The sequence below is a fragment of the Falco peregrinus genome, chromosome 5 (assembly GCF_023634155.1).
Source record: "Falco peregrinus isolate bFalPer1 chromosome 5, bFalPer1.pri, whole genome shotgun sequence".
NCBI classification, from domain to species: Eukaryota; Metazoa; Chordata; class Aves; order Falconiformes; family Falconidae; genus Falco; species Falco peregrinus.
In genome coordinates this window covers 79677988-79927012 of record NC_073725.1, presented here as the reverse complement: position 1 = coordinate 79927012, position 249025 = coordinate 79677988, and the positions used below count along the sequence as shown (strand labels likewise).

At 40.7% G+C, this 249025-nt stretch overlaps 6 protein-coding genes and 1 long non-coding RNA gene across 18 annotated transcripts; 3 read left to right on the top strand and 4 right to left on the bottom strand.

Annotated features, from left to right (window-relative positions):
- Positions 1 to 2689: 2689 nt before the first annotated feature.
- Positions 2690 to 60176, bottom strand: ABCC1 (ATP binding cassette subfamily C member 1). 3 transcript variants are annotated; one of them, XM_055804451.1, is made up of 31 exons: positions 59248 to 59405; positions 45793 to 45969; positions 44906 to 45028; positions 43381 to 43518; positions 42123 to 42248; positions 39095 to 39156; positions 38156 to 38287; positions 36895 to 37122; positions 36077 to 36254; positions 35189 to 35350; positions 34336 to 34428; positions 32741 to 32944; positions 30051 to 30197; positions 29591 to 29678; positions 28060 to 28129; positions 27066 to 27192; positions 25740 to 25916; positions 24502 to 24669; positions 23938 to 24115; positions 16640 to 16724; positions 15256 to 15394; positions 14126 to 14333; positions 12934 to 13244; positions 11902 to 12101; positions 11094 to 11220; positions 10609 to 10710; positions 9404 to 9550; positions 8015 to 8173; positions 6364 to 6530; positions 5517 to 5711; positions 2690 to 4233 (listed from the first exon to the last, which is right to left on the bottom strand). In XM_055804451.1, exons 1-31 carry the CDS (start codon positions 59293 to 59295, stop codon positions 4125 to 4127), a joined length of 4575 nt encoding a protein of 1524 aa, XP_055660426.1. In that variant the 5' UTR covers positions 59296 to 59405; the 3' UTR covers positions 2690 to 4124. The 3 variants fall into 3 exon arrangements, with proteins under 3 accessions (XP_055660426.1, XP_055660427.1, XP_055660425.1); XM_055804452.1 differs by lacking the exons at positions 2690 to 4233; positions 59248 to 59405 and adding exons at positions 4242 to 4891; positions 60160 to 60176; XM_055804450.1 differs by lacking the exon at positions 2690 to 4233 and adding an exon at positions 4242 to 4891.
- A 2434-nt stretch (positions 60177 to 62610) lies between these two features.
- Positions 62611 to 68373, top strand: CEP20 (centrosomal protein 20). Of its 5 annotated transcripts, none has more exons than XM_005241019.4 (5): positions 62611 to 62689; positions 63152 to 63349; positions 64445 to 64529; positions 65430 to 65569; positions 67816 to 68373. In XM_005241019.4, the coding sequence occupies exons 1-5, from the start codon at positions 62662 to 62664 to the stop codon at positions 67890 to 67892; spliced, it is 528 nt and encodes a 175-aa protein (XP_005241076.2). In that variant the 5' UTR covers positions 62611 to 62661; the 3' UTR covers positions 67893 to 68373. The 5 variants fall into 5 exon arrangements, with proteins under 5 accessions (XP_005241076.2, XP_055660432.1, XP_055660435.1 ...); XM_055804457.1 differs by having other exon boundaries at positions 65427 to 65569; XM_055804458.1 differs by lacking the exon at positions 63152 to 63349 and having other exon boundaries at positions 62631 to 62689; positions 65427 to 65569.
- A 5679-nt stretch (positions 68374 to 74052) lies between these two features.
- MYH11 (myosin heavy chain 11) lies at positions 74053 to 135785 on the top strand. Of its 4 annotated transcripts, XM_027791882.2 has the most exons (43): positions 74053 to 74151; positions 80538 to 80899; positions 85595 to 85751; positions 94070 to 94097; positions 101910 to 102012; positions 103749 to 103769; positions 106170 to 106262; positions 107190 to 107253; positions 109329 to 109427; positions 110451 to 110594; positions 113264 to 113359; positions 113744 to 113862; positions 114032 to 114184; positions 114624 to 114797; positions 114998 to 115171; positions 115650 to 115764; positions 116685 to 116878; positions 117048 to 117169; positions 117285 to 117354; positions 117499 to 117659; positions 118499 to 118607; positions 119543 to 119674; positions 119966 to 120172; positions 120552 to 120689; positions 121347 to 121470; positions 121899 to 122070; positions 122624 to 122836; positions 122981 to 123125; positions 123214 to 123420; positions 124301 to 124405; positions 124508 to 124660; positions 125093 to 125341; positions 125595 to 125807; positions 126510 to 126722; positions 127367 to 127528; positions 128254 to 128382; positions 128918 to 129006; positions 129244 to 129367; positions 129509 to 129717; positions 130271 to 130379; positions 130869 to 131041; positions 132150 to 132181; positions 135085 to 135222. In XM_027791882.2, the coding sequence occupies exons 2-42, from the start codon at positions 80558 to 80560 to the stop codon at positions 132175 to 132177; spliced, it is 5832 nt and encodes a 1943-aa protein (XP_027647683.1). In that variant the 5' UTR covers positions 74053 to 74151; positions 80538 to 80557; the 3' UTR covers positions 132178 to 132181; positions 135085 to 135222. The 4 variants fall into 4 exon arrangements, with proteins under 4 accessions (XP_027647683.1, XP_005241045.1, XP_027647681.1 ...); XM_005240988.4 differs by lacking the exon at positions 132150 to 132181 and having other exon boundaries at positions 80541 to 80899; positions 135085 to 135785; XM_027791880.2 differs by lacking the exon at positions 132150 to 132181 and having other exon boundaries at positions 135085 to 135785.
- Positions 89507 to 101925, bottom strand: LOC129784493 (uncharacterized). Its single transcript, XR_008747287.1, has 4 exons — positions 101880 to 101925; positions 97710 to 101063; positions 91090 to 93570; positions 89507 to 90067 (listed from the first exon to the last, which is right to left on the bottom strand). It is a non-coding gene; the product is annotated as an uncharacterized LOC129784493 (long non-coding RNA).
- Positions 135786 to 137795: 2010 nt separating the features above from the next.
- NDE1 (nudE neurodevelopment protein 1) lies at positions 137796 to 155115 on the bottom strand. Its single transcript, XM_055804146.1, has 9 exons — positions 154924 to 155115; positions 150012 to 150141; positions 148819 to 148972; positions 144371 to 144519; positions 143887 to 144023; positions 142655 to 142834; positions 141475 to 141566; positions 140307 to 140443; positions 137796 to 139223 (listed from the first exon to the last, which is right to left on the bottom strand). Exons 2-9 carry the CDS (start codon positions 150095 to 150097, stop codon positions 139130 to 139132), a joined length of 1029 nt encoding a protein of 342 aa, XP_055660121.1. The 5' UTR covers positions 150098 to 150141; positions 154924 to 155115; the 3' UTR covers positions 137796 to 139129.
- Positions 155116 to 159102: 3987 nt separating this feature from the next.
- Positions 159103 to 185411, top strand: MARF1 (meiosis regulator and mRNA stability factor 1). 3 transcript variants are annotated; one of them, XM_055804145.1, is made up of 27 exons: positions 159103 to 159233; positions 160558 to 160765; positions 162412 to 163077; positions 164098 to 164272; positions 165643 to 165869; positions 166738 to 166855; positions 167580 to 167752; positions 168519 to 168953; positions 169483 to 169652; positions 169751 to 169912; positions 170612 to 170801; positions 171519 to 171697; positions 172605 to 172685; positions 173029 to 173265; positions 174053 to 174172; positions 174531 to 174706; positions 174958 to 175178; positions 175892 to 176034; positions 177354 to 177487; positions 177929 to 178131; positions 178619 to 178846; positions 179622 to 179852; positions 179962 to 180174; positions 180924 to 180984; positions 181077 to 181217; positions 182260 to 182430; positions 182965 to 185411. In XM_055804145.1, exons 2-27 carry the CDS (start codon positions 160619 to 160621, stop codon positions 183195 to 183197), a joined length of 5235 nt encoding a protein of 1744 aa, XP_055660120.1. In that variant the 5' UTR covers positions 159103 to 159233; positions 160558 to 160618; the 3' UTR covers positions 183198 to 185411. The 3 variants fall into 3 exon arrangements, with proteins under 3 accessions (XP_055660120.1, XP_055660118.1, XP_055660119.1); XM_055804143.1 differs by having other exon boundaries at positions 162409 to 163077; XM_055804144.1 differs by having other exon boundaries at positions 159126 to 159233; positions 160561 to 160765; positions 162409 to 163077.
- An 8579-nt stretch (positions 185412 to 193990) lies between these two features.
- On the bottom strand, positions 193991 to 248530 carry BMERB1 (bMERB domain containing 1). The gene is made up of 6 exons (XM_055806197.1): positions 248065 to 248530; positions 219732 to 219855; positions 203655 to 203728; positions 200522 to 200636; positions 198852 to 198934; positions 193991 to 197567 (listed from the first exon to the last, which is right to left on the bottom strand). Exons 1-6 carry the CDS (start codon positions 248168 to 248170, stop codon positions 197455 to 197457), a joined length of 615 nt encoding a protein of 204 aa, XP_055662172.1. The 5' UTR covers positions 248171 to 248530; the 3' UTR covers positions 193991 to 197454.
- Positions 248531 to 249025: the final 495 nt, after the last annotated feature.

The window sequence follows — 249025 nt, the reverse complement described above, 5'->3', positions numbered from 1 at the left end:
GATGGCACCACTCCTGTACTGGAGCTCAGGGACAGTCAGGCCAGCTTTCACTTACCCAGAAGCAGTGAAAGTGCCCCAAGTACTACGGAAGCATTAGCCCCAAACAACACGCACAAAAATGAAAACAGATCAAATAAGGAAAATCTACTGGTTTTAATGCCAGATTCTAATACCTTACCTTGCAGCCAGCTCTATAATTTTCTGCAACTGGTCCCAGTAACACTGCATGCAGCCATCAGTATACAGTGCCCTCTTTCCTAGCCGAAACAGGAGTTCACAGCTATACTGCTCTTACCTCAAGGTACCCCAAAGCACATATATGACACTGCTCTTACACATCAGCTCTGTGGAAAGCAAGCCGCGTTTGTTCAGCCAGCTCTGTGTGCAGTAAAGATTAGTTCAGATTGATCCTCATCATGCATAATACAATTCTGTTCAAGTTACATCCAGACAAGATATTCATCATTTTTACGAGGACAGACATTTGGAATCAGGATCATGAATCAATGCAGCAACAACATAAAGCACTGACAGGTATTTAGGGCAAACAGAAAAGAGTATCTATTCCAGAGCCGGGGCAGAACAGTTTGTGCTAGCAAGTGTATAAATACATAAAACTGAGAGAACACAGTGATGCATATTAACAACCACACCCGTGAAAAAGAACAAGACTGAAGCACACACCAGGAGCAGTGCTCTGACCCCTGGCTGCACTATTTAGAAGGCTACCCTGCAAAGTACAGCATTTTGGACACACAGTTCCCCAGATGATCACAAACAGCTCATGAATAGGACAGAGAACATCTAGTGACACCGTCCAGTGTACCCAGTTAAGATCGCAAATGCAGTGTAAATCACAGGCTCACAGGTCTAAAGCAGGGTCGCCTGGGGCAGGTCACACAGAGCCACATCCAGGCGGGTTCTGAACGTCTCCAGAGGAGGAGACAGCGCAGCCTCTGCGGGCAGCCTGTGCCCGTGCTCCGGCACCCTCCAGGGAAAGGAGTTCTGCCTCGTGTTCAGGTGGAGCTTCCAGTGCCGCACCTTGTGCCCGTTGCCCCTTGTCCTGCCGCTGGGCACCACCGCAAAGAGCCCGGCCCCGTCCTCCCGGCACCTGCCCTTAAGGTGTTTGTAGACCTTGAGAAGCTCCCCTCAGCCTTCCCTGCTCCGGGCTGAACAGGCCCAGCTCTCTCAGCCTCCCCTCACAGGGGAGATGCTCCGGGCCCCCCATCACCTCCGCAGCCCCCGCTGGCCCCTCTCCAGCAGCTCCCTGTCTCTCCTGACCTGGGGAGCCCAGCACCGGACACCGCACTCCAGACGCGGCCTCACCAGGGCAGAGCAGAGGGGGGGGATCCCCTCCCCCGTCCTGCTGGCCACGCTCCTCCTCGTGCACCCCGGGACACCACTGGCCTTCTGGGCCACACGGGCACGCTGCTGGCCCATGGGCAACGTGCTGCCCACCAGCACTGCCAGGCCCTTCTCCGCAGAGCTGCCCCCCAGCAGCTCAGCCCCAGCCTGCACTGGGGCGTGGGGTTGTTCCTCCCCAGGTGCAGGACCCTATGCTTGCCTTTGCTGAACTTCACCAGGTCCCTCTCCACCCAGCTCTCCAGCCTGCCCGGCTCTCACCAAATGGCAGCGCAGCCTTTGGTGTATCAGCCACTCCTCCCGGTTAGGTGACATCAACAACTTGCTGAGGGTACGCTCAGTCCTTCATCCAGGCCACTGAGGAATAAGCTGAACAGGACAGGGCCCAGCACTGACCCCGGGGGAACTCCACGAGCTACAGGCCTCCAGCCAGACCCCGTGCCGCTGACCGCAGCCCCCTGAGCTCTGCCATTCAGCCAGTGCTCAGCCCACCTCACCATCCATCCACTCACCTAACCCAGGCCTCCTGAGCTGACCTGTGAGGGTGTTACGGGAGACAGCATTACGAGCCTTGCTGAGGTCAAGGGGGACAACACCCACCACACCACCACCCATCTAACCAGCCAGCTCTTCCTTCCCAGGGCTCTCCCAGGAGGGTGGAAGGGGAAGGATCACCAAGTGTTCCTGGAAGGTGACTGCCCCAAGCGGGACCAGTCTCACAGTGGTATTCACAGTTCCTCCTCTGGGTCTCCTCTGCAGTTAGATCTGCCTCCATTTTAATGCAGCTGAGTAAAACAATACCAGCCACACAGCCTACCTGGCAAGCTCATTTCTCTGCTCTATATTCTGTTACTTATTATTCACTCGTCTTTCCACCCTTCTGTCCATGCTGCATAAGCCTCAGGTGATTTGAAAAACCAAAACCCAGCACTTCTCCCCAAACTGCCAAATCACCCCTTCCTCATTCCCTTTCCACAGAGGCAGTTAACACCCAGCTGCCCGGGAAATGTGGCAGACACAGGCCATGGACACCATGGGTATGACAAAGGTCCACAGCACCGCTCAGTCCTCTACCGATCCGTTGTTGTTACCTGGTCTGCTCAGGGAACCGCAGCACTCAAATTACAAGCAAAACGATGAGAGGTGATCTAGACTTAACCACAGCACACTTATCTGCACCGAAGGTTTCTTACCCACCCCAGCACCCCCCAGACATCAGGCCTAGCAACCCTAGTCTAACATTTTTATTATATAATTTCTACTTTCAAGGCCTGAACTGACAAAGCAAACCTTTGTCAAATACAAAGCATGAAATGACACATCACAGTATGTTTCAAAGTTGTTTTTTTTTACTGCAAGTTCTTTGCAAATATTTTTATAGTCATTACAAAAAAATACCAAAGAAAATTTCAGTCTATCCCATTTCAGAGAGTCATAATTTACAAAAAAATAAATAGCTTTACTCTAAAGAAGACAACTGTCTAGTATTAAGGTCAGCAATATCATTCACAGAAGTCCACATTTTCAGAGCGCCGAGTATTTGGGTCCGTCTGACTTGGTTTGCCTTCTTCCAGCATTTTCCTTTAAAATAAGACTAATCAGGACATGAGAAAAGTAACTTTTTTCTTCCCACAGAAAACTGAACATTCAACACAGATTTTGAAACCAGACTCCATTCTAATTGAATTGTTAGACCCCTCTGACACACAACTTTAAAAACAGTAACACTTTTTTTTTTTTTTAACTACTGTAACAGAACAGTTTCCCCACGAAATTTGAGAGTCAACAGCAGCAGCATGAAGGGCATGTTTCTTCGGTATAAGGCTAATGGTCCTTGATGTGGCAGAGCTTCTATTAAAGCACAGAACTGCCAAAGCCAAGGGTATTACAATCAATGTCATACCAAGCCTGCAGCCTCCACTCAGGCAAATCCTCACTAACCTAGTCCCCACAGGCATAACCAGGATTCGCCACCCAAGTCTGAATTCCTGAGTGAACTGGGTGTAAGAACAGGTACTGCGCACTGCAACACACCAACTGCTGCACAAATTTGATTTTGAGGTGATTGTCACTCCAGACATGCTAAAATACTGCTTGGAAGTTGACTGTGCTTTTTCATTTTTCACATCAGCACTACTGACGCATTATAGTGAACTTGCTGCTATACACTGTAAACACATGAAACCTTTAGGACAATGCATAGAAGCATTAACCATGTACAGTAAATGCCATAATGAGAAAGTCTGGCACACGTTTCACAAGAAGAAAAATCTTTGGACTATAGTACTATATGCCACAAAATATTCCAAGTGCACCCCACAATAGATGGCTCATCAAATGAGGAATCAGCAAACAAGCAAATAACTAGCATTTGCAAAAATATTTCTTAAAAAAAAAAAGGGGGGGGGGGAAACTTCAGAACATAAGAGCAGATGAAAAGAAAAAGCTTTTCTGAACTTCTTCGATCAGTCACTCTGCCTTACATTTGAGCATGTAATGACAGATTTCAGGCAAAAATTAAAAGTCTCCAAAGTGTTTTGCACAGTGTATGTGCTTCTCCTAAAGCTGGCTAAAATCAATACTAAGGAGAGTTAAAAAAAAAAGAAAAAAATTGCATTTTTACGTTACTTCCATCACCGTGCTCTGGTTAACTTCACTAGGTCTGAAACTGAACTGTACGGTTCATACCGGCTCAGGGGAAGTTACAGTTCTCTGAACACATCACCTCCCTCTCCCCCACAGGAACTAATCAAGTTCAAATGCTACACCAAGCCTGAATCTTTGGCCATGCTATAGAAAATGCCTTTTTCCTGAAGTAGGTGGTCTGGACTACCACACTCCACCACTTCTCCTCTGTCCAGGACTAAAACTCTGTAAAACAGGGGAGAGAAAAAGAAACAAAAAGTCACAAGATAATGCAGAAAGCCAACGAACACAGATGTATACGTACAGGCACAAACCGACTGTAGCACGGCCGTTACATGCAAGCGAACACAGTCCAGATCGTATGAATGGACAGAGACTCTCAACTCTGTCCATCCTCACTGCAGAGACTCTGTCTGGTCTATTTTTTATGCAGCACATGTTTATCCAGTCATTTGCAGGCAACCATGAGACTTTGGATTGCGCTCTGAGCCACTCAGAAACTAGGTGACAGCACTTCTTGTCAAGGTGAGTCAGGGCCCCTAAGACCTTTCAGGTTCTAGGATAACCTTTCTATCTATAATACTGTACCACATCAACTTCTGCTGACAAAATAAAGCACAGGCAGTTTATCCAAAACAAACGTGAACTGGAATTAGGAATTTTACAAAGCAAGTTACCACAGTCACTAAAGTCCGCTCACAGTTAAAACACCGCCTTCAGCTACCTCCACTAACAGCAGGCATTGCGGAGGTGCTCACTAAGCCCTTCATGGGTGCTGCTGCATGGTGGTACCCGCTGCCTTGACTGCACTGGGCGCTCATCTGGTGACGGTACTGCTGGTGCTGGGCCTGGCACAGGCAATGCTCCTGTCTCTTGCCTTTTGCTATTGACAGCACAAAGAAAGGTCACAAAAGTACACCCCAAAAATTTTATCACTGCTCACTCTGCTCTCTGCCGTTCCGTGATAAAAAGGACAAGAGAGCTTAAAACTGAAATTATAAGACAACAACTCTGCCCTCAACCACACCTTAGCAAGGCAGCTGAGGATGAGGGAGGTTATATGAACTATAAGCAAAAGTGATGTAAAGAGAAATGTCAAACTTCAGGGAAGCGCAGGACCTGCCTTTTTGATTCCTTATGCTGTCTGTGCCTAGTTTAGAGTATGAGCTCCCTGAAGCTTTGACGTCTCTTCCAGCTCTGCCTAAACTAGGACAAGACCCAGGAACAGACTCCTGTCCTTGCCTCTCTCCCCTTCCAGGTTGGCCGGGGCAGAAACAGCACAACAGCAGTGCGACAGAGGGGTAGAGGAGCTCCCCAGGCCAAGCACGATCAGCGCAAGCCAGAACACACAACCTACACCCATAAAAACAGGAATTCCAGCAGCTCCACCACAGAGAGGTAGCTAAAATGCGCCAGTAAACAAATTTAACACAAAAATGCTTATTTTAGTAGAGCACAATGCTGGTCAAGCATGCCACGTTCTTCAAACAAAAGCAGTATTACTTTACCTTGTGTAGTCCATGATTGTGTTCAGACGATGTGCTATAGTTAATACAGTACATTCTTCAAATTGAGACTTTATTGTTGACTGTATAAGCTTATCGGTTTCAAGATCAACAGCAGCTGTGGCTTCATCTAGAACCAGGATTTTGGACTTCCTGAGCAGAGCTCGTGCCAGGCACACCAGCTGGCGCTGTCCCACACTACAGCGGGTGGGATGGGAGCGGGGGGGGGAAAAGTCAGAACAAGTTTGCAGTATTAATTTTGAAGCCTAGCAATTCCTTGCAAGAGAATACATTACAAATGGTTTCAGCATAACTGCATCAGGCTGATGCACCCAATCAGTGCAGTGTTGAGGACTGGATTTTAAATGGTTTCTGCAGACCAAACGTATCCCTGCTACAGCACAAAAAGCAAGCTAACAGCTTCCTTAGAAAAACTGCATCTGCTGGGCAAGAGCTATAGTAAGTTCAGAGCATCCACTACAAGTTGCAGGCTGCTTCTGCTGAAATCCTTTCCAAGACTAAGCTGTCAAACATCACAGCATTCTGAGTATTGCTTAAATTACTTCAAATTCCCTAACCTGAGAGTTTAAAACATGTTGAATAAAACCTAGTTGTTTGATTGCCTGGTGATGCATTAAGAATTCCCCAACTCCCTCTGCAAATTCTCACACCAGGCGGGGTCAGGGAGCATTGCTATTGCTAGGATCTAGCTACATACTGTCCCAAGTGAGCTTGGGAGTGAGGTTTCTGGGAACAGAAAGTCTAGTTGCAGATGGGAGGGTGCACACACCCCTCTCAGTTCTCATTTAGTTCTTAAGGCAATTTTCACAAACATGGTTCTTTGACGTACCTGAGGTTCTCGCCACCTTCAGCACACTCGTGATTAAGTTTATCAGGAAGGGATGATACAAAGGTTTTCAGGTGAGCCAATTCCAAAGACCTCCAAACATCTTCATCAGAGTGTTGATCAAAAGGATCAAGATTCATACGCAGAGAGCCAGAAAACAATATTGGATCCTAGTCACAGAAAGATGTAATTGACAATGTACACAGAACATGGCAAGTGCTCCAAAAATATTTCTTAGGTAGCAAAAGTAAAACAACACATCCAGATCCAACTGCAAGCAAGTTAATCTACCGAATTTGGGAGCGAGACCTCATTTTTTCCAGTAAGAGCAAGTTATTCTCCCTCACCCTTACTCCTTATGCCTCTCGGGGGTCTGACCTCTGCAGACTGGCACTCCAGACCTTTCCGTAAGTCAGTGACTCATGAATCCAGAAAAAAAACAACAAACCAAACAAACAAATAAAACCCAACCCCCAAAAAAACCTCATCAGCCAACTTTCTTTTTACTGGGCTACTAAGTTAAAGAACAGGCACTCCCTGCCCAAACTTCTGTCAGCAGGGACTATTAGGTCAACTCTCCACTTCCCAGAGAATTATACCATCTGTAAATATTTCAAAAGTCTTCAGCTGCTGTATTATTTGAATTAATTGATTTTTTTCTTGGACATGGAGAAACACTACTTTAGAAATACTTTCAACCTAGTAGTGTCAGACCAATGCAAAGTGATCAAATGGAGAAAACAAAGTCCCCCCAGGATTTCCAAAAGTGGTGCAGAAAACCTTTTACAGTGTGCTCACTTGTTTTTGCCAGCATGCTGCAACAGTGATTTATATAACTGCATTTTATGGTCTTACTTTGAATCAGAACGGGCAGGCAATAAAGGCTATGCAATGATAACAAGATGATTTGAGACTGTGCATCCAGTGCTTGTAAAGCCATATTTCCAACCCATTTGGACTATCAAACCCACAGTTGCTGGGGTCGACTGGGATGGTTATGTACAGGCTTCTGTGACTGAACAGTACCGCATCACGAGATCGTGCCGAAGCCAGACTGCTTTGTGCACAGGCCCAAAGAGTGCATACTGAGCCTGAAGGAGCAACGCAAAATCCCTGTCCCTCACAACTAGCTACACAGTACCTTTGTTGTGTTTCTAAAAAGAATGGAACTATCTAAAGTGAAAGTGGAAATTCATTTCTAGAGAAACTCCCCTGAGGGCTCTCCACCAATGGAAATACTCAGACTTCACTTCCCCTCTACTGGCCAAAAGAGCAATGGTCCCAGTTAATTAAGGGACCCTGGACCCCAATCAGGTGTTCAGCTGGGGTAAGACCTCCCCACTCAGCCTTAGCTGTCTATAAGCACTGAAGCGATCAGCGTGGGGTGCTGACAAAGCCCATGAGTCCAAAGGCCAAGGTTTTGCTTCCAAATCACAACTCGGCCATAGCCAAGCTCCTGCCTGTTACACAGCACAAGAAAATCAAAGCCAGTCTAGGAAAAAAGCTTGGTTTCAAGTCCATGAAAAACCATGCTAAAATGACTCAATTTCATAGCTATAGATCAGAAGAGGAATAAATACATTCCCCCCCAGCACATCACAGAAACAGCACTGTTACAAAACAACTTCCAGTAATGGCAGGATTTTGCATGTACCTGAGGGATGATGGTGATCTTGAACCGCAAGTCATGGAGCCCTATCTTTGCAATATTAATTCCATCAATAATAATTTCTCCTTCAGCTGCTTCATTAATCCGAAACAAACCTAAAGTTAGTGAGGATTTTCCAGCTCCCGTTCTTCCAACTATTCCAATCTGTTGGGAAGACATACAGGAACCACTTCAGTCCAGGGAAAAATTAAAACCTTTCCAAGTATCTACCTGAAACTGACACACTACCAGAAGGTTGTCATATTTGCTGGGCTATCAACACCCCAAAACAGCACAACAAACTGAGGCTAATCAAAGGGGAAGAAAAAAAATCACTGGATATGAAAAAAAAAAACAAAACAACCAAACCCCCCCCCCCCCCCACACACACACACACCACAAAAAGCAGTCTCAAAATCTGCAATCCAGCCATAGAAATTTTCAGTTTTTCTAGAAAGGCAGATGGAATTGGGTAGAGCAGACCAAGGTATCCCTAGTTCATGCTTCACAGTAACAATTGCTAACTTAACATTTATCTTGATAAGCACTGTTTCACACAAATGTTTGGCTTCCCAGTTAGACTGAGGTCTTCACCAATTCTTTGCCTTTTAAAAAATAAACATAAAAAATTGCCTCTGTGGTTTGTTGATATATCTCTTGCCACCTGCCCTTTCTAACCCCTCTTGAAGTAGTATTCTGCCCATATTTGTCAGTAGAATGCACACACTCAGGAAAAAAGCAAATGCCTAGTTGGATATCACAAATCAGGAAGCCAGTAGACCTGCCTTGCAGCTACCTTTTATGCCGCTGTGGAAGATCACACTATTACTGGACATCAGAGAATCCACATAGGACTGGGGCAGGATGCATGTGAGCTCACGTGCAAGGAAGCAGTAGGAGAAACACACACCTATCACTGTCAGTTTGGCCAGATCCAGAGAATCTACTCTGAAGTCCCGTTTTTTTCCTGCGGTCTCACCTTGCAACTTCTACCTCACTAGATCAGGACTTTGCCCCTCTACTTAATAGCTCATTTTCTTGAGACTGTGATTAACTTAATCTCTCTGCAACCTGTGCACCTCTTTGCTCACAGCAAATCAGCAAAATTTCCTGGGAAGGGGAGAAAAGACAAGATAAACCTCACTTCCTTATGAAATCAGACCAAAAGACACTTCACAAGCCCACATAACAGTGTATCTTTATCCCATGATGCAGCACACACCTTGAAAAGCCTAAGAGCCCACTACGCCTGCCAGTTACAGTAAGACTGATTCTACAGAAACTCTTTGAGTTCTTAAGGACCCCAGACACGTTACAGAACAGGGTTCAACCTCTCTGGCTTACACATGCAGTCTTATGAACTGTAACACCCTACTACAAATGTAGATTCATTACCTTCTCGCCCCCATTTATGGTAACGTTTATGTTTTTCAGAACCAAATCCAAGTCTTCCCGGTAACGTAAACCATAGCCTCGAAACTCAATCTTCCCTTCCTCGGGCCAGGTACTCGCTGGGGCAGTTTGTTCAATACTCCATTCAGCCTGAAAGAACCACACGGAACACATCTAATCAGTTGCTTCTTCAACCAGACATGGGCTCAGAGGCCTCACGGAAAGCAATTAAGAACAATCCTTGTTAGTGTGCAATTTGCAAAAGGAACTGTAACGATGATGGGCAAAGAGGGAAAGTGCCTACCCAAGGCAGATGAAGTGCTGAATGTAGCCAAGGGCTCTTCTATCACAAGTCCCACTTGCTGGATAAGCTTTCACCTTACAAATGGCAGAATCATACCGGCAGAACATGTTCAGATAACCTGCCTGTACACCCACACCACAGTAAAGAAGCCGCCGGGGAAGCCAGACATGCAACTAGAAGCAGTTTAACTGAGGCATAAGCACTAAAAGATTAACAAGCTGGTAAAGTAAACAGCTGCTGCCTCAGCCTCCCACAGAGGTGGAAGATAGAAGAACAAACCCCACTGCATGCACTGCCAGTGCCAAAAAAAAAAAAAAAAAAAAAGCTTTTATCTACATAAACACACACCAGTCTGCTACCAGAACCCGAGAAAAAAAAATTAGGAAAGGTTCTCATAATGTTTGGCTGCCAAAATAGTGATTCAGGTCAGGTTCAAGTGACAGGCATGGCAAAGAGAAGCCACAGAAAACTCCGTTCTGTAGCGAAAAGGGGCACAATGACAAATGAAATGAGTTGTTAGGCGATTTGAATCAAAACAAAAATGTAAAACCTCTTTATTTCCCACACTAAGAGTAAAAAGAGAAAGACAAGTAAAGTAAGAAAGAGAATGTTTAAGCATTTAGGAAACAAAAATACTTGTACAGCTCCACTGCTCAGCCAAGGGTGGAACAGCACACTCCCTCAGTAACACCATGTCGGTGGATGTCCCTCAAAAGCACCCAGAGGAACACACCAAGGTACAGCCTGTGCCTAGAGGGAGGGCACGGCCAGCACTCTGCTCCATCCCACCCTCAGCTCCTAGGACAGGCCCAGCGGCACTCTCCAACCCATTCAGCCAGGTAATGGGCAAGACCTCAGAACAGGGCACTGACTTCTACAGCTGTGGTAGACAACTCAAATGTACCTCCTTCTCCATTTCAGCATATTCTTTGACTCTTTCCACAGCAACAATGTTGGTTTCCAGCTCAGATGACATGCGAACTAGCCAGTTCAAGTACGCTGTGATCTGCAAGAAGAAAAGAAATCTAAAAGCAGTTTATACTAAATTTGTTACCTGCAATAAATAAAAAATACGAAACCACCAAACCACTTCAGGTTCATGGAATGCATAAACACAGACAAGATCTTGGCTAATCAGTGCTGGACTGGAGAAAAGTCCAGATGCCTTTTAATATGCAGGGGATGAGTCATCTTAGCCACATCCCCACACACAGGTGGGTCACAGGAAGAACTACCCCAGCATCTTTGCAAATGTTCCTTAGTCCTTCCTATGTTCCTTAGTTTTCCCTCCAAAGCCATAGCAAGGTTCTGACTTTCTGACGCAGTCTTACAAATCAGAAGGGTTTTGGGGTGTTGATGGGTTTTTTTAAGAGAAAAAGGTAAAATTACCTGCAGTGAATAGGACACCGAGAGGCCAACCAGCCCTGCACTGAGTTTGTTGCGTGCAATCACTGCGAACAATGCTGCAAAGAGGACAATACAGTTCCCCACGTACTCCAGACGGACAGCCAGCCACCTGCAAGACAGAAAAAAGTAATGCGCTGGAACAGGCTGCCCAGAGCAGCTGTGGGTGCCCCATCCCTGGCAGTGCCCAAGGCCAGGCTGGATGGGGCTGGGAGCAGCCTGGGCTGGGGGGAGGTGTCCCTGCCCGTGGCAGGGGATTTTAGAACTAGATGGGTCCCCTCCAACCCAAACTATTCTATGATCTTTCCAGTTATTCACCTATGGAGAATTAGGAATGTGGGCAACCAATGTTTGGTCACACATCTTGTTTTTTTAAAAGATTAGTAATATGGCATCTGCATACTGCCAGTGACACTGGAACTGCAAGATATTTGAGGTTCTGCTCCAGCAACATGCAAACCTAGCAGCATCCAAAATTAATAAACCTTTCAGGTACATAAATTCTGGTCTTAGTTCAGAAAGCAGTTGTGGTTAACATTGGAATAGATGAATCAAGACTTTTAAAAAACATACTGCCCAGAGGTAAGGCAGAAACTCTCAGAAGGAAAAGAAATTCAGAAGTAATCTTAATTCCATTACAGAAGTTTAAGCAAAACACCTGTGAAACAGACATATCCACACAGGCTTCCCTACCCTAGACAAGTATGCCAAGAGCTGCGACTGATAAGGATCACAGGCAGCAGAACCATGTCCTTCCTATAACTGCCTTTCAATAATTCAGCCCCACTGTTACCTGTTTGCAACAATGCTTGGATAATAAGCTTTCTGATTTTCATCCACTTTCATGTCGTTCTGCTTTATGAAACGTTTCTGCTCCTCAAAGGCTCGAATGACACTGACTCCCAGGAGGGTCTCATTGAAGTGAGAATATACAGGAGAACGACTGACAGACTCAAGGCGTTTGAGCTGGCGAGAAGTGGCCACGTAAAATCTCTGCAAATCAGAGTATGAGAATTATGGTTACATCCAGACTGCGTATGAAAAGACAAAGGGAATCATAAGACAGTTCCCTGCCATTTGAGATGTTCATTATAGGGATTCAACTTACATGCAGGAATACACACCTTCTACAACACCTAGAAAGACCATTACATACACTCTGCTGTCTTTAAATAGCTGCCACCACTCACTCTCATGTGACAGCCATTTTCTCTTTTCTCTTCTCTGCACGCTCAGTTCAACAGTATAAAACACACACATCACCACCTTTCAAGTTCACTAATTCAAGAGTCAAGGTCAAACCCCAGCTTCTTTTTGATCTGTACTGGCTGTACTAGATTTCTAAGAGTAAAGCAAGAGTGAGGCAAGCATACCCGGCCTACACAAGACAGGAGTACAAGGCTGCTATCATTTCTCTTGCTCTAGAAACAATATTCTGACAAAACAGGCACATGAGCAATGCACACGTAACCCTCTAAAGGCTACTCTTGTTTGGAAGGCAGTTTTAAAGAAAAGCCCATATGTTTTCCACATTTGGGCTCTGAGCAACAAGCTATACAAAATTCACCTCAAAATCTGACGGCGTTTTATAAAGTCTGCTTAGGTATTACAGGATTACCTTCTGCACAGAAGTCATTCTACACCTGACAACTGAAGGAAATGCTGTGCTAACATCAGCTACCCAATAAACCATGCAAAGCATAGTCAGTCAAGCATAAGTCGTGTCAAACACATAAAAATCCATCCTAGTGCAGAGTAAGAACTATGTTAAATAACAGAGGATGAGTGACTGCTGGTCCCAGTGCCCCCAGGTAACACCCCTTACCTGCACAAACAAGTAGACAAGTCCCAGAGGTGGAATAATGACAGCAGCTATAGGTGTGGCCAGCAGAATGATGATACAAGCCCCAATCACGTTAAATGTTGAGCCCATGAACATCTTGATGATTGGTGGAATGGTGGAGTCAATAGTATCTATCTCCTTAGAGAAACGATTCACCAGATTTCCACTGGGTGTACGTTCAAAGAAACTCATCGGAGACCTGAGGACACTGTGCAGCAGGTTAAGGTGCAGGTGTCGTGAGGCAAATATTCCCCCTATTGACACAACCATGGAGTAGCCAAACACAGCAATACCTAGAAAAGAAGACTTGTTTTTAACTGATTTCACTTCTCACATAGATTTTCTTCATTTTGTCCTCATGTAGCACTACCACATCTCTACTACAATAATTCTGAGAACTGGCGTTCGCTACAGATAGACTCAGCAAATACATCAAGTATTTAAAAAAATAAAATTTTAAAAAAGTAAAAAAAAAATGTTAGTGAAAACATCGTGTTTCTCTCATGGAATAAGTTGTTCCTCCATTACAGAATTTTGTGTAATATTTCAGCACTTCCACTGAGTAAAGACAATGGAATTTTAATGTGACATTTAGTGTTTATTACAGGATTTTAGGATTTTTCTGGCAATTCTGAAGTGAGGTACACAGGGTTTTAGGTTTCATGGCAAACAAACTTTGACCACAAAGAGGACACGTAACAAAAAGCCACTGAGCTGGCCTCCCTGCGGTGCCTTGGATGGTCCCTCAAGCAGTTGGAGGAAACGCCATCCCAAACAGCTCAGGCGGGTTGTGGCTGCAAGGGTGGCAGCAAAGCCACAGCCTCCTGTGACAAACCACCCCGCAGACCAGGCTAGCGCAGTCTGTTGGCAGGCCAAGGAGCAATTTCTTGGGTCAGACGTTTTGCCACCAACTGCTCGCTCATCAGCCCCCGCAGATAAAGTTTGTTCTCATTTTCGACACATGAAAGCAAACAATATTCATTAACTGAGTCATTTTATAGGCTGGTTTGCTCGCCTTTTTTTTTTTTTCTTTAATTCAAGTTTTAAGCTTTCTGTCAAAATCCACATTCAAATCTTTCACAAACTGCTGCTGCAGTTCTGGGGTTACAAGTCACCAAGAGCATTAGAAACATTCTGAACCAGCTAATCTTAAAATAGGTAAGACCAAGCAAACCTTGAGAAATTCCCAGTGCTCCGTACACTCCCAGTCTGACATTTGTGTATTGCTGTGTCCCATTGATAACAGGATCATCTGTCCATAAACTTAGCCAGTAGTTGGAAGCCAGGGAAGCTATATGATTACACATAAAGAGGAAAATGCTCAAGAAAGAGATAAAGAGTCCAATTGCTTTCATGTAGTCCCAGTACACTGTTGCCTTTACCTGAAGACAGAAAGGGGGGGGGAAAAAAAAGGAATATTCATTTTGCAGATCAAGTTTCAAAACCAGCCATTCCCCCTTCTCCAATGCCTATTTAAAGTCACTATCCTTGCATCAGGCCATAAAAAACCACAACAGCTGCACTCTAGAGAGCCACTGCTTGGGAACACAAGCTGCAAGTGTTCTATGGAGATGTGCCAAACCCAACATCCCTCCAGGGCAGGCACACATCATCTTTCTGTTGTCTTCCAAGGGAAGGGAACAGTAGGGAGCAAGCTGCCTAAAGTAACACAAAGCACCAGTGGCAAAGCCAAAAACTTCACCGAGGAGTTCCAGGTTTTGGCGTGCTCTTTTTACCACAAGATTAAACAGCCCTTAATTAAACCCGCATGGCTTGTATCCTATGATCTATCTTTAACCAGAGGATTCAAGCAACACTGCTAGGAGGTGTAACTGCCATTTTCCCAGGAACCTCACTCTCAGGTTTCTCAGAAAGCCCTGGGTATCCTGGGATTAGATACTTGTGTCTGCAGTGGAAACTTGGCTTAAATTCAGCTGAGTCAATTCCAGCTCTTTACACTGAAGGGCAGATTTCACTAGGTCACCTAATTTGTCATAATCTCCCTCCAAGAAAAAGCTGCAATGTTTTAGTTTCTTCTTTTATACTTTGATGTGGTCAGGCCCATCATCTTAAACAAAAGTTTTTATGTCAGCAGTCTTTCCGCAGGCAAACCTGGGGCTCAGCAGTGGGAGCAGAGGGCACAGCAACACTTCCATGAAACACTACACAACAAGCAGCAAGCCCAAGAATGCACTCAGCCCTTTCTCACGCCAGCTGCACAGCCTTCAAAAGCTATTTTCTTGGGAACACTGGATTTTTCTGAAACTGAAAGCGGGCACAGGAAGCAGGAACAGGAGACCTTACCCTTCCAGTCTTTGCTGTGTCGGCCTCTGTCAGTTTCCAGGAATTCTTTTCAGCAAGTGGCTTCTGCAGCTCTGCTGTGCTGCTCCGGTGCTGTGACTTCCCAGCATCTCTGCTGTATGTTGAAGAGTTACTGAGTTGCCTGTTTGAAGACATCTGTCTTTCAGTCTCAGCATGATACAGGCCAGGTGTTTACTTCAAAGACTTCAACAGCTCCCAGCTTCAAGTTAGTGACTTACATTACTATGGTGATAATCCATCTCCTAACCAGTCATCATCAGGCTTGTAACAGTAGTTACTAGTGTTTCCCTTCTCCCCTCACGGTGCACTCCTAATCCTCCCTGATGACTTTCAGTTCCCAAGTACCCATCAGATAAAAGTAACAGGCTAGCCCGCCAAAGAAGTCTTGGTTGGGCAATCAAACACCAAAAAGAAAAACATTTGGCCATCACCAACATCAGCCTTTACAAACTCTATCATCATATACACTGCAGCTACTGAAGTGCAAAAAAGGTACCTGCACTGGCATCAAAACGGGCAATTTTACTCTTAGGCACCCATTAGCTTCCAGAAGTACAGTATTTTCTAAAGCGCCATAAGAATAAGGCATAGATTATGAGATGATTTGGGGAAGGTATAATCAGCGATTGCCTTTGGCCTTTCTGAAGCACAACTGCAGCCGCATTAGGTCATAGTAAAGGTGCTCTTGGCACTTCATCCCATCCGACAGCAGACAGATGCAGAAGCTTTGGGAAAGCATATGAAAGCTGGACTAGCCAATACAATACTCTCCCTTTTATGCAAGACAAACTCACAGTATCTTGCTACAACACAGTAATTTCTTCACATGGAAAGAACAGCATGAGAGTTCTGTGTGAGCAGACACGAATGCGCCAACAGTCTGTACCAGTAGCCAGAGTGGAGCTGCAGCCTCAGAAGTTCATATGCCCAGGTGCTAGCAACTGGGAAGACTGGGATCCAGGGGCAGCTAATAGGCAGACCAAGTGTCCAAGCCCAGCTACTGGAGATGTCCACTTTGTACATACAAATATAATATATTCTCACTAGTGAACCTCCACCCTTTTCAGCCAGAGATAGGAACAGGACGAGGCCATTTGGTGCTGTGTTTGTGCGGGCGCTCTAAGTGCCTGTGATCTTTCTGACTGGCCACGTACATATGTGGTGTGTATTTACACTCCAGCACGTTTGCTGGGAGTACATCTTCAGCCTTCCTACTGTTGGAGCCGGAGCCATGGAGCAGCAGCAGCCTTGCCCCTCTCAGGCTGCTGAATCCAGCATGACACATTTTCCTCTAATACCATAAACACCAAATTATTATTTGTTCACAACCAAGTTACAGAGCCGGGGAGAAGAAGAGACCGCACACCTTTGCATCAGTTTTCCAGGGGCTTCATTCACAAGGACTCCATTTTCGGTAGGCTTCCCTTCCTTTCCAGATGGACTATTTGTGTCTGGGGGAGTGAAAAAGTAAACATGAAAATGGTAAGGCGAAGGCAGAGAAAGGTTTCATTTCAATCCTAAATGCCAGGGTGCAGTTCTATTGTGCAAACACAGCAGGGAACCCAAGTAAATATTTACAGGTACTAATAGATAATTGACAAGGTAAACAAATCAGTTTAGTTCCACCCCAACAGGATTAGTTGCAAAGACATGGAACACTTATTTTTCTAGTTTTCTACCAAAGGCAGGTCACTAATAATGATGCAATATAAGGCCATACTTTACGTTAAAAGCATGCAATACGAAGTCACACTATGACTTACTCTGTGGGGCAAAAAACCACTCCACCCACACCTTTCCAAACCACATCTTTTACACAGCTAACTATAAACAAATTATTTTAATTTTAGAACACAAGGAGAAGACATTCTAGTAGATGATGGAATGAAGCTGCTAAGAATGGCAGACGTGCTCTTAACTTTGAGTCTTCCTGCAAAATTAAGCAGGAAGCAACATGCAAAAGCCTGATGCTTTTAGGCAACCATAGGAATCAGATTGATTTAAGCAAGACATCTTTCTATGAATGTCACTTCTCATAGAAAAAAAACTCATTATCCCACACCATCCCATTTGTAACACGATGCAGCACACACAAGACAACTGTCTAAAACACTTCATAAAACCTGTCAGCTTGAAATATTAAGCTTTCTCTGAGCAACTTATTTCAGTATAATACAGTGCCATGAGTAAAACTTCCAGGTTCAAGTTATGACATAATTTTCCTAATGCAAACCAAATGACTGACTCCTAAGAAGTTAACTGTCAAGTAAACGGAACTCTGTTTTTATGCATTAAAGTTAATTCAGAACTTGTAACAAAAATAATTCTGCATTTTAAATCGATTATGCATAGTTTATGCAAACAAAAAAGTACACCTGCATCTATTCAAAAGATATGCAGGAAGATTTGTGTAGATCCAGAGTCTGATGTTTTAATGTTTTTATACTAAAGCAAAATATATGCATAAACCAGTTCATCAATACACTGTGGACTGCCTGAATATAAAAAACTGTTCTCCCCTGCGTCTGCAAACTAAACACTGGTTCATTACTCTAAAAACCCAAAGCTAAACTGTTCAGTGTGGTCTATAAGGAGAAAAAAGCAGAAAATATGAAACGTTAAAAGTTTCAAAGATTTGGTTCTTACTTTTATTGACATGAATGACAGCAAACCAATATGGGACTGCTGATTGTTCTAAGCACTTGACAGCATTTCTTTTGAAAGGCCCCCATATGAAAACCAGCAAGCATTCCAGCATCATATTGCTTTACAGCATCGCTGAAGTTCTAAACCCACATGAACAAAACAAAACTACAAATAAACCATCCTCCCCTAATAGCTCTTAAATTTGATTTCATGTTGTAAGCTACAAAGATTTCCTGATTATACTGCATTTACCTCTTGAGAACAAAAAATGCTCAAGACTGCCATAGTTACTCTGGCACGTGCACCTACGGTATAATGAGGGCTCTGTTGAAAAACGCATCCAAAAATCATAAAAGGGAACTGCTGCTGAATACAGAAGTACTGAATTACACGCATGAGGAAAAAAAAAATATTAAACCAACCAACCTTCAGGGGCTTAATCCTGAATGATGCCTCTCTGGGTACACCCCTAAGCCCAGGGTGCACTTTAGTTTATTTAAAGCTTCCTCATGGAACTGTTTGAGATAAAGAGTTGCTGATGACGAGTTACCTGTAAGCTGACCAACTGTTGTGGCAGTCGCAAGCAAGTACCATGCAAACCAAGCAGATACCTTCTACTGTGCAGCCAAAATTACTCTAATAACAACTCACTCCCTTGTAAGTGAACAGCAGCTATTTATATTACTCCAACATAAGCGCTAATATAAAGCCACATGGCAAAAAAGCAGTTACCTGTTTCCAGAGGTTGAATCGTTCCTTCTAATAAAGGATCTGAGTCTAAAAGTATATATAATTAACGTTTTCCAGAACACACTCCAACATTTTCAATCCTTACAAACACAAACTCATCCAACTAGCACAACTTAAACCACAAAACCATAAATGCCTGAGGCAGGATCAAATTTGCTGAAACGGACTTCTTTTTAATCCCAAGCCTCATACACAGTCAAAAAGAGACAACATTGAGGCAAAACAAAAAAAAAATCCAAATCAGATGGCTGTGAACAACCAAGAAACGTCCTTTCTTTCAAGATATGCACTAACGAAGAGAGAACCGAAAAAGCAGACTCTAAAGTGGCCTGGTATTGACAATAACAGAAAAACACTCACTATGTGCAGGGAACTCCATATGCATTTTCCCCAGTGGTGGGGAAGAGACTTCATTTAAGAATCTTAAGACAAACCCTGACCTTAACATCAAAGATGTAAAGCATAGTGTTTTCAGAGTGGCAACTTTTGTCCACAAGGCTAAGCGTCTCCTCCCACAGCTCTGCTATCCTGCCTTGCTTTAGTTGTGCAACCGCAATGAGAGAAGGAGAGCTGTGGTAGCACAGGTTTACTTAGTTCCATCTACTGTGTAGTCCCCAGTCATCATCCTGCATAGACAGATTAGTAAGAGTGAGATACTTCACCCTTGCAAGCATCTTGATACCCTAAGAGCGCTCATCTTGAATCGGTATTTGCTTCTGCTATTGGGGCAGAGGCTGCAAACAGCTCTTGCTTTAGGAGGGAGAAAGCAAAGGGTTGAATTTTGCTAAAAGTAAAATGAATTTAGGAGGAAGTCAGATTATTACCTGATGCAGACAGGTGTTTCCTGTATTACCACTCTAGTCCGGACTCCACAACATTTAGAAAAGAGCCAACGCATCTCAATATTTAACTCCTGTTCTTTCTGACTCCTTAGAAGGCAAACGCGCTCAACCATGGCTACAGGCATCACACAAGCTATCTTGACTATCCAACACTGCTACTAAGCTCAGTTCAGCTTCATGTCAGAAAGAAGCACAACCACAACATACAGGTGTGCTGGGCTTCACTGGGGGCAGTGTTGATTGTGGAAAGCACAATGCTCTTCCCTTGCAGGTATGAAAACCCAACCTATAATGCAGAATTAATTATGAAATTCACACTACTACCTAGTGTATAATACAAAGCTATTCAGCAAGAAAGCTTTCTTCCTTTCAAATTCAGCACTTTAAAAATAAATCCAGGGGTTTTTTTCTTGCTGCTACAATTGGGAAGCAATTTATACAGAGGCCAAGCAAGTAAGGCTCTCCAAATCTTACTCCTTTTCCAAAGAGCACATTTCTACTTTGTAGAGGACAGCAGCTGGAATGTGGGGAATTGAGTCTACAAAACTAAAAACATTCAAAGACATTCAAATCGAACAGCTACAAGTGACAGATCAAGGCACTTCCTTTCAAGATAAGCAGATTGTTGAACTAAACCCCACAGTCCAGACCCTTAGTTCTCAGAGTACTTTCACTCCTCTTTCCCTCCAGACTAAAACTGAGTAAGCCTGTTGTGCTGACAATTCTCATATAAAAAATTAACTGAGTAGCCATTGAAAGGTATTTCAACATTTTATCTGACTACAAAGTCAGACCAATGGGGAGACAGCCATCTGAAGCACAGCCCACACAATGTAGGCCAGATTTAGAATTACTAGTTGTACTGTACATCTGTATCTTTCAGGTACTGCAGTCAAGACTAAAGATGAACCAAACAGGTGAAAAATATTTCAACCTTATGGCGCAGCTGTACTTCTGTGGAGCCACTTTTACTCCCCACAAACACTAAAAATATCTCCAGGCTTTTCACAGACAATCGAAAGTTTATGCTGAAGCCATTTGGAAAAAACAACAAAAACTCAACCCTCACACACGTTAAAATAAAAATTAACATCTACTATATTAGTTTGTATGGGAGACAAAGGAAAACAGTCATAAAAAAGCTAATCTTAAGCTATTTACTATCTCTACAGCAAGAGGTATTGCAGCAACAGCTACAAGTCAGGGCAGGGGAGGAAGGCAACACTGAACACCAAAAAAGAAACACACTCCCAGGGGTCAAGGGCACATCTAATGACTCCAGACCAGTCTGCATAGGCAGAAGTAGTACTGGCATCAGCAAATCAGCCACACTAAACGCCAGAGAAAGAAACAACTTCTAAAAGCAAGAAGAATCTGGATGCTTTTTATACAGCCTGGTAGGTTATTTTGCATGTAGTTCCAAGTTACTTCAGAGAAGATTACCACCACAGCAACAGTAAGGCCTCCATTTCGTGTACCCACAGCTGAAAGCAGCAGCGCTGAATGGGCACTCTCTGTGGCTGAGCAGCTACTGTTGCCACCCTTGTAGCTGCCTTCTGCATGAAGTAGGACCGCTGGGGAAGGGGGAGCTCACACCTCCCCTCCGACTCACACAGGAGCAGCTTTCTGGAGTGGGGAATTTTCCCACTGTCCTGGTTTCGACTGGGATGGAGTTAACTTTCTACTTAGTAGCTAGTACAGTGCTGTACTGGCCCTTACGTGAGAACAATGTTGATAACGCACTGGTGTTTTCAGTTGTTGCTGGGTGATGTGTATACTAAGCCAAGGACTTTGGGGGTTTTTGGGCCTTGCCAGCCAGAGGGCTGGAGGGGCACAAGAAATTGGGAGGGGACACAGACAGGACAGGTGACCCAAACTAGCCAAAGAGGTATTCCATACCCTATGGAACGGGGGAAGGAGGAGGGGACATCCAGCATTGTGGCGCTTGTCTTCCCAAGTAACTGTTATGTGTGATGGATCCCTGCTTTCCTGGGGATGGCTGAACACCTGCCTGCCCATGGGAAGTGGTGAATAAATTCCTTGTTTTGCTTTGCTTGCATGTGCAGCTTTTGCTTTACCTATTAAATTGTTCTTATCTCACCCCTCGAGTTTTACATTCCTTTCCCCCATCCCTCTGGGCAAGGGGGGCATGAGCGAGCAGTAGTGTGGTGCTGGGTTGCTGGCTGGGGTTAAACCACAACACCCACACCCAGCAGAAACACTGTGAGGCTGTGGATGAGGAAGGTAGCAGTACAGCGAGCACACCGCAGGTAACCCTCAGGAATCACAACGGGAGAGAAGGGCTGGGAGGCAATGGGGAGCAGGCTTGCAGCCAAACCTCAGAGGCTGGGCAGGAAGAGAGGCCTTCTCATCCTTGCAGAAGCAGGATGTATTCCAGCCAGAAAGCACCAAACCACAGTTTTCTATTTTGCTCCACCTTAAGTGTTTTCAGGCTGCCAACATGTAGCTTCAGACATAAGAGCCTCCCTTTTAGTGTGTGTGCAGATGCTCTCCAGCTAGCCTAGACTGACTCCCATCACAGATTACTCTGTTTATCCAAGAACCTGTGAGTTTTAATTATATTTAGTGATCTTTTACATATCTGATAAATATTAATATCATCCCTGTGAATCAGACAAACAATGCCTCTATTTTTCGCTTTTTACTGTTGGCAGAAGATCACTTGACCAAAACCCAGGAACAGATCTGCTGCAAAAGAGGCCAACCCTGTGATACAGCAATCCTCTCTGAATCACCAGGGTCATACTGAAGTTAAAAGTGCCTTTTATTAGACAACTGCAGAGAAGCATAGCAAATTATAAAGTGCTGACTCACCTTCCAAAAGAAGATTCACTATTTGAACAGAAAAGTAAAGTAACTTAGTTTAATGTAAAGGACTTCAAAACCTACCATGTACTTGGAAAGGGGAGAAGAACATGGCTATTAAAGGAGGCAAATTTTGTACAAGTCAACTTATTAACTTCCTAGGGAAGTGCAGAGAATTTATTTGTCTCCAGAAATCTTGTACACTGAAGACTGCAACAAGTCTGACTGTGCCCAAAGAAGCTATAGGAGCACCTACAGAAAATACACAGAAGTTAGCCTGATTCTGCTTCCATAAAATCTCTTCCCACAGTGCTTTTCTCAGTGGGAGATCCCACCCATAAAGCACTCCCTGTTTACAGCCAGCATCCACCCGAACCAGCATCCCAGTCTGCAAAGTGACAACTGTGACATATCAAGCGACCTTTCCAAGGGGAGAGCTAGCCTACAGCAGGACATCCTGCCCTTGATCCTCAGCTCCGTATATCACACCCAAATCCAAGTCCCCATCAGGGATAGCTGGATGCATAAGATGGAGCCAGGAGAAGATGCCACCTTCCACATCCAGCAAACAAACTGCTTGTTCACAGCCTCCAAGGGCAGTCTGTGTTGCCAGCCTGGATACCAGAGAGCAGCTTCAGAGAATAAGGCAGACCGTCACAGCCCCTGGCAAAGAACTTCCAGGTGAAGATCAAGAGCAGCCCCCTGCCAAAGGCACCTCTCAACACCTCTTTAGGGCTTCACAGCTTCATCAGTGCAACCAGCTGTGGCACCGTTTCAGTTTTGCCTGTAACAGGCACGCGAGTAGAAGACTAAAAAATGTCTCTGCTTTCCCTCTAGGGAATGGGTGGGAACCAAGGGTTTTCCAAACGGAAGGCGAAGGGAGAAGCGGCCTCGATCCCTTCCTTGTTCTGGAGAGCCTGCTCTGCAGCACTCAGCAGCAGGCATCTGCTACCAAACAGGCCTCAAGTGCAAAGCCAACAACTTCACTGGTCAGGGCAGTGCAAGCACTCCTCATACTTTTAGTCATCAGCATATGGAGGAGTGTCAGGAAATCACCACAGGCAAGGCGCTGAAGAAAACAGGCTAGAGGCAAGAGGCTAAGTTCCCCTGTTAAAATCCAATACTGCAAGTGTCCACAGGTAAAAAAAAAAAAAATATTCTTAAGTATACTCCTATATCAGTGCAGCTCTACAGCTATTCTGTAAAGCAGAAGCAGATGTCAGGGACATCAGCTAGAGAAATGAGCTGTTGCTTCCTCCTCTTCATCTCCAGCAGAATTATCTGCTTAAAGATGCCACATCCTAATAAGCACAGGAAGTGTATTTAAACCCCAGCTGGCCTTTACTTGATCTCACAGCCACCTGATTTTTGCTTTAAGTGAGAAGAATTTTACTACAGATCTGCTCCGCATTTTCCTAAGTTATAAGAACGTATGTGTATTTAATCTCATAACCTTCAATACCCCCAAGAAATAAGTATCTCTAACTATAGGTTTATCACAAGAAACAGTAATTTCTTTGTACTTTCCTTCAACTACTAATATTTTTCCTTTAACAGGCACACATCAGCTTATTCCAAGAGAATTTATTTGTAAACTTACCACTGTTCTCCATGCTTTGTTCAGCATTAGCATATGTACGAAGAAACTCAGCAAAAGCCCCATCTTGCTTCAGCAGCTCCTGGTAGGAGCCCATTTCAGAGATTTCTCCATCAGACATCACCAGAATTGTATCCATTTGAGGCAGATAGTTGATAGCATGGGTTACCAAAACACGTGTCTGAAAAAAAAAAAAAAAAAAGAAGAAGAAATATTTTTCTAACATCTCAAAATAGTAAAGACAAAGGTTCAACTACTACTCCTGCTGCTTGACTTCTGTGTATAATACAGTAATAACTATGGACAGGCATGCAGCATTTTTAAGAAAAACTACTGTTCTTGTCTTGATTTTTCCATCAAAGAATTCTGAATTACAGACACCAGACCATATTTCATTATAAACACTCTGTTTTATAAAAATCCTCTAATAATCTCAGAAGGATCCTTTCATTTTTCAGATGTTTGAAACAAAAATCTGAATATGCAACTTGACAAACTCTGAATCATTTGAACTCAGCAAAGAAAAACAAACCATTCTCTAGAGACAAGTATCTCATTATGACATACTTTATTTTTCAGGATTCCTTTTGGTCCAATAACTTTTTCAAAAATATGTTTCCCAACATGAGCATCAACAGCTGATAAGGGATCGTCACATAAATAGACATCTGCATTACAGTAAACCGCCCGAGCAAGACTGACTCGCTGTTTCTGTCCTCCAGACAAATTCACACCCTGGGGAAACAAGAAAATATGATCCTTTATTTACAGCTGAAAAGAGATGTCTTACTCCAGTTTGTGAAAGACACAAGTCATACGTGGCTTATGCAAATCAGAGAAATTTCAGCATTGTATGAAATAGATCTCCATCACAAATAATTTCACTACCACAACAGCATATGCACAGTCAAAATCCCCCGGAAGGAAGTTTATCTATTAAGTTTTCTACTACCACTGAGAGCTAGTTAAAAACAACAACAACAAAAAACACAACAAAAAAACCCACCATTTACTAGTCTTGTAAAGCAATTCACCCAGACAGACCTACCTAGAGTGCACATTCAGGGGCTACTTCTCTTTTCAGCTGTATTTCTGCAGCGCTGCCTCTGACTTAATAAACAAACTCAGTTCACACTCCACAGTTTGGCTGGCCTGCTGATCAACAAGCAGGATAAAGCTGCACCCTTTACTGAATACAGGACTGTCAGCTGGCCACTGCACCGCACCTGTAAGTAGTCAGCTTGCAAAGCACCTGTCTGTTTTCTGACCAACATCAGCTTAGCAGAATGGTGAGCAGGTTACGTACACATACCCTGCTGGCCAGGTGGTCAGGGGACACTTGGTCCTACTCCCATAGCAGAGCACTACAACATCTATGCAAGCTTCTAAATCTCACACCACCCATATTTTTGCAGCCAAGGGCCAGTTTAGAGTGGTGGTTGGCTTTGTGGTTGGGTTTTTTTGGGGGGTGGGGTGTTGTTTGCTCATTTTAAAGGAAGCTAAGTGTTCAGAAGATTCTTCTCTTCCTGCTTCCATACATTTTTCTGCTCTATGACCATGGCAACTTAGAGACAATTAAAAACTGTCATTGCAAAATGCTTTTTCATTTGTAATTGAGGACAGGTTTCCTCCTCTTTGAGGCCTCAAGACAAGAAAAACATACTGTCCAGGTTTGCCTCATTGTAGAGGGTTGCTACTCTCAGTGTTTCAAATTCAATACAACATTAAGATAAAGTAGAATAAAAGTCATATGGCCTTAACTACAAGCAATAGCACTGTTACAGTAGAGTGGGCATTTAAAGTACCTTTTCTCCTATTTCTGTTTTGTCCCCTGTAGGAAGAATCTCTATATCAGGCAGCAGTGCACAAGCCTCAATCACACGCTTGTACCGGCTCTCATTCTTCTCCCTTCCAAAGAGAATGTTATCTTCCAGAGTTGCATTTTGGACCCAGGCTTGCTGAGGAACGTAGGCTACTGAGCCCTGCAAGAAAAATGAAGTTCCTTATTCAGTACTTAAAAGTCTCCACACAAAGTCAAAGCACAGCAGGGTTCTGTGAGGCCAGCAGTGCTAATCACCTCACGAGCTGCATATGGTCATTTCAAAACTGCACAAAGTAGTTCTTGGGCTACACCTGCCTCCAAAATGTTAATTTTTCTAATCCACCCTCCAAGTGAGGTAACAAAGGGTGTTGGTAGCATACAAAGGAATTCAAACAAAGTATCATTCTCTAACTTAAATTTGGAGGAAACATTTGTTTAGAGAATATGCACAATTACTGAATGTCAAAAGTCATTAGTTCCTTCATATAGTTATAAATTATGTTCTGCATAAAACGATTTAACTTGGAATGCAAGTGTTTATCAAATGCATCCCCGCCAAGAGATTTCTGCAGAAAGTAGGGGAAGTCATTTTCATATAAAAGTCAGTTCAAAGGAAGAGATTGAGCTACTGCAAAGTATTCTGCTTTGAAGATGAGTTCTGCCTTCTTTCTGCACAAATAATCATTGAATCATGAAATCGCCTACTTTATTTTTCCAGAACAATTTTGGAGATGATCAAATGTGCATTCTTTCAAATGCAACATATTTGTTTTACTCTTAAAATAATCCTCTTTCCATATATTACAACAGCAGCAAAATCCAAAACAAGGATTTTTTACTTATTTACTTTCAGTTCATTTGTCCTCTGTGAGCTCTGTGCAACTCTGATGTCTAAGAAAGTACAAACTACAGGAGCAGCTTTTCGCATGTTTAGGTATCTAGGTGTACCCTCTCCTTGTAATTCTCTGACATCTGAGAAGGTATGAATCAATACTGCTCTTCCCCAGGCTGGAGCATGTATAATAGGCTCCCCACCTCATACCCAGCTACTAACAAGACTCCCCAGAATACTTATCTTTGAGACCTCTATCGTTCTCTCTATTTGGCTAAATCTGAAACCAACAGATTGTTGTTGGGTTGAGGCTTAACAGGCAACTACACAGAGCGCAAGCTAAGGTGTTGCTAGGAAATAATGATAAAAAACACATTCCTTTGAAAAACTGTCTCTTCCCTTCTTCATGCCACTTGGAAGTCTAGAATCCCTCCGGCAATACCCACAAATTGCTGAACAATTCTTCAGACATCCCACCTTGACAACAACGTAGCCTTCCTTTTTTTCCATCTCCCCCAGTAACGCAGACAGCAATGAAGACTTTCCACAGCCAACTTGACCAACAACAGCTACCAAGGAGCCTTCAGGAACAGTGAAATTAATGCTGAAATAAAGTGCACATAATTCAACCTTGCTTGCTGGCACATCCCAGTAGTTAAACAGTCAACTGAGCAGCCCATATAAAGCCAGATGCAATGGGAACGCTCACTGCAGATGCTGACACAGCACAGAAACGCTTGAAAAAGCAAATCTCTCATTCAGAAAGCACCCAGCTCTCTTCATATGTAGGACATAGCATTGTAATATGTAATTAGTGAAAAGAGGAAGAAAGAAAAAACCCACTGTGACACAACCTGTCCAATATTTCCCTCAAACACTCTGTGAAGACAAATGTAAATACCAATGAATGCTTCCCAAACAGCACAAACGTCACAAAGACAATGCAATTTGAGGCCCAAGAAAGAACAGCCAAATTTAAGGGAAGGGACAGGGCACAGGGAAGACACGGCTCGTAGATGCATCACCCCGGTTACTTTGTTAGTCATACCATGTGCAAGGTTTTTCACTGGCTTTCCGCAGCACGGGAATCAATGATGGCAAGAGTTAGCGAGAAGACGATTTTAAAAGGAAGACTCTGAGGTCCTAGTGCAAACGTGAGGGGCTAATCCGGCTGCATCCTCTAGATGGCGCTATCCCACCTACAGCGCACAGCTAGACGGGATCTGAGCCTTCCTCTCCTCCCAGTACACCTCTCCCTACTCCTCTTTACGCATGCCATACATACTACATACTTTGTAAACCCCTCTAGCTCGTGAAGCCCCTGGTATAAAAACAAAGGCATAGAACAGATGTAACTTGTTCTGTTCCTTTAAAGCCACAAACTCTTCTGCATACAGATCTTATAATTCTAATACAGATCATTTATGATGCAGCAAGATTACGGAGCAGAACGAAGGGTATTAATTCTTACCTGTTCAGTGAAGGAGGATCATTTTTTGACCAGCTAAATGTTGCATTCTTTACAACAATGCATCCTTCAGCTGAAAAATAGAAAAAATCCTTTTTATAGAAGTGCCAGTGCAAACAGCTAAATTGTATGCTCTGGATTCATGCCACAGAATTCAATCTACGCACATCCATGCAAAGGTATAAAAGCTACTTTTCCAGCAGAACCACCATCCACTCCTCACCAAAAGCTCTTGTTCTGCTTTTACTGAATATATCACCAGCAGAGGTTCTGAGGTTCCACTTAGTAACCAGGAGGTACATGAATGTCAACCATACAAAGACCCTGACCTACTCAGCTGCATCCTCCTTTATCCAGCAGCTCTACTGCAGCACTGCAAACTCTGTTCAAGTAACTAGCAGCCTCAATCTGACTTGTTCTTCAATGAAAGCATCAGCTAAGCTGCCAATTCCATGTGTGAAGCCAAGTTACTACAATGATAGGGCAAAGTCAGTCAAACCACCAAATAAAATAACTTCAACCAAAAACACTGTTCAGTGAAACATTGTATGGTACTGGCACCTGTAGATTTTTACAGCAAACAGCTCAAAATATACCACTGCTAATTCAACCAAGTATGCAATAAATAATTAACCTAGGTATATATTTACATTAGTATGCAAGTAAAACACATTATGGACAAAAAAACCCCACCCAAACAAAAAAATTCCCAAAATAAAACCACACTAAAGACTTGTGAGCAATGTATTCATGGTTATCAGCTAAGAAAGGGAGGAGATATTCCCAAAAGGAAGATGAAGAGGAAAATAATCAGAAAATAAAAGAACTACAGCAGATGACTGCTCAGCCAAAAGCCAAGTGACTAAAATGATAGAGCTTAACTAACCACATGACAGGGAGTGATGGGGATTTCACTATCTTTGTAAAAAGGAAGAAAAAACATTTAGAAATGACTGACGTAGTTACAGTCAAGTTTTGTTTTGCATTAGTTTTTCAGTAAATCTGCCTTCACACTTATCTCCTAAACGGCTCTTTATACCCAAAGCAGCAACACTGGATACAGTGGGAGAAACACGGGGTGTAACACACTTTCCACAAAACAGAATGTAGAGGCATCTGCCTAAAATGGGACTTATCCTTTTTCTTCAAAGATACTGAAGTGTTACACGATTGTTTGTCTCAAAAATGCTGGCGTTTGGCACAGCATTAATTATCATTTTCTTAACTGCCTACAAATTTCAAATGGCTACATTTAAAACAGTGTAACAAGTAATTTTTGAAGTGACGATCTGTGTCTGGATGCAACCATTCTGTAGTTTGGACACAGGAGTCAGGGACAGGAAAAAAACTACCTGAGAAGGTGGCAACAACTTTATATAATTTCCATTTTACAAACTCACTTTTCTGCTTTCTGGCTAAATTTTATCAGTGAAATCCACCAAAAGGGAGTACTTTTGTCAAAGAAAGCAAAAGAAACACTGTGAAGACACCCAAAACCTGCACACACTGTTTTTCAATAGGAAAAGAAACTCACCCTCTGTGACGGGACCCCTGATTATGCTGTCTGGATCTAACTCTTCATGAGACAGGAACACCCTAAGGCGCTTCAAGGAGACACTGGCCTGCATGGGAAAGGGATGCAAAACTTTCTTACACTCTGCTCATTATACTCAAGAGGTTGTTGTTTTGCACCACATATACATTACTTCATTATTATGCACTCCTAATCCCTCCTTAAATCCACTGCATAGTTGCTTGGATAGTCAAACTCGCACTTCCCAAACCACAGGAAAGAGTTGATTTCAGGAATACCCATTCGCCATAACCAGGATTGACAATTTTGCTTGCACAGCACTTAACACACAGGAAATCCAAAGCTCCCCTTCTGAGGCAGCTGAATTTCACCAGCAGACATTCTCTAAGCACAGGAATGTAATCCTTCCACCCAGTGGCTACTTCTGTGCAGAAGCACCTGTTAATGATTGAAGACTTACTTCTACTATGCTGCTGATAACCACAGGAAGCATGTTCAATGGAAACCTGAGGATGTTGAATAACGCTAGGGAAACAAATGCCTTCTGAGCATCCAAGATGTTGTTCTTGTCTATCGTGACGTACACAGCAAACGTGGACAAGGCAACCTGAAACAAAGTGCAGTGGTTACAGTTAGGCAACGTTTTTTTAAAGTCACTAACTCAGGAGTCCCACAGTCTGACAGATGGAATCAGAGGTCTACAAATCAAAGACAGAGTAATGTTCAGGTAACTTCCTTGTTCCTGGTAACACTTTCTGCAAAACAAACATTTGATGTAAACCTATTGTTGTAAAAAGAAGTTGATGGCTCCTCTTGGAACAGTGTCTAGTGCTCACTTTCTTCATACAGTTAGGATAAAACCACAAATGTCCCAGACTATTTGTGGTCACATTGCAGGAAAAGGGAAGGAGAGAAACGATCACTTGTCTTTCTTGCTGCTCTCTTTCAGTTTTAAGGTATGCCCCGTGGTACTAGATACTGGATCAGTAACATACATAGAAACACCCCAATGCTAACCCATTTTACATTTTGTCAAGACTACCACAACCCTACATCTCCAAGTACAGCCCACTATCATGGACAGATTGTTTTCCAAGAAACTGGAAACGTTAGTGCATTACAAAGACAAAGCCTTATAGTACCTAAAGAGTTCATAAGCTTCAACTGTCAGAAAAACATAAGATCCATGCTGAACAAGAAAATGACGTTGAACCACTGTTATCATCAATCATAAGCTATAAAAATATTTCAAAAAATCCATACACCGATTTAAATTTTTCTAAAATGTGTTGATTAAATTGTAGTAAAATTAAACTAAACAAAATGTCACTTTGGGATATATTCCCTTCTTAATTTTTCTTCCATGGTAACACCACTAACACCTTGGTATTTCACAAGATCCAGCAACATTTTCCCACAGACTGCCACTTAAAACAAGAAATCAAGGTAGGCTGACCTTCAGCATTCCCTCTCCCACAAGACTTGAAACAATGTGCTCAAATGCCCAAGTAACAGTCTCATCTAAGCACAGCATCCATTGAAGACATTAGTATTTCTGTTAAAAATCTGACTGCTGTGGAGACATGTATTGTTCTTTGAACAGCAGCTGACTCAGCTGTGCCTGGTAGAGTAGCTTGTTTGTACAGTCCTTAGTTTGGACAACCCTATGCCAGGAAGAAAGCCCTCCCACAGAGACCAAAAACAAGGCCAGGTCCAAAGAATAACCTCACAAGCAGCATGTCTGCAATCTTGTGTTACCAGCAATTAGTCTGAAATACACCCTTATCAGCACACACAGCAGTAGGGGAGGTACCACAAATTGAATAGTCTCCTGACACCATTATTAAACAATGTTTTAAAGAGCCCTGGCCATGGAAACACGAGAAGGAGCAGAGGAAATAAGTTTTCCATGTCTGAAGTGCTTTCAGGTAGGCACTTGCAACAATTCTTTAATCAGATGTTCAGAAGAACATATATCCATAAAATGGGATGTTAAACAGCAGCCTTACACTTCAGGCTGTACTGTTTCTGCCCCAGAGGCATCACCTCCCCATCCCCTCCCACCCCCCCCACCCCGAGGCAAGGACCACTGCCAACACATTCACAATGTGTGCTGAAACAGAGCTACTGGCTAGGCAAATTGTCTTCTCAGACTCTACAGAACAGCATCAAGGAGTCCACCTGCAGATTTTTATTTAGAAACTTCATTTAATAATATATTTACATTAAAACTAGCTCAGACTTCTTTTAGAAAAGCATTTGCTTAAGAATGCAGCTGATATTTCCTACCCAGGGCACTGCTGCTTCTGCCTTTCATCATGCCCAAAACATAACATAAACACTAAAAATGTTTGCGGGAAAGGAATCTGAGACTGGAAAGTACACTTAAACACCTTCAACTGGAACAACACATATTTTATCCTAATGTAGTCAAGGCTTTTATTTGCTTCTGTACACAAAAGCAATGGCCCCTTGTTCTGATAGGATCTGAAGCAATTTTTATATGATCTCACCCTTCTCTCCCTTTTATTAGTTTAAATGTAAGCTAACCACAAACAGTGGGGATGTTTTCAAATATCAAGAATTATTTTTAAAAAAATATGATCTGAAGCAATCCCAGCGTATGCAATGGCTTTACCTCTCCACATGTTTCTTAAAACAGATGCTGAGAGAACCCAAGCCAGAGGTACACTTGGTGCACAATGTCCCACTCAAGGACTCTTATCTAAGGACCTGCTGCTATCAGAAAGATGCTGAAAAGGAAAGGAAGTTTTACTTGTCAGCCACAGCTACCACCTGGAGGGTACTGTGCTCATTAGTAGCCTCTTCTAAATCTGACAGTACATTGAAATCTTAGGTTCTTCAAGTACACTACCAAAAACAGAGAAGGATGCAGAGAAAGTTTTTATTCTTAAATACTTCAGCCAATACCTTCTAGAATACATCCAACTGGCTGTTACTAAGTTTCAAAGAACACAGTAGTGCCTCTTCATAGAGAAGCAGAAGACATGTGTTCAATTTCCCACCTCTGCAGAGGGCATTCTGACTCTTCCGCTCATTAAAAAACAAAACCAAAACAAGTTCCCATGCATTGGCTTGGAAATCATGGTCCCAGAAAGGAGAGCAGACTTTTACATTCGTTTCACTTACCAAAAAAGGAGCACAAACCCAAGTGAAGGTTGCCATTGCAGCAAGGTAAGCAGATTTTTTTAGGACTTTGAGTTCTTTTTGTCTGATCTCTAATACCTTCTCTCTGAAGGCTAATTCCCAAGCATAGAGTTTCAGAACTTTAATCCCATTGAGAATTTCATTCATCAGCTTAATTCTGTTGTCTTTGCTCTTCATTTGAGCCACCTAAAAACAACATTGCAAAAAATAATTAGCAGAGCACAATGCTTGGCAGAACCACAAAGTTCTAAGCTTTGTATTTTGCAATAGCAAAATTTACCTCATTATCATCAAAAGCTTACTAGCTTCCCAAGCAGGAAATCTGAGATGCTATCTGAACAAACAAATATGCAGAATTAATAAGATGTTTTAAACCAATTGAAAGAATGCTTCATGCAACTAAAAATCCAAACCATGATCAAAGCAATTGTGACACTGGTTTAAGTGGGATTAACCCTGCATCAGGGAGCCCTGGGACTCAGGTTCCTCTTAGGTACAATATGCAGATAAAAAAAACCCAGCCACTAGAATCAAGCTTCAGTGATGTGCAGTTTGCATCTAACCTTAGACCAAATGTGGTTTTTCATCATTTTCAGCACTAGAAAGCGTAAGTAGAAGCAAAAAGCTTTCTACTCAGCCATAAGAACGCTGGTTCTTCAAAAGTTTCCATCTTCATAAAGTATTTTAATGAGGGCAGTGCAAATTTGAAACAATGTTCTGACTCAGCACTAGGCAGTCAGTAGACTGCACCAGTACAGCTATCCCAGACAGCTGTTACCAACGGCAGTGTGGCTGTGACAGGCTAGAACACCCCTGCTTCTCCCATGGAGGAACCAAATACTGTGGTATATTTTGATGAACATCTAGAGCTAAAAATTTTCATTTACATAGATCAATCTTTTCTGACATTCAGTAAATTCAGTTCGTAGTGAAGTCTGTACCAGAAGGCACGTGGTGAGGCTGCTGGAAGTAGTTCTTGCAGTAAAAAACATGAGAGTTTGAGTCTACATTTACTTCTGGGCGCTCTCTGTAACAAACTGATCCCCTCTGAATAAAATCAAAATCCACTAGGGACCAAGAACAGGAAACAACTAAGAATTCTTCTTCCTCATCCCTTCAAGGGGAAAAAAAAAACCAAACCACACACCAAACCAAAAAAAACCCATAACAAACCAACAACACTGCAACCACCATCCTCGAAGTGTGATTATTTCGCTCATTACAGTTCACTAGGCAGACAGTAGTTTACATCTGCACTTCAGTTCTTAGGCAGTAAGTTAATAACAACTAATTCCAAACCGATCGCTGGGCATTTAATGAAGCTGGCTAAGCTGCTACCTTGGTCTTAACTACTGCAAAATTTTCAGACCATTATATACAGATAAGCTGAAAGGCCAAAATATACACGAGTTTGTTTAGTCCACATACACAAGAGCTGTGACCTTTCTTTCCCTCCCCTTTTTTTAAGGGATAAATAGAGGAAGGGAAAAAAATTTAAAAGGACAAACCTCAGGAACGAGTCAAAGAACAGAACATGATTCTTAAAAACACACTGCCGCATATATAAAGATTCTAACCTGATAGGTTTTTGTCTTCATTGCCATCACAGCATTTATCGGAACCAGAAGGATCATGACAGCCACACCTGCCAGGACTGAAGGACCTAAATTCTGAAAAGCACTTAGTTGTAAACATTTACTCAAACTCATTTTTTTAAAATCTTGGGTCAAACCACTGCATATGCTACAGAAAAGCATTCTGAAATAACTTTTCAACCTCTTCTTCCCTTTTCAAGAACAGCTTGGGGGAAGAGGAGGATCAAGCATGGGCTTGGTTTGACGTTTTTTTTTATTTTTGAAATAAACATACACATATAGCCCCCATATAGACAGATCAATAGCTACATATACTGCTCTGTTTATTTATACACACATACAGAGATCTTCTAATGTTTTCCAGTTTTTGCTGGTTTGTCTATTCTTCTGATCTAGAGACCCATGCAAGGGCGTGACCAACTTCTTGGGGAATTTCATCACCTTTCTGATGGACAGTGAGAACTGGGAAGAGTCAGTCTACTGACTGTCTGGATTATAAACAGCAAGCATCTCATATGGCGACTCTCAGAGTGCAGAACCAAGATCACTTTCATTTAAATCAAGTGACAAAGTGAGATACTCTAGGTGCTGCAGTCCCCCAAAAGATAGTAGCTCCCATCTGCATCCTCCCCACATCCACTCAGATACACAAACTAAGAACCTCCTGCCTTCCTTTTGACAGCAGCGACAAAAGCAGCTCTGAATGGCTTCTACACAAACAGCATTTTCTCCACACTGCTTAAACCCTCTAGTGGTCTAACAGCTGTCTGTACTTAGGACCATAGGAAGCGGCACAATGCCAAAGCCAAAACAGGGAACAAGACACAATACTCACCTGCCACAGTAAGTACAGTGCTAATATCACCTGGAGAGGTGCAGACCAAATCATGTTTATATAGGTAGCCAAGTCCATGAATCTCTGAGCGTCCACAGACATTAGATTCACTATCTCACCCACAGTAGAAGTCTTTCTAGCAGAATTTGTGATAACAAGTGCCTAAGTGCAGAATAAAAACAAAATTAAAAAAATGAAGGCAACATGAAGGAAGACCTACTCATTTGCATTTTCTCCACAGAATTCAAACGCTTTACAAAGCTTCATCTTTAAAATTACAAGCAACCCTTTTCCTACTTCATATTCTGTTTACTCTGCACAACTTACAAAATGCAAGTTGTATAGCTTGAAGCAAGCAGCTGGGTTTAAACTAAGAGTTAAAGACAACAAGCAGTCTTTAGGGTTAGGGTTGGTTGGTGGTTTTATTGCTTGGAGGCGTTTGCATGTTTTGTTTTTTAGTTTAAGAAGCACAATCTTCACTTTTCATCCCACATTTTTCTCACACAGAGCAATTAGTCCACAGCTTTCTAAAATGTTCCAGCTTATTCCAAGATGATGTGACACTGCTGCTAAATCCCAAAAGAAGCTGTAAATGTAGAGGCATCTTAATTTCTGCACAAACTGAAGCAGTTTCACACCTCCAGCCTAAATGAGACAAGGCTTCTCGTTTGGCAGCGGGGAAAAAGATGATGCCTGAACTTTAACTAGTAAATTAGAAAACTGCTCTGTCTTAAAGGCTTTAATTTATAAGTTAGATACACTCTTATTTCTATTAAGAGTTAGGAATCAGCCTACCAGAGTCTCCTAACTACTTTAATTATTCAGACTTAAGCAAAGCATTTGCAGAGTCACTGAGAGGTATTGTCATACATTTAAAGAAACACCTACCTTTCGATAAATTACACCAACAATAGCAGTTTTGAGCCTCATTCCAGTTACAAAGCAAATATGAAAATACTGGTGAAGAATCAGCGTCTGAAGACAGGCACAAAGAAACAGCAGCCCTGTATAGAAATAGCCTTGCCAGTTTGGAGCAGCTTTGTTATTTACAAAGTTGATGAGCAATCTGTGGAGAGAAGAATTAGCTCTCTTGGTAAACACAAATCAAAATGAAACATCAGGGTTACAATCTTAAGATTATTCTAAACATTAGATGGCTCATGCAAGAACCCAAAGTACCAAACTAGGATAAAACACTTAAGCAAACTTCCTAGACATTGGAGATCGTTTTATACTACCACACATCACCCTCTTCTCCTGTGTACTACTTTAAAACAAAAAGTATCATATACCTTACATGTACAGCATTCCCTTGGAGGTACACTAAAAAGTATCACACTCCTCCAGCTAAAATACAACTGCTTACAGTTGTTTTACTTCTTCTCACCTTCAAGCAATACAACTGCTCCTACCCTCTTAGCTCTCTCCTGCTTCACGTACAATCAATACAGCTTAGAATTAAATAAACTCTCCTGCTACTGTTGATTATATTCTTGCCTGGCGTTCCTAGTGTTGGAAAGGAACACACAAAGTCAAACATTTACCACCAATGAACCGAAATCATTGTGTGATTGGTCTCTAACTTGCATGACAGCTCTTCCCCATTGAGCCAGCCAAAGGCAAAACACCTTGGCAAGTGAAATACCAGTGCATTTTAAATTCTGCCTGCATACTTTTAAAACAATAACAAAGTATATAGGTCTTACTTCAGAATTTCTGGGCCTGCAAACATCAAGAGATCATGTGCAGCTTTAAACAGGAAGCTCATGAGAAAATACGGTCCAAAGGTTTTATATAACACCTTGAATAAAGATGCTTCAGAGCTCTTCTGAGATGGTTTTATAATCAAAGCTTCAGCCTCTTCTGTTACATCACCATTTGAGTCACTTGATTTTTGCTGCTTTTTGGGTGAGTATAACATATTTAATGGTTGCCTGAAATAAGAGTAAGTACATAATGTAGCCTTTATTCAAGCATAAAGCTAACTGGAAAAATGCACAGTATACAAATGAGATGCTTAGGAGCTGTTGCCCTTCTCAATAGTTCAACTGTGTTTTACTGTCAATCAAAGATCTTTTTAATCATACAACCATAGCTAAATGAACCAGCCATTCAGAAATGTTCTTCTTTGTAGGGAGAGTTAACATTCCTGTAATCTCTCCCATAGGTCTGCCCTGAGAATGAGGAACAGGGCCATAACCTGTGTCAAACTTAAAGAGCAAAGGACATCATTAATCTAGAACCCAGTGTGCTGAACTTTCGTCAAAATCAAGGCCTCACTGTACCACAGAATTAAAAGTTTGCAGTCAGATTTATGCCAAGTCATGGTCAATGGACTGAACACATTCATTTCATACATCTGGCTTATGCCAAACTACATATGGCTTGTCTGAGGACAAGCTGTATGTAAAAATACAGTATGTAAGCAAGCAAGCAATTTTCCTTCAATGAAAAGGTATTTCTATTTGCCGCAGTAAAGGATGATAAAAGTATGCTGGAAACTGCAGGCATGCAGTCTTTCTAATTTTAGTCATCTGGCTTAGATGCCCAGCCTCCCTATATAGTCAAAGGAAAGAAAGAAGCTTCTCACTTTTGCACCTTGAACTGCCCTCCTGAGGCTTCACCAACTATAGAGGGAGCCCAAGCTCCTCAATTGTGTGGCTGAAGTTTCACTGTGTGGGAACATAACCCCCCCCAAGAAAACACACACACATCGAAAGTAACAATAATCAGCTTCAGATCACGACAGACTAAGGGAAAACCTGATGCAGTTCTTCATAAAGACAACACGCAACACCCTACTTGGTTCCTGTTTCTGTACACACTGAAGGACAAATACAGAGCTGCCACTTGGGCCTTACAAAAGCAGGCTTTGATAATAGATGACAAACACCTCTAAGTAGAGGCTGAGTAACTTGAGCTTTTGAACCTCTTGGAAGAACAGCCAGCCAGGAAAACCGAACTCACCTCTTGGTCTTTGCCCACTCTTTCGCCCAGTTTCTAGCCAAACCTGGCACAATCTCCTCCGATTTGTCCTCTTTATTTAATGACCACAAATCCTTGGCTTCCAAAGGTCTCCGATAACCCTGAACCATCAACCTGCATCAGAAAGAATCAGCACTATATATTTAAGAACACTAAAGATGTGTGTGTATATATATGACATAAGACAGTGGTCCTTACATGCAGCCCCAAAACAGAGTCGGCTCTTCACAAAAACGCATGCAAGAACAAAAGCAGCAACACAGGTCCAGATGCTAAAAAACATATCCTCCTGTCTTAACTGTGAGAATTAGACACCAAAATATCTAAGGAACCAGGATATGCCACTGAATTCAACTTTCACGGAAAATAAAACTTGCCTACCAAGTTTCTAAATCATTATTAGCCTTTAATTTTACAATGCAATTCCTTTCATCTAGCTTTCTGTTGGAACTCCGGCCAAGTACCAACCACAACTACACACCAGTATTACTTCACATGGTTTTGTGTTTTAATTCACAAGAACATGTGTTATGATCAAATCATACAGCACAACTAAAGCAAAGTTAACGAGGAGAAAAAAAAAAACAACCTACTGGACAAAAAGAACTAACAGTTCTGAATGCCTACATTTCTAAATATAGCAGTTATTTTCTACCTTTTTACATTTCCCAAAGAAAACTTTATTATTGTATTCCTTCAGCAAACGTACTAAATATGTACCAGACCATTTAAAATTACAGAGACCCTACAAAGGAAGTAAAACAGATTAATCAAATTTGCGGAAAAAAATAATCAATTTAATCTATCTGCGAAACAACCAAAGTTATTATTGAATGAATAATTGCTAATTTAACTCTGAAAGCAGAATCCTAAAATGCCATCTAACTTTAACTAATGCTTTATGCATCATCTTGATCTTACCCAGTGATCCACCAGAATGTGATTCTGGAGAGAAAAGAAGCACTGGACTCTGGGCATGGATTCTGAAGGAGAGAAAAAGAAATCAATTCACACACAAAATGACTGGCACATGGCCAAAAGGAAAAAAAAACAAGCAGAAGAGGTATTTTTTTAAATGTCCTTTGTTCATATTATTTTTTTCACATTACTAAACTTGTCGTTTATATGTTGAGAGCTTGTTCAGAAAACACGAGCACAGCTTCAGGGCTGTTCAGCAGACTAGACCACTGGGACACAGGAACAGCAGTGCTCTGTAACAACAATGCAATTTATAGTTGAGAGTATTTTATAAGACAGTGCAGGCCAGACAATCTCTCAAGGCGTCATGATCAGTTACCACCTGTATCACTGCAAGGTATGCTATCATATATGAGTAAATCTGTTAATTAGGTAGAGTTAGTCATAAATGAAGAATTCAGTTCTACTGTTCTAGCAGTTAAGTACTGTGACTCCATCAAAACACATGCACAAATGAAAAAAAAAATTCATTTGTAAACTCCAGAGATGACTCCCAAAACATCCCTTAAAAACCCTTGATCTCATTGATCAATAAGCATGGGAACCTTAAGTATCCATAAAGGTACACAGCTAGCTCGTATTCTACACCCAGTGCAATGGCTGGCCATTTTAACTACTCTCTCCTAACCTGGTTGAATTAAAACAGGAGAAAGGGAAGGCTGGAAGAATTTCAAAGGCACAAAAGATTATTTACTTGCAGAATTCCACTGCAGATTTCTCTCTTCCTTCTTCCACTGTGTTGAACAGCATCTAGATAATGCTTGTAAACCAGCTACTCCTTTGCGCGCAAACCACTAGGTTATTACCATCAACTATAATTGGAGCAACTCAGTTATTTCAATCTACAGAAGTCACCAACCATCATTAGAGTACTGCAATTAAAATAACCAGAGCCAAGCATTTCCAAGAATTGCAGTTTTCAACTTCGCTAAGCTATACTGAGCTGTGTTGTAATCAAGCTACACGGAAGACTCCAGCATTTCCTCTTCGCACAATGTTTTTTGCAGTTTGGCAGGGTACAATAACAGCATGCAAACAAATGCTTTTTTTGACAGGGGATAAGAGGTCCACATTTCCAAAATATTTAAACACTTGCAAAAAAATGTTTGCAAGCAAATCCAACACCATTGCCTAATGAATAAATGAAAGTTTTTAAACTCGGGGAAGTTGAAAAAAAAGTGGGGTGGTGGGGGGGTGTATGCCAGCAGTACTTTCAGCCACCATTCCTGACAGACAGATTTGTATTTCAGCAAATACAGGGAATACTTTCAACCTCAACAAAACTCCAAAATTTTCTGAACTTTTACTGAAAGGCTGTATATTACTTTTTTCCTTTATACTTTTTTTAAATCTACTTGCAGGTGGAAAGTCTAAATTCAAGAGTCCGCTAGATCTTCTACTACCTAAAACTGGCCTTTATTTGCATAAAGCAAAGTTTAAAACATACTAGATTACTATTAAAATAATAATATTTTTTATAAACTTAAATGGTTATCACACAAAGAACTATTAATCCTACTGACATTCCTGCCAGATAGAATGAAAACAAGTTGTAACAAGTCTGGACTTATGTAAACAAAGCAAAAACAAAACACATTGTTTGACTTCTATATACATCAGCTTCTACATCTTAGAAAATTCACTGTAGTTTTTTTGGCATAAGTAAAAATATAATAAGATTTTAATCAAGACTTACAAACATTTCTGGTTTGGAAATACTCTGAAGAACAGAATAAAGCAGAATTTAAGACTGACTAACATGACTTGCTTTGTTCTTTTCCCCATTATAACATTCAACAAACACACCACTCGGGGAAAAAAGGGGTTAAAATTTGATGTCTGCTCTATTTCCTAGAGACACTCCTAGAAATACTCAGAACACACAAAACCAACCCCACTGTGACCTCATAGCACCTTGTAAGTATCGTAACCACGATCAAAGCAGAAAAGGAGGTTTCCATAAATCCACAGCATCCTGTCAGATACATTTCATCCCTGAATGAGATTAAAAGAACCCAGAGATGAAGAGGATCCAAAGACTCAGCAGTACACTCTCCCCTCCAGGCATACACGTGCAGACCGTCTGCCAGTGGCAACGCAGACCATCACCTGCACACTGGATAGGGACGGAGAAGGTTAACTGTGGAATTCCTTAAGTGAAACTGCTTATGGACCTTTTCCACAGCTACAGACAACTTATTTCTGCCCCTCACACATTTCACACCTCCCTTCATCAGTTAGTGCCACCTAACACCCATCAAACCAGAATTACACCATATAAATAAATACAGGACTGCGATTTCTAAACTTGGCACATCTGAACTCTAGGCAGTGACAGGTGTCACTCCACTGTGACTCAGGAGGTCTAACCCAGACTAAGTAAGCAGTGTAACGATCCAGCATCCCTCAGGTCACTTTAGAACCATGCCACACAGCTAGCACATATGATTAAGAATACATGCCAAAAAAATCATGTCTAGGTAAAATTAAATTTCAACATCCAGACCACCGTCTAACTGCTCTTGCAATTGGTCCAATACAGAAATCAAATGCATCTATCCATATTCACAAGTTTTCCAGGTATAGATTCTTCCCCACCTTCATGAAGAAGGGAATGCACATCCTTATGAGCTACTGCCTACTGAATGGTATCAGATGACTAGCACAACAACATTTCAAATCAGTATTCCCCACCAACTGCCAGAAACACTACTGAATGTAAATACATGTGACTTCACCTTCAGGAATGACTGAAACAGCACTTTTGCTCTCTTAAATACAGCCCACTCTGTTTTGCATATTATGGGCTTCATCTTCTGTGTCACCAACTAAAGGATAGAAAGAATACTCTATTGCGAACAAGTCAACATGATTTGAATTTTTTGGCATCTGGGAGACTATGGCACTGTAACTCATTGTACAGAATATCACACATATAATACTGAGCACTCAGTACAGACTGAACACTTACAGGATCATTTACTGTTTCAGAAAACAAAGGTGGTCGTTCTGGTAAACAACACAAGATGAGCTGTACAAGTAACAGGATGAAGTAAATGCAGAAGGTGACATAACGAAATGCATCCACTTCAGCACCCTACAAAAGAAGGTAATGTTCCAATTAGAAGACTTGAGGAATTTTTTTTTAAGACACGTTAATATTAAACATAAAACATCTCTTTACTGTAAATTCTGCAAACTACATAAATGTTGCACTACCCGCCCCATGCAAATAAAAGTCAATGTCTATTTTAGTAAAGGGAAGATAAAAAGACAGGGAAAGGAGATGAAAGATACCATTTCTTTTTAATTAGTCCTGCCATAAACACACAAGCATGGACTTCTGTGAAGAAGTTCTCTTTAAGACACTGTACCGACACAGCATGCCCCGAATTGAAGTCAAGGTATTCTTTACAGGAACAAAGCATTTATGCACTGGGTAGTAAAGAGTTTTCAAAGCAAATTCGTTGATTAGTAAGTACGCACACAGAAAAGAAGAATTAGAGGAGCAGAACTTAGGTTACATTTTGCTGCACCATGCTCAAATTCCAGAGGTTCTTCCATTTTTTAGACTGGGACTGATACATAAAGCGTAATCCACAGAAATCAACACATGGGGACAGATGGACAGGGACACACATCAACAGTAAAATCCCACTAACAACAGCTGAAGACAAAAATTGGCTAAAAGTTCTCAAAATTCACAATATGGCTTAAAGGTTTCAAGAAATAAAAGTGATTTGCCATTTTAAGGCACATTTAAGCTCCACAGTTTATCTGATATTTGAGTTGGCCTTACTATAAAGCAGACTGATGCAAAACGTTTCACTTGTGTGCTTTCGTTTTGTCTCAGCAGATGAGACCACATTACCATCAAACCAAGTGTTTCAGGAAATCCACTGTATAATCAACAGGAAGACGACAAACTCCCAGAACAGTTTCATATCAAAGACTATATGCTTGTATTGTACTCATGCAGACATCCCCTTTCTGGAACAGCTAGCAGAATTTTCTTGGCAACTGTTGCTACAGTTAAGATCACTATGAATTTCACTAGCATTTCAAAACAACAGCCATTAAGTCTTGCTTGTTTTGTTTTTATAACCTAAGGAATGAAGGTACACCGAATGGATCATTCACCGACTTGACTGGCATAATTAGCAAGCAAGTACTCTATTACTGCAGCATTTGGGATTATTTTCAATGAAATGAGGCTAGCAATCACTTACCGTATTTAAGGCATGTTTTATTTTGGATCTAAACACCACTGTGGCACATGACAATGAGATGAGCCAGAAAATAGTCATTACACCTGAAGACTGGACTCCTTTTATTCTTTCATATTGTATTAAAAATGTGGCAAGCAACTGTGGACAAATAAGATAAAAATATATTCACAAGCTTTAAGTTTTAAAATACGTTATACACATATAAAAAGCACTACATTAAAGAGTGCTTATTTAATATTTTAAATCCAGTACCTCCCAGACATTCTAACACCCAGAGATTTTAAGTGTAATTCAAAAATACGTTTAAATGGGAAATTCTCTGGAACAGTAAAGGTTAAGAAGTAGACAAAAAAAGGGAAAAGGAATATGTACTACATAGAAGTAAGCAACCACATACACAAAAGCACTGTCAAAAGCTGCCAATCTTTAACTCTTTACTTTTCTGGTTCTACATCACAAATCAACAAGCAATTATAGTGACACTGTATCATTTCAAGTATTTCCTGGCTAATTCTTTTTAAAATAAAAAGATTTATTTCCATATAAGCCACAACACCAAACAAACACTGACCAAATATTATTCTGTTCCTGTATTTTGTGTGCTTTCAGAGTCCTTTAGGAAGCTGGTACAATTTAGTAATCTCACTTGGCCACTGCAACATGCACTTTCAATCCGCCCGACAAAAGCTTGACAACTGCATTATTAAGAGACCACAAAATATTTAACAGCTTTTGCATCTGTCAGTATGTCGGGGCTTTTTCATTTGGTCAGTATGTTGTCAGGGCTCTTGGGGTTTTTTTTGTTTATTTTTCTTTTCTGTTGTTGTTGTTATTGCTGTTGGGGTGGTTGCGTCCTGTCCTGTCCACTCCTTGAGCATCATGCTTGATCACTATCATTCCAAGTCTGGCATAAATGTAAAGCAACCGACAATGAATGAATAGCAAGACATTTTCCTTGAAATGCAGGCTGCAGAGATACTGGTGTGAAAATAGACAATACTTGATCACCTAGGAAGAGTGTTAGCTGGGGACACTTACTTGCCTCCTGTGGCACTTAAGACTTTCCATCATGCCATCAAATAAAACAAAGAAAATGTGTACTAAAAAACGTTAGATGCAGGACAGTTTTTAATACAATACTTAACAATGCAATGCCTTTCACAGTCTTTTACCAAGTTCAATGTGATTTGTGTTATCTAGGTTTAACCAGTTCTCTCGACTCCTCCACCCCATGCTTGAGTGAAGCTATTAAATGAACAGTAGCTCAAGCCTACCAGAGTAAGGCAAGACAACTAGCACTGGCTTGTGTGCTGATATGCAACACACTGAGCACAACTGGGTGTGTTCCAATTTTTCTAAATAAAAACAAACAGACATTTCAGAGTCAATATTTCACAGTTCAACGGCAGATTAATTCTGTATGTAAAGACTGTAGCTTAAAGAATTACAACACTGTGAATAATACTAAGACACGGGTTATTGCTTAAGGCTTTGCATGAACACAGGCCATAACAGAAGAACTTACCATTGTTATACCCAACACTGTAGGCGTAACGAGAAAAAATGGAGGTCGAAAAATATATTTTCTTTCCCAGAAAGAGTAGAAAAGGTCTGCCCAGCAGACTATCCACAGTATTAAGCCCAAAGCCTGTAATACAAAAGTGTATTTCATCCATCAGCTCACACAGATTAGGCAGCATAATATATACATGAACACTAGATGTTATGTGTTAGTAGAAGAGGAGTCATAATCAGACCATCACTTTTGGGCAATTCTACAACATGCACAAAGGAGTAATTTGGCTTTACCTATTGGATTCACACTGGAAGAAAAAAGTTTATTAATTTTTAGTACCATATAATTCAGTTTATTATGAAGCAGAAAGTTGATGAGTCTCAACCCTGAATAACAGATTGCAGAGACAAAAACTCTGTAATACACCATACTATTACAGCCCTCCTTAAAATTTTTCATTTATTCCACAGGGGTGGGAAGTAGTAAAGAGATATTAAGTATCTATTTCACAACAGGAGTGGAATAGAACACCTGCAGCAGTTCTAGAAATCTATGCAATATACTTCAAGCAGCTGACAAGATAATAAATTCTTTTTATTACTGAGAAAAAGGCCTCGAGATTTCAGTTGACCTAAAACAGCCTTCTCCAACAGGTCTTACAAAAGATTTGCATACTTTTTTGCTATGTCAGAGTAAATTTCAGAAAGCCTACTAATAAAAGGGCAATGGAAACACATAAAATTTGGAAATCAAACACCAACAGAACAAGTTACAGCTGAAGTGTGCACACAGATCAAGATCAGTGCTCAATAAAAATAGTGTGCTAAAACATTGCTGAAATAGACTCAAGACTTCCAGATAAGCTTAATAAGTTCTGATTTTAAAGAGTCACGTACTGTTTTGGCTTTGTTGAGGTTTGACATTTGTATGTATCCTCTGTCATGACAACGAAGGTATAGGAAGTACACTGGGAAGCAGACCCACAGGTAGATGCAAGGAATACAGACCAGGACTGTGTTCTGAAAGCACTGGGTGAAGTCTGGATTTTCTGTGTGCCATGTCAGATTCCAGTCCTGGGGAGAGAAAACTGATCAAGTTACAGTAAAAGCAAATACAGATATTCAGTATTTAAAAAAATAAATAGCCCCCATCTGCCTTATTCTGTATTTCTTCTTGTGTATTTATTCCCACTCATATTAAACTAGCACCATTCTATGAGCTTGTCTCTGTATCTAATTTTATTGCATTTTTTGTGGTTTTAAACCTTCACAAGATGACATTAGTGTCACTTTTGTTGGTTATACACGGTTATCATAACACATAACTCACTTCAATGTAACACTGGGATCTTTAACAGTATTAATGAAGGATTTTTACATTATCATTGCAGAAAAATAACATGTCAATGCCAGCTACCTCCCTTTATAACCACTGTGCATGTATGTATAAACACTCAGATACACCACATGCCCAAATTTCAGTGTGGAAACATTATCTGGCACACAGTAGAAGTGAACAGCACAAGCCAACATCACTTCACTACTTGTAAAGTAGTCTCATAGCTCCCAAGCTGTATGCAGCAAAACCAGTTAAGACTTTCCAGAAATTCATAGTAACAGGGCATAGAACCAAGTAAAAGGCTCACCCATGCAGCTCATTTCCCACTCAATGATAGAATTCAATGTTTTCCTACTTCTCTCAAAACAATTCTCAAAAACAAGATAAACTGTCATAGAATCAAACCAAAACTGACACAGTAGTAAAAACGTGATCACCATTTCCATTATTGGTACACAACTATTTACAATGACAAGCTATTTAGTAAAATTAACTTCCATATCATATTTAAGACTGGCTTAAGTGAGGGAAATCTCTTGCAGGAAGTTTTAACTTAAAATTGCTGACTTTGCTGTAAAATTGTCACAAGGGACATTTCCTCCCCAAGTGCTGTAGATTTCTGACTCTCCAACAGATTGATGCAACACACAGATACCACTGCTGCATATGGACTGCAACATGCAACAGCTGAAGCACAGCTCACAGGTTTCTGTTTAAAAGCCACACAGCCAAGAGGAGCAGTCCCATGCCCAAAGGCTTCTTAACTGTATAATTTTCAGTTGCAAAGCATTTTTTCAGATGGTTTTACCGCTTACAACTGTACAGAATACCAGTACCACTACTGGGACATAATGACAGTCAGTAATCTTTCTCCACCATAAAAACCTAAGCTGGTCAGAGAAATAAAGTGCCATTATCCACAATTTATAGATGAGGAAACAGAACCAAAAAGAGCTGTAGTGCCTGCCCCCCCGATCCAACATCAGAGCTGGAAACAGATGCCACTGCTCAGAATTGCCACACTTCCATCTTTATTTGTCCCCATCTTCCACTGATCATAAACAGCTGCAAACACAATTACAAAGAAAGGAAAACAGATCTAAAAAGAGATGGAAGTTATACCTGGAAAAAATTTCAGCTTGAGGCTAACCAGACATTACTTTATCATAGCACAGGTTTCTCCTTAAATCTGCCCATTCCATATTAAGACGTTTTGTTGCTTTAAAAAAAAACCGAAACCACAAACCAAAAATAACCAACCTCCTTTTGAAAATGCATTAACAAAGATACTTTCTTTCCCCACTTCCCACAGTTAGATACAACAGACAGTATCCACAGGACACATTGCTGTTATTTTTCTCCTCTAATTCCAAAGCATTCTAAAAATTCTTCGCGTCATACAATTTTTATCTCAGTTTAAGAAAAAATAAATCTCCAAACTTAATACTGCCAATTCAAGGAAATTAATGCTGATAGAGCATAAAAATGCCTGGTTATGTTTTAGTGTATCTGCATAGGGGTCACGTAAGTTGTTCATGACAAGGCAGCAGCTGTGAGATGCTGTGGGCAACCCACATGCTTATTAAGTTCCCTGACTGCATAACATCATCAGAAATTTCAGCTGAGTCATCCTTACATTTAGCCACCACACAAACATTTTTGGCTTTGTAAGTCCCAGCTGCTTTGCCCCAGCACAACAGCCAAGAAAAAGTCTTATGACTGCAGAACAGTGTACAATTAATAAATTCAGATAATTAACTGACAGGATGTAATCAGCTTTACAACAAACAAGAGCACTGACATAATTTTATCGAGTAAATTTTTGGAGATCTACACACTGCTTCAGAAAGTTACTAAACCCCCTTTTCCAGTGTTTTTAAGTGCTTGCTGTAAAATCAATCAGGCAATTACCAGAAAGGACAGAGCAGGTAATACACACGTCACTGCCACACAGCTAAAAAAAGAAAAAAGTGCTGTATACATGAGTGATATGCATATTTTCTGGAAGATATCCTAAAAACACATGCAATCTTTCATTTGATTTTCATATTTGCAAGTTATCTGGAGGTGTTTCTGCATGAAAGGCAAGAGGGTACAACAAAAGGGTACTTTAGAGTTAAGAACAGAAAGTCAGGACAAATGGGCGGTTTGGGATAAGATTACTGCTAGAATTTAACAGCTACAGCAACATCAGTGTATCTTCTTTCACATTTTTCCAGGATTTGATCCAGAGGCTGTTGATAAAGAATATGTTTGCTTAGTTCAAATACACTATTCTTCTCTGAAGCCAGAGAAATGGCTACACACAGATGAGATGCAGAAACCCCTTCCATTTTCCATTCATTTCAGGTGACAAAAGGTGAGGAAAACATGCATGAAGAGACAGACATGGTGGTATTTTTTCCTGCCAATTCCCTAGGTGCAGTTCTCTCAGGCTGCACGTACACAAAGCAGCAGCGCAGACAGCAACAGAGTTGTAGACACCCAACACTCACTACTGAGCACCCAACGTCCTCACAGCCACTGGAGCATGTTTCCCAGTCAACGCCTCTCCAAAAGGTGCTCAGGCCACCCTTGACTGAGCCAACAGCAGGACAGGGAACTGTCAGGAGGTCACACCAGAAGCAGGCTCCCAGTCTGAACTGAGATGCTAATGACCTCAGTGGGCAAATTCAGGAGGAACTCAGTCTGTTACAAAAGGGAGGCAGACCCTAAGTTCTGCATGGAGGATACCACAGCTTCATGAGGTTCAGCTGTGGCTGGAAAACATCACTCTCATCATGAAACCAACACGTATACATATTCAAATGACAATGTTCAGTTACACAAGTCTAGACTAGCTCTGCCAGTTTAAAGTACATGCTTTTCCTTTGCTTTATATAAACCCAGTTTCAGATGTGGTTTTTTTTCCAGCACAAACCAAAATTCTTCACAAATCAATGCAAAAGCATTCACTGAAGCAGCCCTTTGTATTTAACAGACATTAATTGGCAAATTAATGACGATACCTGACTCAAGTTTTAAAAACGCTATTTTAGCAAGTTCTATTAAGACACTAAGTTGCCCCATTTTCACATCGCAAAGATTAATAACAATTTTCACTGACTGATAACTAACCCTTTTACTTTGCAAGAGCACATCAAATGGCAGAGATCCAAGTATCCATTCAAAAGCCTACACAAACCAGCAGCCTCCTGACATGAAGGAGGAGGAGGAAAAAAGGTGTTAGGTCTTAGCTATCAGACTACATAATCTGGAAGCCTTCAGTTTAAGCTATAGCTACAAGAACCCACAGGAGACAAATCAGTGTGATCCTTGTTCCTTTCTTGGCAGAGGTTGAGAGAGAAAGAGATGTGCTGTTGGCTTCAGTTTAGACTACTCCAGAAGAACCACACCTCAGATGGTTGGTGTTTTTTACCCTTTTAAAATCCCTGGATAATTGTCAAGTTTCCCAGATAGTAAACGGGTACTTTTAAATTTCATCTAACCTATTTCTCAGTTTCCATTTCCATCACCAGCACTGTGGCTGAAGAAAATACCAGTCCGCAGGTTTTATGCCTGATAGCATGTTTTCTCTTATGCCACAGAAAAGCTTCCTATCACATTTGAAGTGAAACCCTCTATCTACAAGAGGAGCACAAAAAATGTTTGGCATTCCCCAGAATCACGTGGACCTATTCACAGGTAAACCACTTACTTAACAGCGCATAAACTCTAGGAAAATAAAGAACTATATTAATTCCTGTCTAAAATTTCAGGAACAGGCAAGATAAAAACATTGGCAGTAGGACTGTAAGACGAAATTGCAACACAAAAGATCAGTTATTCTGGCTCTGCCGAGGGAAGGAAGCCTACAGGGAAGCTGTATGCCCTAAGTGTGCCTAACCTGAGGAGTAACAGTATTTGACACTGGATGGGACCTTGTGGCTGACTGCCTCTCTCCTGGCAGCCAGGAAAGGCTGATAATGTTAAGTAAGCAGCCAGTGGCCGCCTGTTCTCACATCAACAATCCTACTTGACCCACAACACATTTTAAAATTCTCACTAGCAGAAATTGAGACAAAAATCTCTGTTTCATACCTGCTGTGCACAAGTGTGCTAGAGATGGGGGCTGCCAACCGCACCGTTAAATCCACCTGCGTGAACCAGCTGTGACTGAAAAATGACTTAAACATTACCACACACCTATGTAGAAAATGAAATCACAAAACCACATCACAATCTTATTATCACAGTCAACACGCCTTCAAATGGAGTTTGACACTGGCATCAGTGTATACCCATAACTTTGATATCACCCACAGAAAAATCACCTCCTTTGTACTACCAAGATATGGTTTCTCTATCTTACTTTCCTAACAGTAAAAAACATTTTTCATTTAATGCAATGCTTACATTTAGTGGAATGCAAGTAATTAGGTCTCTGGGGCACAAACACTGTAATTGCACCTGACAACTTTCATTATAACATCATCACTTTCTCATTGAAATTAGAGGTGCCAGATGGTGCTACTTCCTGATATCATATTAAAAAGTTCCCCAGGCTAGCATCTATAAACCCACGAGCTGACTTAACCATTCTCCCTCAGATGCCACAAGGCCACTGGCCTATAGCCTATACTGTCTAGGACAGCAAGTTTCCTGCTTGCCTCATCTGGCTGAGCCTACAGCCTCAGAAGAGCTACTAGCATCAGTGGACAACGGGGGGTGGGGGTGCAGGAAAGGACCTCTCCCTTTAAGGCTGCTTTAGAAGAACTCTGGCTTTGCTTTAACAAATCCCTGATACCACCATTCTCCATCAAAACCAACAGTGAAAACAGTGGCACTGTTGACCACACTGAGAATTAAAGTAACCAATGACCTACAGAGTGATCCAAATTTTGTAATAGATTAGAAGGAGGTCTGTTTTCAAGTGATGAAATTAAAAGAGCTCTTCAAAGTTATGCAGTTTGCCAAGTAAGTTTTATTCAATTTATTTTTAGAGATTTTGAAAAAAAGACTGAATTTATGTTCTCGAAACACTAAATATAGCATCTTGATTCTGTTATTCACATTTTGGAAGCTGATCATGAAACACGTGCTGAAGCTCACCATTTCTCCAAGAACACATTTAGAATAGAGCCTACCAACAAGCACAATCATACAGAGTCTTCAGCAGCACATCTACCCTGTTGTGCTTTACTGTTCAGGCTAAATCACAAGAGGTGGCAGGTTGATAAAACCAGCAACAGATATTCATCCAAGAAAAATACTCCAGAACTCCCACAAAGAGCAGCAGAAACACCCACACCTGCACCTCTCCATTCTATCCCCCGATATTTACAGAAATAAGCAGCAGACAATAACAACATACCCCAACAGTGGCAAACAAGGCACTAAATGACACCACAAGCAACCATCACAAACTTCCTATTTGCATGTTTACAAGTCCTTTAAAAATACTATGCATATTAGATTAAAATTATTTTGGGAAGAGTACTACCTGCATTACAGGATCCAACGGCTCTAGAATCAATTCCAGATGAAGCAATATAATAAACAAGGACAAACATACCTTTCCACCTTCGTTGACATTTATTTACTCTAGCTTTTTTTTTTTCATAATAAACAAAAAGTTACCCAAAATGCACAGATCTCTCCTGTGACACAATGCAGTAGTTCTTGCAATTAAAGTTAGTGCAAAATGTACAAGGAAAATGGTACCTTTGTTGTTATGCACCCCAAATTAACTCATGCTGCATTTAAATAAATGCTTTCAATACACCGCCAATTCCTTTGAAGACCTCTACTAGCTACATGAAATCAATGGTTTACTGGTTTATTATACCATTTAAGGATATAGTCAGCAAACAAAAATTTAAAATACCCGTACAGATTTTGCAATAATATCTTTCCAACAGCGACTTCCTATGCTTAATGAAAGACAGCCAGGAGTGATTTTTTTATTTTTAGAACACAAACCCAGGATTCTACTAAAAAGCCACACAACCACACTTGATCTCATTCTTAGACCTCCACAGACTCTAAGCATTACTTCTGCAAGGAAAAATGATAGAATTATGCTCCTGCACAGCACTACACCACTTACCACAAGCAGTGCAACAAATGAACATAAAGTGTGCCAGACTACTGATCTGGGAAGTGACTTCAGGACTTCCTTTCATTGTCACATCTGAAGATAGATGCTTATAGCCCCACAAAGCTCTCAGGCATTTCTTCAGGCCAGTAACAGCCCAATTGGATCAATAAGTTTCTGCTTTTCTGTTCTTCTGCTGCCACAAAGGTGAAATAAGAAACATTAATGGTAATTACTGCATTGGGGTGTAAGAATTAGATTCAATCTCCAGCTCTCATGGAGATCAGATTCACCCACAGAAAAACCACAGTTTGAGGGGGATTTTTTTTTATTACTACAGAACTAAACCTACCATGGAACTGAGGATCTTCACCTCTTACTTGATTCTAGAGTCTTGGGCAGGGGGTGTTCAAAAAACAGTGAGAACACAAAACATTTATCCTCATAAAACCATGAATTTATCAATATTACTGCTAGTAAATCTTTAGTTCATTGGTTAAAACACTAGTAGTGATCAGAGAAACAAGGAGCAAATAATATTTTGGCAAAAGTTTGAAAAATACAGGTCTCCAATTAAGATTTTGACATTTAAGTCCTGTGTCTGAATAAAAAGCCTTAAATTATTCACAAGCAAGCCTTCTAGCGCAGCCTCCCAAAAACACCACTTTCAGATCGTGGTAATCAGATCTCAGATGCAGGAAGAGACTGTGCCCCTTCTTCCTTTGTTTCAAAGTAATTCTGAAATCTAAGCTTTATTCTTATAGTCTTTTAACATTGTCACCAGACAAGATTGTTAGAACAAGGCGAGGAACATTACAAAAATAATAAATAGGGGTCCTAAACATTTTTGAATCATTTATATAAAGATGGTTTAGGGGAAAAATATCAGTAAGTGTTTCTAGTGATGGGGAAATACCCTTGATTTCTCATAACGTTTTCGATTAGAAATGATTTTATCAAGGCTAAGTTCTCAACATTGATGACTTACATAATGCAGATTTGACTTGTTAACACAGCCAAGAAAAACCCTCTACCTTTCAGTACCTGGTCCCGAACTTCAATCAGTTGTCTGCACCTCCTTGTTCAAAAACCAAACATCAGTATTACCTCATGTTTAGAAATCCTTTGTTACAGGCAGCACTGCACCAGCTGAAAGTGTGTAAAATGACAAGAAAAAAGCATGCTTTGCCTTTGTTCCCCTTTAGCCTAAAACAAGAAGCTGGTGCTAAGGGGTTGCCAGAGAACAAAGCACCTGCAGCTGTGGAATTTACAAAAGCTGATCTTCGTAATCCAAGAAGCTAAAAGCCACTGAACTACGGCTATGTTTTTGTGTCAGGGAAACAATGACAGATTACATCGGCACCTACAAAATTAAAAAGTTTAGCCTCTTTCTACAGGCGTAGCATTGCTGTACCCTGCCATGCCTGCAAATACCATGAGACAACATCTGGCCACGTGACAACAAATACCATTCACAGTTTCAGAATCAAAAGGATGGGGTTTACCCTCCTGTAAAGTTTTTCACTGAAATCACTGTTACTTAAAAGGATACAGGAAAAAGATTCCCGCTCTCATATTCTTTCTGCACCAAAACCAAGACTTTTTCTTAATAATGCCACAGCCTGTAAAATAGAGTTCAAATCACTGAGAAGTTCGAACACACCTGGGAAATAATCTTACAGAAGGACTAAGATAACAGCTTAAGTTAGGATAAACTGTATCCAAAGCTACCACAGATGCAAACAGTGAGAAAACAGTAACGCATGGAATACTGACTCTATTAAAAGTAAGCAAAAGGTCAGTACCCGGCAGCAGGCTTTTTAGAGGTGTGACCCAGAATGACTTATGTGCAACCTGGGTTAACCTTCACTTAGTCCCAGTTTAGCACAGTGTTTCAATGTAAACTGCATTGTAATTTCATGAAACAGCATAAGTTACTCAGGCGTTTTTCTGGGGTTTTTTCCTCATTTAACTTTTCTGAGCAACCTTGAACTGACAGCTGCAGAATGACAGGTTATCTGCTAAGAAAAACCCCATCAGCAACAGAGTATCAGGCATCATTTTCCTGTACTTCCCTTAAACTGATCTATTCTGGATCAAGAGAGGAAAGTTGAACTTCTATGAAATTTAGACCCCTGTTTACAAGACCAACAAAAACATTTTACAGGTTTAAACAAGAAAAAGCTGACAAGTAAGTTTCTGGCTTTCATTGCCAAAAAACCCAATGACAACCAAGCCACAAGAATCAGTATATCAGCTGTTAATTATAATAAAGGCACCAACATGTGTAAAGTTTTTTTTGTTTAACACTGCTGCTGCTGCTCCTTCTCCTCTGTTCCAAATGCTGTCCACATATGACCTTTCTATGTCAGCAAATATAAGTGGTTTTCTGATCTGCATGCTCTTTAAAAAAACTCTGGTCACAAATGCATTCATAAATTGATACCTTTCCAACTAAAGGAAGAGTCTTAACTCTTAACTTTTATCAAGCTCACTCAGCGCCACTCTCACAGCACCTCAAACTCTCTCCTCCCTAGCTCTGCCACAAACACACTGAAAAAGCACTAAAGACATATCTTACAGTGCAAAAGGCTCCAGTTCCAAGACACGGGCTAATTTACTGCTTATCTAATGCATGAAAGCACAAGCCACAGAACTTCTGAACACGAAATTACTCCTTACATAAAAAGACCAGTTTTCCTTCAGAAGTCTATTTCAGGAAAACTATCAGTGTCCCAGTGTCCTCATAAACAATGTAAGCATAGCAGCTGTTTATGTCATACAGTATCACTTCACAATGTCAGCTAATCATCATAATGAATTAAAGAATAATAACTTTATTTTCTTAATAAAAATCCCATCAAGCCACATTATAGCCTTAGAAGATCCTAACATGTCTGTAAGCAGCTGAGGCTGGTGGATCTCACCTAGCTACAACAACGTTAACTCAAATACAAAACATAATGTCTTTCGACAAACACTGGAGAAAATACATTTATTAAGGCAGACAAAACATACCCAAAAGCCTCAGACAGAACTCTACACAACAACAAGGCAAGCAGACCCCAATCCCACCAAGCTGGTCCCTGGATTTTGTGTGCAAGGCTCTGCCTTGCCTTTTCTCATTCATTTTGTTTATCTCCTGCAGTTTGGTTCCATATGAAGAAGTGCTAAACCTAGAACATTGTGTGGATGTAATGTCTTTACTAACAGAGAAGAGGCTCCACAAAAGCTTTCTGCACCAACAGGAGCAAAACAGGCTCGGTTTTACACAAGTAGACATCGCTTGAATGATTACAGGACACTAGTTTTCAAAACAAAACAGGAGATGAAAACTTGCTTTTCTCCTAGAAGTGAATGGAATTACTTGCTTTCAACCCTTCCTCAACAACCAAAAACCCAACCAGAAAAACGTGGAAAAAAATTTCCACTAAGTTCCCACCGAGATGAACTAGGAGTTAATTTCTATCTAAATTAACTAAAAAAACCCATAATTTATTTTCCTGTAAAGGACATGATAGGAGCTTATATAAATGCAAGTAATTTATTTCACATTCCCTTAAGTATAAACAAGAACCTCAAAAGTTTCAGATTTTATTTGACTTACAAGCATCTTCTAATGAATTAATAACTGAGACTTCCTGTAAAACCTAGCAGAGCACTTTTGAGAGGGACTGTAAGGAACTGTTTAGTGTGAATTCACTTTTTATTTCACACCTGCTATTCCTTCTTCAGAAAAGCCCCACTGAGGATTAGCCTTGAAAACTCAAAAAATGTCACAAAAACTCAACCTCTTCTTCCTTTGGCAATTTCAAACATGAAAAGACTTCCCTAAATGTGATACTGCATAGTTTACAAGCTCTGAAAAACTGAAACTACTCCAAAATTTTATTCAAAAGAAGGGGAAAACAGCAGACTTTCAAAATGTAACTGCACTGAGACCACCATTGTGCGAGTGTGCATATACACAGATTGCTAGGCCAGCAAGACAAAGTGTACAGTAAATTCTACAGCTGCCTTGACACTTACCCTGTTTACCTAGAATGACAGATCCTCACCTCATTTTTTTTTTTGGCACACTGGTATTGAAGCAAGGTATACTGCACTCGTACACCAGACAAATGATACTCTAGACAAAGCTATCACAGCATGTCAGGTCACAAAAAAAGCTTCCCAGTTTAAACAGGCCCTTAAAGTCACTGAACTCAAATGCAAGCAGTGCAAAATGTTACTCCCAGCCCACTAAGTTTTTTTAAAGCTTTTGTTGTCATCAACAGCTATTAGTAAAATAGTAACTTTATCTTACACAGCTGTACCTTTCTTTATATGATGGATGGGATAGTCATTCTGAGATACTAAGTGATGCTAGAGAAAGCAAATATGAAACAGGACCCTTCCAAAAAGGGAGTCTGGTTCAAAGAAAGCAAGAAACAGCGAAGTTCTGTAAGCAAATCCGATTGCAGTGAAGTTAATATGGTGAGTGGGGGCACAGAGGTAGGTTAAACGGGGCCAGAGGGAAGAAGATGGCAAACTTGTTGGGCTGTTGACCTTTCACAGTAAGTATTAAATAAAACCAATCTGTTTAATTCTCAGACAAGAACTTTCAACAATAACATTCCTTGGGTGTGCAAACAAGAAAAATCCTGGCCAGCAAAGCTTAAGAAGATTAGCATACGGTCTTTAAGGGTCAATCAGGTCCTTTCAACCTGCAGTCTCCCCCACAATTTAAAACTGAGTTGCCCCAAACTGAGCACCACCCTCGCACAGAAAACACATCTCTTCCTTGAAGTAGAGTTTGCTGGTGCTAGGAAATCCCGCTGCTCCACTATCAGGGCCTCAGCACCAAGCAAAACAGCTGATGCCACCACATAGTTCACCACAAGAAAGCAGTAACACATGCTACCAGGTATCTACCCATCACCCAGCTCTGAAAAGCAGAAGAGTGCAGTCCACAAGACAGGAAGGACAGCAAACAGGCGATATCTAGAAGCCCAGTGAAACACTGCATATACGTAGGTATTTTCTGAAAATCCATTACAACCTCAGCTTCAGACAGTATCAGCAATGGAAATACCAGAAAACGAAGCAGCCAGAGTACCTATAAGCAGCACCACAACTAGCACTGCTACCCTCCCCGCTACTATGAACAACGCAACAACAAAGTGGATACTTGTTTACGAGGACAAGTTGAGCAAGGAGTATTTTTCCAGACACATCTTAGACCAACCGGAATGCACAATTGTTATTTTGCAGGATTAGAAGCCTCCAGAAATCAAACAACCACACCCACAGGATCTTTAGCTGGAAAAAATGAAAGGCAGACCACACGTGATTTAGAGAAGGATGACAAATCACAAAACCATCTATATTCTTATGAACCAATGCAACAAGTGAAAAAAAATGTATGAGTTAGTTATGACACACCACAAATATCAGAAATGGCTGTAGTATATAAAGGAATTGTAAGCAGGTTTATAATAAAAGAATCTGTCATCAGAAACCCTAAATAACTAGTAGTTTCCAACATCCTAAGTGTTGTTCTTGCTTCTATCTTATGTTTCGAGTCCACAGTTCAAAGAACTGGCAGCTCTTTTTCACAAAACTACTACTCTCTCAAGTCAGTTTTTCCACAAACTGAATTCTGAAGCATGTTTTCTCTGAAGCTCTTCAAATAAAATGTCTCATTCCAGGATAGGGAAAAAATAAGTTTGATAACAACTCATAATTGAGCCATTTCTAAGAAACCTGAGCTGAAGGAAGATAGGAACATAAGCAATACAAAAGTAGTTTAACAGAGTCACTTTTAATCAGTTGGAAAGCTAAATATCTTAAAGTTATAATGATTTTTAAAGTATCTTCTGAGTAAGATCTTAATGGTTCTTGAAACAAATACAATGCATTTGTTGAGACATTAATTTATTTTTTTTTTACTAGTAAGGCGGCTCATTAGCTCGATACTATTTGACTATCAGATGCACATGCCAGCGTTTCTTTGAACAGTCTCAGAAAATGCATGTTTTCCTCTTACCTCCTACAATGCCTTCAGTGGCTCTCACCCCTTTTTTTTCTTTTTGAACTCCCAGGTCTCTCTCCTCCCTCTCTCCACACAACCTCCTTCTCCATGCAACCTGTTTCCTCCTTGGAAGGATTTTCAATACCGTCCTGCCCTGGCAGGGCCCGGCTCTCGCTGCTGCCAGCAGCTGTGTGCTCTACAGAGGAACTCTGAGTCTCAGCTGAGCAAGACCCACGCTGCCCCGTTTCCACATTACTCACTTTTGCGTAACTGGTTTTGACTTCACCCAGAGTAGGCTGCGCTCACCGTTCTTTTATTAAAGAAAGGAGAAAATATTGCCATGCAAACGCGGGCCTGCACAGACCGTATCTTTCGCCTCCTTCACAGGACTGCACACCACCCTTCGGTGCGACGGCAGCAGCCGGTCACCGTTACTGTAATTACCCACACAGCCCCGAGGAACGCAGACAGCCGCCAAACGCGGTCGGCAGAGGCTGCTCCGGTCACCGCGGAGCTGGCTTCCAGCCCCCGGGCAAGCCCTCACCAGTCCGTCCCCTCTCCCCCAGCATTTCCCTGCCGGAAACCCCGCACACGAGGGGCGCCGGCTCCCGCTCCGCCACTCGCCCGCGGGGGCCACGGCGCCCAGCCGGAGACCAGCGAGCCCCGGCCCCCCACCCGGCCCGTGGCCGCTTCGCGCCGCCGCTCCCGCCCGCGGCCACCGGGGCTGCCGGCACGGCCGGGGCGCGCCGCTCCGCTCAAGGTGAGCGTCGGCACGGGTGGCTGCCGCTCCCCCGCCGCCTGGCACGGCCCCCTGCGGCTCCGCCTGGGCCGGCAGCCCGCCACCATCCGCGTCCCACCCGGCTGCCCGCCATCCCTCCGCGCCACCGCCGCGCCGGGCCCCCACCGCCCCATCCCGCCGCTCACCCAGAAGGGCTCGTAGGTGTCCGCGCTGCAGAAGCTCTCGATCCCCATGGGGCGCGGCGAGGCGGCCGCAGGCTCCGCGGCAGCGCTGCGCTTCCCCTCCGCACCTCTCCGTGCCCGGGCGGTGGCGGGCGGGGACGTGCCGGCAGCGCGAGCGCCGCGCCCTGATTGGCTCCGTGGTCACGGGGATGCCGAGCCCCGGCGGCGCCGCCGCCCGCGCTGCGCGGCCCCGCCTCGGGGGGGGGGGGGCAGGGAGGCGCTGCGTACCCCGCGCCGCCTCGCCGGCCGTGTGGCTGCCCGTCGCCCCCGCGCAGCCGCCGGGGGAGGGGCCCGGTAGGCTGCGATCCCGGCCGGAGCCCAGCGCGTCCCCGGTAGCGTGACCACGGCGGGAGCCTCGCCCGCCCAGCGCTCCGCCGCCTCGCCCCCCCGCCCATCAGCTGCCCCTCGCCGCCCGCCGGCTGCCGCTTCGCCGGCCGCGGACCGCACCTGCCCGGCAGGCGCCACGGCATCCCCCTCCCCGCGGCGCTGCTCTAGCCCCTGGGGACAGGTACCCCACGCATCCCCCGTGGAGAGGCACCGCGGTACCCTGCCGGCACCCGGGCCCCGCGGGACAGAGCCACGGCACCCTGCTCCGGGAAGGCCACAGGAAAAGCCTGGGCTCACGCTTGAACACTCGGCTTTGCAACGTGAACTGCCAGTTAAACTGGTTTCAAAGCCCTGAACTAGTTCAAGTTGGCTAGCATGAGCTGAGCCAAAACAGCTTCATCCGCAACCAAGTCCTCAGAAAAACAGGTACAAGTTGCAATAACTGCAGCCCCTGTGGTTGCACATGGTCGTGCCTTGCCACGCTCTTCACGTCCTATTTAAAATGCATTGGTTAAACCCAGGGACAGCATCGACGCGCAGCTGACTTACCTAACCTACTAGCACAGGCCAGCTGGAGGACAGATGGCGCCTATGTAGGAAGGGCATCATATGCTGCAGGAAAGAGCGGGGTGGTTACATACTACCCTACAGTAACATCTGAAAGCTTTAATCATACAAGTTAGGTAAAGAACCTCAATTAAAAAAACTTTTATTCATATTTCTGTCCTGTTTTGTGCACACTCTACATTTACCTTAAAATCATATTAAATACCTTAGTGGAATGTTTTTTTGATATCTCAGTGCTCACTATGTCTCCTGTTGAAAAAGTTACATCACAGTTTCCAGCATCTGTTATCCTACCACCCCTCAGCTGTAATGAATACACTACTTTGTGCAACATATAATATAAACTATCCCATAGTTAAGAACTTAGCTTTTTTAATAGCACTATTAATAAACTAGTAAACCAGAAAAAATAAAGCCTCTAAGAACTTATACCTTTACACCTACTCTGTGTCCAAAAACAGAATATAAAATTATAGTTGAAATGATACATCAGAAAATTGTTTAGGATATAGAGATCATATGCAGGGATTGTTCCAAACAAGATGGTAAATAAGCATGAAGGAAGGAGGGTCAAGAAAAATTTTTACCCACACATGTTTTTCTCCAGATACTATTGCATGCTAAAAGACTAACAAAACTTAAGTTACACTTTCAGGATTCAGACTTTCCAATTACGTCAGTGTAATAATATTTTTCAGCCTCAAACTGCCCCTATATCAATGGTCATGCACCATATTAATGATGTTTCTCATCAAGTAAAGATACTTGGATCTGCACCTCTAATTAGTACCGTTCCAATCAATTCCATCTCCTTCCCTTAGAAACTCTAAGCAACACCAACACCAACAAAGAAGTAAACCAAAGTGCAGTCAAAATACAGAGTAAATAATTAATATGAAGGGAAGCTGAGGAGTTCAGAAGCAAAATGCAACAGACTCAAATTATTTGTTGTGGAGGAAAAAAAATAGAACTGACATAAGCCCAAACCTCCAAAGAGATACAGAACCAAGATCTCAGAGTACCAGAAAGTCACTGAATCTAGATTTCACAAACCATTGTTATAACAGCATCTTTTAAAACACAGTTTAATACATACAATAAAACTGCAATCTTACTTAGAAAGGCATTTCCTTGCAATCAGGGGGAAAACCCAAAACCTTAAAATTCTATTTTGATCTCCAAACTTTGCTTTGTAGGATACAAATGAAAGCTGGATAGGAAACACAGGGGGGGAAATGGTAACAACTTATCAACTGGAAATGAGGCGTAATAGAACACTGACCCAGAACAGCATGGAGAAATTTGGAAGGATGCAGAGCAAAATGTTTTGACTGTGAAAACACCAAGCATGTTGAAGTTTGCTCATCACCAGAGTTGCACTGGAGATCCCAGCAGCAGACTTGGGACAGAATGAGGCACTTTCTGCTGCTGACTCATGGGAAGTTACTGCTATGTTAAAGGAATGGATTAACTTCACCATTACTTCTAAAGAACTGCTTTTCTCCTGCATATTATTTGCTGTCCCCTGACAGAGACTCTTTGGAAGCTCATAATATAAATATTTGCTTTGAGAGAAAATGTAAAAAAACCCAACCAAACAAAAAAAAAATCCAACAAAACCCCTCACACCACACTTCAAGGCCCTAAACAGTTTGCTAAGGACAACTCACATCTTCCTTCAAGCCCAAACAGGCTGCTCCATCTAAGCCATGACTAATGCAGTTTGTTCTTCCACACTGGGTGCATTTCCTTTGGAAAATACTCAATCCATCCACAAGTAAACACTGTTGACTCATCCCGGCCACACGAAGCACACACGCAGGCCTCCAGCCGCAGCGGGGCTCCTCAGGCTCCTAAACACCCACCATACAGTTACCTTTTGGCAAGGCCTTTTAATTAAAAGCTTATTTTTGGCGAGTCCTTTTAATTAGTTTGTCTTTCAGGGATTCAGTACAAAACTTTGCTACACATCAGGGAGCAACGGGCTTATTTTCCATGTTCCCCCCCCCCCCCCCCCCCCCAATAAATCACACTGACAAGCTTTGAAATTGGAGAGAAGACAGCACAGCAACCCTGACGGCAGCCCGGTGCCCCCGCCCCACCTGACAGGGCCGGCAGGGTGCCGAGCGGCACCTCCATGCACACCACCCAGGCAACGCTCGTTATTTTATCTTTTTTTTTTTATCATTATCATCCCCTGGCAGCACAGGGGATCCCCCCCAGGCCAGGGGGCGGCTCGCCGCGCAGAACAGGCCCGGTGCCCGCCCGCCGCCTCAGGCAGCCCGCCTCCGCCTCAGGCAGCCGCGGGCAGCGCGCCGTCCCCGCTCGAACCGCACGCCCCGCCCCGCCGGCGCTCTCCGATTGGCTGATGCGCGCCGCGAGGCGGGGCCGGCGGCCGCCCGCTCCCCCCACTCCTAGCGCGGCGCATGCGCAGTGCCCGCCGCCGGGCTGCCACATCCGGGTCCTCGGCGCGGCCGCGGGGCGATGGCGACGGTGGCGGAGCTGAAAGCAGGTTGTGAGGGCGGAGGGGTGGGGGGGGGCTCCGGGGGTAGCATTTCGTACCGCCGAGAGGGTGGGCAGCTGGCCTTTAGTTCAACACCCGGGCTCCGCTTAGGTACCCTAGGGCCCGGCGCTCCTGGCCCTCACACTGCCAAGCCCCCACACGAGCTCGCTGCCCTTGGCATTTATTTTGCTCTCGTTTTCACTCCTATAAAATATCTTGGTCCAGTAGCATCTTAACTCTGAAACTGCTAGAACGGGTGTTTACTACCAAAGAAATACTATTCTGATATCTTTGAAGGCTTAACTTTTATCCGTAATGTTCCTGCTGTTGTTACCCACTGGCACGCATGCAGGTGTGAATATCTTATCTTTATTTCCCTGTGAATATGCCGAAATTATGTTTATATTGTGGATGATAACTGCTGCTTGGAGGTGTTTGGCTTTATATTAACAGATCTTTTTATGGTAATAGTTTTAAAGGACACACTGGAAAAAAGAGGTGCTCTTGGACAAATAAAAGCAAGGATCAGAGCTGAAGTTTTTAATGCACTGGATGACCAAAGTGAACCACGGCCACCACTGTCCCGTGAAAATTTCTTAATCAATGAATTAATTCGTGAATACCTGGAATATAACAAGTACAAATATGCAGCATCTGTTTTAACTGCAGGTACTGGCGCTGAGTTTTTGTTGCCATCACTGTATTAATAGACAGTTACTGTTTGGTTGAGTAATTCCACTGATACTATGAAATTAATAAGCAGGACCAAGCTGCACAATCTTGTCTTCCCTTGGAAATAACATAAGAATGCTCTCTCCACAGCTTTACTTGCAGTATTAAGTCAAATCGTACCATTAGTTTTCAAGAAAACTTACTCTTTGTTCCTTATCCTTGAGTTGAATGCTTTGATAGAGTAGCTGATGAAAGAGCAAGAAAACTTCCTAGCAGCCTGCAAAGTCAAAATATCTATCTTGAAATGTCTGCTTTTGTTTGGAAAATTACTAACAATATTTGTAAAGCATATATTACATTTTTTATCTCATTGGCATTTGGGTAAAATAAAACAACCAGAAAGACTACAAAGGAACAAAATTTCTTTGAGGAATGAGTAATTTTAAAGTTATATGTACATAAAGTAGTTAATAGTCTGAATTCTAGCAGTTCTTGCAATTCATACATATATACTGTGTCAGAAACGAGGTTAGATCTCCTCAGCTTAAATAACAGAAAAAGGAATATGAATAAGATCCATATTTTTTAACAACTGCATTTAAGCATTACTGTTACTGGCTGTGCTAAAATACCAATATGTGAGAGAGTAGCTGTAATTTATATGTAATCTGCTGTTCTGTAGTTGTACTTAGATACAGTAATACATTTGCTATTTAATTTGAGTATTTTACTCCCCCTTGAGAAGAGGGAATGGAGACAGTGTATATAGTAGTTAATGTATGGAATCTGCTTGATAACAGTACTTCTTTAGAGAAAAAGAGTTGCCTGATTGGTGTATCTTTGTAATGCAAGACTTCTTTAATGTTTTTCTTAGATTCCTTTAAAGTGAAGATAAAAATTGTAATATGCTATTTTAAATTACATGAGTATGAAGCGCTAATGTTTTAAGTGAGTTCCCTGGAATTACAACATGCTGCTAGATATGAGTAGTCTACAAGGGAGGTGTGTACTCTCATGTCTTTTGAAGTCTGCTGTTAATTGGTGATGTTTTTCTTACCAGTGTTAAGAATTTTGGGAAAATCTTTTTTCCAGAATCCGGCCAGCCTGAAGTGCCCTTGGATAGACAGTTTCTTGCTAAAGAGCTGAATATAGTCGAAGACACAAATGCAAAATCAGTGTAAGGAGTGATTTTGGAATGCACAATATATTCTGTTCTGCATGTATTTTTCTCTTCAGTGTTATTATTAATCACGTAGAAATGTTCTCGTGAGTTGAAATGTGAATAGATCACGTGCCTGCTCTAACGTGCTGGATTCAGATTCACAATGTCAAACACGGGGCCATTTTCAAACGTACTCCAAACTAACATTTCATTCTGCCAACTCTGCAGCATTCTCCAGACAGCGTATTTGCACAGTGAAACACAAATTTCTTACCAGTACAGTCTTCCCTGCAGTCAGAAGTAGAAAACAGATACGCTGTTTGCCTATCAGTGAGTGGCTTTGTAGAGCAAGAGCGAGGTTATTGTACTCTGAGATTAGATAAAAGTTCACAGTACACTGTCACAACTGCATTAATGGGTTAGGGTACTGAAGCAGGTTTAAACATGTTTGGCATTCTTTGTAGCTTGTACTGTCAGAATCCATCAAGTGCTTAGGAAGAATCAAGTTTGGGATGTGCAGTGACGGACTGGGCTATAGCCTGCCAATGTCTGATCCTTTGTACTGTGTGAGTGGGAATGTGGATCTATGTTCATGTGCTAAGCATGTTCCAGTTCTTCACCTACAGGGGATCTGGAGCTTAGTTGAGTGTCTCCTAGTGCGAGCTTTTTAAGAGAGTATTGGTGTTCAGGGTGGGCTTAGGTCTGTGATTATTTATATAATGATATATATCATCAATGTATTTAATAACGAGATCTGTATTATGCCAAGAATCATAATATTTTAAATAATTAAAGACATCTGTACATACTCTAGAAGTAAACATTAAGATCTCAGAAGTTCTGAGGAAAGGGTGTTTTTCTAATGCTCAATATTTTATGGACTTAGGTTGTTCTTCTCATTTCTTTCTTAAGCAGACCTCTCTTGTATGGAATTCTCTCTCATTTCTTACATGGTGGTAAAGAAGAAAGTACCCAGAATACCCTTCCAAAAGTGTCTTTGCGGAATTATCCAAAGCAGAACCTTGGCAAACCACCTACGGAGAGAAATCAAAAAGGTGGGTGTGGTGTCATTTCATTAGTTTTATTTGTGACTAGATTTTCTATACGGTACATATGCCTACAACAGCATAAACATGCAGATGGACACAGTGTACCTCCTCTGTGCAAGGAATACTTTGAACTGACACCTTTGTAAGAAAAATTCTTCAGCGGAGCAGTGTGTATACCTCAAAAATCCCGTTAAGCTGTGTGACCTGACCGTACCTATTGCTCATGTGTTTGTTTAGGAAAGGTCCTGCTATACCCAACTCAAGAAAGACCCACCCATGATTTCTAACACTACCTGTGTATGTGCCTTTCGTTAAGTAAGTGACCAACTTACACCAACACTTAGGCCTGCTTCTCTCTGCCGGTATGCTGATGCGACAGCATATATGGCATACAAATCCAACTGCCCTCAGAAGTGCTTGACTGGTCTTGAAAGGTGTCAGCAGTAGAACCTTCTCTCTTATACAAGAATGTATTTTATTTATAAAGCAGACATTTTAAAATAATCCAGACAGCCAAATTTTTATAATTTTTCAACACTGCAAGGCACTGTGATGCTCCTGTTATCCTGTGGTAGCTGTAGCTACTTGTTAGTTACTAGGCACAAGGGGAAAAAACAAATTGCTTGGCTTTATTCTATTAAGACTTTTGGACTGTTACAACCAGAAAACTCATTTAAATTGGACAATTTTGCTATTCCAGTTTGCAGATTGTAGAGTATCTGTTATGCAATTTATAGTTTTAGAAACAGGCTTACTGCTCTCCAGTTGCTGGTAAAGAGCAGAAAATATTAATATCCCAACTCTCAGTATCAGAAAGTTCGTCCACCAAATTGCTTTACCAGTTCCCTAAAAGTTAAACTGGCCAAATTGTACTCCCTTAGGCCATTACAAATCTGGAATGGGTCAGCTAAAGACACTCTTATTACATTGGCAATTTAATACAAGAATTTAACCTGAATTCTCAGTGAAAAATAGTGGGCGTATCTCCCTGTTTCTCATCTGTTCTAATTTCCATAGAAAGTTCTTAACTCTTTAGCTGTCAGTTCTGTATATGGGCATAAATCTTTTCTGAGGGCATAATTCACATCCCATTGACTGCAGAAGCTTTAGCTCTGATTCATTGCTCTGTAGCAGAACACTGCTAAATCTTAATTTCCCTTTCTGGTCTGCTTTTTGATTTACAATTAATACGGCCTAAGCTACAGAATGAAAGCGTCCAGTTTTTTCCTTCAATGTGTCTACTTAGTGTATTATTTCACTTTCTACTGTGAGAATTTAGGACTATTGTGTTAGTACTCTCAACTATTTATTTTGTATCCAAAATTTGGAAAAATACGAGGCCTGAGATACTACTGACATCTAAAAAGTGCGAGAGAAGTACTAAACACCTTTTCTTAACAGCTAATTCATTGAGGCAATGTTGTTTCCCTTCTGCCAGAAGAGGGGGCTGAAGAAATAAATTTTCAATACCAAAACTGACAAATTATCTCTTTGTTAGAAAATAATTATTCCTATCAGAAATGTCTCAATTTTTAAAAACAAACTCAGTGTATGGAAGAATTGTTTTTAAAGTATAACTTTGTACGTCAGCTCTGAAATCGGTTCTGTGCAGGGTCACCTTGCCCTGTTGGCTCCAGTATAATTTCACATGGGATTTAATGGTTTAGAGTTCATTACAAAACTCAGGATTAATCATAAGACATGACAGCACATTGCTTTTTGACCTAAACAAAAACATAACAGCTTTAAGGCTTTTAACTTCTAAGTAACAGTAGCCTGGAATTACTGCCTGCATGTATATATGGAATATGTCAGTGGAGACCAAAAGGCAGTGGGTTTAAAATACTAATTCTCTAGCTGTTTTAATTAGGGTGCATATTCTGGTAATCAAGTCTGTCCATTAATTCAGCCCTCAAAGTCTCATGTTTAACATCTAACTTTTCATATTAGAAATTATCTTGCTTATTTAGTTGAATGAATATGCCAACAGACTGGGGATCCTGATAAGACACATGGAATCTGGTGTTTCTGTTAGTTCATTCACTATAGCCAAGGTGGAAGCTGTCTGAAATGCAGTCTTCAGTGATGTAAAGCTCTTGCCTCATACAGTTGCATGGAAAAATTTGTTCGTAAAATTGCCCAAGTTTCCTATGATGTTACTCTTTATCAAAGTTGATAATAGTAGAAAATAAGAGTTATAACTTTGCATCTCCGCATGCCTGAAAGTATTTATGTCTGTGTTTCATTTTCAGATAGAATTCCAGAACCTGGAAGGATGGCTGGCATTAGCATCGAAGAGCCCCTTGTTTTACAAAATACTAACAGATAATATCTTTTATATGTTAATTTCTCATGTGAAGTTCTGTAAGAGTTAATTTAAGAAATTCTTCTTTGCATAAACTTCCCTGATATGTCCAGTGGGACCATTTCAGCATGTTAGGTCTACCCATGAGACAGAGTGACAGGGTCATACTTACTGTCAATGAAAAAAAATGGTAGCAAAGGCTCTCTTCCTCCAGCGCTAATCAAAGGAAAACTGTATAGGCAGACAGATTGGTGAAGCCTGTGTCTAGAATGGGACCTAAAAATATTGGTTTTACTTTATAAAAATTAATAAGATAACGTAATTTCTGCACTTTCCTTATTATGTTAGTCTTTGTGTGTTGTCTGTTTCTGAATAAAACTTCCCAGTTTTGTTGTGTGTGGTATTTTGAAAGCATTAAAACTAAACATTTTAATCATTCTTTAAAAAGAAGAAGCTGCTACTTGCAGATAAGTATGGGAAAATAAAATCTGAATAGACAATTAAAGTGCTTTAGAGGAATAGTTGTTTTTAATTTTCCGGAAACAAGGACTATATTTATCTTCATGCCAGCAAACAAATGAGGGTAAGTCTTTTCCATCTGGAGTTGCTATAAATTGTACGGTGTAACACTGAGTATATGAGAGGGGGAGGAACTTCTTTTTTTTTTCCCAAATTACATGAAACTCAAAAGTCAGGCAAAGCTAAAAATAAAGTTGCTAATAGACTACTGATTCCCAGAACTGTTTTTAGCTGAGGTATTTACATGTTTTGAAATGGTATTTTATTTTAAAAGCCAAACTTACAGGGGTACATCAAAAATAACAGGTTAGCTATTTTTCTTTACTCATTTTAACAAAACATAAATGCAAACATTTCCAGTGGTACTCAAATCGTATAAATACATTTTTAGGGTTGTGTTCTTTAAAATCTTAATTGTTAGATAAGTGGTACAGTAAGTGGGGGGGAAAACAAAAGAAGAAGAGAACATGGAGCTTGTGAATATACATGAAAGGATCCCGAGCTGTACAGACTATGAAGTTTTGCCTTTATCTTGATTTGACCCAGTTAGCATTACAGGTATCTTTTTTTATTATTTTGATCAGCAGCCTAGCCTCTACTCTAATGCAAAATTGCAGAGGACAGTTACGGGTTGCAAGGAAAAGTTTCATTTTATCTGTTTGAAGCCCCAGCAGTGAGCTCATCCCCTTCGTGTGACTGGCAACGCTGCCAGCTCCCCATGTGCTGATTTCTTAAGTATCTCAGGACTGTTTCCAGGAGGGGAAGGTACATGTTTCCAAATACACCCCAGTCAAATCCTTTAAGTCTTCTGTAGCTTGGCATCAATTATAATTGACAACTGGGTCAAGCACATGAATTTATCTCTGCCCTCGGTGTTTGCTCAGTGCTAATGCCACCATCGGGCGCAACTACTTGGCTGAAGAGCCATACATGTAAAAACCACCGTGGGATTCTGCCTCGGTGCTAGGGTCTGTCCTGCCATATTAATGCACATATTCACAATCACTGATCTCTCACTTCATTTCTCTGCCTAAAACTGTAGTAGAAAAATGGTCTTCTAAGGTGTTACTTGCAAATTACCTTCATTTTGGACTGAGCTGAAAGTGCCTCTATGGAAAGTTGCAAAAATAAACTTCTGAACAATGCAGGTATGATTGCTCTGGCCACAGAAATCCCTGAATTTTTAACTTTGGTTTTCCAGAGGTTAAATGCTAGACTCCTGTTTCTCCATAAACCAGTGGCTCAAGTTGTTATGCATATTTGGAACCTGAATTTTCTTTTCAAGGGCAAGGGAAAAAGGCTCTGGGAAACACAGACGCTCTAACCTATGCTAACTGAATCTTTCAGCATAACCAAAGCCATCACATCTGCTTTCTGTCTTCCCACCTTAGATCACATAAAAGCTGCCCAGGTGCCATGGAGCTCCCCGGGAAATGGATTTTTAGTGGGAAAAATGAAATACTATTTTTGTTGTGGTTGAAGAAGGCAAAGGGATGTTTGGTACTTGCCCTTTCCCAAGCACGCAGCTCAGCAGGCTGTTGTATGGTCTCCGCAGCCATGAAAGCAGAGGCTGTTGCCAGGATGTCCTTCACCGGGCATGGAGGCAGAGGTGTGTATCTGAAATCGGAGAAGAAATTTGTTTAAGACAGAGGGAATCTCGTGACTCTTTTTTTTTTTTTTTTGGGGTGGTGGTGGTGGGTGGGGTGAGGAGGATTGCAGCTTCAGCCCATTGCCAGGTGGGTGGAAGCTGGTGTGTTTGCTCTCGGTGCAACATGCATTTTGCCCAATTCTCTGATACCCCCACAGTACAGATTTGGGGTTTTGGAACAATTTATTGTCTCAAAGTATAATCATTGCACAAGCAAAATCAAATTAAAGCGTATTTCCAGTGATACTTACTTGGACAACAAAGCTGTGAAATATATACTGGTCCCATCACATTATTAATGGTCTAGCATTTATTGACCGCACATGAAGTGAGAGTCCTTCAAGATGCAGACCTGTAGTGAGTCCTATGAACGTCAGACTGCCTTACTTGTTAATGGATGAAGAGGAATTGCACAATATGGCTGCATTTGCCAAAAAAAATCATTCCTTAAAAGTTTAAGCTAAGCCAGGTCAGTGTTTAGATGAAAATAATTCACAATCCTAGAGTCACAGGTCCAGGTTTTAGTTGAAATGGCTACCTAGGTATGCATGCACAAAAGGTTATTTCCTCAAATCATTTAAGAAGCTCTATCTAGCTTAATTACTGACTGTGATTCTTGCATTAACTGCCCTTATTGTTTCTACTGACATCAGAAAATTAAAAAAAAAAAAAAAAAGGTATAAGCATGTAGAAGTTTGGGAGCTTAAGCAAAATGCATTTCTGAATTTTATTGGAGATAGAACACTGTAACAGACTGTTAAGGAGGGAATTAGATTAAAAGAGGCTGTTCAGTGTCTAAGCATGATATCACAAGTGAAGGTGACAAGGAGCCTGTGAAGTTTGGTGTGGATATCAGATCTGGAAAGACTTTGGAATAACTTAACCCACAAGTTTTGGTTGGTTGGTTGGTGGTTTTTTTGTAAATAAAAAAAAAAATCTTTAAAACCAAATTTTTGTTCTTCCGTAGAATCAGAGGCTGCTACATTTATAGACTGCACAGCATCGCTGCTGTTTCAGAGGTATTAGTTTCTGTCATGCACAGGGGAAATTTTTTTCTAAGCTTTATCAACACGCCCCAAGGAGTCGGTTACGCTTTCCTTCCTGAGCGCCCTTTGTATCAAACCAAATCTTGGTGCCAGTTGATCAGTTTTCCGGAGGAGTGATTATTATTGTGTGATAACGTTTAGGAAAAGAAACCCCAAAATATTTGTTCACACTTGCAAAGACACCCTTTCAGTAGCAGCCGGTGTCTGATTCAGGACTGACCTGTGTGCTCCACATACTTCACGTGACATGTCGCCAGCATTAAGCACAAAGCATGTGCTTAACATTAAGCGCTTGGTGACTATTTTACCTCATCAGACTGCTCTCATGATTAATTGTTCTAGCTGGGGTGCAGACTGCCCCTCCTGTTGCAACAGCGTAGCTCAACACAGGTTAACCCACCTGTACGCTTCTTAGCTCCAAATACCTATGTCAGCTTAGATAAATGTGGCTTGTAAACTTACGTAAAAACATTTTTAAACAAAAAAAAAATTGCTAACCTGACACACGTTATTTAACAAACTAGCATCACCATCCATGTTCTTTTTCCCCCTCTGTCATATTCAGGTTACACTGTGGCAGCTGAAAGTCCCTTTCCTCCTCAAGGCCCCTTCTTTTTTCCAAGTACAATATTTACAGTGCAAATTCAGCAAGGAGATATTTAATGGTAGGCTGCATAATACTTTATTTTTTTTCTAGAAAAGTTATTAAAACAAATAAACAAATTAGGGGCTTTTAAATAAAGCTTATTTTGTTGTCACAAAGGCACTGTCCACTGGGAATCTACAGCTTTCATTTTGAGGCAACTTTTGGCTTAAAAAAATATCACAACATTTAGGAAACTCCAGCCAGGCTGTTATATCAGTATATTCTTCTGTTAATTTCTAAGTGAAGGTTGGAAGCCACGCTTACACTTACCAGTTCCTGTCCCACATAGCTTGAGAGTGCAACTGTTTCAGTCCCAGCGGGAATACTTTTTAGGCTTTCCAGCTCCATTTAATATCACATCATATATCACTCTCCACCACTGCCTCTGTTAAACATGCTCCTCAGGCAGCAAGCCTGCATGTGCACATGCAGCACTTTGCAGACCAGCCGGAATAATTTCCACTCCTTTTTAAGCTACTATTAAAGCGTATCTGGTTTTGTAAAACAGCTGCATGGGTTTGAAAGGAACTTCTTAGGGTAACTTTGATGACTGTTAAAACAATCCTGCTTTTCAGAGGATGTCCTTTGCACTTCATCATTTTATATTCATTATATTCCTATTTAGAAGCTAAGTTTGCAACTGAGAAAACACAACAAAAAAAAAAGTAGGGTGAACTACCATGTGAGCAACTTTCTGATAATAAGGGCAAGTTTCTTGGATTTACGTCCTCATGATCCTTTCCCCTGGCTCTGCTCCCACACAGTCACACGTGCACGACGCTGATATGACACCGCTGCTGCCTTGTGGGTCCTGTGAGAGCTCTGCGTGGCTGCGCAGCAGCCCTGCACCTCAGTGGACACCAACCCTCCGATGGAAGTGGCTGCAGCCACTGGGACCGTGTAACTCTGTGGGCAAATCTGGTCTCCTCCAGCTAAGGGCTGAACCTGAGTCTGTACCAGATATTTCTGAAATGTTGCAGGGAAGAAACCGCGATGCTCTCCCCCTCTCTCCTCTTTGCCAGCTGTTGCACCCGTGGTCAGAGCTGGCAGAAGGGGCTACAGCTCCATCCCACCTGCAAGTGCTGGTACTTCAACTAAGCGACAGCAGAGGTTTTCAGACCAGCCTCCCCCCATAGGTATCCTTTTGAGATGCCAAGACCAATGTAACCCTCATCCATTTTCCCCAGGAGGGTGTATTTTCCAGAGAAGATAGGGCTGCTGATGTCAAGAGAAATTATTTCACCCAGGACTATGCTCTGATCCTTTGGGTATACACCATATTTAGTCTGTTGCTGAGAGGGGGTTGTTTCGGTATTTTGTATTTGGCACGTTGATGGGAATTCCTCGAGGATCCTAGCTTTCCCTTTTTGGGATGTCTCCATCCACAGGTCCACTGCACAAGGCTGTTGGCTACTAGCAGGGCAATGAGGAGGGACAGCCGGGTACTGAAGGTTTGGGGGGGTGAGGAAGGGTTGACGAGGACCAGATCTCTCCCTAACCCCTGCAGAGCTGGCTTCCCATGCCCTGTCCTCCTCCCCCCCGCAGCACACGGTGCCTGGCCACTTGTTCTTTCCACCGCATCCTCAGGACCATTCCCCCTCAACTATTTATCACCTCTCTTCTTCCTTTTATGGACCGAGGGAGGTATTTCTTATATATGAAAAAGTATTTACAGTTCTTTCTCAGGAACTGCACACCTGATTGCAAAACAAACTTCGACAAATTCGCTGGGGAGGTGGGAAACAACCCTCTTGTCCCCAGGGGCCGAGGAGGCTTAAACCAGCCCCAGGCTCCAGATGTCACATAAACACACAGAATAACCTCCACCCACGCATCCCCACTGTGTTAGGAATAACCCTCCTCTCCCAAGCAACCCCTGAATTCAGGGACTTATCTTAGCTCTGAGACAACGTGCTGATGGTGGGTAGGAAGCTTTCCGTGCCACACAGGACCACAACCTAACCTTGGTCCTTCTAGGCAAGGGACCACAAGGAGCAAGGATGCTATCGAGGCAGGAAGGAGTTAAAGGTCCATTTGCTCAGCCAAACAGTTTCAGGCTAGTAAAAAGCTAAATCTCTGAAGTTGTGAGTTAGGGGCACCCGTTCTAGGTTAGGGACACCCCTTTCATGCTTCTCTGAAAGCCAGAGCCAGCCTGCTTCCCTAAAAAGCGGCTGGGGGCAGGGGCAGCAGCCCAGGGTTAGGCCCTGCCAGAATGAGGTCCTTGGTTCAGGCTGTCTTTTTTAACCCAGGTACCGAGAGGATTTTCCAGCAGGACGCAGTTTCCAGAGCCCCTCCCCATTGACAAGATTCTCCTCCTCTATATAGGGAGGCTGCAAAGGCGGAGAGGACTTGGACTGTCCCGGCTGGTGGCTGTACAGGTTCCCGACTCTCCAATTCACTCTCTGCTCCCCTAATCGGACGCTTGTAAGTACCGCAGGGGCCGGGGGTCCCTGCTGGGGCTGGGGCTGGGGGCTTGCCATGCTTTGGGATGGAGCAGTTTGGCAAGATATTATGCTACTTTGCAGACAAAGTCAGTGAATTAACCTGTATGAACTGGAAATGGGAACAGACCCGTTATCAGACATGCTCCGACGTTTATCCTGATGTATTACTGATTGCATTCTGCTTAAAATGCATTAGAAACCACACACGTTTGAAAGCATGCACAGATGTTCTAGCCTGTTACTTACTCACTTCTAACACTGCTGCTGCTGGATCGAGCCTTAAAGATGCTGGCTGCAGAGCACCGGTTGCGCTCCAAGCCAGCAGCAGCGAAGCCTGCAAGTGCTGGGATGGCAGCAGGTACCCACTGCAATTAACCGTCACATGAGCATTCAGTAATGAAAAAACCTGGTAGCCTTAGCTGCTGATCTGGAAGTATTTCTACTTTGTCAGTCCTATTAAAGGAACTTAGTGCACTTCCCATGTTGTTAAAAGAAAGTATAAACAAATAAAAGTAATTGGTTGGTTAGTCACTTGTTCTTTAAACAGGAAAAATGCTTAAAAGTTGGGAGAAGAAATGGGAACTTTTTTACAAAAATGCCTTAGCATTACATATGCATATTTTTCATATGCTGGGAATAAATTTTAAGCAAAACTAATCTGATAATTCACTGAGGTACACTAATTCGAGTAATTTCAAATGTGACGTGCCTTTTTTTTTTAAAGGGAAAATAAAGCAACAAACTTTTAACTTTAGCAAAATACCGTGAGTAAATTAAGAGGACAGTAGATGGCAGCATAGAAAGCAGCTTCAGTGTCATCCCAGAAATTCACTGGCTCCTGTCAGACATGCACACACATATATATCTCTGTGTGTGTACGTGTGCATGCACACCTATGTAAGTGTTGATATGTATGTGAGAGGCATATGTGTATGCATAATTAAGAAGTATAAGGGAATATATAATAGAATACAAGGGAAATCAGAAGGTTTGCCATTAGTATTAAATACATACGTCTCAGTAAAACCTTTTCTGGTTTAAAACCAAGCCCACCTTCCGTTTCCCTCAAAGCTTTGCCCCGGCAGGCAGCTGGTGATGTGACACAGGACAAGACCCGCTGCGCCCCAAGTCCCCAGCGCCCTGCATAAGGACTCCCTTCAGTTTAGGCTATAACGCTCCTCTGGCTGCCTTCGCTTAGATGTAAACACCGATTTTTATTATCTCATTTGCAATTGACACGCGAGTCCCTAAAAGGTATTTGTTTTGCATTTGTTATCATTACATTTTTGTGTAACAGCTGGGATTGAGGAGAACATGGCCATATATGGTAGCGTGCATGGATGTATGCGGAGGATCCTGGCTTTATAATTCACTGAGACTTATTAGTTGCAAATCTGTTGACTTTTAAGTATAACTTTGGAAGAAGCCAAGAGCCAGAGATAGCTTGCCAACTTGTGCAAAGTCCAGTTAAAGTATGGATTATTTATGAATTCTAATGAACATGCAGAGTCTGATTTACTTAATAGAATAACATTTGGGGGTATTTGAAATAGCTGTGTTTTCTAGATTAAGGGAATCTATCCCACATGATGCGATTCAAGTCTTTTCTTCCTTCTTTTGTAATTTTTGCAGTTTATAACACAGCTAATTAATACTCCAAAGAAATGGCCTAAGTAATTTAAAGATATTTCAAGTGTTTAATCAGAGTTATGTAGTAACTTGGATAAGCAGAGGTGAGAAGACCTGGTAGGAGACTAAAGCACTTGAAATTTGATTAGACTATATGGAGAATGCATTTTAAAAACAAAACACCCAACAACAACAAAAAAAAACCCACCACAAAACAACAAACCAGCCCTGTGAAATTCCTGCAAATATTCAACCATGGAAAAGGGAAAGTCTGTATTTTAAGACAGAACAACCAAAAACTAGTACTATGATACCTCAGTGTCCAGATGGAAATGTCCACGGTGAGAGCAATTGTTTGAGGGGTGGTCCCAGTGACTCGTGGGGAGAGGCAACAGGCCAGGAGAGGTCGGCAGCAGAGCTTGTGACAAAGCTAACTGTGCTGGGGAACCAGTTCCCAAATGAAGATCACAAGATTAGGATTCACCCCTAGATTTTCTTTTTTTTTTGAGCAATGCTCAGTTGAGTAATTAAGTGCTGGAAAAGTAAACAATAAGCAACCTGGAAAGAACAGAGTCAAGAACTACTGCAGCCCAAGAAACGCAGTTTGGGTCAGGCAGCAGGTTACTGCTACGCTCTTTCATCAGAAACCACTTATGAGAGCAGGACTTCATTTCCGAAAATAATTCACATACTTGGTTATATGTACCTCTGTTCCAGTAATTATTCCCTGTGTGGCTGTGATAACCTTTTATACTGACATGCACATCCTGCAGAGGAAAGGAGAAGTGTCCTTTATCTTCTCATTAGGAGAAAAGCTGTCCCTCTAAGCTCTGACCCAGGAGGCAATTCTGCTTGGCCAATAACCTTTTAATTAAAGTGCACTTCCTGGGGATATTTATACTTTGTCCTTGGAATAACACACTCTGGATGTACTGATTGCAAAGACAGCATTCAACTTCTGTCGCTGGCACGATAAGGGAAAAGACAGTGCAGATTAGCTGGATATGTCTGCAATGGGGCAGCAGGAGGAGGAACGGAAAGCAAGCTGTGGCAGTGTGCGTGCCCATGCGTATGTGCACTTGCAAGCTTTAGACAAGGATAACAGAGGGATCCAGTTCAGGGTAATCTGGCACATTTCTAAGGCAAGAAACTGTATATCAGTAGTATTTTTGTCATTGCTTTTCTCCCTCCCTTCCCAGGCTAGCTCACCTCCAAGTATACAAGTATTCACTCTTGTAGGTACGTGATTTGGGTTATCGGCCACCTAAAAGAGTGGATAAGAACCTCTCACTACCTCTTGTGTACGCAGGCTACCGGTCTCCGTTTCTCTCAGCCAGACCTACAGATGAAACCCAGGAAGTGGCTACAGGGTAAATTTTGCCTTCTCAAGGAATGTTCTCAACAGGCTGTAATGAATCTTTTCCCCTTGGCCCCATTTCCCCAGTATCAATTGTATGCTGGACCAGTGCAGTTCAGCCTCAGAGATGGACCAGAAGGTTCACTGCCCATTACTAATCAGAAAGCTTCAGCAGCTCATTAGTTCAGTGCACAGCACCTCACCACGACAAATCTAGTCCAGTTTGTGGAGCTCGTCTTCCACCTCTTCTATTCAGAAACCTGACTTTATTATTATTCTGCATTAATTAATATTCATTAATCGATCAGACTATTAATATTTATTAATCCACACTTCATAACTGCATTTCCTTTTTTACTACAGTGGTACTCAGCTGCCACACAAACTTAATCCTCAGCTTCCAGAGGATCAGTAATGAAAAGTTCTTTTTACACAAATCCACGGTTTCTCCTCCCTGTGTTTCAGAGGAGTTATGAGATCCAGCTCAGGCTGTCTATTCCCTGCTTCTTGTAGGGGGCCATGTTGAAACTAGTCAAGTGTAGTGCTTAGATCTAGGGGGTAAAAACCTGCATGGCCAAGCTCTGAAGTTCATGCCATCTCTCATACCTTCCAACCTCATCCTGCTTTCAAAAAACCTGTGTTTAAATAACAAGGTGCAGAAAGTTTTACGTGCAGGAAGTAGGAGAATATAGAGCACAGACAGAGCAGCTCTCCGTTTCACGCTGTGATCTGTGGAGGATGTTTTTGACTTAGGATGTAACAGGGAAAGGAATTTTCCCTTGGTCATTGGGCGACACAACAGCAAAGAACGTCTGGGTCGCCCGCTGCTGACATGCTTTGTAGCAGGCCAAGAGTTTTGTCTGTGGTTGGGTTTTTGAGGTAGATGGTCAGGACAATTCTGCAGTTTGATTTTCTCAGTCATTGTTCACGGACGGCATCAATGCAGCAGGAGCTGACCCTGTGAAACTCAGCTCTGCAGTTTGGTCTAATTTTTGGTGTTTCTGACAGCAATATGAAACTCCTATGGATGTGAATGTTCTGCCACTTGGCACTCAGCCACGGGCAGCATGATCCAACCTTTCTGAAGTTTCAAGATGACCATATAGCTCTCTCTTCTGGGCCTCGGGTGGACTGAAATCCTCCTCCTCCATTGCCGCAGCAGTTCCTCCCACGCTGCTGAGGCGGTGGGGCAGAGCCTGCCTTGTCTGGTGCTACTGCAGCTGGGGGAGCGATGCCATAGCAGGCTCCTGCTGCCCCCCGAGCTGCAGCCCCAGCAGCGGGGCAGTGCTCCCTTTGCTCCCCCGGCCCCCAGGCCCTGGCCCTGATGATGGGGCAGTGCTCCCTTCGCTCCCCCGGCCGGCCACCTTCACCCTGCGGCCGCCAGCTGGAAAGCTCAGCTGGAAAGAATACCATCTCCATTATTGGAACTGCGAGGCTCTACCAGCCCTCTTGGCAACGAGGGAACATTTTCTGCCTTAATCCACACAGAGGTCAAATAGTTTCCTCTTGCAGCTCTCTTCCGAGAATCCCCCGGGAGTGAGCGAAGGGCCACATCCTACCCCGCTCGCCAGCGGAGCCCCAGTGGAGGGGCACAGCACAGGCCGGCGGCGATGCCTGGGACCAGGCTGTCGGAGTCTCCCATCCACCTGCACCACCATGCGCATCGTGTATGCATGGATGATCTGGGTGAACGTGCCTGTTGGGTATTCCCAGGCAAGGCTGGTGGCTCTAGAACAAGCACATTTAGAGGAAAGCTATTTTTTTTAATATTTTTTTTTTTTTTTTAGACAAGAGAACTGTTATTTAAGACTGGAGTTTAAGGACCTGGGGCATCTAATTTCCACTGAAAGTGGGATATCATCTAACGCTCTTAGGCACCTCTCAAATCCCAGTTTTGTTTTTAAGCTTTATGTCACCTTCTGTATGATCCATGCTTCTCTCTCAGACCCCTCACACAGTTTGGCCTCGCAAAAACCCATTAATCTGTGGGAAGGCTTCAGGGACAAATATTTGGAAACCAATCTCTGATACTCCCAGAGCACAGGGCGTCCGTTTGGCTACATACCACCGAGCTTGGTCTTTACAAATATCATTGTGCTTACGGGTTGATTGCTGACATCTTTAACAGTCCCTCAAGATTCATGTTTGTTTGAATGCTTTAAATATTAAATTCATTCTCAATAAGGAAATGAAACAGCCTCTGTCTCCTAGAGATGTTTTTCTTGGGCACACGCTCTTCCCCGTGGCTCCTCCCCAGTTCCCCGCCTGCTCCACTGCATGGCAGGTTTCCCCGATCGCCCACCACTCTTCTCCTGCCCTACAGCAAACCACAAGCAGTCCCCTGCTTACTCCTTCCCCCACTTAAAGCTCTGTCCCCCACAGGACAGATCAGAACACTTAGGGAAGCACCAGCATTATCAGCATCGGTCTTGCATCTAAATCCGAGCTTCCAATGGCCAGAGCAGGGAAGAAGCAGCCAAACCCCTCCCCTGCTCTCACCTATGGAACACATACATATCCAAGTGTGATGCACAATGCTGTTTTATCTGTGTGCAATTGCATGACAAAGATGCATCGTCCTTCCAATTCGAGCATTATGGTTCAGAGTATCTAACAGCTGATGCCATTTCCAGGCTTGTTTTACTGCTTCTCTCTCTCTCTCATGTGGTTTACCCTTCATAAATGATCAGCTCCCTCTGTCTGAACGGTGGAAAGGGGATAACTAAATTACTTCTCCTTCACCAGCAGTACTGATAATTTTTTTCCATTTTTTCTTTTGACCCTTTCTTAATCTTATTCTGCTCCAAATGAAATGGTATTAGAGTGACTGGAAATAGTCCTTTGCAAGAAAGAAAAGTTCATTTCTGTCCTTTCTGGAACACAGCCTGGGAACTGTTCTTCTCCTAATTATTGCATTATTGCACTGGTATTTCAGTATGCGCCCAACAGTCTTTGGGTGATGAGACATTTTCTATGTATCTGAATTGAGTTAACTTTGTGACGGGCAAGAGATGAGGCTGCAGGAGGGCGTTCAGCTGGTAGCCTTGGTGCAGCCCTCACTGCACAGGCATCAGTCCTGCCTTACTCGTCTACCTGATCTTCGGTACAACATAAACAAAATAAAGTGATAAGCCCAGGTGTCCTCATTTGGTTTAGTGCCACGAAGCTTTTGATTTAGGTGATCTCAGACACAGTAACAAAGGAATGGGAATGCAAACACTGATGCTCTAAGGTATCTGAGCTGGCACCCAAAAGTATCCGCATGTGACACAGGACCTATAGTGCTTTGGATCTACCGCGTGGCAGATTTGACAAATGTCTTTTGCCTGGAACATCTCCACATTTGCCTCCCTTTAAAACAGAATATTTTGCTTCTTCAGCAGGTGTCTACTGAGTCAAAATGTCTCAAAAAGCTCTCAGCGATGATGAGAAATTCCTCTTTGTGGACAAAAACTTCATTAACAACCCACTTGCCCAAGCTGACTGGTCAGCGAAGAGACTGGTTTGGATTCCATCAGAGAAACATGGATTTGAAGCAGCAAGTATCAAGGAAGAGAAAGGGGATGAGGTGACAGTTGAACTGGCAGAAAATGGAAAGAAAGTGACACTGAGCAAGGATGACATCCAGAAGATGAACCCTCCAAAGTTCTCCAAAGTGGAGGACATGGCAGAGCTGACTTGCCTCAATGAAGCTTCAGTGCTGCACAACCTAAGGGAGAGATACTTCTCAGGTTTAATTTATGTAAGTAGAATCAAAACATATTTCCTACTGCATGCTGCCATGGTCCATCACAAACAAGGTGGATCCCACCCACTGTCAGGGATACAGTGTGTAACACTGCCATGCAGGTACTAACCCCTATGGCAACCTAAACCAAAAATGTATTTAGGTCACTTTATTCCTCACGACTCTCCTGCTTCTTTAAAAACACATGAAGGTTTCTTCCCCAGAACTTACTCATTCTGAAAGGATATTGTTGGCCTGGAAAGTACTCCCTGATGGCTGAACAACACCTCAGTGCTGCTGTTTGTGGGAAGGGAGGGGAAAAAAAATCCAATAAAAACCCCCAAACCCCCAAAACAATCAATAGGGGCTTTTGAATGACTTCAATGTAAACCTGAACAAGCTTCCAGTAACCTGCAAAAAGAACATATGGAAAAGCCAAACCATGCAGTCTTTTCTGTTCAAAACTCCCACTGAAGGCAGCTGACAAGTTCTGGTTTGGTGGGTGCTTTTGAGTAAAACCTTATGTTTGAATAAATGAATAAATGCACTGGAATTCAAGTGAAAGTACTCATATGCACCAGTGGGTTACTGAATTGAAGTCATGCATCCACTAAAGCCCCCCCCACACCCCCGGCCCCGGCCCTCCCCTTGTCGGTCAATTTACAGATCAGACAAGCCTGGAAAAATGACAATCTTCTCTATGTTCATACAAATTAGGGCCAAGATTATTCTGCCTTCCTGTCCACACAAGTACATTAACACAAGTGTATTTTGAGGTTAATAACCCTGTAATCTATCTGCATCAATGGATTAGCAAACAGCACAGCAAGCAAGCCCAGAAAGTTTCCATGGAACTCAATTGTTCTCTTGGATTTCACACAGAGGATCCCTATGCTGTGCTGTGGAAAAGCAACATACAGTTTCAATCTATGACAATTTTACTTGCGTGACAGACCACTGATGAGTGAAAGAAAGTACAGAGCTTAAGAAAGTGTTAGAAGCAGGTGTAAAGCTCTCATTATTAACACAAGGAGTGCTAAATTGGAAAGTAGGAAATGAAGCATATAGTTATATATATATATAGTACAACAAAGGAATTATTTAATTGTTATGCAGAACTTCAAATAGCTACACTCAAGATCTATCTTCCAGGAATGTACTAAAAAGCACATCATCAAGATTCCTGAAAGAAGCTAGACTTTCCACCTCTTCAGTATTTGAGTTTATTGGATTTTAAGTTTGCGGGTGAACGTATGGACCTATATGCTATTATATCAGAATATGCAGCATCAATTACTAAAATAAAGTTTTTCTGAAAGCATTCTGCATTGTTGCAAGATCTAAAAAGAATTAGTAGAAGAATAGTGGGATAAAATGTGTGGGGTTTATTTCTTTGTTGCTGTTCTCAGCAACACCGCACAGATGTTCCAGGATTTCCAATATGTTTTTGTCAATTTTTCACTTTCTACAGGAAAAGAAAATTAATTTCCAAAACACAATCAGAAATGAAAGAATTTTTCATGGAGAAAAAAATGGAAGCATATCTGAAATTATTCTTTCTCAAGAGGCTAGATTTTAAGATTATCATAAAGTAACAGTTATAAAGAAATTATTTTTACTTGTATTGCAATAAGTTGTTAGTTATTTTCAATAACTAAAATCTGCTTAAAACTTCCCGGCCTTACACCATGCTGTCCTACTAGATACTTTAATAGCTTTCTAAAAAAATAGAGGGTTATTAAACAGAATTTAAATCTCATACACTTGCAAAACTAACTGCAAAAAGCCATCTCCTGGCTTTGCCATGCAATGCCTATGTTGCCTTCCTTGGAGTCCCACACATACAAAGCAAATGTGACCTTAACATTTCCCCCTTTAGAGCATCACTCATGCAAATGGGGATTCCCAATTTTACTACAGGAAAAAAAAGTCAATGCATCTGAAAAAAAAAAACCCAAACCCAAATCACCTGCCCTTTGCATTTATATTAAATAAAAAGATTCAGTGTGAAAATTCAGAGTGACTATACACTGGAAAACCACCCTGGCCTTTTCTTTCATCACAGATAATTAAGAAAGAAGGGTAAGCAGTGTGTTGCCACTACTTCATGTTTCACATTGCTCAGAGCAAACAAAATCCACCTTCTCCACACACAAATTAGGCCAAAAATGATTGTACAAACATCAATAAAGCAGCAAGGCTGCTTTGGTGGATCCGAGAGCAGAATCAAGCTTCTTGTGCCTGTATTCATAGGCACTACCAATTCAGTCTGCGCCTAAGAGTGCAAAATGCTTTCCTAAATACAGAAAACTACATGCATATTGGAACCGGAGGTGGGATCCCTCTGCTCAGACTCAGGCACTTACAACACAGGTGTGTTTATCTGTGCCAGTCTCTCTTAAACACCCATCAGCAGCGGCTGTCCAAAGGATACACAAGCTCAGCACTCCTACGGACACCATCCTTAAGATACGCCGAATCGTGTTCTGCCACCAGACCCTCTAGGAAGGGATACGGCTGGGGGTCCCCCTGCCTGGAGGGTCTGTGCCCCAAGGAGAATGACTTAAGGCACAGCAACCTCAACCCCCCCTCCCAACCCCTTGCTTAGCCAACTGCCTTGCTGACCTTCAAAACATCGCATACCATGTCTGGTTTCCCCAAATTTTTGCAAAGCAGATGCCTAGAACTACAACCAGTGAAACCAAGAGGTCTTGGTCAACTTTCCCAAGGTGAGAGATAGGATCAGTCACAGTCCAGTTTGAAATGGGGATTCCTGAATTTCACCAGCTCAAGCTTTTGCCCTGCCTTAGTAACCCACTTCTCGTGCCCCAAAGGTGTGTTATGTGTGCCCGGGTGTTACAGCCCACCTGTGGCATGTCAGGCACATGCCTAGACATCTCAGGGAAGGATGGCCTACATTTGGCCTGAATTGGAAATTTACTCTCCTATTAATTGGCTTGGTTGGGAATGATTAGTCAAGTACATAAAGTAAATGTATTTCTACTGAGAAAAAAGCCTTGCTATCCGTTCCTTAAGGGCCTTGGTGGTCATTCCAGGATAAAAAAAAAAAACCCTGTCATTTTTTCCAAGTGTATTGTCCTGGCAGCACTAAAGTTCATTTTGACACAATTAGCAGTTTCATTCTGAACTCCAGCATCAATGAAAATCCAGCACAGTAATTGCCTACCTTCCACACCAAGGGGTTTAGCTTGGGGATGTTGAGAACTGGTGAAGATCTTGAGCCTGATTTTCTCATTATCTGATTCGAGACTGTGGTGGCACAGGCACAAACTGAAATAGTAGGGGAGGTCCTCATCACCGCCCAGAGCACCCCAGATGTTCTCCTGCCCAGCACAGAGCATTCAACCTGCTCCTGACTGCTGGAGGCTGATGGATGCTCTGGCCATGTGTGCTGAATTCCATATAAAGTGCTCAGGCTGTGCTGAGACTGTGTTGTGCCGTTCCCTATTATGGTCAGGAAAGGGAAATCCCTGTGCCCAGAGCCAAGCTTCCCAGATGCCATTTCACAGTCCTGCACTGCCGTGCTTCCTGCAGGAGAACCAAAGCAGCTTGACCCATCCTTGGACACAGCCCTGAAACCAAGGAACAGCAGCAGCCGCATGCCACAAAGTACTCATTCACCCAGCATGGCAATTAAAAAGATTTAAAAAAAAAAAAAATCCAAAACTACTTATGCCCAAGTCAAACAGAGCATCATTTCATTATTTCATTTTTTTTAAACTGGCATGAGTTTAAACCTAACAGCCATAGGCCAGCTTAGATATCACAAAACTGCTGCAATAATAATCTCATAAGTTCCTAATTGTTTGGGGGTTTTTCAGGTGTGTGGGGTGTTTAGAATATTTATTTATTTTAATGTGAAAAACACTTGAAAATTGCTTACTTTTGGTAACTTTGTGAAATATGGCTCACCATCTATTATCATATGCTATTATTTATGCTTCAGTTCAATAACTGGTGCATTCCAAATAAAGTAAAATTATAAAAAAACAACTAACAAAACCTGGATGAACAGCTATCAGATGGTAGCCAATGTTCTTGTTTGTTTATGTATATACCTTCATTAAACTGTAAACAGACACCACATTTTTCCCTAAATTTCTTACAGAAATAGTCATGTAGAAAAGGCATGATTATTCTGTTAAGACAGCTATTTGGAACTTGAGTAATTTAAAGTACACTCATCAATCTTTATTGTGATATGCTGTTCATATAATTTTTTTTCCTTTTAATTATTCTAACATCAATCCAAGCTTCTTACCTAGGATTTCAGTGTACAGAATTTGACACCTACCTGAGCAGAGGACATACTCTGGTATGAAAATACACATACAAAGCAATATTATGAATTATTACAGTTATTACATAACCACAGATAAGGGTGATTCACCATGTACTGAAAATAACTGAAGTCAAGGAACTAACATCAGATCATGGTGTTTCTACAGATTGCTAAATTCACATACTTTCTAGCAAGTTGCTTATTAGAAATAATTATTTGTGCACTTGGAAACCACCCATACATGCACCTGCATTTGGAAATCACCGCATCATTTGTCACACTAGGCAGAATAAAAAAGAGTGTTATTTGCTAAAATCCTGTTAGCTCAATGCAGCAGATGCCTGTGTTTCCCAGGCTAGACACGGCACACGATATTAATTCCGGTTTTTATTTGAATTCCCTTGCAGACTTATTCAGGTCTCTTCTGCGTTGTGATAAACCCATACAAACAGCTGCCCATTTATTCAGAGAAGATTATTGACATGTACAAGGGAAAGAAGAGGCACGAGATGCCACCCCACATCTACGCTATCGCGGACACAGCCTACAGGAGCATGCTGCAAGGTAGGCCAGCTCAGTGCTACAGTTCTTAGAAATTGCTGCCCTCTAAAAGGGGAGAAAACACCTTATAATAACTCCACATGTGCTCCTGCAAGAAGTACAGCCAGAAAAGATCTGTTACGGAGGGTGACACGGGCTTTCTAGAAGTTTCAGAGGAATTCTTTGGCAGGAACGGCAGTCCACAAACACTGTGACTCAAAAAGGAAAAACAATCCTTTTACCCATCTGTGTCGAGGCATGTGGGAAGGTTTCAAAGTCAAGCAAATAGTTTTGGCAAATACGGGCATGGAAAATGCTCCCTCTCCAACAGTGGAGACTATTCCAAAGTTAGCTGCTAGCACTGCTGGGTCTGTCGGTGTCGTTCCTCTCTCCCTCTTCTCCCCCCAGCAAAGCAAATTCAAATATTGTTTCAGGGCTACTTTCATCAGTCTAATGAGTTGGAGCCCTGTTTTCTAACCACAATGGCAACAAGCAGCAATGGAAAAGCAGTCAGGCCCCAAATGGTGTGAACAAAACCTTCAAAATTCACAGTGCTCTCCCCTGCAGTTGCTACGGAAAAATCACAATTTAGGGATGAAAAGCCATAGTGATGAATGTGCGAGGCTGCAACACCTACAGACTACAGGAATGCGACTGGTTGCCATCTCGCAGCAACCTTGGGTGCTCTGGGGAACAAAGATTATAAGAACTTTGAAATTTAAATACCCTCATTAGGAGCCTGATCCTACAAAAATTCTGCCTGGTAACTACGGCTCAGGAAGTTACAGAGGCTTAGCCCTAAAGTTTAGGGCTTCCCAGTTTGGAGCTTAAGGATTTAAGGCTTCTGGGGTTTAAATCAGACTAGTAAAAGCAATAAATGGCATCTCAAAATTTCAGTTTAGCAACTAGATTAGTACCCGGTATTGATTTCTTTGTAATAGTTGCATACAGACACAGAACAGTGATTGCAAACCCACTGTGCACCGGCTATCACACAGTGTTTCTCCAGGCATACAGTGCATCACACTCACAAGGACTGCGGTACTCCTGTACTTGTCCTACTTGAACTATGAACCTGATGAATTTACAAGTAGTTAGTTTGGTATATCATAGTTAATTGCTATTTTCTAAACCAATATGTACACTAGACAAAGTCCCTCCTCACAATGAAAAACAAACAAAAAAGTTATCTTATATGTTTGTCCCAGGCCATTGAATCCACAGAAGTGTAACTGCCCAGCCTCAGGCAGAGATCTGCCCATGGAAAATACCAACCATAACCCTGTCATTTTGGTACAAGCAATATACATATATTATATGTATATAAGCAATATACATACACACACACACACCAGTGGTGATTGACATCAAAGGCATCAAAACAGGTCTTCTCCCCTAAAAGTCCTGAGTACTCATACATACCAATTGTAACGCTAACAAAATCCTTAGAGCTTCTGAAGATTAAATCCCTGAGGATTATTAAATTGGTTACCTGATTATGACTTAGGCTCCTGACTTTAGAAACTTACGTTTTCAGATATGACTGTTCAAAATTCAATAGTTCAACTCTAAACCCAGAGATCTAGGTATCTGCTATACAATATCAACCTTTTTTTTCTCCTTCCTATAGCTTATGTGACATTACTTTTCTGGAGCTCTTTTAGTTCATTCACTTGAGTGCATCCCAGAAGGCAGAGGTAGAGTGCAGTAGAGGAGGGACAATAAAGCAACAATAAAAGACATTCTGAAACCAGACCTTCCTTGGTACTGTAGCAGCAGAGCTATTCACAAAGGCAGGCATATAAAGCATGCTTAGGACCAAGGGGGCAGGTGCTTTCAGAATAATAAGATTCAGTAAATATAATTTTTATGTAACTGCGGTTATAAGAAACTTACCTGGCACAAGCTCATCCCACTAAGCTGCAATCATTTATCTGTCTTCCAGACCATATCTTGAGCTCTGTGCTCTGCACCTAGCCCTGCTAGAGCTCCAAGCAGGCCCTGCGGTCAGAGCAGTCTTCTTTCCTCAGACCCTTTATTGAAGCAGCAAGCCTTGCAGGGGAGCGCTGCAAGGAGCTTCTGGCTCCTGCAGGCCTTTAGCAGAGCTCTCGTTCAGCTGTGCAGAATACAGCTGCTTCTCCCTAAAACGGCATGGGGAAAAACAGCTAGGAAAGGGCTATCTGCAGGAAAGAGAAAAAACCCATAATACTACAGCCTGTGCTGAAACAGGCGGATTGTTTTGGCCTGACAGTACAGGAGTTTTCAGCTTAACATGAAACTAGCATCAGCATAGATCGGCCTGATCTCAGCAGCACAAGGACCTCTTTCACTCTTCCTCTCGCTGACCTTCTCCTGTCCTTCCTAGCGTGCTCTCCCAAGCACCGCTGGAGCTGGTGTGCCCTCCACTGTGGTCACTGCACCCAGAGCAGCCTGGGTTCAGCTGTGAGTCCCAGGCTGGGTGCTGGGAGGAGGAGGCAGCAATAGTGTGTGCTTCTTTCTATTCACTTTTTGGGTGCTCATAATCATTTCCTGGCCCCACCAACTCTTGGGAAGCTTTTACACCTCATTATTCATGTCCCCCTTTGCAAAGAATTCTTCTTGACAGCAGAGAGGAGGTGGAGCACAAGTAGAAAGAAAAGAGGAGGGAACTGATCATCAGTTGAACCTTTAAGAGAATTCTCTTCCACTGCCTCCCATCCTAACCACCCACAGCTGGCACAGCAGCCAGGGAGCCGTCCCACAAGAGCTTGCATCACAAGCCCAGGACACCCACGCTTTACTTGCTTATTTATTTGCACATGCCATTTTGGAGTCTCTCCATCTCTGTAGAGGGCCCCAGCTGGTTTTAGAGCTGTGCTTTTGTTTGTAAGAACATGCTCGTGTTTTCTGTATAAAACTAAACCAAACCTCAAAATAACTCTATTTATTCAGCCAAATTATATTCACATTGGCGTGGTGAAAATGGGTGTCAACATGATTGTGTGTGCATGCACGCAGCACGTATAGACACAGAGAGCTTCATAGTTTTTGGTAAGCATTTTGCAAATGGAATATAAACAAAAATTCTTACTCATAAACATGGATCAGGTCACTGAATGTTTTCCTTGTGAAATTTCAGTATTGCTTCTTATCTGGGAATCTTGCATAGTTTCTTCTTGCCAAAGTAAAATATATCCTAGATTCACGAGACTGAAGAAATACATTCTGGTACTTCATGACCAGGGCCACTTGGCCAAGAGCAATCAGCTTGTTCAGCTACCTCAGGGAACCTTTATCTTTCGATCACTGGTCCTGTTGCAGGCTCATCATCAGGAAATCACAGCCCTTCACATTCCCACCCTCTCCTTTGTCAGCACAAACACCCAGCAAACCCCACAAGCCGTGCACACTGCATTCCTCCGCTTCAGAGACTGGCTCGGTTGATGTATTCATCAGGGATGATGTTTAAGTCCCTTCAAAGTTGTTCTGTTAATAACACTTAGCCATGATTAACAGAAATCAGATAATTGAACTTTCTTCCAAATATGCAGAAAAGCTGACATCTCACAGGAATTAACAAAGATGTTGGCTGGGCAAAGATAAAATTTCTATTTGACTCAAGTTGTTCTGAGCACCTAAAACCCTTTTACAAATCACAGTCATGCTGTCTCATGCTTAAGCTGGCATGCTGGATATCTTGTTGAACCTACGGATTACCACGTCACTAATGCAACTAATGATGGTTGCCCAGGCACAGTCACTGATGCTCGTTTCCAGCCAGAACCAGGGTAAACTTTATCCAGTTTACTTTTCTTTACTCTAAAATATTACGTGAATATAGCATTCCACGAGAGCATTTTGTGTGTCTGTCTGTCCCCAGGAGCTTCCACACTGAACTGGGCCCCCACTGGCTGTCTTTACAGACAAGCTAGCTGACCACTACTACACTTAGAGACTGCGATCATAAAAACTCACCCTTTACTTCTGCACCCACCTCTCTCTCCTGTGTTTCGGAGGAAGTAGCTCCCCAGGAGCACAACTGCCATACAAAGGGCTCGACCCCCGTTCCAACTCTGGCACTGCCAGCAGTAGTCTTCATGCAGTCATAACACAAAACTGCTCCAAGTGAAAACCATCCCTTGCTTTTTGCTGAATTAGTTTTAAGGTGAGTCATCCCCGTGCGCAGTGTGGCTGCACGAATGCTGGCCACAGCAGCAAGGAGAGGACAGTGCAGGCCAGGGGAGAGGAGCTGGAGGTGGGTGGATGACTTCTTCCTGCAGCACTGCCAGCTTCCAGTGATGATGGAGCTGAGACACTGGCCCAGTAAGGATGAGTAACTCTGCTGCCTTCTGCCATCTTCCCTGCATGCAGCAAACAGCAAGTAAGTGATAAACATACAAATGTGGAAAGCCACGTTATGTAGCAGCAATAATAGATACAAAGTTTTCCTGTGGATGATTAGGCTGTTATGAAGTTCTCTGGCAATAAATCGCTGTGGAGAAGACCCATTACAGAAGACAATTTATGCAGATTCAAGGTTATCTATTTTCTGCAAAGCCATTTTTATGCAAGCTTGAGTTAAAGATGGAAAAACAAACAACCTGGTAGTTACTGGGAGGTATGGGAGGGCAACACAATTCCCAAGAGCTTAGAAAAGGAGACTGCTTTGAAAAGCCATCTGTTTACTGTGTCCTTAGCAGGACTGTACAGAAATGTCCCCTTTAGGCAGTGTAGTTATTAACAAATGTAAAGAAGCACTAAGTGAGTGTTGGAACATGGTTTCAGTCTGTTTTTTTCCCTTTTATGGTAAAGCTGCCAACTTGCTGCTTCATTGTGATAAACCATCTGATTTTGTTTGTGATTAAGCAGAGCTAGCTGGTCTATCAAGAACAGGGGGACATATGATTCTAAAAGCAATCTGGAGGTGTTTGGTGTAAAAGCTAAGCAGATTCCAGAGAGGGAAAAAAAAAAAAAAAAAAAAGTGTCAACAGCATGCTTAGGAAAGCTGGTGGGGTTTAGAATGTAAATGTATATTTCTATGCTATTAAAAATTGAGGAGAAAATAAAAAAATGTCTAAACCATCTCAAATAGACATACAGGGGGTCGATATGACAGTCTTCCAAGTTGTGTCAGATTTTTTGAAAAGGCATTAGCCAAAAAGACACTGAAATCCAGAAGACATATTTTTTTACTTCTTAAGCCTCAGGAATTATGTTTAAGGCGTTTTATTCATGCAAGTCATCCTCTTCTAATAGATCTACCCACATAAAGTTGCAGACTCCCAAAACGGGGCACAGTCCTTGCTACATAGAATAAAATATTCCAGAACAGAAATCGGAGTAATCGAACAGGAGAGCCCTTAAAAGTAAATGGGATCAGTACCTGCAGCCCAAGTCGTAACAGGATAGGCTTAGACTTCCTGACACCTTTCATCCTTAGCATTGCAATTTGTTAGAACTGCTGAAGGAAACAGAGTAACGTCTGGAATTTTCCCTCCGTGAATGTGCACAGGACAGTTTGTCAGCATGAGGTTTGAGAGGGCAGGCTGTGCAGTTCAGCAGCGCAGGGCTGAAAGCTTTGAGACTCCATATGGCTGCCAAACACAAGGGGAGTTAGGAGGTAAGTCCAGTGACCAAGAGAGGAGCTTGCAAGAATGCCATGTCTGTTCACTGACAGAGAACAGGAAAACCACATAGGTCCAAACCTGGAAGCCTTTCAGACTACATGAGAAAGCTGAAAGCAAATAATTTTGATTTTCCCTCCAAGAACCCCCAATAGCCCTCAAGCAGGTCGCAGTCAGTCACAAAGAGCTGCTTCACCCTAAGGCATCCTTACATTGCCAGCAACCACCCAGCAGCCCGACCCTGCTTTCCATTGGAGTCTTTACAGGACCAAAGACCCACTGTTCCCTCCTTTCCCCTCTTTTTCCCATTTCAGCAGGATTTGTTCCCTGTACCTGCATCAGGGTACTTGATCAGCTGGAGCAATCAAAGAAAGTCCGAAGAAATTCAGTAACACAGCCTGTTCTCTGTCCCAGAGGGAACTTGGTGCACCTTCTGACCTCCCCAATCATTCTTGTGCTCTTACATCCCAAGAAAGCTGCCCATGCACACACCCTCATGCCAGCCCCTGTGGTGGGCCAGTTTATCAGATACCTGCAGGAGGGGGTTTTCACTTACTGGGGAGCAGAAGAAGGGCAGCAATGGGCAGCAAGGAGTAGTGAGAAAATACTTGGCTTGGAGGAGACCAACTTTTTCTAATGTTCCCTGAGCTCAGAAATTCCACTGGCAACTCTGTATCAAGGAGTCACTTTTATTTTCTTTATGGTATTTATGGGTTTGTGATGCAATATCAATATACGCCCATGGTTTCTATTTACACAACAGTGTATTTTTAGCAAGAATTCTACCGTGTTCTCACTTTTTTAACTTAAAAGAAAGCCTAGCTCATATCCTGCAGTGAGAAATAAGCATGGCTCACAGCTGCTCTCCTCCCAAATGTTTATGTGGAAGAGTCCTGCTGTGCTGATAGCTGAGAAATATCTCCAATAGAAATGTAATGAGTCATTTTGCACCGATTTACCAAATAAAGCAGTTAAGTGGCACCATTTGCCGTGTGAGTAATCAATAAAGCAATTAATGTTATAGCTATTGAGGAACTGGGAATAAAACAGTTGTTTAATATCAGTCCAAGCCATAGAGGAATCCTCTCCTGATTTTCCTAGACTGGCTCTGGTCCAGGCACCAGTTACAACTTGCAAGCTTAATAGGTTGAATTTATCTCCATTATGTTTACACAGTACAGAAAGCTTGTTTATCTCACAGTATTTATTACACAGAGGGTCAGCGACGGGGGCAAGCAGTCAGATAGGTAGCCACACACACTGAGTAAAAGGGGGAAGGAGTTCATGCCTTAACCTCTGACCAGAGGCTCCACTGGGCTAACGCTATCTCTGCGTTCGATAAATAATGCCAACCTACACGGGAACACTTGCTTCTGCCTTGGTTTTCTGCCTCGAGTCTCAGATTTGTAAACTCTGCACACTTTCAAAAATGTATTTGATCTGGCTGGGAATGTACTTTCCTAAGTCAGAAGATTTTTCTACAGTCTCTACAAGGCAGCCTGTGACACGCTCACAGAAGGGCCAGCTTCAATGTCGGGGCAGGTTGCTCAGAGCCTTGTTCAAGTCCACTTCCAAATAGCTCCAAAGGTGGAGATACCACACCTGTCTGGGCAACCTGTACCAATGTCCAACCATTGCCACAGTGAAAAAACCTGTCCTACTTCTGAACTGATCACAGCAAACATGCTAGTAATGCATCTTCACATAGCGGGTAAATCGTAAAGCTCCCGTTACCACAGACTTTTCAGGAAGCCTTGCTTCAATGAAGCTCTACAAAACAGTTTAGTATTGTGGAGCACATTCTGAAACCTCAATGGGTGTCTATTATCCATCACAGCCTAGAGATCTTAGCCTGAGATCAGTCTTTTGGTAGAAAATCCTGTGTTAAAGTTCTGAAGGTAAAATACACTCCGAGTCCAGAAGCATAAGCAGGGAGGAACGCTGCAGGAGCCCGTTATGGAGCTAGGATGGAATCCTAAACCTCCCTGCAGCATACTGCACTCCGCTGCGCAGAAACCTCTTACATGCCTCACATAGTAGAAATGGAGCTTTTGGCCCATATTTTTGTAAATCTTGATCCAAAATATGTTTGATGATCCTGTTCACAGTAAAAACCCTGAAGAACTTACACACTTGTTGACATGCTCTTGTAAAATATGTGAAGTACCTTGTTTTATCTTATTCTTTGGAGGACATCTCAAAGCAATTACTTGTCCGCTTGATAAAAGTTGTCTCTCAGTCTGAAATGAAATAAAGCCTACATTATTCAGGTATTTGAACTGCTCTGCTTTCAAAATGCAAAGCTTTGCATGACCAGCTTAAAACATTTTAGTCTTTGATACCTTATCTGCCAGACTTTGTCTCAAGTGGGCTGCTAGCCATACTTCATAAGCGTAGTAAAATCTTGAGTTTCAGGTTAGAAATTTTCAGTTATAATCTTCTTAGAGAGAGCCTGATATTTTTGCTGTCCTCATTACAGTTCATCTCTAATGGAATTTACAAAAAATATTTTTGAACTTTTAACCTTTTGTTCGTTTTTTGTACAAAATATTTCCATTAGAGATGGTTATTTAAATTCAAGGGCAAATTAAATAAGATGTGAACCCCGTGCTTTTGACTAATCATGGATGGCCATATTTGGGGAGTCTAGGCTGTTCAGTGTAAATCCTTATAAACGTAAGTGCTTCTGTCATGACAGCCATTTTCCCTAATTAATGGATTTTTTTGTTTTATTCACAGATCGAGAAGACCAGTCTATTCTGTGCACGTAAGTAAACTAATCTGTTTAAATATATCTCAATATTACAATGTCTTTCTTTATTCAAAATTGATTCAAATTCTGATAGAACGGACATATTTTCGTCACCTTCAGTAAGCTTGAACTCCAGTCCTAAATCTAGTCCAGTAGATAAACCTGCTGACAAAAAAACAGGGATCAGTGTCACAGGAAAACTTGCATGCACAAACCTATTTCTTTGAATTGACTTTCTGAATTTAGAGATTTAAGAGTTTACAATGAACAACTGGGGAGTCTGGCTGTAAAACTGTGTGTAGAGAACAAGGGATTTTAACAGGTTCCTAGAGGAAGCTGAGGAACTGAGAAAACTGAGGAACTCAGAGCATCCCAGACATTAACTGCTTGTTGTTAGCCCTTGGTGGCTCACCACAATGTCCTACTTCAGTTGTTATTGCATAAAAGTGTGATCGTTCCTGTTCCTGCAGTTCTGTGCTGTTTGCAATTACTGCAGCGAGAACAGGGGAGACTTGGTACCTGCTGCGGCAGCGGCCACCCCGCAGCCTGAGCATGGGGCAGGCTGTGCTGGCCAAGGGGGCTCCGCAGCACCACACCGGCGGGACCTTTCTGCAGCCTCTACAAAATTGGTTTAGGCAATAGTGCCATACCAGCTAAGCCAACCCTGTTTGGAACTCTCTGATTTTCTGTGTCCCAGCTTGCTGAAGGCCTGCTCCTTGAGTTCCTGAGCTCCTTAAGCCCATGCTCAGACAGCATCCGTGGGCAGGGGTCAGCTCTTGCATCATGGTCAGGCAGTGATTTTATTGCAATAAGCTTTGCTGCGCACAACTTAGTACTCCACAAAATCCCACTGGTTTATCATTCCTCCCTACTCTGCAAAACACTCATACTGTTGAATTGGACAGGGATCTCCTATTTGACTTTCAGATTTGACCATTTCTCCTTTCTTCTGTTGCTAGTTAGTTGGGTTTATTTACTTGAATGCCATCGAGGATGCTTTTGACATGATTTCATGTTTGTTGTAGTAGGCATCTTCCAGGTTTTCTCATCAAAGGTAGGATCTGATTCTGTGTAAATATTAATTATTTTTTGCAGAAGATGGCATGTGTAGTATTTACAGCAGGTTCGTGCAGTGATGCTGTAGTCTGTTAAGTACTGTAAATACACATAGTCCCAGACTGAACAGGTTTTAGGTTACCTGTGAAAATGTGACTACTTACTGAATATATATTTACACTGCAGCTTTTAAAAAGCAGTGCTGCCAATCACCAGCCATACACTTACTTGTGAGTGCCACTGCTGACTGGAAAAAAATTATCACCTAAGAAAAAGTAAAAATTATATACTCTATCTGGTACCGTAAGGGCTAGCATAGCTCTAACCTCTGTTGCAAAAAGATTTCATTACATGGAGGTATATCAATCAAGAATCTGTCCAAAAATGCATTAATATAAAAAAGAAATCTAAAATTGCTGCATTGATGAAATAAAAATTGACCGTCACATTCTACCCAGGATGAAACATCATAGTAATGATGACTAATTTACAATATGTATTTCCTCCTTCTATTCCTGTACTTCAGTTTATTTTTCTATTAGTAAATCTTCAGATCTTCTTTTAACTTTGGAAAACCTATGCCTTTTTGTTAATGAAAATCCATTAAAGGATCCATGTCTGACGGCTACCATATATTGAAAATATCTTTTTTTTTTTAACCTGGTCAGCTAAGCTGGAAATGTAAGGTGTTTCACACCAGTAACACTTAAAACGGAGAGAATGAAATGTCCTTCCCATTTTGAAAACAGCCACAGTAAGCGATTCATCAAGATGTTTAGAATAACTGCTGTATTTTGGATGGGCATTATGACCCATAGCTTAGAACAGCCCTCCCAAATGTCTTTGCAACCAAAAAGATGAGTCAGGCTAAAACCAATGCACACAGCTTTAATCAGTGCTGGTTTATCATCCTGGTTGGCTTTATTTGGCTGTACAAAAAGAAGAAAGTCCACTTGGCTGTCAGCAGGGCAGCTGTCAAACAGAAGCAGTTTGCATTATTTTACAGAATTGCTAAAACTTCTAAGAAATTATCTTTTTGCCTAAAATATGTAGCAATAACTGAAGACTTCATGGCATTGATCAACTGTGACCTTTTCTTTAAACAGCTACAGACTGAAACTTTCCAAGGTCTGGTACCTAAATTGTAAAAAACGTAGCTGTAACGATTCATATATAAGTAGTTGTGGATGCTGCCGAAATCTCGCTTATGTTTAGTGATGCTGCAGTTTGGACTCTTGTACTCTTCCACTTATTGCTACCCATCTCCCACAAATAACTTTTTGCTCTTTACTGTATGGGAATTCAGCAGGATAGCCAAATAGTGGTGTCAAAATGCAAGCAGAAATTGTGCACTTTATTTTTAAGTACCCTGTGTTGTGTGCTTTGTTCTATTTCTGCGAAGTTATTCCATCGTTAGTAGAATTCACCTGGAAAGCAAAAGCCTGCTGGGATGCTGAGTACCTGGGACTCGCCTGAAATGCTGCTGGGATATAGGCAGGGGCATAGATCTGAGAATCAGGTGTGATTCCGTGTTTCCGAGTATAAATACACCCACTCTCAGGCTTTCACCCTCAGCTCATTGCACCTGCTCTCATGTGGCTAAGTATTGTTTGCATTCTTTTTCGATCCCTACCCTTTGCGTGATTAACTGTGGTATGTTTACAATGCTCCATCTGTCTTTAATGCTCATGGGTCCTAATGCTTCTTCAGAATTCCCTGTCTTTCCTAGATTTTATTATTTGCTCTACATTTATTAATAACTACACATACTGCCTTTGATCTACTCTCCTCGGTGCACACAACCTTATACCATACCTCTGCTTACTAATATATCTGCGGCTGCATTATTACAACATAACATATGTCATAAATATACAATATATAATAGTGCACTAAGGGTAGGAAATCTCATTATGTGTCCACAAATTAAGGCAGTTAGGGCTTTTCCATCCTTGTGTTTTGGTCCCTGTACTGCTCTGGCAGCCTTCACTGCTCTGCCTGGCTGTTGGGATTCCCCGAAATTCCTGCCTGCACCTGGGCCTCCCCCACTGCAGTCTCTCTTCTTTGACACCTGGGTTGGCCATGGGGTATTCTGTATTCACTCGTGCAAAGACATTGCTGGTCTGTGTTGACCAGCACATTAGATATTGCTGAAGGAAAAATCCCGAGAAATCTGTCCAGTTACTCAGAGACCTGAGCAACCTCAGTGCACCAGCAATCAAGCGTGAATCAGACTAAGCAATGGCCAGTGAACAGGCCTGTGACTTTTCAAGCTTCTTCCCATGTAAGTAGAAGCACCAGCCCTCAGAGGAGACTTCTGGCCTTTAAGTTGTTTGATTTCTAAAGATACAAGTGGATTCTCCTGGAGCTTTTGAAAGGTTGTTGACTAAAAATTCCAGAGGTGCTTATCTGCATAGCTAAGCACACGAGTGTTTTAAAGTTCTCCTGTTAAACCTGTCTGGTCTTGGGGTCATCATATTTCAGCCACTTCCTGAAAAGAGTGGGTAGAATATTTTCTAGAAAGCAGATGTGGTTAAAAGGACTGTGCACAAGGCTCAGTTGAACAAAAACCCACCTTGAATGAGAAAAAAATCTGATCAAAATTTCTGAATGTTTGGGTTAACGTGAAGCCTGTGAAAACAAATGCTTGTTGAACACTTGTGTTGTACATATAATCAAATACTTTTTCATTACCTTTTACTTTTTTTATATATGCATTTAGTTTGAATAGCTCCTATAAAAACATATTGTAGCCAGGTGCTATTTCCACTTAATTTGATACAGTAACAGACAAAACATTAGGTGAGGCAGTGACCATCCTGCCCTTTTCCCCTTCCTCTCCTCTCTCTTTTTGGGCAAACTCTCCAGAGCCTCACCCAGCCACGGGACTTCAGCCCCCTTTCTCCCCTGACACGAGTCAAGCAGCAGAGTCATCCAGAACATCCTCCAAACTGCAAAGTCCCATTAGTCAAAAGACTCCCCCATGAGAGAGCTAAACTCTTTTCTTTCCCAACTCACTAAATCTCAAAGGCTGGAGCTGGCAAGGATTGCTGCCTGGCTCTCCTCCCATACAGATATCTTGTGCAGCTTTAGACCTGGGGTGGAGCTTGGTGCTGAACCAGCTTGGTCTCTTCTGGGAATTTTTTATAAAGTCAACTAGTAGGATCAGTGGGCTGGCTTCTGAGATGGGTACAGCTGGTCTAGGACAAAGATTTTCATCATCTTTGCACATCTGATACTGCAGGATGAAGCCTGCCAAGCCCTAATGTGATTTAGAGCACCTCATTGACTGCTCTGTGCACCGAGGCTTCCTGCAGTGCCAGCAGAGCCAGAGCAAGAGATGTGTCAATGGGCAATTTTTGTGGTTCATTGCTCACTGAAACAAACGCTGAAAATAAATTCTGCTGTTACATTTTAGATGTTGCCAAAAGTGGAATTAAGCTAAGTTTTCTATCATAATTATAATATAGAAAACTTTCAAATTTTCAACAAAAACCCCACACTTTTAAAACTGATTTTTCCCAATTATACCCCAACATACAAGTGTCCCAGCTACACCACCAGCTCATGCTACAACAGCGGGGGCAACTTGCTAGTGTCACCTTGCCCTAATTTAGAAACCAATTCTAACTGGGATAATTTTTGTATAAGGTGAAGGTAATGCAGTCATGGAGGATTTAGTAGCTCACATGGTACAAAAATTCTATTATAGCTGAGTACTATATATGTGAGCTTGTGTGCTTTAAATCCTTTTTTGAGTTCCTAAAACAATGCCTTGCAGGAGATAAGGAAAATTTTTAAAAATCTAAATTATGTCACACAATGGGAGATTGGTGTTTTTAACAGAGCAAACCTGTAAGCTTAGTGGACCCTTTTACTCTGGGAAAGCTAAGGAGTTTCTTAGGAGGAAAATATGTATGGGAAGTAGATAAAAGTACTGCTGTTGGGCTGGTGGGAACTGTGCAATGGGACCTGCTTTTGATCTGTTTATTTGTGTTGCCCACCTGAGCTGGTGCAAAGAACAGCACTGGCAGTAAATGTGCTGCCTCTATGTGTGGCAGGCAACATGAATGATGGGAGAGTTGCTTCAATTAAACAAAGGACCCGCCTACTCCCAAAAGATCATGATTAGGACAGCGGTAAGAGAATTTATATGGTGAATAGCCACTTTGGAACATAACTTAGAAGGAAAATGGGCACTCAGAAGAGAAGAGCAGATGCTTCTAGGAGGAACACCGTTGTGTATGGTCCATGCCAAAATCCCTGAAAGATGCTTGCAAGAAAAAGACCCATCTTCAAAAATTTGGTCATTAAGCTCATGCAGATCTTAAAACAGGTGGGATTCCTCATACCACCTCACATGAAAGTTGTTTCTGCCACCCCAGAAATGACAGTATTTCAAGGTAGATGCAAAGAAAAAAACCAGCATGACCAGTTCTGTTGCAGCTCAGTCATTCCAGGAAGAATTTCATCCACCTGTGAAGTGAACTAAGAGATTCACATGCTCTCCTCCTCCTGGGTCCTTCCCCTTGTAAGCTTCTTGATGTTTAGAGGCATTGAGCCTGATCTAGCCATTCCTCCTCATTAGTTAGTTTTCAAACACATGGTATTTTACTGCTGAGATAAAATCTAGGTGTTGTCATATAGCTGTCATGCATCCTTCATAGTATAACAGCTACTAACATTGTTTAATGGATATTTGTTTATCAATCAGACCCGTCTATTGTCATGGACATTTAAAAATTATCTGATGTGTTGAAAAATTAGATGTATTCATCAGCTATGGACATTATTCTTCATTATTTAGGGACCTTAAAGGTTTTTTCCTACTTGTAGCTGTTGAGATCCTGCCTGGTTTTCATTTCATGTTGAAGCATTTCCATGTCACGTTGAAGAACTTTTTTATTGTCCACTTCAAAAGGAAGTTAAAGACTCAAAGTCTGTCTGCAGAAAATAGGAAACCCCTCAGCCTGTGCAGGGGCAAAGAGTTAAGGATGAAAGCACAGAACAAAATGTTAAGTAACTTAAGCATTACAGTATGGTAGGATAATTACAAGTAAAAAGATGCCATATATGGTAATACTCACAGGGATTCAGGGGAAAGCCAAATGATGGGCACTGTTGCCCTGGGAGAAAGGAAATGCAATTCATGTAGTGATGAACTACAAATAACCTTTAATAAAATGGAATAGTTCAAAGCCCAGGGTTTGTTTGAATTTGTTTTTTCCAAAGAAACAAAGTTGTAAGGTAGATTTATTTGAAAACCTTGTATGCATATGTCTTCAAATTGGTGTGCTTGGCTTGGAATTGTTCCCAGGACACTTAATTTTTATCAATAAAACATGGAAATGTTTTAGCACTGAAGCCCAGGCAGAGATGAATCCAACCTCTAAACTGTGCAAATTAACCCAGGTCTTGTGAAAAGGAACATATTCAGCTCAATTATTTCTGGTTAAAACTCTTAAAACCAGAAGACACACTTCTCATCGTGTCGTACCTCAGGCAGGAATTGTTTCTGGTTTCCCAAGGTTTACATCAATGTCATTCTGTCTTGAAAGTTCTGCCCAGCACTTACCCATATTTTTTATGTCTATTTATCACTGGTTCCTTGGTAGGGAAAATTAACTCCTGTATTTCCTAATTAGGAAAAGAAGCAGAACTGCAATGGATCCAGCTAAATAGTTGACAAATATCCATGGGATTTTTGAATGTATTTTTCTTTTTATTTTTAAATCCATTTTAGTTTAAACCCAAAGAAAAAGAGATCCAGCTTACATTTAGACTGTTGCCCTCTTCACAGCACTAACTTGGTAGAGTTGAAAGAGTTAGTTTATTACATCTCCACCCACTTTAATGCTCTTTGATTGCTGAGACAGGAGAGTATAAAACCATATTTGTGTATGTAAACATCAGAGCCAAAGGTATCTAGAAGACATGAGACAATGTAATTATGACACAGAGAGGGAAAAGCAGGCTGGAAATCTTAGAAAAGACTGTGTAAATCTGGCCCTTGTTCCTGTACTTCGAAAACCAATACTTTACTTTAAGAAAGGTCTTAAGAGTTGTAAATAAAGTTAATCCTGGAAGTCCTCCAGGACGTGAAAAGTTACCACTGCCCTCCTGCTTCCCAAGGGACACTGCATGGAGTACAGCTGGGATGGCCATTCTGCTGGTCAGACATGTCTCCACACAAGATGTCTCTTACTACACAGTTAGCAGGGACACCTCGAGCCGTCCCACCTCTGGTCCCACTGTATTCAAGGAGCGTTTGAACACGGAGTTCAGATGAGCAGCATCAGTTGCTTATTCTCCAGCACTCCAGACTAACAAGCTGTTAGTCTACTTTAATGCTGCAGTTTCAGAAAAGAAAACTATTGTATTACTGCTGATGTTTTTTCTTACTGCTGTACCACATCATAGTTAATGTTGTATTTTTTGGTCTTAAAATACAAGCAGATTGCCTGCCAGCTCCACTTCTCATAAATGCACAGATGCTGCCAAAGCAAGATGAACTGCTGTTCAAAAATGCATCATGTTTTAGAATTGCCTTAAATGGCCCAATGTCCAGTCAAAATACTAATGGGACAGAGATATAGTTCTGATAACGCGTTCTTTGCATGCTGAAGTCAGGTGGATTTGGAGAGATGGTGTTCTGGGGTAAATACTGAGCTGGACAGTTTCAAGTCCTTTTTTTATACACTAAATACACCACACAGTAGAAGGAGTCCACTAGTTACCTACCTTCTTTTGTGTTATTTTCTTTCCCCTCAGAGGTGAATCTGGTGCTGGCAAGACAGAAAATACCAAAAAGGTCATTCAGTACTTGGCTGTTGTTGCTTCATCACATAAGGGCAAAAAGGACACCAGCATCACTGTAAGTGAGCTCTTCCGTATTCAACCCTGCTTTGAGCCTGGTAGGGCTGTACCGAGCTGGCTGCGCCAACAGCAAGTCGACATCTGTGGCTTGCCAAACAGTCGACATATTAAGAGTACACAGTTATGTCACAGCTCCATGTTTATGGAAAAAACCTTTTGTTTGACACCCGCTTAGGCATCAAATCAGAATGTATTTTGCTGGAAGAGAAATATTCATAGCTTTCCATATGCATAGCACCTATTTATATCCTAGCATGAAGGCCTGTCTGCAAGGGCTCGGGTCCTTATTTTACCTTTGGCCCCTGGCAACTTGGAAGTTTGGGAAAGCCTTTAACTAATACGCTGTCCAAATGCATCACAATAATGTATAGTAGCATTTAAAGTTCCAAAGTTTTGACTGGCTACATCAGCAAGTGAGTTTTCTCACCAACTAGTAAAGAGTGTCAGTGCAAAACTTGTCTTTTCTTTTTACTCCTCTGTCAGAGAGAACAATTTTGAAAGGCACACTTTTTTTAAAGTACTTTGTTCTTTCAAAATTTGTAATAGTCTTACCTTAGTGACTAAAGTTAGTTTTCTTGCTCTGAACCATAATATGAGCTTGTATCTGCCCAGTTCCTGGTGATCATTAGTGCAGCTGAGACTCTCAACTATCTTTGCTGTTTCCAATGACACAACTCCAGGTCCCACATAATTTCCAGCCTTTTGAATGTTGCTCAAACTTCTGCCAAAAAAAAAAAACCCAAAACGTGCAGCAATTCACTTTCATGACAAAACAGGCTTAATTCAGGACATTTCAGCGCATCCCAAATGCAAGACTGGGCCCAAAATAAGTAATTAGTAGTGCAGTGGGAAATAAAAATCTTATGACCACACCTATGCTGGGTCTTGCAGCTGCCCTTGCCTACCCTGTATGCTGATGGATAGAGGACTCCAGAGCACACGCTGTGCAGCCTGGCCTCTTCCACCATAAATAATTGTTGTTTATGTACAGCAGATTCTGCTTTGGGGCAGGGAAGGGAGTAGATGTCCCTTAGGGTAGTATTTTTCTAGAAATCTGTGATTAAATGTAGTGGAAATGGTCCAAGACTAAAGGCATCATTTTCCTTTGTTGAATGTTTATCCAAAAAACTTATTTCTTCCTACTGGGTCCCTGCTCAGTGGCTAGGGGAAATGAACTTGTGGTTTCAAGGCCATCCCGAACAGGCATGTAACTGCAGTCGCTGCTGACTCCTCTGGGAAACTGCATGAGGCTCAGGATCAAATTGGCCCCAAGACAGACCTGAAGGCAAATTCCACCAGACAGGAGCTGAGAGAAAGTCTAAGTTGTACTATAACGTGCTGACAAATAGTAATCCGGTGACTGAGACTACTGACGCTACAATCGCAGTCATTAAAAAATAATGAATAGCAAAATGCCTCAGTTGCACAGGAGTAGGACTGTGGATTTACCATAAAAATATCTGTCCTTGCCTGGTCCTGGGAGACTAACCTGGGACTGGATCCAAATCCCATCCTTTTGCTTCAGGGTTTGTTTTTTTTCTTCAGTTAAGATGCTCTATATATGTTAAAGCTATTTGTACTCTTGGTATGTCTGCAATAGATCGTTTGTATTTGTATCCCTGGTTTATTTGCATGGAAACTGTGTGTTGGTTATTTTAATACAGGAAAAACAGTAAAAATGTCTGTAATGGAAATGATACTGACACTTGTTTTATACCATGTTATTCAATACAGCAAGGTCCATCTTTTTCTTACGTGAGTAACTTAGACTGTTTGATGTGTGTTTAAGGCACTGAGTGTAGATCTGCATGCTATTGTTGCACCTCGAAAATTTAAGAGAGATTTTGTTGAAATATGTTGTATGATATGATAAAAAGCAACAATAGCGCCAAATGCTCTCACAAATCAACCCTAACTGTGTCAGGCTCCATGGTAAAGAATGAGGTCTGACACAGGCAGGGCCATCTTTCAAATATCACTCTCTTCTCTATGTGTGTGTTCAAGTTGCCATAGTTTGAATGAAATTTCCCACGATCCTGAAAGAGCCACTCAGCCTGAAATTGAGCAATGTGATTTCTGAATGAAAATACCCAAACACTTCCCGTGCTTCAGGTTGAACTTTTTAGGACTGTTGTGAAATAATTTCTAAACCTCACAGTGTTTGATCGATCCCTTTAGCTGCATGCTTTTCATTTGATACTGCTTTCAATTTTACATTTTCATGTAAATGTTGCGAATTGTTCACGTCCACAAAAGTTAGCATGTTCTTAGCTTGCTGCTATGATGTGTAACAGAGCCATTTCCACCGCAGCGTGTGTCTGCAGGTGTGTTACAGCAGTTTCTTACAGGACCTCATGACCCCCCTGTACTGTGGCACCAGCACACCAATGCTTTGGGAATAGAGGAGGTTTGCTGGCATATTCTTTCTGTTTCTGTACCAGGCAAATGGGATTATTTTTCTTAATGGGGTCTTTTTTTTTCCCCCATTCTGACTGCTGCCTCTCAGACTTTGGCTATGACAAAGTGTGTTGCCCCTTAGTTAATTTAGTACTCCATTTGACAAGCTCTCTGCAAAAAAACTCATTCGTTGTTGGCATAGGCAGCTGCAGGGCTCAGTGGACTTAGAGATGCATACAGTGCAGCTAATTTGGAGGCACAGTTTTCTATCCCAAGTTTATGGCATAGCTCAGTTCTCACTAGAAGCAGGTGGTATCTGCTTCAGTATAGCAGACAAGGCTCTATCTCAGACGTCACCATCCGATTTCAGCAACGCCCTACACTTAGAGTGGAGTTTTGAAGTCTACAGAGTGTAATTGGGAAGAGTTGCTCAGTACAGAGAAACTTAAGGTACTTTTAGGAATTCATCACTTATTCCAGGACTCCTGTATTAGCCTGTTTGGAAATCTCCTTTCCCTGTTCCTCCAACTCTTAGGTAGTAAGTTTTGGGAGATTTTTGGTGGGGTTTTTATTTTCTTTTTTTCGAAGCGCAGTCTTGATACATGCCTTACCTCTCAAAAGATCTGTGCTGTCAGGAAAGTATTCGTTCTCCTGTCTCGTGACCATGCAGATTATTTTAGCCATTTGTTAACAAACTGTTCCTTTTTAACGATATTTTTGAGGCAGGTCTCATCATTGCCACAGAAGTTACAAAACATTCAGGAACAGCATTTTAAAAAAGGTTATCAGTTTTACACACTAATTGGGAAGTACTTTCATTTTCCAAATTATTTTCCCTAGATTCAACCTAAATATTGCCTTATTTTCTAATTAAAATGATTCAAATGATATCACGTTCTCTACCAAGGACTTTTTCCATTTCAGGGTGAGTTATTTGAAATAATGCATGTTACTGCAGAACTGTACTCAAACAACAGGATGACAAGAAGCAAATGTGAAACTGAGTGAATTCATAGGACAGAGCTGAATGAAAAGTTCAGAAAAGCTGTATTCATAAGCAAAGGATTTTCAACTTCATTCTTTTGTTTAGAAATAGAAGTATTAAATGCATGCTTATTTCATTGCATGATTTGTTTCATTAGCATTACCAATCACAATTAACAATATAATACAAAGTTTGTGTGTTTGCATGAGAATCCATTATCCTAGTTTGAAACAAATCAATGCATTTCCGTATTTAACCTTTAGCCTTGCATGGATCATTATTAATAGACTTGATGAAATCTGCTTTGTAGCTTTGTGCTGCATTACATTAAAATGATTCTTGGCAAGTTATTCTAATTACGTCGTCATTTGCTAGCAAAGGATCTCAATAAACTAACTTGAAAAAGACATGCTAGAGGTTTTTTTAAGAATATCCTTTCCAAAAATGATATTAAACTGAGAAAAAAATTATTTGACATTGACCCTTTTTTTAAAAGAAAGGCCAGTTATGATGCTGGACAGATTAATAGACTTTGATCTGTCACAGGCAACAGGGCTGGAAAAGGGTCATGTATACAGCACAGCAGTCAATGCACAAATATATAAACACAGATTAACAGAGAATTAAAACAAATCCACATGACATGCAGTATTCAGAAAAAAAAAAAAGTTAGACGCTTAAATTATCTTTCACATTTTTCTCCAGTGTACATGTGTTGGCTTTAATTAAGTAATTATGAAGTTTAGGGTTAACTGCTTCTGAATTAATTTTAGGGTGAGCTGGAAAAACAGCTTCTACAGGCAAACCCTATTCTTGAAGCTTTTGGAAATGCCAAAACTGTGAAGAATGACAACTCCTCCAGATTTGTAAGTAGGAGAAATCCAGTTTGGTCTGTGTGGGGGGGGAGGTATAACATCTTTTAAAACACAATGTACAGACAGTGGCCCTCATGAGTGCTTCACTTTAAAGAGTATCATAAAACTAATCCCTTAAAAACATTTCAGAACTCCTCTCTGAAATAGGAATTTTGCCTTATAGAAGATTAAAGATCAAGCTCCAACTTGACAGTACCATTGTCATCTCACAATTTAGCAGTCTATGTGTGACCTTCCAGAGTCAATTCCTGGTCCAGGATATAGCCACCTTCAGAATATTTGCAAACAAAATCTGTACTTTCTTGTTCCTTGCACCACTGTTGAGCATATATCTCATAAGGTGGGATTGTCACTTAGCATAAGTGGTTAATGTATTAAATTAAAAACTTACAGGAGAAAAAGATAAAACAGTTATACAGATTCAAGTTAGAATGATGTGAGCTGAGGGCTGTCACTATTTGATGATGCTTTTTTCTAGGGGTGCTGGCAGATGCTTGTCTTCCCTGCAGACCCTCCCCTCCCACCGCTGTTCTCTCCCTGCAAAATTCAGAGATCTATGCAGATGAACCTTAGCAGTGGGAATTATGCAGATCCAACACTATTCCCTTATTGACCTTATGGAAATCAAAGTAAAAAATAGATGTTGTCATATCCCTAGCTTCCAAAGCCTGGTCCAGTAGGGAGGATTCCTTTACCTCTAAGTGCCTGAACAAATGTGGGAGCAAATCTCTGCACAGGGAATATCAGAGAAGTTCACTTCCCTGCAGGCTTTTCCATGGGTTGTCCCGGCAGGAGGGCATCGAGCATGTTATTCTTAAGAGGATGCACACGTCTTATTAAACAGGCTAAATACTAATCCTGGGAAATCTGGCCTAACCTGAAAGAACAGTTAAATCTAGATCTTCTTTTCATTTACAGGGCAAATTCATCCGCATCAACTTTGATGTGACAGGCTACATTGTCGGAGCAAACATAGAGACTTGTATCCTTTTCAGTGAGCTGCACTGGGAGCTGAGCAGGGGGAGCAGAAGGAAGTAGGATAAACAAGCTCCACTGCATGTCTAAGAAAGGCAAATATTGCTGAGGCTGGTATAAACAAAGATGGAGGGAAGTAGCTCCATTTATGCTGATATCAGCGTCTCAGTTCGTCTTACTCTCATGTTTACATTTTTGGGTCTGTTTTCCCAGCTATAGGAAAGTGTGCTATTCCCCAATATACAGCTGCAGAAAGTGGAGGCATCGTACCTAAGGCAACAGCAGGGCACTTTAAGGGAAAAGATTGTTCTGTGGTGGAGATTGCATGTGATCTTGAGAGCTATGTGGTCGTTTTGTTTTGTATCAATGTGATCCTGCATGGGTCACTCTGGTTCCCTGTGGGCTACATTTCCAGCTGCATAAAAAGTTTTCACATTTTACTGTTTCTTACTGGTGCTGTGACAGGCACTTTGAAAAAACACCGAATGCTCGGTATTATCACTAGTTTGCCCAGGATTCTGGAGAGTGCTTCCCAGTTTTCAAGTCCAGCTTTGGCACTTTGTCCTGGTCCTGGCTGCGTGCTGGGATGAAGACCAGATGCTCAGTATGATCTCACCCTCAGCCCTGTGCACCCGGGCTTCTGTAAGGGAAGGGTTCTGAGCCTTGCAGACTGAATGATCAAGCTTGATCAAGCTGTACGTGCCCTGCTGTTTAGGTATAGCAAAGGCCATATATGTTGTACTGGGACAGAGGCGTTCCAAGATAAAGCACTGAGAGTAACCCGTTAAGGTAGATGTCTATGCAGTATCTAGTATGGCAGCTTTCTAGTTAATGTCTGGAGGATCAAAGCATCATTTTAATAAAAGTAATATACCTTCCCCTTCCACCCCTCTGAAGACTTCGTATTAATAAGAACAGAAGACACAGGAAAAGCCAAAGAACGTGGTGCAGTCGGAAGAGCTGTCTCAGAGCCCTTACAGATCCTTTCCCTTTGTCATACCCAGGGACAATTTATCCTGAACCTGACTTGATGTCTGCACATTTTGTTAAACTGCCATGGTCAGAAATAACATGTTATGGAAACTGTCAGTCAACTGAAGGGAAGCAAATATTTTGCCAGTGCTGATGCCCCAGATAGCATCAAGTGCTAGAAACGTCCAAAGGACTTGACTGCTCTGGACATTAAATACTGTCCTGCTGTCTCAAATGGCACACCCAGAGCAGTGAGCTCTGTATCAATAACCTCAACGTATTTTTTCAAGAAAAATACAGCCATTTCAGATAAATTCATCTTAGCCTGGCTTTGCTTGCCAAGTACTGTTGCCTCTTCCCTTGGTTATGTTTAAGAGGTAGCGTGTTTTAATGAACAAATTGGTATGTAGCTAGATTCCTCAGTGCTGCATGGCTCATCTTTGCATAGAAAAGGAGCTGTTTGCTCCAATACATAAGAAATAAAGATGCAGCTATAAAGAAGGACCTTAACTACAGGGTGTAGCATCAAACAGCAAACAGTTCATCTTTCTGCTCTTACTTTGACAAGCAATCTTTAGCAAAAATAAGGGTTTAATTTTTTTGGTCTTAACTACAGCTTTTCAAGAGTGAATCACTGACTGGTGTTGAAATACTTACACTATTGCCCACTTCATTTTTAGTAGTTTATAGTCACAAAAACAGACCATAAATAAAGTTGCTTTTATACTTACAATGCTGGCTTCAAGAGCTTTTTTTTCTAGCAGCCCCACCTTATGTTGAAAGAATCGTATTGGTACTTCATTTTAACAGTGGTGTGAATCATATTGTGACTACTATTCTTATATATCTGGTTTTAGAAGCATTTATGTCTATTGTGGTACTTATTACCACGATTACCAGCATTTACCATACAATAGGAGGTAGGAAAATGATCTAATCATTGCGGTGAGAGTTATAGCAATACCAGAACACAGAATTGGATGCATGTTCATGTTAGACAAGCTTGTGGCAAATATTTCAGCAATGCTATTGATGCTACTGAGGCTGATGGCACAATTAAGGAAGGACTGAAATATGTTACTGATTTTTTTTAACACACTTGACAAACAGATTTGCTTGAAAAATCCCGTGCTATTCGTCAGGCTAAAGATGAGCGAACATTTCATATCTTTTACTATTTGATTGCTGGAGCTTCCGAGCAAATGAGAAGTAAGTTACTTGCTAATAATTCTTAAATCTCATTGAAAAGTCTGAGCAATGGCTATTTATGGTAATTTATCTTAACTTCTTTAATTGTATTTTATTCAATCCTTTCTATAAACAAACAGCTTGTTAGCAATAGAAAATAACTCTCTCAAGTGAATTATAAGAAAGCTTCAATTCACATTAACCTGTTTAAGCCAGGTTGCCTGTAGTTTACAGGACGTTTCAACTCACAGGAAATGTAAACCCATTCAGATCCCATCTTGAATGATATTGAGAAGATGATTAGGGAAGAGCTATTAATTATTTTCTTACACAGGAGACTGGGGTTCCCCATAAAAATACTGGTTTGTGGTTTTAAAATAAATTAAGATAATGTTTTTCCGATAGCACATTATTACACTGTGAAAACCATAGCTTCAGAATGTTCAGAAGGTGAAAAGTGTAAGTGGATCCGAAAAGAAGGATAAGATATTATATGTATAGGAATATCACAGTTCCAGTGATTTTGGGAAAGATGTCATAATCACTGGTTGCCAAAGAACATACAAAGCAATGGATAACTGTATTTTCCCTATTTTTTACGCTCCTTACCTAAGAATTTTTTGTTTGCCACAGCATAGAGCTGAAGAGCCTTTCAGTCTGGCCCACTATGGTTGCTACCTGGTACCATTCTTATTACCTGATATAAATCCCCACAGGGAGAGGTGTAATTCTGAGTAGGTTACACATGGCATAAAATAAAAGACATTTGGGCAGAATGGCTCAGTTTGAGTCCATAGGGTGCAAAATTCCACTGTGGGGCAGAGATATCCCCAGTTACTAATGAAAACTGGAAACAATCAAGCTTGCTAAATGAAGAGTTATTCTGAAAATATTTGTGCACCACAAAACCCTAAACTCCTAAAAGCAGAGTCTTCCCATGGTGAAAACACTGGGGTTTTTTTCCTGTTGTTCACCAGGAAAACTTATGAACCAAGAACATTAAGTTGACACACTTAAGTAAAGCTTTTCTTCCTTGCTTTTTAGATGACCTCTTGCTGGAAGGCTTTGGCAATTATACCTTTCTATCCAATGGCCATGTGCCTATTCCTGCTCAACAAGACGATGAGATGTTCCAGGAGACCTTGGAAGCTATGACAATTATGGGCTTTACTGAGGAGGAACAGACAGGTGAGAATTGTTAGCAAGATTGTATTCCAGGTATACATCTGCAAGTGATGCTATAGAGAGATGCAAATGTACGGGGGTTAATTCTGTCCAGAATAATCGCTTTGCAAAACACGCACATGAAGTAAGATTCTACGTTCATAAGAAAACTAAGATTATTCAGATTTTACGTCTGTGTTTCTCTGGAGAAGTGTGATCTTGTATGAACTACCAACTGGAGGATTCCAAATGTACCTATGTTACTTAACCTGGTTGCCTCTTATATCCTCTGTGTAAAACTATTACCAACCGTTACCTAGCTACTGTTTCTAAGTGCACTGTGAATTAGTGCCCATAGACTTCCCTCCTCCTCAGGAGGTATTAGATTAATTAAACCATAGATGTCTCATGGAAAGTGAATTAAGGTTCTCTATTTATAAAGTAAAACTTCTCAGGCACAGGTTTGTTTCTGCTTCACGTTGGGAATCATATGGGAACTCAGTTCTGTGTGACCAGGAGAGACACAAGATCAAGGCAGGATCTAAACACAGGATGAAGGTCATGTCACACAAGCATCGTCAGAGCCAGTAATAACAAGCAACTGAACTGGTAGCGGTACAGTGCCTGAGGACAACATAAACCAGCAGCAGGGATCTGAGGGGAGGATAGCAGGGGCTGAGAATACACTGGCAGTGAAGACACTGAAACTGCTGTTGTAGATCCACAACACAAAACACTACCAGCCTCCTTGGAATCATTGCCACCCTTGTGTCAAACAGGGTGATGCTTCAGGAAGTCTTGTTTTAGGGTGACAGTTCTTGCCTTGCAAAGAGATGTAATTACCATCTAACCATTTTAGGTTGCTGTTAGAAAAGTTCTAATTAAATAATTACTACAGTGGCCTACCTTCTCCCATTGCTCCAGTGGGTACCGGTGGGAGCAGCTGAAGCCAATAATGAAAACTCCTTGCAAACCACCTCAAAGGTTTAAACTGGCAGCACTTGCTGGAAGCGCAGTGAAGAAATATTGAAAAATCACCACCTATATTGGAAAAGAGAGTTCATATCATCAAAAAGAAATTATCTCTGTGATGAACAGAACAACTGGTAATGCACAGGGCAGGTCTACCCAGTAATTTAAACATGGAACAAAGAAAATAATTGTCACAATATTTTGCTGTCCATCTGAATAAAGAGCTGCAAGGCTTTTTCTTATAAGTCTTATAAATTCTGGAGGCCTGCTTGTAAGAGGAACGTGAGATGCTCTCCTGACTCATTTGAATTCCACAGCATCAGTGGGGTTGTCAGCATGCAAAAGTACTATAGCACATAGGGTTTCGAAAGGTGGTTTGTGTGAAAGGGAAGATTTCTCATAAGAACTCCATATGTACCCAAAACAGACTACTGAATTCAAGTCAGCTCTAACAACAGTAACAACCATTTGAAGCCACTTTTTCAGAACTTTCCAACAACTAGCATGAAAAAGTTGCAAAATATTCTAATTTTGGAAGAAATTAAACAGGCTTAAATAGCTCATATTTGTATTCACTGACTCAGAAAAAAGACAAATAAAAACAAAGAGCGTGAAACAACTAAACTATCTTGAGAACATGGGCCTGCCAGAGACATCTCTGTGTAGCTTTTACCTCTCACTGTTCCTGGGAGCAAGCAGGGCTTCAGCTGATGCATGCCAGTGTGTATTGCCCATGGATGCACACTGCCATGCCCCGTGACACCTGGTGGCACAAACAGGGTCACCCCATCACTTGAGTCTTGGACCAGCTGTGGCAGCAAGGAACAGAGATCTGTCACATCCCGTCCCTGCAGCAGTGACTGACGGATGGTGAGAAAAAAATGCCTTGCCTTGCAGGACAGTATTGCAAATCCCAGCCTTGGTGCCTCGGTAAATTCAGATGATGTTACTGATGAAGACTGGTTCGTTGTCTTGCCAGGACATGCGTGCTGGTGTTGACAGAAGCATTCTCTATTACAACAACAGGAGTCATTCTGTTACTGTCTGAAGTCCTTTGATTTCATGTTCTAAAATATAAGCCCATTAGGACAGTATTCCAGTTTACCAAATAAACAAATAGAACCCCCTAGATTCATAAAATCTCAGTAGACTTTACTACCTGAAGTTAGGTGACATCACATTTATACATGTCAGTAATCAAACATCAACCAATTACTTTTCTGTACTTGGAAACTAATCCTTCAAAGATTTGTATACATTTGGTTTCAGTGGCACAACTAAATAGCCACATGTTCCTGCATAACTGGAGCTTCAGAAGTGCCACATTTTTGAAGCTGCTGGTAATTCATAGATTTTTAAAATTTATTTTGAAGACAGAACTATAGATTGTCAAGTGACTGAATAAGGAAGACGGTACAGGCCACTGTGAGTGGGAGATGAATTCCTGAGACCTGGGGAGCCAGCACAACTTAGCTTGGAGGTGCTGGTATTCCCAGACTGGCCTGTTCACTCCACCGTACAGATTGTTGAGATAGTTGCTCAGTCAGCTCTCAGACTGCTGCAGTTTATGGCACGGTCTTTTAAAACAAACCTAGCTCTTCCCATAGAGGTTCAGACTACCATAGGCAATAGAATGAATCTTTGTTTTCACAGACAATAGATGGCACATTTCAAAATGTGTCTGTTCTGGTTCTCATTTATATTATCTGTTTCTCTTGCAGCTATACTGAGAGTTGTTTCATCTGTCCTACAGTTGGGTAATATTGTCTTCAAGAAGGAGAGAAACACCGATCAAGCTTCTATGCCAGACAATACTGGTATGATTTACCACTTTAAAAAGATCAGTTAACATTAAAAAAATAATAAAATAGCAGCTGAGTGAGCACTCCTATCAGTATTTTTTATTTAATTGTTATTACATACATACTTCACAGGCTTTAAAAGAGATCCTATACTTAAAATCAGCTCAATTATCATTACCTTTTCTGGTAATCTTGAATCCATAAATTGATGAACCATGATTTTGCTGCTTGGATCATGAATAATACTTCTATAGCAAGTGGCATCTCTTGTACGTACAACAGAGGAGCTTTTAAGGAAGATAAATAACGTCACATACTTGCAGAGCTGCTTGTATTCACACTTACTGACCTGCTAAGAAAAAATTCAATCTGAAATAAAACAATACTCTTTTATCCTAGCTGCACAAAAAGTGTGTCACCTGATGGGGATTAACGTGACAGATTTCACAAGATCTATTCTAACTCCAAGGATCAAAGTAGGACGAGATGTTGTTCAGAAAGCTCAGACCAAAGAGCAGGTATACCTACTTGCAGTCTGCTCAGCTCTCCTGAAACTATTCTAATTTCTCCTTTTTTTCTTACATCTTGTCTGAAAGGAAGTATCAGTTTTCTGTCTCATCTCCACAGAAATTAGCAGCTAACTGGGTTTCTTCTTTCACTTGCAGTTTGCTCTTCTTTTTTTTTCAGGCGGACTTTGCCATAGAGGCTTTGGCCAAGGCACAATTTGAACGTCTTTTCCGTTGGATTCTAGCTCGTGTAAACAAAGCTCTCGATAAAACAAAAAGACAAGGCGCTTCCTTCTTGGGGATCCTTGACATTGCTGGATTTGAGATTTTTGAGGTATGCGCTGTGGGACACAAGCTGACTAAACTCCTTATTGTCACGCAGTGGTTTGGGTATAAGATAACAAAAATCTAAGTTCAGAGTCCCAAAACCAATTTGCTTCTTTCAAGCTGGTTAGCAGCCTGTGGCCAACATGACTTACAGGCCTGCTACACCTGGCTGCTTGTCTTTCCCTTGGGCACGAAGGGCTGGGGGCCAGCAGCATCCTCCTGCTGGGCTTCTGCAGCACTCAGCGCATAGAGCCAGGGTCTGCGTCTTATGAACGGGTCCCAGTACAAAGATTTACCACTTGAGAACTTACTGTAAATTTCCAAGACATTAGGAAAATATAGATCCTTGTACTTGAATTATTGTAGTATGTAGAAAAAAACAGCAGACAGCAAATTTATCTTGTCTCTTTCTAACATTAGGAATTCACTTTTTTCCCTCTTCACAGATCAATTCCTTTGAGCAGCTGTGCATCAATTACACTAATGAGAAACTTCAGCAGCTCTTCAACCACACAATGTTTATATTGGAGCAAGAAGAATACCAGCGAGAGGGCATCGAATGGAATTTCATTGATTTTGGCCTTGACCTGCAACCTTGCATTGAGCTGATTGAAAGACCAGTAAGATTGTATCTCTGTAGGTGGGATACTACACAGGTTGCATCAGGGTCAGTTATATGTCAGTGCAGTAAGAGAGCCAGTTAAGGTATTCCAGATCCTTTGCTGCCTGGGAGGATTTGTAACATAAGGGATAAAGAAGGTGCTACTCTTTCATTGCCTCTGCCAGTGATAATACTGATCTGATATTGCTCACATTACAGACCAACCCTCCAGGTGTCCTTGCTCTGCTGGATGAAGAGTGCTGGTTCCCCAAAGCTACTGACACATCCTTTGTGGAGAAACTATGTCAAGAGCAAGGCAACCATCCCAAATTCCAGAAGCCCAAGCAACTCAAGGATAAAACCGAGTTCTGTATAATGCACTACGCAGGAAAGGTACTGGACAGATCAAGCTATTGTCACTTAGAGAACTTTCATTCTTTGCTACCCAAAATGGTAAAAAAGAAACAGTCTAGTACCTGTGGGGATAAAAGATGGCTTTAGTTATATAATGTATACATTAAGTGCTTTAATTACATAACATAAAGTAAGATTTACAAAACTTTCATGGTTGTGCTAAGCTTACATCAAAGCAAAAATAACCAGCACCAGGGTTACTGTGAAGCTGAGTAACTCGGACTCCTTTCCAGCAAGCAGATTTTTTAAAGCCACAGCAGATGCCCTGCCATGGGTACAACAGCAAAATGCTTTTCAGATGCTAGTACATATAAGAACAAATGCTCAGCTTTCAACCATAGAAAGCTTTTCACATTATTATTTGTATGATTTTGTGTTAATACAGTGCCTTGTGGTTTTGGACATTCCAGATCTCTTTATCAAGGACAGATTTTTGACATATCACTGTTTCCGGCAGGTTACCTACAATGCAACTGCCTGGCTAACAAAAAACATGGACCCACTAAATGACAATGTGACTTCTCTGCTTAACCAGTCTTCAGACAAATTTGTAGCAGATCTTTGGAAAGATGGTATGAATCGCAACTCTAAATCAGTAATGTGGTTTAAAGGGAGAAACTTCTACCAGAACTTTTTGACAGTTATTCCTTGCTGGCAGGACACAAGTATGGAAATAATAAACATAGAAGAGACTGAACTAAGAAGCAAGAATAAAGTGTTCTAAGGACACATTTATGAAAAACATCATGAGATAGCTTAAAGAACTATCAAAACATTTCCGTATTCATTCAGCAACAGAATAAAAATTATTCATTACACTGTTATAATGTTGCTGAATATATGTTATTGTAGATCTCATTTAACACAGGTTTTGTTGGGTTTTATAAATGACTTCCCTTACACACTCCTCTCCCAGCAGTCCTGCACTGTTCTGTCCAGTGATGTACAATTTCAACTAAACTCAATCAGAAGAATGTCTGTATGCATGTAAAACACTTGTTTAAAAAAATTTATATGGATCTGTAACACATATGCTACAGTGTATTTAATGTATGGACATAAATGTGCGTTCAAACACCAGCAAGGTGGCTCTGAGTTACCAAATACCTCAGAGAGACATTAGCTAAATTTTGAGAACCACTGGGCAACAGATGGGAGTCAAGAGTTGTTGTTCCTGGTTCTGACACCAACCTACCAACTGGTTATTTTGCAGAAGGAATGTTCTTTTTAGAGCAAAGATAAAATAAGTTCTGTATATTAAACTGCTCCATTCTGTCACTAGTTAACAAAGATCCTCATTTTCATGCTTGACAAAAGTAGGCCGTTTACCTAGAAGGTTCTTCTAGTACTTTTGTTAGTACGCTTCTACTGCATCAAAAATATATCAGACCTCTTGGGGAAGTTGCAGTTTACCAATGCCAGCGACAGATGCAATGTGAGGAGAGGACAGTTCATATAAGTAGTTCCATTCATGCTTGCTTTTATATTTCAGTGGACCGTATAGTTGGGCTGGACCAGATGGCCAAGATGACCGAAAGCTCACTCCCTAGTGCTTCAAAAACCAAGAAAGGCATGTTCCGTACTGTTGGGCAACTCTATAAGGAGCAGCTGACCAAACTGATGACCACCTTAAGGAATACCAATCCCAACTTTGTCCGCTGCATCATTCCAAATCATGAAAAAAGGGTAAATTTCAAATGTTCGGTTTTCAGACTCCTGGTACATTATTCATGTTGAGCTGCTGCTCACTGTACCAGTACATCTCAGAGCTGAATGTCTTCAAACATAGATACACAGCTAGTAACATTTCTGCAATTTTCTACTGTGCTACGAGTACTTTCTGTTCCCCTTTCAGGCTGGCAAACTTGATGCCCATTTAGTGCTGGAGCAGTTGCGCTGCAATGGTGTCTTGGAAGGTATTCGTATTTGCCGGCAGGGATTCCCCAACAGGATTGTCTTCCAGGAGTTCCGTCAGAGGTAGGAATCCCTCACTTGGTCCTAACTCTGGGTTTAATAGTGGTATATTACATGTTTGTCTGTACAAAATAATCTGATATGTGTCAATCTCCCTAACATCAACATCTTTTGGCAGATATGAAATTCTTGCTGCAAATGCTATTCCTAAGGGATTCATGGATGGGAAGCAGGCTTGTATACTGATGGTAAGGAAAGCATTTTTGATCCTGTTGATAATCAGGTCTATACTTCTTATATAAAAGCTGTTGAGATTGAACAGAAATGAGAATTGAGTTTTAATACCCTAAACCTCAACACTGGAGTTAAAAAATATCCCTGTTTTCCTCCAGATCAAAGCACTAGAACTCGATCCCAACTTGTACAGGATTGGTCAGAGTAAAATCTTCTTCAGAACTGGCGTTCTGGCTCACCTGGAAGAAGAGAGAGACCTGAAGATTACAGATGTTATAATCGCCTTCCAGGCTCAGTGCCGAGGCTACCTAGCAAGAAAGTAAGACTATGTACTAACAAAAACAATGTCTTCCGCAGCAGAGTATCTACGGTGGCCTTTAGGTCTCTCTATAAAAAACTGAAGATGTTAAGACATTTTATTATGGTGTGTTACTTGTATTGCATTAGAACTCAACTTGTGTCCAATGAAGGCTTCACTTTCTGCCCAGAAGAATTTTATTAGTATAATTACAGGGAAGCAATTACATTGTGAGGCTCCTTACACCCTCTGTACAGTAAGCTCTGAGGCAATGACCCATCGTTTAAATATGTGTCTGTACAAGCAGGAGGAGCATCCTAGCCTCTGACTGGAGTTTTATATACTATTACAAGTAGTAGCACCACTGGCATTTGTAAAACAATTTCTTACACAGCTTGGGCATGAAGCACTGTTAATCTAGCATGATCTCAATTAATGTACATCACAAAACGATTAACAACAATGCCCTTTTCCTGCACGCTACCAAATTGCTATGCAAAGAAATCTAAATATAATAGATTGCAAGAATGATGATCAATGCAAGTTCTGAGTGCCCGTTTACTCTGGAAAGATGTTCACATCCAGAACTAGATGTATACTTTGTGGTTTGTGCCTATCTATGGAGCGCAAACAGCCAAAACCCAGAAGACTAAATAGAATACCAGAATGCTAAACAGAGTTATCACCTCTCCTCAAGAAAGCACAAGGACTCTTTTAAGTGACAAAAGAATTTGTGCCAGACTTCTCAAACCATGTGGCTAACCAGCAGACTCTGATGCTAGAATTTCTTTGCTTAATGTATCTTGCAAGCACCTTGTATTCTCAGACAGAATGAATTTGCTTTATGTTTTTAATCACAGAGCCTTTGCCAAGAGACAGCAACAGCTGACTGCAATGAAGGTTATCCAAAGAAACTGTGCTGCTTACCTGAAGCTGAGGAATTGGCAATGGTGGAGACTGTTCACTAAAGTGAGTGACTGCTATCAGTTATCTCTTCTCAGCTTTCCAAAAGGAATTAAATGCACAAGATAGCAAGGTATATCATGTCAGGCACACCCTTTCTTCCAAAGGCCATGGCAGCTGATGGCAAAAGCCTCAGTAGCCTCACAAAATTTTGGGTTAGAGATGCTCTGAATACCTATATAATGCCATTAATATTAAAATTAGTTCTAGTTTGAGTAGAAAAACTAGTTCAGCAGAGAATCAGAAAAGATTTTGTGTGTTTGGGGACTTAACTTCTAATTGCTAAATTTCACGGGGGTGGATGATGAGAAGACAGAATAAAAGATTTTGTGAACATGCACAGTTACGTATCTATGGGGGACTCAGCGGCTCAGGAGTTCCCTAACTGGGACACTAAGCATTGTCCTGCTCGACACTCAAGCAAATTAAGCCTATTTTGCTATTGAAGTGGCCTGGGTTTCTGGTTCTTGTTGGAGTTTTTTGGGGTTTTGTTTGTTTGGGTTTTTTTGAGACTGGTCTTCAGTTTGGATCCAGAAAACTGTTCCTACTTGCCTTGATAGCAACCTCCTCTACAGCCAGAAATAGGCAATAACACACACCTGCACGCACATGTTGCCTTTTATGCAGAAAATGTAGCTTTTGTACATTATCAGTGAATGAAAACAGGCTTGGAGCCATTCAAAAAGTGACACTATTGGAGGCAAAGGTGCTCAACAAGGCTCCAAGAATTAACACAGAGACAACAAAGAGCAACACTGCTGAGGCTTGCTGGTTTAAAGATGCCTATATCAAGCTTGGCTGGACAGTATTTGTTCACTACTTGAGCCACAACAGACAGTGCTACCTACCAGTAGTGCCAGTCAGGCTGGCACCTTTAAGTACCATGCTCAGTAACATAAATACTGACAGGAAACATTCTTAACAAAACTTTTCATTTTCAGGTGAAACCACTGCTGCAAGTCACCCGCCAAGAGGAAGAAATGCAAGCCAAGGATGAAGAACTACAAAAAACTAAGGAAAGACAACAAAAAGCAGAGAGTGAATTGAAGGAGCTGGAACTGAAACACTCACAGGTGATTTACAGCGCTCTGCTTCTGGGAAACGCTAGCTGTTCTTCCACCATTTCTAGAAGCTATTAAAATAAAGGTGTCCTTTTTCTTTGTGCTCACAGCGATGGTCCAGAACAAAAGGTCAGTGCAGACAAACTCCCAGTTCCTTCAGTAGAGATCTAACATCCCAAGAACCTACCACACAAGAACCTGTGGTAGAGCTGCCTGCCTGTAAATTAGGGCTATCCAGTAAATAGACACTGTGGGGTAATTCACAATTAAAGTCTTAACTTCCTATCCATTTTATTTGCATAGCTTTGTGAAGAGAAGAACCTCCTTCAGGAGCAGCTTCAAGCAGAAACTGAACTGTATGCTGAAGCCGAAGAGATGAGAGTCCGTTTAGCTGCTAAGAAGCAAGAGCTGGAAGAGATCCTGCATGAGATGGAAGCCAGAATTGAGGAAGAGGAAGAGCGCAGTCAGCAGTTGCAAGCAGAAAAGAAAAAGATGCAACAACAAATGCTGGTAAGGAGTTGTAAGTGACAACCAGACAATAACTTGTATCTCAGAGAGAAAAATGGAGACTGGCAAACATCAGATCCTATGAAAGCGCTTGTTATGCAGCCCCCTGTAGAGTATGTGCCTGTGCCACTGAAGTAAGAAAAATTAATTCATGCTCTTTCCTCCGGACCCCTTCTCTTCCCTGTCCCAATTTTAAATATTTTCTCTAAAAAATTTTCACAAATCATTCTAAATCACCAAGCATTACAGATTGTCTAGTTCTTAACAAAAAAGTCTACAACATATCCCACATACAGCGACAAACAAGAAGCATTTCCTATAACCTAAGCTGTATTTTATTTCCAGAATTCATATTTGGTTGGGTTTCTTTTTCCCATCAAAGGACCTTGAGGAACAGCTGGAAGAAGAAGAAGCTGCAAGACAGAAACTGCAACTTGAAAAAGTAACAGCAGATGGCAAGATAAAGAAAATGGAAGATGATATTCTTATAATGGAAGATCAGAATAACAAGCTAACCAAGGTAAGCACTGTGGGTCCGTTTTCTTACTTTGTGAAAATAGTGCAAGATGAGAGAAAACCTTCTCTTCCACTAGAACAACAGGAATGCTCTCCACTATATAGTCTCATGGGTGTACAGATTAACCAGACCAACAATCCAGCCTCTATCGAGAAAGTTTCTGGTCATTTTTCCATACTTGTTTAAACAATTCAAAATTGTGCAGAACTACTGGTTTTGAGGTCTGCTATGGTAATAATATCTCCATGCAAAACACCCACAGCAGTCAAGCATAATCAGTGGAAAACATGCTTCTTGGCCCCCAAGGAGACTAAGTAATTCTCTTTGTTTTCAACTAATTTCAACCAAACTTCATGATTAAAACTGGAAGTAAGTATGTATTCCAGTAATTTTTGAAAGGGAATGATTCTCTGAACTGGGCCAGGTACCTACCAGCCATTAGAGTGAATACAGGATTCTAACAGCAGCAGATTAGAGAATATGGAAGTCATAGACACCACTCCTCAGCTCCTCTGTAATTGAGAAATTGAAATGTATCACTACAATCTCAAGAAATACAGCATAAAAAGACAGGATCTTGGATATTTATACTTGGCAAAGAGCTGCTTCGTGATCACCAATGACAGACACTTTTAACAGAAGTATTTTATTTTTCTTAAGGAAAGAAAACTCCTTGAGGAAAGAATAAGCGATCTAACAACAAATCTTGCTGAAGAAGAAGAAAAAGCCAAAAATCTTACAAAGCTCAAAACCAAACATGAGTCTATGATTTCAGAACTTGAAGGTAACATGAATGGAAGCGTTCTGTTTGGGGTTTTTTTGCCTTGGCACACAACAAAAACAACCCCAATAAAACATAAACACAATCTGGAGAGAACTTATAAAAAATCTGTGGTGTGTTTTCCAAATTTCTGATGCTGAAGCCATTTTGTGCCTTTTTTTTTTTTTTTTTTTTTTTACATACAAAAGGGTAAAGGAGAGAAAATTGAGAAAAAAATAATGGTTCTTCTGGAGAAAAATAAATGAGTCTTTGGGGTGGCTAGAAAGAAGTGGTGACAGTAAGGTATTGCATATTGCTTCAGCAATGCAGTGACTTGTAGTTAAATGTACAGCCTCATTAGAGGCCAGAACATTTTTTTGCCCAAGTTCAAGATTGGATTAAGGACTCCTTGTACTAACACATTCCCATGATCAAAAACCTTACTTTTTCAGTGCGACTGAAGAAAGAAGAGAAGAGCAGACAAGAACTGGAGAAAGTTAAGAGGAAGCTGGAAGGGGAGTCAAGTGATCTACATGAGCAAATTGCAGAGCTCCAGGCACAAATTGCTGAGCTGAAGGCACAACTAGCCAAGAAGGAGGAAGAACTGCAGGCTGCTCTAGCCAGGTATTCACTCCCAAATCTCCATACAGGTTGAAAACCCAGGCTGGAACATATGTCCCTCCCCTTCCCAGACACTAAGATGCTGCAGTCATGAATCTCATCTCTCAGTTACATCCTCCCTGCATGCTTTCCCCATTTTCCAAATTTCCTTTTGCAAAAAATACTATTGTTTGCCCACAGACTCATAATCTTACCCCCTGATATCAATGAAAACTCCTCTTGCCAATGGCACTGGCAGTGCTGTCAAGTAAAAAACGAAATGCAACAACATACTTCATAGGCAAGAGGCAGAAATTACTTAAGAAACTTTGTTCCTTTCCAGCATCTCAGTGGATTTTCTGTATAAATTTAAGAGGGGCAATGAAACTAAAACTTTTGCTGAGTTTGGCTGATAAGCATCTCCAGGCATTGTGCCAGATCCTTTTTGTGTTAGTTCCCCCTCTTTCTTTGGTACTTTCTTGCACTGAATCTATAAACCTTTAATCTCTGTCTACTGATTTCCCCAAAGTGAAAATTGTATTGTTTTCTAATATATAAAATGAAATACTCTTTTCAGGCTTGAAGATGAAACTAGTCAGAAGAACAATGCCCTCAAGAAGATCCGTGAATTGGAGTCTCTTATCTCTGAACTCCAGGAAGACTTGGAGTCTGAGAGAGCTGCAAGAAACAAAGCAGAAAAACAGAAGAGAGACCTAGGTGAAGAGCTGGAGGCTCTTAAGACAGAGCTTGAGGATACTTTGGATACAACAGCCACCCAGCAAGAGCTCAGGTATGGAGATGTAGCACATGGGCCAAAAACAAATGTCAGCAAGCTCAGTGCAACACTGTCTATTAACTGTGCAGCAGCAGTATCTTCCCAGTGACTGGAACACTTTTTGCTACTGCTGCTCCATTTATGTGTGTTAACTTCCAGAGCAAAACGTGAACAGGAGGTCACAGTGCTGAAGAGAGCTCTGGAGGAGGAGACTCGAACCCATGAAGCCCAGGTCCAGGAGATGAGGCAAAAGCACACTCAAGCTGTGGAAGAACTAACAGAGCAGCTGGAACAATTTAAACGGGTAAAAAGAAATCCATCTTATTTAAAACTACCCACTAGATAACATGACTTCCTTTTATAGATCACCTTTCTTCACTTCATGCTTGTAGGCTAAAGCAAACTTGGATAAGACCAAACAGACACTGGAGAAAGACAACGCTGATCTGGCTAATGAAGTCAGGAGCCTGAATCAGGCCAAACAAGATGTGGAACACAAAAAGAAGAAGCTGGAAGTACAGCTGCAAGAGTTACAGTCCAAATACACTGATGGAGAGCGTGTTCGGACAGAACTCAATGAAAAAGTTCATAAGTTACAGGTAGGAAGGAGTCTGACCTTTTGCTGTAGTACCCTGGGCTTGAGAAGACCAGTCTACACTGTCTGGAGCAATCCTGGTCCTGTTGACTTCAGCCAAAATGAGCATTTTTTTGTCATCTGTAGGGTTCCTATCTTGAACTCCACCTCAGTTATCACACAGTTGAACAATTACAGCCAGTCTATCTCATGGAAGCAAGAGCTTCTAGTCTCAACATCCCTCTGTACATGTTGCAGTCTGTAAAGCCACCACTGACTGGTTCAGTGACTGTGCTGCATGTTTTACAGAGTTTCATTCTGTTCATTCACTTTGGGTGGTGGGGACCACATTCTGGAAATGGATTAGACAGCTATTAAAGATGTAAGATGTGCTAAAAAAAAAAAAAGACAACAATGAAAGGAGAATGCTTGCTTATCTATAATTTAGTGTCTAATAAGACATAACTAAAGATAATTTTAAATGGTTCTTTGGTAGATGTTCATCCAGCAATGCTAATCAAGTTATAACTTCATTCATAGCAGCAGTAAGCTTTTCTTTATTATTTTAAATTAGTGTGTAAATAAGATACAATCAAAACGCATCAACTTCTGTCAAACTTGGGAAGAGGAAGGAAAATCCACAAAAATTCCCATTCCCATTTGCCGTTCATTGAAAGGAACATACTAGTATTGCCTTGTGAATATGACTAGGATATAATAATAAAATACAAAGGTAAACCAGATAAAAGTGGCATTAGACCTTGCAGGACTTCATACACAGGTCACAAAGATGACACATGCAGACATTGTTTGAAGTTAAGATGTCAATGTAGAGCAAACAAAAGTTTGGAGGAAGATTTAAGTTGTGCAAAATAACTGAGTTTATTCACCCTGACTTCTCACAGGTTGAGGTTGAAAATGTTACTGGTTTGCTCAATGAAGCAGAAAGCAAGACAATCAAATTGACCAAAGATGTTGCAACCTTAGGATCTCAGCTACAAGACACACAGGTAAATCTGCATCCAGTTAACAGCTCACCTACAATGTTTATAAAATGCATTATAAAAAACCTAAACTAACGACCGTGTTGCCAATTGATGTGATGACTGTAGGAGCTGCTTCAGGAAGAAACACGGCAGAAGCTAAATGTGTCTACCAGGCTTCGTCAGTTGGAGGATGAGAAGAACAGCTTGCAAGAGCAGTTGGATGAAGAACTAGAAGCAAAACAAAATCTGGAGAGACATATTTCAACACTGACAATACAGGTATCAGTGCCATAGCTAAATCACTAGCTTCATCACTGAGAGTATTGCCAGTAATTCCAGAGGTTTCAGATCTGTAGAATTATCCTGGCACAGCACATAGACCTTCAGGGAACTAGTGCTGTTAGTCCAGATGGCATCTGTAAAGCTCTACAGTGGAGCTAGCAGTCTCCCTCTTCTTTAAAGTGTGATCTCTAGGACAGGTACAAACACAACATAGCTCCCAAGACAGTCGTGCACACTAGGCCTGTATGTACACACTAGGTATGTGGCCTGCCTCGTTTTATGAAGGCTGGCTGATGGCTAATTGGTCACTGGCTTCACATGGGTCAAATTAGGTAAGATTTCTGGTTCTTGGTTGTCTCCTGGCCATCTTCTCTGCCAAGCTTTGTTAAAATCTGCTAACAAGATTTGTCCTCCGAATTAAAATTTCAGCTCTCTGACTCCAAGAAGAAGCTACAGGAATATTCCAGCACAATAGAAACCATGGAAGAAGGCAAAAAGAAATTTCAGAAGGAAATTGAAAGTCTCACACAACAGTTTGAGGAAAAGGCTGCTTCTTACGACAAACTGGAGAAAACCAAGAACAGACTCCAGCAGGAGCTGGATGACCTGGTGGTGGACTTAGACAACCAGCGTCAGCTGGTGTCCAACCTGGAGAAGAAACAGAAGAAGTTTGATCAGGTATGGACTTAAGATTCTCCTTTGCTGTGTTATCACCTAACTTCTCTGGAACTCAAAAAGACTCCACTGATTTAGTGGAAGATAAAGCAGGGACTACTAAAATTTGATTACACATACACTGGTTAATTCTGTACTTATATACCTGTATCAAAAATTAGACATTTTTCTCTCTGTCACTAACAACTGACAAGACAGTTGCAAGAGAAAAACCCTATTCATAATGACTTCCTGTATTAACACTACCTTTTTACAGATGCTAGCTGAAGAGAAAAACATCTCTTCAAAATACGCAGAGGAAAGGGACAGAGCAGAAGCTGAAGCTAGAGAAAAAGAAACAAAGGCTTTGTCACTGGCCCGAGCACTTGAAGAGGCTTTGGAAGCCAAAGAAGAACTGGAGAGAATGAACAAAATGTTGAAAGCTGAAATGGAAGATCTTGTTAGCTCCAAAGATGATGTTGGCAAGAATGTAAGTTTTGGGCTTAGAACAGTTTCCACAACAATAACTCAAAATAGCAGCGAACAAACAGATCATTGTTTTCAGTGTGGAAAATTCTCTATAGCACACAAATCCATTCAGCAAAATCAGATATTTCATACAGAATTCAAAGGTTATTCCATTTGTGCCCAAACTTTCAAGAGACTCTGTGAAGTAACTGTAACTCTTTATTTTTAATGTGACTCCAAGCATGAAGAAGATTCTTACTGATTTCTAGGACTGAAAAAACATTAAAGGGATTCTAAATAATTAGCTAGTTTATTAAGCAGCTTTGAAGTGGTAAACTCTGCAAATCTGATTTTATTAGTTATATTTGACATTGCCACCAGCCTAATGTATACTTGTGTAGTTGCAACAAATTTCTACTGATGCACTGCCAATCCCTTCTTCTATTACAGTGATATGATAATATTACTTCTAATACTCCATTAATTCAATTATGATACTTGACTTGATCAAAAATGAAAGTTTGGGATAAAGAGAATCTCAGGTTATTTTAAGCTAGATTTGCAAGTGTACACAAAATGCTGATTTACCATTTTCAGTGCAAATTAGTTCATGCATTGTCCACAGCAGATACTTTCAAATGTGGCTTACACTGCTGGTAGACTGCTTAACCAGAATTATTTTTATTTCTTTTAACTAGTCTATTAAATTCTTATTGCTTGAAAGGTCCATGAATTGGAGAAATCTAAACGGACCCTTGAACAACAAGTAGAAGAGATGAAGACACAATTAGAAGAGCTAGAGGATGAGCTACAGGCTGCTGAAGATGCCAAACTCAGGTTGGAGGTCAACATGCAGGCCCTGAAAGGCCAGTTTGAAAGAGATTTACAAGCCAGAGATGAACAGAATGAGGAGAAAAGACGACAACTCCTTAAACAGGTACCATTACCTTTTACTGCCTTTGTAAATATCTAACCAAGCCAGGTGAAAGTCCTAAGCCTCATGCCATTATTAAAAGCACCTTACTGTAACTATAAGAAAACATTGTATCACCTTGTGCTTGGCAAATAGAAAAAATGAAAATATAAATTACTGTACTGAAAAAGGCATAAAACCACATAACAGTTTTTTCCTGTTTGAGTAGCAGACAGATGTAGTGATTCAACAATACAACCAATACAGTATAAAGCACATAAATTATTTCTGACGCAGTCAGAAGGACCTTCCCTATATTCTCAGTGCAAGTGAAAAAAGACAGCTTCTAATGTATCTGCCTTCCCCAGGTACGCTGAATACACACAAAAGCACTGGAAATTAAAACAGACAGGACACAGCCTCGCGTTGTGACAGCAAGGGCAACTGCTGTCGTCATCATCCTGTAATATGCATATTTCCATGAATACAGAACCCAAATTGCTGACTCCTTTCCAGAATCTTTCATTTTTGGATAAAATGGAAATCTATTTTAACTGCCAGGGAAATCACAATAAATAGAAAGATAGGGGCTGTATACATTACTTAGACATACAGTGTGTTTAAGAGGGCTCAAGGAGTTTCCTAAACTTGTTTTATTTAATTATCAGCTCCATGAATATGAAACGGAACTGGAAGATGAGCGAAAGCAACGTGCCCTGGCAGCTGCAGCCAAAAAGAAGCTAGAGATTGATGTTAAAGATCTAGAAAGTCAAGCTGATTCTGCTAATAAAGCTCGGGAAGAAGCCATCAAACAACTTCGCAAATTACAGGTATGTGATCCCACAAATATCGTTTCTCCCACCACTGTCTTTTGTACAGTGACAACATGGAAGTTTGGTGACATTTGTGAACTTGATGCCTATTACAGATGATTGATTAGAAGGGAAGTTTTACCTAGACTCCCAGATTCAAGTATCTACACTGTAATACTCAGTCTGAATGGCAAACAGTAAAAATCTTAAATTTCATCACTACAGAGAGCTTCCAAAATTCTCTGTCCAACATTCATCTGCCATTCACTTACCCACATGAAGAAAAACATAGATTCCCATGTAGAGAAAGGGCAACAGTATAAAATATATTACAGAGCTTCAATCCTGGTTCTAACACTTGAATCAAAAGCATAAACAACTGTTCAGAAATCACATTGTCTCTGATTTAGCATCTTCCCATTTATACTGCAAGTTCAACTTTTTGTCATCTGCTGACAGCGAAACAACCGAGGGGTGTATGAGAAAGACTGACTGCACATGCACTCAAAAATTCAGAGGAAATATGGACAAAAGGCATTATAAAAGCTGCAGTGTGCAAGTGGTAGCATCACTCTTCTTGGAATAGCATTTCAGACTTTTCCAACATGTACTTGCTGATCTCTCCAGAAAACAGGCATTATGACTATGTAAATGTGTATGTGTTCTACTCTGTCCAAATTTCTTTCTACTGAAATTGTAATAAAGCCAGACAAAAATTAATCTCTGTTATTCTTTTCAACAAGGCTCAGATGAAGGACTACCAACGAGAGCTGGATGATGCACGGGCTGCCAGAGAAGAAATATTTGCTACAGCCAGAGAAAATGAGAAGAAAGCAAAGGGCCTGGAAGCAGAACTCATCCAGCTTCAAGAGGTAAAGTGGGAAACTTAGAGCTGCATGAAGCCAACTACACATGACCTTCAGTAGCAAAACAGAACCGCAATGAAATAATATAATAGCTACTGGGGACGGAAACTATAAGCAGCACTTGTTACAAGTTCTACATGCTCCATGCACTCCACTGAAGTTGTTGGATGTACATCTGAGCGTAGCCAGGTTAAGCTGAAAAAAAACACCTTGGAGGAAATGAACTGTATGATCCAACACAAATTGCTTTCAATAGCTGTAAATCTCTCAAGTCTCGTTAGTGCTATTATTCCTACATGTATTAAACGGCAATCTTGTGACTAAAACTAATGAAACAGAAACCAGCTGACAGGCTGGATGAAGTGTATTTCATTGTACTTCCCTAGGATTTATGATATGACAAGAATTTATTCTGTTACCAAAACAACCCATCTTATACCAGTTTTAGAAAGTTTACAGTCCTGTGTATCACACTATAACTGTTTGTCTGAACATTTACTTGTTCATTTCTTTACTATGCTGCCTTTTCCTTTTCTCCTAGGATCTGGCTGCTGCAGAGCGAGCTCGCAAACAAGCAGATCTGGAGAAAGAAGAGATGGCAGAGGAACTCGCAAGTGCTACTTCTGCAAGGTAGGAATAGATTGGATTACTTAAAAGGCTGTAAACACACTGCTGAATGTTGCATGGCTGCTAAGAGAAGTTACGTTCCTCTCCCAACAGCCATCTGGTTTTGATACACGTGCACACATATGACTAGTTCATTGAAATACCTAGCTCTCCTTTCTTCATGAATTATTGGCAGTTCATAATAGTTTCAGACACATTAAACCTGTCAGCACCACAACTACACACTTATTAAACTTACAGGACAAGCCTTCAGGATGAGAAACGGCGCCTGGAAGCAAGAATTGCCCAGCTGGAGGAAGAGCTAGAGGAGGAGCAAAGCAACATAGAGGCAATGGGTGATCGCATGAGGAAAGCAGTGCAGCAGGTAGAGCTCCTTTCAGCATGTGTCACTCCGCACTCCAGCAAAAGCTATTTGTGGTTCTGAATAAGTTATTTGGAGAATTGCCACCTGTCATTTCTCTGAAAGCATGCAACACTTCTGACAGCATTCATTCTCACCCTTCAGGCAGAGCAGCTGAACAATGAGCTGGCAACAGAGCGCTCAGCTGCACAGAAGAATGAAAATGCTCGGCAGCAACTGGAGAGGCAGAACAAAGAGCTGAAGAGTAAGCTGCAGGAGATGGAGGGAGCTGTGAAGTCCAAATTCAAAGCTACAATTGCTGCTCTGGAAGCCAAAATTGCTTCTCTTGAAGAGCAACTGGAGCAGGAAGCCAGGTACTGGTCTCCCAGAGGGCACAACTGTTCATTTATTGTTCCAGTTACACAAAGTAAACAAAGGTGTACAAGATTTGTGTCATCGGTCTCTCAGTACCACTAAGGCTTGGTAAAGTCTTTCTACTGCTTAACATTTCTTAGAATATGGCCAGTAACGCAAGTTGTTACAGGTTCTGATTAAGAACCATTTTATTGCTGAAAAGTTCTACTGGTATCAAAGGCAAGGATCTGCTCCTCTGCATTTTAGACTAACTGCTCTATGACCCTGCCAGGTTAATTGCCATAATACATTGTACCATCTATAAGATTATTTCTTGAGAAAATCACCTTGTTATAGAACAGATCTCCTGGAGCACCTCTCGCATACAACAAAGACACATATTTGTTTTGATCAGAAGAACATGACCCTTATGTTTTGTTTAGAATTCATCTGCTAAATTCAGTAAAGCTTTTAACATAGGGGTCCTTCGTGCCAGTTTCATGAGCAACATGCCTGACACAGCTGAAGACTCCAGACCTTCCTCATCACCAAATGTTGCACTGTCATTTGCAGAGAGAAGCAGGCTGCAGCCAAGACATTGCGCCAGAAGGACAAAAAGCTGAAGGATGCATTGCTGCAGGTGGAGGATGAGAGAAAGCAAGCAGAGCAGTACAAAGATCAGGTATCAGACTGCCACGAGGCTTTTAATCTGGGCACAGGGACTTTCAGGTTTTGCCCTAAGAAAGGAAGGTTCCATGTTCTGCCTCAAAGAAATCTCTCCAGAAAGCAGACTGTTTAGATTCTCTGTGCTGGGAGAGCTGTACAGCCCCTTGCTGAAAGACAGGACAATGTAATTCCTCTTCCATGCAGAGTCAAGCACCGAAGCACTAGTCCCTCGCAGTCCGCTAGCTGCAAGAGTCTGACTGCACGGTGATAAACAAAACCGTGCACAACATCCTTATTGGTATATGAATGGAGATTATGACCACACTGAAAAAAAGAACTCCCACAAAGCAAAGTTATTTTTATATTTTTTAGATTCTAAGCTTCTACCTTTGATTCAGCCCATTTCTCAGTAAAACTCTCAGGAGAAGTATGAAATTAAAATGAGGGACATAAAGCTATTAGATCTGATTTTGAATTAAAGCATTACTCTAAAACTTCCCTTTAGGCTGAGAAGGGCAGCACACGACTCAAGCAACTGAAAAGGCAGCTGGAGGAGGCTGAGGAAGAGTCTCAGCGTATCAATGCAAACCGCAGGAAGCTGCAAAGAGAGCTGGATGAAGCTACTGAGAGTAATGAAGCCCTGGGCCGTGAGGTTGCAGCACTGAAGAGCAAGCTCAGGTACAGTGCTCTTGTTTGGGATAACTGTCCCCACTCACTGACAGCCTTGAAATTTAGAACTAAACTAGAGAGTGAAAAAAACCCTGAACAGGCACCAATAATCCTGCAAAGTTATTTACTCCTTGTATTAGCTTGGCTGATACAACAAAAGGCCAAAGTCGGAAGATGAAGTGCCTTTCATAGACACCACAGCAGTCTCAGGATTTCAGCTGTGAGATGAACAACTATGATTAGAAAGAGTAAGGCCTGTGCTATCTTATCAAAATCCTGTTGGCTTAAATAGGAACAGAATTAGGCTTGGTTGCTTTTGAAAAAAAAAAAAGGCTTATATAACTGCTGTATCTATTTGTACAACAGCTGCCACAAAAGGGTAGAAATGCTTTTGCTTTTCACACTTTCACACAGGCACAACTTACACACAATGACTATAAACAGTCTTAGACAAAATCACAGGTGGCAAAAGGCAAAGCACATTATACAACTCTTATCCAAGTCTCTCTGGACCTCATCACAAAGGGATTGTGTATTCAAACCAAGGAAAAATCAAAATGTCCCTTTGCATTTTTTTGTTAAAACTGATGGGGAAAAAGATAAAACTGTGACCAGTCAGCTACCTACCTGAGTTCTGCACTCACTGCATTTCAAAACACCAACTTGATGAAGTAAAAAGGCTGACTGGAATTATTAAGAAAATTGCTCCATCTGTATCATTCCACTGTAAAACTTTGCGTTTACCTAAAACCAACAGTATTTCAGATGAAAGTAAAGCACCTGCCTAGTTGTGTTCTTGAAGCAGTTTGCCAGTGTGTTTACTAGTAGCATGCATGAACCTTCTCATGTGGATTTACTTCAAAATGAAGATTTGGGACATGGCAGCCTTTTCTGTTAGCACTGCCTTGGGTGGTACATGCTCCTGGCTGCTTGACAAAGCAATGGCTGTGTCCAGCCCTTTTTACATAGAATGGCATAAGGCTCATCTTTGTTTTATCTAAATGTAATGTAATTGGCTGTTATGTACTCTGTTTAATTATTTTAAAGTAATATACCTACCTCTGATCATGACCATGTGCTTAGTATAACTGCCCAGGACTCTTTATCTCTGTTTCAGAGGGACACAGGAACCTTCGCATGACTAAGCAGGTACCATGCCTTCAACTTTGCAGCTAGCTTGTGTTATACAAATTTCCATTTTCTTTGGCCCAAGCAAAAAATATGTGAGGTTTCTGCAAACTGTGAAGGCTTGGATATCTTGGCATTAATCTGTTTTATCAAAAAAGACAAATATTACAATAATCTAGCTACCATCAGCTGTATCAATGATACATCTTTCTTACAAGTAGGTTACGTACTGATGTAGACTTACCAACGTTGCATTCTCACAAGCTCTACCAACAGGGTACCTATTAAAGTACTCTGACTACTGCATGAAAACTGTCTGATTTGCACCTCACCTTTGAGCATAATCACAAAGATTAAAATTTTGCAAATCAAATACACCATCAATTAGTAAAATGGATTAAAAGGACTATGGATATGAAGTGTCACAGCATGTCATTAGAATTTCACAGTATTTCTTATACATATTGTAATGCTGATTCTAAGGTAAGATCCCATCTAACTCACCTGAGATTTGGGAAGATATCATATTTGCATGTGATTTATCACACTTACACCACACAATCACAAACAAAAGAGAAAGTCTTGCCTTCCGTTACATAGCACTCCGTGCCTGCATTGCTTACAAATAGCTATTACTTAGGCATTTAGCACCAATTTGCAGACATTATGCGCTTGTCTACTGTTACTAAAACATAAAAGCACAGACACAGAAATTAACCTTGACATTGTAACATAGCACAGTATTAGATTTCCCTTTATCACATTCTCTGGAGTTAGGAATAATACCTGCTGTCACAAAAATTAAGAGAGCTACTGCCTTGTAATATTTGTATATCTTCTATTTTACATATGCTGGATTTTGGTCTGAATACACAAATATTTAAAGATGATGTCTTGTCCTTGCATGTGCCTTTTAGCCTAATATTTCCAGTCAGACAGCTATTCAAGCACTACTCCAGTACCACTTGTTCAAAGGTAGATTAAACACAGAGATGCTAAGCAAACAGTAATGCTTAAGGCTTCTCTCAACTACACACATTATTCGAAAGGTACTAATGCAAATGACCACGTGAGTATTATCAAACCCATAAACCTGTTTAAGAGGAACAGATATAAACAAAATTTTATCCACAAAGCCAATACCAGTTTAAAGTAGTATAACATTTATGCATACTGCAACAGTTTATGTTAAGAAGTGGTTACTGTGAGATACTGAATTTACTTCTTTGGAGCCAAAACTGTACTGCACAATTTGATTAGACTCTTGCTGTTACTCCACATCAGTCCCATGCTCTCTTATAGCACTTCAGTGAATTACTGCAGCATGAAGAGAGTTATCTTACAAATGACTTGTGAGTAATTAAGTCCAGATAGCAGGAGTCCAAGGCGGTAAAGGGCTCTTCCTTTATTAACAAGAATTAATGAATTTACTGACCTAACTAGATCTTCATTAAACAGTGACAACAAATATCTGCTATCATAAAACAGTAGACAGTGCTGTTAGACTCCATCAAGCATATGTCAAGAGTAGAAATGACATACCCTTGTGTCCAATGCACACCATGAGCACCAGGGCAACTATGGTTAACTAACAGCAGAGCTTAAAAGAAGCTTTAGCATCCAGCTAATTGCTTGCTTACACTGAAGTTTAAGAGAAAAATTGTGGAAAACACACTACATGTCACATTTCCACCTTGAAAACACAGACTTGTGCCTCTGAAATCAGGTAGTCCAGCCAGAGTTCCTACCCCCTTCCCTTGCATGACTGAACTTGAACTTAAATAGCCACTTCAGAAAGGACAAGACTGGCTTAGTCTTTTGCAAGGACAAGACAAGCCTTTAAATATTTATGCATGATTACTGTACCCAAAGTGCAGTCAGATGTATTTAACACCAAATTAGTAATTTTGGCACGACATTCAGTGATCCTGAATTTATTTTATTACTTATGTCTGTGGTCTCAAGCCTTTACAAAGGTTTGCTTAATGAGGAGCAAGTAAGAGGCCATGTTACAAAACTGAAGTGTTTTGTAGCACAGTAGCAACGGAGGCCAAGAAGAGACAAACCCATCTTCTGTCTCACTTGCTCACACCTCCCCCAAAAATTAACACTGAGGACCAAAGTGTCCCTGCCTTGGGCTGTGGCTATATGGGGATGGGAGGGAGATGGGAGAGGAAAAGGGGGTAAGATGGGAGAAAGCATTTTCTATAAGCTCGTCTGCAAGACACTTGCACTGTTAAGTGTCAGCACCCGAATTACAACACAGTTCCAAAGCAGCAAGTGTTCCCTCTCTCTCCATTGGGGAAGAGATGAGAGCTAGTGACAACCTAAGATTCCACACACGTCCAGGCACTTGTGGTGCTCGGACGAACACAGCCTTTGCAGAGAAGGACCGTGGGCTCAAAAATGCCTGCTGACACCCACAGTACTGCTTCAGTCCCAGGTCTCACGGGCCTTCAGTAACTGGTGGGCTTATTCAGTCTGCAGGTCAGGAATTCAGCACAAGCTCTCTCCTTACTCTTACAAAGAGACGGGAAGGACACGCCCTTGCTGTTGTGGGTACAGGCAGCCCCCCTTCCCTTTCCTTCCAAGCACAACCAGTTACAGTCAGCATAGGGGAAAACAGTGAAATGAAGGTGGGGGGACATACATAACACGACAGATGAGACTATTTAGATGAGAACTTTAAGCACAAGAACAAGAATCCCATCACAGTTCCAAGCAACTGGGAGTCTCAGCCTGTCCATAAATCACTCTTACACGCTACAGAACAGGAAGTTTTATCAGAGGCCCACAGCTCTTGGCTGTTCTGAGCTGAAAAACACCAGCCCCACAGATACTGTTACAAAGCTCCGTGCTTAATTGTGAGAACTGCAAATGACTTAACACCTGATTGTTTGGGGTTTTTTTTCCTCTTACTGCAGGAGGGGAAATGAGCCAGCATCTTTTGCCCCACCCCGTAGATCTGGAGGCAGAAGAGTAATTGAGAACGCAACAGAAGGAGGTGATGAAGAAATGGATGCAAGAGATGGAGATTTCAATGGAACAAAAGCCAGTGAATAAACACGCTTAAAAATTGCACTGCAGCAAGGGGAGGGAGGACGATATTTAGCACTGTATAAGTCTACTCTTAGTGTCAAGGTCACATACACCCACTCCTCTGGCAATGATAAAAGCACAACTGCCTTGTCTCCAATGTATAGATTGACATTAAAAGTACTCCAAAAATTATTTTACCATGAAGTGTATTTGAAAAGGTGGGGGTTTTTTAAACAGAGTAATTCACTTCGAGAATCTTCCAGAAAGTGAATTCTAGCAGCTCAGAGGATTTAAATCCCAGTGAACTATAGTTAGGCTGGGATTTGTGAGACTGTTGTGGGGGGTGGGGGGTGGAAATACATTGGTCAGTTAATCTTTTCTTAAACTTTCATTTTGTCTTGAGTATTTGATCAATATAGGGTTTTCTCCTGGTTACTCCATCCCTGATGCACTATTCGCAAGGTGGAAGTGCCTTTTTAATCACTTACTGAAAAATAAAATATCATTTGTTCAAATTAAGTCAACTGTTACAGTTTCATATGCACCATGGATGTGCTTACACACTAATAAAAGGCTATAAAAACTACTCCAGTATTCTTGTGTACAGGTGTCACTTGGGTGCAATACAGCATGTTCAAGGGGAATGGGGGATGCAGTAGAACAACTTTACAACTCAAACACTTTTTAGAGGAGGTAATCTGTAATCATTAGAACAAAAACCTGATTTTTCTCCTAAGCAATTGCTTTTGAAGGAATAAAAAAAAAAGTATGTACACTGAACTGAATGTAAAATGACATGAAGTACTTGGGATAGGTATGATTACCTCATGGAATCATGGTGCTGACTGAGGTGCCCTGGGCTGTATCCAAGGGCTGACAGACACGACACAGGACCTGCAAGAGACTTGCAGCATTCTGGTGCAGCACCCACCTGGAAAGCAGGCAGGGCCCTAAGCATCTGTCTTAGGCAACTAAACCCACCCTTGAAGTCTGTATGTGTAGGGTGTATTTCCAACTAAAGCAGGCTGAAAACAGAAACAGCAGCCCACACTGCATGCAGTGAAGCCAAGCTATTCTGCATTAAGGGATGAGCATGCAGTTACTATTTGGTTTTGGAGTACTCCAAGGGGACCGCAGCCCACCTCTGGGAACTATCAGGACCTACCACAAATCCATTCAGCTCTAACACTTCCAAAGAGCATCTAGCTTTGTGGTCACACTGGGGCAGTAGAGAGCCACGCACAGCAAAGCTAGGAGTATTGCACCAAATGAGTACGGAGCGCTTACTCGGTGTCCTAAGACCGTACAGCAAGTGAACCTTAAGTAGCGTGACTACAGGGCAAACAAGTCATGCAAAAACATCCACCTTGACAGCTAATGCAATCACCTTCGAAATCTAAGTATTGTTCCAGAAGGCACAGAGATTATGAACTAGAGATTCAGACCAGGCATGATTTATAGCCAGCAGAATCAGAGCCCAACGAATTCTCTCTGCTCATGAAAGAGTAAAGGAAAACAAAGAATCCATTTGGAGTGATCAAGACAAGCTGCAGTAGAAGGGGATTAGGAGCTATCAGCTAAGACCTTTTCATCAGTCATGGAGCCTAGCTCTGCAAACATGCTCAACAGCTGGCTGTTACACAGCTTGTGAGCCTGCATGTGTGGGAACAAAACCAAGGAAGTCAGACTTCATATAGGATGGTCTTAAACACCAATGCTTGGAGCAGAACCAGCAAACTGAACACAAAGCCCTTCTAAAAGGAATTAATCTAGAAAATTCACATACATAATAGTAGAGGTTGGTCCAATGGTTAGAGCATTGCCCTATCACTTGACAAACTCAGGCTCCAGTCCCTGTTCTGCAAAGCTTGTGACAAAACGGGGAGCCAGCGTTTCTTTAGTAACACCGCAGAAAGTATCCTGCAATAGTGGCTGAACCAAAGTTTCTCTCCCAAAACAACTTTCCTCTCTATACCATTACAGAGGTGACTGTTCTGGACTAAATTTTGACAATTCTCAATAGCATATCCACTCCTACTCTGTCTGATTATATCTGTAGTCACATTAATAATATATCTGTAAAATATATAATACTAGCACAGCCACAATTTTCCAACTTTCTACCTTATCTCAACGCTGTGTCTCTTAACTGCAAGCCAACTTGCTCACCAAGCAGGCAAATTCTAGCAAGATAAGGAAAACAAAACTTGTCTCTTGACAGATCCCTCCAGACTACACAGTCCACTGAACCATAGCCCATGTGCTTCTGCTCCTCACCGGTAAGAAAAGTGTCAACTGCCTGTGTGAGCAGACAAAAATCATGTTAAAACAGTCACAGTTCAAGATTTTCAGATCGAGCAATGCCAATACTAACCACTGTAAATCCTAAAGGCATCTTTAGCTATAGTATATATTTATATTCCTTAGGGCGGGAAACCATGAGAAGAGAGAGATGTAGGAAAATCTTTGCATATGATTCAGCAAAACAATGTCTCTTCCAGTTTCATTGATCAGAAACAGATGAAAAACTGGTAGCAAACACCTGTGCATAAACCACAGTGACAACTTGCAAAAAAAATCAAAATCAATCAACAACCAGCATTCAAAATAAGCTTTATTCTGCTCCCCAGTTAAGCCAACTTTGTATATGGCCTGAATAATGGGAATGATCTGTGGTTATTTCCTGTTCCAGAGAAATAGATGCATCAGTGGCCATTTTCACAGCATTTTCCTAAACCAAAATAAAACCAAAAAAACAAACCCAACAATGCATTCTTTTTTCAAGTAAGCTCTCCCCACCCCCACAAACAAACCATAAAAATTGTTCAGTCACGATTATTTCTGCAAATACAGGCTTCCATAAGGTATATTAATACTGTGAGTGAACCTACTCCATTTAAAAAACAAACCAAAATGCAGTCGTATGCTACAGGGAAAAACGGATTTATAAATATTTTTCTACTTATATACACTTGTCTAGCATAAAGAACTTTTCAGGTTAAAAAACAATTTCTAAATTAGTAACAGCTGAAAGCTATATTTTCATAGAAAATAAAACAAGACAAAAATCATTAACACCCAAGGCACATTAATAAAGGAAGATTTGGAAAGCAGTAAAGCCCACCTATTAAGATGTTAGAACTAGGAACTTAATCAGGTCTCTCGCTTCCTACAATAGCCAGGATGTATGGCTGACAATATGGAGAAAAAAAAAAAAAAAAAAAAAAAGAGGTCTACATGATAAGCCAGTCCAAAGTCTCCTACCTTGCTGTTAACTCTGGGACCTTCCGAGTACTCTAAGCACTAAGCATTCCTCATCTTTACGCATGATTCATTCTTAATGGCCAATCATTGCTTACAAAACTATATTACCACTATAGAGACGGGGTTTTGTATAGGAAGATTCTGACCAGCAAACATTCCACAAAGACCTGAGCAGCTTCCCTGCAGAAATACACCTTTCTCCACATAAAACCACTTCTGTAATTCAGGTGATTACAGCGTACAGCACCCATCATAGACAACCACCACAACCAACTTTTAAGCCAGAACACCATGGTGCTATAATTAACACCGAAAGCCAAACCCTGAGGAGTTGCATAGGGAATGCTGTTGCTGCTGTAGGTAGAGGGAAAATGGCTTTGACTGGTAGTGTCAGAAGAAGCAACTTTCAAGGAGTTATTTACAGCAGCTGATGTAGGAAGCAATTCAAGTCCTGCTTTGCTAGGCAGCACTGCTTTATCATACTACCCACAGAACTTGGCTGAAGCACCAGACTGGGTATGGCCACAGGAGGCCGCTGCCAGTTGCAGATTCTTGAGTTCTCACCTACCCTGAGACTGCTGCCTGATTGCTCATTGATATTCTCTTTAAAACTGACATTTAAAATATATATTTATTTTTTTCCTTTTCCAAAGCCAGCCAGGATTTTCATAGCAGCATCTTGACAACACTTTGTGAGGGATGGCTCATTGGTCCTGGAATGTTTGAAGGCCGTGTTCCAAACTCCAGGCGTTTCACTAACCTGCAAATACAAAGTAGAAGTTAGTGCGTTTCTTGCTCAGTGTTACCATCTTCAGAGTAACTGGTCACTTGGAGTATAACACTCAGCTTAACAAATCAACAGATAAAGGAATATCACTCCAAGGGCTAAGTGAGCCTGTTACTTAACTGGGCTGAGTTTCTACTGTAACACTGAGCTCTTCATCCCCCCGAGTAGTGACAGGCTATCTTTTACAGGTGTTGGAATTTCAGTTCTAGCATTACAGCAGTAGATGTATAATCACCTGCATGAACATGTAAACGTACAGCCCTTGAGGCTTTCTTGTAGGAGCTTTCATGAGCTTACTCTCCAGGCTGGGATAGAAAGTACAGTATGGAGCACTCCCACACGACAACTTTGGGCACTGGACAAACCAGTATTCCCAGCACAAGGGTCTAGCTGAATATTAAGTCTGAAACAAAATGTACTATAGGCACTTAATTGACAGATAATCTAAAGAATATTCAGTACAGGACTAGCAGAGTTTAAGTAAGACAAGCAATTCAAGCATTCAGACAAATTTTTAAGTTTATCTCAGGTAACTTCCTGTCAGCTGCCTCGTAGAAACACATCTTAGCAACCATAAAGCATTCTGTCTGAAGAAACCCATTACTTTCCTTTTTTCCAGTTCTCCCATAAGTGAGAATCTTAACTATGATAAGGGAAGTCCCTACATGCCATAATGTTCCTGAAACATCACTTGTACAAGAACATAAAGCATAAAACAAATCAAGCCAATAAGCAAGAGTTCCTCTGCCATACTTTGTCCCAGTTAAACACCAGGTTCCTAATAAAATATATATTAACACACACTTTGAATTTGTGGTTTTCAGAACTTGATTCTAGCTAGTCTTCGAATTTCAACAGCTAGTGATTCCAAATTTTAAACCGATGTGAAACATGAAAACCATAATCCTGAATAACAAAATCCCCTATCTTTCGAAAATTAATCTGTCTCTACCAAAACAAAGATTTAACACTATGTAACAGTACAGCCACCAAGTTCTAACACCAACACGAAGTGTTTGTTCTTACTAAGACACAACAGCAGAGAACAGCCCTCACCCTGTATCACACAGAGGCTGATGAGGACTCAGGCGTGTTTCAAGGACATCTCTGTTCATGCACATGGACACCGTGGTTCTGTTTGGAGACTGGTCGTACACAAAGTTTCGGCAAGACGCAAGTTTGGACTCCAAAGCCTAATGTAAACACAGATGAGGCAAGTGTCAAATATCACCCTTCTCATTTACAAGATGGCATTGTGGCACACCAAAACAGCATTAGGAGTGCTTGGGGGTTGGTTTTTTTTGTTTCTTTTAGAGTAAGTTGTATAAGTAAAGGAACTTGATAGACCCTGTGCCACATGAATTCTGAATTTTTGAAGAGAATGCCAGATGTCTCTCTAAAGCTGAATCTCTCTTTCTGTAGAGGATGTGAAGGAGTTGATGCTGTTCACCAGGAGGAATACAAAATCTTCAGCTTCCTCAAGAGAGACTGATATCTATCTTAGAGGCATCGCTTTTTAGATAACTAAATGTTCATTTGAGCTAACTGCTTCCCTAGACACATATTAGGTTGTATGTACTAGGTGGTACACCTGAGGAAACTGAGCCACAGATACCCTATTCTCCACCACATGCTCCCATCCTAGATCACTCCACCTTAGTTGCTGGATTACTCTTCAGTTCTATCAGTCCTGCAGCTCAGCCCACCAAGAAGTCATACAAATGCTTGTGCCAACACAGCACTCGGGCATAAGTGAAAAAACAGAAGTCAGTCATGGGATAATTCTTCCAACATTAGCACTACTTTAAAATGTCAAACTACAGCTTAACATGACATTAGGCCTTGCTCAAAAGATTGCTGGACTCTTCAGGCAAATTTCACCAGAGCCCTCTGGGCAACAGGCACCAGCTTCTTTCCTCTCTGCCTTTCACCGGAGCAGATCCCTTCCTAATTTGCTCATGCCAATTTATTCTTTCTGCACATGCACTTTCAGAAATGTGTAGAGGAAGACCTTATCCCTTGGAAAAGCAAAGCAGGGTCTATCTTTATTTGAGGGTTGGTCAGAAACGTACAGAGCCCAGAACAAATTTTAAGGCCACGCTCAGCAAACCTCAGGACAAGACACTCTTTCCAGTCTCACCTGAGCAGCAGCACAAATAGTGTTGGCTGAAGTTTCAGACACCAATACCCTTCCAAGAGCATGGGCTAGCAGGTAATCACTCACCCCCACTTTTCGCAGCAAGTCTCCCACAATGTTAAGTGCAGATATTCTTGCAGCAGGTGTGAGAGGGGTTGCACCAAAACTGTCTTCAAGACCTGCAGGGCAGGTTAGAGAACGATACATTACTCCAAAAAATAAAAAAAAAAAATATTAAAAATAAAAGCTTTGACACTAGTGTGAAGACAGCCTGACATACAGAGCAGATGAAACATCAGTATCTTCACCTTCTTGTATCTCACCTCCAGTTCTTTCATATCCATTAGGAATATGAAACACTGTCTCCCTGAGATACCTCAAGTTACACTGTCCTAAGCTAAAGTCTCTAGATGTGCTGTGGCTTGGGTTTCTAGAGATCTGCTCTATTACTCTGCATCTCTGTTTCTGCAGTGAGACCAGAGGGATGTGTCCTCAGAGAGGATCATCATCTCATTTTTCTACAAATCTCCAAATCCTCTCACTTTCACAGAAGCATTAATTCCTCCACACAAAACACATAATTTTAGGTTAAGCATAGTGAAGCCCACAATCAAACTTGGTTAGTGCTCAGAGCTATAATATCAAATCATCAGAATGTGACAGTACAATCCCCTGCATTTACACATACACAAACACAGTTACACAAATTTCTGGCTTTTTAAGCAAGATGGGAGAGTCAGTGTTAGAGGTTTGCAATATTGAAATAATCAGCGCTCACAAAAAATAGGCAACAGATATTACTGACGTGAAAGCAGAGATACAGTCATTTAGTACAGCTAGGATGACTAGCCAGTGTCCTGTTGTTCCAGAATAAAAAGAAAGCCTCTCTCAAAGAGCACCTACTTACACAGAGAGGCCAATTCAAGTAACATGAGTGTGACATTAAAGATCACGCTGAAGTTTTTAAAAATCCTTCCTCTAAGTTGGCCAACATCTCTGGGACAGTTGCAAACTAACAGTAAAGTCCCAATAGTGCACCTTGTCCTCACAATTATTACTAGACAGTTCAAGTCAAATGGAAATTAACAGCCTATGAATAAACCCCAAAAATCACAGTCTATGAATACTGAGATCACAGTGCCTTGATTTACGTGTATTTAACTGAAAGACTCAACTCTGCTCCTTTCTTCTCACTCCTCCTTTAGCCAGAAAATTGTAAAAACAAGAGCATCAAATAGCATTTCTTTGCTGGTTCCCTGTTGCTCACCTCTTCTAAATGTTGCAGGGGTGGGTATGTGGATGTTGGGTGCCCGGTGCAGCAAGGGAGTTGAAGGCACAGATAAGGATGCTTGAACTGCAGTGTCTGTCCTTTCTGTTTCCAGGGTAGCTCGCATCGGTGTTTTGGGTTTCTCCTGTTTCTGCTGCACTGCAAGCTCTTGTCGTAGATCTATGAAGGAAGCAACACAAAGCAAGCCTTTAGAGTATGTATCCACCAAGATAAAAACAGGTGAGAAGGTTTTGCTCAAAATATTTTTCCCCTTGTGGAGGTGAAGTCACTTGTCCTTGTAAAGATTACTCCAGGCATATGTCCAAAATCTGAACCATCACTAAAGGCTTTTCCAGGATTGTGGCTCAAGATATTTTTCTAGCATTAGTTCAGTTGCTATTACCAGGCTTTAATTTTTGTTCCCTTCCACAAGGCTCTCTTCGAGGCAGGAAAACTCCTTTCCAAATGTTACTACAGGCTGGTTAGGCAGAGGCGTATCAAGGCTAGGCAACATGGCACACCTTGGCTACATTCCAGCTCCCTGCCAGGTTGTGAACCTACCCATTGTACCCTTTTCTCTTCTACCCTAGTTTCCACATGAGCTGAGGTGAAGTGGAAGCCACATCATTATCTCACCAAGGGACAGAGCACTTCAGTCCCACAGCCTGGCTGTAGCTTATGAAAACCACTTGAGGGCAAAGAATCTGAGCAGATCTGAAAATAAGGTGTTCTTCCAGCTCCATGGTCTCTTCTCACCCAGCCTTATCAATAAATATCAAAAGCCTAGCACATGAGACTATTCAAAGGTAACCAGAAGTCGGTCACAGTCCTCCTGTTTCACTGCCCCATTAGTATTTCATTGACTCCACTTTTCCCAGGCTAGGAAACGATGAGGTTAATGGTTATTAAAGCTGACCTTCATGGGTTACAGGAAGCCAGACTAGCACATGCCCCAGCTGGACTGGCTCTTCTTAACCCCTCAAGGCCCTGAAGCATCACCACAGATTAGGAGGCTGGAACACACTTCTGCTTCTGCGAGCTGCTCTAGAATAAGGTCAGCAGTTGAAGGAGTAAGGGGGAACAGTCTCAAAGCTTCCTCATTTGCTTCTGCTTTTCAGAGAGCAGATTTAAAAGATGCAGACTTAAAAGTCAAGCTCTAAGATATATGGAGAGGACTGAACAGCTACAAGCCAGGAGGGGAGAGAGGGGGAAAGATACAATTTCTATCTAACCTCTAGCTTCATCTTTCAGGCGCTGCACAGACTCCAGAAGGTTTTCTTTCTCATCCAGTTCACTTTCCAGAAAAGCATTCCTTTCGATAGCCTGGTTTAAACGCTGTTCAAAATCTTCCAGAGACATTATAGTAGCTCTGAAAAAGAGTGCACAAGATGTCACTACCAGATCCTTCAAGCACATAGAGGAACTCTCTCTCACAAGAAAAGGGATAACATCACATTCATTCTTTGTTTGGTTTGCTTTGTATTCTTACTATTTTATATTTTAGCTTGTAAGATATGAAAAGAGTGCAGGGTAGGGTGGAAGTGGAAAGAAAAAAAATTATCACATTTCCCATCTGCCACAAATGTCTTAAACCATCACTCAAGTGATTAGTTTAGAATGGCAGTGCTAACAAGCACAGCATCACAAACAGCTCAGTGACACTACACTCACAGGACAGAACAGATGTGGAAAAAGAAAACACAGAAGGTAGGTCACCTCTTTGCTCTTTCCAAGTCATCATTTGCTTGCTCGAGTTCTCGAATGTATTTCTGAAGTTGATCTTTAATAGCTTTTGTCTGGGCCAAGTCATCTTCCAGCGCAGAGATTTGCCTGTATCCCTCCGAATGCTGCATTTCAATCTTTTCCTAATCAAAGGCAAATCAAACAGCCTATCAGGTACTTAGCAATGCAGGTTTTTTCTTCTGTGGCCCTGAGTTTCTTTAAAGACAGATGCTGTGAAGTTTTTTGAGAAACATCACCTTACATATGGTAAAATGCCAAAAAAGCCAATTGCTCACATACTTCTGGGCAGCAGACAAGAGTTCTTCCTGATACTCCTTTTCAAACAATGGTGCAGTGGTTCCCGACCTCCACAGCACAGGGCCATTCCTTGCTCTCCCAGTGAGACTCAGCATAATTTCTGAGCTGCAAGAGCTTTAGCAACACACAAAGCAGAATTCAAGAGAAGCCCTTGTTTTCAACTCCAATAAAAAGTCAAGCAGTACTTAGGAGCCTAAATAAGAAAAAAACCCCACCACCATCCAAGTGTCCTGTAGGCAGGTTTGTTACTTGGTACACTGCACCAATTTACACACTGAGTCAAGGTATTCCTTATTTCTTTATTCTAGTTTGCACAAAGTAGGGAGACAGATTGTAACCCACAAAGGCCTAGCTCCCCAGTTGTCAAACCTTTGTACTATTTATGTGTATCAACAAAGATACCAGGCTTCAATGATTAAAAATTACACAACTTTTTCATTACTTAGTACTCAGTTTCCTGTTTGTTAAGCAGTTCTCTCACTTATGTTAATTAGTCCACATGCTCAATCTCAACTTTGAGTCAGTGGTCACAATCTTCCCCTGTGGGCACTCCCTTCCCAATATTTTTGCTGAGCCCATTGCTAGTGATAAGCTACCTATCAGCTCATCTATCTTGTGGAGGTGCTTGTGAAGTTCCTTTTCTAAACAAAAGAATTTGCCAAGGCTTAACACTCAGCAGGACATACAAAATGCTTATAGCTTGAATTAACCCTTAGAAAATCGTTTGTTCTAATTCTCTTAAAGCCAAGCTACTAACAATATGTTCAATTTTATTAATCATTTGATATTGCAATTACATTGTGCTGTGGAACCGGCAGGATTCTCCATTGGCCCTGTGGTTTTATTAGCCCAAAGAGGGTTCAGAGTTCTAGATCATAAAACATTTCTGGTGCAGTTATGCAACGTACTTTGGATGTGAACCTAAAACAAACCGTCTCACTTTACAGCAAGTGCACAAGGGTACATTTAATAGGGGCATAGGCAGAGAGAAACACTTTGCTTCTCCATTAAATCTCTCTCTCCTGCTATTGCTGCTATATATAGAATTAGCTCCACACCATATGACAGGAAAATCTTCACAGCACACTGTCTGCTGAAACACTTGACTTTGCACCACCTTGTTATCAGATTGTTGCAGACTGTCTTAAAGTTTTACTGAATCTTTCTGAATTTTGTGTTTGTTTGTGAAACAGTTAGCTATAAGAGCATCTTGATATTAAAGAGGTAACCTCCATGTTAGCATTATGTTAACACTTATTAACCAATGATGTATGAGTTGCTGTGCTGCTTGTTATCCAAGACTGTTACTTGAAGTCCCTATGCTATAGACCATAATAACCTTACTCTCTAGACCATAACCAGAGCACCTGGGTTCTATTGTGTATAGGATGAGTTGTTGGACAACTTGGCAAGGCAGACATCTAGCCATCCAACCTGGCAACAAAACTAACTTTTAAGGTGTCCTGAAGTGAACTACCTTCATTATAACACTAAAAAACACACCCACAGGTGAAGAAAAGCCTTGCCCAGGTGAAGACCCTTCCCCTATACAAGCGTAGTAACAGAAGAGGATGACACAGCAGTTACTATTACATGTAAATTACAAACCAAACATTGTAACTGGAAGTGTACAACCTTGTGATTTTTGTGTATAAATGCAACAGTGAAATCTGCATAGGTGTGCTTGATTTGTGGAGATGCCACTGAAGAGCCAGCACTACAATAAAGGAGTGCCTGCTTCTTAATACCACATTGGTGTTAAAGAGGTTTGATTCCCGATTTCGGTGACAAGATCACTTCAACATGCCAGAGATTTTTTTGAAACTCCAAGATTGCTGTTTAAAGAGCATTTCTGAAGTTCTGTCTCCATCCAGAATTTAAGTACAGCACATGAAGTCACTGAAAACAAATCCACGCACTGGAATTTGAAACCCATGGCGTGTAGTCTAGCATGACTGATAATTTGAAGACAGCTATTTTAGCACAAGAAATGCGTAGACAAGGAGTAGGGAAAGAGATAACTCATTCTGAATTAAGACATTCTCATTTGATTCCAGATCTCTGGAGCATAGTTACATGTGGAATTTAAGAGCTTTCAAGCCCAAAAAGGCAGATTACTTTCAACTAGCTTTTCAGGACTCTCTAAACAAACCCTCCCAATTATTTCCATTTCCATTATTTCCATTTATTTATAGGTAGCACGAACTCTGGTTTCTGAGGCAGGCACACACTAGGCTGGTAAGCTCAGAGCCACAAGCTGTGTGGGCCGTGCAAAGTTCACTAGTGTTGACCTACATGCAGACATCAACCCTTGATGGGCTCAGTTAACATTGCTGTTCAATAGCCTCCCGAGTTTAATGCTTTGCTCTTGAATTGATTCACATAAAAGACCAGAACTGCAAGGTTTGAGTCTTTGTTTTTAGCCAATTGTAATAAACTATCAGCTGACCTGGCCATCAATGGTGTCTCTGTTCCTTCACTGCAGGCTTTCAGTGTAGTGATGCAGTTTTCAGGCTGCATGAATAGCCAATTGTTAAAAGGTTTGCTTCAAGCAGAATATGTATTAAATTATTCTTCACAGTAAATAAGCGTATTTGAGAGAATCTTAATAAAGTTATCTTCCACTTTTTGAAGTTATGTTGTTTCCTACTGTTTTCATTTATAACCGCTTTGGTTGATTAATTATCAACTCCTCTCACCCCAGCTCCTCTGGAGAAAGAAAATAGTTCACACCCTCCTCAGTGAAATGAACTGCTGGTTTTATTTTTTCTCCCAAAATCCATCAGCTTCCACAGATTTGTGTGACTACATGGAACAGTAGACCAATACTCCATACAACATGCAGAGCATTTAATACTGCTAAGGCACTAATACAGCAAGAACAAAGATCAGTGAAACATGACAAATACAATGAAACAAGCCTTGGAGGTTTTGCTATAAAAAAGCTGGGAGGGATTACTAAACTGCTGCTAGGGGGACAGGAAATCTGCCTGGAACAGAATTATTTCCTTAAGACAGTAATTTGAACAACAGTTTAGACAAAAGGCATTGCACACCTGGATTAATCCAGTGATTAATCACTTTTAATCAATCACTTATACAAATAACTTCACTCCCGTTAGCTCATTATTGCATCCAATTGAGTAGAGTAAGTGTTATTTACATTCATCTCTGCTTCCATAGGTATTGACCTAATCCTACAAAATGCAGTGTAGTGTTTCTTGGGTGACTATACCTCAACTTTAAGTAAAAGGCCAACAAGATCAAACTTTAAAAAGGCACACAAATTTCAGCAAAATTTTTTTCCTTTTTTTTTAGAAAACTTAACATTATTTCCTAAACCTGTCAACGAGCACAGGGGACTAGCAGCATCTTTAGTGAGACTGATATGAAGCAGACTCATCACTCTTTATACTCTAGATCGCTTCATTACTTCTCAAGTCACTCTGGTGAGAAGTTCATATACCTTATGTTTTATAATTATAGAAGTTAATACTTTTCAGCTGGTTCTTAGTTTCACAGAAGGCTAACCAAGCATAGAGAGGATAAATTATTTCTCCCCAAGTACAGACAGATTCAGTAACAAAACCAGGACTGAAACTGTTCTATGCCTTTCGGTTCAATATATTACTTGCTTTCTGCTGCTTCCCAGCTTAAGGGGAATGCCAGATAATAAAAAAATCCAGTGAGCTGTGTATTTACGTGATGCAAGAACACTGCTAGAATGTTTGTATTTTTATTGTTCTGAATATTATCTGTGTCTGCACAATGCAAACAGCCAGAACATTGTGAACAAAAGCACTAAGTAGATGGAAGGAGGAACAGAACAGCAGCTCTATCATGTTTATGTTTAGTCTCTACTGCAAACAATTTTCTCCCATCTCAAATCTATGCTGACATAGCCACAACCTGCAAAGAGTGGTTCAGGAACATTACCAAGATATCCAGCACCCTCAAAGCAGACATGATAATTTTTCAAGACTTTTTTTTTTGTAGTTTTCTGTCCAATTTCTTTGTAATGCTTAAGGTTGCTCTCCACAAGGCAAGCTGAATCTGCACATGCCCGTCTCATTCACCTTTGCACTTAGGATGTACATATACTGTATGCATCATCTGGCTCTTACCTTAACTGACTCAAGCTCCAGCCGCAGACGATTGTTTTCCGACAGAAGGTCTCTGTTTCTGGATTCTGTTTGCTGCAGCTGAGTCTCCAGTTCAGCTTCATACTCTCTACTCCCTTCTTGGAATTCACGCAATTCCTCCTGTGTATTCTCAGCACTAGAGAGCAATTCCAGTAACAGAACTCATCGTAACTAACAAAGATAAAATATCTCTCAAAGTAAAAATAAAAAAAAATACTGTCCTTTAAAATAAAAGGCTCTATGCCCTTCTCCAACACACATACTCAACAGGAAGAGAGGACCACATGCAAATGTATTCCCATCAAGCATGAAAAGCCACCCCATAGCAAACTGGTAAACCAACAAAAAAAAAAAAAAGCCCAAATCTAAAATTCTGTCTTCATACTATAGGTGTTAGGGACATGTGGAGTCTCTAGCTTATACATTGCCCACTTCCATCTGCATATTTAATTTGTTATTCAATTCAGTTATTTATTTGGAAATATGAACAATGCCATTTTTTATTAGCAAAAAAGTGAGAAAAAGAGAGAAAGATGGAAGGAAAGATGTTCTTATATTCTTAAACAATTATATTGAAATAACTATCCAGCAAGCTAAACAAGAAGCACTGAAAGGTCTGAACACCTGGTCTAAGAAAGGACCCATCAATATCAGCATCTAAAAAGCCTGGATGGATTTTTGTTTTACCCTTTACTGCATTTAGAGCAATATACTGAGCTCAAGGGAAGAGCAAAGCGTGTCCGTTCTCAGCCAGGGATTCTCCTCAGCTACATGCTGTCAAACCATTCTTGATCCACACTGAGATATAAAGAGTGAACAGCAGCATCCCTCTTTCTGCAATGACCCAAATCATCTGCCCCCAACAAGACTCTGCAAGTGAGTTACATTTACCCATGCTGCCCACAGACTGCAGGCAGAGGCACAACTTCAGCACACACAGTCCTACTCAGACCAGAGCAGGGACCAAAACCAGCAGTGCCACAGCAGCACAGATTCACTGCTCAGACTTAAAGGACTTTTAGCAATGCTTCTGCATAAACTACAGCAGCCCATGCTACCACTCAAGATAGCTGAACCACCCTGAATTTACTCCCTTATGTGGTGCTATGTATGTTTTTGCATGCAGTGATATGCACCCTATCGAACAACTTAGAGGAATGAAGCCCCCGCCTTACCACTGCTTGTATTTCGTAGCCAACTCCTTCCAGTATCTGGTTTCCTCTTCCAATGAGCTGAATTGAGGTCCTTCTGAGTCTTCCATGATGAGTCCTTTAAGTTTAAAACTCCCGTTTCATTTCCACCCCTCTGGAAAATTAAAGGATCAAGCATAAGAACTAATGCAGTGAGCTACCTCACTACTTTTTGCTGCAAAACAGAGCACGCCTCTTCCCAGGAAGTCACTGCACACCTGGAGACCAAACTAAAGACCAGCTGTGACAGGGCTCTGTTGGCAATACTGTAAATGTGAAAGAATCACTACTGAGTAAACAGGTCCTCTTCCTCAGTCCTCCCACGGCTGCTGCATGCTTACTCCACATCCCTAGCAGTAAGCACCTTCCCCACCCTTTGACTACGCAGCACTGAGCACCAAACCTCAAATTTTAACTGCAGCTGTGCCAATGCACACGGAACACAAGTGAAAGAGAACACAACTCAGGCACAATTTCAGCTATTGAAGTTGATTCCAACAACCCCAAATACACTTGCTATGAAATTAAAGAGAAACTTTGGAGACACCAATAAGGTACTCAAGATACTAGTTTCCTGTGTTAACATTTCCAGAAACACCTAAGCTTTTTTATGGACATAACTGCTGGACACAAGAAAAACTTCTCCCTAGGTCAACATAAACAAAGCTACCCAACTTTAAACCTGAAATATCACAATCCATGTATGGCTGAGAGCCACAACGTATCTGGATACCTCAGAGAGCCATGGGAGAAGAGAGCTCCAGAAATTCCCGGGGAATTGAGGTATAAAAGCTCCACAGAGGTTGTAAGATACCACCTGGTTGGACTAGGTATGCAGATAGATTGCAGCAACACAGTGAGCAATGCGCACCATCCAGCTGCCCCTGTGCCAGCATAAACCCAGGAAGAGGACACAGTCCCAAATGGGAATGACACATGAAAGCCACAGGGGAATCAAGAACCTTAAGTTGGTCACTCCCACCTGAAGACTTAAGTATCTTGACACCACAATTAAATAAATGCCCTCTGATGTGCATGATGCCCTCTAATAAACAGGTCACTAGCAAATATTTTATATGAATTAATCTTGAGAATGGAGAAATATCAAACCTAATGCTCTGGACAACCTGCCCATGTCCAACCCTGGGCGAAGCAAAGATTCCACACAGACATTATCAATTTAATAGAAACCCAAATCGATCACGAACAGTAAATTAAGGTGGAGTTGAATAATTCATGACAATGGCAGCTGTCAGAAAACTGTATTGCTGAAATTTAATGACTGAGGAAACACAGTTCTACCAAGTTTCAGCTCCAGATCTACTGAGCAAAACACTTCCTAGAGGTAATCTTGGTGGAATAAAGGGGGGGAAAATAGCCAAAGATTTATATTGAGATATATATTGATATATACATATATATATATCAATATATAAAGATTATTCCCGCCTTCTACTCTTCTTAATTATGATACTTGGGACATGCTGGAATAGACCTTCCAAGCAGCATGTCATAGCTAAAGAAAATGTGCATCTACCGCACATCTATCAAACCCAATGGAAAAAATTACTCATCACCTGTGTTGAGACTTTCATCTTCAGAAAACCAGCTGGTTTAAACAGGATTAACAGCCATCTACCTAATAATGCTATTGAGACAAAGTAGTTTTTACCTCTACCACAGTCAACAGTATCAAGTACTCAAAGCTAGTCTGATGATTTAACACCCAATTCATACATACCGAAGCAATCTACAAAGCACAAGTCCTTTTCACAGCCCAGGCAATTTTCAGATTGCTGAACAAAAAGTAGCTGTCACAGCTAAGTGGGCTGTGCCCACACATCTCAATGCACAATATCAGCTGCACACTCACAGAAATTACACTATTACTTAGAAGGGGAGCTGGAAGGTGAGGGGAAAAGTTACTAAGCATTAGTGTTTATAATTCAGTTCCTTGACACAAAATGTTAATTAGATTAAGACAGGTTAATTAAGTTTTCCTTCTAACAAATAAAACCACCGTGTGATGTATTGACACACTTCCAGCAAGAAGTCTCAAGGCTGCAAATCTTGTATGTATTTATAGAAGTATGCACTGGGGAAAAAAGGGAGAAGAAAAGGAGTGTGAGTAAGGAGGAGTGATTTTCCAAATAGTATGCTTGCCCATTAAAAAGAAAATCACGAACAAGCATAATTAGCATTCTTGACTTAGGACAGTTTACAACACATGCACTCTATTATTTTTAAGCGAACTGAAAGTGCCTTTGATGTTAATGAGCATGGTCTTATGCTCAAGGCACTGCATGTACACACACCAATCCTTGCAGCACACTCATGAATAAAAAAATTTTCTTTCATAGATGAGGAACAGGGAGGGAGGGTCAGACACAAAGAAGTGATGCAGGTGCAATGAGAAACCAAGAAGGCCGCGCATCCATTACTGTGGTCAAACCATTCCAGAGAACAGCAAGCCAGTTTCCTTTAAACGGTTATTTCCCACCACTCAGACAACAGGAAGTTTTTGTATTTCTTCAAGAACAGATTCCACCCAGGGCATGCCTGGTTTTGCTACACAAACTGAATATATTTCACAAGTCTCCAAAGAGGAATTCTTCTGACACAAGCGTTATAATAAACCCCATACCTGTGTTCAGACAGTAAACAAAAAGAAGTCAGACAAGATACAAGATGGAGTGCAAGACATCTTGTTCCTGAAAGCTTTCAAAAAAACCCTGGAAGCAAAAGACAGAGCTCCCATTGGCCTCAAAAGCTTGAATATACTCTTATCTGGCTCTCACTTGTGGTTTTATACTACACTTTGGAAGGACTAAAAGAATATACTAGTTACCATTTTTTTCAGATTGCATGGTCACATATAAAAGAACTTTTCTAAATATTATGCCTTGGTTTAGGGAAAGTTCCACAGGACCTTGATAACTTTCATAGAAGCATAAAGATGCTTTTCCCTTCAGTTACTAAGCATGTCTTTGTAAACTGTGAAACATGACAAATTATGGATCCACTGAGGATGTTATCCATTAAGAGTACTCTATGCTTCACGGTTACCATTACTAAATAGTACTTACAATTAAAAATTTATTGTTAAGTTGCAAATACATGGCAGGACGTGGACCTATACTTATTCCCCAGAGATGACACAACATGGCAGAGATTATTTCACTACTGTGCAATGCCAGACATTTTTTGTCCACAACACACAAGGAAGACCTATTAGGTTCCCTGTACATCTGCACTACATCTTGGCTCACAGGAATTTTCAAACTAACCAAAGATGCAAGATACCAACTTAAACTGAAAAGAAAACTTCCAAGTTTTAGACAAAGTATTAATGCTTTTTTTATCTTTCTGAAATTTGTTTAACAAAAACCCACCACAGTCACAAAAATCTCAACTGCATGTAGAAAGGACAGGGCTTTGACTATTTATTTTTCCCCCTGCTGCCTTCTCACCTTGATTTTAATAGCTTGGAGACAGCATGCAAACTGCCTGGAGAGTAATTAATTAAACCAATTTGGAACTCCTCATTGTATAGACTCACAACAAAAGGGGCAGTCAAGAAGGGTGAAGGAGGTTTTAGCAATGTTTTGTTAGACACCGGCCAATGTGGAAAAACAAGAAAGTCAGTCAGTCTGTGGCAGGCACACACTGGCTGCACCTTCTTTGTTTTTGCACACATGAAGCCAGAAGAGCCATCTGGCCAGACTTCCTGCATGCAAGCAGCACAAGTGCTGGTCACAGACATTACAAAACCTCTACATCATACAGGAAGTGGACGTGTTCATGGGTGGGGGAACGGACTCCTGCAAGGAGAAAAATACCTCAGCATAAATGTTGCAGGAAACCATTTCATACAAGTGAGAGCAGAACTGCAAAGTTCTGAAGAGAAAAAACATTAAGAAAAGCCACACACAAAATTATGGAAAGAACTTCAATTTGAGAATCAGAGTTCACCAAATTCATGAATACCTAAACTTAGATTCTGTTTCAGTCGTAGAATAAAGGGCTCAAAACAACCCTGCATACCGAATTAAAAAAAAACCAACCAACCAACAACAAACAAACCAAAACAAAAGAACATTTTAGCTTGGTGAACAATGTTGGCCTATCTTTGTAGCAATGCCTGATGGTCTGAATCAAGATAAATCCATATTATAACAAAAAGGTAAAACAACAGCATAAATACTGCTAATTATTCACGGCAGAGATGATAAAGCTCCTATTAGATAATTTTTCCTAACCATAAACCAAAACAAAACCCCTCTTTGATCATGAAAAGTGCCTTTCCCATCCTATGAAAATTTAATTTTCTTAAAATAGTCCCCCCCGTGCAAGGGTCTTCCTCTAACATAAGTGCCTATTTTCTTTTGTTTGAGCAACACAAAAGAAGATCACCACAAGACGGAAAGAAAAGGAAAAGGTCATGGGAGTGCCAGCATGACTGCACAATCCCACCGCCAGCACTAAATTGAGTCATCATCTTCTCAGGGTCTTCTCTAACTCCAGCAAAGCCCTCAGCTTTTCGGACACCGCTCCAGCCCCAGCGCTTCCGAGTTCCCAGTGATTCCTAAGGCGACTCCGCCAAGTTTTCTCTCCTGAAAGGCCCGACCGTGACGCCCCCAGCTGCACGCCCACAGGTCAGCCAGGCAGCGCGCCGGGGCTTCCCATTCCCATGCGGAGCACGGAACCAGAAGGGAGCCGAGCTGAGGCAGCGGGCACGGCTCCCACGCTTCCCCCCGCCGCCAGCCACCGCCAGAGCAGCCCCGGCAGCACGGAGAGACCCGGGCCCGCCAGTGAGGCTGCGGGAAAGCGCGGGGGGCCACAGACCGGCGGGGCCCCCACTCCGCCTCCCCTTGCTCCCCGATTCTGCCCCAATTACCACCGCAGAGCGAGGGACACCAGGAGGGGGTGCGCCGCGCCGTAAACCGCTCTTGCCTCCTCTACAGGCGGCAAAGGGCGCTCCGCCGGCGGGGGAAGCCCCGGAGCGCTGCCCGCTCCCTCACCCCGCTCCCTCACGGCCGCCGCGGGACCGCGCCGCACGGGCGCTCGCCGCTCGGCCCGGCTCGGCCCGGCCCGACACGACCGCCCCATTGGCTGCCGGTCACGTGCAGAGAGGGGCTCCACCAATCAGCACCGCCAGAACACCCTACTGGAAGGTTTGGAAACTTTCGTTACTTTCAAACGGCGCCTGGGGGCGGGGCCGGCGGCCGGGGGAGCCCGGCCTGTCCCGGTCCCTCCGCTGCCGGCCCCGGCTCCGGCCCCAGCCCTCAGCCGCGGCCCCCAAAGTGGGGAGCGACGACCCGTCCTCGGCTGCGTGCTCACGCTCAGCGCTGGCACGCGCCAGCCACGCTAAACCTTTCCACCAGTTCTATGAGCTACAGCGGGCAAAAAACAAACAAAAACCTCCCCACATCTTCCAAGATGTTAACGGTATAAATCAGTATTTGCTACCATCCTATAATTTTAAATACATGTTTTCCCTTGAAATGTTCCAAAAGAGGAAAATCTTTAAATCAAATATGATTTTTTTTATTATTATTTCAAAGGCCTCTTCTTAAAAAGCAAGCTGTGAGGCAGTCACTAACTATGATTCTATTTAATGTCAGTGCAACATTTTGAGACTAGAGTCCCCTTTTCAGAACCAAGGAATAGGCTTCCGTGTCACTGAGGCCCGTGTTGCAAGGACAAAGCAGTCCATGAAATATTAGTCACTTGCGGTCATCTACCTCTCGGCATGATGTCATCATGCCAGAAAAGGAGCCGCAAGCATCCGCAGGGGAAACAAGCTCCCCGGGACAGAGCTGCAGCTCACTGCAGCCAATAAATTCCCATGCTCTCACCAGGCAGGATCAATATGAAGGGCGACTGAGGCATGCGGAGGCTTTCTCAAGTGCCCTAGGTGTGTTCCTACCAACAGTGCACACAAACACTTGGTCATTAGGCGTGTCTGGCATTTGTTTCCTGAGTCAAAACAAAAACACAAATTATCACATATGTAGAGATACACTCCAGCCCACATACATATGGCCATATCTCACCGAGTATCACTTCACACCTCTGCACTATATTTTACAAACTGCTGGATGACAAGCACCCACATGCAGGGCCCCCGATCCCAGTTCCATTTACTCCTGTGATGCAATACCTGCTTGGAGCAGAGTCTGATCCTGAAAAGACTTCACTGTCTAAATTGGGAATGTGCCTCTCCCAAAGTCTTGGGAGAACGAGCCTGGGACTGTAACAAAGAGGATGGATGCTTTTCTGTAAAAATATTCCACTAGAAGAAATCTGTCCATAGGTAAGGTAACTTTAACTGAAAAGGGTAAGCAAAACAATTATGCTTTCAGGTCAGCTGTTCTGCAAAATATTATTTTAAGGTCAGATGTTTAGCAGAAGTAATGGAGACAAACTATTAAACAACTTATGAATAGAAACCTAAATTAGGTATTTAAAAAATTGGGTTAATAGCAGTTTGCAGTTCTGTCATTACTCAGGAATGTTTTTATTGTCAGGTAAGTTACAGAGAATAAACCACATACTATCGTAGTATGTCCCCAGTAATTAAAAAAAATTACACATTGTTTGCAAGTTTGGGACAAAGGACATTATTTCCACACTTCAAACAAATCTTTGAGGATAGTGTGACTACACAGATGATATCAAAGGTACACGTGAGTATTTTTAGTAGTTCTCCTCTTAAAATACTTGTAAAACATACAAAAAATCCTCAGATCTCAGAGGAAGCTCTTAGCTTCCCATCTGATTCTGAAACAGTGTAACAGCACCCTAACAAATGCCAGAGGCTCAGAGGTACTAACAGAAGCACTACTGTACACAAACAATAAATACTAAAAAAAACTTTACTATAATTACTATCACTGCCTTGTTTGCAAGAATGGGAATACTTGTCTGTTTTAAAATTAGCAGAGGAGAATAAGAAATTTTATTATGTATTTATTTTTACTTTGCTGATGAATAATTAATAAACAGCAGATTTTGTGGTGCTGTTTACTTTAATGAGAATGCCACACTGATTCTTTCATGAAAGCTAAGTGGCCAAAAACGTGTAGACTTTATGTTCTGCTAAGATTGCAACACCTTATCTTAATAAGCTTCTTATGTGAAAAAAGATTCGCTTTGCTGCAAGAATTAAATAACTCGCCACAGAACCACCCCCTCTATGAACAGAACAGGAAATGCTTATCAGTTGTCATTACAAACTACTGAACTTTTTTTAGTGGGTTACTGATACCCATAACAAGATGTGACAAACAGAGTATCATATGGAAATACTGCTATCACTGAAGAGCAAGTATTTAACGTCAATTAAATGTATTTCTGTCTCTTTAAAGTTGTTATAGAATTGTCATCAGGATTTGCATATGCTTAAGCAAAAAAGAGATTTTCATTAGTTTAAAACCCTTCTGATATCTTGAACTGACAATTTTTTCATGAAACTGTCAAGTGCTTATTAATAGCGCTGGTGTGTAAGCAAAGTAAAACAACACAACTCAAGGCCTTAATACACAGCAGCATTACACCCTGCATGAACCATGATAGCAGGGGCAAGACTGGGTGTAAATACGAGCATTGTCCCTAAGAAGACGCTTAACCTTGTTGGTGGCTGCAGTCCATTATGCAAAGGTAAAGGTAAAATGACAACTTAGTTTAATGCCATGATGTCATTTATGATTGAAAGATACTGAACCACCAAAAGCAGATCTTCGCCCTGCTCTGTCACTAACATCTCTTCTTCAGGATCTGCCATGAGCTACCTGCATGCTGAGGAGCAAGCTCAGCCTGGATGATAAGGATTTGCTGCATGACTTTGGCCCAGACTTATGAGGGAACTGTTAAATTGTGAGACAGAGCTGTATCTGTAGAGAGACAAGAAAAGTAAAATTACAAATAGAGGTAGGGTTGTTGAGACAAGGACTGTTAGCAGCACAAGGATTCAAGAGGAAAAATATCAATGTGGAAAGTTATAAAATCCTGAAGTGAATAAAAGCCGGCTATCTTCAGTGTGTTGCCAGTGTCACCTACACCAACAGACCCAGTGAATGACAAGTTATTAAAACTGAGGTAGCAGTGGAGGCCTACGCTTTACTTGATGCTTGTTTGTTCAGCAGACTTAGGTATTTAATCAGGGGGTGTGGACCCTACTAAAGCCTAATCCAGTGGCTTGTTAGAAGCTTATTCTTTTTTGTTAGCCAGTAATTGCTTGATATTTTTAAGATATGTATTGAAGAATTTCTTTATACATAGCTAATGATGCCCAAAGCGACCTAGAGAAGGACAGTACAGAATGGTCAGGCACTTCTGTTCAAATAAACAGATTTCTGAAGAGTACTTACATTTAACTCCTGTCCTTGGGCTTAGGACTATATACTGCTTTCAAGGGAACAGGCTCTTTTAAATGCCTAAAATGGTTAAACCTGCCCACCCTTGGCAACCTATCAAGATTTTGTGTTTGTGTGTGTGTGAAAAAAATTCTAAGTGAAAACTTAAATTCTGTGCAAGGCACCAAAGATTATTACCTATAAGAGTCCAGTTCAACACAGTGGCAATCTCCTCATCACCTGCTCAGGCCCCGGGGAGGCCAAGTCCCCTCTGCAGGGCCTCTCGCAGCCCACCCCAGGCCGGCGCCTACGGCTCTGCTGGGCCCTGCAGGCCCCGGCCCCGCTCAGGCAGCCGCACCGAGCCACCCCCCGCGCTGCAAGGCGGGGGATCCCAGTGTGAAGGGGCACAGGGGCGCTCCTCAGCGCTCCCGCCGCCCAGGGCCCCGGGTGTCCTTGGCCGGGGCCTCCCTCATCTCCTGAGATGCCGCCCTCATCCCCTCAGGGCGGGCCCGGGCACCCTCCGACTGGGCGCGGGCACCTCCACAGATCCCCTACCCCAGGTCGGGGTGTCGCCTAGCCCCGCCCCGGCCCGCACGCCAACGGCCGCCGGGATCTCCGGGCCCCGGGCCGGTTTAAAAACCCCCGCGCCCGGCCCGGCCCTGCCCGCTGGGGAGGAGGAGGAGGGAGTGGAGCGGAACGTTACGACAGCCTCCTTTGCGGCAGCCGGCTGGTTTCCGGTGCTCGGCGTTGCTTGACGGCAGAAGGAGCAGAGAGGGAGGAGGGAGGACAACAAAGGGGTGTGAGGGGCCGTGGCGGCATGTGAGGGGTGGCGGCGTTGGCGGCGGCTCAGGTGAGGCGCGGCGGGCGCGGGTAGGGCAGAGCCGAGGCGGGCCCGCCGCCCGCCCCTCGCCTGGGGCTACCTCCGCCGCTCTGCGGCAGTTGGGGAGGCCCTGCGGCCGGGAGGGGCCGGGGCCAGGGCCCGCTCCCCTCGCGGGGGCAGCCCGTCCCCCGGGCGGAGCCGTACGGCGGCCTCGGCCCGGCGCCGCCCCGCGGGCGGGAGCGGCCGCTCGCCCGGCAGCGGCCTGGGGCACGCTGGGGCTGCCCGCCGGGGGTGGGGGCGGGGGCGGCTAGGGCCTCGCCGGCTCCCTCCGGGCTGCGGGCCGGGCCTCGCCGGAGGCACCCGCGGAGCTGCGAGCCGCAGGGGGCAGAGCGCGAGCGTGTGCAGTTAGTGTAACTTCTGGGTTTTTTCACTTGCCGTTCTAATTCCCAAACGAATTGGTGCTACCAGACGTTTTTCAAAGTAACGTACTCTGGAGTTCTGGAACTCGATTGATTTAATATGGTATACACCGTCGTTTTGGGGTACTTAAGGTTCATGTGGATAAACGTTTCTTTAAAAGGAAATCAGGCTTTTGTGGTTAAAAACAATGCTGGGGCAAATGTAACGCTATGGAATGTATTCCACGGTTAATGTGTTTAAATGCAAAAAACCCCTGGGGGAGTGTAGTCTAATCCATGCAGTCGAAGCCTTCATTGCTAGTTGTAGTTTTTCTGGTACAATGTGGCTGGCCCTGAAAGAAGTTGTTTTGCTTCTTTGTGGTTTTGTAAAGCTGAATTGATGTGGTGTGCTGTGGGGCTGCTTGAAAATTAGTAGAAGTATTTGTAGAAAATTTTAATAATTTAAAGCTTTGTTTAAGTATTAAGTGCTGTGTGCTTAATACAGGTGTATATATAGTTTTGTTAGCCAATGGAAAAACAATGAATATGCAGTTTAATTCTTTCACCTGTGCTCAGTTGCACCTATTTTGTGTTTGCTGATGAGCTGTTCTTAAAAACCGGCCTCCTGGCTTCTCTTTCTAGGAGAATGCGTTCTTAAGTTTCAGGGAATTATTTCATGTTAGTAGTGATGCGTTTCTGGAACTCTGTGGATGCCATGGGTTTTCCTCGGACTACTTAACCTGTGCTGCAGGTCACAAGGAACATACCTGTACTAAATAGGGATAGTCAAGGCCATGTCCCATATGCATAATTAAATTTAACATAAATAATGCAGGTTCAGTCATCTAGCAGTAGTGGAATTGATAAGATCACTGTGGTTTTTCTCTTGTCTCAAAAGTTATTTAAAACATGCTTCTTTTTTTTTGTTTTGTTCTTTTTCTTTCTCTTCTCTTTAGCAGGTGGGAAGAATGAAAGGAAGGGGTGATGAAAGAATGTTGAACCTTTTTGTTTGGCTGTATGATGGATGGAAACAGGACAGAGAACCTCTGCAATAGATCACTTGGATGGCTTCAGCGACAAGAGAATGATGCTAAACCATGGCTCTGGAAACTTTCTAATTGCTTTTCTGCTGCTGAAAAATCTTTGCCTTGCAGTGCAAAAAGGGTAATTCATTGCTTTACTAAAAGCACGGTTGATACCCTGCTACAGAGCGCTAGAACTGACTGCGGTGTTATTGCTGATGAAAGGGAGTGAGTGGGGAGGGGGGAAAGAGGAGACAGTAGGTACTGTGGTAAGTACAAAACCTACTTGGGTATTTAAGGTCTTCCATTGTGTTCACAGCTCTCTTGTCCGTGTTGGTGAAAGCAGGCAAGCTGCTTTGCTTGACAGGTTTTACTCTCTACATCTTTGTTTGGAATGATACAACTGGCCCCTTTAAAAAGGGTGTAAGGCAGCTTCTTGAAAGCTCTGTGAAGTTATGGATGAAGAGTAGAGTAGGGAAGTAGTTGTCATGCTTCCAGATTTTATCAGTTTAGTTTGGAAGCAAATTTAGAACTCCATGAGTTATTATTATATAGTAGTTGCAGCAATTATGGATACCGTTCTTCATGAATGTCTAATTTTTCCTGTTTTTCCTTTAAATGTTCCTGTTCTGTAACTGTATATGATTCTATATATTTAAGGTGCTAAGGAATAGGAATAGTACAACACAATGATTGACTTGAGTAAGTAAGCTCTAGCTGTGAATAACACTCATTCATGTGTGTTCAATCTGACTTTCAGTAAAAGACATGGGGGAAAACAGATAACAATGTATCCTGTTGTGTTGCTGTTCTCATGTGTGTGGGGTTAGGAAGGGATCTGCCGTAATTAACATAAACCATTTCCAGACAGATTTTTGGCAGAGTGTATCTTCAGTTCATATGATGTGGTATTGGGTAGAGAGAAATGGTTTTGAACTTGGGTAATAGATTATTCATTACCATGTAGAAGGAAATTTATTAAATTCTGTTTGAAAAGTAAAATTTGTTTGCTCCAGAGCTGTAGGCCAGTACTTTCAGTGAATTGTGTGAAGGTTAGGTCTACTGACCTTGACTGTTCAGGTATTCCTTATAGCCTTGCTTAGTTTTCAGTGCTGGCATTTAAAAAACCCCCTGTATTTCTCTCTATGCCTGTATGTCTGTATGTGTCTGTCTTGAATTGGAGAATGAAAAGCACTTACACAGTGGTGCAAACTTGGACTTCTCTGTCCTCTGTTAGTCTACCTGCTTAATATAATTTCTAATTTTTTAGAATCTTAGTCTTTTAATGCTTACTTCTATAACTTAGAATAAACACTTTAGAATTATTATTATTAATAAACTGTAAGATGTTTACTTATGTACCTCCAAACTGTGGGGTTTTTTTACTTTCCATTGCATCCATTTATGTTTGCTCTTACAAGAAATAAATCTTTTTTTGGTTTGCAATTGTGGAGTATCTCTCAGCCTTAGCCTAACAGCTCTGCTTTTCAAATTCCGTTTTACAGACCTGTTGCTACTTGGTTTATAGCTTTTTGGTTTTGTCCAATCCAAAATTGGATTTACAAAATCCAATGATGTCAATATATCTCAGGCTGGCATACAACTGGCATGTTTCTTTTACTATTTTATATGCTCAGACAGTGAGGTAGCAGTAATCATAAAGATAATGCTTTTCAAAATTCCTGTTCTTGTCAAAATTGTAACAGTCTAAAAATATGCTTGTTTATACTATTATATTGTTGTTGTATTTATGTATATGAATGTAACTGAGATTTCACTTTCCAGAAGGATTACATGGAGAACAAGAAAGCTGCTGTAGAATTGAAGGATGCTTCATCTCCTTGTAATGCTGGCTCTAAACTGTTCCCGGCAGTACCACTTCCTGATGTTCGTCCTCTTCAGCAACAGCAAATACAGCTTTCACCTGGCCCGAAAGTAAGCTGCTGTGCTCATGGCTCTGACTCTTCCTGTACTCCACAAATGCATTGTGGTGGTGGTGGTGGTAACTTGATTCACCCTGGCACAATATTAGACTCAAAAAGCACTGGGACAATTACTTGTCAAGTAGGGTCAGGATTTGCTTATCAGTCTGCATCTTCACTGAAGAACCCTCCAGCTAGAAGCAATTTGGCAGGCATTGCAAGTGAGTTCCCTGGCATGTGTGTAGAAAACAGTGTATCTTCCTGTCAACATCTGCCCTGTTGTGGAAAACTCCATTTCCCGTCCTGTCATGGTAACGTGCACAAACTGCATCAGTTTCCAGCCCTTCAGAGCTGCACATCTTCTGGCTATTTCCCTTGTGCTGAATTCACGAGTGGGGCTACAGGCCACTTGGATGAGCATATTGCACAGTCGGAGCTAACATCACGTGTGTGCGCCAACCCTTTGCACCTAAACATGACACCTTCAGTTTGTTTAAAGGGCTCTCACTACTGCAATGACTGCTTGAGCAAGGTTTGTACACATCACATTTCTCTTTTATTAGGCATGGTATATGGTTAATGTTGAAATAAAGCTACTAGAGCAAAACACCAGCTTCCGTGGGTTGCAGCTTGCATCTTCCTAGTCGCTGATGCACAGTCCAAATTATATGCTTTTTGAGGATAATCTCTTTTCTGAGGTAACATTCAGTTCTATAGGAAAACAAAAGAGACTGTTGCAATGTTTGGCTTACAGGGGATCTGTAATGTACCTAAGCAGAATTCTGACTGGATTTGAAAGACAGTTACCTTTTTTGACAGCTCCAATTAGTGTTCCATAGTGACTGTGAGGAGAGGCTAACAACAGTTAACATGTACCCTTGGGAAGCTGATTAATAAAGATCCGTTTGGAAGCCAGGTGAAATGTCTGATGCTATAAGGATATTCTAGTTTTGGGTTGATAGGTCTTAGTTCAGTCTTCCCAAATTTGTAATTTATACCTCAATACTAATTTGGTACACTTCAGAACTGATAAAAACTGCTTGAGTTTTAACAGGAATTTCAAGTGAAATAACATACTTGGCTTTGCAAGATGTTGTTACTTAAACTTTAAAATCTGAGTTTCCAATAGAAAAGTGAAGTGTCTTAATTTCAATAAACGATGAATTCAGTATGTTTGGAATTATGACTTAATATTTTTGCAGGGAGGGAGGCGATTCAACCTTGTACTCTTTAATGGTGCTGATTTCACATTACATGGTGGGTTTTTTGTGGTGGGCTTTTTTTTTTAGAATACATATTGTACTTCTAAAGATGGCACATCTTGATGTGCAGTTTAATAGAACCTTTCCTTGCATTTGGACATCTAGAGCTAAGTTTGCCAGGAAAGACTTTAGGATAGAAGCTTCCTTCATCCAGGGCTACTGTTGTTAATCAACTTTGTAGAGTACATCTAACTTGCAATTTTGGCAGAAGAGAAAATTTCTACCATGTAATAGTATGTGTTTAAATTGTATACTAAATGAATATGTATTTTGAAAAATTATCCCAACAGCCAACCAGAAACAGCCTAGTTGATGCTGCTAAAATCTGGCCGAATATTCCTCCTCCAAGTGCACAGACCACACCTGTTCCAATCCCAATATGTAATGGCTGTGGAACCAAAGGAACAGGAAACGAGAAGAGTTTGCTGCTGGCAAGCAGCCTTGGCAAATCACCACAGAAATATGGTAAACACTTGTTTGAAACTTGCACTTAATGGATGTCCTGCTTAAATACTGTTGTACATCAAGAGTTTTTCTTAAATTGCACGGTTCTCTGGAAATGTCTGTACAGTCACAGAAGGCTAAACAGTAAAAAAGATACCTTGTTTCTGTTTTGCAGAGTCAAACTTGAATTTACTTGTTTTGACTATCTAGTTTACTGTACTGTTTTCATAGAGTTTTGATTTTTTACTATTATGATTTTCAGCATTTTAAGAGCTAGGAAAAGAAACACTAAGGACTTGGAAGCTATTTTGTTCTGGTGGTGTATAAAGAAATTTTCTTCAGCCATACTTTGAAAACAATTTTCTTAGTCTGTAGTGTCTATTGTGATTTCATATGCACTAAAGGTATAACATAGTTACAATATAGCTTTTCCTCAGTGTTCTTGAGGAAAATATTGTGTGAAATAATTGGTCTTAGTACAGCTTTAGTAGTGCTTCAGTTACAAAATCAGAGCTCATATGGAAGTTACAGACTTAAAATTGTGGAAGAATAAGAAACTGGGTAGTTTTAAGACTGTGCCCATGTTTACCTTTTTGAGGTGCAACACCTCAGTGAAGTGTCCTTAAAATTTCAATTCCAGTGAGTCTTGTAGAGGGAAAACTAGGCAAATGTGACATTTCTCTGCTGTACTTCATGTTAACTGAGAATATAAAATTAATTCTAAGCTAGTTTTTGACCTGTGAGGATTCTGTGTCATTACTCACATTACCAGTTGTTTTGTGGGGATGGAATGGGCATATAATGTGCATTCAAAATGATATAGATACTCAGAGTGCTGAAGCACCAGAAACTTTATTTGCACTTCATAGCCTGTAACAGCAAATACTCAGCCTCACTCTCCTAACTGTAGGATACTTCTCTGTTTGTTCCATACAGTGTTAATTTTCTATAATCCATGACACTATACTGATAATCTTATCCAATTTTGTTTAGATTCTTTATCTAACGCACACTAAATTTGAACAACTTTCATGTTTCACTTCCATTACTGATACAGCACCTGCTAAGTTTAGTGTGACAAACTGCAGGCAATTTTCATGACACATGACACTTCAGCCTTTGGTAACATTTTAAATACATTACTGGGTTGTTTGAGAGTTTAAGAGTAAAGCTGAAGTTGTCTTGCATCTTTATCCTAACTTGACAGTGACTACGTTTTTGTTTAAGGCTGATGTTTTTTAGATGCTGTAAGAAAATAAAATTGAACTTGTGTTCCTGGGCATGCTGTTCTGTAAAACATAAAGCTTCCCATGTGCAAAGCTTATAGTATGCTAAGTTTTTAATATTTTTGGTATTTGGAGATTAAAATGAGCTGTGTTAAACCTGTACAGGGTCTCCGGAAGTCGCAATAACGGGCCAAGTTCTGGAGAATTTGCCCCCCATTGGAGTCTTCTGGGATATTGAAAACTGTTCAGTTCCCACTGGCCGTTCAGCTATAGCAGTTGTACAGAGGATTCGTGAAAAGTTTTTTAAAGGTCACAGAGAGGCAGAATTCATCTGTGTGTGTGACATTAGCAAAGAAAATAAAGAAGTTATTCAGGAGCTAAACAACTGCCAGGTATCAAAACAGCATCTACTTGGTGTTCTTGCTTGAGAATTTGTGTACTGTGAGTGTGTGAATAGTGAGTCGTATTTACTAAAGCTTTGCTAGCTTCTGTGTGTTACAATACATGAGCTTGTAATTGGTTTATGGGTGGAGTCTTCAATGCTGAACTTTCCTGATGTGGTGTTTTTGAGACTACAGTCTGTAGATTACTCTTTCGGTGTTCACAGAGGATTTTGATTTCATCCAGTAATAAGTGGTGGTGATGTTTCTAGTGTAATACTACAAATCTGACTAAATAATTAACCTAAAAGGACTGTGATCTGTGAACTTCACTAACAAAAGTAATAGAAGTTATACTTTGCTGATTGGTAAGGACAGTTGTAAGTTAGTGGTATTGATTGGGGCACTTTTGATGCTACCTATTTTTCTGTCAATACCTTCTGTTTCTTGGTATTATTTTTTTTAACTTTTTGTGCAGGTTTCTATATCAGAAATTCCCTTCATGCCCCCTAAATTGCAGATATGGTAACAGGTTGACAGTTTATCTGCTTATATGAGGTAGAATGAATTGATAGTGAGTACTTGCTGTTTGTCACTCCTCTATTTCAAATGAGGGTTTATGGAATGTTTTTTAGGTATGTAAATTGTGATCAACACAAAACAGCAGAAGTCATCCCTAAGACATTGCTGACCTACTAAGGTTGAAGTTCATGGCTCATTAGAAGAGTTTCAGATCCATGCATGTTGTATTTCATGCATGTGTGCATTAATTTATCTAAATAGAGTGCATGTGAAAGCTTGTATTGTGTTAAATAAAAAACACTTTAAGCAAGGATAGTTCACATTCAAGCTTTTCTGTAGAGTGTATGTACTTCCACAGGTGACTGTTGCACACATCAATGCTACAGCAAAGAATGCTGCTGATGACAAACTCAGGCAAAGTCTTAGGAGATTTGCTGATACACACACTGCACCTGCCACTGTGGTTCTTGTGTCAAGTAAGTGTTTGTGGTACTCTTCTATAGCGCAGAATTTGGTTCCTCTCTCCAATAGTACTTTTGCATATGATACTATTTTGCTTTCCACAAGTTGTGTTTAGAATTGGCTTTAACTGAATTGCTTGAGAATTCTTAATAATGTCGGTGGCAGCAAGGGAAAAGTAGGGACGGTAAGGTGAGAACCTGGCTTAGTTCAATCAGCATTGGAATCTGATGTCTTGTTGTTGACTGTCAGTAGGCGTGCATATAAAAGCTGTCTAAAGTTAGACAGCTTCAGCAGGAAGCTAATAAAGTAAAACTCATTTAGTCTTCCTTATGGTAATCTTTCAGAATGCTTTGAGCAATATGCATTTGTTATTTTATTCTTGTAGCAGCATACTATACAGTTAAATATTCAAGCCAGTCAACTATTTAATTGCTGTCTGTTGCCTTGGGTTTCTCCCTAAAGCTATAAACAAATGTTTGTTACAGGAGTGTATGGTACTAGCTGAATGCCTTGTAAATGAATTGCTAGAAGTTTCTATTAAAAAGAAGCCCTTGTCCAAGACTGAATGCTAACTGCTGATTTAAATTATGTCTGTTGAGAAGCCTTGTAGCTGTTGGTGCTTGTTCATTGGAGATTTTCAATGATAAATAGAACTCTGAAGTGAGATATGGGATTTTTTGTTTATTCTGTCTTCTCCATGTTTTTTCTTGTTAATTCTATTTTTTTTTTTTATTTCAGCGGATGTAAACTTTGCTTTGGAACTCAGTGACCTGAGACATCGACATGGTTTTCGAATCATTTTGGTGCATAAAAACCAAGCTTCTGAAGCACTCTTACATCATGCTCATGAGCTCATTTGTTTTGAAGAATTTATTTCAGACTTGCCACCAAGGTTACCACTAAAAATGCCGGTAAGATTTTTAATTCTTAATGCAACAGACATTGCACCCCCTGCTCCCCATCAGCCAGTTTAGGGGGAGAGCAGGCTAAATATTATCTGTGTTTTTTTTGTGTTGAGACATGTCTGCTGCATATTTGACAGTTTCAGTTACTGTCACATGAAGGTATGCTTTCTGCTTTAAGACTGAGAGAATGAAATAGAAGTAATTAAAGTAGCAAGGTTGTGTTCTTATCACTAAATACTTTAGCAGATAATGTGATCTTATGTGTCTGTTTCACTGGCAGAAAGTTAGGGTAAGAAATTAGTTGAGTATTAAGACAGCTCTGTGATGCTTTCTTAACAGTTTTGAGTCATGCTCTACTGTTTGTTTGGGGCTTTTTGTCTTCCTGGTGGTTCCCTCTGGATTTTCTGTGTTGTTGTTGCACTGCACTCAAGGACTTTTCTTTCTTGGAAATAACTTCCTGAACTATGTGTTCACATGCATGTGTGAATGTATAGGATTCTTGGGTTGCAAGATAAACATCTTGGTGATGTTTATCTGGAGAAGGATCAGATATTGATCAGGGTCTCTAGTCTCTTCAAACTTTATGTTGGAGCTTGAAATTTGAGTATCTACTTTGGTATGAGAGTTTTCCAAACAAATTGAATGCTGCAAAAAACCCCCCTTGGGAATGGTGAGGAGAGCATGTGTCACCAGAATCAATGTAAAAACACTGATTTTTGAATGGGAAACTATTCTGACATAGTCAAATTAAGATCTTGCTCCTTTTAAACAGGCATGCCATGCACTATTGTATGTTTATAATCTGCCAACAAACAGAGACAGCAAAAGCGTCAGTAATAGACTTAGGCGTTTGTCAGACAATTGTGGAGGGAAGGTGCTGAGCATTTCTGGAAGCAGTGCAATTCTCCGTTTCTTAAATCAAGAAAGTGCTGAACGGGCTCGGAAGAGAATGGAAAATGAAGATGTCTTTGGTAACAGGATTGTAGTGTCTTTTACTCCCAAAAACAAAGAACTTAATGAAACAAAAAGCTCCAGCTTTGTGGGAACTGAAAAGGTGAAGTCTCCCAAAAAAATTAACAAGAACACAAAGCTGTGCCTCCTCAACAAAGACTCAAGTGATCAGTCTTCTGGTACCAAAGGCTCTGCTGGGAGAGGATTACAGATTCATGGATCTATCATCAAACCCACAAATGTTAAAAGTTTACAGGTACTGTTCTACCTAGTCTAGTATTCTTGCTTTTCCTCATGTTCTGATATTGCTTCTGTTACAGCTTTATCTTAAACTTGTCAGTCTTATTTAATGACTAACTATAACTTACAGTAACATTCCCAAATGAGAGTTATGTTGTTCTGCTTGGAAAGCAGACAACAAATTTGAGGGTTTTTTTCCCCACTCCCTGACACCTTTTTCTCATCTGGAAATACTGCTGGTACTTAGTCTCAAATCCTAGGCCAGTTTTGACTTTTGTGTTGGTGTTGAGTATAACATCTTGAGTGATCCACTTTGCCTAGTTATAAAGAAAACTAGGGCAGATATACAGTATAGCAAAAGTATTTCAACTAGTTGACATGCTGCTATTTTCTGACACAAAATCAAATATTCCTGGTTTTGAAGTGCCAACAAAAATGTTACTAAAGAAAAAATTGTCGGTTATCTTAAGTTTCTGACACAAGGAGAACCTCTGAAAAGGAATGTCTGGTGTTTTAATGCTGACCTTTGGCCTGTTTTAATATAGGAGCTGTGCCGCCTTGAATCGAAGACTGTGGGTAAAAATGTTGAAAACCAGCAGGAACACTTAAGAGAGCAAATTCCCTCTCCTCAGAGTAACTCTAATGCAGCAATTCCTGTGTCTCTGGCAACCAAAAAAATTGGAATGGGAGAATCATCCTGTAAAAGCGGTCAGAAGTATGTTTAAAAACAAACATTAATGTTAGCTACGGTTTTTTTAATGTGAATTCTGCAACATAATGTTTTTTCTTTTTCTTACATATATTTGTAAATAGAAAAGACACCTCTGCTTCCAGGAGCATTACCAATTCCCCTGTAGATAAAAAAGACAAAGATGAAACTGTATTTCAGGTCAGCTATCCCTCTGCTTTCAGTAAGTTGACAGCCTCAAGACAACTCAGTCCTTTACTCATGTCTCAGAGTTGCTGGTCATCTCGGTAAGTGTCTGTGTCTTACTTGGGAGGTGAAGTGAGATTTCACCAGTATATACATTGATTATTGACAGATGCATAGAGAGTTGTGCATGCTAAGCACTTTGATACGCTGATTTATGTGGGGGCAAAAGGAAACCATGATGGTGCTGTGTAACAGCTAACAGGGTGCATGTAAATAGAAGATAGTGAACTTGTCTTCAGAAACTTGTTGTGTGGCAGTTTTTCCCTGCCAACTTTGTCTTTAAAGCTTCTGAAAAATCTGCAGAAGTAGTATTGCAGACATCTTGCTTCTCTTCAGTGCCTTTGATATCCTCAGTAGAAATTCATCCAGGCCCATTCAGTTCTTGTACATTTAAATATTTGGCCTTTGCCAATTATTGAAATCATGTGAATGAGTTTGACTTGTTTAATGTGTTAGTAAGAGAGCAGGAAACTTGGTGCCAAATATATTATTAAATTGAGTTACTTTGAAACATGATATGAATGATTTCCTTTCTTTTTATAGGAAATACTTGTCTCATCACAATGTTTTGCTTGTTGTGAAACTTGTTTTGCCTGCACACATACATATTAGGAAGATACTTTCCAAGTGCAGTGTTTGTGCACGTGACCTGTGTCTATTTTCTGATTAATTTTGAGATGTCTATATATCAGAATTGTACAATAGCTACTTGAGCTCATACATTTTCTTGTTTTGCCCAGGAGTATGTCTCCAAACCTCTCAAACAGATCATCTCCACTCACGTTTAATGTAGTAAATCATACCAGTGGTATAGACTGCCCTGATCCTTTTGCAAATGGTGCAGACATTCATATCAGCAATATAGATTACAGATTGTCCAGAAAAGAGTTGCAGCAAAATTTACAAGAAGTTTTCTCAAGACATGGCAAGGTAAAGGCTAAAATACCTTTATTAGATCTGTTTTTTCAGAACTTCTGGTTTATTACTTATGGACACATATGTGGTCTAGCTTTGAGTGATTAGGAATGGAACGCTTATCCAAACATGACTTAAACTTTGTTAAAAGGAGGTGGTGTTTCCTTTAAAAAGGCCAGATCGTTACTTGTAATAAGTTCATTTGTATGTGGTCTTCATAGATCGGGTATTCTGAAGTTCTGTATATAACGTTCTTAGTAAGTGGCTCATTAGTCATGCAGAGAAGAGACTCAGGCTTTAGCTGCATAACCTTTTTAAGCTGTAAAGCTGAATTCTTAATGTCAGCTTAAAAATCACAGTGAAAACTGAGTTTCTGTTTTGAATCCTAAGTGATCAAAACCAGATATGGAGAGTGTGAATTGGTGAAAAGCAACTATGCAAGAAGTCACTTCTGCAGTGGCTATGTTTGCCTGACGTGTAGATTACGTTCTTCTGGCATAATCTTCTACATGGGAAGATGATGCTTGTGTCAAATATCATGGTCTTGACTTGTCTAAGGCTCATTGCACTTGGTTCTTGTTTGCACTGTCCTATTGGCTGTGGTCCATCTTACTTGGTTCCCTTTGGCGTTACGTTCAGCTCGTGGCCAAAGCAAGACTGTGCTACTTTCGTGTTGGCTTGCCTTGGGTTAATGATTTGTGATAAATATGTAAGATCTGTTCTTTGTTTTAGGTAAAAAGTGTAGAGCTCAGCCCTCATACAGACTACCAGTTGAAGGCTACAGTTCAGATGGAAAATCTGCAAGAAGCTATCAGTGCTGTCAGCAGTCTTCACAGATACAAAATTGGCAGTAAAAGGATCCAGGTCTCATTAGCAACGGGAGCTGCTAGTAAATCACTCGCTCTACTCAGGTATGAAGTGCTGTGTCTTCTTAATTGTTCTAGCATGTGTTTAGTAGCTGAGAGGTGATTTTAAAATACTAAGCAAAGGAGTGATAGGGAGGTAAAGTAAATGTGTGAAATAATACAGCCTAGCTAGCTTTCAGTTTAGCATTTTTACACTGCTTATATTTTAAGTTTCATCTGAGTACATCTGTTGTATAGTTTCACCAGTACTCTTTCATAATACTGATATACTTGAATAACTTAGTTTGTGCAGCTGAGTTAAGATTATGCTTGGCATATTTATTTCTTCTTTCCTCCAAGAAAGTGCATCTCTTTAGAATATGGGATACACATTTTAAAGGCTGTTGTTGTTACTTTGGTCTACATCTTCTATATGGAAGATGACAGAACTACAGTGCTGATGCTAGGGAGAATACAAGTATTTTCTGTTTCAATCTTTTTCTTACTGAAAGAAAGCATTAGGAAGAAAGTTGTCTTCATTTATTTTTATTTTACAGAAAGCCCAAGTGCTGCACAGCTATATAATGGCTCAAGCCATTGTATAAGTTACAACTTTATTACAGTCTTGCATTTTAGGTTATGCCTGTTGAAAGTTCTTAATGTAATGACCGGGCTGGTAACTTCTAATGCTGCAGCTTTAATGTTGCATTTTATAGATACTTGAAATCTTACCACATATGAAAGATGTAACTCTTTCAGAGATGTTACCTGTTAAGTTAGCAGAAATGTTACTACTTATACTGCCATGATCTGAAGTTTCAACTTTTTGTAGTGCTAAGATGGAAGGGAATGCAATTTTTCCTGTGATATTTATAGTTCATAAACTGCATCTGTAAGTATCTCACCAGTCTGGCCTGGGGACTTAATACTAACAAATTAATTTTGTGCTAATGTTACAAAACTTCTTTTATAGCTCAGAAACTATGTCCATTCTGCAGGATGCACCTGCTTGTTGTCTGCCTATGTTCAAATTCACAGAAATCTATGAGAAAAAGTAAGTTCAGTTGTGATTTTTTTTTTTCTTCCAGTACTTCAAAAAAGAATCTGCTCGTGTGATTGTTTAGTGAGTTATAGAGAGTAACAGAATGGAGTGTTACAGGTTTCTTGTTAGATGTTGCAGCATATTATCTGTCCAGAGGCAATGACTGGGATAGTGGCCTTTCTTAGAAGGTTATACTTTCAGTATTTTACTTAATTTTTCTAAATGGGGATGAATAGTTTAGTTAACATTTTGCATAGAGCAATTTCTAGCATATTACTGCTTCGTAAATGAAAAATGCAGGTTATTGCATTCTCTGTGTTTGTAATGTGTATTTATTTTAATATTTTCCTTTTAGATTTGGGCGTAAGTTAGTTGTATCAGACTTATATAAACTAACAGATACCGTGGCAATCCGTGACCAAGGAAGTGGGCGGCTGGTGTGCCTCTTACCCAGCAGCCAAGCCCGGCAAAGTCCGTTGGGATCTTCACAGTCACATGATGGTTCATCAGCAAACTGTAGTCCTATAATATTTGAAGAGCTGGAATATCACGAGCCTGTTTGTAAGCAGCATTGCCTGAATAAAGACTTTATGTAAGCTGTGTATAAAATACTATAAAATCTCACAAAAAATTTGAACAGCACTTAACGCTTACAGGTTTATTAAAGTTGAGTTAGACATGTTCATACAGCATGCTCCAGTCACTGTTTATATGTTTACAAGGGTAATTCAGGCAGAAAATAGAGAGATGGTACAGTGAGTTTTCTAGGCAGTTCTCAGTCTGTTCAGGTAAGATTACTGTATTCTAGCACAGCCACCAAGATCGAATACCCCTTAACCAGAAACTGAAAGGTACACCGCCTTCCTCTGGTTATATAGGAAGATTATACACACTAGAGATTTCTAATAGCCTGAATTTTATTATGTAATTATAGCTGGAACTGATCATTCTTCTTTGCCCTCCAGTTACATTTACTAAGTGATTCATACTGGGTTGAAGATTTCCTGAAGCTATAGACAAAGTTTTTTGGCTTATTCAATAGCAACCAGGTTATGCTACTAGAGCAGTTATTAGATGATTGCTGTCATCTGTCTGGTATGTGCTGCTAAAACTTAATTTGAAAAATTTAATCTAATAATGGTAAAAATCTGGCCTTACAAATGTTGCTTTTCTCTCCTGGAAATTTGCTGTAGCTGTATTAGTTTTTGTGAAGAAGAAAAGATGGAAGTTGCTTGTGGCTGTATATAGTGGTATTGTCAGCTAGTAGCAGTATATTGTATGCATAATGTTTACTATGGATGTGTATGTGAGTAAAAGCATACTATGCTTAAGCTATGTGTAGGATCAGCATACAAACTTGAACCTCTTGTTTTTTACAGTGAGCATGAGTTTGATCCAGATTCTTATAGAATTCCTTTTGTGGTTTTGTCTCTGAAGACATTCGCTCCCCAGGTTCACAGTCTTCTACAGACACATGAGGGTACTGTGCCTTTACTAAGGTAAAGTATTTTAATTTAGGCTTTTAGTGTATGGGATGATAGGTTAAAGATTTAAAACTTTATTGGTGGCTCTTGTAATGCTCTGAAACTACCTGTTGTATAAAACCACCAGTTCTTATGTAAGGTGGTATCTTTTATAGCAAGTAAGTGCCTTATGAAGCTACTACTCTTTGAATTCTTGTTAAGCAAAAAAAATAACACATACTTATTTAAAATGTCTGTGTAATGAAGACTTCTATAATGTATTATAAGCTTGTTAAAGCCTTTTGCTCAGGAAGTGTGTCAAAATAATGGTATTTTTAGGACAATTGTTATAGTGGTATTTTAGTGTATAATGGAAGCTTTTTTTCTTCCAAAGTTTTCCTGATTGTTATATGTCAGAGTTCAATGATCTTGAAATGGTGCCAGAAGGCCAGGGTGGTGTTCCTTTAGAACATCTAATTACCTGTGTTCCTGGAGTTAACATTGCCACTGCCCAAAATGGCATTAAAGTTATTAAATGGATACATAACAAACCACCACCTCCTACTACAGGTAAATATTTCTATTTAAAAATTTCTTCTCTGAATTAGTCTTTCCACTAAAAAAATTAAGAGGAGCATAAATAAATTGAATATAATTATTAAACTTTTTATAAAGATAAACTTTTAGCTTGAATGTTCATTTGTTTGTTGTTCGGGTTTTTTTCTCCGGTGCTCTAGCCTGTGTCATAAATAAAGTGCAGTGCTTACTAGGAGAGTATTAGTGAAAGGTTCAGTAATACAATTATTTTTTTTCCCTTTTAGATCCTTGGCTTCTACGTTCTAAGAGCCCTGTAGGTAATCCACAACTTATTCAGTTCAGTAGAGAAGTGATAGATCTACTTAAAAGCCAACCGTCCTGCGTCATACCTGTCAGTAAATTCATCCCAACATACCATCATCACTTCGCAAAGCAATGCCGTGTGTCTGACTATGGGTATTCTAAATTAATGGAGCTGCTAGAAGCAGTGCCTCATGTACTGCAAGTGAGTTATATGGCACCGTTCCTTTTAACATGGGGAGTTGTATCTTCAACTATCTGAATTACTGGTTGGTATTGTGTAACAGATGCTATGCAGTTACATAGTCCACCTTGAAAGAGATGGTTAACTGAATCTTGAAATGCAATTGTGGTCTTTTTTTTTTGACATGTTGTTTCTGGCTTATTTTTGTCCCCACCCTTCTAAAACAACTGGGGAAATGAACTCTTTATTCCAGAGGCTTAGATTAAATAGTTTGAAGCTGCTTTTAGCCTGTAGCTACTGATTGGTTTTGATTGTGGTGTTTATCATAAGAGCACAGCAAATGCTGAGTGCTTTTAAGTTAGGCCGTAATGCATAGCCTGTGACTTGAAGGATTTCTGTGTGAAACAAATTGTGTGGCCTTATGTTACAAATAATTCCACTATGGTCACATACACCTTACTACTTTGAACACCAGTTGGTTGTAGAATTTTAAGATAACTAATACAAATGTGCAACAGTTTGAGTAGTACTCATGGAGGAAGCATTTCTTAATTTCTTGATGACATATGCCTTAGTACACAATATATGGCTTTATGAGGCTGCCTTTCCAAATGCTGTCTCTATTACTCTCTATTACATCCTTTATTTCTAGCCTACCTGTAGTAGAACTGGCTCCTAAATATCTTGTAAAAATTTACTGAGAATGTGAATGATCAAATAAAATTTTCTTTCAGATTCTCGGTATGGGTTCCAAACGCTTGTTAACGCTAACACACAGAGCTCAAGTTAAGCGCTTCACTCAAGACTTACTGAAGCTTCTGAAATCCCAGGCCAGTAAACAGGTTATTGTGAGGGAATTCTTACAGGCTTATCACTGGTAAGTGAACTTTAATGATACAAGAACGACTATGCAGGCCATGTCTATCAACAGTGGTTTTAAAACCTAGTGCAAGACAGTCAGCGCTTTCAATCTTAATACAAAACTGTGGCAACTATATTGCCTATTTGTTGTGATGTGGAAGTTCAAACTTCTAATGAAAACAAAAATTAAAAGCTGTCTGGCAGACTTTACTGCTTCCTTTAGTACTAGGTCCATTAACTTTATTGGAGTTTGGAATAGGTTATTGTATTTTATTGGTTCTCTTTGAAGCCATGACTGAAAGGTTGGATTTAAGCAAGCAGGTCATGGCACACTAACATGAACAATAAAGAGAAGATCTAGTGTTAGACTTTCTTCAGAGGGATACATAAAATTTGATGAAGTGAAAAAATGATTGATTGTTAATAGATACTCTTCTTTAACTGGATCTAGCAATGGGGCAAAAATAAGGAGTAATACCTGTCGTATTGCCAGGAAGAACATTCTATTCTAGCATGGTTAAAAAAAAAAAAAGCTGTTTAGGTTTTTTTGAGAACAAAGAATGATGTTTTCCTTAATACAAAGATAGAAAGTAGTACTTAATGTGCTTTGAGGAAACCATAGCATTTTTCATGCTAGATGTGCTATTGTGCTGCATGCAGCAAGAGCTCCTTTTTTGGAATGCATGCTTCTACTTACACTATTGGCAAAAACAGATTGGTTTTTTCCACATCTTCTAAATGTACATCTCCATTGTAGTCAGCTCTGGCCATTTGTTGAATAAGAATATATGTGGAGTGTTGTTGCTTCAAGAGGTTCCTGTCAGGGGGCAGGGTGGCAGTAAAATGCCTTTTAATATGTTACATGGTATTGTGAATCTTAATATGGTTTTCCAGGATATGGTCTCTACCTTCTCTTGAGACCTAATCTTAAGAAGAGCATATGTCCATGACTATTAAGCAAATACAGACTGAAAGTGTAACTATATGGAGCTGTATAACAAGTGATCTAAGAATATGTAATTTAAACCTGAACTCGAAAAATATTACTTTATATTGTCACTTGCCCCAATTAGTTTGAGGCATCTACTAGTTGACATATCATCTCTTTATTCCAGTGTTACGTGAGCCATCAGTGTATCTTATTTTTCTGGTTAGAACAGGTAGATAACTTGAATTAGGAATATTTTCCCCTTTGTTTCACATACTCATTATTGCCTATATAAAATGATGTGGGTTTTTTGTTAGGGCTTGAGACTTGTTCTTTAAACTTAAAAATTCTTTTGCATGCACAGCATGTATTAATACTTCTGTTTTAAAATGTTCTATAACTTTCAGGTGTTTTTCAAAGGACTGGGATGTGACTGAGTATGGTGTGTGTGAACTCGCTGATATTATATCAGAAATTCCAGATACGACCATCTGTCTGTCCCAGCAAGACAATGAAATGGTAATTTGTATTCCCAAACGAGGTATGTCCATGTACATATTTTTACTGTTGCCAAAGAAATTGTTCTTTGACTATATTAAAACTGTGCTAACTCATGTATATAAGGGTGACGTAGATTTTCTGATAGTTGTTTCTATCTTCATAACTGTTATGAACTTCTAGCAAATAAAGAATGTGTCATTCTAGGAACATTTACAATGGAACAGACAGGAAAGCAGGTGGCAAAACCCATAAAGTTATTACTTCTGCATGTAGTTAAACTTTCTGTGGAGTAATTAGTGGGTTGTTTCCACACAGCAAAAATACAGACATCTTTGTCCAGTTATTAAAGGTCTTCAGTGGTAGAAATAGTGACTTCACATGATAGGTGATAAAGCTGAAAATCAATCATTGTGTTTTCTTATGTTCTGTTGCATTTTATAAGTGTTGGTTACATAGCTCTTGCTTTATTCTTGAATTTTAGAACGTACACAAGAAGAAATTGAAAGAACCAAACAATTTTCTAAAGAGGTAGTAGACTTACTGCGCCATCAACCCCATTTTCGAATGCCATTCAATAAATTTATTCCTTCTTATCACCATCACTTTGGTCGTCAGTGCAAACTTGCTTACTATGGTTTTACAAAACTGCTTGAACTCTTTGAAGCCATACCAGATGTCTTACTTGTAAGTTCTAAAATCCTAAGTTATACTAAAACATTTCTCTGAGATCTGTACAACTGTTTCAGCCAGTGGTTATATTTCTCTAACTTCAGTGCGACTTAGAAATGGCACACGGTGCTAGACAGCTATTTAAGAAAGTCTGATACACTATTTTGGTGAAAGGATCTTAAGATTTTTAGCACATTCAGGTTAAGTTTGATAACAAATTCAAGTTTTCTAAATTGTATTACACTTAGAGAATTTAGTGCATCAAAATTGAGCTAAGTTTCATTAAAGTTGTGTTAACTTGCTTTAAAAAAGGTTAATAACCAGTTGTCTTCTGTATTTCAGAAATTGCATACTTTTTCTTGCTGTATAGATATCTTGCTATGTAGCAAGGCTCAGCTATCTCAAATGACTGCCTGCAAGCACTGAATTGTAGTACAGATAATACTTTTTATTATCCAGACTAGGTAAATCACTTTAACAAAGGATAATTTCTGTTTTGTAGGTGTTAGAATGTGGGGAGGAGAAAATTCTCACACTCACAGAGGTGGAACAAGTCAAAGCAGTTGCTGCCCAGTTTGTTAAGCTGCTGCGGTCTCAGAAAGACAACTGTCTAATGATGACTGATTTACTGACAGAGTACAGTAAAACGTTCGGATACACACTGCGTCTTCATGACTATGATGTTAGCTCAGTTACAGCTTTAATGCAAAAACTTTGCCATGTTGTAAAGGTAATCTTTTATCTTTGTAGTTTATCCCTCCAAGAGGTGTGTAATGTGTTAAAGAATTTTGTGTCTCAAATTACAGGTCTCAGTTTTCTTAATACTGTACTCTAGAAACAGTATTTTGTTGTGGGGGCAATTCCAAAGGGATTTTAAATCTAACTCCTGTGTTCCTATGATATTCTCCTTGTTATTCCGTTGTTTCAACTTTCTTTGGGAAAACTCATGTTTGCTTAGTAAATAAACTAAGTCCTACAATACCATTTTTTACTTAACAATACAGAATTTTTTCCTACCTGATTTTAACTGTGTAAAAGCAATAATTTTCTGGTAACTGTAGTAGTTATCAGTCTCCTAATGTTTTATATTCCTAACTTTTAATCTATGGTTTAAGGCTTTGACTGTCAATGTAACTATGTAGATGGTCTTATGTAAGTGGAAAAGAAAGGTTACATCTACGTGGACATACTAGTTTAGTTGCTCTAAATCTGTTAATTTAGCAGCTGGTATTCAGGCTGGGCCTTAGTCAGGTCCAGCTGGCTTGGAACAAAGAGTAAAGTCATGTCTACTGTGTGGACAGAAACTGCTACACAGCTTTTGTGTGTTTAAGGTAAATTTTTTCCATGCAATAAGCTGCTTTGTCCTGTGTGCTTTTGGCTAGGGGAGTATCAGATGGCAGTATATAATACCAGATGCAGCTGTGCTCAAACCCCAGCTACACAATTTATTTGTAAATATTAATCTCTTCGTGGTTCCTAACTTCATTTGCAATTCATTTTTCTAGGTGGTTGACACAGAGTCTGGCAAGCAAATTCAGCTGATAAATAGAAAATCTCTGCGGACTCTGACTGCCCAGTTGCTAGTCTTGTTGATGTCCTGGGATGGAACATCCTTTCTCTCTGTTGAACAGCTTAAACAACATTATGAATCAATCCATAGTACTTCACTTAATCCATGTGAATATGGATTTATGACCTTAACTGAACTCCTTAAGAGTCTCCCTTACTTGGTTGAGGTATGTAAGCTTTATCCTTTCCGGTATGTTTAATACTTTGAAAAGACATTGTGAAGTAGTGGATATGGAAGTATGCACCCTATTATTTTCCTTTCTTTTTTTCCAATAGGTTTTTACCAATGGCACAGCAGAAGAGTATGTGAAGCTTACAAATCTGTATATGTTTGCAAAGAATGTAAGGTCCTTGCTTCACACTTACCACTATCAGCAGATCTTTCTTTATGAGTTCCCAGTAGCATATAGCAAATACACAGGAGAAGTGCTGCAACCTAAAGCATACGGATGCAATAATTTAGAAGAGCTCTTGGGAGCAATTCCACAGGTGTGAAGAATTCTGTTTTGCACAATTAAACTGAGACTTCTGCATGGATTAAAAATAGCTACACAACTGCAGCTTCTGTTAATTGCTGTGAATTACTAGAATAATTACCTTCTCAAAGGAGGCTTATGCCAGTAGTGTTTTTAATAGTTCCTGAGAAATCTGGATGGTGTTAAAAGATTTAAAGAAAAGTATTTTTTTACATGTTTTGTTCAAACTTTGCTTAAGAACTTCCTGTTGAGGCCACAAACATCCTTGGCATCTTTATCAAGTGCAATAACTGATTTCTGTCGTGACTGAATGAAAGACTGTACAGCACTGAAGCTTCATTTTGATCAGGGTAGACTGTTGGTTTTAAGAGTGAAGAGTTGTGGGACCTTGTGAGAATTGCCACATAACTGAATCTTCCTGTGGCATCTTGTCATTGTATGGATAATTTTGTGACCTAGTTTGTGGCTATAAGCTTTCCTTTAAATTAATCATTCTAGAGTGTGACAAAATGGAATTTTACAACTCATGTTTAAACACAGGTTTGTTAATATATAGTTAGTATACTTTCTAGCCCTGTGGTTTGACTTTGGCATCAATTATTTTGAGACAAAGCTTTTACATGGGTAGTGTAGTACAAATTAGCAACATTTTTTAGTTTACTTTTAGAAATAACACCAGTGCAAGGCTAGATGAAAGGCAGTGAGCCTGGTTTTGAGCTTAGTATATGCCGATGTTTAATTTTGCTTTTTTTTCTTCTTTAGGTGGTCTGGATTAAAGGGCATGGCCATAAGAGAATTGTGGTACTAAAGAATGATATGAAAAGTAAGCCATTTCAATTTTGAGCTGTATCTTTGTTTTTTTTTCTCAAAGAAGTGACTTGAGTAAACGAACCAAACAAACTTGCCTTTTTGTAGCTCGTTTTAGTTCACCTAGTTTTCCCCCTGCTGATCATGTGGATGATCATGGAAATCAACTTGCTGACAATAACGGACATATTATGGAGACCCCAGGATCCACTTCATCAATGGAACTAAGTCTAGGAACACCTAGCAACGGTAATGCAAAAGCAATTTATATAAGAAATTTATCTTGGGGGAAATAAGCAGAGTAATCAGAGCAGCATGGGGGAAAGCTGTGTGAGTTACTCAATCCGAACCTCTGTAGAAATGCTTTATAGCTTGAAAGCTGTTGAACCTCTCCCAAAGTTTATAGTTAGATACATGTCCTCTTCACAAGGGCATCTGTTCTCAGCTGTCAGCGTACATATATAGCTGTTAAAAGTACTGTACTCTTTCCCATGGATTTATGTGGAGATTGAAGTCTACAAGCATAAAGCTAATGAGAAAAGACGGTCAGCAGCAGCTTCTGCTAGGAATGTCTTCTGTATTTTGATAGGAATGGAGTGCTCCTTTGTGGCATTATGTTGGTTGTGTTGTTACTTATTTAACTTATTTACAAATAATAATGGCAGTCTTGTTAGTATAAATCTCCAAATCAAAGTAACTGGGGAAATGGTGACCTCATAGTTTGTGTCTTGCTGTGCTCTCCAATTTCATTTACTACCTGCAGGTTGGAGAACATGTGAAATGATTCTTGAGTTACTATTTCAGAAGTCTAGGCTTGTCACTTCATTTTGAAACTTTCAGCTTAATTTTCACCTGTAAATGTGTTAGATGGTATATAAATAGTTGATAGGGTATTGGTATGTCTGTGGGGGAAGTTGTCTGGTAACAGGCCCTTCTGTTAAAGACTGTTCCTGTGGGACTTGCCTTCCTCAGCTGCTCTTCTATTACTCAAGTTTGGCAAATGCTGGATTTTAGTATAGGGGTATATTTCCTCAGGCAAGGGGTAGGTTTAATATACTGTTGCTTTGTTTGCTGTATTGTAATTAGTTAGATGTTCTTGATCCAGCAAAGTAATTTTTGAGTGAATCTGAGGTTAGTTTAGTATTAAATTCGTTTGATACTAGTATTTCAAATACAGCATAGCTTTCAAATCTTCAGAATCACACCTGAAGACTTTACATTTACTAGTTCTGAAATATTGACACCTGCACAGCTTACAGGTACTTTGAAAGATGTTCCCTTATTTTTGTAGTTTCTAATCAAACTGAGCAAGAACTTCTTTGCCTCACAAACACATCTCCTGTTGACCTCCTTTGTGAGCCAGTTCCTTCCTGCCTGCCATCCCCACAACTGAGACCTGATCCAGTAGTTCTTGAGTCTGCAGACCTCATTCAGTTTGAAGAACGCCCTGCACCTCTCTCTGGTAAGAGTTTGCTTGCCTGTGTTCTACTACTTACAGAAAATAATTCATACAATTTGGAAAAGAAAGCATCAAACAAATGGTTGATAGTATAAAGTTCCATTTAAAGACATACGAATGTATTTAAATTGCACAATGGGATGTGTGGGAAATGCAGGTGGCATCCATCAGAAGCTCTTGAGTACTGACTGCAAGTACCCTATTGTCATTCTTTGGGGTGAATTTTATAGGGACCTTTATCCACCAATAAAGCTGTTTTGCCAGCCTGTGGGACCTTTTCACAACAGAAGTTTCGCAGTGCTTTTCTGAGCACTGAGAGATTTAATATGTGGGAACTAAATTAAACCTTCAAAATAGTACATGATGCGGACAGAACTAGAAGCAAGCATCACATCAGCTGCAGGCATGAACATGCTTCTAGCTTCAAAGAAGGCTAACAAGTTCTTTTAAAATATTTTATTGCCTATTACCAGAGAAATAGTATTTACTTTTCAAGAATAGAGCATCAATAAATTGGAGTTGTCTTATTTATTTTAGAGATAATGATTTTAACAGAAGAAGAAAAACAAAGAATTGTTACTACAGCTCAAGAAAAATTGATCTCTGGTTCTGTGGTGCCCAACACCACAGAGAATGCTTCAGTGCCTCCTTGTCAGTCCTCTGAAACCCAAGTAAACAAGGAAGCAATGGACAGCCCAGCCAAAAAGCAACACAAAAACAAGGTGAAATTGGCAGCAAACTTCTCACTTGCACCTGTAACCAAGCTTTAACTCTTTCTTTATAGTGTGAAAGACAAATACGTATGGACTCTGCACAAAGTAAAGCTATTTGCTAGCCCTTATGTATTTTAATGAAAGGCCTACAGGAGTTAATTTGTATTTAATGTGTTCTGTGAAGATTTTGTTCCTTTTACACTGAACACAGCTGTTAGCAGAGCAGATTTTTTTCTATTATTTTGAAAAAAATTCTGGCATTCGTTAAATTATTCTTAAATTTTACAGTTTTTCATAAATGTGTTCAGTAAAAGCAAAATATCAATTCAACTAAAATGGAACAGATTTTATTTTCTTTAAGCCTCGGTGGTGTAATCATACATGTAGCATACTGTATTCTATAGGCTGTTGCTTACTGGTATTGTTTCAGACAGTATTAATAAAATGCATGATCTGTCTTTCAAAAGCCTGTTGAGAAACTTTAACTTGCTGACCTGAAATGACAACAGTGAGGAAGTTGATTGTCCTCCAGAGGAGCAACTTGTTCTCTGACCTTTCCGATGACTTGTAACTGCATTGGAAATTCTTTTGTCTAAAGATGTTTGTGGAAGATTATGTGGATTTTTTGTAAAACTTGTTTTAAATGTGTTCTGTAGCTTTCCGTTCTATTTAGGAGCTTTCTAGGACATTGATGCTTTAAGCTTCCCTTTTATATTTAGTTGCAGTCTGGCATGGCTTTGGTTAAGGAAAAGACTGTCTTGGTGTCATAAGTTCAAGATACAGACACACAGATTTTTATTGTGTCTAGAAATTAAGTTAGGAAGATTCTGATATTTCTGAAATATGCATTTAATGCATAAATTACAGATAATAGAGCAGGTCTTATTGAAATGGTTTGGCTGGAAGGTATTGATGCTATTTCCACCTGTAAGTAAAGGTCAAACTACACGTGGAAATGCCAAGGTTCTTCTGCTTAACCATGTTCAGTAAATGGGAAGCTTATGGTTTGATGTGCTGTCTTTTAGCTGTGTCTTGTTTTTATTCTGAAACTTACTCCTAGTGTTGGAAGCTTTTTTTCAATTTGTGGCATCTTGTGTTGGCTTTCGAAAGGGCTGGCTTTGGAGGAGAGGTTAAGTCAGTGGGTGACCTTAACTCTAGTTACCAGAAATGTATGTCCAGTGTATGAAACTTTATACCCATCCTGGGTAACCATGGCATTTACAATGGGTTGTATTTGCCAGGCAGCAAACAAATTGCTTGTAGTATTGAAAGAACCTATACTAGAGGTTTTCCACTGGCCAACTGAGTATTTTTTTAGGTGGATTCTATTGTAATGTACAAGAGATGAAACGCGGGCTCTAATTTCTCAGCCAGTAACAGGAAATGCCACTGAACAATGGCTATAGACAGAATTTTACTAGTCAGATTTTGTTATAAAATCTTTTAAATTTAAGCAAGTATTATCAGTAGCAAATTTATAGCCATTTTGAATACAGAGAAACACTTGGAAGTTTTTCTGAGCATTATGGCACAGTATTTTGAGTCCTTAGTAAACCTTTACAGACATACTGCTATAGAAAGAAATTTAGAGTAAGCTTTCTTGGAATGCTTTTAATGAGTTAAATGCAAGAACATCTGCTTTCACCTTCAGTTTAAGGTTAACACTGATCAGTCTAGATCTTTGTTTCAGAAGAGCATGCAATGGAGAAGACCAACCTGAAATTATGTTTTCATGAAATGCAGCTACAAGTCATCTGAGTACTAAAGAAAACCAGATTTTTTTTTGCTTCAGGGGGAGATATGGTATTTGTCAAAGTGAGTGTGGTGGTTATACCATTTATGGAGGTCAGCATATCTTTTTCTGGATTCATGTGTGATTCTGATTAAATTGCTGTTTGAAAGTAATAGAATAATACTTTTGAGAAGTTGTGTTCATAGTGTAACAAAATACCTAATTGAATTGCAATATATTTTTTTATCCAAAGGGTTAAATGAATGATGTGACTTACAGATTTAAGAGCATTACAACCATGAAATTCTTTAATTTAACAATTAAATGTACTACTTCAGGTTCATGTCTGTTCAAAAAAAAAAAAAAATGTCACTGAAGCCCTGAATTTATGCACTGTCTTTTTCTTGGAATGGGACGGAGAAGAGAAAATTCTTTTCTTAGCTGTCTACTTTGTTTGGACACTTTCTTTTGTGGCTCAAGCGCTGTTTCGTGTGTTGGGACCAAACAGTTGTGTCAATAAAATTTTCAAGCAAGCATAACTCTTGTCCTTGTCTGAAGACCTGAAAAAAAAAAAAAAAAAACCCAACCCAAACTGTCCCAGAATCCTTAACTTCCTGTGCCACATTAAGTTTAATTATTCAGGTAGAGCAGAGAGCTAAAATTCAGGATTTAGTGAAGACAAAACAAATGCTATAAATCCACAAACTGCTCTTCTGGAGAATGAGGGTTTTTCAAATATTTGCAATTCAGCTGTTAGCAGACACACTTAGCTCTTACTGCTCTTCATACAACATAAAGTTTAGGGTTTATTTTAGAAGGAAACTACTGTTTATCAGCCTAAAGAGAAAAATAGAGAAAGGAGTGTAAATGCAGCAGGTGAAAGAAAGGTGTTTCTCTTGAGTTTTAGTCTAACTTTGAAATGTTGGAATTGGTGTGAATAATGTCATACAGTGTGTTACTGTGCAATAAAGTTAACAAGTGAATTCTGAGTTCTAATAGCCTTGTTTTCCAGCTTGCTGAAGATGGTAATTATCCAGGAACTACAAGTCTGAGCAAGTTACTTTCGCAGCTTCACTAGAGTGCTTTGAACTTTACTTTAGAATCTTACACAATAGTGTTAAGAAATAATCTGCAACTTAATTGGATTGTTCTGTCATCTCACAGCTTTATGGACAAAAGTAAAGAGGTGGAGGAGCTGCTCCTGACTCTTTGTGGTCTTACTGCATAGTCTCACTTAATAGAACTGTTAAGTGGAGTAGTCTGCTAGAATAAAATGTCAGGCCTGCCACAGGTAAGTGTTCACTTGACCTTGCAGAGTACTTACTTGTTCAGTAAACAACTCTAAAATAACTACCTTAAAAAACCCAACTTACTTAGCAGGAGACTCTCCATAAATAGTGTAACAAATACCATTCTTTAAAAGGAGGGGCAGGCACTTAATTAAAAATTTCTGTAGCATCTTCGGTAACACCACAAGCCATGTAATTGGTCATCTGTAATTTCATTTTTTCAGTAGTTGTGAACATTTTAAGTATGCATGAGTAAAAACCCCCATACCCATCTGGTATGTGATTAGCTTCAAAAGGCGAGTTGGATTTTTAGATGTTCTTTTGTTACCATGCTGCAAACATTCCCAATTCTTTCATTCTTGTTTTATGTTGTCATGTGTTTAAATTAGTGAAATTTTTGAAAGTTGTGATGGAAATAATTTGACTTTTTTCCCCAAATGAATATGGCTTGGTCTGTCTGCCATAATGTAACAGGACAGGGTGCAATTGCTGGCCTGTAGGCAGGCTTGTTACCTGGTGGGCAGTGCCGGTTCACACACCAAGTCAGGTATTTCTGTTCCTTTATTCTGGTTTGTGCGAGGTAGGGAGCTAGGGGGTAAAGCACAAACGCCTAGCTCGCATATTTGTCAAATCTTTACACTATACAGTTCAGCAAGCAAAGCCACCAGCCTTCATTGGTTAAGTTAAATAATTCCTTCATTACTTAATACGCAGTGTCCTGTTTGTCAAGTGATTATGTCTCTCCTCGTGTTAATTAGTTTGCATGCTCAGTCTCAACTTTATGGATGGGGGATTTTTTTTCATCAGTGGTCAATGAGGCAGTCGCGATCTCCTCTTGCTGGAATTGCCTTTCCCCTAGTTTTTGCTGAGCTCATTCCTTAGGTTGAACTTCCACTCACCTCATCTGTCTTGTGGGGGTGCTTTCTTTTGAAGTTATTCTTTTGGACAGAGGATTTATCAGTTCTCAACGAAGTGCTTAGCAGGACATACAGAAATACTTCTCTTGAATTAACCGTCAACTCATTAGTTTCTGTTGTCTTCAAGTCAAACTTCTAACAGTACATCTGATCTTATTAATCATTCCCTTAATCATTTGATTTCATAAATAGCACAGTGAGCTATGGTTTTAACTCCTATTTTTATTGTGTGATTGAAAAAATAAAAACAACCAGGAGACTTGGGTGTAAGGCTAGAGAAGGGTGTTAGGGTAGTGAGTTGCTTAGTCAATGTTTCAGGTGTAATGTGGAATAACGCTAATAGGAATCACGACTAAGAACATAAGGCTGTTGACCTGTGACATTTTTGAACAGAGCGGCTGATAAAAGGCTTTTCCTTTGGACAAAATCAAAGCTTTGGGTGTGAAAAAATAAAGAAGCAATGTCTTTCTGTAGAATAGGCAGAGGACACTGGTTTTGGCCATGAAGGACAGGTTGCTTTCTGTGTTCTAGACACTCTTAGGACTTTAGTATGGAGAGGAAAACTGACTGCTTAGAGGAAAAAACATGGCCTGGTTATGGTTAGACAGCTGTTTACAGAAAAGTAAGCAACTGAAAACTTACTAGTGAAGCTTGCTTATTAGTCTGTGGGAGTAACCCTTTTAATCTTGTCAGTTTACTTCTTGTGTCTGACACTTGAAACGTGTTAAGTGTCTCTGCAGCTAACTTTTTTTTTTGTAATCTGAATGTTTAAGATCTTGTGCCTTTGAAAATTAGAGTTTGGAAACCTTGCCTTTTAAGTGATTTCTCATTCAGAGCTTGACCTTATTGCCTGTTCAGTCTGTCCAACCATAGGAAGTCAGATGCTGATGTACTTTAAAGTCAGCATTTTAGTAATGCATAGTGTGATGTCTTACAGTGGATGTATGCTATGGCACAACTGAGATGACCTAGAGATCTTTCAGGTAATATCCCACAGTTTACCTGGTATTTGGACAGAGGATGAGATAAAACATTTCTTCTCTTCCAGCATGCATTACTTTGAATGTAGTATTCCTTCTTGTATGGACTGGTTTTATGTTTCATGTTACACAGAGAAAACTAGAAAAAAAATCTTAATTCAGGTGATTATTAAAATTTGTACTGCTATACTTAGGCTACAGGAAGCAGATTGATATAAAGACAATGCCGTTTTACCAAGAATTTGAGATGCACTTCAAGGCATTATATCTGAGCATTTTCTGTAAAGTAAAAAAGACTTCTCTAGGATAGACCAGTATAAGGCCTTCTTTAGATGCTTTACTAGTCCTATCTAATTCTTAGCTGCCTTGTACCTAGAATACCTAAGAAAGTGATTTTGCTTGTTTTTTACTCTTTGGCTAATTGCCACTGACAGTGTTGCATTTGTTTTCCTTAAGCATTTAAAGCAGTTTGGCTATAAGTAGTGACAAGCCTGACAGAAGCCGCCTGACTGTGCTGGTTGCACTTGAAGGGAGAGTTGTTTGAAGTGCAGACTAGTGCATTTGAAGACATCTCCAATTTAAGCTCAAGCTGTTAGGACAGCATTCTTAAACAATGACTGAAGGCTGTTGCCAACAGACTTGGAATAAAGAGGATAGTATGGATATTATGCAGTGAGACCTAAGCACCTTATCAGACTGCAGGTAAGTAATTTAATTTTACCTGAAGAGTAGAATAAACATAACATATGTGAAGGGAATTCGGGGGGGGGGGGGGGGAAATCAAGCTGTGCAAAGAGAGAGAGGAACAGATCACGTGATAGCTCAGTAACCAGAGATTGCTTTCATATCTGCTGTTGTGTTCCTGAAAGATGTGGGGGAAACGTGAAGGTGGGGTATAGACAAGAATGTGGAAACTTCAAGGATGCGCTCAGAGGAGAGAGAGCTAGGACGGGATGAAACGATCATAAATGGAATAGCTGAGATGTTCTTCCTGGAAACATTCCTTAAAGCTTGTGGTCAGTATCTTGAAGGATTCATATTCTGAAGGACTTTCACGATATCTTGGACTTTGTCTGAAGCATAGGTAATGCCTGCAGGAAGAGTAGCGGTGCACTAGCAAGATGGCAGATAAATTCCTTGCCCTCGATAAGACAGTTTGCCACCTGAAAAGTTGAGCAAGGTATTCCTGCACCAAGGTGATCTTCCTGCCTTTACAGATGGCCTGTGTAGGTACAGACAAGGCATAAAAACATCTTTTGGCTTATTCTTTTGGCACTTATCTCTGTATTTTGTGTTGTAAGGGTCTGTCCTTAGTTTCCACTATTTGTCTTGGGACTGGAGTGTTCCTGTTGCTTGTGAGGATACAGTTGATCCCTTTGGAAACACTTTCTTAATCTCTTGAGCTTGACAGTCCTAAAGCAAAAGCCTTCAAAATACTTCCTTTATAAGGTATCCATGCCAAAAAGGATTTTGGAGTGATTATAATCCAACCTTGTGCCTGTCTAAAGAGACTGTAGAGCAGTTGTTGCCAGCTCAGAAGCAAAGGAATTTGTGAGCTGTGATGTTGTGCTAAACAAGTTTGTGGTAATTCAGGAAGAAAGATGGTAAGAAACATCGGCTGTTGCAGACTTATTTTGGGTTGACATTTACTCATTTCACCTAGAGATTTGGAACCTGTATTACTGCCAGAAGCTATTCTACTTGGTATGTATCACGTGCGGTAATGCTGAGCTGACTTGCCTACAGCCTTATCCAGTGATGCTGGGGTACAGGACATGATAAAGCCTCAGGCATTTTGGCAGGTCAGGTGGTACATGGCTGTCATAGCGCTATTACCTGTCATGCCGTGGGCACAAGTCTCAAGTCAGACTTTAAGTTACTGGATTCAAAAGTAATAAAAATGACATTCTGCCAGAAAACCTGTTTTGTGTGATGAAGTTCTACTGGCAAGAACACCCTCCCAACTTTATCAGCATAGATGGAATTAAGTAATTGGCTCCAGGAAACTTGGAATTAGCTGCAATAATCTCTGCTGGGTTTGAGCTTTCTTAAACTACTCTGTAATTTACCTGAAGCAATTTTTGGTAGAAGGCCAAGCCATAAAATTGAGTGCTCAGCAGGCCAGCAATTAGTTTGTTGGCTCTGACACAGACCCTGCAGGTCTGTTATGTGCAGCTTGACTGAGTAGGCTGGCAGCAGTATGTGACAAGGCCGGTCACCGGGGGGTTCCTAGTGCTGAAGCTTTGTGTGCTGTGATGACTGCTGTGGGCATGGGTGGGATTCTTACACATGTTCCAGCTCAAGTCCTGACGGCAACTGTCAGACCAGGTTCCTGGTGTTCTGGGCATGGTGCATGTTTTGATGGGTGGTAAAGGACACCAGGAATGCAGGGTGAACCCCGTTACTGTCTCTGGGTTGAGGCACTTGCTAGTAATGCTGAGGGAGCATTCTTCCAGAGTTCATCAAGAACACCCACCCGCAGGCTGACTCTGGACTCTGCCATTGCTTTCTAAGGACATGTATTTCTACTTCTTAACTTTTTTCAGATGTGTAAACAATCTTAAAGGTATATCTCCTGCTAAAACGTTCTGATACATTACACTTGTGTAGAATCTGGTTGCGGTTGGGTACAGTCTCAGTACAGAGGCTTTTGGAGCACAGTGAGCTGCTAATTAATGAGACAGGGTGGTCTTACTCAAGATGCTACCTCAAATACTAACAGGGAAGGTGTTTTTAGGAAAGAATCCATCATTTGCTTGCCTGCGGGGAAGATGTACTTGTGTGGGTTCTCTTGGGCATCTGTCACCAAGAGCATGAACTTGCCTGAGAAACAAGTGGATGATTATAATTTCAAATCTGTAGTCACATTAATGACCCCCAGGAGCGAGTCAAATCTTCCATCCAGTTGATACACCTAGTTTTAAAATAAGTGGTTGTAAATTGAGGTAAAGATTGCTCTGCTGCTTTCTTGTGGTTTGTCTCTGTTGCTAATGAAGACACCAATGTCTTGTGCTTCAGGAGGTGGATATTCAGCAGTGCCTATGGTAGTTGAAATTCACTGGGTAATTTTGGGCCTTGGATATAATTTTTCTGTAGACCTGCATTTGCTCTATGTAAATTGATTGAGGACTGTAGGACTTCATCAGTTAGGTTTATTTTGTGCTAGTTAACAAAAGATAATTACAGTGACAGTCTTCAGTGTTAAGTAGCTAAGGACTTTTGCATACATGGAGTTTTACCTAAAGTAGCTCTGCCCCGTGAAACAAAGCTAGGCCCTTAGAGGGGATTTCTGGCCTGAAGGTGCACAAGCCAATTGTGATGGGGTATAGGTGTGCTTACAAAAGCTTCAATACTAGTACTGTCATAAAGGAAAACTCTTTTTCTGCATGTCAAATCCAGTCACATGTAACTGGGTTGGAAGGTCCATTCACTGGAATTCTTAGGATTTGTTAAGAAAACCAAGCACATCTCCAGTCAATGGAATTTCTGATGTTTTTAAGACAAGACAGTAATAATTAAATGTGTTGCTGCTGTCATTTGTAGTTTTGTGGTGCATGAGCTGTCTGCTCTTCTAGCTTGAAAATCCTAAACTGGAAGTTCTCAATTTAGCTGTATTACCTGCTGGAGTGAGTCTAGCTACAGCATGTTGAAGTTTGAAAGTCTAATCCTTTACAGCATCCAGCCTATTACAATCCACTGTGTGTAGCTGATGAGGTTTACTTTTTAGGTATCAATTTAGACATCTCTTGCTGTCTTACCACAATTAGTTCAACCTCACATGAAGTACTACTGCAGAAAACTGCTTCTAGTTAAGAGACTAATAATTCTGTAAAGGATACAAGCTTAAATGTAAGTGAAATGCTGCTGTTAGGCACTTCTTTTAATAGTCTCCGAGTCTGTAAATTGTTGCCTAGGCTGTCTGCATCCAGGTCTAGGTACTGAGGTGTTCTCAAGATGCTGTGTGAGGTGTTATATCCACATGGAGGGAAGAGTAAGTTTTGAACCTTAAAGTAATGTTTTTATGATATGATCCTGTTCCAAAGCAGCCTGCTTGGCTGACTGTTTACAGGATTGATGGGATTATGTGGAACAAGATGCACCTTGGTTAACATTGGGTAGCATTTATACTGGGGCAAAGTAGGACTGTGTTCATTTAGGTGACTACTCTGGAAGAGTGGCTTGGACTTAGAGCTGCTTGGAAATACGTGATGGGTCTGGAATAGAAAAGGGAGCTGCCCTTTCTTCAAGGTTAAAACAGTAGAAAAACTACTTTGCTTTTTTTCAGCCTGCTCCTGAAATGTGAGAGTTTGGTGACCTGCTGGCACTTGATTTTTTCAGATGTTGGTTATTACTGTATATGTTGGAGCACCAAGGATTTTTCCACTGTTTTACGTAGGAGCGAGCCACACAGAGCACCTTGGTTTATTTGCAGATCTCTGAAGATGCTATACTGCAGAATGCATATTCTTTGGGTGGTTGTCTGTGCAATGAGTTTGTGGTTGTCTTTCTGCTGTGAGAGAAATACCATGTCAACTGTAAAAATCTGAACTAAATTCCTCCAAATTCCTTTGTGATAAGAAAAATACTCTCCTTCATGACCAGAAACATTTTTTGTGATAGTTGTTTACCAGTGAGTCTCTAACTTGCAGGTTCCCTATTAATTCTTAGCTGGAATTTTAATTCAAGTCCAGACTAAAAGAAGTCTGAGATTATCTTGGTTTTGGAGCTAGTATTCAAACTCTTACTTCCTATCATCTGCCTCTGAAATGCTAGTAAAGAATATTAACTTGTAATTTGAGGTAATTGGTTTCAGTCTGCTGTAAATGTTTTATTTCCAAGTGGCATGGCTTGAGACCAAGCTGAACAGAAAACTTTTCCTTGACTGTCTACTTAGTTGCAAATGGAAACATACTCTCATGCCTGTGTAGAAAGACAGTGTGATACAGCCTGAATCACACATGAAGTCATGGTCACCAGCCACAAAGATGAAAACATGCTCTAGTTACCTTTTGCAGCCCCACATTTCAGCCCGCAGTGAAATGCGACTTAATATGGGTTTTTAGGTAAAGTACTATTCTTTCTGGAGGGGGTGTACTTATGAAAGTACTTGCTAACAGTTGTTAACAAGACATGGTAATTTGTTATCAGGGTACAATTAGAAAGTCTGGATGATGCAATCTGTCTCCTGTATATAGCAGATTTTGATGTGGCATGTCTCAGTTGTCTGCAGGATTATGTTTAAAGTTTTCTGTTGAGCAGAATTATTCTATCCTGGGAGATAGGAGGAGAGACTTGTCTTCCATGCCTCTTGTTCAGACAATATTATACCATTGCTGTTAGCTATTCCTTAGTTGACTGTCAACACCAAAACTCTGCTAATACAAGTTTTGATTTCATTGTGTTCCATTGCTCCAACCTTCCTCCTGCAGAAAGCAGAGCACCAACATGAGATCCACCCCTAGATGTACTTGATTCCATGTCATTCCCTGCCATCTGTGGAGCCCTACACTTTAGGTAGTATCTGTAAAACCATGCTGGTGAGCAGGCCAGCTGATATTATTTTTTTCTAATTGCTGTTTGGCTTGGCAATGTTTTAGATACTCAAACATGTTAGGCCTTTATCTTCTCAATATAGGGCTGGCAACTGTCTTCTAGTCTGTGCAGTGCTCTGGGCTGTAGTGGGGTTTCAGTGTCAGCTAGGAGCATAATGATACTAGGTTTTTTGGTGGTTTTTGTTTGTGGAGTGTCACTGAGGAAACTTTTTTTCAGTGAGGAAGATCCTTTATTTCAGTAGCATCACTAACTTACCAAAGTGATCCTTTCTTGTGGAATAATAATCCTATTATTTCTGAAAAGTATAGCAGCACAATAAGTGCATCCCAGTCTATTCCACAACCACTTATTTCCTTCAGTAACAGGAAGAAGCATATGCTTAATATAACACAGCAGCTTAGTTTATTCGGAAACATGTTTAACTTTGCTGAAGAGATTCAGTAGGCCTAGGGGAAGGTACAAGAGAACCATTTGCTGGTAGAATTGGTGATTAGTACAAATAGCACTTCAGCACTTCTGTTTTTCTCAGTAGACCAAGACCCTTCCCTGAATATAGCTGTGTTTACCAGTTCAAAGAGGAAACAGTGTGTCAAATCCACCTTAAATTTTCTTCTTGTTCTGATGCCTTGCCTTCTTTCTGAAGTGATAAACAGCCAGGATTTCCGGAAGAGATTTTCGGGTGCTTCAGTCAATCGATGCCTCTCTTTGCAGACAGTAACAGATATCTGAAAAACAGCTCTGAAGTGATGCCAGTTACTTGATGTAGATGCCTAAAGATACTTGTCTGATATTTTCTGCAGACTTTACATATGGGTCTTCCATAATGTGCTATGTTCATAGGATCATGAAGGTTAAAGCCCCTCATTATTCTTGGGACTACTTAGTGGTTTAGTATAATTTTTAAAAATAAGGACCAAGATTTTAGCACACTTAATTCTTTCCTAAGTTTAATTACAATCATTGTTTGAAGTAAGCCATTAGGGCTCTGCTGTGTTCTGGGTGGTTAGGGCTCTGCTGCGTTCTGGGTGGATAACACTGTAAGCCAGTGCTGAACACAGTTGAGAACCTGACCTCACAGGCTATAAAAAAAAAAAACCCACAAAAACCAAACCCCAAAAAAACCCCACCAAACAAAAAACCCAACAACAACAAAAAAAAACCAACTAAAAACACCAAAACACCCAGGATTGTATCAAGAAGCAGCCTCACTGATCCCCTTCTAAAGGAACCACTGGTCCACTGCAGGCAAGCTGTTCAAACCCACCCAAATAAAAGCAGAGCTGAAGCATATATTAATTAAAACCAAAACAAACTCACACAAAGAAAACATTTCAGCTGAGCCAAGCTAGAACTCCTGAAAATGAAGTTCACTCTCATTAATACTGCTGTAGTTCAAGTCCTTTTGGGGCACTGGCTACCAGTGCTAACTATATGAATATTACATATTCATACTTCTGTTTTCATTTTAATTAAACAAGGGGGCTCTGTAGCCTAGTCATGAGTGTTGCATCCCAGAAATGTCTAGCTCCATTTCCTGTTAATGATTTTTTTTTTGTACAAACCTACACTCCACTGATTTCACTTTTCTTCCTGAGGGACTACAGATTCTGTGCAGCACATGGGGATCACCCCAATCATCAGCATAGCCTGGTTTAAACTCTAACATGTGTGAGTGACCTCTTGCCTTACAAAAACTGCATGCAAAGTCCTCCTTCAAGACCCTTCTTACAGCATTTGTAATACTTGGTTGTCACAGTTGATGCCTCCTAAGGCTTTAAGTTGGTGCTTCACTACTTTAACTTCCATTTGCCTTTGTTAATGGCACTGAACATCTGCCTTTTGTCCTAAGATGCTGATAATTCCTGATGTCTTAATTGGGTTCCAGCACATTAAAGAGGCTGTTGAATTTTACAGAAGCCAGTGAATATTTCTTCCCCTCCAGTGTGTATTCTTGCCTTAACAGCAGTTTTCCCCATTACTCTTTATGTATACAGGTGCTATACAGAGTCCAACCCATAACAGATACAGTAGATACTAACAGCTACAGAGCTTAATGTGATGTTGCATGTATCAACAAGGATGCAACAACTATATGTGACTCTTCAGCCTTTCAGTATGTCTTGTCCTCTTTCCTGCATCTTTGGTCAAAGTAATTAAAGTGCTTTACGTCCAGTGGAAACATTTTGTGGTTTTTCCTCCTTGATCCTTAAACCTTAAGGAATTTAGAGATGTAGGTTCTCTATCTCAAGTGAGTCTGCGATGTTGAAACAAATTACTCTGGAAATGCAAATGTCCTTAATCAAATCAGTCTGATGCTAGGGGTTAGGTTTTACTTGTTCAAGAATAGTCTTGAGTTACTTTAGATGATTTTACTGTCTCCTTGAACCTTGATAAGATACTTCAGAAAAAAATATTAGTTTATCCTTTTAGGGTAACTGCTGTTATTTTTTTCTCTTTTCCTGTAACTGTGGCTTCTTCGTATATAAGTGTACACTTCACTTAGCTGGCTTCACAAAATGGAGGTTCCTCCTGCAAAACTATTTTAGGAACTTTTTGCTGTTTGTTATTTCTAAGCCTGAGATTTTCACATTGGATCCATATACGTTTATTTTACTATTTACACCTATCACAGTACATTTATATGGAATACCATCACACAGACAAACCAGCTACTGACAGCTAATATAAAGATATTAGATTCCACAAGGCTTAATCTGCATAGAGACCAGAAACACATCTAATTGTGAAACACAGATAAGTCCTTCTGTATTTCCCTTAATTTTAAACCCATTTTTTGTAGAATGTGATCTTCCCACCACAAATACCTACTTGTGTATTTGTATAGTTATCTTGTGGTCAATTTGTGTTGGGTAGCTAGTACCTTCCTGTGTTTAATAATTTATATATTTATGGTAATGAAATGCGCAATTATTAGTTTTAAGCATAGTTTAAATATTAAATTTTGTTTGTCTTCCACTCTCCTCCCAGCAATCTACCGGTGATACATAATCTCATACTGCGTGTAATTTCTAATAGTGGGCAAAACTCTCTAGGGGAGTATTTCTGACCCCCTGCGAGGTGGAGATCTAAAAGAGAAATGACACTACTTTGGACTACATCATCTATTTGCAGATTACTGTAGTTGTGCTTGCTAAAGCTTTACCAGAGACTTATTTTCCCTGGTGCAAGCAATATTCATTTGACTTGAATAATTCGGAAATCATGTGGGATATAAAAATCTATCTCTATTTGCAGCATCCTTGTCACTGATCCTCATTCTTTAGAGAGAATTTGAAGTGAAACTCCACAGCAAAGTAGTTTAACATCACACTAGTTTTGGTAAGTATTTTGTATGCAACATCAGTTATCATAAAGTTGCTTCATCTATCAGTTGTGCTATGTACAGCATTGCTACTTGTGGCTTTTGTTTTGAAAAGTAGCCAAAATGGGATATTTCAGCAATTTTTGAGTGCTGTTTGTTAAAGGGGAAAAGTGTACAACAGATTCTTACAAAGTGACAGCCTATTAAAATTGCTGGTTTTTATACCTTACTAGATGAAATATACCCTCTATTCATTCACCTTTATCACTGGGGTGTTTGTTGACTCTACGACAGATCTTTTCTGGTCACTGGACAGCCACTATATAGATTTCTTTTTTGGTTTTAGGCATGCGTGTTGAGTGATCCATGCAACAGTGAAGAACCTGCCATTGTACATTCCATATATTACTGTTGTACCAGTTGCTCTTGATTCTGTTAGCAGGATGCTGTTAGTTCCCCTCACTCTACATTTTCATTCAATGAAAACATTTGAAAAGACAAACGCGGTAGAGAGCCCAGAGCTACATGATGTTGCATTGTGCGGCCCCACAACAATCTTTAATAATAGCCAATCCTGCTTTGGCAATGGTGGGCTTGCTTGGAGGAGGCTCTGCCTTCTTTTCTGCTGGGCTGCCTGCAATGTTCAAAACAAGACACCATTAAAACTAAGAGCTGGTCAAACTATTTCTTCCTACTTCTGTAAGCCTTCCTCCCCCATACCCCCCTGCCCCGACTTTTAACTCATGTTTGGACAACACATCTAACCAAGTTGGTATGTGGATCCAGGCTGCTCAGGAATTTTATCTCTTCAAGGGAGAGAGTTAAGAGGGCCTAAAGCATCCAGACTTCTCAATGGAAGGGTAAACTTCTTGCATCTTGTTCAATCCAGGTATCCCTGTTCACAGCCCTAGGGTCAGATAACAGGCCTTCCACAGAAAGTCATTATACTGTGTTTAAACCCCAGCAACGAAGGAGCTGAAGAACAAAAATATTGCCAGAGTTTCTCTCTTCAACTTGGATGTTGTAACAGGAGAACAAGATAAAGACAGGTTTTAAATTTTCAGGGTGAAAAGTATCTTTTTATCTTTATCATTGCATTTAAAAGCAATGAAATGAAGTAAACTAACAAGGGAGATGAGTCATGCTCCCTGTGACTAAAAGGGTATAAATAATTAGTGATGCATCTTAATGTCTCTATTAACCTTGTACTTAAACTCCACAGTCATTCCATATCCCTCTAGAAACTCTCTGGCAAGATCTTGATCTGTGCAAAATGGCAGTATTTGGATACAAACCTCTTCAGCTGGTGGACCAAATTCGGTTTCTAAGAAGGGCACCACTCTCACTTGACCAGCTCCATGCCTAAGAGCTCAGTTTGAGCTGGGTCAAAAATCAATCTGTTAACTTTTAGAGCTCATGCTGTAACTTGTATTTGAAAGCTGCAGATAAAAGATTACAAAGGATCATGTAATGTGTGTAGTTTCTGAGAAATTAGTGTGTCTATAAGTGATTTGAGTTGAGGTGATCAAAAAGTCTATTTAGGCTGGTAAGATGTAAGAAATTTGTGGTAGCTGTGGAAGTTTGCAGTCTTTTCTCTAGTTTCCCTCTTGGCTGAAGCGTAACAGGCAAATTTTGCTTCAGATATCATGTATTCAAGTATACTTTGCATATATGAAACATACAAAGCAGTTCTGAAGTGGCAATACATGACTTGGATTCAGTTTTAAGGGGCAATTGGGCATCTGAATTTTAAATGGTGAGCAGCTGCTGACACACTATCTTGTTTCAGGGTGATCTAGCTACATGAACCTAGCTTTTGGCAGAGGCTGGCCCAGCATGGCCTTTGAAAATACTGTTTTGTCTAGTTGTCTGAAGTTTTTCCTATTATTCTTGTTTTTCTTAATGTTTGGGAACTCACTGGTAGGAGATTGCGTTGCTTTGTCTAAGGGTTTTAACTTGGTGCGAAGGAATTCAGCCATCTCTTTGTCTTCTTCTTTCTCTCTGGTGGGGAAAAAAAGGAGAATAAATCTGTTACAGAAAAAACAGTGTCTTCACTGTAAATGGGACGGTAAAAGCTAAAGTAGCTGGATCAAATCACTAGTAAACAATTCACTGGTTTGCTTCTTAATAAGCAGAAAAACTACGTGGTTTTAAAGAAAACAAAATGTTTGCCTAAATGAAAACTTTAACTAACTTGAATTGAGAGAGAATTTTCCCCAAGGTTCTTTACTTGTCTGTGATAGTGTTGGATTCATTATATTCCCTAGTTAGTGGATTTTAAACCATAATGTTTCACCTATTTTAAATTGGCCTCACAAGTGCTTCACAATGCTTCCTCTACAGAGTAAAACTGAGGATACATACTGCTGTGATTGTACTGTTTATTTTCAAAGGCCCACTTAAACAAAAGATTGGATCGCATGGTTTTCCGCTGTTGGTGTTTACCAAAACGAAGTATATTTCTTTGTCTGAAGATGACAGCATTAGGCCCAAAATAAAAAGATGATGTTGTGTGTCTATTAATTATATTGTCATATTAGTTTCTTAGCTATTTTCTTACTTAAGCATTAACAATGAGCACACTGATTGAATATCTCAGTTTAGAGGAAAAGCAGATTTTATTATCAAGAGTTTTAAAGAAAAGCCTCAGGTTTTACTGCAAATGTGAATTGACACTAATGTATTCGTATCTGCATAGCAGTACATTCTCAGTAGCCTGCATTTAGGCTGATGTATTGTCTGGCTGCTGATGTGGTTTTTGTGATTGGGATATTGCAGTAGCAGTTGAGCACTCTGGATTACACCGCTAGCTCGGGCTTCTTGTCAGCTGCTGCCTCTGGCCAGCTCTCTTTGATCAGCTGCCGGATGCTGGCAAGCTTTCTTCTCCTGTCCTTTGCTGGCTTAGAACTTAAATGTGTTGGAAGAGATATTGTCACTTAGGATAAATGGGTTGATGAGCCTTGAATCTTTACTCTTGAAAGACAGGGAAAGCAATAGCAAAACCTGGACTATCTGTAGGGTGTTGGGTTCTTAGTACAACAGCTGGAAATGAGCTTTTGAGGAAGACCACAAGTTTCTCAGCAACTTTGGGCTAAGGTACCGAGATGAAACCATTCCAAACTCACTTATGTTTTAGGTTAAGTAGACTTGTGTTAGTGATCGCATTCTTTTTTTTTTTTTTTTTTTTAAACCCCAACCACATTAATAATTTTAAAAAGGCAGATTTTGATGTCTACAAACATGCCCCTTGTAGAATTCCATTTCATGACTATCTCCTGTGCCAAGAGGCTCCTCTGGTAGCAGCAAAAATCCTTCTCTTATTAATGGTAAATGCCCAGACACATTCTGGTAGGAAAGTAAGAGACCAAACCCCACTGTAGTTGTGAGATGACCAAATCATTAGTAAGATATAAAGCCATGGAAGCGCAACAATCTAGTTTTAATGCCTTTCCTATGGAACTGGGAGGAGGCCTTTAACTTTTAAAGGACCGATTCTCTCTCATTAATGTCAATGTAAAATTTGTCACTCCGGTGTAGTATTAGACTTTTGAAATCTCACAAGTAAGTTCAGTAGCTTTTAGTTCTTACCGTAATCTCTCTACCTCTGCATCATCTACAAGAAAATCTCTTTTTTGTACCAGTCTGTGGATCTTCTGAATCAGTTCATCCTCTTTTTGTTTCTCCATCTTTGTTTTTTCTCTTTCTGGTCAAAAACAAAAAGAGACTATTACTTTGGATTCTGTGGAGTGGGGGCTGGGGTGTGTGTGGAAATTTAAGAATGAATTGCTGATTGAAGTCAGTGGTTCTTCAGACCTGAGTTACCAACCCCCCCAGCAAGTTCTGGTCACTGCCTCTTTTTTCTCTTCCACTTGCTACTGTTGTGTCTGATCAGCTTAATGATCTGGAAACTGGGGCTTGGCAAGCCTGCTTGTAATAATAAATTACTCTGCAAGACGCTGCTTTGAATTTTTTGAAGAGTAAGAAAACAGGCCAGGTTGTTTCATTAAAATCGGTGGTACAAACTTCCTTTGACCTCAGAGGAAACAAGACCACAACAAAGGAACTATTTCTCTGTATTTCATGATAGCTTTGGCTGTACAACGCTTTATTTCTACTCTAGTAAGGCAGGTGAGCTGCACATCCACACAAATAGCATCAGTTGTAAAATGTGGAAAAATAAATGAAAGTGTTTATTTTCCCTGTGTTTCAAAAGTTTGAGTAATATATGTCCTTGTTAATTGGCCAGTCTGTAATGACTGGGTTGCCTATAAACAACTATTTTTGTGATGTGAAAGATGTACCTGCCACAAACTAAAACTCACAAATGTTAGGGGTTATGGAGCTGTAGTGTAAGGTTATAAAAGTGCAGTTAAGACAGAAATCTTCAAATGCAGCAAGCAGAGATGATCCCAGGCCACGCATTTCCTCAAGAAGCTAAAAATTTTAATTAGCTGAGAAGACACTTTTTATTAAGTAAAGAATTTTGGTTTTCAGCAGTAGAACTGCATTGAGACAACCATAAAATTAAACACAGTAAGAGTTGTAGGAAGAAGTGCAAGCTGCCTGCGGTCTGCATCTGAGCTACGTTATGTCTGCTGATTGAACTCAGATTTTAAACAGCTAAATAAATAATTTGAAAATAATTGTTTAATACAGCTTAGTTTTGGATCATGGGCTTTAGGATGTTTCCTGCTGGAAATTTCTGCAGTAAATCCATTCCTTAGTGAGATAAAAGCACCTTGAATGTATTTTTAAGACAAGATTTACAGAATTTCAATCTCAGAAAGACATACTCCTTAGAGAATTTTAAAGTATGGCCTGTCAGTAGCAAAGGAAATAATTTGTAATATAACAGAAGGCTGCTTTCTCTGAGATGTATTTTCTGTGTTTTATCTCTTAGAAATTCTAAAGGGAGGTGATTACTGACTGCTGTGAAGATTTCAAGGCCTTTACATTGTTACCTATGGAGAATTCCTGTGATTAATAATGAATTTACAGGAGAAAAACAAAAAAGGCATAGAAATTGCTGCTTTTTTTTTTTTTTTTGGCTTTGCCTCTTGTATCTATGGAGCAAGGGATCTCGTGCTCTCACTACTGAAGGTAGAAGCTACTTTATACTTCCTTTCAATCTGTCTTCTTCCCAGTCTGAAATTCTCTCATGATACCCTTCAGGAAACTGCCTGCCAAATATATGCATCCTGAATTGTGGCAAAATACTGCATACTCTGATCCCATGTCTACTGAAATTGGCTAAACCGTGTCTACGGAAAGTGTTTTTCTAGGTTAGGTGCGTGCTGTGTCTGCACTTAGTTCTGTGTGAATGCCAGCAGCTTCTCTGTCTTCATTAAGACAAAAGTATTCTTGTTGTGAGTCTGCCAAAAGGTGGTGCTGCTGGAATATAATTGTTTTAAGTTTGCAGAGATTTGCAAAGTGCTAAGGAGAAACTGCTGTCTGTGGTTCTCTGTGTAAGAGTTTTAAAAAGTATTTTCCTGTCACAAAGGTTTTTTAAAAAAAAAAAATCCAGCAAAAAAAAATGAAAACTGATCAACCTTAACTGTATGTTAAAAGTATGAGCAGGAAAGCTGCAAACTAGAAAAGGCAAGACAAGGGGAATTATTCATATATATTTTCTAGGTTTCATAATGCATTCCAATACCATTTAAATCAATAATAAAAATAGAATAATAGAAATTAAAAATGTGACCTATAGGTAACTAAGAAGTATAAAGAAAGAACTAGTAAAAAATATGAGTCTACTTTTGTTGGATACAAAGAAAAGTGGGTAAGTTCTTATACAACTAAGAATGTGTGGCTGTAAAGTAGACCATTGTTTCCTGTTTCATGAGTGACCTTCTCTCCCATCTGGGGAGAAAGTTGTCCTTTAAAGTCCCACAATAAAATGTGGGGGGTGGGGAATGAGGGTAAGCAAATGAGAGTCAAAACTCGTCCTTAATAGTTAGGCAGCAGCAAATCATTTCTGAAGCGTGCTAGAGGCCATGCATACCTAGTATAAATGACCCACTGCAGTTGCTGGGTGGTTTCGAGGATTTGTCTGTATTTTATTTTTTTTCTTGAATAGGGTAGGGCTGTTGTGGGTGATCTGAAACAGCAAAGCTGGAGTGAAGCAAAATTCCTCATTTATTTCAGCTGGAGTCCGGAGTCAAGGACTGCAAAACTGCCCACAACCCTGTCCCTCCTTAGAACAGAGAATTAAAGCAAAACACAAAGCAGACTTTTGCCCCCTGCTTTTTGTAGAAACCTGGTTTACTTTATTCTGGTAGTTAGATTTAACTATGGGCGTGATAATGAATTGGCATATCTAGGAAAAAAAAAAATCACATTCGCAGTGATAAATCCCTCTCCTCCCTTTTAATTCTGGTATCTCAGCACTCTTGTCTTTTCCACCTGATGATCTCTGTGCTACTTGGTTCCCTTGAGATTGCCAAGAGAGTGCAAGAACTAAGGAATATGCACCTGTCTGAGTGATATTTGTAGAACTGCTGCCAAGGGAATGGTGAAATACAGCATGAAAAGAAATATAGAGACAATTATGTTAAAGATGGGAAGGAAATGGGAAAAAAAAAGATCCAGAGGAGAAAGATGAAACTCAGCCTTGGGGGGGAATCTCTGATTATTATGGGCAGAGGTGTGCTTCTGACACCATCCCCACCCGTGCATCACCCATGTATTATATTAGTATTGGGCTGGAGATAGGCATTACCTGGGATTGCTACCAAAGCCTGCAGCTCTTTCTTAAGGTTCATAATGTCTTTGCACAGCTGGATATCATCCATCCTGCAGAAACAGAAAAAGTATGGTCAGAGACATGCAAACCATCTTGTGTGACAGGATGGGCAGGTATCATCTGAATATATGGTACTGTCCCTTGCCTGGGTCCTGTGCATCAGTTTGGAATGCAGAAGTTTAACCTTGGGATACTAATTTATTCACCAATTTTAACAGATAGCAAAAGGTATTTAATACTAAATGCCTGTTGAGCCTTTGATTTCTTACTGGGAACTAATTTGTGTGTAGGTCATATCTGTCACTGCAGGTTATTTCAGTTACCTTTTACTTTTTTGAATGTTACCAAACATTCTGGAATGGGCATCTGTATATTTAATGGTCATCAAAAAGACAGGTGTACCACATTGCACATACTGCAGCAACAGTGTTCACTCGGGAAAAGAGCAAGGGTGAGAGTAACAGGGAAGGGGTAGCAGAAGTCGGTAACATTACTTGGCACAGCCAAGACAAGGTTTATATTCTACTACCAACTTGCTTTGTGACCTTATTAATAATTTAGCCCTGATACCAAAGATCTGGAACCTGTCATAATTTGGCATCTATTTTGAGCTCTTGTGCCTTGGGTGAATGCCTTCCATGGTTGACGTGATGCTTCAAATCCTTGATGTGTGCAGAATGTCAAGACACAGAAGACAGCTATAAAAAATAATAATCTAACACTAACAGAAACTGCACCTTCAGTTTTTATTGAAACTGATACCTATCCAGAGAGCTGCTATACTGAATTATTCCTCTGGAAGCTAGTGAACTTCATCGTTAGCTTCCTGGCAAATGTTTTATTTTAGTGTCCCAGCCATACTGGCAGCCACGGCTCGGGTGTTGGTTCCGAGGGCTGCATCAAGGCTTCCATTTTGAAGTCACACCCTGAGGAATACACAAACAGCCTTTGTAATTAATTCTACATTCTTCAACTTGGATGTCACCAACACTATCGTTGCCCACAGATCTCAGAGTCCTTGTTTCATAATCCTGTGCCTGAAGGGTAGATTGCCTGTTGCTCAGCACCTGAAGGTAGCTAAAGTGCTATCAGGACACAGGTTGTCACAGTGATATTTCAGGAGAGGTAAACCTGAGAGATTAGAGTGTGTCTGTATGTGACAGTGAGTGCGTGAAGGATAATGCAGTCAAATTATTTCATTAAGTGAGGAGTGGAAAAAGTAGGTGTTTCTGGCACAAATAAGATTTTAATCACAATCCAAGAGCTTTATTCTCCCTGCTGCCTCTGCGTGGAATGCAGGCCTCTCCAGGGAGCTGTCCTTCAGCTGCTTTGCTCCTGTTGTTAAGACATGTTGATTCTTTTATGATTTGCTGCTTTGGTTAACTCCATCTTGCCTCTTCTACTTTTTGTGCTATGACAGCTGTTCCTATTGCCTTTTTACTTCTCTCTTCCCAAAATATAACAGTGACATGCCTCTGATAATAATTTTTATTGTTGACCTCTTTTCCCTGTTTCAGAAGCCACTGTTAATTTTGCTGGGGATCTGTTCTCCCCCCATACATCTATCTTGTAAAACTTACTTTTATTGGGAAGATCATCTTGCTAGCTTCAGGGCTAGCCCATGGTTCTGTGTGTGTTTAGGACACTTGGAGGCAGAGACATTTATACCAATGATTATTCTTACTTGGGCTCCCCATATTATTCATGCTGATCACAGGAAAAGCCTGGTTTACTCTTGAGATCCATCATGCTAAATGGTATTGAAATTACTTTTAACAATTAACAATCTTAAACATTATCCCCTCAGGGAAATCAATATTCAAAGTGTGCTGGGATGTGAGCAAGCCTCACAGCTCCTTATCCATTTGATGTTCGTGTAGTTTGGGTGTCGTTAATATATCTGAGGAAAATGATCATAGTTAACAAAGATGACAGTTTCTTGGCAAGAAGTGTTCAATATTGAACTGCTGTGTTCAGATGGTATCTAGGGGCCAGACCCTCAACTAGGAAGAGAACAGTGAGTTTCTACAAAAGAGATTTCCATGACTTACAGAGAGAAGAGATTCTTTTTTCTGTATCTGGTAGATTGGGCTTTGTTTTGGGAAGATCTGAAAAATACTAATTAAAATACCTCACTGTACCAGTCTGGCTCCCTGCCCTCCTCGAGGTAATCTCAAATGCTGATGTCACTGCTCTTATCTCAGGATTTTCAGGAATTTAAAATAACACTGGTAGTTATGTTCCAAGCGAGCAAGATCATCAGTGTTCAGTAGTCCCTATAGCCCCTATGCTCAGTTTGTGGAAAAGGTACTGTAGTTGCAGTTCCTCCCATTATTTTGACTTCTTTTAAAATCTAACTGCACAGCATATAGCTAGAACTCTCCATATATATTCTTAGCATGTCTTCTTCCTGACACCTAAACTTTGTTTCTCCCTTGTAACCAACAGGAGAGAAGTAAGTGCCTGGCCAAGCACTTAAAAGCTGTAACAGCTCTGTGAAAATCTGAATTCCAAAAGTCATAAGCTAGGTGACTTGTCCAGAGTCCCAGCTCTGTAGGTTAGTGTGTTTTGATGATGGACAAAGTCTAAACCCACCATCTGCACCGATCTCCTTAAGTACATGGAAACATCTTTACTCCCATGTGTGTCAAACAGCCGTTGTGTTTCTGTGGTGCTGATTAGGAGAAAAGCAAAAGCTATGGCTAAATGACTAAAGGAGGGCTATGGGACATGTTCGTAAAAACTATGTGAAGACTTCATCCCTCTGACAATAAAAGCAGGAGGTACAGTGCTTGTAACTATAAAGCACATCACACATCTGCTTAGCAAATAACACTGAATGTAGGGCTAAAATTGCTGTCCTGAGCAAGAGTCAGCTTGTTGCCCTGAGTAAAGTCTGAACTTCCTCCTCAAACTCCTGGGAAAGTTAGTTCTTGGAAGACCATTTGATCTGTACTGGTACTATGGACCTTCCCCTCTTTTCCCCCTTATGCTTTGGTTCTTAAAAGCCCCAGTGGATTTCTCATTTGAAAGCTGGGTAGTCAGCAGGGTTTGAGTGACAGCATATTTGCATTACCATCGGGCCTCTTTAGGAAGTGAAAAGAGCTTTTGGGAACCTTAAAGAAAGCAAGAATCTGCAGAGTAGAGAAAACAAAACTCCTTTGGGTCCCCTAGGCTTCTACAGAGAAGCTGGGAAAACCCATTGCGCCTGATTCTGTAGCATTTTCTCTCCTATATGTCAAACCTATCAGAGTGTGAGACAGACAAGAGAAGTTACACAGGCTATTGTCCGACTTATTTAAGAGCATTGTTACGCTTCCTGTGCACCCGGTGCTTTTCTCAAAGGAGAAGGGCACAGTCAGGTTGTTGGGTCTGTGCAGAATGCAATGGCTTTTCCCCTGTAGATACAGCATGGCATAGGGTACTGAAATGACACCCCCCAGGCCTGCTTAAGTTATATGCAAAGCTGCTAGATACATTTGCATAAAATCTACAATGTACAAACAATCTTTGCTGACTCTTAGGGACATGGTTTAGTGATGGACTTGGCAGTGCAAGGCTGGTTGGACTCTATTAATCTTAAAGGTTTTTTCCAACCTGAATGATTCCATGATTTTCTGGAATAGATAGTACATTCTTTCCAGTCCCTGTGAAATCATTGTTGATGTTTTAGAAAAAACATCAGTAAAGCAAACAGCAGTTACAATATGTCAGTTTTCCCCCAAAGCTGAGCTTTAAATGTATGCCTAGCAATCTTAAACACATGAGTTATGACTATGATAAAACATTTCTCTTATTAAGAACCCAAATCCATTCCTGGAGTAATTGCAATAGTATTGAACTAGGGATGAATTTTCAGCATGCTTTCATGTATTCCTGACACACTGTCTGCAATTCTGCTTTTCTGTTTCTTGATGGCTTATTGTAAGAAACCGTCTGTATGTTTGGAGATATCACGTAAGCATATATTATTCTTTTCCTCTCTTGGTATTTCAAGCCGTATCATCAAAACCTAAAAGCAGCCTCTCTGTTTGCCCCAAAAAAAGATAAAATAGCTCATAATGAATAAACAGCATGAGCAGAAGATTTTCTAAACGTGTCACAAAATGACAGGAAAATAAGTGGGTCGGAAGACTCTGCAGTGATCTGGCACAGTGACTCAGCCCCAGTACATGTTCTTGTAGCCCAGTTACCAGGGGAAGAATGCTCTGAGCACTGTCATTCCCATAAAATCCACAAGTGAAGTGACAGCATGAGTCACCTCTGCTGTGCACCATCTGGACTGAGGGCGGGCAGGGCAAGGAAACAGAGGAGACCTCCCTTCCCTGTGCCCTGGCAGGTCTCAGACACTATGGAAGACAGTGGCAGGCAGGACTTAAAAAAGAAACAGACACAGAAGTGTTGTGTTTTAATAGAAATTATTACAGAACAGCTACATTTTCCTGTCATCTTTTCAGCTGAGGAAGAAAACAAAATTCCCTAGTGTAAGACCTAGGTATCATCTAGAGCCATGGATGGAAAAAAAGCAAAAATTATAGTAAAAAGCAGTAGGAAAATCACTAAATGCTCACCTTAATGGTCAGCCAAAGAAAAAGAGATGGCCAACATCTGTCGAATGCTTAAGACTTGAGAGCAAGAATTATTAATAACAACTACGTACACATAAAATGTCTTTTTCGTTGATTTCAGGAAGAGCAGGGCAGTTCAGTGTGTCTAGAGAGCTGCTGCTTTTGCGGAATGACTTTCAAAGCTAGAAATAGATCTGTGCTCTCTCTAGCACGTCTGTTAGAGGAGGTCTTAAGATTCTTTTGTTTTCTGTTATTGCATTAAAGTGCTTGAAGTTAAAAAATGAAAGTAGAGTGGTTTTGTTGGTTTCCTTCCCTCTCTTCCAAGAGGACTTGCAGACACTTAGGTTATTTTTAGTTCTGTTTTAATATATTCCTGTCCCAGAAGTAAAACGCTTGTAATTGTTAGGAGTTTCTGAAGACTCTGATAGTGTCAGTCTAGGAGATGGCCTAAGAATCAGACATCATGCAAAGTCACGAGTTGGCATGATTACATGTATATGGAGAAGGTCTCAATACAGGGATAAGACAATCATCTCCTTGGTGGTGTGACCAATGAACATGCTCAAAAGCAGCCAGTAGTGATGGAGAAATTTGGGTGACTGAAGCAAAGGACTGTGTAGAAATAAAAGAGAATTGCTACAGACTAAGATGGTAATTGGTGTTTTCAAACTGCAGATTCATTAAAATACAGATTGAGGTGGGGAGGAGGGACATCAGTGGAGGCTGCTTTTGGGGACTGCAGGTGTTTAAGGCCTTGCCAAAGCTGTGGGGAATCTTGAAAGGTGAAAATATTCTGACACTAGAAGAAAAAAATAAGTTTATGTATGCCAGTCTTCTACATTTGACTCCATTTTTTCCCTGTCAACTCATCTTAGTTTCTTAAAGCTTATAATTATAAATCTGTGAAATCACAGACAACATTTAATGAATATAGCACACGTTGCCTGAGTCATTACGGAGCGTGTTTATCACCTTGTTATTTAGCTCAGCACTTGGTACTGTTCAGGTTGGAAGACCCAGAGCTGGCTATTAAGATAACAGATTGCTGACCAGCCTGCTTGGCAGGTCAGGTTACAAATCAAAAGTTCTATGATTAACTTTAATTATTAAAATGAGTTTGTCTATTTTTTCTTGTTAAAAGTGCTCTCTGATGGAGGAAGAGTGGATAGAAACACTGGACTGCAACTTGCGAAGTAATGTCATTCAGCTGTTGCTTCAGAACAATTGAAGACGCGGCAGGACTTGAAAATCTCAGTCCCTGGAGGTCATATTTAAGGCATATTTCTCAGCAGTTCAGAACAGTGTCTAAAGAAGCTATTTCTGTTTCATTCTCACTGATACTGTTAAATTCTTTTGAGCCTGGTCATCTCCTCTGCCAGTTATGAAGTTTTACTGTCAAATTCAATAGTAACAAGAGGAGCTTCCTGGAAGTGCCCCACTGTGGAGGGGAATATTTCTCTACATGGCAAAAACTGATGAAGTTAACTTGTCTAAAAACATGCAATAGGGAGGTTAGATTTAAGTTCAGAAGTACCCATTGCAGCAGCATACAGAAGACCGCATGTAAAAATATAGGGCAAACTTATGTGCATGGTTCCTTTAAACTGGTCTGGAAAAAACCAGGTTTTTTGTTATTAGGCAGCAGAAGTAGGAAACTTGGTTTGACTGTGTTGTCTCTAGCAGAATCAATGATAAATTTCCTTCTTAATTTGCCTCCTTATTTGATCTTTTCTTATTTTTCAAACCAGAACAGCAACTATGTACTATCAAAGCTGAAAACCATATAAAGGTATCTGGTATAAAATTAAATATTGACAGTCCGTCCATTTCAAGACTTCTCAATTCACTGTTCAGTCATCACTGATCTATCCTCTCCTATTCATAGCAGAAGGCAAGTGAGAGAGACCACTGAAATACCATAGGTCAAGAGTTACATGTTCTGACAGAGCATCCTCGCCTACAGAAAGATCAACTACGCAAAAGGGTGGGCCAAAGTAACTGTGAGTACTATATATGCATGCTGTATTATGAATATATTATCTTGGATACATCGTCTCATGAAAGACAATTCATTCTACCATCCACTCAGGCAAACCAGACCATAGATATCTAAGAACTGGGAAATAAAAAACAGTTTGGGATTAAAGGCTACATTCAGAAATACAGCGCGAAGTTACTGACCTAAAAATTACTTAAGTCAAAAGATTAAAATACCCAGAGTTGTTCCCTTTTCTGTAAACAATTTGTGACAACCACAACATATATTAAATGAGAAATGCTCATTTAAATAGCATTTTAAAGAAAACTTTTAATTAAATAATTACTTTCTTAGCTGTCCAACAGAGATGATAATGAAAATTTCTCCTTAAAAGGAGGAATTCTTTTCTTTTTCAAGAAACAAACATCTCAACTAACAGGCACTAAGTTCATTAAATACTTTGGTAATGATATGTTTATCATTATACACCACTAAAAAAACGCTTTTCCTTTCTGAGCATTTTAACATAGCATTTTTACTGCCACACAGTTGAAAGTGTAATGTCATATTTTTCTCTGGGGTTGACTGCTGTCAAACAGGGCAAAGGTGATAGCTCTGCGGAGAGATCAAACTGAACCAAAGGCATTTTTCTTCCCTTTTTGATAGCTGGTTTGTATTTATACTTTCAGCTTAAAGTGCAGTCTAGAACTCTGCAATTCTGTCCTGAACTCCTGTTCCTGAGGCTTCCAGGCTCCCATCTGAAAAGCTGAGAGACCCTCACCAGAGCTGGACCTTGCAGGAATTCCCAGTTCTACAGTGGGCATGCTGACATCCTTGAGGCCTCTAGATCCATGGCTAGGATGGGACTAGATCCTAGATTATAGTCCCCTAGAAATGCTGTCCCTAATCTCAGAAGCCTGAAGCTTTGAGCATCTGACAACTCTCATTACAGAAAGCAGGTTGTGCCATTTCCCATCGTACAATTTCCTGATTATTTCCTCAAGGATGCTGGGTATTTAGAGGTGAGAAACCATTGTAATGTCCTTGGGATGCAAAAGGTGAATGGGGACATACATTCATAGCCACAAATTAATCCTATCTTGCAGAAGAGTGTGTGCCACACCAGGCTATATCAATGGGAGAGCCATGGTACACCTCATAAAGCTGGGCTTGGTATTTTTCCTAATGGTACCTCATCTTATGAAGCTGACAACCTGATGTGTATTTATTGAAAAATATATATCACCACACAATGGCCTCCTTTTCTACAGCATCCCAAAGTGCATCCTGTGTTCCTAGAACAACGTACAATCAGGAAAAAAGAAAGAAGGAATTCACAGTGAGTTATATTGTATTGTTAAGATTATAGAACTGTGAAGGAGAAAAGATTCATTACTCCTTTCTATGAAAAGACAGATCTTACCAGAAAACACTGACAACAATTCTATTAATGACAAAAAATCTGGTTTTGTTGGTGTTATTTCTTTGCACTATAGTAACAGCTAGGTGCCAAACTCAGAAAAAAGTACTAGATGCTGCACACATAAGTAAACATGCTTAACCTTAGAGGAGAGAAAATAGATAATATACAGGACAAAGACAAAATCAAAACTGGCCAAGAAAGCAAGTCAGAACACCTGCTTAGCAATATATAACTAGTGAGTTACCACTGCTATTTACACCTCTGACAGCCTGTTTATCTCTGTACACTCTCCCTCCCTCTCACCCTTATCTAGGGTGATGCTCAGTGTGTGTCACTGTTGCCACACATGGCATTAAGCCATGGAGAAGTCACAGTTGATGCTACAGTTACTAAAAACAGAGATAAAGTATTTGGATGAAAAAGTAATTAAAATTTGAAATGGACTTCATTCATACAAAGACAGCAATCGTTACTGCCTTTTCACACTTCAGAATGGGAACGCTCCACGTAAGCAGGCTTTGTAGTACAGTATTACTTCTTGAGTTTAGCCAGTAATGAGAGACTGCTTATTTCATGTTCCCACTTTGTGTGAGTCTACTAGATTTGCTGCATGCATTCTAAATTAAAACACTGAATTTCTGAGTTGATTTATTGAAGGTTATCATCACCAAAGGATTTAACTTCTCACTTCTGCAGTTCTTGGATAGCTTGATGTTGCTTCACTTTGCAGTGGTTGTGTAAAGCGAGGCAATCAGCAAATATACCTTTTTGTACTTCAAAATACCAATCTGCTGTGCATACTGCAAAGGACATAAAGGTCAGAATCCTATCTGACCTCTGTTGGTGTGGTGTTGTTCTTAGGAGGAATGTGGACTATAATTTTTTCTCCACGATGAATTTGTCCTAAATTTGAGATTCTACCATTATGTCCAGTACCCTACAGAATGACTGTTACTGACTATCCCACCTTTACTACTGCTAGCAATGGATACATCGATATCATAGCAACAAAAGAGACATTTATGGGGCTTTTTTGCAAAGTGGGAAAAGGGTAAAGTTTGAAAAGGCAAGTAAAGAAAAAGTAAGCCTGATTGGAAGAACGAAAAAAAACCCAAAAACAAACCAGGGTTGATTATGTACTCTGGACAGCTAATGAAGCTGTGGGACTGCTAGTATAATACCAGGGCAAAGTCAAGTTGCAGCAAACTTATTTACATAAAAGGTAAAAAATTGTTCCTGGGATTGCAAGTAAGCAAACATAATAGTGTCAAATGGTTTAAAAACTTGAATGGATCCATGGAGAATTTGGATGATGTAGATCTTATGAGCACTCTGGAGACGAGGGAGTCATCTAATCATGTGTAGTGGGAGTGTACCAAGACAATGACCGATTTTAATTCTGCTAAGTCAATGTGAAGGTGAATTTGGCTTTTTCACAGTATTAGTTTAGCAATGTAATAACCACACAGACATTAAGCAAATACTGTGTGTTATAATTTTACAGATCAAACAAGTTTCATGAGGTAAGTAAAGCTGTTTTCAACAATTGCCTAAAGCAACCTAATAGGTCTTACTATTTAATATCTTATATTCCCTACACATACAGTTGCCATTCAGTATCATCTACATGGCAGAAATAACCACTCCCAAGACAGCTATCACAGGTGGAAGCAACTTCCACAGTTTTAGTTCAAGGTCATCCAATATAGCTGGCTTCAACTTTTGCTTTCCATCTGGAAAGCCAGCAGTAACAGGTACTGGCAGATTTCCCAAGGAGCATGTTTCATGATGACAGCGAATGCTATAAGAACTCCATGCCTTTTCCATTCACAGGCACAAGCAGTAACCGTGGGTGATAAGATCTCACCTATACTATTAATATTTACTGGGTCAGAATATGCTAATTCATTTTAAAATGCGTGAATTTTGCACTACAAGTGATTTTGAGGTTCAGTTTTGATCGGTTCCTATATCATATAGAGGTCTCAGGTTTTGCTGCCTGTTTCCTCTGTCAGCTAAATGGAGCTAACTCATGCATTATCCATTTTTACAAGTCTTTCTCAGCACAGTAGATTTCCATGCCTCCCAGTGATATGAATCCTAAACTGCTTCTGAAGCCACACGCAAGTATCCATAGCAGTAACACATCCAATGTGCAATGAAGAGGATGCTGCCTGAGCAATTCCCTCAGCTTTTGGGTCTGTTATCTCACCAGGAAAAAGAAAAAGGAAGTGGGACAGGAGAATTAGAGATGGAGAGAGTATGCGTGTTCTGAAGTGGTATGTTTGCTTTCTTTAATAGCAAAGACAGATTGAAAATTTACAGTTTGACCCAAAACTCTTTTTATAGAGAACATTTTAAGAAATGAGCTGAGAATCCTGAGAAGCAAATGAGGGGGAATGCTGGCTAGCTATAAACTGATGCTTTTCCATATGTACTGTCTCCTTCATATCAATATGTGCTGAGTCCTTAGCTTTTCTGAAAATAAACCCAGAAGAGCTGGAGATAGCATATGATGGCTTTAAGCTATATTTTCATTTCCTGGCTAGGCTGAAGATGGTCACAACAGCTCCTGCCATGATTTTATGAAATTTCAGAGTATCATTAACATAGAAGGAGAGATGCTACAAATTGCTACATATTGCTACACATAGCCACAATTGCTACATAACCTTGACATATCCTGAGGAGGTCCATCCTAGGCACTAAGTGAGCCCGGGTCTTGTGACAAAAATAAGATTTGATAATGTAATTACAGAGCAAATAACAGTACATCTGCTGTGCTGTGACTATGGTTGCCTGAGCTAAAATGTGATTGCACAGCATAAATTGTGGCATTACCTAATCGAGGAAGGCTTGATTTTATAATCTGAAAATTGGTTCCATGTAAACTTTAGGTAATTCTTCATAGCAAGCAGGAAGTCAGCTGGAAATAGTATGGACTTCCTGGATATGAAGAGTACAGCTGTCTTCAGCTGCCCTCCTTTTCAAAGCAGGAAATAACATTATGGAGCAAAGGCTTACAAAGGCTAGTATCTGACTTACAATTTGCACCCAGGAAAGATCATGACCTCTTAATCAATTGCTTCAGCTGATTTTGCTTTCTTTATTTCTTTGTATCAATAAAAAGAAAAACAAGAATTATCAGAAAGCTGGCCTCTCTTAAAGTATACACTACAAGGTGAACTATTTCACTGTGGTATGTAGTAAAATACGTACAAAAAGTTCAGCTGCTTCCCTTGCTTTTCAAATAGAAAGATTTCAGGGGAGAGGCTAAGACCATGCTGTCACACATTTAATTTTATTGAGCTTCACTCAGGAAATTGTGTTTTGCAATAAAGAAGACTCATAAATTTGAAAACCAGATATGTCAATTGGAGTTTCCTGTATTGTTATGGTTTTGCTTCACTTCAGAGTTCCACAGTTACACTGTTTAAATATGTATTTGTCTTTAAGTGCTTTAGTTTTTAATTACTGAAATGAGGTCTCACATTAATGTTTAGTACACCAGTAAGGAATTTCCACTTCCATCTGCAAGGCAGAGACAAAAGAGAGTGCAAAGGACTACAAAGCAGTACAAAAGAGAAAAAACACGTTTTGAAACTGTACAGATATTTGTGGTTTTCACTTAAAAATTTTTGGCATTTCATTTTTAAAGAGGGTAAATCTTGTTTGCATTGTTCTCAATGAATGTTCACTACTTCTGTATTTTGGGGAGGTTTTTCTTTAACACAGTGATAGGCGGACTACAGAAATACCTATATTTGTTTGAGAGCAAATATAGTTATTCTCCTTCAATAGTAAATTCTCGGTCTGTCACTAAACAGTACATATTGCTCTGTAGGACTGCGGACACAGAATTTGTGGGCCTGGTACAGAGATGCAATTTCAGTACCTTCTTACAGAGACCTTCTGAATTTTAAGGTAATTTTGATGGATATTGGTACATAACTGACTTGTCCACCAGTTAGGAATGATGCAATTTCTGGAATCTGTCAGTAGTTGTCTGCCAGACCGTTTAATTTTCAGAGCTGTACCCTGTGAACTGTGCTGAGCACAGGCTGGAACCCGGGTGTGTGGCCTTTCTGGGTGCTACACTCAGGGTGATCTGAGCAGTGAGTGTGTTTACTGAAGGACAGGTGGAAGACACATATATTTAACAGCCCTGCATCCAAGTACCTCCCAGTTTTCTGGAATACCTCCTGGGACAGACTCACCAGTGCCCCTGTGCAGAGTGAGGGGCATCGGAGGTAGTCACTAGGAAAACATAGGTTTTTGGGGGTCTTAGCTGGCAGCCCACGACCCTTTATGTCACGTAGCCCAGCAGACAACAAGGGGTGTGCACAGAGTTTGTGAAGAAGGAAAAAAATTCCTCAGAGCCGTTGCAAGAGGAGGGTGTCAGGGGAAGGATGGCCACAGTGGCCCCACAGACAGGGTAGCCATTTCGTATTGTGTGGCTGAGCTGCTACAGAGTGGCAGCCATTTTGTTTCATGGCAGCAGAGCTCATTTCACCTGTGAGGGCAAGCAATTAGCATTGTCTTGCATGGGTCTGCAGTGGAAGGGCCCTTATGAAGGACCCTCTCTAAACTTTAAAAAGAAAGCGTGCCGCTTACTGAAGGAATTTTTGCTGCTCTTTCCCTTCTTCAACCAGAATCATAAACCCGCAGGTGGGTGAGGTCTCTTATCTGGTGACTGACTTCAATATCACGTGAGTTACTATTCCCGACTGGGTCTCCAAATCCCTTTCTATGGGTGGGAAATTTCTTCCTGAGATTAACCTTCCTGCTGATGGCCCAGAGTGATGATCATGAGTAATTTTAATATCCAGTACAGCACAAAGCAACTTGCTTATTCACAGTGTGACTGTTGCAAAGAAGTGGGGGGAAATTCATAAACTAAAAAAAAAAAAAAAAAGCGTTGATGTTTTACCTCAATACTTAATCACTGAAATGTATGTGACATTTATTCAAATATAATTGAAATTTTCCTCAGTTTTGAAAACTGAAAAGCTGTGTCTGTGGGATCAACAGTATGTTTGATAGACACAGGCTAACAGATGAGACACAGAGTCTACTTGGATATGTATGAGAAAAACATCCCACATATTTTTATATGGTTTTTGAACACTGCTCTGTACCACTTTTTAAGTCTAATACTACTCAATTATTTTATTTTTTAGTTTAATCCCACTGCCTGATTCTCAAATACTTTAAGACTTGTCTTGAAATAATGATGATGATTAAGTGTCTGGCTTTTATTTCTTCACCATCCCACTTTTTCTTTCACCCTTACAAGGGTGACTCTTCTAAAGCTTTTAGTGATGATGAACTGTTCAGTAAAGATTCTATTTAGATATTGAAGTGTTACCAACTGTGAGTACTGTACTATAACATTTGTGTAGTGATGTAGGAGCAACATATTTCATTTTATCGCTTTTGTTGTCCTACAGACTTTATTAGTCATTGGTGTTACTTTGTTCAGTAGGGAGAGGGAATATGAACCTCATAGTATTGCTATGGTGAAAATAAGGCCTCAATGCCTTAACTTTTAAAGCAAGGAAAGTTGTCTGTATGTTTTGCTGAAGACTCCCTCATGTAGAGTTAGCGTCACTTGAAGAGAGACACATGCTATATACGTCACAGCTGAGAAACTGCCTGAAAGAATATTACATTATCAACAATCTCACACATCATCAGAAAAAGTTTTCACTGTTTCACACACAAGTGTGAAAAATGCAAACCAACTCCAGGCCCTCTGAGCATCCAGACCTTGCTAGGTGTTTTTTTTCAGTTGGGTTTGTTTTTCAGAAGGTTTTGTTGGATTTTTTTTTTTTGTACTGGCTGATACGCTAACATGGAGCAGTTCTCTGCCAAATGCCCTTATTTTATAGCTAGTGCATTTGTTTGGGCAAAATGTTGACATAACAGTTAAAGACAACACATGTTATTGCAGAGCTGTCTCAAACATCAGTAATGGTGAGTTTTATTATTATCCCACCTCAATCCTCTTTGTGCAGCTTCTTCAAGGAAAACAGTAATTTAAATTAGTAGTCTTAAAGCAAGTTCCTTCCATGGATTAAACCTGTATCACTCTGACAGGGGAAGAGCTTGCTCTGATTTCCACCAGCAACAGGTCTAGCTTGCAGTGTTTTGTTTTCTTATTCTTGACTGTGAATACCGTTAAAATAAGTGTCTGTGCTCTGAAGAGTTGTGGTAGTTGCTGGTGTGTGTAAGTGAAGCTGACAAGGCTGTATGCCTCTAACAGGAGGGAACCATGGCCAGCAGTAGGGCTGGTGATACACGCAGAGCACAAACCCTCTAGTTTATTTCCTTTGGTCGTTTTTGTGGGATTTTTTGGCAGTGGCAGAGACCTCAGTCCCTCTTGCTGATAACAGTGGCAGCAGCAACCAGCTTGGCTTTCCATGACTTAGAAGAGACAAAAAAGTGGGGCCATCTCTGGCAGTTGCTGCCTCTGTCACCTGCCTGCTTTGCTAATAGCTAGGGGCCAAACTTAATGGAGTCTTTGGTGCTCAGAAGAGCTTTCCTCACTCAGACAGTGAACAGCTGGGGAGTGCTCTTGGGTAGCTCTAGGCAGAGTGTGTTTGGATGACATCTAATGCAGGAAGAGTACTGTTGCACAGTATGAATGTCAGTTATATTCCCTTTTCAATAAGCAAGCTCCTCCGTGTTAAATTCCTTATTCAAACACCTGCTAGGCAATACAGAGTAAAGAGTGTGATGAGTATAAGCATGGGGGAAATGAACAGACTGGATACAAGAACAAACAGAACAAGTGATGAACGTGCAAAACAATGACAAGCAGATGTCCACCATGGCTCTTATTCACTGAGACAGTTTATTTCAGTGCTTTGTTTGATATAGAAAATGTCAAGAAAAGTGCAGGGTTCAGTGATGAGGCTTCTTCCAGATAAACTTTCTGTACAAGCCAATAACCAAGTAAGTATTTGACTACCAGAAGCGGGTGTGACAAAACCTTTCCTGTTTACTTTACTTGTACCACTACAGCAGCATCAAAAGTCAGTGTCACTATTACTAGTCCTTATTTCCAAAGATGTCTAAGCAGTGATTCTGGGCTGAAGTCTTCTGGGATAACACTCAGATGCAGATGTCTGTGCTGTTTGAGGATGAGGCTTTCAACTTCTGGCAGTGCATGTCAGGGCACTGAAATTAACCTCCAGGTGTAAGGGTTAAAGTACCAGTCCTACCTTTGTACTTTAAAGGGAGAAGAGAACAAGTGAGTTTTTTCAGGCTATTGTAGCTTCATTAATGCCAAGGGTCTGGGTTCAAGCAGATTTTAGGTCTACTGAAGTTCTTGGCCTGTCAGCATAGGCATTAGTTTCCCACCCAAGGTACTCACAGACAGATGGGACTTCGAAATAATATATATACTCCTTATTAATAAAAGTCCTGGTCTTCTAAATCCAGTGATTTAGGAATATAAACCACATTGACTTCGTCATCAGAACTGGATTAATATTCGTGAACCTTCAGCAAGGCTCCTATGCCTGACCCTTTGACAGTTTTGAAAATCTTTCTTGGAGTATTACTATTTAATTTGCTACATCAAAATATTTTTTCTGTTCGTAACTTAATGGCTTCCATTTAACAAATGTCAAATCTTGGCTGCTCTTAGTCCAGAACACAGCATGCTCTCTTGTGACATGAACTAAGACCACTAATGAAGCAAGGAATAAAGCCTGAATTAGGTTAGACTGTGGAAGCTCCCTACCTGTTGCTGTTTTCTTTAGACAAATATCCTTCCCACAGAAGAGTGATGTCAGGTATAAAAATGTGCTCTGTAGACACGTACTTTGCTAAAGTTTCCTTTTGTAAGTAATAGATACCTTTTATGTCTTCTGCAAATCATGCTGAATAAAAAAGGTAATTTCCTTTGCAACTACAAAAATAATTTCCCAATGGCATTTTGCAAGCATTCACCTAACAGCGATGCTCTTTATCTTTCTTCCTTTTAAAATGTCAAGCAGATAAAAGTCTTCTAAATAGCATTCTTTCCTATTTTGATTAATTTTGCATAGTGTTTTCCCAGAAGCATTGATACTTACATAAACCTGAGTTCTGATTCTCTTCTGACTAAGACTTCCCGAAGTCTCTGGATCTTTGCCATTTCAAGCTCAATTTCCTCAGGCATCATTGTTGTTTCAGCCATTGAAATGATGTCAAGTTGATCTGTGTGTGAAAGCAGAGAAAATGAATTAAGCTAGTCAAACTGTTTAATGGGTTTCCTTAGGAATGTAAATTTAATCACAGAGCTATCTGATGGGGTAATTAATGCAAGTAGTAATGCTACATTGACTGGTTTTTCTAGTGTTTTGCTTATTACTTTCAATATAACTATTTTGAAGTGAAAGAATCCCTAAGCCAGTGCCATATATTTTGTTAGTCAATCTATCATACCTCTAAGGAATCCCAGCCCAGTATGTAACTACAGCTACTGTTTCTTAATTGATACCACTGCAAACTTTGAAAGAACAGCCATAGACTGCTACAAAACTCACTCAGAGCAATTACTTCCAATTCTGAAGGCTCCTATCTTGGTTCAAGTGCTGGCAATGTAAACTGATGAAGGTTTCCCATCTTTAATTCTCATAGCTCTTCATGCTATTCCACCATCTCAGCTTGACTAACAGCTAAAGCCCAGACCCACTAGAGAGGAGCCAAGGATGTGATTAGAAATGACTTAGGGCCTAACTCCTCGAGGGGCTGAGTGTTTCTCACTAGAGCACTGAAATTAGTTGAGGAGGAAATAAACGCCACTTCACAGTAATTACTTGGCAACTGTTAAGGCCAGGATCCTTCTATGATTATTTCTCTATAATTGATGTATCACTACTTCTAATTCAGGGAGAAACAGGGCTATGAACTGTATTCATTGAAGGCAGAAGGAACCAATTTATAGAAGGTGGATTTGGGAAGGAGCAACTTGGCCTCTGGAAAGCCTTATTCCAAGGGTTCACCATACTTGGCCTTCATTTTGAACAACAATTTAGAGACTAAAAAATAGAGTGCCTGCATGTTTGGTACCCAAATGGAGACATATTCCTGAAAGCAGGCCTGTTTCAGCTGTATTGGTTTAAAAAAAGGAAAATTGAGAGGTCAAAAGGTACTCAAGCATGATTATGCAGGAAACAGGAGACAAAAAGCATCAGGAAAAACAGCTGTCCAATTAATTGGAGATGAATTCCGAAGTCCCCCATGACAGACTAAGCACAAACAGCTGAGAAGAATTTCTGACAGAAACTTGGAGTAGGAATTAAAAGATCTCAACAAACAGCCCTTGCATGAGCTTAGTTCACAAACACCTGTTGTCTCAAAATGGCAACAAAGAAATTCTATAGTATATAAAGAAAAAAATAGGAAAATATATATCTTTTTAAAGTTATCCTGATAGTATTGTCTGCAAGTTTTGGCTTCAATTCATAATGAAGAAAGTGGGTAAATAAATATTAAAAATCACTATTTTTTTCCAAGATAACAGAATCTTGAAAGAAAAAATTGAGGCAGATTTTTAAATGTCCCTCAGGAGAGAACATTTCTCAGTAGTTGTTTTTAAAACTCAAATTGCGAAACTGGTTGGTAAAGTAAGGCTATCATGTGTCTGAAGACACAACTGCCACCTGTAGAAGATGGATCTTCCTATTAGAAATCATTGCGTTTGTTGGGGTGTATTTAGTTGAGGTATAGCCTAGATGTCCGGCTGCACAGGGTAAAGTACATGAGTCTTCTGCAATCCCAGCCACTAAGTTAGATGTTGAAATAGAACCTAAAAACCTTGGAAACTCTAGATCTGTTTGAGGAAGTCTGAACACCACTGAAAATACCTTAGGGGCTGGCCCCACCCTTTCCCTCCCCTCACACCCTTACCTGGGGGTGTGGGAATGAGGAGCCATAGCAAAATCTTGAACCTATTTGCAGAGTACACGTGCTGTGCTACCACTAACAGATGGGCAGAATTATAATTTAATATTCACTAGGTGTTTATCAGACATCAGTCAAAAGAAACTAGAACAAAGGTTCTGTAAGTATAATTTTGCCTCTTGGTGCTTTTTGGGGTTGCGGAGTTATTTTAACTGCTTACAGCATAATTGGCTTTGGTGCAAATTTATTTTCCAAAATATTAAGTAAGAGATAGTAAGTTATTCTGATGCTACTGTGAATTAAAGCCAATAATACTGGTAATTAGAAAGATAAGCCACAAATACATTACACATACATACTTATTTTAAAATAAGTTCTCAAGAGCTCAGAAAACAGGAAAACAACCTCTAACTATCTTATTTCCACTCTCCAACTCTAGCTGTAAATGCCCCAGTGTTACCCCTTGGATCAGATCAGCTGTCATACTGTGATTTCAATAATTCAGGAGGGGAATTGTGAACAAGCCTTATGCCCTCAGTACGTACTTGAAGCCAACACAAAAATTAGTGTGGCAAGCAATAGTCTAGTCTGACCTCTTGCAGAACAGTCACAGAATCTCCTTCACATCCCACTCAATGTGTGCTTGAACCAGAAAAAAATATTTTTGAGAGCTACCCAAAATTATGCAATGTTTTCAAAAGAATCAAAAATATAAGCAAGGCACCACAAGTTTCAAAGTAGAGGAAAATAAATATAGAAACCGTAAGAAACTAGTTTGCAACTTGTCTGCAAATTTAGAAATGTAGCTAGAATAATAGAGATATATGGAGTGGTTTAGTTTATCTTCATAGCAGTGCAAGTGCTGTGAACATACTGTAAGGAGATTAATTCTCATGGAGATCTCAAACCAGAAGGTGTATTGACAAGAGCTGGATTAAGGGAACTTTGACAGGAAAAACCAGACCAGGCAGTTGAAATGGGAAGAAATTTGAAGGTGAGGATACAGAGTAAACTGAATATGTAGACACCGTGGTCCTTGAAGAGATTAAAAGCCAGTTCTAGAGGGGTAGGCATGGTCTTCCATGGAGAAGGAACAGAAGTCAATCCATACTTTATACACATTCATCTGTGCACTATTAAGGAATGATACCATTTCTGCACTGAATCTCCAGCTTTTCTAAACCTCCCTTCCTAACAGGTAAAGACCAAGTAGCTCCTTTGACAGCTGACAATTCTTTTTATATAGCTGAGTCCATAGATCTCATAAACCCAAAACAGCTGCAGTATACCACGCACTTTAGCCCCCTCTTCAGAGTATGCATTTTTAAGGCAAGCTTTGAGGGAAAAGGCAAAATTAGTACACTGTATTTCCCAAAAATCCTGAAATAGCAGAGCACAAGTGTGAGGACAGTCTAGAAATACAAGCCTCTGAAGAGGCCACAGGTCAGGATTCCCACCTCACACCTTCACCATTGTGATGCTTACAAATCACCAACCTATTCATGTCTGAATTTCTCTTCTAATATTGTGGATAACTGTTTGGCCTACCTGGCAGCAGTTATGCTAAAGGATAATTAATTATTTTTCATAAAATGGTTTGAGCTTCTGGGATGTAAACTACTTGGGAAAGAATATATTAACATTATTAAGCCTTTGAGTAATGCTCTATCTCTGTCCCAGTGACGAATGACACCTTTAGTGCTTTGAGACATGATTCTGAACAGTTTCACACAGGAGTCTCTTACCTTTTCATAAAAGAAAGAAGAAAGGTTTCATTTTATTTAAAGCAGGCATGCATTAGGCAACTGTTTTTTAGCATATATTGTTATTAAGCTCTGTTTCTGGTAGTAAACCAAAATTCATGAAGAAAAAGTGGAGATGACACAGATTAGTCACAGCCAGTGACAGGATGAAGCTATTGTGTCTGCTTTACAAGCTCCAGGATAATTTTCAGTGACCAAGAAATAAATAAAATATTATTACTGTATGCACAAAAATATTTTATCATTAAAACAATGACTAGATAGATGTAAAATTATTGAGCTTTTACATATAATGAGAGGGACTGAAGAGGTAAACCTGAAGCTATTTATACATATTTTTGCCTTAACTTAAATGCAGACTGGTGTAATTAAACTGGATATTAGCTGAACGATCACATTTTATCTTCAGTTTGCCAACCAGAAATGGAATGTTAGCCACCTGTGATGAAAAGCAACAACAACAAAAATAAAATGCCTATTAAGTCAGTATGTGCAAAGAAAACTTTAAAAGAAGCCTGAAGTGATACAATGAGAAATGGGAGAATGCATTAGACCTGGCGTCAATAGTTTCAGACAAATTGGTAAGGAATGCTGTAAGGAAAAACTAATTATCAGCAAAATCCTGCTGCTGTCACTTGATGTGAGCATTTTGTTCACTGAGAAGCTCATTGTGCTCTATAACCTTTAGCTGGTTTAATTCTAATTTGAGGGTTTTGTTGTCGCCATCTTTGTCAAAGACAGGGCATGGAGGTGAGGTGTATCAGTAACACAAAAGGTCCCAAACCTACGTGTAGGAACCCAAACCTGTGTCATTCTTATTCTGGTGGTATGCACATACTGAATAGCAATTGGACCTCTATTCCATGAACACCTAAAGCAGCAGGCAGGCAATTTGCAGTCTAGAGGCAGTAAGAGCTGAGTGCTGAATTGCTTACAGATACACAGCAGGTGTGTGGCAGAGCCAGTAGAAATTGTGCTGGATCACAGTGTCTCTTTGACATTGTTTATCCTTTTTCTTGCTTGTGAATCTGTTGCTGTTTGGAAACTATTGGTTACTCAGCCTTCAAGAGTCACCTCAGTCATTTAGCAACAGAAATGCTTCAGCATAGGTAAGGGTAATGACCCAGCTACTCTGCCACTTTTTTTTCATCTTTGACATGGATGGACCATCTTGAACGAGACTCTGTGTTTAATCCATGACTCCTGAGAGCTCTTTAAAGCATTGCAGTACAAATCAGCTGCATGGCTTCTCTAACGTGGATAACGTTCAGCAATAAACGAGGCTGCTCAGCTCACTCAATTACAGTGCTTCAGTTGGAAATTATTTTAAGTCATTGTTAGACTGGATTTAAACTGAGCAATTTGAGGCCTATTTCCGCTCCCTTAAATTGTCCAATAATAAGATAGTCCTTGTCAAAATACTGTTAATGGCTAAGTTTTGTTCCACATCTGGGTCAGCGTTTTTTGGGCTTTCTCAAGAATTCTGTGAAATTGATCCTTTTTCACTTAAGTATATTAAATGTTAATAGAGCGTGGTGTAGCAAGTGCACTCTTACTGCTGTTTCAGGTATCAAAATCAAGATTTTCAAGACCACTGTTAGTTGATGAGCCAAAGCAGAACTAAGCACAGGTTAGAGATGGGTGAAGAGAGACCAGATGGTGCAACTTAAAAACATCATACTGGGTAGAAATTGAAATAGTTGCATGAGGTAGAAAACTAAATAGTGATAGTACAAAATATTCCAGATAAAAGATGTTCATGTGAAAAGAATCACATCATTCCTGCAGTTTGTCACTAGCTTGTCACCTGGTGGCACGAATGACTAGTCTTGTAGCCAGGCCTTTTACTATACCTTTTACCATTGCCTCAAATGTATTCAGAGGCCTAGAGTTGTTTGGGTTTTTTTTCTCTTTGATTTAACCCATCTGGAGGAGTGGGCCAACCTGTGCAGAAAAAACCTACATCTAATTGCTTATTCCTAATCTAGCCTGCTGCAGCATTCTACTACTGTGAATCCTAACGATTAAATTTGGCATGTGTGTGGAATAGTATTTATTCAATGTTTTATGCTGGAATTACCATATAAATATAGCTAATAGCTAAGCGCAATACAAGCAGCTGCAATATTTTTTGTTCCTGGCTTCCCTAACAGGCAGGCAACATTGTCCAATTTGGAATGGGTAGAGTGGGGGAAAGGGGGAAGGTGGCACAGGATAGTACCAGTGTGGAAGTGACCTGACTGTCATGGTGCTGAGCACATCCCACCACTCCTGCTCATTTGACTACCTGAGTTGTTTTGAACATGCTGCAGGTGTCTGGCTTTGAGAAGCCTCGGCAGAGTCTCCCCCTCCTTTCGTTCAGAAGCAGATTTCAAGCTGAGACACTGGCCCTTGGTCCTTGTTCCCCGGCCCCAGGGACCTGGATGTGACTTCACGCTTGAGCTTGGGCCTGCCTTGTACTAGGGATTTGCCTGGAGATCTGGAGTATGGCTGACAGGCTGACCATGGTTGTTGTCACCAGACCTGCTCTGCTTTCCTTGCTCAGGTACCATTGGGGCGTGCTCTTACCACTGAGGACACTGTCCCCGCCCCTGCCAGCCTTGTTATAACTCTCAGCACAGGGCTTGCTTTCCTTTCAGAGCTGCCAGCCCTTCTTGTACCCAACGCTGATTCTCCACCAACGCTGATACTCCTCATGACTGCAGTGAACCCTGGACAAATGCTCACTTCATCAGGATTTCCCTTTCTTACTTTTGATGATTTCTGGAGAAATTCCAAAGGAATCTGCATTTATAAATACAGACTGGGGGAACCAGTACATTTGTTTTGAAAGCAGTGCACAGGCATATTACCTGCTTCTATGTGCATTACATAAACTCAGTGCTTCACATTCTCTCTTTCCATGAAAAATGCTATGAGTATTTTTGTACTGGCTATGAGTCCCAATGTCTCTGAGATAGAAGCTGCTCTGCATGGGTATGAGGAATCAGTCCTCATCCTTCCGCAGAGTACAGTCCACAGGCCATTGCAGGGGGTTCTTCCCTCTGCTTGTCAATTGGCCCTCCTGTCTCATCTCTGGCACTGAAAGCAGGCTAGTGATAACAGCCAATTTAGTAAAAGTTGGAATCGTGCTGCTGGTTGTACTAGGCCTCGGTAACCACCTAATAGGCTACACTGAGGCAACAGGAGTGCACAAACCTGACAAGTCATAACACTAGGAAAAAAGTAATCTCTAAAGACAATAGTGGTGTGCAGAGGCTTTTACTGGAGGAGCAAAAAGCTAAAGTTCTACTCCCCTTAGATGTGCTGCAGTTCTCAGTGTCACTTTGCTTCCACTGCTGAATACAGGAGATGACATAGTTGAATTTTGCTTCTAGCAGGAAGCTTTTTTTTTTTTTTTCTTTTCTTACTGTGCCTATTTTTGAATCCCTATTAATACTTTTCCATGGGTTGAACAACACAGTTCATTATTTTGGAATTACTGGCCTGTAGAGCCATGAAACACACTTTGAGCTGACACAAAGTAAGCACATATACTTCACAGGTGGCTAGATGTGCTTTGTCCCTGCAAGTAATGGTGGCCAGAAACTTTCTGACAAAACAGACTGCTAGAAAATGCCAGAGAAGTGACATTCAGAGTATTTGGGAGATAACATGTTGGATTCAGTACATCTACTATGAAGACAAAAGGAATGCCTCTGTGTAAAGAGACTGGTTTCCTGTCAGTGCATGAGGATCCAGAGCAGCCTTGCAGTTCTGGAGATGTTGCATTCTCCATAAAACCCTGAAAGCCAAAGTTGCAACTGAAGCACAGCTCCCAGGTGCACAGGAGGCAATCTTGGAGCCCTGAAATACTGGCTTGAACTAGGCATCAAAGCTTCCAATATTTTTGCCAGACAGCGGGGCACCTAGAAATCCCAAAGCTGTTTTTTCACATGCTCCATGTCTCAGGGTAAACTTCTGGGCTGGTTGATTCCTCTTACAGCTTGGCTTTGCCACAGGCACCTGTGAAATCTGGCATCTCTAGGGAACCCCTTTGGCAGGAAGGAACCAGAGATGCATACTGAAAGCTGATTAAATGCCAGGATTTCAGGGAATGTCACAGTCACCAAGTATCTCTGCTTCTGAACAGTCATTTGGGGAAGGAGAAAAAGAAAATGGGGAATTTTTCTGATTTATGGAGAACTGTGGTGCATCTATGCTTCCAGTAAACCCGAAATACAAAGTACTGGCCACTGTAGCTCTGTACTGTGCTGCGTAAAGATCACTTCTGTTCTGACAGAAACTGCTAGACTAAAGCAATCCCTTCACATCTGTGGTCCATTCAGCAGCTTCTGTTAAGAGATTAGAATTTCATGTCTGTAGAGAGATACTGGTACAACTGTAAAGCAGCACATCTCTCCAAGATGATCAAAACTCTCACACATTTGACCTCGCCATTTGTGGAAGGAGAGGAAATCTTGCTTTCATAGTAATCACAGAATCACTTAGGTTGGAAAAGACCCTTAAGATCACCAAGTCCAACCATTAACCCAGCACTGCCAAGTCCATCACATCTACATGTTTTTTGAACCTTTCCAGGGATGGCAATTCCACCACCTTCCTGAACAGCCTGTTCCAACGCTGGACCACCCTTTCAGTGAAAAAGTTTTTCCCAATATCCAACCTAAACCTCCCCGGGTGCAACATGAGACCATTTCCTCTTGTCCTGCCAGTTGTTATCTAGGAGAAGAGACTAACCCCCACCTGCCTACAACCTCCTTTCAGGTAGACGTAGAGAGTAACAAGGTCCCCCTTTAGCCTCCTTTTCTCCAGACTAAACCCCAGTTCCCTCAGCCACTCCTCATAAGACTTGTGTGCTCTAGACCCTTCCCCAGCCTCGTTGCCCTTCTCAAGGCATGCTCCAGCACCTCAGCGTCTCCCTTGTATTGGGCCCAAAACTGAACACAGGATTCGAGGTGTGGCCTCATCAGTGCTGAGTACAGGGGAACGATTGCTTCCCAAGTCCTGCTGGCCACGCTGTTTTGGATGTAAGTCAGGATGCTATTGGCCTTCTTGGCCACCTGGGCACACTGCTGGCTCATGTTTAGCCGGCTGTCAACCAACACCCTCAGATCCTTTCCCACCAGGCAGCTTCCCAACTACCCTTCCCCAAGCCTGTAGTGTTGGGTGGGGCTGTTGTGACCCAAGCGAAGGACCAAGCACTGAGTCTTGTTGAACCTCATACCATTGGCTTCAGCCCATGGGTCCATCCTGTCCAGATCCCTCTGCAGAGCCTTCCTACCCTCAAGCAGATCAACACTGCCCCCCAACCTCGGTGTCATCTGCAAACTTGCTGAGTGTGCATTGGATCCCCTCATCCAGATTATCAATAACAATACTAAACAGGACTGGCCCCAATACTGAGCCCTGGAGAACACCACTTGTGACCGGCCACCAGCTGGGTGTAACACCATTCATCACCATTCTAATGGTTAGAATCACTGGGAAAAGCACTGTTGCAGCACCAGCTGCAGTGAAAATACTCATTTATTTTGCAGCTGAAGGGAATAAAAAGTACTTTCTACCATCCCTTATGATGATAGCTACTTTTGTACAGATTGCTTATGGAAATAGGTATTTTTTTTTTAATCAAAATGAAAATCTTCTGATTGTAGGACATATTTAACAGCATTAGTAAAGACTAGGAAAGGCACAAGCAACCTAATAAGATGGATTTATTATATAGCAAATACACCAATTTTGGAAGGTTGTGTTTCAAATTTTGCTGAATTAATTTTTTTACATTATTTTTATGATTAAATCTTTTGAATCAGCCAACCTTTGGAAGAAGTCATACCTGGGTACTATGGTTATTTATTTTGCTCTATTCATCTGCCTCTTCTCATTCAGTATTTGACAGCCTCTTGGTCTTGTTTAGTATTCAACATTGAATATCAAAGATAATGTTTCTGTAATATATGAAATTAGTCCTTCCTGTTTTCTAAGAACAGGCTACCATGACTTACAACAAGTATGTACAGTTTTATGCATAGCTTGAATCTGTTATATTTATTTTCTGCCATCTTTGAACAGTCTGATCAGCATACACTAAGCATGTGTAAATAACTTCAAAATTATAAACAAGACTTGGAGTTTTCTTTTATGCAGAAACCTTAGTAGTAAGCCCTATACCATATAGACTCTGTAGGGGAGAAAGCAGCCAGGTTGAAAGGACAGGAAAGTGCGAGTTTGTCTTGTGGAGATGATTAGCTGCACGCGTCCCTTCTCCTAATCCAAGGCTCACTGAAGTCAACAGGAGACTTTCATTTCAGCTAATTTTTTTTCCTTTTTTTTGCACATGTCATATATAACTTGCCCTTTCAGCCATGCAGCTATTTTTGCCTTTGAAGGAGAGTAAGTTTGAAAAAGTCTTGGAAGTTCAGACTTGGCTTTTCAGAAATCTCTAGCAATCTGTTGGTATTCTCTAAAACTGACTAACCACCTGATGAGTTTTGTGCAGCTAGGCTGTGATATGCTAGCCTTTGGTCAATGCTGAAGGGAAAAAAAATGCCAGAAAAAAGCAAAATAGTAAGACAGAATTGACGTTCGTAATTTTCTTGAATTCAACAGATTTGGAACGCGTCTTTGAATACCACATGTTAACAAAAAAAACCCTGTTGCTAAAAACCACCGGAAGTCATTCTGTTTGCCATATCATTTCCTTCCAAGGTATATTAAATCACCTGATGTCACTGGAGATGGCTCTGTTCAATCAGTCATCTGTGGTCTGAGTGCAATAGCACAACTATAATATTGGGATTTATTTTGTCCAAGTCATTAATTATTTTTTTTTAATTATCACAGTTAGATTTACAGTCTAGACATATTACAACCTGAGTTACCACTTCAAAAGTGTCTGTCTCACGCTCCACCATATGACCCCATTTTAAAATTAGGTAAGCAGAGAATATAAAAAGCAATTGTCCACTGCATTTCCAAAATCACTGCTCTGTCTGTTCCATAACTAAGAGCCTCTTGTTATAAAAAGATTCTTTTAGTTGCTTCTCCTGTATATTCTTGTTCTTACCTTCAAGCTTTGACCTTTTATTTTTCATTATTTACCTTTGCAAAAAGCCTGTTGGCAGCAGTCTATTCTTTTCTATTTCAGGCTTCTGTACACTGTGGTCTCACTGAGATTTCTCTGGAAATATAAACGCCAGATTCACAGTGTTGAATATTAACTCCTTCCTCTAACTCTCAAAATCATTTTGGTTTCTATGGTATCAAAGTCTTGCACACTATGGCTCCTTTTACATCTGATATAAGTGCCTGTACCTGCCCAATGGCCAAATCAGAGTCTTAGTTGCTTCATGTCTTTTATGCTGTACTTCTGTAGATCAAGTACTATTGCACTGAAGAAAGGCTGGTTTAAAACCTGAACCTGAAAGAGATCCTGCTTTGAGTTTTCTAATTCAACTACATATTCCCAAGCAGAAATAGACATTCAGGCAATCAAAGTGATTGCTAATTAAGGATGGTCTTCAGTACTTTGAGAACTAGAAGTTTTATGGTTAAATGATGGTTCCAACTTTCCAATTTAGGGACCATTTTCTGCCCTTATTCCCTATTTAAAGATATATATAAGCACAAGTCCATAATGTTATGATCTATAAAGATCTTGCCTCTCAAAAAAAGCATCAATTAAATTGTCTTGTTTGTTATCCTGCAAAATTTATAAGCAGTAATTATTCTTGGCTTTGTCTTTTCTCAATTTATGACAGTGCCAATTTCCTAAGTGGGTAATTATGCAACCCTTTAATCTTACACTTTCCCCAGGAAAAAAGATCTCTCCAGTCTTAAGAAACTGCTCTGTGCATAGAAGACTTCATTTTGGTTATAATGATATCCTGAAAAACAGCTCATCAATAGTTGTTCATCCTTTCCTGACAATGAAGACTCTGAATCTGCACCACTCTGGAGTTCTTGCAGAAATCTAATGTGATGCATAGGACCTAATGTGATATTCAGACTTAATGTATCTTCAAATCTGCCATCCTGTATTTGGATGATAAATTCCATGTGTTCTATCATGCACTTAGGCTTCCAGGTTTCAGCATTCTCCTGACTTTTTATGCTGTCAAAATTGTGGTACTGTTCTACTTGGGAGGATGGAGATTTGGTTAGCTAAGAGGAAATTATCAAGGACAAGGGAAAGGATTGTTTATGTTACATTATAACAGCTGGTGTAAAGTTAAGCACACGTGAAGAATAAGCTTAGGCTGGAAACAAGTTAACTAACCAAAGCAGTAACATTCTGAAGCAGTCTTTCAAGTGGGATATTGGAGGAAAGAACAAAGTTGTTTTAAATTAAGATCAGAACATACAGATCTTTAAAGGGTGTGGCCTCATTTTATGGGGAAAAATTCCAGACAGGTTCTGTGAATAAACTCAGGTACTGTGACTGCAGTTACAAGAGGGCAGACTCAGGGAGAAGATTAATTTGACCATTATCTGGGGCTTTACACTTGCAGGTAGGATTTAGCTTTTTGGGGTCCAATGTCCTCTGCAGTCAGACATTACCCACACAGATTCCAGATTTTTTTCTCCACGTATGAAGTCATAAGGATCCATCCTGTCAAATTAAACTACCACTTCAAGATAGTGCACCATCTCTGCTTTCATATTCGTCCACCTGGAATTAAGGGTGTTTGCTTATGCAAGGAACTGGCTCGGTACAATAGGACAATTTGCTACCTAATTATCTGTAACTAGAATAATTTATTTTCTAGCTGTAAATCTGTGTATGATTTAGTGCTGGTTTATAGCATTATCGTGATTTACATGCAGGTTTTTTTCTACTACTAAGATTCTGCTAGCTTTCTCTATTTTCATATCATGTCCTTGATCTGTGACTCACAATACCCTGGATAGTCCCCTAAACAGTCAATTTTAGGGGGAGAGGGAGGACTTTTCCTCAATAGTAGCCCCTCTGGCCGCAGTTTAAAAACTAATACAAACCATATTTACAGATCAGGAAACAGAATTTCAGCACTCACAGCAATAAATGCCTAAGGAGTCAGAACTTAATATTGAGCTAAATGTTTCTTTGAAAATATAAGATAAATATAACTTCCTATGAAAGTCTTCCCATAAACAATGAAATAAAATCCCCAGGCCTGATTTGATTGTGCAGTAATATTAAGTCAAAAATACAGATTTTTTGAATGTGATTGAAATTTGCAGGAAGTGCTTCTGATGTAAATAAATTCAGGCAGAAGTATGTCCACTAACATAAATCATCCTAATGACACTCACAGATTGGGTCTTGAAAACCCTTAGGGCTTTTGACACTCCAATTATAGGGCTCAACCTTGCTACTTTGAAGTTGATTCCAAAACTCAGTCTAGGAAATTTGCATGCCCCAGCCAATTTCCATTACAGTCAATGATAACAAGGTTGCACACATCTCTTCAGCCTGTTAGAGGGCAATGCATAAAAATGAGGAAAACAGAATCATGAAAATAGCAAAGGGAGTTTGGAATTAATGTCTTTTCATAAAATCCTTTTTAACCTCAAGTCCCATTGAATTAAGAAACCCCAGAGACATTATTCTTGGATTCACATGCATTTCTCAGTTGAAACTGAATCCTCTGTTTTAATATAAATTACATCTCTGAGTTGAGACAGTTTTCAAATACCAGATTCTAAATTTGGTGGGTTTAACTTTTTTTTCTTATGGTGGCTGTGATAAGGTCACTACAGCTCACACCTTCAGATGCAAGCTGGTCCGCCAGTGCCTGCTCTGTAGCCAGTGTAGTATCATCTCAGTATATTTCCTATCGCACATCAGACATAAAAATCTAGCAACACAGAGTCTTTGCTGGTGCCTCGGATATACTGATAGAGTGGAAAAAGGACTTGCTCACATACAGAAGTTTTTCAGAGCAACTACAACACACTGGAAAGGCATCATCATGATTGGTGACCATTTCAGACTTCAGTTTCCAGCATTCCCAGTGCCTGAATTGAGCCATAAACTCTCTTCAAGACTAGTACAGTCCATTTGCAAAATAGCTTGTGGTATCTCATCCAGCCATTTTTGTTGCTTATAGAGAAGGATTAAGTGGTTTTGAGTGGGATTTAAAGAAGAGCTGTCCATATAATTAGATCTGCAGATAATTATGACAGACTTCAAGTATTGTGCAAGAACGTTTTCCAGACTTCCTACTGCTATTTCCCATTTTAAATAAACACTAGTTTGGGTATCAGTACCACATGCCTTGTTGCCAGATGCTCTGACAACAGGATTTTTCACACGTTTGGCTGGTGGCTTTAGGTGAGGTGTGAATGCAGTTTCCCCCAACCACATTACATGTCAGTCTGAAACTAAGCAACCTAATATGTTGTGCTGAAATAATAGACTGTCATTTCTCCATCTCTTTCTAGGAGATGTACTGCTGTATATTTCATATCAGTGATTCTTCTTTTTCCTAACCTGATGGAAGAGTGCCCTCAATATCCCGGTAGGTCTAAAACCAGAAGTTTCTCCTAATATTCTGTTCTTCTGATTTCTCTCTCTTCTTTCTCCCCCTACACACAGATAAATAAATAACTCTCTGCAGATGAGACACATTAGCTGATCTTGCATGATATTGTTTCAGCATTTAAGTACTGCTTGCAGAAAACCCAGCGATTTAGCTTATTTGTTTGTGAATAACAAGTCATTACTACTGTTCAGCCTGCCTCAACCTGACCTGGATTTTGAGGAGTGGCAAGCAGCTTTGGTGCAGAGGTTGGTTCTCTCTGAGCTAGAGAACAAGGGCATCAGCCAAGGGGCTCCGCATCCAGCTGTGCTCTCTGCTTCCTCCTGGCTCAGGAAAAGCTGTGTAGTAATTTGCTGTGCATCTTTCCATTTCAGCTTGCACCTGCCACACCTTTCCAGCAGCCAAGAGGGAGGACAGAGTAATGGCTGTGCCAGTTCCTCACCCCTCCCCACCTGCCTGTTTTAGGGAAGATAGAGGCCCCTAATCTGCTGTGCTTTATTTGTAAGTAGCTCAGACCCCAGATTTGAGCAGCTTTGGGATGGAAAGGGAGCTGCTTACGTTCTTGAACAGCTGTTTCTTATCACAGTCACAACTGTATCACATATCACAGCCTTAGAGAAGATTTTCTTAATTATATACCCAGCCTAGGAATGTGTTCTATTTAAAATCCTGCCCAGAGAAATTCTCAGTACTAAGGTAATATGTGACCCCATCCCCTCACACCAGGAAATGAAAGACAATTCTCCCAGTTTTGCAAAAATCAATGTGTGAGATACAAATACTTGGTGCAAAGTTGGAGGTCTCTTATATGAGAAGCCAGCTTTCTTATGAGGGAGATCTTAGAAAAACAAATAGTTTTTTTCATCTGAGCCCAGAATCTGATCTCAGTACATCTCCACATTACAAAAGCTTGAGGTCTAGATCCTTGACATATGCTGAACATGTGCATCCCCAGGAATCAGCCACCACAAAACCAACAGACCAGACTCCCGTGTTTCTTAAGTGCTAATTCCCTATATGAATTAAACATAAGCTCAAAAAAGAGCTAGAAACAGATTTGTCATTCAGTAAAATATTAGGATGCCACCAGCATGAAATCTGTTGTTTTTAAAGTGAATTAAGCTAAATTGCTTCCTTTTTTCTTTCTCTTTCTGCCTCAGGTAATCTTTCCTATTCAATTCTTTGGCTTCACAATGAGATTTTCCTATTTCATTAGGTGTTTATATCTCCCCTGTTGCTCTATGAAAACTTCTTGCTACCAGCAAAGGAAATAAAATGGAGTCTATTCAGGAAGTGTTATCAGATATACTGAATAGATAAAACACTCACTATAACCTGTCTCAGACCACTGTTCATATATGTTGCTATTGACAGACTAATAATAGACCTTGCAGAAGTGTGACTTAAGTAAATTCTACAGGATTAAGTAATGAATTTACCTTTTGTTTGCAATTCTAAGCTCTGTTTACAAATTCTCATTTTTAATGGGAATTTATTTGTTAAAAAAAAAAAAGGTAAATTCCTTTTAATTACTTCCTCAGAAGTTACTATGCAAAGTTAATCACCTCCTGGATTAAGTAAGCCTTTGGTGACAAGTCTCATTTTTACCAGCCTTTCTTCTGAACTGATTATCTCTGACCTGATTTGTGTTGGTACAGACTGGGGTATAAACTAATACTCAAGTATAGTTGTAAACAGTCCATGCTATTTTATTTCCATGTGTTTGCATATTTTTCAGCTTATTTGCAACATTGATTCATTTAGAATGATACACATCTCAAAATGAATACAAATCTCAAAATCTCCCATGCTGCCTCGTTCTTTCTTTCTTTGACACACCAGCCAATACCCATCTTATCCAAGCCAACATCTGATAATGCCCTGGTCTTGCCCACAAAAATGTCATTGCTACCCAGTCTTCTTGCACAGCATACAGAAAACTCTCTCTACAGTTTGCAGAAGTGCACTTTCTGTGGTTCCTAGAAACTGACGACAATTCTGATCCTCTGTTCTAGTAGATATAAAATGGTTTCTAGCTGGGATATTTTGCCTTTCTACCACTCCAGAATAAGGAAGCCTAGGGAAATTATTACAAGGATATTCTATGAGAAGGGGTTCTGTTTCCTGCTGCTTGTATATTTTAACTCCTGTGAATGGCAGTGGATGGCCTTCTTACAAACACACAAATTATTTGACTTCTAAGAAATGGCTTTTCTCCCTTGTGCAGAGTGAATGAAAACATGCTACAAGGACAATGTTTTCTTTACTGTAAATACCTATATATGTGGACTCACAAAAGGACAGGTTTTTCTTACGTGCAACACAGTGGCGTAATACCTTCGCAGCGTGAAAACAGTTACATTAGATTTACTCTGTTGTGCCTAGCCATATAATTTTAAAACAATGAAATTAAGTGCTATGATTTTCTTCACTATAGGAAATTGTTACAAAGTTATTTTATATCTAGACTACTCGACATAAAAGGTAAACACAATAAAATTTCTTAACAATTACTGAGGAAAAAAATTCACATCAGCAATTATGAAATCACTGCAACAAAATAAAACTAGGAAGATGCTTGAAAAAATGGTTTGCCTGCCTAAGATTCCTGTTGGAAGAGCTCTTGTACATGTTCTTTATTTTTGATAGGGAATTAGCCAAAAGCTTCAGCATCCTTGCATTGTACCTCTGCTGAAAAGACACAACTTGGACTACACAGACTCAGAGTGCTTTATATGCATTAGGTGAGGTCTGTCCAGTCCTCAATTCACTGCAGTTTTGCATGTACAAGCCCTAGCGTAGGAGTGCTGTGGTTTGTGTAATAGGTGGTGGTTTTTTTCCTTTGAATGAACATACTGAGGAGATGAGGCAGAGCAAGTTGCAGTAAAGAGAAGCAGAATCAAGGAAAGTGGATGAATTAAGCTCAGTCATTCATTCTAGTACACCATGCCTCTGTATCAGACAAGAACTGAATGTAGTGGAAAATATTGCTGGAGCCAGTACAAGAACTCTGGCACCCATCTTGATCAGAATGCCATGGTAGTATACAGAAATAATTTCATAGAATATAGCCAAGCCTTGAAACAGGCCTCAGCTTTCCCCTCCTCCCCTAGTTATTGTACTAGTACTACTGCTACATTTCTACTGAATACTTTGTTTACTTAATAAATACAAAAATGAAAAGGACCATGCTGGTCACTGACTGCCTCCAGGTACTTCAGTGCTCTCACACCACAAGCACCAGTCTTTTTGTCCTCTCCCTAGTGACCTCCAGTGCCTCTAAGGAAAGAAAAAAACAACATCCAGAAACCAAAGTGCATTAGTTACCTCTTTCTAGAGGTCTGATTTGTGAGAACAGGGGCTTTCTTTTCAAGTATCTTTCTAATTATCCTGAAGTTATGCAAATGAGACAGGAGTTGCTAGTACCTAAAAGTAACTAGCTCTCAGTATGTGTTCTTCAATGCCTTCACGTTGGGGGTGGTTGGTAGTGGTGCAGGACAGAGGGACAGGGGAACGGACCAAGTGCTTAATATATTATTTTTCAAAATGAATCTGTGAGATGAAAACCAAGTTTACATTAAAATAGATCATGATGCTGACAATGTAGTTACACTTGGGGTTTGCATATTCCTTTCACCCTTTCCCATCACATTATGAATTGAAAATACAACCTTGTACACTTTGAACAGCAGTTTGTCCTTCAGAGAATGGGGAGAAAATATGCAGCTATATGCAGCCTGGTGGGCAAGTTTCCACAGTATCTATGATCTGACAGCGGTTACGAGAAAATGGTTCCAAAATGAAATACAAAAAATGAGGGAAAATTGCCTTTGAAGGTCTGACCCAAAAGCCCCCATTATCAGCTTTATTCAGTGGCACTGGGTTAGACCTTTATCTGGGAGAAGCTATTTTAGTCTGGCTCAGGAAGACTGCCAGGAGCCAGGCAGACTCAGGAAGGGGTTTCTGTGCCCAGCCCTGCCCCAGCCCTGCATGAGATTCAGCGCTATCAGAAGGCTGTAAATAGAAACTGGTACAGTTAGTTACTGGGGTAGGTACCTTCCCTAGTGTGGAGCTCCCACTGAAATCAATGCACATTCCCATCTGGAGCAACACTGGGTTTAAACCACACTCCAAGGAAAGCAATTCATGCTTCATCAATTCATCTTATGTGATAGAAAATTAAAAAGCAGTATTAAGAAACACACATTACTTGTTCATTTACTGCTGTCATTTTGCTTAGTGGTCAAAGGAAACAGCCTGTAGATTTCCATTTTATTCCTCACTACAGTCATATTCTGATCCTGTAAAAAACTAACACAAAGCTTCAGCATTTAAGTTTCAAATGCTGTAACAGTGCCAGAGACAGCTAATGTTTGGGTTTTTAAAGCTTATTTAAAAGGTTTTTTAAAGTATCTTAAAAGACTTGTTCTATCTTCATCAATCTTTCATTTCAGAAAAAAGAAGTCAACAAAATGTTCAGTCTCAAAAAGTCTTGCAAAACCTCTTTAGGAATATATGGTTTCTCCTATGAACAGCGACTGATAAAGAGCAGCATATGTTGCAAGTGAAATAATAGTAAAATGGTCAGTGACATTTCTAAATTTCACATCTTTACAATATTCTCCTTTGAAATTATCCAGTTGCATGCCAGGAAGCTTGTTTCTTTCACTCCCTGTTCTATGGCACGATTCTCTAATAACACAGTTTTCTAACAGTGCTCTTAAACATCTTCCCTGCAGCTGGTAGATAATTTTAGGCAACCTTAAAACCATTGGATAAATATTATAGACATATGAGTCCAATCCAGTAAAGGCTAAAGTGATACTGGTATGGAAAATTGCTTCAGACAGCGAAGACATCAATTCACATAACGGAATCCCACTCCAGCAAGTAATTAAATATTCAGAAGATGCTCCTCAGAAGCCAAGAAAAGGTGTTTTTCATAGAAGAAAAGACTAGTAATTTCCCAGGGGGCTGAATGTTGCTATTGCTGAGGCCAGGGATGTAGAACGTGTACAGTCCAACAGCAAAGTGGAAGCCAGGGAGCAGAAAATCATACTGGGATCTCGTCTTCCAACATATGAGGCACACAGTGCTTCCAGGGACCCACAATCAAAAGCTGTGCCCTTCCTTAAAGATGGAATCGCCAGAGCCAGTGGAGCAAAAAACGGCTGATTCTTTCTCAGTGTATGCTCAGGTGAAACAGCACAGGACTCCGTCTCTTCAACTCACATAAAATAACGATGACAGTTGGCAAACAAATATGTTTGGCATTTGCCTTTCATCTGTGGATGTGGAGTCATTATTTAGTAACCTCTGTTTTCACCAAGTTAATTGCTTTTGCATACTTAATTTTAATTCAGTTTTCTTTAAATATGCTAATATTTTCTTCCTCACAACTGGCATTGGGCTAAGGTGAGGCTGAGCTGACTGCCTCCCTGGATGTCTCAGAGGTGAGGAAACAAAAGCAGTTCAGCAGAGTCTTAAATCTGTATCCAAGACAAACAGATAGCTGGCTGTCACCTTCTCTTTGTAGGAAAGAAATTTTGGATGTTTCACACCTTACCAAGGCAGAGACAAATTTTGGATCTTGATTTTACTGGGTTTCAAAACTCCATGGCTGTGCCCTTCACTATCACATCCCACATATTCTGCCTGTGCTACAGACAAGTATCAGCCTGAAGAAAAATGTCTCTATCTTCAAGTCTGCCAAACTGCAGTAACTTCAGTCCCTTCCCAGGCACAGTGCCCAGAGGAAGTTCTATGGGAAACCATGGTAGAAGATGAGATAGAAACTACAGATTGGATAATGAGAGCAGGGGCACAAATGCATAACTGAATTTCTGTGACTTCCTCTTCTCCAATGAAACAGGATAGTTTGCGGAATAGCCACTCACTGTAGGGGCTCCAATGTATTAGCTAATGATTCACTGCTCAGAGACAAGGAAGACTGAAGTGGCATTACCCCTGCCAATGCAAATGGTTCTCCAGGGAATGAATGCTCGTTGCCAAGGCTGTGCAGGACTGCAGGACATGCCCAGTCAGAAGTGAGGGCAGAGAGACCAAACTCACCAGGCAGCCTGACACAGACCCCCAGAGGAATCCTGATGGAACTGATGCAGCACCCAAATTTCCTCACCAGTTTTCTAAAGAGAATTGAGGTGAACAGGGCTCCAGGAGACAGGCACAGAGCCCAGTCCAGTTTTGCTTATATTGAAGTCAGTGAGGAAAATTCCACTGATATCAATGAAGCCAGGACGGCACTTTCTATTTGTAACTAAGACAGTGCCAGTCAGGCTTCTGTCATTTCCCAGGGACATCATGTGACTGTCTTGCTCATTTGGCTTCAATACCATTATTCTAAAATTTACTTTGGCCTCATGTACTGAAAGGGTGTTAGTGGCAGAATTGACTGTTGATTCCTTTTCTGGTTTTGGAGTTGTTTTCTCCAAGAGATGAACAAAACCATAAAACCACTTAATAGTGAGAATCTTTCGTTCCAATTTTATCAGTATATAAAAATCTGATCATGTCTGTACACAACCTCTTAAATCCCTAATCAATAAAGGTCTGGGTGGGAGAAGGGTTCAGAGCAATAAAAAGATTGATTGCTTATATTCTTACAATAACAAATTCCCTTTTGCATTTTGGTAGTGTTTGCAATCATTAGGCTTTTGCAATGAGCAGCTTGTCTCACTGAAAATCATTCATCCTTATTTAATGACAAATTCTCTTAAAATTATTTTCTCAAATATTTTGCCCTTTATGAACTGATTAAATGTTGATAATTCGTGTTTCATTGCTGATCCTGAAAGGCAACTAACAATTATCCAAGGGTGCTTCTGCTGATTTCTCATAGTTTGCCCTCCAAGGACACATTTTTCATCTTTGAATTTTGAATGCATTTATACTATGCCTTTTATGCAGTTAGACAGTAGAACATGTTTCATGGAAATAAATTAGCATTATGTATTCTCTGGGACTATTTTACTAAGTAAGACTTCTATGAAAATGGAACACATTCAACTACAGAGGAAAAGCACTTTGGGATTCAAGATTACAGAGTGCTGAGTTCCAACTTTTCTTGTGCTTAGTAACTGTAAGAAAACTCTATAAAACTTCATGCGTAATACACAGGACTTTGGAGCACATGGCCAATCCTGAATGTAAGGTTTTTATCCTGTTTTATAATGCACCCTCAAGACAGACACACACACATTCTCACAAGCAGTTACTCTGATGAAAACATGCTATGCAACTAAGGGATCAATTATCAAACAGTCAAAAAAATTACACAGATTGAGTCCATAAACCCATAGGCTACGAGCAGCAGGGATGATGTGTGTAGTTCAAAGTGTCCTACTTTCCAGGTCTAATACATTTTTTCTGTAAAATATCTTTAAAGGAAATAGGAAAAATTCATGAGCAACAGTCCTAAATATGACACTTAAGTTTCATTTATAACTTTTCCAACAATTATTGGTTGGCACTGGTTTGAACGTAAACACTGCATTACAGATTAAGTGTTCATTTCCTGCCTGGTACACACAGTTGAGCACAGAGATTATGGAAGTCATTAACCCTCTGATTTATTAGTATCTCAGCAGAGAGAAATGCCTTTGCTGACACATGCAAGCAGACAAGCAGCAGTAAGATCCTGATCCATAATAACCAACACGCTTTTTGCAAGACGGCCCCTATCCAGAATTACCCAGACTCCTGCTACGCTCAGCCCCTTTGGCTTTGATTAGATTGGGATGGGTTTGCTTGTTGGTTTCCTCATTTGTCCGTGTTTTGTAGGACAGGTTGGATTTTGTCACTTACAAAGTATTGTCAAGAGACAATTATGTTCAGAACCCTGGGACAAGCTGGGGAGTAAATTAGCTGCACTTTTTGTTGAGAAACCTTGGACACACCAGATAGCCAGATAGAAAAGTGAAAGAAGGGCAAATCCCGTGAAATATGATAAGAGGGACTGTGGGGGCAAGGGTAGCCCATTAACTGATTTTATTTCTGTCATCAGATAGGAAAGTATATTTCTATGGGAATTCTGTGGACTTGGGAGACCAACATGAAGGAGCACCTGGAAGAAGCTGCTCAAAGGGTCACAGTTCCTCCTGTTGTTGACCAATATTGCAGCAGCAATGCACTCTGAGGCACTAAAATATTTCCAGGTCTCCCTTTTCCTTCCTCCTCTGTCTCAGCAGCTACCTGGAACACCCAGCTGTGGGAAAGGAATTAGGAAAATTAAACAATGTGTAAAACAGTATATACTGGATTAGTCTCACTCCCTAAATCATTCTGGCTCTTTCTGAAGTAAAACAAAACTAAGATATACCCTTCCTTTATGATTTACAGGTGATGCAGGAATTACCTGGTGGAGATTATTAAGTGGTAAGTTCTGTATTTAAGAAATATTTTGCAGAAGGACCTAGGCAATGAAAATGCAGATAAATTGTATGTGTATACTGCTAGCCAAAATCACTAGCCACCTGTAGAAACACTAAGTTGCGTAGGAGAACTTTAAAGCCATCTGACTGCTACTGAGGCAGGTGCATTTTACAACTGTTTTGTAGAAAACAGCCTCAATCCTTTCTAGAAATCCTTTCTAATTTTCAGTGTGGGAGTTGCATCTTGATTTCACAGATCAAACACAGGCTTCTTTTCCCCTTGAACTACAATATAAATATGTTAACATTAGTAATTATGAACAATAGAAAAATCTAGAAATGACATCACCCTTTAAATTAGTTGCATTTGTTGCTTACAACATTTTGTGAAATATTTTCTAAAAAGGTGTGGAGTTCATTGGTGTTTTATTGTCACATTTGAATTTCTTATTCAGTCCCTTTTCAAAATTTTTACAGTTTGTTATGTGTTGTGTTTTTTTTAAATGGAGACATGGAAAGAATATTAATTATATTATTCTCTATTTGAAGCCTGTCTTCAGACCTTCATGAAGCCAGCAAACCCACTGCTTCTATAAAAAGAAATGTAATTGTGCATATCCTTCAGTTGGCTTCTTTCACACCTATCTTAATAGATGGTCTGAGTACGCCTAATCTCTTTTGTCTGGTTTATTGCTCGTAATAGATACAATTAACAATTTGGGGAGAATTTAAGGGCATCGCTGAAAAAACAGCAGTGGTAGTTGGGCTATATAAATTCTGTTTGAGCCTGTGAAATGCCTTTTTTTGGTTGGTTGTTTTTGGGTTTTCCATTTTTAAATCAGAGTGCAGACATGATGAGACTGGGGCACAGTATCAGGAGAGAATGACAGGCGGGGTCACACTGCATTCCTGACTGACTGGAGAGGTGTTACAGTAGAGTTTTTACCCAAAGAAGTGGGTTTGTGGATGTCTGTGCAATATGTGGGGTTATTACGGAAAAATGCCCAAAGGTGTGTTTGAATATTCAACTACCAGATGACAGAAAATTATATAATTGATGCAGGTTTGGATTTAACTGTGGGTAGCACGAAGTAAACCCCAGCCCCTTGTCAGTCCCAACTCATGAGTCTTCTCTCATGCTGAGAACTCCTGAATTCCCAGCATTGCTATGTAGTTTCCAACTTGGCCGCCCTGAGTACCATTGCAACATTCTCATCACATTTCCTTCCCTGTCTCGTGAGACAAAACAAGTCACTTTTCACTCTCATGAAGCAACACAGGAAGAAGAAGAAGTAGGACATTCAGCTGTACCCACACCAAGGACCAGGGCTGCATCCACCTTTGTTAGTCTAAATAATTTTGCTTTTCTACAATCACTTGGGACCAATCCAGCATGAATGTATATACAGGAGTGCACTGATGTCTCAGAGAAACCAACATACTACCCAGTTTGTCTGTATTAGATTTATAGAGAGCTATGAAATCTCCACATTTTATAATGCTGACACAAAAATTCAAGAACAAACTGGCATTTACCTACTTTTTGACTAATACAGGCATATGATTAATACAAACCCATCCTAACTACTCATGGGTGACCAGAATGACAGACATCACAGAACACTAGCTGTGCAGACTTTGCTGTGCGAGACAAATGTTTCTCTGTTGCTATTTGATGGATTTTTTAATATTGCACCAGAAATTTTTCAAATTATTATAAAATGTTAATAAGCAACATTAAAACATTGTGAACTAGACCCAGTTCTAAGATGCAGCCATTCTGTTCTATTAATGAAATCAGGCCTTAAAGGTGACAAACAGTTCCCAGTAGATTAAATGAAGCAAGTGTCTATAACCAGGATATAAATGCCTTTTCTTCATTCTTTGTTCACCAAAGAAAAAAGATGACCTGGCTACATGACCACTACCTATGCTATTGCTATCTATGGTAGTTTTCTTTTTAGCTTTTCAAGCTTCTGCAAGCTGAAAGACCATCCCTGTGCAAACTGGTCTTGAACCAAAAACGTTCCAGATAGATTTAAGTCACCCACCTTCCCATGCTGCCAAGAAATGCAAATGCAAAATATTAAATAGTGCATATTTTCAGTGTTTGAACCACTCTCAGTGCTCAGTAGCAGACTGTATAAATACATACAATAGGCTCTTCTTGGCTAACAAGTTTATAAAGATTTTCAAGATTAACAGAATATGGTGAAATAAGTTTTCACATGTGTCAGCCCAGGATCTCTGTGAACCTGGGAACAATACTATCTTTCTGCTGTTGGAACAAATCAGAGCAGTCTCTGAACTAGGTAAAAGCACAACGCTGGTGCTGTTCTGGAGTGCACTGCCATCTCACAGTACCATGGCTGGACATAATCTGTGATACAACTTTTCACAGCATGAAAGGAGAGCAAGTACAGCTGGCTACAAAGGCTTCATGGTACTACTGAGTCCCATATTGGGAATCTCCAGCTTCCCCTTCAGTGCTGGCCTGTAATAGGGCCCCTTTCCCCTAATCTCCACTTTATACTCAAAAACAGTTGAAAAGGTAGACCTCTGCAATATAGGAGTGTGGCAGCTTACCTCCAATGCTGAGTAACCATTCAAACAAAAACAGTAAGCAAATTTATTTCATGGTGGACTAAATTGCATCAAAACATAACCTTTGCAGTTTTCTGGCAGTTCCTGCTTCCTTATACACTGACTGAAGCTGGGGCATTCACTGGGAATTTTGCATTTCGTTCCAAACCTCACACAAACTGAAAGAGGAAGGAAAAGATCAGCAGAAATGTATCTGAGAAGTGCAGTGTTCAAAAGGATGGTGAAAAACTGCTTTGTTTCTTCATGGCTATTTCCCTAGTGTGGCATGTGGTTATTTAATCAGGGCATTACGAGTCCCTGCCGATGGCAAAACAGATGATTTTAAATGAAGCTGTGCACTTAGTAATGAGGACTGACCAAAATGCTCGAGTGCTCTGCTTCAGAGCAGACTCCCCAAGACTATATTGTAAAGATCATTTACTGAGAGGGGTGTAACCACATTATTATACAAGCCTGACAAGTTATAAGCCTAACTGACTGTTTTACATGCATGCACTAGAAAATGCCTCAGTTGCTCTGTATGTGGTAAACCATCCTTTTTAATGTTCTCTACTCCTTGAAAATTTCATCCTGTATGTGAAGAGAAAGGCTTTAGTGTCTTGTTAAAGAGACACCTTTAAAGAATCTGCTTCATATTCTGCATGCAAACCCACTGGAGATCATTACACCCTCAGGCTGTAGGGCATCAGATCCTCAGCTACTGTGAACGAGCTTAACTCCATTGATAATCTGGCTGAAAGAGGCCATTGTAGAATAGAAATCTGCATGATAATTGTATTTCATTGCTATGAAGTCACTTATCTTTGGTTATAACCAATACCCAGCAATGTTCTCTGTACCACAGATAAAGGAGTTAGCACAGAACTCCCTTTCCATTTAACAAATTAAACAGAAAGTACCTAACTTCCAGGACATTCTTTCTGTAATGGACAAAATCAGGGTGTACATTCTCTGGTCATACGATTACACTCACAACAAATGGCTCTGACCAGAAAACGGCACTCCATTGTGCACAGTATTGTACAGATACACAAGTTCTATCTCCAAAGAGATCTGATATAATACACAACAAATTGTCAAAGTAAAAAGGGCAAGTGCATGTTCAGTAATGGGCTTGTGCTTTTGTTAATACTCTCACCTAGCACTTCATATTTAAAACAATATGCAAATAACCAAAGGCTAATTGCTGACATTAGTAAAAAAGAGCGTGATGCTTTTTCAGCTTCTTCCCAGACCTGGGGACTACTGTCATCATGTCATGCAATTTAGGACCTATGCTGTAAGGGAGCATTAAAGTAAATAGTAAGATCTATTTATTTTTAATCAATAGTGTGACTTTTAATCAAAGTGTGACCAGGAGTCAGTGTTAGTACTAAAATAGGAAAGATATGCAGGGATCATCTAAAACAGCTACCATAAATAGCATTTCCCACAGTATTTTAAGAAAGGTGAAGCCTATGAGAAAACAAAACAGATCAATTATTCAAATAGCGAAGCCTTAATATAATAATTTTCTACTTTCTAAAGAACAGACCATGGCCTCTCAATTACTACCTATTCTGTATCTAAATTTTTAAACATGGAGAAATACTTTTATTAAACTGAACATACATAGAAGGGCCGCTCAGCAGCAGAGCCAGGGTGCAGACACCCAGACACTTGGTTCTAGTCCTGCCAACAGCCTATTCTGGTACCTGGGTAAACAGTGATTTGGGTAGAAGCTCAAAGCTGAGCACATGTTTTTGCACAGATCAGGTCTCCCACTCAGCCTCCCGTTTGCCCCCTGCCAAACGGATGATCTTTTGTTCGCAGCTTGCAAGATATAACCCTTCTGCCACCTCAAGCTACCAGTTATTATTATTACAAGCGCTGCACTGCACTCAGCTCCTGAGCTCTGAAATAAACCCAAATATATTTATGAGAACAAGAAAAGCACATGTCTGTATCATGCCAGAGAACCTGCAAAGCTGTTGCATGTATCTGACTCAACCAACTCTGTCAACAGTGATTTCAGTCTTCAATTCCGTTTTAGTTAAGTGTGGAGTTACTCAGTCCTGAACCTATGCCAGGCACTGCAACAAAAAAGCAACACCGCAACTGAAGCATCAGAGGGGGAGAGTTACACCCTGTCATCAGCATATGGTAGACAATAACATATGCATGAAAAACAAAAGCCAGGGGTGAAGTATGATTCCAGAACACAGCAGTATTCCAGAGCACAGCAGTAAAAGTGCTGCCTAAAATCTGCTCCCAGGACGCTGCAAAGCCACGGGGTGTTAAAAGGCATCCAGGTGAGACTTCATGATGCACATCAAAACATGGATGGTGAATCATGAACATCAGCAACCCAGCATCGGCCAAGATGAAGGTGTCACAAGATACAAAGATGGTTGTTTTTCTTCCTCTGGCATAATCAAACACTTGATGAAAGTTAGAAAATACTTTTCTTTATACTAGCACAGAGCTTTTTGCAACAGCCTTTTCAAGATTTCTTGCCTCATTATTTACCTGGAAAATGAGAGGGGGCTTACAGGCTTATTAGGTTGTAAAGAAGATATTTCTGCCAATGAAAGAATAACCGATACCTTAGAGAAGACGAGTTCCCATGGATAACTTGAACCGGCAACCATGTATCTAACTACTCCTTCCACCTGCACTTTGCAAAGGTTACATCAATTGCTGCTCTCTGGAAAATTATGATTTCAAGAACGCTCTTCCACCACAGAGCATTTCTCGAGCCCATAAATTCAGTGCAACCGCTGAAGCAACGAATTAAGTGCTGCACACCCGCACCCTCTGCCCGATATAACAAGGGGGCATAACGTGGTTGCTATCTGTGCCTGAAGCACGCGAAAGACTATAGCATTTATGAGGAGCCACACACTAAATCCCACCTAATAAACAAGGAGAGCCAGCGTCCCAGCGAGCCTTCTCCCCAGCCGCCCGACCAGCGCAGCGCTCGGCGAGCAGCCTCATTCCGCCCGGGAACACCGAAGCGGCCGGAGCTGCCGACCCGGCTGCAGCCCCCGGCTTCCCCCCGCCCTCGACAGAGAGAAGCTACTCCCCGCCGCCCCGGGAAGCGCCAGCCCTCCCGGGCAGAACGGCCACGCAGACCTGCCTTCCCGAGCAGCCCGCGGCGCCTTCGCCCTGCTAACAGGAGTCCCCGACGTGCCCCCGCCGCCGGCCGCCCCCCGCCGCTCGCTGCCTCGGCCAGCCCGGCCCGCGGCCCCCACTCACTTCGCCCCAGCGCCTCCGCCTTCCACGCCGTCTCCTCCACTGCCCCGTAGCGCCTCATGGGTCTCTCGGCCTCGGCGCTGGCCGAGATGGACCGCCTCAGCTCCATGGCCAGCGCGGGGCTCCGCGGCTCACTCCATGCCAGCCTGGCTGCTGCCCGACTGCCGCGGAGCCGCCGCGGAGCTCACCGCTCCTCTGCGCGGAGCGGGGGCCCGCGGGCGGGGGGGGGCAGCGCTGCCGCACATGCTCAGTGCGGGGCTGGGGCGGGGGGAGGCAGGGAGACAATGCCGAGCCGTAACCCCCCGCGGGGGGCGTCAGCTGGGCCGCACCCCCGCCCCGCTCAGCGAGCCCCCCGGGGCGGCCCGCTTGCCGCCCGCTCGGGTGGGCGGCCTGGCCGCCGCAAGGGCGCTGCGGGCGGCTCGGAGCCCCCGGCAGCCGGCCGGGTCCTGCCCGTCCCTGCCCCCGCCTGGCGCGCTCCCCACCGCAGCGTCTCGGGCGAGCGAGAGGAAGCGAACGCGCTCGGTGCCGAGGCACGGGAGGACTGTCCTTCCTGCGGCCAGTGCAGCACCGGGCACATCTGGCCCGAGCAGCTCAGCAACAATGGTAACATCCACAGCCACTCATGGCTTTCGCAGTCTAACGCCCCTCGGGTTGCTGTGCGTGCAGCCTTTGGCTTGCTTGAAAGTCCTGCACTGAATGGAGTAACAACAGTCCAGCATCATGTTGCCAAAAGCCAGAGGACAGCACCCAAACAAGTGAGGGGATTTTGTATTTCTCATAACAGTATGTATTTTTCATAAGCATGCAGCTTTGCTGCTTATTCAGCTTGCTGGGGTTAGAAGGAAATGACTATGCAGAAAGCACAAGTGTGGTGATAATTACTGTTATTATTAATTTTTTGTAGGAGATTTGTAATGTTGTAGGAGAGGTTCTATAGATAAAATCCCTGAACAGCATTTCACAG

Bases quoted from the DNA above. Each gene is read 5' to 3' on its own strand.
- BMERB1 (XM_055806197.1), bottom strand. From the start codon at position 248,170: ATGGAGCTGAGGCGGTCCATCTCGGCCAGCGCCGAGGCCGAGAGACCC. The intron at 198,935-200,521 runs GTAAGAACTAAA...TTTCCCCACCAG, and splicing joins GCAGAGGTAGAGAGATTACG to AGAGAAAGAAGAAGACAAAG. The intron at 197,568-198,851 runs GTGAGTTCCCAA...TGAACATTGCAG, and splicing joins AGCAACGCAATCTCCTACCA to GCAGCCCAGCAGAAAAGAAG.
- MYH11 (XM_005240988.4), top strand. From the start codon at position 80,558: ATGTCTCAAAAAGCTCTCAGCGATGATGAGAAATTCCTCTTTGTGGAC. The intron at 123,421-124,300 runs GTAGGAAGGAGT...GACTTCTCACAG, and splicing joins AAAAAGTTCATAAGTTACAG to GTTGAGGTTGAAAATGTTAC. The intron at 126,723-127,366 runs GTACCATTACCT...TTTAATTATCAG, and splicing joins GACGACAACTCCTTAAACAG to CTCCATGAATATGAAACGGA.
- MARF1 (XM_055804143.1), top strand. From the start codon at position 160,619: ATGATGGATGGAAACAGGACAGAGAACCTCTGCAATAGATCACTTGGA. The intron at 174,707-174,957 runs GTAAATATTTCT...TTTCCCTTTTAG, and splicing joins ACCACCACCTCCTACTACAG to ATCCTTGGCTTCTACGTTCT. The intron at 181,218-182,259 runs GTAATGCAAAAG...TTATTTTTGTAG, and splicing joins TCTAGGAACACCTAGCAACG to TTTCTAATCAAACTGAGCAA.
- ABCC1 (XM_055804450.1), bottom strand. From the start codon at position 59,295: ATGGGGATCGAGAGCTTCTGCAGCGCGGACACCTACGAGCCCTTCTGG. The intron at 42,249-43,380 runs GTAAGTGATTGC...CTTCTTTTGTAG, and splicing joins TAAAACATGCCTTAAATACG to GGTGCTGAAGTGGATGCATT. The intron at 30,198-32,740 runs GTAAGTGAAACG...ACTTTGTTTCAG, and splicing joins GGGTTTGTGCTCCTTTTTTG to GTTGCCTTGTCCACGTTTGC.
- NDE1 (XM_055804146.1), bottom strand. From the start codon at position 150,097: ATGGAAGACTCAGAAGGACCTCAATTCAGCTCATTGGAAGAGGAAACC. The intron at 148,973-150,011 runs GTAAGGCGGGGG...ATTGCTCTCTAG, and splicing joins GCTACGAAATACAAGCAGTG to TGCTGAGAATACACAGGAGG. The intron at 142,835-143,886 runs GTTAGATAGAAA...CTTCCTTCATAG, and splicing joins CCTGAAAGATGAAGCTAGAG to ATCTACGACAAGAGCTTGCA.
- CEP20 (XM_055804457.1), top strand. From the start codon at position 62,662: ATGGCGACGGTGGCGGAGCTGAAAGCAG. The intron at 64,530-65,426 runs GTAAGGAGTGAT...TTCTTTCTTAAG, and splicing joins GACACAAATGCAAAATCAGT to CAGACCTCTCTTGTATGGAA. The intron at 65,570-67,815 runs GTGGGTGTGGTG...TTTCATTTTCAG, and splicing joins TACGGAGAGAAATCAAAAAG to ATAGAATTCCAGAACCTGGA.